General features: G+C 41.0%; 5 protein-coding genes and 1 long non-coding RNA gene across 19 annotated transcripts; 3 read left to right on the top strand and 3 right to left on the bottom strand.

Moving 5' to 3' along the window:
* Positions 1-59,663: 59,663 nt before the first annotated feature.
* On the bottom strand, positions 59,664-83,692 carry cetp (cholesteryl ester transfer protein, plasma). Its single transcript, XM_028584467.1, has 18 exons — positions 83,545-83,692; positions 82,601-82,715; positions 82,387-82,518; positions 80,671-80,741; positions 80,493-80,580; positions 80,313-80,382; positions 79,809-79,869; positions 79,471-79,562; positions 74,948-75,047; positions 73,154-73,233; positions 72,836-72,886; positions 72,595-72,747; positions 72,265-72,276; positions 70,736-70,803; positions 65,991-66,033; positions 65,455-65,527; positions 59,846-59,931; positions 59,664-59,747 (listed from the first exon to the last, which is right to left on the bottom strand). Exons 1-18 carry the CDS (start codon positions 83,690-83,692, stop codon positions 59,670-59,672), a joined length of 1,521 nt encoding a protein of 506 aa, XP_028440268.1. The 3' UTR covers positions 59,664-59,669.
* A 41,539-nt stretch (positions 83,693-125,231) lies between these two features.
* Positions 125,232-129,394, top strand: LOC114559667 (protein preY, mitochondrial-like). The gene is made up of 3 exons (XM_028584456.1): positions 125,232-125,313; positions 127,137-127,347; positions 129,245-129,394. Exons 1-3 carry the CDS (start codon positions 125,232-125,234, stop codon positions 129,384-129,386), a joined length of 435 nt encoding a protein of 144 aa, XP_028440257.1. The 3' UTR covers positions 129,387-129,394.
* Positions 129,395-129,619: 225 nt separating this feature from the next.
* On the top strand, positions 129,620-129,983 carry LOC114560539 (phosphatidylinositol N-acetylglucosaminyltransferase subunit Y-like). Its single transcript, XM_028585978.1, has one exon. The coding sequence runs from the start codon at positions 129,642-129,644 to the stop codon at positions 129,852-129,854; it is 213 nt and encodes a 70-aa protein (XP_028441779.1). The 5' UTR covers positions 129,620-129,641; the 3' UTR covers positions 129,855-129,983.
* A 790-nt stretch (positions 129,984-130,773) lies between these two features.
* Positions 130,774-140,970, bottom strand: LOC114559966 (uncharacterized). Of its 5 annotated transcripts, none has more exons than XM_028585044.1 (4): positions 140,894-140,970; positions 136,522-136,624; positions 133,431-134,943; positions 130,774-131,542 (listed from the first exon to the last, which is right to left on the bottom strand). In XM_028585044.1, the coding sequence occupies exons 3-4, from the start codon at positions 134,937-134,939 to the stop codon at positions 131,408-131,410; spliced, it is 1,644 nt and encodes a 547-aa protein (XP_028440845.1). In that variant the 5' UTR covers positions 134,940-134,943; positions 136,522-136,624; positions 140,894-140,970; the 3' UTR covers positions 130,774-131,407. The 5 variants fall into 5 exon arrangements, with proteins under 5 accessions (XP_028440845.1, XP_028440846.1, XP_028440847.1 ...); XM_028585045.1 differs by lacking the exon at positions 140,894-140,970 and adding an exon at positions 138,986-139,224; XM_028585046.1 differs by lacking the exons at positions 136,522-136,624; positions 140,894-140,970 and adding an exon at positions 138,986-139,226 and having other exon boundaries at positions 133,535-134,943.
* Positions 139,066-276,434, top strand: mical2b (microtubule associated monooxygenase, calponin and LIM domain containing 2b). Of its 10 annotated transcripts, XM_028585034.1 has the most exons (38): positions 143,797-143,982; positions 144,390-144,464; positions 154,730-155,108; positions 156,627-156,834; positions 161,889-162,005; positions 173,804-173,905; positions 174,757-174,912; positions 175,080-175,180; positions 178,458-178,715; positions 178,819-178,934; positions 181,939-182,065; positions 182,472-182,562; positions 185,185-185,332; positions 194,484-194,683; positions 203,108-203,202; positions 204,296-204,364; positions 205,076-205,192; positions 213,709-213,888; positions 214,502-214,792; positions 214,904-215,032; positions 216,256-216,771; positions 217,991-218,092; positions 218,258-218,350; positions 221,233-221,419; positions 221,707-221,780; positions 227,319-227,400; positions 232,331-232,489; positions 233,271-233,321; positions 239,952-240,073; positions 240,295-240,501; positions 240,701-240,876; positions 241,057-241,427; positions 250,506-250,579; positions 250,674-250,763; positions 274,385-274,478; positions 274,931-275,033; positions 275,162-275,235; positions 275,338-276,434. In XM_028585034.1, the coding sequence occupies exons 3-38, from the start codon at positions 154,845-154,847 to the stop codon at positions 275,556-275,558; spliced, it is 5,565 nt and encodes a 1,854-aa protein (XP_028440835.1). In that variant the 5' UTR covers positions 143,797-143,982; positions 144,390-144,464; positions 154,730-154,844; the 3' UTR covers positions 275,559-276,434. The 10 variants fall into 10 exon arrangements, with proteins under 10 accessions (XP_028440839.1, XP_028440841.1, XP_028440836.1 ...); XM_028585035.1 differs by lacking the exons at positions 143,797-143,982; positions 144,390-144,464 and adding an exon at positions 139,067-139,280; XM_028585037.1 differs by lacking the exons at positions 143,797-143,982; positions 144,390-144,464 and adding an exon at positions 139,067-139,426 and having other exon boundaries at positions 213,784-213,888.
* On the bottom strand, positions 256,035-256,854 carry LOC114559968 (uncharacterized). The gene is made up of 3 exons (XR_003693149.1): positions 256,804-256,854; positions 256,534-256,624; positions 256,035-256,107 (listed from the first exon to the last, which is right to left on the bottom strand). It is a non-coding gene; the product is annotated as an uncharacterized LOC114559968 (long non-coding RNA).
* Positions 276,435-288,358: the final 11,924 nt, after the last annotated feature.

The raw sequence follows: 288,358 nt of genomic DNA, 5'->3' as shown, positions 1-288,358 counted from the left end.
TCCGGATTTCAAAGCAGACCATAATGGCGGCTCATTTGAAAAACAATCTCTTATTTTACGAAAAATAGTTAATCGAAATTAGTTTCTGAAAACATTTTAGGCTATGCAGTTGCAGAATCTGTCTTTATTTTAGATCAGCAACGGTCAGTTTTAAAGATTTTCGTGAGTTTTTAAGAGGTCGCGTCGAGCAGAGGTGTCAAAGGTAAGACTTCTGTAGAAGTTGAAGTATCAACTCAAGCTTTTTACTCAAGTAAAAGTGTAAAAGTACTGGTTTCTACTAGTAACTACTTAAAGTATAAAAGTAAAAGTAATGTAAGGGGAAAAAAATGCCATTAAGGACAAAAGATTAGCCCGCCCCACAGGGGCCTATAGTGCACTACCCCACCTCCACAAAAAAAGGAAGCATCTTGTTCAATTGTATTTGTCTGTTCTGTATGTTCAAAAATATAAAACAATAAAAAGTTTAGTGACAGTGAAGGTCAGGGGGCCTCGACGGACCAGACCTGGGCAGCAGACGCTGGCTCTGTGGACGTGGAATGTCACCTCTCTGTGGGGGAAGGAGCCGGAACTGGTGCGGGAGGTGGAGCGCTACCGGTTAGATCTGGTGGGGCTTACCTCTACGCTCGGTTCTGGAACCATACACCTGGATAGGGGTTGGACTCTTTTCTTCTCCGGAGTTGCCCAGGGTGTGAGGCGCCGGGCGGGTGTGGGGATACTCACAAGCCCCTGGCTGAGCGTTGGAGTTTACCCCGGTGGACGAGAGGGTCGCCTCCCTACGCCTGCGGGTTGTGGGGGGGAAAACTCTGACTGTTGTTTGTGCATATGCACCAAACAAGACTTCAGAGTATTCGGCCTTCTTGGAGACCTTGACTGGAGTCCTGCATGGGGCTCCAGTGGGGGACTCCATTGTTCTGCTGGGGGACTTCAACGCGCACATGGGCAATGATGGAGAGAGGCGTGATTGGGAGTAACGGCCTCCCTGATCTAAACCAGAGTGGTTGTTTGTTGTTGGACTTCTGTGCTAGTCATGGATTGTCTATAACAAACACCATGTTCGAACATAGGGATGCTCATAAGTGTACTTGGTACCAGAGCACCCTAGGCCAAAGGTCAATGATTGATTTTATAATTGTTTCATCTGATCTGAGGCCGTGTGTTTGCACGGATAGGGGTTGGACTCTTTTCTTCTCCGGAGTTGCCCAGGGTGTGAGGCGCCGGGCGGGTGTGGGGATACTCACAAGCCCCCGGCTGAGCGTTGGAGTTTACCCCGGTGGACGAGAGGGTCGCCTCCCTATGCCTGCGGGTTATGGGGGGGAAAACTCTGACTGTTGTTTGTGCATATGCACCAAACAAGACTTCAGAGTATTCGGCCTTCTTGGAGACCTTGACTGGAGTCCTGCATGGGGCTCCAGTGGGGGACTCCATTGTTCTGCTGGGGGACTTCAACGCGCACGTGGGCAATGATGGAGAGAGGCGTGATTGGGAGTAACGGCCTCCCTGATCTAAACCAGAGTGGTTGTTTGTTGTTGGACTTCTGTGCTAGTCATGGATTGTCTATAACAAACACCATGTTCGAACATAGGGATGCTCATAAGTGTACTTGGTACCAGAGCACCCTAGGCCAAAGGTCAATGATCGATTTTATAATTGTTTCATCTGATCTGAGGCCGTGTGTTTTGGACACTCGGGTGAAGAGAGGGGCGGAGCTGTCAACTGATCACCATCTGGTGGTGAGTTGGGTCAGGGGGTGGGGGAAGACTCTGGACAGACCTGGTAAGCCCAAACGGGTAGTGCGGGTTAATTGGGAACGTCTGGGGGAGGCCCCTGTCCGACAGACTTTCAACTCACACCTCCGGCGGAGCTTTTCACGCATCCCTGTGGAGGCTGGGGGCATTGAACCCGAGTGGACAATGTTCAAAGTTTCCATTGCTGAAGCTGCGGCGAGGAGCTGTGGTCTTAGGGTCTTAGGTGCCTCAAGGGGCGGTAACCCACGAACACCGTGGTGGACACTGGTGGTCAGGGAAGCCGTCCGACTGAAGAAGGAGTCTTTCCGGGATATGATTATCCCAGAGGACTCCGGAGGCGGTTGCAGGGTACTGAAGGGCCCGAAGGGCTGCAGCCTCTGCCATGAAAGAGGCAAAGCAGCGGGTGTGGGAGAAGTTTGGAGAAGACATGGAGAAGGACTTTCGGTCGGCACCAAGGTGCTTCTGGAAAACTGTTCGCCACCTCAGGAGGGGGAAGCGGGGAACCATCCAAGCTGTGTACAGTAAGGATGGGACACTGTTGACCTCAACTGAGGAGGTAATAGGGCGGTGGAAGGAGCACTTTGAGGAACTCCTGAATCCGACTAATAATAAAGGGGGACCAGAGGGTGTGTGCCAATTACAGGGGTATCACACTTCTCAGCCTCCCTGGTAAAGTCTACTCCAAGGTGCTGGAAAGGAGGGTTCGGCCGATAGTCGAACCTCAGATTGAAGAGGAACAATGCGGATTCCGTCCTGGTCGTGGAACAACGGACCAGCTCTTCACTCTCGCAAGGATCCTGGAGGGAGCCTGGGAGTATGCCCAACCGGTCTACATGTGTTTTGTGGATCTGGAAAAGGCGTTTGACCGGGTCCCCCGGGAGATACTGTGGGAGGTGCTGCGCGAGTATGGGGTGAGGGGGTCTCTTCTCAGGGCCATCCAATCTCTGTACGACCAAAGTGAGAGCTGTGTCCGGGTTCTCGGCAGTAAGTCGGACTCGTTTCAGGTGAGGGTTGGCCTCCGCCAGAGCTGCGCTTTGTCACCAATCCTGTTTGTAACATTTATGGACAGCATATCGAGGCGTAGTCGGGGTGGGGAGGGGTTGCGCTTCGGTGGGCTGGGGATCTCATCGCTGCTCTTTGCAGATGATGTGGTGCTGATGGCATCATCGGCCTGCGACCTTCAGCACTCACTGGATCGGTTCGCAGCCGAGAGTGAAGCGGTTGGGATGAGGATCAGCACCTCTAAATCTGAGGCCATGGTTCTCAGCAGGAAACCTATGGAGTGCCTACTCCAGGTAGGGAATGAGTCCTTACCCCAAGTGAAGGAGTTCAAGTACCTTGGGGTTTTGTTCGCGAGTGAGGGGACAATGGAGCGGGAGATTGGTCGGAGAATTGGCGCATTAAACTGTTGCTGTAGATATCATTGTAGTGTCACAAGCTCAAATATCTTAGAGGAAAACTGCCAAAAATAGGGCGTACAACATGAAGGTGCGGTATTACATTCAATTTATCGCACCGTTGTGACGAAAAGAGAGCTGAGCCAGAAGGCAAAGCTCTCGATCTACCGGTCAGTTTTCGTTCCTACCCTCACCTATGGTCATGAAGGCTGGGTCATGACCGAAAGAACGAGATCCAGGGTACAAGCGGCCAAAATGGGTTTCCTCAGGAGGGTGGCTGGCGTCTCCCTTAGAGATAGGGTGAGAAGAGCCGCTGCTCCTTTGCGTCGAAAGGAGCCAGTTGAGGCGGTTAGGGCATCTGGTAAGGATGCCCCGTGGGCGCCTCCCTAGGGAGGTGTTCCAGGCACATCCAGCTGGGAGGAGGCCTCGGGGAAGACCCAGGACTAGGTGGAGGGATTATATCTCCAACCTGGCCTGGGAACGCCTCGGGAACCCCCAGTCGGAGCTGGTTAATGTTGCTCGGGAAAGGGAAGTTTGGGGTCGCCTGCTGGAGCTGCTCCCCCCGCAACCCGACACCGGATAAGCGGACGAAGATGGATGGATGGAGAAAAAGTTTATCAAAAAAAAAGAAAATTTAATTAAATGATTTATTAAAAATTTAATAACAATAGCTTATAACAATAACTTTTTTCAGGCTGAGTTTGTGTTTTTCAGACAACTGCAGCTACAGTCTGGTGTTACTATCCTCTACAGTGAAATACAGACACACTTTTACACCGTTTAGCTGTCAGCATTTTAATGGTGTGTAATCTAGCTGCTAGCTAACGGTAGGCTAACGTTACCTGCTGCCAAGTGTAGTGTTAACTAGCGTCCCGTGTGGCAATGTTTCAGTTCCCTCTAACGTCTGTTTTAGGAGCATCAGAGAGAAGCGCAGGCATTTAAGCAGCACCGAAATCCGCATTGCTATTCGGTCTAATTAAATTTAAAATTAATATACTTTAATTTCGGTAGATAACGGTTGTTAAGGCACCGGTGCCGTATTAGCACCGGGTCTGCAGGTGCGATGGATCGTGTACAAACCAATAGGGTGTCGGAATGGTATATGTTTATACTTCTCATCCAACCACAATCAAATTCACTCTCTCTGGATGGCGTGATTTATCTGGATAGGTTTTTTTTTTGTGTGTTTTTTTTTAACGATGACAAGCCGGAATGAAAACAAGCCAAACTGAAATAGGAGTAACAAGGCTATTTTTAAAATGTAAGGAATAGAAAGTACAGATAATTGCATGAAAATTTAAGTAGAAGTAAAAAGTTTGCTGTAAAATAATTACTCCAGTAAAGTATAGATACCCAAAATTTCTACTTAAGTAAGGTAACAAAGTATTTGTACTTCGTTACTTGACACCTCTGGCGTCAAGTCGCCCGCTCCTCATTTGCTTGCCAGGTTTTTAATTTCCTACACCTTGTTCACTAATTTACACACCATCCACAAGATCAGTTACGCATCACAGTTAAGTTTGCCCAACCTACACTGTGTTTCGTCCTGGGGATATGGATCTCTGCGTCATGCCTCCTGTGCGTTATGGATGTCTGTGAGACAATTGCATTTGTCCGTGCCGATCTTGTTGTTGCACAGTGAGTGAGATATTTAATCTGTGGGAAAATATAGGGTGACTGAAAGTATTTTCTAAGTAGATTTTTTATTTATTTGACACCTTCATGTTTAACAGAAGTTATTAATTAGCCTACAAATTAAACAGTTGATAGCATTTGTTGATAGCAAATCCACATAAATGACCAAACATTTACAGTGTATATATAGATAGATACAAACTACCTGCAGTGTTGCCAATTTAGCGACTTTTTGCTAGATTTAGTGACTTTTCAGACCCCCCATTTTTCCACAAAAGCGACTAGCATCAAATCTGGCGACAGTATTGTCCGGCAAGCATGCAAGATCTTTCTCTCTTGTGGCCGCCAAAACAGTCAGCTCTCTCTTCTTTTCTGTAACGGAGGAGCAGGCTGTGGAGTAAACAAGCCGAAATACGTGCAACAGTGCAACTTCGCCATTGTAATCCATTTTGTGGTCGAAGGGTGTATTTTCTTAAATCCTAAAATCCTGATTTTATCTGATTTGACAAGGAGGCATAAATAATTTGACCAGCGTAACTGATGCCTACAAAGTCACACCAAGGGCAGTCGGACCATCTTTCTTTGTTCCTTCATTTAATGTACACCCCGGTCATCAAACGTGTGAAACCCACAGTGAGAACCGTTAAGATCTGGCTGAAAGGTGCTGACTCCACTCTACAGAACCTGTTCCAACACACAGACTGGAATATGTTTGCTGCCCAGGCCACCACAAAAGCACAGATTAACATGGACACTTACACCAACTCTGTCCTGGAGCACATCAACAGGTGTGTGGGCAGTTACAACACACAAAAAGCGCTCCACTGCCTTGGCCCTCAATGACTTCCGTCCGGTCGCACAAACCCCTATCATTGCAAACTGCTACGAAAGACTGGTCCAATTAGAGGACACCATCTCTACAGCACTCCACTCTGCACTGAACCATCTAGACAATCGAAACTCATTTGTCAGAATGCTGTTCAATGACTTAATTTCAGCATTTAACACTGTAGTCCCCTCCAAGTTGATCTCCAAGCTCAGGCAGCTTGGTATTAGCACTTCACACTGCAACTGGACTCTGGCCTTTCTAACTAACAGGCCCCAGTCTGTTAAGTTAGACAACCTCTGCTCTTCCATCATCACCCTGGCGTGCCACAAGGTTGTGTGCTAAGCACGCTTCTGTACTTCCTGTTCATCCATGACTGTGCTACTGTTTAGGGCTCCAACTCCATAATGAAGTTCACAGATGACGGTGGAATCAGGCCTTCCACGGTGGAAGGCCTGATCAAGGAGGACAATTAAAGTTTCAAGTTCCTTGGCATCCACATCTCAAATGGTCTCACCTGGTCCCTTAACACCTCCACCATAGTCAAAAAGGCACAGCCTTACTTTATAAGGAGCCTTAAGAAAGCACACCTGTGTAACAGGATCCTGGTGGACTTATATCATTGTACTATTGAGAGCATACTCAGTAACTGCATCTCAGTCTGGTACGGCAACAGCTCCATTTCCGACCTCAAAGCACTCCAGCGGGTAGTTAAAACTGCTCAACGAATCACTGGCGCCCAGCTACCCACCATTAATAACATCTTCCGCAAGCGTTGCCTGGGACAGACAAAGAGCATCATCAAGGATGCCTCCCACCCTAACAATGGACTTTTCACTTTCCTCCCTTCCGGCAGGCACTACAGGAGTCTACGTTCCCGCACAAGTAGGCTCAGGAAGAGTTTCTTTCCTGAGGCTGTGACCCTGCTCAACTCTAACCCTTCACTCTACAATTCCACACCTTGCACTACACTGCACTGCTCAGTACTTTATTGGACAGTTATTTACTGGTCAGTTACTTGTACTGATCATATTATCTGAACAACCTCACAGTTTAACTATGTTCTGTACATATATCATCCAACCGTACATTTGGTGATGTTCATACTTTACATACCTCCTATTTGCAATCCAGAGATGTATAGTAACGGAGTAGAACTACTTCACTACTCTACTTAAGTACTAAAAGGCTGTATCTGTACTCTACTGGAGTATTATTTTTTCTTCTACTTCCACTTTTACTTGAGTACATATTTTCAATGAATGAAATACTTTTAGTCCAATACATTTTTTATGTGCTGCATTGTTACTCGTTACTGTTGTGAATTCCTCACACTACGGAGACTGTGCAGGTTACAGAATGTGTAGTTACGGCTACGTTAGTTACGTACGCTAATTTCCGTAAGAAATCCCTGAGATCGCATTGTGTTTCTTTTCATTACGGTTGCCCGTTCAGAAGTCAGAGACAATGTAATGTGTTTGTACTCTTTCTATTTAGCTATTGTTGCAGCAGATTAAGCTATTCCTGAGTTGTTTCAGTCTGTAATGAGTACTGAATGTTAACCGTTTTACCCTGTGATGTGAAGTTGCTAGTTTATCTGTATTTTTGCTAGCTTGCTAACTTTCCTGTTCATCACATGTTACTAGCTAGTGTGTGATACGTTTTTTGGGGCTTTAATAGTTACTGTGCCGGAGAGGATATTCATTTTACTTGCACAGTGTGATAATTGTACATTTTATTTCAGTATTTGTTAATATTTCTTATTTTTAATATAATATATTTAATATTTGTTAATTCCTTTGGCTACAGCCTTGGCTAAACATTTGACATAATATAAACAATATGATATTAAAACTTTTGACTGCTTTCTTTAATAACTAAATAACACAATACTTGTACTTTTACTTTCAGTACTTGGGTAGTCAATTTTAAAATAAACTACTTGCAATACTTAACATTTTTTTGATACTTAGTACTTCTACTTAAGTGTGGTGCTTAAAGAGCACTTCAGCTTCTACTCAAGTCACTTTTGATAAAGCACTTGTACTTTTACTCAAGTATGGGTCTCTAGTACTTTATACACGTCTGTTGCAATCCTTACTGTTTACATTTTAACATATTTACTGATACTGTATTTCTTGTACATATTGTAAGTTAGAGCTGCAATACTTACTCCTTTTCTATCTATTTCACTATATTCTTGCACTTCTGGTTAGATGCTAACTGCATTTCATTATTCCAGTACTTGTTACGGTGTACGGAATTAAAAGGACCAAAATGCAGGCAGGCAGGAGAAGGTATCCAAAAAACCAAGGAAGTCCAAAAAACCAGGGAAATACAGGGAGCACAAAGACTGATCAGAACGGACGGGGGGAGACACGACAGGCACAGGCAAACACAAAAACTGACAGGGCACGAACACAAACAGACACAAACTAGCAGGGCAAGGACACAAACAAATACAAAACGATCTGACAAGAGACAAGGGAAACAACAGACAAGACAGAAAATCAGACAATCAAAATTAAACAGGAAACAGAAATACACACAACAGGCAACAGAAATGTCCATAACCAGAACAGTACCCCCTCCTCAAGGGACGGATCCCAAACGTCCCAACAAGCAAAAAGTCAATCCTGGAAGAGCGGAGAGGGACCGAAGAGGAAATAACCAAAAAGGCTCAAAAAACAAAAAGTGTCCAGGGAACCAAAAATGACCCAAGGAGGATGGAGACAGAAAGTCAATGGGTGAAAAACTGAGGTCTGTGGACTCAGGGAACGAGGGAGAGGGCACTGGGGAACTAGGGACAGTGGGCACTGGAGAACTAGCCTTGTAAATCAGGGAACTGGACTCGGGATCAGGGCACTGGACTCGGGGATCAGGGAACTGAGGGCAGCAGCGAAGGCAGAATCCTTCTGGCGGCAAAGGCAGGGTCTGACCGCCGACAGGGCACAAGGGGCAGGAGTCGGTCTGACCACCGACAGGACACGAGGGGCAGGAGTCGGTCTAACCGCCAACAGGGCACGAGGGGCAGGAGTCGGTCTGACCGCCGACAGGGCACAAGTCGGTCTGACCGCCGACAGGACACGAGGGGCAGGATTCGGTCTGACTGGCAACAGGACAAGAGGGACAGGAGTGGGGCAAAGTCTCTGGGGGGGGCGGGACAGGGGCAAAGTCTCAAGGGCGGTCTCAGTGGGGATCTCAGGGGCGCTGGAGACCGGCAAAGTCTCATGGGCGGTCTCAGGGGTGGTCTCAGGGGCGTCAGAGACTGTCAAAGTCTCAGGGGAAATGGGCATAGCAGGTTCAGGAAGGCTGGAGGCCAGCCAGTGCTCAAGGAGGCTGGGCGTCAGCCGCAATTGAGGGGAGCGGCTAGCCAGCCGGGATCCTGGGAGGCTGCTAGCCAGCCGGGGCTCAGGGAGGCTGCTAGCCAGCCGGGAGTCTGGGAGGCTGCTAGCCAGCCAGGATTGGGACTCTGGGAGGGCTGCTAGTCAGCTGGAACTCTGGGGGGTTGCTAAACAGCCGGAACTCTGGGGGGGCACACTAAGAAGCTCGGGGACACTAGGAGGCTCGGGGACACTGGGCATTGCTGGTACACTGGTCAACTCGGGGATACTGGGCAGTGCTGAGACACTGTGCAGCTCGGGGACACTGGAAGCCTGGGGACACTGGAGAGCCTGGGGACACTAAGGGGCCTGGGGACACTGGTCAGCTCGGGGACGCTGGGCAGCTCGGGGACGCTGGGCAGCTCGGGGACGCTGGGCAGCACAGGCTCTAGAGGATTGACAGGCTCAGAGTATGGAAGGCCAAACTCTCTGGCAGTCGCCTGCCAGCGAACCTCCATGAGGTATTTGGCAAAAATGGGATTCTTCTCACGCAACCCACGATACATCCCCAGCAACTTCTCCACTTGTCCATGTTGGTCAGATCGTTCTGTTACGGTGTAGGGAATTAAAAGGACCCAAATGCAGGGAGAGGCAGGCAGGCAGGAGAAGGTATCCAAAAAACCGAGGAAGTCCAAAAAACCAGGGAAATACAGGGAGCACAGAGACTGACTAGAATGGACAGGGAGAGACACGACAGGCACAGGCAAACACAAAAACTGACAGGGCACGAACACAAACAGACACAAACTAGCAGGGCAAGGATACAAACAGACACAAAACGATCTGACAAGAGACAAGGGAAACACAAGGACAAAATGCACTGGGTAACGACAGACCCGTCGCCAGACCTCAGTCTTAAAGGAACACGCCGACTTATTGAAAATTTAGCTTATTCACCGTAACCCCCAGAGTTAGACTAGTCGATACATACCCTTCTCATCTCCGTGCGTGCAGTAATGCTGTCTGGCGGTTCCAGCATTAGCTTAGCCTAGCGCAGATCCTGCAGGTAACTGGTACCAACTAGCCTACTGCAACGAATTGTGACAAAAGTGACAAAATAACGCCAACATGCTCCTATTTACATGTTGTGATTTGTATAGTCACAGCGTGTACAAAAAACAATGTAACATGAGACACAGCCATCTTCTAACAGTAAACAAACCGGGAACTATATTCTCAGACAGGCTTGCTGTGAGCATATCACTCCGCCCAAGTACTATATTCCTCTGCCTGAGAATATAGTTCCCAGTTTGTTTACAGTTATAAGACGGCTGTGTCTCATGTTGTGTTGTTTTTTGTACACGCTGTGACTCTATAAATCACAACATGTAAATAGGAACATGTTGGCGTTATTTTGTCACTTATTCGGAGCAGTAGGATTGTTGGAACCATTCACCTGCATGTTCTGTGCTGGCCTGATGCCGCTGGAGCCATCAGACAGCCTTACAGCACGCACGGAGATGAGAAGGGTATGTATCGACTTGTCTGACTCTGGGGGTTACGGTGAATAAGCTAAATTCCCAATAAGTTGGCATGTTCCTTTAAGGGGGGCATATGAAATACATGGGAGGGCACAATTATTATTAGCGTACAGTACGTATATTTATAATAATCATATATTGTTGTTATACTATTCGCACGTAATCATCACGTTAAACATAACCAACAGCAATATGACCAGGTAACGCATTACATAGAAGCAATGTTATGAATATCCATAAAACACTTGACTATACAACATATTAGATGTAACACAAGAAGCATCTCTCAAACATTGCATTTTAAAGCAGTCAACAGAAGGATATGCATTGCTATGCATGTGCCATGAGACACGCGCGCGCATGCACACACACACACACACACACACACACACACACACACACACACACACACACACACACTGAACCTACCGGTACTTTGAGTGGAGGCAGCCTGCCCTCTCTCCAGTCCCTCCTGTCATTTGAAGCTGCATGCTTATTCAAGCCCTTGTCTGTAAATCTTAAACCCATTAATGAAGAAGGTCGCGTCCGATGATACAGATGTGAATTTCGTGCAGGCATAACAAAATGCGGAGTCCTTTTCCACCGATTAGCCTTTGCAAGCCAGTCCCTGTTCAAATACCAGCTAGAGGAAAATGATCATTTTTTTTTTAACCAAACATATTGACTGGATATTTCCTCAACACAACCTGTTTGGGTTTGTCCGTCACACCCCCTGATTCAACAGTTAGTTGTGGCCCAAATGCTGCCCCAGTCACAGTTGCACTTGACCTGCAGGTCCTGCCAGGCCCAGGGTCGGGCTCCATGGAGCTACTAGCATCAGGCTCAGACTGTCGTCCAGGGGCTCCTTCTCCAACGACAACATCAGGAGGCGTCGGCGAAAACTCATCCAGCTTCACTGACGTAGGCTACGTCACGTCGTAGCCTAACTTTCTTTTTGGTAAGGCCGTGATAGGCTGTTGCAGTGTAGATTACCATCAATCAAACAAAAATTGTTTATTTATATTTTTAATGTTTTAATGATAAAGAATGCAACATTAATGCAACACAAAATTAGCAACTATGATAATATAAAATTAAAGTAATTTTTTTAAGAGGTCTGTGCCTCAAGTAGGGGGGCACAAGCATTTTTGGGGGCGGGCCATAGCGACGGGTGTGGGTAACGAGGTAATGAGGGGCAGGTGTCAGTACCCGATCCGTTCCACCTGCACAATCCAAGATGTTCACGCATGCGCAGATGATGATACCGTTTTACGACCTGCCCGATCTGTTCCACGCTAGCCTCCACCCAAGCTTTGTCGGCTAACCGCTAGCCGACAAATAACGCATGCGTAGAACGGATCGTGCAGGCAGAACGGACAGCTAGATTCAGTCTAAAATAACTTTAAGTCAAACATAATGGGAAAAGCAGGCTACAGAAAAATTAAGACTTTACAGTAACAATAAAGACAAGTATTGAGTGATTGTATTTTAAATGAGCACAAGTAAAGTAGAACTGACGTAACAGCTGTTATATATTTTAACGTTTGTTTTGAAGTTTTATTTTGAGGGTCTTTTAAAAGTTTGCATGCTGTCTCAGCTACCGGTTAGCCGAATTAGCTGTTAGCTAAACTAACGTTAGCTTAACTGTGGAGGCTGACGGACGGCAGACCGCTACAATCAGCTAGCGGTTAGCCAAATGAACTGTTAGCTAAAGTAACGTTAGCTTAACTGTGGAGGCTGACGGACGGCAGACCGCTATAATCACCTAGTGGTCCGCCCGAATTAGCTATTAGCTAAACTAACGTGAATTAGCTATTAGCTAAACTAACGTTAGCTTCCCAGTGGAGGCTAGTGTGGGAACAGATCGGGTAGTGTCGTAATTCATCGTACCACAGCGCATGCGCGAACATCTTGCGCATGCGCAGAACGGATTGTGCAGTTGGAACGGATCGGGTACTGACAGCAGGAGACAGAGCATGTGAAACACATTAGGAGTGGCAGGGTAATCAAGCAAGGCGGGAAAACACAGGAAGCTAGACAAGACATGACAGAAAACCAGACAATCAAAATAAAACAGGAAACAGAAATACACACAACAGGGAACAGAAATATGCACAGGACACAGAAACAATATACAAAACAGGAAACACACAAAATCATAATAACAGGCAACAGAAATGTCCATAACCACAACAGTACTCTACTTAAAGGTCCAATATGTAATATTTATACTGTAATAAATCCAAAAATGACACCAATGCCTCATCAGATATTAAGGAAACATATTAAACTGAAATACTATCTTTTCTGACAACAATGCTAATTTCAGTATTTTTTCTTTTTGAAATTTACATTCCAAATTTATGTTTATGTTTTGGTCTGTGTGTTGTTATCAACGGCCCAGTTTGACAGGCAGGCCGGGTTGACAGATATACCTGTAAAAACGTAAACCCAGCACGCTACAGCTGTAACGGTAGTACAGCCATGAAAGCAGCAAACAAACGAACAGGATCAACGGAGATAGATTCTACATGACATAAAAAAAAGAAAACGGCATGTTTCTAACCGTTGCGTGACAAGAGACGTCACAACCCCCTGGTAAATATTGGAGATGTATTTGAAAGATGGAGACAGCTTAGAGCCCAAAAGGACGCAGAGTTGGCTTATTTTCTCCTGAACAGGTAAGCATTAGCTTCATGCTAATTTATCACAGCTACTAGGGACGGGCATTTTTTGTCATTTCAACATTTGTGTACTCACATTGAATTATATAGCTAGAGTAACTGAGTTGGTTACTCGCAAAAACAATTGAGACATAGCCAGTAAAGTGATCCCGACTGGTCCTGGCTAACGTCGCCATTGCTAATCCTGCTAACTGTTGTCATGGCTGTTTACAGCGTGTAGCCTCTTCAGTGGCTGGAGCCGACAACGGTGAGTTATTTTAAACCACGAGAGGGGGGCTGTAAATCGGAAAGAGAGGACTGTGAGTTTGCAGTGTGTTTAGCGATTGTTGCCGTAATTCTAAGCCAATGAAGTGTGTCGGCAAGGTAGTGGTATTTTTAGCGTTTCGTATTGTAATTCTAAGCCGAGGAAGTGTGCCTGACTGGCGTGTGGAGAGGACAGTGAGGTTGTTGTGTTTTTAGCGGTTCATACTGTAATTTTAAGCCGAAAAAGTGTGTCTGTCAGTTGGTTACAGAGCTCCGCGTGAGCACGGGCTTTTATGACTGTAAATATAGCCAGCATCTAACGTTAGCTACTCCGCTGTGCTGTGGAGTAATGTCTGGCTATGTGAGACTAGCATCTAATGTTAGCTACTCCGCTGTGCTGTGGAGTAATGTCTGGCTATGTGAGACTAGCATCTAACGTTAGCTACTCCGCTGTGCTGTGGAGTAATGTCTGGCTATGTGAGACTAGCATCTAACGTTAGCTACTCTGCTGTGCTGTGGAGTAACGTCTGGCTATGTGAGAAAAGCGTCTGGCAACATTGTTGCTGCGGTCTCAACCTGGCAACCCCCGTGAACTTCGAGTCTGGGCAGGAGGGGGCGGGGGAAACGACTCTCCATTATTTTGAATTGGTAGTGCAGTAACTATTTTAACCGCTAGCTGCCAGTATTACACACAATATTACATATTGCACCTTTAATGACAATAAAAATGAAATCCGAATCTTGATAAGAGCATTGTATTATCTACTTATGCGGATTGCATTGTTCTTATTAAGAACTAGAGTGATGTTGATATTTTAACTGATATTATCAACAATTTTACTGTAGTATCAGTGACAAGGGTGAACTGGAAATAAAGTGAAGCCCTTGCTGTTGGTAAAAGGTGTGGCAGTAACTTGGCCTGGAATAAAAGATGGCCAAAAATATTTTTGGGAAATGAAACAATGGTTGGAACTAGGAGAATGTTGCAGAAAAGGTGGGAGAAAAATTAGCTAAATGGAAAGACTGCTCCCCCATACGTCTTACAGAGGTTGAGTACTTAACAACCTTGTAGCCTTTATACTCACCATACCACCTAGCATGTGTGGATTTCCCCTCAGGTTTATAAGCTTAGATCCACACAAAAATTTATTTTTTGGGATAGAACAGGGTATGTTGTCTTTATCCAGAGATAAGGGAGGACTGGGCCTCATCCACCTGGCCAGCAGAACACCATTAGGTTACAGTTTGTCCAGAAGTTCTTGACAGGTCCATCAGATTTAATGAGAGAAATGGCTAATTGTATTCTCAGACATGCAAATAATTTGGGGCTGGATTCTAAATTTCAAAAATTAAGTGGGTTACCTCTGTTCTATAAGTGTTTTAAAATCCCAGGCACTTTTTAACTGTAAAAGACTCTTTGCACTGGTTGTTGAAGGAGCTGCTGAGCCACAGGGTGAGGCTGGACGTATGCAGCAGCTTCACACCCAGGCTGGTGATGGCACTGTTTCAAACAAAGTCTCTGTGCCTGAAGCAGCTGGTAGATACGCTGACTGATGCCAGGGCTGTGGGCTCTCTCCTGGTCATCTGGTCATCTGGTCTGTCTGCGTGGCTCAGAGGGTTCTAGAGCTCTGGAGACAGAGGTGTTCTGGAAAGGAGAGGAGCCTCATTATGGAGTACAGCCAGGAAACCACTGAAGCCGACCACAGAGACCCGTTCCCTGAAATTTACATGAGCCCTGTGTTGGGAGACTTGAGCAGGGGCCCTGCTGACTGTATTCAACCATAAAACATTGAGTCTGCACAGAGTGGACAAAATAACTATGTACATGAACTGTAACAGACTGCTCACTGTGTGGGTGAACCGTCTGAGTGGAGACAATAGGTCAAGACAACAGTGGAGTTTATATAAACCTTTTATCAAAAAACGGACATGCTTTTATCTGTATTATTAACCCTGCTGTGGCAAAAAAGTGTCCTTTTTCGTGATCTACATGAGCTTGTTTCTCATGAAAGTGTAAGAGATTCACAAAGTTCTTTAGTCTTTTTACTAATGTTGTTAGTCTGTTTGGGGAAAAGTTAACCTGCAGAAAAAGTTAAATTTTTGGTGCAGGTTATAAAAATGTCAGACTCAGGAAACTGCCACCTACAAACGTTCTCTGATGTGACTCGTTGGCCTCGTCGCAGAAGGGGACGACAGGGAGTACAGAGAACTTAAGACTTTGTGGACTGGTGCTAACGGAACCACCTCCAGATCAATGCTGGGAAAACCAAGGAGCTGGTGGTGGATTTCCGCAGGAGTAAACACTGCACTTCTGCCGGTGAACATCCTGGATACGGACATAGATTTGGTTAAATCATAAAAGTACCTGGGTGTTACCTGAACAATAAACTGGACTGGACTGACAACACCACAGCACTTTATAAGGCCAGTGCAGACTGTATCTGCTGAGGAGACTCAGGTCTTTTGGGGTGCAGGGGGCTCTCCTGAGGACATTTTATGACTCTGTGGTGCACACCCGTCGCTATGGGCGGGCCATAGGGGGCCGGGCCCGCCCCCAAAAATGCTTGTGCCCCCCCTCTTAAAAAAATTACTTTAATTTTATATTATCATAGTTGATAATTTTGTGTTGCGTTAATTTTGCATTCTTTATCATTAAAACATTAAAAATATAAATAAACAATTTTTGTTTGATTGATGGGAATCTACACTGCAAGATTCAAAAAGGTCAGAAAAAGTATTGTGTAATAATCAAAAAATATAATTTTAGAAATATGTATTCACAATGTATTCAACAATAACACAAGTACATAACATTTACATATGATAAGCACAAATATGTAAACAGTCTACACAAGACGCTGCAGTAAGTGCAAAATGTGTATCAATACACATATTAACCCATGCTTACTCCCACTTTTAGTGTTCCTGTGTATTTGCTAACCAGCAGCTATCGGGTCGCAGGTGAAAGCATGCGGGTAGTTTTCTCTGTCCTACGGTTGTCTCCGTCATGTTGCCTGGCCCTGTACCCATACATCCATGCCCTGTACCGGGGTTAGCTTTTGTTTCGGGGAAAGGGGGCTTTACGTTCTCATTTACCCTTGTTAAGGTAAGCTAGGTTAGCCTCCTAACCTCCTAATGTACTTTCAAAATTGTGGGATTTTTCCCTTTAATACATTTTCCACACATTTTACCCCTTTCCACTGCAAGGCACTTGCTTTTATCTGACACAGTCATCAAATAGGAAGCCAATTTCTTCCGACTTTTGGTACCACCATGATGCCAGGCGAGGGGCATGGACTATGTTGTGTTCAATTTGACATGGAATGTCGGAATTTCTGGTAGTGGTGGGCGTATCGATCCAAATATCGATAATATTGATACCAAGTGTAATGAGATCGATACTTTAGTTGTAGTTTCTCTCCAGTATGCACTGCTGCGGTTTCATCAAAAAGGTGACCTGGCTGTCTGTGTCTTGGTAGGTGCCGCTCCTGTCACAGCGCAAAGCAGGCACGCTTTGCTCCTCCTCCCCCCTCTTATGATTTGATGTTGTACCGTCACGTGACTCAGCTGCGCCAGGCAAACAAGCAAATAAGCAGCCAGACTCGGCGGCAGCCAGCAGCACACACATACAAGGAGGACAGAGACGGAGTAGAAGAATGGCAGAGTGGAAGAGGAGCGTTTTGTGGCTATATTTTCAAGCCAAAAATGAAACAATGTAAGCTGTATAATTTGTAAAAAGGCTGTAAGATACAGTGTTAACACAACAAATTTAGCATATAAAAATTCTGTCCTGGGTTTTAACTTTTTAATAATCCAAAGGAAAAATCACAATACCACTTAAAGGTCATGAAAATTCATTCAGATTTAGGAATTTGATGATGCATCCACCTTCATTATTAAAAGGTATAGGTATCGTATTGGTATCGGTGATACTGGCCCTATGTTTACTTGGTATCGGATCTATACCAAATTTTGCAGTATCGCACACCACTAATGGCCAGTGTATCTGTGTACTGAACTGACTAAAAGCTACCTCGCAAAAGTTGTGTATAGAATACGCCAAACAATTATGAATGTATGTTCTTTAATGTAACTTTATTGAAAGAAAATGGAAAAACGAGATAGAGATATTATTTAAAAATCATAGTTAAATCTGATCTTCTTTATGAATTTGTTTGCAAACTGCAGATTTTTACCTTGACCTCATTTTGATGAAAAGCAACAATTTTCACTGAAATAGCTTGCCATTTATTCCAAGAAGCTCTTAAAAATACATTTCTACATAAGAAACATGTAAAAATGAAAATTCATGCAGGACAACATACTTTGATCTGGTTTTCTTAAAGAATGTGTCTGCAAACAGCAGTATTTTTGTTTGAGTATTTTGTCTCCAAAGTCGTAGATTTGCATACCTGGAAAAATATGGACAGCATAACTTAATCTGGTTCCTTCATGAATTTGTGTGCAAACAGCAGATTTTGATTTTGAGTTAATTTGGATGAAAAGTGACTGTTTTCGTCACTGAATAACAAACACAAAATATATAATGTCCTGCCACTAGGGGTCTCTCAAGTCAAACCATTAATGTAAACAATCAGCGTTGCCAGGTCATTTTTCCAGGGCTTTTGCCCCAGAGGTTTTGACTGTAGCCCCGGATCCATCTTCGTCCGCTTATCCGGTGTCGGGTCGCGGGGGGAGCAGCTCCAGCAGGGGACTCCAAACTTCCCTTTCCCGAGCCACATTAACCAGCTCCGACTGGGGCATCCCGAGGCGTTCCCAGGCCAGGTTGGAGATATAATCCCTCCACCTAGTCGTGGGTCTTCCCCAAGGCCTCCTCCCAGCTGGACGTGCCTGGAACACCTCCCTAGGGAGGCGCCTGATAGGTTGGATATTTCAACCTACATGTTTCAAATGTATTTTATATTTTGTATACACGATTAGATAGATTGTGAGCGAGGTTATTTGAAGATTCGGGTCGCTTTTTGCAGACAGTGGTAAGACCAACGTATAGAGACGCATTGAGGGACAGAAACGTATCTGTTTTTTTCTTGTGATTGAGACAGGGATGAGAGACGCCCTAGACTGTTTGTGGCCCAAATATTACCGATGTCCTGTGGTGGGTGACATTGATTAATGCGTGATTTTGGTGCGGACTTCTCTGTGTGATTGGTGCTTTGTTTGGGAAGAGGTTCGGTACACAGAGTCAAAATGAATGTGATGACTGATTGTGACGCATAAGGCGTAAAAGAAGATTTGACTAGTTTAAAGCAGATTATTTTGGAGTGCCCTGTAGACAGTTGGTGACAAAGACAGTGGGAGTCTGGGTGCATGTTTAGCTTAGTTACACAGGAGTAAAAGAGGGAGTTAGGAGTTTTTTGATTGGGGACATAGCCGGTAAACAATTCAAAACTGACTATTATCCACTCCAGTTTGGAATCAAGTGCTGCATATTTGATGTCTTTTTGTCTTGTTTTGCTTTACGTGTTTTTGTCCTGGTTTGCTTTATATGTTTTGTGTATCTGCAATTTAAAAATGGGTCAAAATCATAGTAAATTATCTTGTCAAGCGTTAACATTACAAAGAAATGAAAAATAAATAAATAAATGAAAAAAAGGAAATAAATGAAATAAGAGGGAATAAGGAGATAAGGATTAGGACGCCGTTAATGGGGAATTAAAGCCCTCAATGAGGCGATTTTTAGAATGGGCCACAAAATCCCGGAAAGTCATTAGGTGAATTTTTGGGTCCACACCAGGAACTGAGACGTTCCAGGAAGCTGGGAGTTTGTAGAATAACCTTTGGTTGCAAGTTACCAATCGATTCATAGGTTGACAAATTTATGTCCAAAGTAACCTCTCATTGAAATCTACACCTCAAAGGTAGCAAAAATTTAGGAAAAAGTAATATAAGGAAAAAGGAAACGGTAGAAAAGCATGCTTCTAGGAATAGAATGAATGAATGAATTAAGATAATTTAGTGTTGAAAGCTGTTTCAAGCTGGAATGATGTCGACTTTGTGTGTGTTGTAATGTCACTGCAGCCTGCACTGAGAAAGGGGGAGACTTGACTTAGACTTTAAGACTTGAGCACAGCTCAAATAAAGTGTTCTGTTTGTAAAAGTGGCGGTTGGGCAACTATGAAACTGTGTGATTGGGATCTATTAAATGTATAAATTAAAGTTATGTTGACAGATAAAAAAAAGACAAAGAAATGTCATAAAACACCTAGAGAAATGGCATAAGAATTCAAGCATAAGAAAATTTGGGAGGAAAAGTTGAGGATAAAAGTAGGATAAACAAGGCTCAAGCCTGAGAGAAGAAAATAAAAATAAAATAAAAAGGGAAGAAAAGGAAAAGAGATTAACAGCTGGCATGTGTGATTTGTGTCTGGAACCTTGATACTAGTGACTGATCATCCTGGAAGAAACAATTCCAGCCTCTACCTCCATTGACAATTAGAGACGAGAGGACTAAAATGTTGGGTTCCAGGACATCACCATCCTAAAGGAGTTTGACCACTTGTTTTGAGTACTGAGGAATCTAAAATGATTTTACTTCGAATAAAATGATTCAAAATTTGATCATTGTATAGGGTTCTGAATTTTGCTATGGTTCCCCACTGTTACATGGTCACGTCGTTGTGCCAATGAAATGGGTGACATTTGTGAAGTTGGGAAACGGAACGAATAAATCCGATTTCTGTGAAGAAACAGAGCGACTTAATCCAATTCTGATGAAACAGCAGATTGACCTCGTTTGAATGTTATTTTTATGAAAACTAAGAATGGTGATGTTGCTGTGAAACCATTGAGAATGAGTATAAATAAGATTAAAGTGTAAGAACAATTACGTAATTTAACAGCTTTATCGACTAGAGAGAGCTAAACGTAGCTGACTTTTGAGTTAGGATAATGCGGTTCCTATTAATTACTTTTGTTGGTACAGAGATCATACTGAAGTATTTGGGATACAACCTATCTAAGTAGGGTAAACATTTAGATGAAGAATAGTAAAACTGCTATACCACAAGCACTAAAACTTAGATACAAAAAGACAAATTATGTAATTTTCAGGAATGACTCATTTTGATTTCAAAAACTAAAAAGACAGTACCAGAGTTTTGTCAAATGCTTTCCGAGGTTATTATGATCTGACATATCATTGTTAAGACAAATTAAGGATTGTGTAAAACAAATAATCAAAATTGGGTTTTAGTTAGTATAGGCTTACAAGTTCAGTTGAAATGATTAGCTGCTTAATTACTTAGTTGGTTGACTTTTCTGCATTGTTACTTTTGGTACTTTAAGTACATATTTTTTATGATGCTTTTTTTTTTACTTAAGTGATATTTTTGTTGCAACATTTTGAATCAATGTCATAGATTACAACGTAGAAAGAGAATCAAGAGAACTACAATGAGTAAAGTACAAATAATGCTTCTGGAGGAGTTGTGTTTTGTGTTTATTCAGGGCCTCGATGTGTCAGAGCGGGCCGTCTCACTTCCCCAAGCTGCAGGACCAATAAAAAGCTGAACTGGTGATATACATTCTGTCAAATTTGTATTGAATTTTCTGGTGACAGCTTCGTCCAAGATTAGTGCTACATATGTTAAATGGAAATCAGTTTATCACAACCAATTGTGTATCAATATTAGTATCTTTTGTAACATACATAAAGGTTTAGAAATCTGACGTGAAGGTCACTATTCTGCATAAGCTGAAAAGTGGTGTTACTGTAACTGTTAGAGGGTAAAACAACTTACACTGACTCCAGAGCGGAGCTGTGCAATTCATTGAATTTTTAATAGCGATTACAATTTTGGCTTATTGATTGAAAGAGGTAAAATCTGAAGAGTTTAAGATAATTTTCACGTTTCAAAATGTTTACAATTTCAAGTAGTTGAAATGGTTATTTGAGTTGAATAATTGCAATATCGGTCCAAATTTGAATGCATTGGGAAATTGGTATTGACTAAAATATGCATGGGTCTATTTTATAAGATAGTATATTGCTGGAGTTCAAGTACCTTGGGGTTTTGTTCGCGAGTGAGGGGACAATGGAGCGGGAGATTTGTCGGAGAATCGGCGCAGCGGGTGCGGTATTACATTCAATCTATCGCACCGTTGTGACGAAAAGAGAGCTGAGCCAGAAGGCAAAGCTCTCGATCTACCGGTCAGTTTTCATTCCTACCTTCACCTATGGTCATGAAGGCTGGGTCATGACCGAAAGAACAAGATCCAGGGTACAAGCTGCCGAAATGGGTTTCCTCAGGAGGGTGGCTGGCGTCTCCCTTAGAGATAGGGTGAGAAGCTCAGTCATCCGTGAGGAGCTCGGAGTAGAGCCGCTGCTCCTTTGCGTCGAAAGGAGCCAGTTGAGGTGGTTCGGGCATCTGGTAAGGATGCCCCCTGGGCGCCTCCCTAGGGAGGTGTTCCAGGCACGTTGAGCTGGGAGGAGGCCTCGGGGAAGACCCAGGACTAGGTGGAGGGATTATATCTCCAACCTGGCCTGGGAACGCCTCGGGATCCCCCAGTCGGAGCTGGTTAATGTTGCTCGGGAAAGGGAAGTTTGACGCACGAAGATGGATGGATGGATGGTATATTGCTGAGTGTCATGTTATTGCTAAGCATCTGTCTAGTTTATACAGTAATGTTAAACAGATGAGGTTTAAAGAGGGGGGGTGTTGGACATAAGGATGACATCACTCCACTCAATGACAAAAACGCAATGTATATTACTTCCTTTAAGAACAAATGTGACAAGGGCATTTTACATAAATAGTATTAATATTACTTGTATTGATTTCAGAGAAGTAAGAATAACTGTCGAATACGAGTCACCTACTGATGGGGTAATTGTAGGAAAGCCTAAAGTGTTAGTAGAATTAATTCCAACAACGGAGTTTTGTAACTATGGAAATGTTTTTTTTCCAAATTTTTCCAAATCAGCTCATTGACGGAGACACAGGTCTGTGTCTTCTTCATTGTATGATACTTCCACATCAAGTGATGATGAGGGTCCATGGGACGAGTGGATTAAAAGATGTGAATAAAAAATAAAATTCAATGTAACAAGGTTAAGAACATGTAGGAAAAGATGGAGGAACTATGCTATCATGACAAAGAATAATGTGATCGCCCCATAGATTTGGCTGGAAGCAATGTGATGAGGGGATCGCAGAGGAATTTTGTCCTGGTAAAGAAACAGCCACCAGGTTTTCGCCTCTGCCATGATTAGCATTGTTTATGTTTCATGTAAGTGATGTATTGCTATAATCATCATTCAAAATGCATTCCAGGGGTTCATATTGTTGCATATCACAATGTAGTACTGTACCTCAACTAGGATAAAAAAGGGAGGATTGATAGGTTGGATATTTCAACCTACATGTTTCAAATGTATTTTATATCTTGTATGTAGGGTACTACACAAGAAGGTTAGTCTGGGGACAACCTTCACCCACAGGAATGTGTAAATCTATTATGAGTTTGGGTACAACTTTCACACAGAGGAATTGGAGCCAAGAATGTGGGAATCTATTAGGAGCACGTGCCATAAAAGGTGTAGTTTAAGAGTAAACTTGTGCACTGAAATAGATGTCTCGTGCTGTGTGAGCACAAAAAGAGTTTAAAAGGTATTCATTCTGATGTACATGTTGGTCACCCTTGAGCAGACGTGTCTGTATGCTCACGGTTGTCCCAGTGTCATGAAAGTTTGTTCACTGTTTGAATAAAGCTGCACTTGATTTGTAATTATCGGACTGGTCGTCATCTTTGAGGTCTCCCAACATCATTTCTGAGTCATCACCTGATATCAGCACCCAGGGGGCATCCTTACCAGATGCCCGAACCACCTCAACTGGCTCCTTTCGACGCAAAGGAGCAATGACTCTACTCCGAGCTCCTCACGGATGACTGAGCTTTTCACCCTATCTCTAAGGGAGATGCCAGCCACCCACCTGAGGAAACCCATTTCGGCAGCTTGTACCCTGGATCTCGTTCTTTCGGTCATGACCCAGCCTTCATGACCATAGGCGAGGGTAGGAACGAAAAGTGACCGTTAGATCGAGAGCTTTGCCTTCTAGCTCAGCTCTCTTTTTGTCACAACGGTGCGATAAATTGAATGTAATACCGCACCCGCTGCGACCAATCTTCCGCTCCATTGTCCCCTCACTCGCGAACAAAACCCCAAGGTACTTGAACTCCTTCGATGATGCCATCAGGACCACATCATCTGCAAAGAGTAGCGATGAGATCCCCAGCCCACCGAACTGCAACCCCTCCCCACCCCGACTACGCCTTGATACCCTGTCCATAAATATTACAAACAGGATTGGTGACAAAGCGCAGCCCTGGCCGAGGCCAACCCTCACCTGAAACGAGTCCGACTTACTGCCGTGAACCCGGACACAGCTCTCACTTTGGTCGTACAGAGATTGGATGGCCCTGAGAAGAGACCCCCTCACCCCATACTCCCGCAGCACCTCCCACATTATCTCCCGGGGGACACGGTCATACGCCTTTTCCAGATCCACAAAACACATGTAGGGCCCTATTTTAATGATCTGAAACGCAAGTATGAAACGCAAAACGCAAGTAGCTTTATGGGCGGATCTCGAGCGCTGTTGCTATTATAACAACAGGATAAATGACTCTTGCGCCCGACGCAAATCTAAAATGGGTTGGTCTGAAGTAGCTAGGTGTGGTTTGGGCGTAACGTGCAATAAACCAATCAGAGCGTCACCTCACATTCCCTTAAAGAGCAGGCGCACTTGTTCCATTGCGGATTGCTATTATAACGGCGGATGTGCCTGGCGCACGCCAGTGGAGCTGTCCGGGATGCGGCAAAGTAATAAATGCCTATCTTGGCCGGGTGGCAATGTTGCTGCGGCCTCTCGGGCGCATCTCTTCAAGTCTGGAGAGGATTGCTGCAGCCATGGAGCGTGGGCCTCCAAACGCACCACCTGCACCTGTTGTGCCCCTTCCTCATCCCCCCCACACCATCTCCGTCCACCCGCTCCATCAGGAGCACATCGCGCATTACTCGCGGACCTGATCCCACCGTAGTTCAACATCACGTCTCCTTAAGTCCTCTAATATTTCCTCATTTATGTCATCAACACATCCATGATTCATGGAAATGTTGTGTAAATCACAACAAGCCACAAAGAATGCTGCAACTTTTTCAGGACTGTACTGTAAAGTGCCTCCTGACCTATCCAAACACCTGGAGCGCATTTTCAGTAATATTTTTCCTTGTAATTATGTATGATTTGCAAAAATGGGAACTGCTGTTCCATTTAGATGAGAGAAGTGTATGCGCATTGTGCACACGCTACATTATGGCCAAGCATGCGCCCCTAAAATAGCATCTGAATAACGCGCTACTGACTTTAGACTAGCGCCACCAGGTTTTTCCTGGTCAGTGGCGGAATTGTTTTCTGAAACTGCAAAATAGCACCAAGTAACGTTTGCGCCGGAACACGCCTCCTCTTTTCGCTGAACCGCCCCCGGGAGCGCCAATACATTCCCTATTTTACCGACGTGCATCGGGTGCAAAATAGGAATGATACATGCGTTGGTGTACAATGGCAATTGCGCTGGGTGCAAGATAGGGCCCGTAGACCGGTTGGGCATACTCCCAGGCTCCCTCCAGGATCCTTGCGAGAGTGAAGAGCTGGTCCGTTGTTCCACGACCAGGACGGAATCCGCATTGTTCCTCTTCAACCCGAGGTTCGACTATCGGCCAAACCCTCCTTTCCAGCACCTTGGAGTAGACTTTACCAGGGAGGCTGAGAAGTGGGATACCCCTGTAATTGGCACACACCCTCTAGTCCCCCATTTTAGAAAGGGGAACCACCACCCAAGTCTGCCACTCCTTTACATCCTTACTGTACACAGCTTGGATGGTTCCACGCTTCCCCCTCCTGAGGTGGCGAACAGTTTTCCAGAAGCACCTTGGTGCCGACCGAAAGTCCTTCTCCATGTTTTCTCCAAACTTCTCCCACATCCACTGCTTTGCCTCTTTCACGGCAGAGGCTGCAGCCCTTCGGGCCCTTCGGTACCCTGCAACTGCCTCCGGAGTCCTCTGGGATAAGATATCCCGGAAAGACTCCTTCTTCAGTCGGACGGCTTCCCTGACCACCGGTGTCCACGGTGTTCATGGGTTACCACCCCTTGAGGCACCTAAGACCCTAAGACCACAGCTCCTCGCTGCAGCTTCAGCAATGGAAACTTTGAACATTGTCCACTCGGGTTCAATGCCCCCAGCCTCCACAGGGATGCACGAAAAGCTCCGCCGGAGGTGTGAGTTGAAAGTCTGTTGGACAGTGGCCTCCTCCAGACGTTCCAAATTTACCCGCACTACCCGTTTGGGCTTACCAGGTCTGTCCAGAGTCTTCCCCCACCCCCTGACCCAACTCACCACCAGATGGTGATCAGGTGACAGCTCCGCCCCTCTCTTCACCCGAGTGTCCAAAACATACGGCCTCAGATCAGATGAAACGATTATAAAATCGATCATTGACCTTTGGCCTAGGGTGCTCTGGTACCAAGTACACTTATGAGCATCCCTATGTTCGAACATGGTGTTTGTTATAGACAATCCATGACTAGCACAGAAGTCCAACAACAAACAACCACTCTGGTTTAGATCAGGGAGGCCGTTTCTCCCAATCACGCCTCTCCATGTGTCTCCATCATTTCCCACGTGCGTGTTGAAGTCCCCCAGCAGAACAATGGAGTCCCCCACAGTACCCCAGCGGTTCCTCCCACAGGTGGTGGGCCCATGGGCTGGAGAGATAGGAGCCACGTAGCTTTTTCGGGCTGTGCCCGGCCGGGCTCCGTGGCAAACCCGGCCACCAGACGCTTGCTGACAAGCCTGTCATCTGGGCCTGGCTCCAGACGGGGGCCCCGGGCTACCTCCGGGCAGGGTCACTCCATCTCTACCTCGGTCACTCATAGGGTTTTTGAACCATTCTTTGTCTGGCCCCTCACCTGAGACCATTTTGCCTTGGGAGACCCTACCAGGAGCACAAAGCTCCAAACAACACAGCCCTCAGGTTCATAGCGACACACAAACCTCTCCACCACGATAAGGTGATGGTTCCCGGATGTAATTTTAAATGTAGGCAAAGTTTAGGTGCGCAATAATATTGCAAACATTTTTTAAAAGTTCAGGCTCAAACACACAGAGCTCTGAAGCAGACCCACGCGTCGCTTTGTGTCCACTCTCTGTAAAAATAGAGAAGAGCAGCGTAGCTTCCGTAGTCTGTGCAGATTTAGGTAATCATAATGGGCACGCTCTGCTGTTGGGATGCTGCAGGAGACATGTCACAACTCACACTTGTGCTCCATGTATTTTTGCTGTAGTTTCGGTTTTCCACCTCTGATGTAGAGCATGTGTATAGCCGCTTCCCTTAACTTTGTCTCATTCAGAGACCAGAGACCCAAATGGGGCTCTGTGTGTCTGTCAGAAGTTCTGAGATACTACCATATCAGCAGAGCAATAACGTAAAGCACAGCAGACTATAGGGCAGGTGGATTTTCTTAAATATTATGAGTTTATTCTTGTAATATTATAACTTTATTTTACTTAAAATATCACGACTCTTCCACTTTTAGAGAACCCAGATGGGATGAGTTATTTTGAATGTGCAGAAGTTTTTAAACAGGAGCAGAAATCTTGATGAAACATATCTGCTATTAAAGTCCAGGGGTTTAATGTATCCATGATGCATTGAGCATTTTAGGCCTTTATTTTGATAGGACAGCTGAAGACATGAAAGGGGAGAGAGAAGGGGAACGACATGCAGCAAAGGGCTGCAGGTCAGCGGAGACGACCCCCAGATCCCCCACATCACATATGTTCCCACAAATGCAAACAAAACCTTTGCCTTTGGGTTGCCTGGCCAGCTGTGATTAACCCAAATGTTTTTGCCATCTAACTAACATCTACAAACTGGGCAGCTGAAATGAACATGCAGTACACGGCTATTAACAAACTGGTCAAGCCAAATTTTATGTCATTTTATTTTAATAGGTCCAGGCTAAGCCCGGAACCTCAAGTCCTAGAAACGCCCTGATGTAAACACTGACATTTGATGACGTTGCGTGGGATCGACCAAACGACACGGTCCGTGTCATTGATTAACATTATAGATTTCTCTGTGAAAAAATAACTTTCAGCCAAAGTGGTAGATCAGGTCTCAGGTCTCAGGTCTCTCGATGGACAGCCGGACGGACAGACAACCCAAAAACATAATACCTCCAGCAACGGCTGTTACAGAGGCATAAAAATAACTTCCGGTATGTTGTATTGTATTGGTGCTGTGTATTCTAACTAACAGCCTTCCCATAACCCAGAAAAAGAAAGGAGAAAAAATGTTAGATTTCCAGTGATCTGATATATTGTCTAAGTTAGGTCTGTCAACATTAACGCATGCGATTAATCTAAAAAAAAAATGTTTTATTATTTTTGACGCAAAGTCAGCATTTTATCAAATGTGACCCCAACATCTTCCCGTTATCGCATTGATGGTTGCGCTTCGTGTGATACGTCTGGCACGGCAAACCAACCCGGTCTCACTCAAAAGCGTACAAATAACACGGGTTTACAAACATGCAATGTGTACGCCAAAGTAAAATTTTGCGTACAGTAGATATGTGGAGTGCTCCAATTACAGTAAGGGAGACTGGTGCGTTTTATATGCACACGGCTCGCGTCGGCACTCGCGTGGCCTTGTTGTGTGTTATCGCGAGGACAGCGTCACACAAAAAAAAAAAGAAAAAACACAATGGTTGGGTTTAGGAAAAGAATGCAGGGAAAGGCTTTAGTAACACAAAAAAGTCACAAAAACACGCTAATAAACGGTTGGGTTTAGGGAAGAAACATTGGGGAAGGCTTAACAAAAACAAACATAAGAAACTCACATAACCGCTAAAACACGCTAATACACGGCTTAACAAAAAGGCTGAAAAAAAGACTGAAAGTCACCACACGCGGGACGCAAACCCCGATCTCCCACGTGAAAGTCCTGTGTTTTACTCATCCACCACCCCAACCAACCTCCTTACGTAGTCCCGTGTCCCTTTATACTATGAATGGACATGTCTCCATTAATGTCATTGGAGCGCTCCACGTATCTACTGTACGCACAATTTTACTTTGGAGTACACATTGCACGTATTTTCAAAGTGTAAACCCGTGTTATTTGTACACTTTTATGTGACAGTGGGCTCAGCAAACACGAGTAAATGACAGCAGAGGTGACAGTGCCCGCTCTGCTGAATGTCAAGTTTCGTTATAAAAAGATTCCAGATGGAGGTTTTTATAAACACATCTGTTTTAAAGGTACAATATGTAACATTTCTGCTTTAAAATGTCTAAAAACGACCATATCTCTGTTATATATTTTTATGAGTTGTGTTCTTACACTATCCCAAATGTTTCCACCAAATGTCAAACCCAGAGAAATCTGTTATTTTATTTTCAGACACGGCACGTTTCCTTTAGTCGCCCGTCAGTGGCGTCATATAACTTTTCACACCTTTACTCTAACTTCCGTCAGAACACTGGCACCAAGATGATATGTTCAGGAGTAATTGTAAATCATAAAATGTCACAGAAAAAAAATACTTGTAACCGTAATACTACTTTTTTTTTGCCATACAGCATCATTTTGTGATTAATTACATCCCACTTTTTAATCACAGTAATACAACAGAGACCTTATCTATTTTGAAAGTTCAATATCGATACCAGCTCGACGTTACTACAATGTGCTAACGTTGATGCTAATGCTTTGTGGGTAACATTATGAGGTTACAACAATTCAATTCAATTCAATTTTATTTATATTATCAAATCATAACAAGAGTTATCTCGAGACACTTTACAGATAGAGTAGGTCTAGACCACACTCTATAATTTACAAAGCCCCAACAATTCCAACAATTACAGTAATTACCTCAAGAGCAAGCAGTGCGACAGTGGCGAGGAAAAACTCCCTCTTGGGAAGAAACCTCGGACAGACCCAGGCTCTTGGTAGGCGGTGTCTGACGGGCCGGTTGGGGATATGATGAACAGTGGCGATAATAGTCAAATTAATAATGGAACAGTGACTTCGTAGCAGCAGGGTTCAGCAGGACGCAGCATGACATTCCAGGGCACCGCTGAGCTCAGCTGGGAGTGCAGCAGGACCACGGCGACATCTGCAACCAGGATCTTGGTGCCAACGTTCTCCAAGGAAATACGCTGGGGGAAAAAACATAAGGACTCCGGGGAGTAAACTCCCCAGAAGCTAGTATTAATAACAAGCATTTCTGGGACGGGATGCACACAAATGGTAATAGAAAGGGAGAGGAGAGAACAGCTCAGTGTGTCAAAGGAAGGAAGGAAGTCCCCAACTAGTCTAAAATTATAACAGCGTAACTAAGAGAGACAGGACATAAGGAGAGGTAGCCTGTTCGGGCTTTGAACTCTCCACTGCCGGATCGGGCTTTGTTGGCCTGCCTCCCTCTACTTTATATGTTATTAATCTAACAATTATGAAGAGAAGCAGGTAGGCCAGATAGGTGGACACTGCAACTCCTCATTCCCTTAGTATAAGCTTTATCAAATAGGAGAGTTGTAAGTTCATTCTTGAATGAGGTGACAGTTTCTGCCCCCCAAACCCAAATTGGGAGCTGGTTCCATAGGAGAGGAGCCTGATAACTGAAGGCTCTTGCTCCCATTCTACTTTTAGAGACTCTAGGTACCACAAGTAACTCTGCATTCTGGGAGCGCAGTGCTCTAGTGGGACAATAAGGTATTAGGAGCCCTTCTAGATATGATTGTGCTTGACCATTTAGAGCTTTGTAGGTCAGGAGAAGGATTTTAAAATCAATCCTGTATTTTACAGGAAGCCAATGCAGAGAAGCTAATACAGGAGAAATATGATCTCTTTTCTTAGTTCTTGTGAGAACACGCGCTGCAGCATTCTGGATCAGCTGGAGAGTCTTAAGGGACTTATTTGAGCAACCTGATAATAAGGAATTGTAGTAGTCTAGTCTAGAAGTAACGAATATGCATGGACTAGTTTTTCAGCATCGTTTTGAGACAGGATATTCCTAATTTTGGCAATGTTACGAAGATGGAAAAAGGCTGTTCTTGAGGTTGGTTTTAAGTGGGCATTGAAAGATATATCCTGATCAAAAATAACTAAATTTAAACTAAATCCAAAATTTCTGACAGTAGTGCTGGAGGCCAGGGCAATACCATCCAGAGTAGCAATATGTTTAGATAATGAATTTCGGAGGTGCGTTGGTCCCATCACAATAACTTCGGTTTTGTCTGAGTTTAACATCAGGAAATTGTGGGTCATCCAGGATTTTATATCTTTAATACACACTTGAAGTTTAGCTAACTGACCACTTTCGTCTGGCTTAATTGACAGATATAATTGGGTATCGTCTGCATAACAGTGAAAGTTAATTGAGTGTTTCCTAATAATATTACCTAAAGAAAGCATATGTAAGGAAAATAGAATTGGTCCAAGCACTGAGCCTTGAGGAACGCCATGGCTAACTTTAGCGTGCTTGGAGGGTTTATCGTTAATGTTAACAAATTGGGATCACTCAGCGAAGTAGGACTTAAACCAGCTTAGTGCGATTCCTTTAATGCCAACTAAGTGTTCCAGTCTCAGTAACAGGATGGTATGGTCAATAGTGTCAAATGCAGCACTAAGATCTAGTAAAACAAGGATGAAGACAAGTCCTTTGTCTGCAGAAGTTAGAAGGTTGTTAGTAATTTTCACCAGTGCCGTCTCTGTGCTATGATTCTTTCTAAATCCTGATTGAAAATCATCAAATAAACTATTGCTATGTAGAAAATCACATAACTGATTAGCAACCACCTTCTCAAGGATCTTGGATAGAAAGGGAAGGTTAGATATAGGTCTATAGTTTGCTAAGACCTCAGGATCGAGGATGGGTTTTTTCAGAAGAAGTTTTATCACAGTTATTTTAAATGACTGCGGTACATAACCTGTTAATAAGGACATATTGATCATATCTAGTAATGAAGTGTTTACCACTTTGAGTAGTCTCGTTGGGATGGGGTCTAAGAGACAGGTAGATGGCTTAGCTGAGGATATCTTTAACATTAATTGTTGGAGGTCTATAGGATAAAAGCAGTTTGGGAGTTATACCAAGGTGCTAGTTTCCTTTGCTTCATCATCTTCTTTTTTAGGGGAGCAACACAGTCTAAGGTCGTCCGTAGGCAAGTCGTAGCACCATCTACAAATGTATCAATTTGAGAGGGACTGAGGTTAACATAAAGGTCCTCTGTTATGTTAAGGCATGACATAGAGTTGAATGCTGTTGGAATATCTTCCTTAAATTTAGCTATAGCACTGTCAGGTAGGCATCTAGTGTAGAAGCTTTTATGTAATTTAGTATAGTCAGGTAGTAAGAATTCGAAAGTAATTAAAAAATGATCTGATAATACCGAATTCTGCGGAAATATTATTAAATCCTCAATTTCAATACCATATGCCAGCACAAGGTCGAGGGTGTGGTTAAAACAGTGCATCGCCTTGTGCACACTCTGACTGAAACCGATTGAATCCAGTAATGAGTTGAAAGCAGTACTAAGGCTATAATTGTCAACGTCCACATGGATATTAAAATCACCTACAATAAGTACTTTGTCTGATTTAAGGACTAAACATGATAAAAACTCTGAGAATTCAGATAAAAATTCAGAATGTCGTGGAACTTTCCTTTGCAGCAGGGGGAAGAGTTTCCAGAGTTTAGTAAATTGAAACTAATAAGACAGACTGAGACTAAAACCAAATTGGGTTTTTGTATTTTATTAAGAAAGATATATTATATTTGCAAATAGGAGCAACATGATTTCACAAAAGGCCGCAGCCCAGTGTGAAGTCAGTTTCTCAAATGAGTGAACAAGAACACTAGGCTTATATGCATCTTCAGAGTGACAGCACACACGCACTTAGATTATTATGACGCTACAATTTTGACAGGCAATCTGATACACGTGAAGACAATCAGAGAAATACAAGAGACATCTTGGAGTCATCTCACTTCCTCCTCCCTGTATGACTTTCACCCCCCAGTTACATCTTAACTGGCATGGGAAAACATGAGATAGTTTTGGGGTGACCTTGTACCTTTATCGGTTCAGGCAAACAGTGCTCACATAATGTTCCAGACTGGATGTCTCAGAAAGTTAGAATCAAAATCTACATGTGGAAAATGAGATAAACTCTTTCAGCATTTGTGAGAGAAGTAAAGTATGAATTAAACATAAAAATATAAGGAATTGTGCTTAAATGTAATTTTCCCATTACATTCCACCCTTTTGATTACAACCTAATCACAATACACAAATTACTTTAATGTTTACATATATTTTTTGCAAATAGCGTCTTCCATGTCCATGTCTTCTATTGTCAGAGGTTGCTAGCACTTGACAAATTGTTGGAAACAATCTTTACCATTGTTTGGTGTGTGTGTGTGTGTGTGTGTGTGTGTGTGTGTAGTCCCCTTCTTGGCTGTTTTGAGCCTCTGTAAGAAGGAGCATTTAAACACACTGCTTTTCAAAGTTTGATCTATGTCATCATTGATTCAAAAATATTGTTACATTGGGGTTAGTCAATTAAACAAGGTTCATACAGATAGTTATAGTAAACATTTTCTGTTACCACCAATATTCCATTAAAAATATGTACTTAAGGTACAAGAAAAACAGCAATATCGAAAAGTCCTCACATTTTTTGAAACTGGAAACGATCAAAGCAGTTTTTCTGTCAATCAATTAATTGATTTAGCAACTAATCATTTCAGTTGGACTTGTAGGCCTATATATTGGTCGGGCAGTTTGATGACAATAAAACATTATATTTCATAAACATATGTTTTGTGTACAAAAATCCTAATTCTTTTTAACCCAAATATGTCAGATTACAAATAGCATCTGTAAGCATTTGACAAAATTCTGATACTAACTTTTTTGTCTTTGAAATCCAAATTAGTTATTCCTAAAAATGACATAATTTGTCTTTGAAATCAAAAACCAACTGTTTGTTTATCACCTATATGACATAAGAAAGATTTTATTTAGCCCCCAGTGGGGAAATTCCCTCAGATAAAAGCAAGAAGTAGGTCAAATATAATTGACTTCCGTTTGAAAGTAACTGTTAAATTTAACTCCTATACAATCCATCAATAGGAAACCTATTATCCTAATTCAAAAGTACTTTTAGCTCTCTGGTACCAGTAGGAACTGGCCTGAAAGGCAACTTCTTGTTTTTTCTAAACTTTTAGGCATTTGAGTCAATTCAAGTTTTTATGTTGGTGTGCTGAAAGGTCAGAGACACAAGGCCTTGTGGCAGACTCCTCCTCGCTGGACACGCCTGCTGTAACCTGAGCCAGTCTCTCATAGACTGTCATCCAGTGCACTTCTCTCTAAAGAACTTGTTTCCTCTAAGCTTTTCCTGACTGAATTGTTATCCCTTCTATTTATAAAGTTTACTAGTATATTATATATTATTATCTTTATGGTATAAAAGTATTATCTTTTACTGTTTATAAGAGTTATCTTTAACTTATATTATATTTTACTTTTTGTGTAAACATATAAATATGAGAGTAAATATTAAATGAATATGTGTATACCATTGTCTCAGTACATTACTCATAATGTACATCATTAAGCAGTCACATCAACATTAAACATTTTCATTTAGATATTTAGTCTTAATCATATCTCCAAGTTGTTGATACATTTAATCATCATGGTTTCAAACCCCATCTCAGCACTCACACAAAAATACTTTACAGATGTTTTATGTCAGACTTTACCTAAAGCCAAAGTTATTTCTATCAAATTTTCATCAATCCAATTCAGATTCAAACAATGAAACGTACTTTAAACATTTCCTGACACATCAACTGAATACTTGTGATAAAAGTAAAAATAAGTACTTCTAATTATCTTCTCCTAATAATGTTTGTATTTTCAGAATGTGAGTCTGTGTGCTACTTAACTTCACAGTGCGTCAGATGTGTCAGAGCAGAACAGTCTCTCGCCCCCGTCCTTCTCTCAGTCCGTCTGCTGGTCCGTACCTCCAGACAGTTTTCACTGGTCCTGCAGCTGGAGGGGGAGTGAGATGGACGCAACTGACACAAATGAGGCGCCATGTGGCACAAAACAGAACTCCAAAAAGCATTATTTGTTCTTTTATCAATATTATCACTTGGAAAGGTGTCTACTTATTTTAATGAATATCAATAATAATAAAACCGCATTACTTTCCCTCATGCTGGTTTAACTCTATAAAATCCATACAAATTGTGCTAAAAAGGAAACACTGCTTTTGTAATTGTTCTCTTTTAGATTACTTTAAAGGTTGTGTTTCAGTAAATAGTGAAAGTCAATCAAAACAAAACTAAATTTTCTTTAGAATAGTTTTTAAATTAAAAAAATTATGTGAACACCCCATTCATTAAACACCGTATTTATTATTGCTACTATATCCCTTCTATTTGAGGCATGACAAGCTCATGACTCAAAAAAACGCAGCACATATAAATAATCTGTTCAGTGGTTTAGCCATTAACACTGTCCTGTGTTACACAGCAAAACCTGAATAAAAGCAACACAAAATTCAATAAATCATTTCTTTTAAAAGAAAACCATTCACCAAAGTGTTTTCAACGTCAACATCAATTAATTTAGTTTGAACCTATTTGTGATATAGCAAATCAAAATACAAACAAAGTCTTTAGTGCAGTTTTACTGGAAAAAAAAACTCACTAGAGTACAATATTAAATTAACTGTTTTTAGGCTGAAATCTCATATGAACCTGTATTGGTTTTAATATAACCAATAAACTAAGTATTAAACAAAAATTATGTTGTTTATTTTCTTTTTATCTTTAGTTTGCAACCCAAAGTTATACTACTCGCTGTCTGGTAGTTCTAAAAATCATTACAAATTTTTTAGGCCTATAGAACAAACCTAAGTACTTCGAATTTGACCTCTATTTATCCAATTTGTTACCTGATATGGGAAACATATCACATTCTTATAATTCATGACAAACTATATCAAAATCATTGCTGAACTCTACATGCACAACCCCTGTTTTTCTCTTATCTCTGGGTGTGTGTGTTGCTATGGCCTTGCTGCTCTGTAAGCTTAGTCTACAGTGAGGGGTTACCAATCACCTCACTGAGTGTCTCTGCTGCTCTCATTGTGGTTGTTAGCATGTCATCAGGAATTTGTGCCTTTTGCACTGAGACATAATACGTTACCAGTTGGTCCTCACACTGTGGTGTGTCTGGTGGGTGTCCTCTTTACCCAAGTCCAATGTGTGGAGGTGCTGTAAACAAAATCTCAAAAAGGGTGACAGGTTAAGTTGCTTGCGCGTGCACATTCTATACCTCAGTACAATAAGCAGAGCTTTTGTCAAATGTAGGCATGTTGCATTTTGAATGCAAACCACTATACTTGAGATTTTGGTAGGAATTCTCCATTTTGGAATTATTTCAGTAAGTAGGGCTTTGGCTCCTACACTAGCTGACAGTAGTCTTGATCCAAAAAGAAATCATTTGTGAACCAATGTTGCTTCACCATTGTGAAACAACTGTTTTTCCCTCAATTGTATTTCCATCATCCTAATCATACTTTTTACACCTGGTTTTAACCCATGTGTCAACTTTGCAAAATTTAGGAAAGAAAAAGCTGGATAGCTTTCTGTTAGGAAGAATGAGCTCTACTGCTTGTACTGAGAGATGAGATGGCAGAGGTCCAAATCGGATAGCATCAGAAACACCTACAACAGAGAAGCCCACACTGCTAGAGTCTCTGGAAGAAGAACTGTTAACCTAAAAAAAATGAAATCGGGGTTAGTGAGAGGTGTGTCAGAGAGGTCAGGTCATGGTATTCAGACCACCTGTAGCTCTGCAACACCATTGTTTCTCTCGGTCAGCTGGTGTGTGGAGAAGAAAATCAGGGTTAAGGGTGCATCTGTTAGAGTGACATTTTGCAATCTAACAGAGTAGTAATATCTAAGGTACCTGGTCACAGAGAGTTTTTATTCTGTTCCCACAAAATGTGTGACACAGAATGTGGAACAGGGCGTATTTAATGCTTCGAGTGGCAGAATCAAGTTTTAGCAGAGAAATTTGCAACCGGACGGAGTTTTGTCGCCGTTGTGTTGCAGCAACACAGAGTCACGCAGCTCTTGTGCTTATCAACGGTCTGCATAAACTGTTTTTAGGGATCTGGCAGTCCGAGCAGAGCCAGTTTCATATCCACGACCGCTTCATTGTACGTGTACAGGCATTTTTACGTGACAGGCTCAAGTAAAAAAAATCCTAATCATTAACACTAAACTGAAAAAGCTGCTATTCTGTTCATTTTACATGAAAACAGCACTGTACCAAAAAACTCTCGAGGAAGGAAAAAGCAGATGCAGCCTTGAGAGATGTAGAAAAAACACAAGCTGGGCACTTTAAAAAAAACTATACTGGTTGTCAGTCAAGCATACAGCTACAACACAGTCCGTATCAGTCCAAATCAGATGTGAGGTTGTCAAACTGTCATTATATCTCTAAAGAACCATTTTGAGCATTCTTCATCAGGTCCTGTAGTAACATGAGCTGTGTAATGCAAGTTGTCAAGTTTCATGCAGTCAGAGGCAGGGCTGATTACAGACGCCGCCTCAGTGAGGTCATTTTAGCCACACTGTGATTAACAAATGTGGTTTTGTTAGATGCATCATTACGAGAAATTCTCAATCCATCAGCTGTTGAGGTTAAGCCAATGTTAAAAGTGCATATTAAATCACTACCTGAGCAAAATAAGTGGACATAAATCAGACACCAAAAAAAAGTTTCCCATGTATATGAGAAAGGAACAGAAAATTGTTCTTTTACTGTTTAACCTGTATTCCCAATTGACCAAATAGAATGACCACTGCACTTCAGTGTCAAATCTTTAGCTCTAATAATCAAGTTATGTGACTGGAACCCTTTTAACTTTACCCTCAGTAGTAGGCATTTTCTTCTAGGTTTCAGAAGATAACATACTATAATGGTTTAACTGATTAGATTCTTTTTTCAGAACTTTCTAACCTATCAATTGTCCCTAAATAGCAAAAACAAAAAAACAGTGTATCAGTGCCAAGCATTTCTTCATTGCATGAAGCAAGTGTGTGTGTGTTTTTTAGCAGTACCTTCCTTATCAGATTTTGGACTCAGTCAAACAGAGGGACTAGTGTTGTTCTCTGTCTGAGGTGTTTTTTGCTTTTTCTTCGGGCAATTACATACCCAATGTCCAAAGTCCTTGCAGTACAAACACTGGTCTCGGTTGTAGGGCTCTTTATTTTGCCCACGGTACCCGCCTCGGGACCTTCTGGCTCGACCACGTTCTTCGTGGGAGCGGCCTTTTTCGGGTCCACGCTCCATATGTTGCCCACCAGCCTGTTGTAACATACAGACAAACGCTTCAAACATGGTTTTCTCACGTACTCGTTGGTCTTTCCACCCGATGCAGGTGTGACTGATGTTGTCGGTCCTGTCCGATAGTTGAGTCTGTGTCCTCTTCGTCCCTCCATTTCTTCAACTTGTCTTTCTGAACTGATGAGGAGGTTATTGGTGTATTTGTTTTTGCAATCTTTCCCTGAATCATACCTTTAGTTTTTCCTGTACTCAGTAGCTTTAAATCCTCTTAATTTTGTTTTTTTCATTAGTTTTTTCTCTTGTTCTCCTAATTCCTGTTTGAATATTTTCAATTTGCCCGAATTTAAAGGAAAACCCAAAGATTTTCGACCAATACGGACAATCCAAACTTTTGAGCCGTATTTTTGCACCATGTCATCCACCACGGTTCCCGTAGGGACGTGTGAGCCGGATCTACCCGATCCGTTACCCATTTTACTGGGAAGAAGTACTTCTATCCTATTTACAATCGTCACTGTAAGGCCCGGTTTCTATCTTATTTCGGAAAAACCAAACACAAAAAAACCTAACAGTTTCTGAAAAACTGTTTATTAGATTTACTTCAAAACCTAATTAGATTTGTCCCCCGAAAATCTACAAAACAAAGTCACACCCGTGTGTGGATCAGTTTTATGGTGCAAAAATACTGCTAGAATGATCACAATTAGGCCTATGTATTTACACAAACATAAAAGACTAGGCCTACCCAAAATTAATACAAACAACCCCAAAGTGGTTATCCTATTTTAGTATCCAACGTCAGTATTTGTTTCTGGAAGTTTACTTCAGCCAATTCAAATTACTCTTAATTCAATTTAAATTAGAATGTGATCTTACCCTGCTGCGTGGAATTGCTTCCGTCTTAATAGATCAGTGTTGGGTCAGTAGAGGCCTCCGTGGTTTCTGATCCTCTCTCTCTGAATGCTTTTTGGGCGAGGTAGAGGCGAAGATCGTTGGATCTCGGATCGCGAGTCCTCAGTCAACCACGGAGTCTCTTTTATCTGACTCCCGCACATGATTCCCATTCTCGTCGCCATGTTTGTCGTGGAACTTTCCTTTGCAGCAGGGGGAAGAGTTTCCAGAGTTTAGTAAATTGAAACTAATAAGACAGACTGAGACTAAAACCAAATTGGGTTTTTGTATTTTATTAAGAAAGATATATTATATTTGCAAATAGGAGCAACATGATTTCACAAAGTGTGGAGTCAGTTTCTCAAATGACTGAACAAAAACACTAGGCTTATATGCATCTTCAGAGTGACAGCACACACGCACTTAGATTATTATGACGCTACAATTTTGACAGGCAATCTGATACACGTGAAGACAATCAGAGAAATACAAGAGACATCTTGGAGTCATCTCACCTCCTCCTCCCTGTATGACTTTCACCCCCCAGTTACATCTTAACTGGCATGGGAAAACATGAGATAGTTTTGGGGTGACCTTGTACCTTTATCGGTTCAGGCAAACAGTGCTCACATAATGTTCCAGACTGGATGTCTCAGAAAGTTAGAATCAAAATCTACATGTGGAAAATGAGATAAACTCTTTCAGCATTTGTGAGAGAAGTAAAGTATGAATTAAACATAAAAATATAAGGAATTGTGCTTAAATGTAATTTTCCCATTACAAGAATACGGACCTGGAGCCCTGTAAATAACAACAAATATAATTGGCTGTAATGTTTTCCTTTTTGGATGTTGAAGATGAAGAACAAGACTTTCAAACGAGTTATAATTTAGTTTAGGTTTAGGATTAATTAACAGGCTTGAATCAAAGATGACTGCAACTCCCCCTCCTCGGCCTGAGCCTCTAGGAATTTGAGTATTAATATGACTGGGAGGAGTGGCTTCATTCAGACTAACATATTCTTCATGGCCCGCCCGGTTTCAGTAAGACAAAATAAATCAATTTTATTATCTGATATAAAATCATTTACCAATACTGCTTCAGAAGACAGAGATCTAATATTTAATAGTCCACATCTAACTTTCCTATTTTGTTCTATCGTTGCAGTCGTTTTAATTCCAATTAAGTTGTTAAGTATAGCGCATCTTTTGTTTACCTTTGATTTAACCGATCTGATCTGGGGGACAGACACCGTGCTTATTAGACTATGAGTGGGCGACTGCTCCAACGGAAGCACAGAGGGGCGCATTGCACTGTACCTCTGATTACTAATATCAAACTTGGGTTGTCATGGTTTATGTCTGATAAACTCGGTCCGATTTTTTGATATGAGAGCGGCTCCATCCCAGGTGGGATGAATGCCATCTCTCAATCAGACCAGGCTTTCCCCAGAACGCCCTCCAGTTATTCACACACATCTTTAGCTGGGCACCACCCCGACAACCAGCGGTGGAAGGATGGCGTACGGCTGTACATTTCATGATTGGTCAGGTTTGGCAGGGGTCCAGAGAAAACTACCGAGTCCGACATTGTCTTTGCGTATGCACAAAGTGACTCAACATTAATTTTAGTGATCTCCGATTTACGACCATTACCCCCTACGTGAAGTATGATCTTACTGTATTTACGGTTCTTTTTATTGTTCAACACACTAATAAAGTTATTTTTAGTATGACTAGCTACATCTCCGTAGCGCTACCGGTGTATGTGCCGAAAATCTCCTCCCTGCCAAATTTCTCCCCCCTTTGCGTTTAGCTGTCTTTACATTAACCCGACAAAAGGTGGGTTAAGCACCAAAACGAAAAGTTAAGATTACTGAAAAGTGAAGGGGAGATAATTCCGGGCAGCTGGGAGATGTTCTGCTGCTGCACAACAAGCATCGAACGTCCTGGGTCGCCGTCGCAGAGATTTCCCCAACAATCCCCACCCACACCCGTCTCTCAGCCAGCCTCGTTTAGTAGATAGCTAGCGTTACAACAAACCCCGTCCGCCCCGGTCTTGAAACCATCCAAAAGGTGACATTGATATGTGAAATATTTTGTGTTTTAGCTGCTGGCTACGGTTAGCTTGCTGGCTCACTAGCTAACTGGTCAGCTACAAATAAAAATCTCATCAAGAAAAATGTAATTATGTTGGGGAAACTGCAGCTATTTTATTACAATAACATGAATAAACGTTACTAAACGTAACGTGAATAAACTTTAATGGGTAAACTGGTCCGTGAACTGATGCATTCTGATTCTAACCGGCAGCTAAAAACACTAAAACAACACTAAAAACTCCCATAATTCCACGCAACTTCCCAACATCATCAAAAGTCCAGTTTTACCATCCATTGTTTTGGTTGAGAGACCCCTAGCGGCAGAAAGTTACATATTGTACGTTTAAGTAATTATCTTTAACCAAGAATGTAGAGACCCTCTGTCCCTTCACATACATTATGGCATTCTTTTTCTAAAATAGGCCTACTTATTGTTGCATTCATTTGAGTTGATTTTACTATGCAAAGAAATTGCAGGTAAGCTATTTGTGGCTTTGTAGCCCACATTACTTTGTAACAGTTGTTGGTTACTCCTAAATATGTCTGCAGTTCATATCGATGCCTCAACAAATTAACATTGTTATTGAACACTTAATAAATGTTAATGGTTGAAATAATAAAACTGAAGAATATGTTTCTTTAAACCAGTTTGTCATGCATTTATATATTTATTTCAACACTGCATGTTTACAAGTAAATGGATTAATTAATCGTGATTAATCACAGCCCATGACTGTGATTAACTTGATTACATTTTTTTTGTAATTAAAATTTTTATTTGCAAATATGACAAACAACAGCTCATATGGTACAGTTTACAGAAGACAAATAAGACAAAGAGGTCAGATAGTGAAATAACATTTCAGCCAAAGCATAAGATATCCTGGTCACAAGGAATGTAAAAAATTAAAAATATATATATCCGGTTACACTGAAAAAAATGTTGAGTGTTATTTACTTGGGAAAACCTAGGAAAGTTTTTGCACTTAGAAATTGTAAGTAAATTCTACAAGGGCGATCATCAAGTAAACTTTACTTGCAGATATAAGTTTCTCTTACTAGCAAACCTAAGGTAATTTACTGATGTTTATTAATATGGTTATTGAGTTTTACTCTCCCATTCTTTGTAACTTTTACATAAACTCTGACTGCTTCAAACTGAAAAATCTAGACGAAAACCAATGGCTTTTCAAGGTAATTTTTAAATACTTTTTCTAACTTATTTATGGACTATATTTAAGTAACATTTACACAACATTTTACATACTTTTTCTGAAGTTTAAATTGCCTAAATTTGTTCTTAATGTTTTTGTTTATTGAAACAATGACTTAAAAAAAAAATGAGACAACTGTTGTTTAATTTAACAACCCATTTATTTTTAAGTAAAAAAATATTTTTTTCTATTGAATATTTTCCAGCAAGTTTGCATGGCAAAACAACAAAGTATAGTTCACCTTAAGATGAATTTTGTTATTATCAGGGTTCATACGCATTTTAACCTATACTTTTCCATGACTTTTTGGCAGATTTGCATGACTACGTGTTCCTGAAAATGTCGGTCGACATTATACAATAAGAATGCAAATCTGTGTTAAAGTTTACCCTCCGAGGTTTAACTATAAAATGAATGACATGTATGTGGTTCATAGTGGGATTTATAATATGTGTTAAAACAAATTCCATGACTTTTCCAAAAGTTTCTGGATCTTTTTATGTTTCCAAAACTTTTCCAGGCCTGGAATTTGCATTTTTCAAATTCCATAACTTTTTCAGGTTTTTTCAAAACGTATGAACCCTGTATTATTTACTCACCCCTTTGTCAATAGGAGTGTTCTTCTGCGAGTTTGAGAGACGTTTTTATCCACTCAACTGCAGTGAGCGGTATCTTAACTTCAAACGTCCAAAAAGACAAATAATCAATTAAATGTCTCCATACTGCTTGTCTGAGGTAATCCAAGTGTCCTGTAGCTCACACATGCCAAGACGTTTGTAAAAAACAAAAAACAAACTGCTCTTCCCATGCGTGCTCCTTCCAACGCCGCACACAAACTTAAACACTACTAACTTCCAGCCAGCCCATCCGTGTTCATGCAGCACCACAGAGGAAGCAAAGCAGAGCAAACACAGCCAAACACAATTTTGTTTTGTTTTTTAAAACATCTAGGAATGTGTAAGCTGCAGGACACCTGCATTACTTCAGATGAGCAGTATGGAGACATTTATTTGATTCATGACATATTTTTTGGACGTTTGAAGCCAAGTTGCCGTTCAATGCAGTTTTCTGAGAAAAAAAACATCTCTGCAAACTCCCAGAAGAGCATGAATGTTGACAAAACTTCAGTCCCATCGGCATCGGGGTGAGTAGATGACAGAAATTTCATTTTAGGGTGGCTAAAATGGGTTTGAGGTAGCTTGTTAAAAAGGCACAAGAATACACTCAGGAACTGTTTGCATAGAGAATACGTAGCCTATCTTTTGGATAGGCTTTTTAACCTTAAACTCTCGAAAGAATTTGACATGCTTCAGGAACCTTCAGTGCATCTTAAAAGACATGCTTATTATTGGTTCAACCTTAAAACGTTTAATTATAAAGAACAGTGTTTTGCCATGAGGTTCTAAACATCTGTTTCTGTATCATGAGTAATATCCTACAAAAAGCAGAGCATCTTGAAACTAAAAAGTGCGATATTTCGCCCTTCGCTCTTTTCATGCCCACACTCACATCTGTTGAAAATGACCATTGAAAATGGCCCCACGACCCACCAGTTGAGAACCTCTGGTTGAACTTGAAAATGCTGATCTAACTTCTTTTCTTTTGTCCCCAAAACTTAGCCACTACATGGTCACATGTTTGATACAGTGCAACAAGTTAAAATAAAAATTACATAATTAAAACAAGAGAAAAATAGGAAAATAGACAAATAGCTACATAAACAACTGTGCCGTATTTTTCTTTTAGCGCCCTCTTTGAAATGACAACTCATGGGTCAAACATGTGCACTCATGCTATAAGCTTGTTTCGCAGAGTCAGGATTTTCAGGGACAGCTTAAGGACATCAAGCTCTAGAAGAAGCTTTTGAAAAACTTAAAAAGTGTATTTCATTTTTGGGGGGTAACTCAGGTTCATGGCATATATGATGCCCATGAGCAGGAGACAAGCCTTTGCAACACTTCCACAGTTGTCAAGTACCTCAGTCCCTTCAATAATAATCGACACATCAGTTTCGGATGCACCTTCATCTTCTTCACTTGTGTGGAAGACACAGATCTTCAGGACTTGCTCAGCCTGGTCCTCTTGAGCTTCCTCTCTGCTGATATCCTGTAAAATATGTGAATCCATGTTCAGGTGCATAGTACAGCTTCATTTTTTATTCAAGTTAGAGACTAGTGTCAAAAATATCAATATTTCAATACCTATCGATCCTAAACATTTGAAATAACTTAACTAAGTTTAGGAGAAAACAAAATTTAGTCTATCATACAAAAAGGAGGAAACTGCCAACTGAGGAGGAAAGGGGTGGCAGGGAACTAGAGAGTGCATCCTATATGATGAGGATGTTGTTATTTGTCTCTTTTGTGTATGCATTTGTGTTGTTAGGGTCTGGAAACATAAGATTTACTTATTCCAACCCCTTTTCAAACTCTTGTAGTACTGTCTGCTGGCAGAGGCTGCTGTGAAGCTCGCGGCCTCTCCAAGCCGATCTAGAGACGCTGCGGATATTTGAAACTTTTTTTCTCCTTTCCCCGCTCCTATGTGTAGCGGTTGTGTAGGCTACTCTGTCGTTGCCTTGTGTTAATTATGCGAAGGAAACTCTCATCATTTTGGCAAACCCGCACAGCATCTAGCTGTGAATAAATGATATATATCTATATCATACAGTCAGTCCCGATTTACACACACACACACACACACACACACACACACACACACACACACACACACACACACACACACACACACACACACACACACACACACACACACACACACACGTCTTACTGCAAGTGCAAAATAAAATTAGGTTAGCTAGCAACACGTGTCGCACTGGCCACATTATATAAATAAAGAAAACCACCGTCAACTTTACATTAAAAGAACGTGCTCGACCGTTCGGGAGCTATACGTTTCATAAACAAAATAAAACACTCGTTTTGTATAACGATGGTGGAGCTCATAACTTGCGCACTTACCATGGGGACAGCAAGGTCTGACTGCTGTACCCCTGGGGTGCACGAACCAAGTCCACAGGTACTTTGCCTTTAGTGACCATGGTAAAATTAAGCTACAGTGATACGTGATGTGTGATAATGGCAAGTGGGATCATATTATATTTTAACTCCGTTACATATGCAGGAAAAACTCTGAATGACTTACCTTTAAGATGATTTAGCTGCTCCTGCCTCCATTAAACAAGACCGCTGTCGTCGTCTTCTTGTGTTTTGGCGGACAACGAAGCGCATGCGTCCTGTATGCGCGTCACAAGGCGCATGCGCGGATTCAAAACACTATTGAAACTTACTTGGCATTTCTAAGTTCATGTGCAATGACTATGAAACCTTTGAATATTATGTGAAAATACATAATAAAACTTACTCTTCCCACACAGTTTATTTATTACATGAATGGCATATATAGTTTTACTTGAATAATTCCAGTTCTCACTGATACTTACAATTAGAAAATAAAAATTGTGACAGTTAACCTAATAAATATTACTACACCACAAAATAATTTTTTCAGTGTACAGTCCCATAATCAGGCTACTAGTTAGAGGTCAGGTGGACCATAAAGTAATTCCAAATCCCTAGAGGGGCTCTTGGCCCCTTATCCTAGCCAGCATAACCTCATATGATGCTGTCTCACTCATGATGAGTTTCCACTCCTGCATTGTTGGGTTTATGGGTGATTTCCAGTGTATAAAATATAATAAATTGAGCTTTTGTAAAATGTTGACGCCACCGTTTACAAAACACTTTCTGCTTCCCTATTTGTACTTCTGGATTGAGCCAAAGCGAGGCATAAGGCTGTTTGTAAAGTGAGAGTTTGTGCATTTTATGAACCTTTGCCAAGACCTCACACAAGTGCTTAACAATTGGTTTGACCTCCTGTGGTGGCAAATTTTATTTTAACCATTTGTTTAATGATATTGACCATTTAGCTAAAGATTGTTTTAAACCTCCACATAATCCTGTTCCTTCCTGTAGACTTAAAGGCATCAGTGAGAGAGCTGGCCTTGTAGACTGTGAGCAATAGCATAAGTTATTTTTGCTAAAGAATTGCAGCTCCTCATTTGTTTATTTCTCTCAGATAAAGTGAAGAAGGCTATAACACTGTGTGAAGCATATCTCTTTCTGTCTCCTGAGATAAGCAGGTGTTTAGTCTAATGTAGGAGACACAGGAGCAGAATGGAAGGTTGTAAAATCATCTGACTGTCTATGGTATTTTTTAGAAAAGTGGCAGCATGCTAAAGATATTTGAAGAGGGGTGGCTTAATGGAGTTTCTTCACTATAAGATGTTTTGATTTTTCGGTTTCTAGTTAGGAAAGACATTTTCAGTTGTTCTGCGTGTACCTTTGAAACTGTGTTTTCTCCATTTGCAAATGTAAATAAATACTCAAATACCAAACTTTGGTTTAATTCTCAAACAGTCGTTATTCGTTTTCATTTGATCATTGATATTTCTAAACGCTGCTGCTTCATAGGAAAACTTCCATCACAGTTTGGCGTTGTCTAGCAGGGCGGTTGAGTTAACAGAGAAAAGAGCTCCGTTGGGTCGCTGATGACTGGCTATCCAGGGATCAAAAATCACCTGCCTCATACCTCTAACCTTAAAAAGGTTTTTCAGAGAGAAGAGGGTTAGGACCGCGGAGCGCTCTTGACTGTTTTCCACTCCGTTAAAAACGAACAGGAAGAGATTTCAAGCAGCAAGGTAAGATAAAATTGATTAATTACAATTGGATTGTGAATTCAAGGTTTGTTCAAAACATTCTAAACAAGCAACCGTTGCTAAACGAATTAAGTAATGAATAATTGGCGAAATCATTCTCTTAACTAAAGAGAATAAATTAAACTAATTCTGACTTTTGGGAAGTGAGTAACTGGGTCATTAGATAGGACAAAGATAACTGAGGTTATGAATGACATCTTTTGGCAGACACGGACAACGTCGGACATATTTATGATTGAATTCTCATATGGTGATAAGACAATTGATTGACGGACAAGAGCAGTAAGAGAACTGGCAGAACAGTAGGCAAGGCCTAAAGAATTAATCTACGAAACTGATAGCACGTTTCTTGATTAAAGAGGCGGACTGCAGAGTAAAACAAAACAAAAAATAGTTAACTATTTAAGAGATTTTTGACTGCAGGGTCGCACCGGGTTTTTCATACAAGTTTCCCGAACAAAAAACAAATAGTCTAAACTCTAAACGAGTTCTGGACCCTTTAAAGACGACCTGCAGGATGGTCTGGGTTGTAATGATACTCTAAACAAGTTCTGGACCCTTTAAGGACAACCTGCAGGACGGTCTTGGTTGTAACATTACTCTAAGAGAGCCTCTTGATTATTTAGAGACAGACTGCAACAAGGCAAAACATACTAAATAGGTTGAGTTATTTGACTATTAAGTTGATTTCGTCCGCAGTGCTGTACACGGGTTTTCACGTAAGTTTCCCGAACAAATAACCTCGCGGTGTGGTGACGATCACATCGACCAAGACATAGTATACTATAAAGTCCAAGAATCAATTATGGGAAACGAAATTTCCCGTTCCAGTGATGCAACTGGACCCATAGTGGGTGAAATGACTCATAAATATGGACCGGATTGTTTGCGATGTCTGTCATAACTTGTCATAAAGCTTTGGCTTTCCGAGAAACGGATCTTTGTGTACAAAGACACTGAGAATGTTAAAGCAAGATTTTAGAAGAAGTAGAAAGATAATTAATGGGAAAATCAATAATTAAGACAGAGGATTTAAAGCTACTGAGTAAAGGAAAAACAAAGAATGTTTTAAGATATAGATAAAATAGTGAGACAGGGAAAGATTGCAAAAACACACATGCACCATGCACCAATAATCTCATCAGTTCTAACCAAAGCCTATTTCTGAGCTTTCTCTAAAGATCAGGAAGACAAGCTGGAGAAACGGAGGGACGAAGAGGACACAGACTCAACAATCGGACAGGACCAACAGCATCAGTCACACCTGCATCGGGTGGAAAGACCAACGAGTAGCCTACGTGAGAAAACCATGTTTGAAGCGTTTGTCTGCATGTTACAACAGGCTGGTGGGCAACATATGGAGCGCGGACCGAAGGAAAAAAAAAAGGCTGCTCCCACAAAGGACGTGGTCGAGCCAGAGAGAGGCCGAGGCGGTACCGTGGGCAAAATGGTGAGCCCTACCACCGAGACCAGTGTTTGTACTGCAAGGACTTTGGACATTGGGTATGTAAATGCCCGAAGAAAAGCAAATAACACCTCCGACAAAGAACAACACTTGTCCCTCTGTTTGACTGAGTCCAACAGCTGATGAAGAAGGTAGTGCTGACACACACACACTCGCTTCATGCAATGAAGAAATGCTTTGCACTGATACACTGTTTTTGTTTTTGCTATTAGGGACAATTGATAGGTTAGAAAGTTCTGAAAAATAATCTATTCAGTTAAACCATTATAGTATGTTATCTTCTGAAACCTAGAAGAAAATGCCTACTACTGAGGGTAAAGTTAAAGGGGTTCCACTCACATAACTTGATTATCAGAGCTAAAGATTTGACACTGAAGATTATTTGGTCATTCTATTTGGTCAATTGGAGTTGCAGGTCAAACAGTGAGAGAACAATTCTCTGTTCCTCTCTCCTGTACATGGGGGAAAAAAAACAATTCTTGGTGTATAAAGGTTCCACTTATTTGGTTTAGGTAGTGATTTAAGGTGCACTTTTAACATTGGTTTAACCTCAACACCTGACGGATTGAGAATTTCTCCTAATGTTCAACTGACGTAACCACGTTAATTACAGTGTGGCTAAAATGAACTCACTGAGGCGGCATCTGTAATCAGCCCTGCCTCTGACTGCATGAAACTTGACAACCAATACATCACTCAAGGCTGCATCTGCTTTTTATCCCTCATGAAAAGTTTTTGGTGCAGTGCTGTTTTCATGTAAAATGAACAGAATAGCAGCTTGTTCAGTTTAGTGTTAACAATTAGATTTTTACTTGAGCCGGTCACCTAGAATGTCTGTACACGTTCCTGATGTCACTGCAAGACTTTTGCTGCCAAAGTTATTGAAGCGTTCGTGGATATGAAACTGTCTCTGCAGTCTTCTCCGATGCTGGGACTGCCAGATCCCTAAAAACAGTTCATACAGACATACACGTAAATACACATGCTTGCAATGAAGACATGCTTTTTGCACGCTACAAACACTCCCCAGATGATAGACAGATCAAATTAGACGCAAAAACAGCACGACAAACAGAAATAACTTTTGGAAAATATGTCCAAGTATTCAAGTAGTTTGTCTGGTGTGTATACAAATTGCCTAGCATGGTGTTAATTATATAAGGGAAGACAATTTAATCTTTAGTTGATTAAGGAGCAACAATTTGGGTTTAGTAAAGATCTTTGTTCTTCAATCAGAAGCTCTCTGGTAAACTAGTTTTTCTTTAGAGAAGTGATTAATAGAATGGTGATCCCAGAAAAGTTCACCATTCTTATGATTTGAGTATATTCAGGTCCTTAGGATCCTGAACTAGATAAGAAAGGAAAATGTTCATTGTTTCTTTCTCCCTTTCATCTGAGTGTCCTGTAAATTTGTTATGCAGATTGCATTTGAAAATGTCTTTGAAATTGAAGACATTCTTTCACCCACGGGTCTTAGGAATGTTTATTCTTTTGCCCACTGGCTTTAAAGTTGTGCGGTTTGATAAAAATCACTCTTTGGCTGACATATTTTTGTTGCAGCCTAAAAGTATGTATTTGTTTACAAATTTTAACGTAACACGTACCATGTCAGTCTGTTAATCTCCTGATTACGGTAACAAATTGGGACACCTGTAGTTAAGTTTAAGGAATCACAAATATTACATGCATTCCTTTTGTCACCTTTTGACCCTGATGAAGACTACGTTGAAAAGTTTTTTTAACAAATCAAAGGACGAGTATGAGTTTTCTTTTTTCTACTGGCATATACGCATGTCCAGTGGCTGTCACCTTGACTGATAAACTACAGAAGTTTTTCCGAAATTCTAACTCAAAAGCTCACATTCATGTTTCTTTGTCTCCAACAGAAGAGGAGACAGACATAGGACACCTTGTGACTATTTGTAAAATTGACTGACTGGACTGACATTACTGATAATGTTTTTATTTGTCTCCATCGACAGGAGACTATAGAAAACCTATACGACAGCGTAGGCCTTGTATTCACAGTGATTTACATATTCAGTGAACCTGTGACTACAATAGATGCATATTCACACGGTAAAAACGACATTTTATCTACTGATGTTTCACCACCTTTTGTCTCAGGTACAGCGTTATCTCTGGGCAAAACACACAAATGTGACGTGGATTGATAGACAAATTGTCAACCTGTAGTCATCAAGCTGCGTTCGGACTACAGGCCCCAGAAACATCAGTACACGCTAAACAAAAAATCGACAGAAATCCGACCGTGTTTTTAACTCTTTATTGACGGATGGGGTTTATAGTTCCGTGTTTAGATTCTCCAACACGTACACTTATTCTCTCAAGTAACATAAATAAGAAGAATCATTTTTATTACAAATGTTAAAGATTTGTTTCATTCAGGACCTTCAAGCAGTAAATGCAGAGGGTCCATGCTCGAGCACCTAATGTCTCCCACAGCTAAACATAACATTCTGCAGGGAATGTTAAAGGTTTTGATTCTCTGTTGTTTCGTCTAACGTTTTTCTTTCCTCAGAGTTCCAGTAGAAAAGACAGTAAATATCGTTTTATAGTTCTGGGTGATGGTAAGCTGTACACCTTGACACACCTTTCAGGAATACATTGAGTTGTTAATTAATGATGCCATAAATTACAGAAAGAATAACAGTGTGTTTATATGTACCCTGGAGAGATCCTTCTTTCTTTGACAGAGGACATCCAGAGGAGGAGACACACACACACCACACAGATAAGGCACAAGCTAAAACCAAACATGAGTAGTACAGTAGTACAAGTGAAATTTTGGTTTAAAGAAAAAATATGTGATATGTTTCCCGTAACAGGTAACGATTTGGATAAATAGATGTTCAAAGTACACGTGATTAGGTGTGCTTTAGAAGGCTAAACATTTTAATTTGTAATGATTCTTGGAACTAGCAGATAGTAATTAGTGTTACTTTGGTTTGTAAACTGGAGATAAAAAATGACATAAACAATGTATTTTGGGTAATTCGTCTTAGTTTAATGGTGATATTAAATAAGGTTTAAATGAGATTTAATCCTAAAAAGCAGTACGTTTCATGTCGTACTCTAATGAGTTTTTGAGTTGCTATATCAAAAATTGTTTTAACTAAATTAGTTGATGTTGACGTTGAAAACTTTACTGAGGTGAAAATTCCCCTAAAGAAATTATTCATTGAACTTTGGTTACTGATAAACAGGATTTGCTGTAAAACCTAGAACAATGTTAAGGATTAGAATATTAAACAGATTATTTATATTGCTTTTGAGTCATGAGCTTTGTCATGTCTCAAATAGGAGGGATATAGTATAGCAATGATAAATAAGGGGTTTAATAAAGAATAAGGGAAAAGTAGCAAGGGAAATAAAAAGTGTTAAATAAAAAAAAATAAAAAATTAGGTTGATTTTTCTAAAGACGTTTGAAACACTTGTTGTGACATCACTGTAGCTCCAGTTTAAAAGACCTTGAATAACCAAAGTGCTAGAATAGTTAACAACTGTACATTTAAAGAAAAAAATCTGCTTAGCTGAGAACAAAATTGACAAAATTGATAGTTCAACTGTAAACAAAAGGATCATCTACCCCCTGATTGACACAGTAGTGTAAGGGGATGCAATAGTAATTGTTTTTGTTTTATTGGTTCCGATTTGCTCCAAAGAATTTTGCTCTAAAGACTTTTTTTCTTTATTTAGACATACGTAGGGAGAGGCCCATAAACAAAAACACCTATTTCTTCCACGGCAGTATAAGGGAAATGATAGGTTAGGGTAGGTTATTGCGTGAGAATTTTCTTCTGCTCTTTTGGCCATGAGAATCCAGGTGTCAAGCCTGGGGATTCTGTGGTGATAACAACTTCAGGAGGAAGGATTGGCAGATAGACGGTGAAAGAGACCATCGCGATTGTTCCAGTGACACAGGGCAGTGAAAGGTTCCAGGGAGAGTCACCTGGATACACGCATCACTACAAAAGGTTCCAGGGAGAGTCACCTGGATACACGCATCACTACAAAAGGTTCCAGAGGAGAAGAGGAGGACAGGTTTTTTCTACAAACCTGCAACAAGTGACGAGCAGATCTTCTGCTGAGTCACCTACGAGGGAAATCGATTCAGAGATCAGCCTGACAGACGGCGTTTCTGTGCTATCTCTGAAATCAATCGGGGAAAACTGGAGTTTTTCTCACTGTTTGCAACACATTAAGAGAGGAGAAAAACAAGAAGTTTTTCCAAGGAGGAAAAACCAGAAGCTACTTATTGGTATTGTAGCCTGCTGTTTAAAATCATTTCAGAAGACAGCAGTGATACTGATCTCTTCTCTGACAACCACAGCACATTCTCTGACAGTGACAGCAGAATATACTTCACAAATTGTAGAGGACACACCACCTCTCTCTCTCTGAACACACACACACTCACTGCACATTCTTTTGAGGAACTGTTGACATTCCTCTGAGATAAAAACACACACTTTCAGAGCACAGTGCTCTGGCGCACACATGGAGCAGATGGACAGAAAGGACTGGAACAGGTACCCTTCAAGAAGAACATGGGGGGGTTTTCCACATTTGTAGTGTGATTATTATGATTTTCTATTGCATTTATGGTTTTTGCATTTTATTTTTGACATTCAGAAAAATATGATAAATCACGTGTAACCATTCCTCCCAACATTTGCATACAAAAACACACAATAGTGAAGAACATGGAAAGAAAGACGAGTGATGCGTTCACTGCTTTCCATATCAATGAGAAAATGATGGTTGGAATACAATAAGTACGAGTACAGAGCTAATATTACTGTAATGATTAACTCACGTCCACTCTTATGTTCCGATAATAGGCAAAGGGATGTTTGGCATACAAATGCTACTAAATTGGGGCTAATTGGGGTTTTGTACTTTATGTGGTTCCTCATGACCACACAAATCTAACTGATAGATTATTGATGAAAGAAAGTAAATTATTCCTTAACAGCAATATTGTTAATATTGAACAAAGTTAAGTATAAAGACCTAGGCCATTTTGTTGTGTGCTTTATAACTTAGGAAAAGTTCCTTGTGGATCTTTTATTACATTGAAGTAATTTCACCTTCCACATTTTGATGACACATAGACACCACGTTTGACTAAGACTCTTGAAAGATTATCTAATAGATACATTTTCTACTAAGGAATGACTTGGGTTTAGTTAGGAAATGTACACGGGATGTAGGTTATGATTTCTGTTTCCAGTGAAACCACACACATAGAATAACTGAATTTTATTTGTGCTCTGACAGCACTTAAGACAAGGAGGGGTCAGTCTTATTCTGATTCTTCTCAACTTTCACTCTGTGAGAGCTTTGATAATTGCACTGAGAATGTTTCAATTGATTTATATTAAAATAACCAAAGGGGGGGAAGCATTTGATGGCATTGCATAATTTAATTATCAGCTTTATGGAAAATTTGACTTCACCGTATGGGTAGATATGAAATTAGTAAATGTTCACACTTCACACCAGGTTATTTTAATGTTTAAATACATAACACATTCTTTACACAAATTATAAGGCAGTAGTCTGATGTGACATTAACCAGTGACATTTATGTCCAGGGGTTTTAGCAGATTATGTTTGGTCTTCAGATTTGTTTTGTTTGCTATGTTATTACCCTAATCAAGAAAAAGAGTTCAATTCATTCTTATGGTAAAAATGATTGAGCCTTCTGACGTATTCCGTCTTTCTGAATATGATAATAATGTTTGGACACCGTCTCTGATACTTTGGGAGATTAATTCATTTTGTTTTATTCTTTGACGTGGATGCTTGCTACTATTTAAAAGAGGGTTTTTTGGTACCTTTTCCATTTAACAGGTAAGAAATAGACATGAATATCCATAAGGTTGAATCTTTAAAAGTAAAATTTATTTTTGTGATTATTTTGTAATCAAAAGGGTGAACTGTGGTGGCAAATTTTATTTTAACCATTTGTTTAATGATATTGACCATTTATTTAAAGATTGTTTTAAACCTCCACATAATCCTGTTCCTTCCTGTAGACTTAAAGGCATCAGTGAGAGAGCTGGCCTTGTAGACTGTGAGCAATAGCATAAGTTATTTTCGCTAAAGAATTGCAGCTCCTCATTTGTTTATTTCTCTCAGATAAAGTGAAGAAGGCTATAACACTGTGTGAAGCGTATCTCTTTCTGTCTCCTGAGATAAGCAGGTGTTTAGTCTAATGTAGGAGACACAGGAGCAGAATGGAAGGTTGTAAAATCATCTGACTGTCTATGGTATTTTTTAGAAAAGTGGCAGCATGCTAAAGATATTTGAAGAGGGGTGGCTTAATGGAGTTTCTTCACTATAAGATGTTTTGATTTTTAGGTTTCTAGTTAGGAAAGACATTTTCAGTTGTGCTGCGTGTACCTTTGAAACTGTGTTTTCTCCATTTGCAAATGTAAATAAATACTCAAAGACCAAACTTTGGTTTAATTCTCAAACAGTCGTTATTCGTTTTCATTTGATCATTGATATTTCTAAACGCTGCTGCTTCATAGGAAAACTTCCATCACAGTTTGGCGTTGTCTAGCAGGGCGGTTGAGTTAACAGAGAAAAGAGCTCCGTTGGGTCGCTGATGACTGGCTATCCAGGGATCAAAAATCACCTGCCTCATACCTCTAACCTTAAAAAGGTTTCCCTTTGTCATTCCATTGTTGGGATATCACATTTATAGGCTGAAATGGGTAGCAATAGCCTTGTCTATTGTGGCCCACTCTAAGCCAGACACCGTTCCTCTCCAATGGTTGGCAAGCTCAGTCATTTCAAATGACTGACTATACAGTCTAACATCAGGCAGGCCAAGTCCTCCTTTATCTTTGGGCACACACATTTTGCTCATCTTAAATGTGGGCTTCCTCCCTGCCCAGAGAAAGTCTCTAATAAGATTATCATATTGTTTAAAAATGTGATCAGATGTGTTAAGCGACAACATCATAGATATGTAGTTAAATTGTGGGGCTATTACCATTTTAATAACATTAACTTTACCCCACAGACTAAGCTTTAACTTTCCCCATTTTCCTAGATTTGTTTTGATTTTTTGAAGAAGTGGTTCAAAGTTCAGAGTTGTTATCTTGCTGAGATTTGAGCATAATTTGATGCCTAAATATATCATGCCTTTTGGAACCCATCTGAAATTGTATTGCGTTACTACTTGCGGATGACAGTGTTTAGATATCGGCATCGCTTCAGACTTAGTCCAGTTGATTTTATAACCTGATAGCTTGGAGTATTTACAAATGGTGTTCATTAGTGAGGTTAAGGAATTTTGAGGGTCACTAGTCAAGAAGAGAATATCATCCGCATACATCATTATCTTATGCTCACTTCTGCCGCTATCTACTCCTTTAATGCCAGGGTTTTCTCTTATGGCCACCGCCAGAGGTTCCAGTGCAATTGCAAATAAGAGGGGCGAAAGGGGCCAACCCTGTCGCGTTCCTTTGGAAAGATTAAAGAATGACGAAGTTAATCCATTTCATGACTGCAGCTTTGGGATTGCTGTACATTATTTTTATCCATTCATCAAAACCAGGACCAAAACCAAACCTCAACAGGGCCGAGCGTAAAATACCCCACTCAACCCTGTCGAAGACTTTCTCAGCATCCAATGAGATGGCAGCCACTGGTGCTTTGCTGGAAGAGAGTGACCACATTAAATGTATAAGCCTTTGTAAATTATCAGTAAAAGATCTACCCTTTATAAAGCCCACTTGGTCTGTGTGGATAATGTACAGTAAAACTGTTTCAAGCCTTAGGGCCAGCACTTTGGCCAGTATTTTACTGTCAACATTAATGAGGCTAATTGGTCTGAAATTAGAAGGATCTGTATGATCTCTGCCTTTCTTAGGAATCAGCTAAATAAGTGCTTCATTAAGAGATGGTGGCAGTGTATCCGTCTCAAAAGCCTCCTGAAATACCTTTTGTCAATGTTGGAGTAATTATATCTATATATTCTTTATAGTACTCTACTGGGAACCCATCGGTTACAGGTGATTTCACTGTTTTCATAGCTCTAATAGCAATTTTCACATCTTCCTGAGTCACTGGTTTATCAAGAAAGTCTGCCTGCTCAGCAGATAAAGTTGGGAGGTTCACATTTGTGAAAAAGTCCAGCATTGCTGATTTATTTGGAGTATTAGATAATCTATACAGATTGTCATAGAATTCCTTAAAGACATTATTAATTTGCTTAGCAGATGTCACAAGAGAGCCCCCCACTCTTATTGCTGGAATTATGTGAGCGATGTTTTGTTCTTTAAGCTGTCTGGCTAAGAGTCTACCAGTTTTCTCCCCTGTCTCATAAAATGTTGTCTTAAATCTAAACAAAGCATTTTTATTAAAATGTCATGAATTTGAAATTAACATTTGCAAATGTTTTTAAATAAGCTTTCAAAATAATGAAATAATGAATAATAAAATAGTTTACTCATACGATGTGTCGGCTCTAATTGGTTTCTTAAAGATTCTTTTCCGGACGCAACTCGCTGCGTCCCTGGCAAATCAGAGACATGTTATTTTATCCAATCTGATTGGTTCTCAACAACTGTCATTCAACTCTTCCCCCGGCCGCTACTGGAGAGAGAACGTGGACACAATAGTAGCACCAGCGGGTAGCTCTTGTGTTGTTGAAATGGTCCAACCACTTTGATTAAAGTAGAAAACTAGCAACAATAAACAAGGAGAGATTCTTGAAAGGGTGAAAGAGAAGTTATACAACGTCGTGGAGCTGCCGACCCCGTCCAAACGGTGTGTGAATTGAATATTCCGGTGAGTTATCTAAGCTGCTAGCTAGCTAACCGCAAATTACTACTATCGGTGTTGTTTACCTTGAGAATTGTTGCTTGATATGTGTTTTAAAGCCAGTCGGAATTAGTTACTAACCTGATGAACCTGATAAAAGAGTATGGTTAATATTGAAATTGTTGTCATTGTACATTTAGGAAAATGTTAGCTTAGCTGTTGGTTAATTCAGCTACAGACACATATGTATTTTCCATCCTTTAGTTGTGACTGCTATGTTTTCTGTAAGCTAGTCAATTAAGATGGACAAATAACATTGAGTTTAAGCTAAAATGTTTAAGTGGAATATGGTTAAAATGTATAGTATGTAAGAATATTTTGTATCCTGAAAGGAAAAACAAGTGAACTGTTATTCTGCACGTTTTGTGAAGGCTGTTTTTTTGGTGAGACTCTACTAGAGACAGAACTGTGCTGCTCAAGTCACCGTCGTCATACTGCCTCTTGGGTTTCATCTTCATCATCACCATCTTCTTACCGCTCCTAGATCTTCACCATCATCATCTCTACTACTCACAGGATTTTCCCGTCGTTTCCCTACTCCATTCTCTGAGGAGCCAAGAAGGACAGTTTTACCTGCTAAGGGTGGTGGTAGGAACTTGAGTGCACTCAAACTAATGAAACAGGGTTGAACAAACAAAGAGATCTCAGTTTTTGGTTAATTTGGTTTTATATTTTTTATTTTCTTTGTTGGGCTTTTGATATCTAAGCAGTGGTTTGAGTACATTGGGTTTGAACCTAATTGGCCTATCTAAATTTTATTACCATACTGAATCATTTAGTTTAGCCATGCTAGACTTCTGGTAAAAGATTATTTTGCATAATCTCAAATTGAAAGTAGTACTGGTTGTGGGTGCAATTTGTTTCATGCCCAAAGTACGAGTTAAATGAAGACAGGAAAAAAAAATAACACTACAGTTAAACAAAGAAAAAACTCAGTCAGTCACTATCTTATTATGTTTGTAACTTGAATCTTGTATTGTCTTGCTCTTTTTAAATACATAGTTGTTTAAATAAAGTTGTGCTGGTTGTTTTGCCCAGTTTCAAAGTACTGCTTTGTATTTATTTGCCCCCCCTAAAAAAAAAAGCAATCTCCTGCTAAAATGATTTGTCCTTGTGAATTTCCCAGTATAGTATTAACCTCATGAAAAAAAGAAGGATCTCCTTTGTTAGGCGCATAGATGTTACACAGTGTTAGTTCCATACCATTTATGATGGCTTCAAGACAAATAATTCTGCCGTTAGTATCCTTAAATTCCCTCAACACTGAAAAGTTCAACCTTTTATGTACCAAAATAAGAACTCAGTTTTTCTTGCTTGAGAAGGAGCTATAATAAACCTGCCCAACCCAGTCTCTTTTTAAATTTAGCCTCCTCATCCATGAGATGTGATTCTTGAATGAATGCTATGTCAGCTTGTTTATGTTTGAGATATAAAAGTACTTTTTTCCTTTTCACAGGATTCCCACAACCATTAATATTCCAGGATACTATTTTAACACAAACATTATTTGCCATTCATACCATTAAAAAATAAAATAAATACAAATATTGTAAGTATAGGGTATATAAAAGCTGAACCACTTTGTCTGACCTTTCTGAAACAGTATTCAACAGTTTTTGTACCATTGCTGAGCATATTCCAAATGTATTTTTTAAGTGAACATACATGACCAAACATTCCCTCTACAATAGAGGAGAAAACACAAAGAAGAAAGTCTCCAACAACTAACCGGAGACTCATTTCACATTAAATCAGTCCAGGATTGAGGAAAAACAAAATCTGCCTAGGACCGTGGGTTGTCCGGTTCACCCACTAAGTCCCCAGATAGCTACACAAGCATTATCCAACCCCATCATACCTCTCTCAAACTCACCACGTAGATTAGCTGTCAGTTAAACATTAGTCTGTCATATGAGCTGCTGAATGAATTTGACAGCTTCCGACGCATCTTCAAACTTTCGGTTCTTCCCCTTCAGAGTGAAACGGAGCGTCGCTGGGAAAGCGAGTCTGAACTTCACATTCTTGTCACGGAGCAGATGTTTTGCTGCAGTGAAAGTTTTCCTCCTCTCAGCTAGCTCCTTGGTCATGTCCGGGAAAAGGGAAAGCTTGCATCCATTCCACTCAGCTCCACCTTTCTCTCTCGCAACTTTAAGCACTTTGTCTCTCGCGGACGAGCGCAGGAATCTTATCATAATCAGCCTGGGAGGCTGACCCTCATTCGGACGGGATCCACGAGAGCGGTGTGCTTTCGACTTCAAACTCATCATTAATATCCATACCAAGACCCTCTGACAACAGCTTTTCTATGCACACTGTCATGTTGTCCCCCCTCAGCCCTCTTTCAAACCCAGCAGAACTTGATTACATTTTTTAATCGATTGACAGTAGTATAAATATAAAAATCAAAAATCAAAACGTGCTACTAGTATGCAACAGAAGCATGTTTTATATGGCTTAACATGTTGATAATTATTTTGACAGGTACAATTTCTTTGCAAGCAACACAAATCTAGCCCAAATTGCTTATGGGTGCTCATTTACTGTAGTGTTTTCTTGAGGAACTCAACCAGGAGGTGATGAGGGAAACCAAAATCCATCTGAATCCCCACAAAGCCCTGCAGCATGGGGGAGGGGGAGACAGAAGCAATGTGACTAAGAAGTACAACAAATAGAGGCACATGATAAGAAGAAAAAAAGTCAAGAGAACACTTACATCCCGTGGAAGCACTTCTGGGTTAATGATGTCAAATAGGTTAGTCCCCTGTTTGTCCAGCAGCCTGGTTAGCTCAATCTCAAGAACTGGAACACACACCACAAAAGTATTACAGAAAACCACATTATATAACACACCACTTTTTCACCTTTTCCACAGTAGATGCTTGAAAGTAGATGCTTGAATGTAGCCACTGAACAACTACACAGTCGGTAATTTGAACCATGCTACAATGCGTCAACCCAAACCCTTTCTTTTAACCTAACCCTAACTTTTTTATGGAGAAATATGTAAAATATGTACCGTATTCAATCATAACATGACCATGATATGTCATCAGATACTAAGCAAACATGCTTTCTTCTGTGACAACAATGCTGTGAACACATTACAGAAATCATACACACATCCATTACAGAGAACTGGATACGGTGTTCGGCGGAAAGCCCCGTTCATTCCAATGAGAGTGCTCAAAAGTGAATAAAGCAATCATGGAGCTCGGATCTTCCGTGTTGACTGGCCCATGACGTCACGATGGCAGTGTTGCCAACTCTTTTCCAATGAAAGTCGCTGGCACCAGCTCCAAAAGTCACTAAAAGTTGCTAGATGACGACACATGCTCATTTGCATATTTGTGACATCATTACGCAATCATTTGCATAAAGCTTAGTGGTTGTGTCAGCAAGGTAGATAGCAAGAAATAGAACTCTTTAGCCAAATAATCACAAATTCAATACAGGAATTTATTTTACCTTATAATTATTATTTAGGTAGCCTATCTTTGAAGTAAAAAAAAAATAATTCTACAAATGGAGGGAAAAGATTGATAAAGAATTCAAAAAGAAGGCTGGCTTGCCCAGGGCCAGGCCAGCTCAGCGGAGTCTTTCTCCCGTCGCGTCCTGCTGTCTCTCCTACCTACATCGGCCCCCGCACACCCTGTCCCTTCTCCCCTTCTAACTGCCCAATCAGTGCCGCTGCACATGAGGAGAGAGGTGAGAGGCTGCTCCTCAGTCACAGAACAGAAGAATGTTTTGGCAACTACAGGAGAGAAATACCTTGTGTACTCGCTGGGCAATACTGGCGACTTTTCTACAGAAAGTTGCAAGATTTGTCGCTAGTCGCTTTTTTGAAAAAAAGTTGCTAAGGGAGTCTGAAAAGTCGGCAAGTTGGCAACACTGCACAATGGACATGCGCACTAGCTACAGTTTGTTTGTGTTGTCGTAGCAACCGGTAGCAACATGAGCTTCTCTCTCGTGTCTCTTACAAGTAGCCTATAGTTCGTTCTCTTAATACATCCATGGCATACCTCTCAAGTCTCACACACTGGGCATGAGACACATGCATTTCAACCTGTTCACACGCTCACATGCCACACCTTGTATTTCTCACGCAGAGAAATTACCAGGATAACGCCCACCAAGTTGCGCCGCTATTTTTTAAACAGTGGAACAGGTAGAGGAATCAAGTGAGTTCCCCATAGAGTTCAGAAGGCCCTGCCACGCACCAGCTGAGTGAGTGCGGATTTCAAGTTGCGGCTTTCGTCGCTGTTTGTGACTTTGCCAAGATTGAGTGACAATTGTACTCGCTCTGTTGTTTATTTGGTTGCCATGACTTCACGAGTGATGACGTCCTGTCACTGTTCCAGTTGAGGGTAGAGAGAGCGGATGACAGTTTGTTTGAGTTCAGTAGAGTACACGGCTCTGTAGAGTCGTGTAATTATAACTTTATATACTACGTGTACATAGCGGTAACTCTGTTGTGCGTCTGCCCTATTTCTGATACTGTCACGGCAGAAATCAACATAGAGGAAACACTGGGTAGCTTTTGCGCCTATTATTATTATTGTTATTATTAGTGAATCGGTTGCAGGGCTACTCTGACAGTTTTATATTTTTATAAAGATACCCATTTTATAATAGGCCTACCCATAATACTTTTATAACAATACCCATAATAATTTGGAATATTTTTTGTTTTTTCTTTCCTTTTATTTAATTTTATTTCATTATATTTTTAGATGTAATCATTATTTAGTGCTACTAGCTAGCTACTAGCTAGCGCTTACTTAGCCTACAGTTTCGTGAACAGAACTTCTGTTAATACAGTACATCCATGCTAGCTACCGCTGATGTTAGCTACTAGCCGATAGCCCCGGCAGTTGGGGAAACGCTAATGACGTTACATCCAAGTTACAGGCTTTACAGCATACATACTGTATATCCATACATACCTCGGATGTATCATAAGATAATACCATGGATGTATTAATAGAACACATGGTGTATTACAACCATTAGCTATATCCATTGATTATTACAGCTACAGGACCTCGGGAGAAAAGTCACATGAGCATACGCAGTACAGGGCGTCATGGGCAGGCGCAGTCCCGCGGGTCTGCTCGCGTCCATTATGCGTGTATATATACACTACCGGTCAAAGGTTTTAGAACACCCCAATTTTTCCAGGTTTTTATTTAAATTCATGCTGTTCAATGTCTTATTGTACTCTGAAATGAAAGAATAGAACAAATGAACAATTTAAAGGAGAATTCCGGTCGATTTCAACCCGTAAAATCTCCCGGCTGCAGAGGTTGTAGACGGTGAAAGCTCAAGCTCAAATATCTCTTCATTTGGTTGCCGCAATTTGGAAAGGCACAAACTCAAAGCATTTTCTGATATTAGTCCTGATCTAACTCCAAGCTCCGTCTGTCAGCTCTGTGAGCTCCTCCCTGCTTCTGCCACAGGCAGGCTCTGCCGTTGCTAGGTTACCTATGCAAATGAGCTCCTGAACTCTTGAACTGTAGGTCAGCTCTGCTTCACTGCGGTGTCAGGTTACAGCCTGTTGATACATGCTCATTACTATGGACAGGACCTCGGCAAATCGTTTTTTTTTTGTGGAAAAAATACATTTTGGAATATTGGATTGTATGAGATTGGCACTCGATTGTTGAGGACTTGACCGGAAAGCAGTACATAAATAGAGGTAAGGATTAACACAACTTTTATGCCTTTCTGTCACATCTACTGCCGTCAAATTCGCTGTGTTCCCTCGTAAGGAATAACTGCACATGGCTAAGCACTAGTAATAGCATTTCGAACACGTTTATAGGCTAAAAACGCGTTTAAAACTTGCCCTGTTTAAGCCTTGTTTAAGACTGTTGGGTGCAAAATCTAGCAGGAGGATAACTCGGTGTAGGCGGCACCGTTTGTTTTCGTTTTTCTCGCTACTGACAGTACTCCTGATTTACAAACAACAGAGCTACGGGTTGAAATCGACCAGAATTCTCCTTTAAGTTAAAAAAGAAATCATGGAATCAATTTATAAACCAAAATGTATTCAAAATTTCCCTGACCAACTAGGCACATACCAGAGGGTACTGCATGGCGCTGCAAAATGCTGTGGTAGTCGTTTTGGTTCAGGGTGCTTTTCACTCTGTACAAATCACAGACTCTCCAGCCAAACAACCCCAGACCATCATGCTTCCTCCTCCATGTTTGACAGTTGATGTCACACACTGAGGAACCATCCTTTCGCCTACTCAACGGCATACAAAAATCCTGCGTGAAGAACCGAAGATTTCAAATTTTGATTTCATCAGTCCATAGCACCTTCTTCCAGTCTTCAGTAGTCCTTTGACGATGTTTCTTGGCCCAGGCAAGCCTCTTTTTCTTAATCTGATGTCTTAGCAATGGCTTTCTTGAGGCAACTCGACCTATCAAACCTGCAGCTCAAAGTCTTCTCTTTACAGTTGAAACTGAGACTTGCTTATTACGACCACTATTAAGCTGTGCTTGAAGCTGTTGTCCTGTGAGCCGCCTCTCACGCAAGCTGTTGACTCTCAGAAACTTGTCTTCTAATTCTGTTGTGGCTTTGGGTCTGCCAGACCTCTTCCTGTCAGAGTTTCCCCCAGTTTCGAAGTACGTTTTGATGTTGAAGAATACTGTACTCACTGACACCTTGACTTTCTTTGCAATTTCTCTGTAGGAAAGACCAACATTCTTAAGTGTTATGATGGTCTGTCTCTCTTCCAGTTTTAATTGCGTTTTTCCCGCAATTTTTATGGCAACACACAACTTTCTGAAGTACAATACTGTTCAAATAATGCTCACAAGGGTACGGTACCACAGTGTGTTCCAACAATACTCTTATACAAACAGAGGGGTTTGTAAGTAATCCAGACAAGTTGGAACACCTGTGGGAATTGGTAGTACCAACTTTCAAAGCTTGATCAACCTCCATTGCTGCAGAACAGCTTTACCATGTTAACCCAATTTCTTGTTCCCTGAAAAAAGCCTTTTTGTAAAAAACTGAAATGTACATTATTTTTCAGTTTTGGGTAACTGCTAAAATTTGCTTTTGTTTTGGCCTGCGTGTTGCCCCCCACTGCCTATTTTGACACACCGGATTGACAGATATAAAACACAAACACAGCGTGCTGCGCCTATGAAAGCAGCAACCAAACAAACTGGATCAACAGAGTTAGATTATACCTAAAAAACCTTGGCATCTTTCTAAACATAGCATGACTACAGATAACTCCGGTAGCCTAAATATTGGAGATGCATTTGAAAGATAGAGACAGACGCGAGTGTTGAGCCGTACGGACCACAGATTACACAACTAGCCAGCATTTAGCTAACGTTGATGTTGTGTGATGTTGGGTTCAGCTTTTTTCAACCCGGCAAACCGCGTGAGCTTCGGTACGGGGGAGAAAGGGCTCAGAGTGGGCGGGGGGGAGAGACGACTCTCTCCAGTATTTAGAATTTGGACTGTAGTACCCATTTTAAATGCTAGCTGTCAGTATTACATATTACTCCTTTAACCCTTCATAGCTAGCTGCTAACTTAAGTGTTAATGCTTGATGCAGTATGCCAATTTTGTTTGGCGACTCATTCGGTTACCTACTTTCGAGCATCTACTTATTTCCACAATTGGAATTAAATAAAACATAACACAACATGCAGCCATTACAGGTTCCACTTTCATCTCCTGAAGTTACATATTGACGCTGCTATAAGTTGATACTATAGCATAGTTTAGTTAAGGGTTTTTTCAGGTCAAGTTAGCAATGCTGTTGATTATGATTGGTCATGTAAATGTTTTGTAACATCACAACTACTACTGCTATAGCAAAACAATAACTTAAATTTTTCTACTGAATTTGGAACAGCCAACAATTTAAAATGAATACATTTGAGGAGGAGCCTTCCATGGAATCAGCTGCAGGAACCATTTCTTTGAAGGAAATATAGCAGATCAAGCTCATCATTATTGTAAAATGAAATGCATTTGCCTGTTGAAGTTGCAAATCTCTCATCTCAGTAATTGACTTGCTGGTTAATAAGTTCTTATAGTAATGTCCATATATTTTTAAAATGTTATGTTGACAGTAATTGTATGAAAGCCATTCTAAGGCAACTAGGACTACAATTGAAAATTAGCTGACTGGCTAACACTGCCGCATTTACAGAAATGTTGATTAATGTGCATTGTCCTAATCAAATTATATAAATAAAATCTTAAGAGAATGCATTCTGATGGAGGGTCAATAGGTTGAGGTTTAAGCCAGGTTTCACTTTATTATGTGTGTACATTTCTTTTTCCCTTACCAGACAGGACCTTGGGAATGCCTATCTTCTCCACAGCTTCTCTTATGAACTCCAGTTGAGCCTCATCTAGCAGCTGGAAAAAGAGAGACTGGTGATTGAATCCAAACTAACATTCAAATAACAACATAGTTCCAACAAGCAACATGGACAAAAACATAATTGAAATAGGAGAAAAATACTTACTTTTGTGTTCAATTGTAAAATCTTTGTTTCCTTTCTTATTATTAATTGGTATCAGAAGAATAATCATGTACTACAATATGTGTCATTTTTACTTTAGGGATTACACACAACAGACATATATTGTTTATCATACACGTGTGTCATGGCCGAAGTCAAAGAAAGCAAAAGCAGGTCTTTTTCATCTCCCATCTTAAATATTTTCCTCCATGTTCCTCCTAGCTGTATTTAAGCTATAATTGATCTGCATCACTATCATTTCAAATTTCTCAAATAATTTCCTATGCAGCTTTAACTATAGTATTTTCCACATAAGAACATTTTGGTCAGTGAGATCAACTAAAAATAGCTCTTACTGGTTGATGTTGGAAGGGCAGCTCAGCTTGCAATACAAAGATCCTAGAGAGGAAGAAGGATCACCATCACACACACTAAGCACAGGACATGGACTTATGGTGTGTTCACACCAAACACAAAGCAAATATTTTGTGCGGCACAATTCCATACAAAGTCAATGCAAAGATGCGAACGGACACAAATTTGTGCTGGGCGACACAAATGACGGGGCTGACACAAATACGTAAAATTTGTGTTTTCGACATTCTCCTGACATCCTGATGTTGTTGAATCAGTCATCAATGATACATATCTTAAATGCCCGTGAGTTCAGTTTTAAAGTTAGACAGTATGTAGATATATTTGTGTGTAAATAATAACATTGCTGTTGATTTATGCCTAATTTAGATCAATCTATCAATTCATTTATCAAATGAAATCTTATTTAAAATACAATTCCAGTGAAATTTAATCCCATAATTTCTTTCACTTTGTGCATTAAAACAGTAATAATAATAAATAAAGCTGCAAGCAGCAAGGAACATGCAAACTGTGCCTTTCCTTGACCATCTGACACTGCGTTAGTAACACATTATTTCCTGCGTGGATTGTGTGGCACTGGAAATGATGTATTGCAATTTTATTAAGCACTTCCTGTTGAAAAATGGTTTATGTAAGGGCCCAAAGTATTGGGTCACAAAAAAAAAGCAAAAAAGCACGACAACTACTCAAAGCGCTTTACACAGTGCAGGCACCATTCACACACACATACACTGGTGGCAGAGGCTACCATACAAGGTGCCACCTGCTCATCAAATTTTAGAAGGATCTGTTAAAGGGGTGATAGAATGATTATATGGGGTATTTTATACTGTTCCTTAAAGTGTAAATTGCAGGTTAAATTTTTCATGAAGTTAAGCAATGTGTTTATTAAACATAAAGATTAGAGCCGCCCACCATTGTTTTTATAACAAAATGCTGAATATAAGATGAAAAGTTGGTACTTTTTACAGTGGTTTTAAGCACTCCCCCTCCCTTCCACTAGGCGGGGTGTGACGTCATAAGAGGGTACGAGTACATCAGAAACAGGGCAGAACGGGCAGAAAGGACAAACGGCTGATTCGTGCCTGGGTGAGGTTTGTGGCTACGAAGTGGGCTGATTTTACTGCTGCCTCTGTGACCCTCTCTCTCCTCTGCCTGCTGCGCTGTGGCTCGGTGTGTGTGTATGTGTGTGTGTGTGTGTGTGTGTGTGTGTGTGTGTGTGTGTGTGTGTGTGTGTGTGTGTGTGGCCGTGTGTGTGTGAGAGAGACGGCTGGCCAGTGAGGTTGTCAGGTGCTTGTTGAGTTTAACTCCGAAAAGACAGTTGACCACAGGTTCCCGTTAATCTTATGATGGACATGTGTTGTGATATTTAAACAAACAATCCATCAGCGGCGAAATAAAAGCCTCTTATTTACGAGAGCGGTCTGAGAGACCTCCAGCTTACAGCGTGTGTGTGTGTGTGTGTGTGTGTGTGTGTGTGTGTGTGAGAGACCGGTCTGAGAGACCTCCGATTTACAGCGTTGTGTCCGAGCGAGACTGTCCGAGCGACGAGCCAGCGCTGCTGGTTGTCGCGTTACTTTATGGAGCTTCTTAACTCCGAAAACTTTGAAGCAAATTGTCAATTTAGCAACGATTTTCGCAACACTGCCTATATTCGAAATCTAAACAGTTAATTTCTCGCCTAAAACGTTGTCAGAAGTGAATTTAGTGATGAATAAGATGGCGAAAATGGATTAAATTGTCCCGTTGTTGGCCTGTCTATGGGTTGCTACTCCATCTTATGACGTCATCACCCAGTTACTGTAAAAAACATGCTACCTTTGAAGAAACCCCAATAAATGTTATTTTAACGCATTTTAAGACAGAAATGTTTAAATATATACATATTGAGCACTTTATTTACATATTAATTGGTTGTGGTGGTTAACCTGCACTTTAAGGTCTCCTAATAGGGTATGTAACATTGGTTGGGCTGAAAATTGCCTGAATGCTATTTTATTAGGCCCTTAACTACCCCGTGAATATGGCTCTATTTGGAAGAGCTTTTCTTCCAAATATGGTATGCTCATGAATATTTAGTTGATCTGCGTGCTGATTGGTTTGAGCGAACCACATAGAAACACATTGGAGACTAGACAGCAGGTCTCATATTTCAGACACTGCAAAGTTATACATTGTTGGGCTATTTCATTATTAATTTCACTTCTGAGACTTTTTTAAGCGAGAAATCATATGGGCCGTTTTACGAAAATTGATGGCTAATTGCAAATTTGGTAAGACGTGTCGGACTTTAGCTAGGAGCTCCAAACAGTCTGACAAGAAAGCGGCAACCTCCATACCCAGTGAAAGTCACCGTTTCCCTGGGTACTGGACTACTGGAATACTCGGGGCTGGCTGCCAGCTGCTGGCATAACTAGAGTAGCTATATTTATAGTTTGAATTTCGTCATGCCACTTATATAACATCTACCCCAAGCTCTTATAAAGCTAACAATGGTGTCCAATTTCAATTTAATGAATTTTTGTGAACATTAGGGGTTTCATTAGCTGCGACTGTCCCTTCAATCCTATGTGTACAGATCGCGGCTAGTTAGCTTCATTTTCGGCGTAATTAGAGTATATTTACAGTTTGAATTTCGTCACGCCACTTATATAACATCTACCTCAAGGTCTTATAAAGCTAACAATGGTGTCCGATTTCAATTTAATGATTTTTTGTGAACATTAGGGGTTTTGTTAGCTGCGACTGTCCCTTCAATCCTATGTGTACAGATCGCAGCTAGTTAGCTTCATTTTCGGCGTAATTAGAGTATATTTACAGTTTGAATTTTGTCACACCACTTATATAACATCTACCTCAAGGTCTTATAAAGCTAACAATGGTGTCCGATTTCAATTTAATGAATTTTTGTGAATTTCAGAGGAATTCTAAGAGGAGGCTAGCTAGCTCTCATTGATAGAGCTCCATCCAGCCGCAGGCTCTATTAATGAGAATCGCGGACAAGAGGCGTTTATTTCCCCGATCGTTTGTTTAAATAACTCAACACATTATAATTACACACATTATAAGATTAACTGGAACCTGTGGTAAGAGATTGCTGGCGTAACAAGCTTGCTGACCGCGCTCTCACTCACACACACCGGCCATTTAGCAGGAAGAGGGGAGCTGCAGGCCCTGGAGCTCTGTCAGGGCAGCGGCGTTTGGTAGTCCAATAACCCAAAAAACTGACTAAACTGACTTTGCGTGGGTATGGAGTTCCGTGGGCTGCCAGCAGTGAGGGAGCTCCATCTACCTCATAGCAGGCCGGGGTCTGTGAAGGAAGGCAGGCCAGGCAGCAAGGCAGCATCACAGGCAGCACTGGCCGCTGAACTCCAACACACAGTCGGACAAAATTTGCAATTAGACATCAGTTTTCGTAATATTTGACCTCTACATAGTTGATTTCTTGCATAAAAAAAGTCTCAGAAGTGAATTTAATGGTAAAATAGCAGATGAACAATGTATACAATTTCTGAGATCTGCGCAACCTATTCAGAAGACTAAGCTGACCTCAGATCAGTGGTGTAGCCTATGTAAATGTTGGGGCGTGACAAAGAGAGACACTAGAGACAAATGAGGAGGAGCCGCTGAGTTGACGTCAACTAGGCAGCTCGTTGAGATTTGCCCCTGTTTTCAGAGGCAGTTTCAAATTGTGAGATTTGCAGAGGAAAGAGCTGTCAATTTGAGGTTCTATGTATGTCCTAGTTACCCACCAAACTGTTGTTTTTCAACTATGACAAGGTAAAATCGGTTTTGCATTCTATCACCCCTTTAAGGCCTCTAGGAGGAGTTTTTAAAAAGTTCCATGTATATGTTCTCACATGACCTATGACATCATGTCCGAGCTATCAACTATTCCTTCACAATTTAGGGGTCACATTAGTATGATTATACCAACCAAAAATGAAACAAATCTGATAAATCCTCTAGCAAAAACCTTGTAAAAAAATACAAAATGGCAGACTTCTGCTTGGGTGTGGAAATATGTCTGAAATCATAAGAGCAATGTGAGTAGAACATTTTGTGTTGAACGCGACAGTCATCCAGTAAAACAAATAAGTATTGGACTTGATATAGTGGTGACTATAATTGGAAGGTCTGCAAATGATAATTTCTGTAACTTTCCAAAACCGGCAATCCAACAATCGGGCACACGTAACACAGAGATGGGCCAGATGTGTGCAGGTGAGAAAGTAAACAGTGTTTAAACATCTCTTCCTAGCTCTCTACCAGAACTTAGTCGTGTGTACAATCAAGTGCAACACCATTAATGCCTTTGGGGAAATGTGCGCCATTATCTACATTATAACACATATCACATTTTGCCCTCTCCATGACCACAGGCTTTTTAGCGCACCTTCAAGTGAGGCCATTTGGAACAACTTTCCCTCAGACACAATTGGATGACAAGCTGTATGAAATGGTTTGTTTTGAATATACTGACACATTTAGTGTGACCGTCTGCCTAAGTACAGAAGCAAGTTCTCCATCTATCTATGTTATTGTAGAATCAATAGCTTTCTGACTGATTAATGCAAAAATGTGTTGGTGCTTTCATGAAACCCAAATGTATATATCTATATATATATAGATATATAGATATATATCTATATATCTATATATATATAGTTATAAAAGTCGTTCAAAGCCCGTAAGTCTTGTAAATCAACAAGAAATGTCTTACTCTGACGGGTTACCATGCAGGAAAAGTTTCTTGTCAGCATAGGAAACTGTGATGTCCATGGCCACACCCTAGATATAAAAAAACAAAACAATAAAAACGTTACTCAAACACTGAAATCGTCACAACATATATACAACTATCTAACCACATTATGTAGTCACAGATGGTCATATTTTCACTTTTTAACTAAGCCTCGGTCACGTAACATGCCAAGATGTAAAAATACTTCACTAAATGCCTTGCTTTGTTGCATTCGCATCAGAAAGCTATTGCGTCAGATTTTAATACAGTGAGGTGTTGGTGATGGAGCAGTGGGTATAACACATGCCTTTGGTGTGGGAGACCCAGGTTTGAATCCCACTGTGATACCTCAACCAATATGTCCCTGAGCAAGACAATTAACCCCTAGTTGCTCCAGAGGTGTGCATCCTCTGACATATATGTCGCTTTGGATAAAAGCATCAGCTAAATAACATGTAATGGATGTGCATGTCAAAAATCAGAATTTAAAAGCAAAGCTGTAGACTGTAAAGTTTGTATAATTGTGACCTCATATAATAAGTAATTTATACTGTATTAATCCCGCAAGGGAAATAACAATTTTTTCACTCTTTTATTAGAACACACTTAATATTCTATCTCAGTGGAATTGTGATATTTAATTTTATCATTCCTTACAAATGCAATACCAAGGGTTGCCTGGCAGATGTTGCCATTTTGACTGTATGAAATGCTTTCCAAACACAGTACATTCACATACAGTATGTGCATCAAACATATTGATAACACATTAATGGCATTCTAAGTACATTGGTCTTCTTTTAAACCATTTTGTTCTTGTACTAAATAACAACAAAATGCCTATTTAAATTATAATAAAAGCCTCATCCAGAACAGTGTTACATTCACCTTCTCCTGCACTGAAATTATTTACCTCCCAGCAGTGGAACTGGACCAAGGGGTTTATATCATCATTAAATATCATTGTCCTATCTCCCGCAAAAGCCTGGCCTGGCAGCGTACAGTACAGAGTGCCAGCAAGTCGCCGGCAATCAGCCAGCCAGCGAGACATAAACATTAGGAACGGGCCAATACTTTCAACAACCTGTTGTCATTCCCCCCCAAAAAAAGGCTATATTTAGCCTTAAATCGGTTTCATGAAAGCAGTGGCACTTAAGATACCATAGAGATGTATTCAGTGCAGCTAGCCTGATCCAGACTCAACTGGTGATTTAAACTGTTTATTCATTACTTTTAGTGTATCAGTGTGAATAAAACAAAGGAAATGGTCACAGATTTTTGATAAGCAGATAAGAAATCTCACTCATGAAGGTTAACAATGAACCCATTAAAAGAGTTAACACATACATACTTAGGGATAGAGACTGATGACCAGTTGAAGTGTGATGCATTGTTTCACTGTGCAGGTAAAAAAAACTGCAACAGCTAATTACCATTTGGTTTGCGTATCTTTGCGTATGTACACCTTGACCACCCAAATTTCTGTATTTTGAGATAATAAAGTTTACCTTGACCTTTACCTTGAATAGAACACAAATATATGGATATAATGGGATAGATATCCCTTTAAAAAATCATGTATGTATGTATGTATGTATGGATGTATGGATGTATGGATGGATGAATGTATGGATGCAATAATTATTTCTATTTTTCAAATTGGGAATTACTGTACCACACTACACCATATAGCAGTACAGTGGTGTGCAGGATACATGTATTTTAGTAGTGTGGGATGCATCAAAACAGATCAACATTCAACTCATAAAAATTCTGTTTTCTTTAACTTTCTATTAAATGTCTGAAAATGTCCTGTCACAAAATAAGTATCAAATTACCGTTTGAAAGGAGAGTGTTGGTGTGCCTTGACTCCCACAGTGGAGCTGCCCAGAGGCCTTCCCCCAAACAGTCGTACCCAAAGTGGAGGTGTTTAGGAAGGGAACAGATGAACTCCAGACTCTTAGCTCTGGAGAACCTGATTCCAGCAGACACTGAACACACAAACGCAAAATAATATGTCTCACCTGATAAAGGTGTATATGTTTGCATTTGGGAGTGTGCAGGGATGAGAAGTGTTACCTTTCTAATAAATTCAGGCATGGCACTAGAGAGATTTGTCTTGAAAAGTTCCTGAAATCACATTTATCAATATAAACAAGAAAATAAACAGCAACAGTTGAAACATCTGTGATCAGATTACCATTGTTAGCTAAAATGTACAGGCACATAGCATATTTTATGTTTGTAGTATTTTTTGCATATGCAAAACCAATAAGAACTCAGGTTCCAAAAAGCAGTAAGTAAGCTACCATCAAAGCCAATTTTATCAATAAGATACCACATCCATATGTTAAATGTGCCCCACCTGGATGTTTTGTTTGAAAATGATGTGCTTACAGTTAGCTCTGCTCCAGAGATGTAGAGTTGGAAACGGCCATCTTGGTGGGCAGCAGTAAGCATGGGGTTGAAGACCTGGTCTGGGGTTAAACACAAGTTATAGCTGTACTAAACAATATTTTTAGTAGAAATACACCTTTAATTCACAAAGAGAGGAGAGAATCTTTATAACTGAGACACTGGCCTACCCTGCTGCTCATGAGCTGCTGCTCTTTGAGTACCATACTGGAGAATTCAATTCAATTTTATTTATAGTGTCAAATCATAACAGAAGATATCTCAGGACATTTTTAATATAGAACAGGTCTAGACTACATCCTAACATTTTCAGGGACATAACCCCCATGAGCAACAGGGGCAAGAAGAAACTCCCCTTTAACAGGTAGAAAGTTTGGGCAGAACCAGATGGCTATAAGACAGAAAGAGAGAAGCGTAAAGTAATTTATATATAATTTACTTATTGAATTTATACTTTAGGTTTATTGAGGTTATGCTTTAAAATGTCCTTAGATTACTATAAATGTTTTACCAGTCATAACAGCTGGAAAACAAATAAATGTGAAAACTGCCTTACACAAGATATATCTAGAAAATCAAGTTTCTACATAATTTTACCGCACAAAGATTATCAGGGGAAACTTAAAGTTGCTGTCTACAATAATATCAATAACTACACCAACCTTAGACAAGGACAACAAAATTAGATGATTCTTCAAAACCTAAAATTGCATTCAGTGACAAACCTTTTTTAATTCTTGCTTTCTATATATATCTGCACATATCAAATATGGTATGTAAAAGGTTAGGGAAAGATTAAAGGAGAATTCCGGCCAATTTTTACGTTAATCTTGATCGCTGTAAATATGCGTGTACTTTCATTTGAAAAAAACCCGACCCGAATCGGTGCAGGCAACACAGTGTAGCTGCAGCTACGTGTACAAGCTTCCACTGAGCTAAAACGGCACTTGTCAGGGCAAGTTTTAGGCCACGTCCACACAAACCAAAACAATCTTTTTTTTACCCATTACGTTTTTCTTGCTGTAGCCTTTCTACAATAAACCGTGGTAAAAGTTACTATAATCCGTTCAAGGAGTTGATAAGCAGAAAGATTAGCTAGCTAGTTGATAAATTGTCTACTTCCACTTTATAAACAGCTAATCATAACAGCTAACGTTAACGTTACGTTGCTGCTGTAGCAGACAGCTACTTTAGCGATGTTTAACGTTAGCTACGTAACGTTAGCAATACATCTTGTGTACAATCCAGGACCGGCAGAGCAGAGGGAAGTGTCAGGGAGCAGAGACAAACTATTTAGCTAGATGAAGTGAGCTGGTTTGACCATGGAGATGGGATATGCTCGCTTATCTTCACCGCAGTGGGTGAAGTTGCAATAGAGGTCGAGGGGTGTGGCGATGACATCATCAGTACGGACATGTTCGTATTCGGCATCCAAACAAGAGCCGTTTTCAAATTTTTTCACCCTGAGGCCAGGTTTCAAAAAAGTGCGTTTTCAGGCAGTACGTTTACAGAATTCGTTTGGACGGTCGGCCCAAATGATGCAAAACGTGCATTTGCATCAAAAAGCGTCTCCGTGTGGATGGCCCCTTAGAGTGCCTTTGTGCCTCTAACAGACACAAAATGCAGTTAAAATGTCTGTGCAACATGAACAGGTCCCTTACGTGACAACAAGATGCGTTTTCATTAAACAGACTGGAAAACTGGGTAGGCCTTTCTGGAACAGTAATAAAGTGGTTTGAATGTACCTGCTCTTCTAAATTTAAGCCAATTACTGACCTGAGACCCAAAAGTAAAGCATCATGTTTTCCGTCAGCTGCCTGGGGTGGAAAGCAGAGTCATTGATGACAGCGGAAGCATTATTGTAGTTGGTCAGCCCCTGGGATATTTATAAAAAAAAAGGAAAGATAAGGCAAGAGATGAACATAGAGACAACAATATGAGACTTTACACCTAAAACAAAGTGATTCTTATCTACATGTACACCTAATGTGAACTCTGAATGCTACTGCTATCCATGTATGATACAGAAGGAACTGTACAAAAATTATTAGGAGGGGCAGGGGGCTGACCAAGAGCTAAATTCCAATGTATATGATGTATTACAGCCAACTCCATAAACTACTGTGTATTATCAATGTTTGACAAAGTTGACAATTTCTATCAAAAGTTATCAAAAGAATTATGATCATCTGAAAAATGCGCAAGTTATGGAGGAACAACTTCCTGTAGGTTGCAGTCAAAACAGGAAGTCATGCGTATATTAGCAACAATAGGCTTGTTTGAGATGAGCCAGATCTGCGTAGAATCGATCACCGGCGATCGCTGCCCAATGCATGCCGGTTAGATTTGTGTCCAACTTGATCCCGACTTGCTCATTTTATTGATTTTGAATTGGAGAGATTTTAGTTGCTATTTGTCTGATTTAAAGGCTTATTCTGTACAGAACACATGTTGTGTGGCTGATAGTGATGTTTACAAGTCAGAGAGACTAAATCCGTTCAGATTACAGATCATCTACAGTGTGTTGTTAATTAAAATCAGCAACAGATCGCATTTAGAGCATTTTGAGAGCTACTCTGTCATAATTAAAGCAACTGCAGACTGTTTACAAGCTGATATATGGGTCTGATAACATTTTATTAAATCGGACCACAGTGTTTCTGTGACTTCCTGTTCAACCTGAAGCTGCTGCAAACGGCTGGAAACTGTCCAACTTGACAGCGGATTTTTGTCACCGCACCTGGCTGCTCCCGTCTGCTCTCGTCCACTTTACAGGCGAGGCGCAGTTCATCTCAAACGAGCCTAATTACTCCAATTAACCAGAAAACCCAGACTTAGTTGTTCCCCATGCTCTACTAAGGCTGTGCGTTGACGTCAATCATCCACTAGGTGGTTCTATTTTACAGGAAGTGTTTTGTATATTGGCATTAATTACTCCTATTAAATGGAACTTTGTTTTTTTGTTTTTTTAACCTGGAACCGATTTGCGCATGTTTCTGTATCTATGTGACTGATGGAAACAATCTTTGAAATGTCTCCAATATTAAGCAATACCGCTGCAGTTGGCAGCAGCGAAACAAGCTGCAATAGAATGTTAATGGAAAATTGCTCAACTTCAATTTATTTCCACTAAAAGTGCTTGTTTTGCCACTAACATCCTCAGATTACTATTCTAAGTAAACAGTATGTAAAAATATCCCTTCAGAAGTCAATATTTTTGTTGAAGAGTAAGATCCTTTTGGTTTAACATGAAAACATGTTGTCCAATCCAAATCCACCAGACTCAAATTAAATAAACACTAATTTTATCATTGTAAAACACACTTCATTCAAAGTCAGGACCTGCTTGCAGGTCTAGTTTTATTGTTTCTAGTTCTCAGTTATTATTTCTTGTTTCATTTTGAAATACTTATCCTGCACTCTAAGGCTGTATTCGGAACTGTCTACTACATACAGTACAACCGACGAATGCAGTATGTAGTACCTACTGCACTGTTCAGTAGTATGCAGTAGAAGTGTTATGTTAAATCGATACATTTTTCTGTATTCTAGGTCAGGCTTAGTCCTTAAACAAGCTCTTAAAGCGCTGGACAAAAGAAAACAAACTCATACCACTATTGCAATTGAAAAATACAAATTATTGGGCTTTTTTATGACCATTGTTTGTTTACTTTAAAATATATTGCATGGTTTAGCTCCCCCACCACTTAAACAATTTAGAATTTATTATAACAGCTCGTGGTGAAATAAAACAAATAAGATCATAAACAAGGGGAGTCTGTTATATACTGTTATATAAAACATTGCTCAACAAAATGTGCTCAAACTGCTTTTTCAGTTACAGCAACAAACAGTGGAAAGCTAATCCCACAAATATTAGAGAGTGCATGAGTTTTGGTTAGTTTGAACAAAAAAATAATCATGTTGTCATTAAGGTCTAATGATGCCTCAATGAATGTATTGTATACGCATTGGTCTGTCCTACAAGTGTACTAATAAGTGTTATGTGGAATAATATTTTTAATATTGTTATATTGTACTTTATACACCACCAGGGACAACAGATCGAAATTAGCATTGTGATATATCTGGTGCAATACACTTATTATTGTGCACTGTCCCTTTTTTTAAATAATAATAATAAACCAATAAATGAATGAAAATTGTACAGTAGCTACAACTGTTTTTTAATCTACAATACAATTTCTAAAATATTATTAAATATATTTATGCAAGAAAAGCAATTACAACAAACAATAATTATGTCACAATGCAGTCTGCATTGAGTGCTGCTCAGGTGTGTAGAAAGTCCTTCCAGTGCTCTTCAGCTCAGGGATCCAAATGTAAGGGTTAAAGGACACGGTTTCCTTGATGAAGGCCTCAACGGCCGAAACACTTTGCCTTGTTTTAATGATTCAGCCAAGAAATATAATAAAGGCTTTTTAAACTTTACCCTCCTGAGTGCCTCAGTGTCCTTAAACCCTTAAACCTACATTGTGTAATTTCTTTTGTTGATTCTTAGCAAAAAAAAACCTTTGTTCTTTCACAAATATGTGCTCGTTTATGTGTAATTACTTCCACTAACTAATCAAAGTATTCTTGTAAGCGTAGAATCTGCCATTCAGAATACATATGAGTGAGTTGCTCAAATGGCAGCAGCCATGTTGCGCCTCCATCTTTAAAATACATTAACCAAAGAGGGAAATACCTGGAAATTCAAGCTCCGCCTTTCGCACTTTTACACTCAGTGGCACTGTGACTAATGCCAGAGGGAGATTACTTGCGACTGCCAGCAGATTTGAAAGCCTGTTGAAGATGGAGGATCACGCCTATTCTCGAGAACATGTAACGGAGTCGCCAAGGAAGCGAAAAAGAGAATTAAAATGACAACGTGACGCAAAGCAACAACACCAAAGTTAATATTGGAGTGGCTTTTCCAAGATGGAAAGAGCTCATAAGGAGCAAGGATTTTAAAAGGGGACGCCGAAGTTGCCTGCTTTCTTCTCGACAGGTAATTCAGCCTATTTGTGTAAATTCAAAGTTTTATTGTTGCTTGGCTAACTATAGCATGGTTGTGCATAACGTTGTGATTTCCCTGGCAGACAACTCACGTCATGCAGTTATAACACAGACTAATTTCAGGTTCGGGCCACCATAGGAGTTAAAACGCGCTCGGATTGGGAAGATCTAGAAAGTAATATTCAATTTCACTGCTAGATTGAAGAAATTCTTACACAATGTACAGTAGCTTTAAACAATAATTATGAACTGAAATGTTAAATGTTAGAAATATGTTATATAATTACTGTATTAAATCATAAAATGAACATATGTCATCAGATATTAAGGAAACATGCTAAGTAAAGCTTAGATCGGGCCCAAAAAAATCAAGCCCGACCCTACCCGAGCCCGTGCACGTCGTGTCCGAGCCCGGCCCGGCCTGACACCTTAACTGTAATTATGAGCCCGAGCCCGATTTAAACCCGAAAATTTTTTAATACGTGGGTCGTTATAACTGACGTTCTCAACTACAATTCCTGAGTTGTTTGCACTGCAGAAATCTGTTTGGAAGGGGTATGCTTGGAGAAGTAACAAAAGAGGACATTGAAGGCTGACTATCATCTTTTCTGCCATGGCAAGCCTGCTTTATGTGTCTAGGCAAGCAGAATGCACTCGACAAAGCTATGTTCTGATCTGTAGGGAAAAATGGACTTCTAGAGGTTTTGGGAAATGCCTGCTTACTATTACTATACTATTATTTGTAGTACTTATTTCCCAATAAGTCTTGTTTAAGTTGCAAAAATTAGTTCATTTTTGGTGGACTTTGGTTCAGTGGTCCTAACATCCTCCAATTGGCCTCAGAATTCCACAATGTGTGGTCCTTGTTGCATGAATAGTTTATAGTTAGTTTGTCATTTGATTTAAGGTTGTACATCTGGGCAGTTCATTAACCAACTGGGCAGTGGTCGTATCTATCTTGGCTATGCAAGAACAGAACAGAACATATAAAAACAATTTTTACATTCCCCAGGGAGTCCAGTTTAACTTATTAATATATATTATATATTATATATATACATTCATCTTTGGAATTCAACTGTCCCAAGTTGTCTGATGTTCCATTTTTTCTCCTAGTTGGTAATTAGAACTTGCCTTTTGTGTTTTTGACTCTAGTGTTTTTTGGATACCTATGCTTGATTCTGTACTGCATTCCTACTTCTTTTTAGCAATGCAATACTTATGAACACAACTTAAAGAATATGGTTGTGTATTAGACTGGATATACAGGTATTATTTACCTTGTGGTATGATTCTATGTAGTTAGCAGTGATGACAGGAGCGGCAGTTACACCAATGTCCACACTGATGTCTCCATCACTGAGGAACTGCTCTGTAAGCACACAAACACTAATATTTAGATACAGTCCAGATAAAAAACACTTATACATATCAGATGAATTTACTTATTTTATGGATTTACACAAATTGTCAAATATACAGACACAGATAACCAAGGTAATGTGCTTTAAAGATATGACCGGAGTCACTTTCTCTGTCTCTCTATTCTGTTCACACACACACACACACACACACACACACACACACACACACACACACACACAACACGTGCACACACCTGCTGTGTCTTGTATGAAGTCAGCCAGTATATTTGCCACCTTGTTGATCTCCTTACAAATCTGCATTTGAGAGAAGACATAAGCCCCTTTCATTTTTTTTCCATAGACTAACATGATGAAAGAGATGCCTGTAAGTTAGTGGATACATTTTTTTTAACGTCACAACCCCCTCAAAATGACTCGTTTCTCTTTCAGAATTTGATCCTTCCAGTCTGATAACATTTGGCAAGTCTAGAAGAGCTGCATGATTAAATCATTTATCCCCAGTAATACGACATCTGACTCTTCTGTTGTGTGCTACATGTGTGAAAGGGAAACTCCGGACTGTCGGGACCTAATGTCAGGACCTGTGAAAATGGCTCAACAGTATTACCTTTACTTTGACTAAGCAGACATGAACATGTTAACTATCAGTTTGTTGTGATTAAGTCAACATTTACTCTTATTTCCATTCAAAGAAAAAGAGATGAATGAACGGTTAGTTCTGTTTCTCTTGCCCTCACCTGTCCCTTTATGACCAGCTTGACAGTAAAGGTGATGAAGTCAGTGAAGAGCTTCTTTAGCCAGTTTGGTCTGACCAACAACAGCAAACATACAGCAGAGTCAGACACTGGTTATGTAATGCAGATGCTTCTTTCTGTCCTGCTGTTGACAGCCCATCAGGCTTCAGTTTTGTAACTTACTCTTTGTCGCCTTGCAGATGCAGACGGAGCTTGTGAAAATTAAGATAACAGTCTGATGTGTCTGCTGCTACCTTCCCTTCTCCACAGTCTGGCAGAGGAGACATAACAGATAACTTTTCTTAATGCTGTTTCTATCAAGGCTCAATCCCTGCGTACATGTACAACATAAAGTACTTACAAAGTCTGGGGTTGATCCCAAGATCAATCTGAGATTCAATTTCAAAGTCAGTTGATTGTGCAACGCTGACACTATGACAAATGAATACAAATGGCAAATAAATACAAATCAATTTACACAATTTACTTTTAAAAGGAAGTGATGTCACCATGGCTGAAAGAGCAACCTACAGAAACTCAAGCTTAATCAAAAGGAAATCCACTGAGATAAGTTACATTGTGGCTCTTCTGTTTGACTGTCATGTAATCTGTAGGATGTGAAATGCCTGAACACAACAACAATGAGCTCTCACCACTTTTAAGTCACAATTGTAGGATGATTATAAACACTAAAGCATAATGTAACAGTAGCACAAATAGAAAACAATCAAAGCTGGAAAACCAGCTAAATAATATCAGTTACACAGCAGTGTAGCAGTAGTCTGACAGGGTCTCAAAGGTTATGGTTGGCGTCAAACAAACCCTTTAGGGAAACCTCAAGGCAGGGTCAGCAAAAAACCTCTGGACTCACAATAAAAAATAATAACAAATGAAAGCTTCCAGCAGCGATGAACAGACCTTAGCACCTCCCCAAAAGACGGGGCTCTGGCACGATGGACTGGAGATGATGTATAGCAAATTTTTGATCAATTCCACTATGTGGCGTTAGGCAACATGCACTAAAGATGCATTACAGTGAGGGACAATAAAGATCCAAACTTAACAGAATTTGATCCAATTGGTCCAATTACATTTGGAAAGTCTAAAAGAGCCACACATATAAATCATGTAATTCCCATTCAAGCTAGCAGAGCACTAAACCGAAAGGAGCTGGTTCTGGTTCTGCCAGCTACAGTCTCTAGTGCGCCTGCTCAGTGCAGAAGCAGTGCCTATCATTCCAGAGAGAAAAAACGGAAGAGAAAAAATGGGAGGGGCATTATAAAGTGAAAAGGATTAATATTAACAAGTCACATTAGTCAAGTCACATCATTACAAGTCTATCATTACAAGTATCATTCGAGTCTCATTCAAGTCTTATCTATCAACACTCTGCCACAGTTTATGTAGTCTCGCATTGCCAGACCTATCTCCACAGCGCTGCGAAGTAAGGTCTGGCTCCTACATATATATACTCTCCTGGATAGGAGAAAAAAACAGCCTGGGTTGTTTGCATTTCTTTAAACCAATCACAATCTTCTTGGGCAGCTCCGGTCACAGCAACGGTGTATCTGCAAATTGGTCTTGGGAGGAATTGTTTTGCTGGAACATTTTCACCCCGCAAAAGAAAACTTGTGTATTTTGTCCATTGCAAAACCCTGTCAATCGGTCCCATAACATCCCAATTAGAGAGTAAATGCCGTAAACATATTTTTTTGTAAATCGTTATAATCATTCCCGGAGAACCAAGCAGGCCTGAGTTGTTGCATGGTAAAAAAAATTCTTTAAAACTTGCCATTTTCAGCGAATAGCTTGCTAGCTTGAAGTTTGTTGATGTTTCCCGAAAACCAATGGAGTTTTGCAAGGCGAGGAACATCCGGCGGAACATCCGGAAACGAGGGATGTTCCGGCGATTATGTGGTATATGAATTGTTGTTGATCCAGATTACAGTTTATTTGGTGTATTAAATAGTATATCCTATTTTTTGTGATTATTTTGTTTTTCTCTGACAAAGGAGAAATAATGGCAGAAATAAGTGCAGAGTATATTTTGTTGATGATCACATACACTTTGACTCACAGCCAGCTGCCGTATCCATACTGGATGTTCCCTCTGAAGACTGCGGACACATTGCTTATTTCCAAAGCAATGCCTTCACCTGGACGTAGTTGAAATGCGCTCCGACCAATCGACAGGTTGTGAATCTCCAAACTGGGTGGGTCAATGGAGAAATATTACATGATTTATGACATTTTGTGTGTCAATCTGTGTATAGTTGTGTGTGTCCACTTACTTGTCCAGGCCATACATGACTCTGCCTATAAATCTCAGGGATTTCTCTCCCTTCATACTGGGGTATCTGGCATGTTGAAACGCTGCCTCAATCACTTTTGTGGTTTTCTCATTCACTGCCAGTAGCACACAAACCCAGACATATGGTCAAAGACATGCACAGATATATGGCAGACACATGGGAAATCACACATCTAAGCAACTGGGTATTCATTGGTACTTCCATATACATATAAGAAGCCAAAATTAAATAAGTAACCTGCAGGGTTACACATCGTATTTAGTGAACAGCTAATGTTGTTATACTCCAGTCCAGCTGTACACCAACAGAGCTAGTGTTTTGTACTTCCTCATTATACAATATGCATTAGTACATCACAATAATAAACACAGTAACTTTGGCATAAAATAAAACTTCCAACTTCCAACTTCCAATTTTCAATTTTTAATTAAATTTGGAAAATTGAACTGATTTCAGTTCAAAGATGCTTGAGCCACTTTTTTTAACACATATAATTTAGCTTATCATTGTAGTAAACTGGATTAAATAAATTAATAAATAAGGTCTCTACTGGATTACCATGTTGCAAAACGGCATGCAATTAAGGAAAAATCTATGCTGTGTGGCAGAAAAAAGAATGCAGTATTTCTGTTACTGAGTATAATTCTGTGGCATAGGTATAGTCGTTTATCCCATCAAATCAAGGAGGACACAGAGGATTAAAATAACATGGACTCTCCAGAAGAGCCATACTGAGAAATACAAAGAGAATTTTGTGGAACTGATAGACTTAATTAGCATTGTGTCAACTCATTTGGCAATGGCTTGAATGTAACAGATGTTAATATGAAATAGTTGCGCAATATAGCTTTAAATTGATTAAATAGTTGAATGAAGCAAGTCTTTGGAGGTAAATAGCAAAACAGGATCACAATCCCACTCACATACAAGAGCTGCAGGGTAGGTGAGGCGACAAACAGCTCCGGTGAATCTGTATGCTGAAGCAGGGTCCTGCAGGCAGGCGTGGGATGCCCCAAACACAGTTAAGGACAGCAGTAGGATCAGTAGCGGTGAGAAAACATCTTGAGGCATTTTGGACTTGGATACTTCACCTCTATGTGAGTTGGTTGACATTTTTACCCTGTGGACTGGTTGCAGTTTACTTTATGTTTATTAAGTGTAATATTTCTTCTTGAGGTTTCCCTTTTAGACTCCAAATCCCATGTGCTGTAGCTGCTCTGCTCCTATGTAAATGTAATTATCATTTTCGAAATTTCAGCCAGCGTTTTTGGACTCCGTGGTTACTAACCTTGTTCTCTTCACTGTCAGGGAGGGCTCTATGTACTGCAAATATCTAGGGAAACCCTGTCCTTTGTCCAATCAGAGATTGACAACTTGTGTGACTTTTGTGACAACTGGTAGACAAACACTGACTCAGATTTTAGGTCAAAGTACAACCTTTTCTATGATGCAAGTGCTACAAACCCTTAGGTAGATACACAAACTCTGAAGCTTTTAACTCTTCATTAATCAATCATCATCACTGAGTACAGACATTTGATGTTAAAACAGGGAAATATCCAGGGTTTTCAATGTGTGGATTGCTTTAAGGAAACTTTATATTAATAAAAGCGGAGTGGAGGACAGGAAGATACAACAGCACTGAACAGATGCTGCATGTAGAAACGTTTCATGTCAGTTGGTAGATTTCTAGCACTCCAGGCTGTTGGATTTATGAAAATGTAGGGCAAGGGTATGCATTTCCTACATGTCTTCCCCCTCTTTTTCATCTGGATGTCCTGTCAAACATTAAAAGCGGAAAAGCCCATAAAATAATCTTTAAAAAACAAAACAATTATCAGAAATACCAAATCCTCACAGTATAGACTTATCCTACATGCTAGTGATTCAAGTTCAAGCACTTTAATGCCATTGAGTAGCACAACAAGATTACTTTGTGACATCCCAGGGGTGCGCTAAAATTGATAAAATAAGTACAAGTTAAGATATAAAATATATAAATAAAAGCTAACATTAAATAAATAGGCATGTTTGAGTGATAAATAGAAATCTGTTCTCTCTATAACACTTCTAAACTTACTCTGCTTCCACTGTGATGGCTTTTTCGCCATTATCAATTGTTGTAAGCAAGTTAGTTATTTCATCCCTTGTAAGCAAAAATTGGAAACATTGAAGAAAATGAATTCATCAATGAACATAATATCCCAAAAAGTATATACTCAAAACAAATTACTCTGCAGCATTCTATTAAATTGAATATTCCCATGGACAGTTTGTCCATGGACACAGACACATTTGAAAACATACTTTTTAACCACAACTTGTTCAATAAACAGAGTATATAGTTAAAAATGTGTTACAGTATGAAATGAAAGCACCAACACCAATTTAAGACTTGTGCAATGGAATGGATCAGGCACCTCCACAGATAAAAGGATGATAGTTCTTAGAATAAGATGTGAAAAAAACTCAACCAACAAAAACAAGCTAAGACAATTTAAATACTCAACAGATTATATTACATCCTGTCACAGCTATATAAAATGGGTGGAGGGAGAGTGGACAAAGAAGGACAGTAATATAGAGTTTTAGAGGTGGTACTTCTAACGGAAGTCTGCTCCATCTGTTGTGGGACTGCAATAAAATTAAAGATCTTTGGTTTGGCATAACAAATACTAATACTTATATACATACTAATATAGCCACTCACACCACAATCATGTACACTGAGAGATTTGCACAACTTTAGCAGAGTATCTTCAAAGATTAAAGCAATCTTCCTTTTTATGGTCACAAAGACGATAATCATGAAAAACTGGATTTCTTCAAATACACCAACTCAGAAGCAATGGATCACTGAAGCAACAGAAATGATTAAAGTTCTTCTCTAGACAAAGTATGCCAAAAATACTCTTAAATTTTCTTAAACACATAAAAAGTAAAAAAAAATAAATAAAAAAAAACTGATAAGGAGCAGGTTGTACTACTCTTTCTCTCTCATTGAGAAATTTTGGATCTTGGCCTTGCCCCGCCCATCACTTCTACTTGCTAGGTTGACCGGTAAAATAGCAGTGCACATCAAGATAGGTTGACAGTAAAAGAGCAGCACACATGAAGATGGAAGATGGTGGTGAGGAGTTCTGCGGCAGTTCAAGACTTGCAGTTTCAGTGTCTGGTATATTTTCTCTTGGAGGAAACTATCGCAATCTGCAGGGAGTTTCGGCATCTGATCTATTTTCCTTTTGAAGAAACATCGGAGAGAGCCTAAGTCACAGCCTCAGTCGGACCCACGGTGCATCTCATAGCCCTTAAATTGCCACCTCGAGTCCTCCACTTGCCTCCCTTCCTCGTGAATTAGTCCCTCCCACCAAGGAGGCATGGGAGAGACGCGAGGAAATCATGAGAGGAGAGAGGCAATAAGCAAATGTGTTTTAGAAGGATGAGAAGTCCTTTCCTCTGATTCTCTGCCCGAGCCCAACCCACGGGCCAGGTCAGGCCGACATTTTCTGCCACTATCCTCAGGCCGGGCCCTTGATCAAGAATTTGTGTTTTTTTAATCATTACTTTATTAGCCTAATTGGGTGGGGAGAAAGTGTCTCCTCCACTCGCACACATCACACCGGGCCTGCTGTGCTGTATGGTGTAAGCTTAAAGTGATGGTTCGGAGTAATTTCACCGCTTCTTAAGTTACCCCACTAATAATGCCCAAAATGATACCAAACGTCTACAGTAGTACAAATAGGTTATGTACTCATAAAACGATGGATTGGAAAGTTTGTAAGTACACCAGGAGTTTATTTAAATAACACTTGCCTGCTAAACAAAAATATTTATGAATTGAACTTATTTTTTAAAAGTGCTGTAGTACAACTAGCAGGAGACAAATTATAATTGAGGTAAGTTTGGAGACACTACTGTCGTGGAAGTTTCCTTTGCAGCAGGGGGAAGAGTTTTCAGAGTTTAGTAAATTGAAACAAATAAGACAGACTGAGACTAAAACCAAGTTGGGTTTTTGTATTTTATTAAAAACATATATATATATTTGCAAATAGGATCAACATGATTTCACAAAAGGCCGCAGCCCAGTGTGGAGTCAGTTTCTCAAATGAGTGAACAGAAACACTAGGCTTTTATGCATCTTCAGAGTGACAGCACATACGCACTTGGCTTAGTATGACGCTACAATTTTGACAGGCAATCTGATACACATGAAGACAATCAGAGAAATGCAAGAGACATCTTGGAGTCATCTCATCTCCTCCTCCCTGTATGACTTTCACCCCCCAGTTACATCTTAACTGGCATGGGAAAACATAAGATAGTTTTAGGGTGACCTTGTACCTTTATCGGTTCAGGCAAACAGAGCTCACAAAATGTTCCAGACTGGGTGTCTCACAAAGTTAGAATCAAAATCTACATGTGAAAAATGAGATAAACTTTTTCAGCATTTGTGAGAGAAGTAAAGTATGAATTAAACACAAAAATATAAGGAAATATGCTTAAATGTAATTTTCCCATTACATTCCACCCTTTTGATTACAACCTAATCACAATACACAAATTACTTTAATGATTACATATATTTTTTTGCAAATAGCGTCTTCCATGTCCATGTCTTCTATTGTCAGAGGTTGCTAGCACTTGACAAATCGTTGGAAACAATCTTTACCATTGTTTCAAGTGTGTGTGTGTGTGTGTGTGTGTGTGTGTGTGTGTGTGTGTGTGTGTAGTCCCCTTCTTGGCTGTTTTGAGCCTCTGTAAGAAGGAGCATTTAAACACACTGTTTTTCAAAGTTTGATCTATGTCATCATTGATTCACAAATATTGTTACATTGGGGTTAGTCAATTAAACAAGGTTCATACAGATAGTTATAGTAAACATTTTCTGTTACCACCAATATTCCATTAAAAATATGTACTTAAGGTACAAAAAAAACCAGCAATATCGAAAAGTCCTCACATTTTTTGAAACTGGAAACGATCAAAGCAGTTTTTCTGTCAATCAATTAATTGATTTAGCAACTAATCATTTCAGTTGGACTTGTAGGCCTATATATTGGTCGGGCAGTTTGATGACAATAAAACTTTATATTTCATAAACATATGTTTTGTGTACAAAAATCCTAATTCTTTTTAACCCAAATATGTCAGATTACAAATAGCATCTGTAAGCATTTGACAAAATTCTGATACTAACTTTTTTGTCTTTGAAATCCAAATTAGTTATTCCTAAAAATGACATAATTTGTCTTTGAAATAAAAAAACAACTGTTTGTTTATCACCTATATGACATAAAGATTTCATTTAGCCCCCACTGGGGAAATTCCCTCAGATAAAAGCAAGAAGTAGGTCAAATATAATTGACTTCCGATTGAAAGTAATTGTTAAATTTAACTCCTATACAATCCATCAATAGGAAACCTATTATCCTAATTCAAAAGTACTTTTAGCTCTCTGGTACCAGCAGAGTTTAATGAATATCAATAATTATAAAACCGCATTTCTTTCCCTCATGCTGGTTTAACTCTATAAAATCCATACAAATTGTGCTAAAAAGGAAACACGACTTTTGTAATTGTTCTCTTTTAGATTACTTTAAGGGTTGTGTTTCAGTAAATAGTGAAAGTTAGTCAGTAAATTTTCTTTAGAATAGTTTTTAAATTTAAAAAATTATGTGAACACCACATTCATTAAACACCCAATTTATTATTGCTACTATATCCCTTCTATTTGAGGCATGACAAGCTCATGACTCAAAAAACGCAGCACATATAAATAATCTGTTCAGTGGTTTAGCCATTAACACTGTCCTGTGTTACACAGCAAAACCTGAATAAAAGCAACACAAAATTCAATAAATCATTTCTTTTAAAAGAAAACCATTCACCAAAGTGTTTTCAACGTCAACATCAATTAATTTAGTTTTAACCTATTTGTCATATAGCAAATCAAAATACAAACAAAGTCTTTTGGTGCAGTTTTACTGAAAAAAAAACTCACTAGAGTACAATATTAAATTAACTGTTTTTAGGCTGAAATCTCATATCAACCTGTATTGGTTTCAATATAACCAATAAACTAAGATGAATTAAACAAAAATATGTTGTTTATTTTCTTTTTATCTTTAGTTTGCAACCCAAAGTTATACTAACCGTTATCTGGTAGTTCTAAAAATCATTATGAATTAAAGTTTTTAGGCCTATAGAACAAACCTAAGTACTTCCGATTGACCTCTATTTATCCAATTTGTTACCTGATATGGGAAACAAATCACATTCTTATAATTCATGACAAACTATATCAAAATAATTGCTGAACTCTGCATGCACAACTCCTGTTTTTCTCTTATCTCTGTGTGTGTGTGTGTTGCTATGGCCTTGCTGCTCTGTAAGTTTAGTCTACAGTGAGGGTTAACCAATCACCTCACTGAGTGTCTCTGCTGCTCTCATTGTGGTTGTTAGCATGTCATCAGGAATTTGTGCCTTTTGCACTGAGACATAATACGTTACCAGTTGGTCCTCACACAATGGTGTGTCTGGTGGGTGTCCTCTTTACCCAAGTCCAATGTGTGGAGGTGCTGTAAACAAAATCTCAAAAAGGGTGACAGGTCAAGTCGCTTGCGCGTACACATTCGATACCTCAGTACAATAAGCAGAGCTTTTGTCAAATGTAGGCATGTTGCATTTTGAATGCAAACCACTATACTTGAGATTTTGGTAGGAATTCTCCATTTTGGAATTATTTCAGTAATTAGGGCTTTGGCTTCTACACTAGCTGACAGTAGTCTTGATCCAAAAAGAAATCATTTGTGAACCAATGTTGCTTCACCATTGTGAAACAACTGTTTTTCCCTCAATTGTATTTCCATCATCCTAATCATACTTTTTACACCTGGTTTTAACCCATGTGTCAACTTTGCAAAATTTAGGAAAGAAAAAGCTGGATAGCGTTCTGTTAGGAAGAATGAGCTCTACTGCTTGTACTGAGAGATGAGATGGCAGAGGTCCAAATCGGATAGCATCAGAAACACCTACAACAGAGATGCCCACACGGTTAGGCCACTGCTAGAGTCTCTGGAATAAGAACTGTTAACCAAAAAAAAAATGAAATCGGGGTTAGTGAGAGGTGTGTCAGAGAGGTCAGGTCATGGTACCACCTGTAGCTCTGCAACACCATTGTTTCTCTCTGTCAACTGGTGTGTGGAGAAGAAAATTAGGGTTAAGAACAGTGAATCTGTTAGAGTGACATTTTGCAATCTAACAGAGTAGTAATATCTAAGGTACCTGGCCACAGATAAATAGAGTTTTTCATTCTGTTCCCACAAAATGTGTGATACAGAATGTGGAACAGGGCGTATTTAATGCTTCGAGCGGCAGAATCAAGTTTTAGCAGAGAAATTTGCAACTGGACGGAGTTTGTTGCCGTGGTGTTGCAGCAACACAGAGCCACGAAGCTCTTGTGCTTATCAACGGTCTGCATAAACTGTTTTTAGGGATCTGGCAGTCCCAGCGTCGGGGAAGCCAGTTTCATATCCACGACCGCTTCATTAGCTTCGGCAGCAAAGTCTTACAGTGACCTCAGGAACATGTACAGGCATTTTTACGTGACAGGCTCAAGTAAAAAAAAAATCCTAATCATTAACACTAATTTGTGTATTGTGATTAGGATTTTTTTTTTACTTGAGCCTGTCACGTAAAAATGCCTGTACACGTTCCTGAGGTCACTGTAAGACTTTGAGACGGCCATCACCAAGGAGGGACAGACAACTTCCGGTTCAGCCGAGGACCGAGGAGTCAAGGAGCTATCAAATAAGGGCCACTATGCCACTAACTCGCATACTCTAATCATATGGAAAACCCAAGCTGCAAGTTGACGGGATTGGTTACTTTGGTATGAAACCCTGGCTGTCTGAATCTGGAGTTTCGAGACTGTCATTGGTACACTGCAGTTCCACTGTGGAAATGCTTAGCCGTGGCTTTGACTGCTTATTTCCCTCATGATATGCCTTGTGGCATTTACAAACACCATATGGACATGGCTAAAAACTTGATTTTCATTCAAGGAGGTCTTTGGAAAAGGTAGTTTTCAGATAGCAAAATAATAAGACAGAATACACTGAGGCATGGATGCCAGTGGATAAGTAACTAATGTCACTATAAAAAATGCAATAGGAAAATGAGGATAAAAAAGGGTGGAAATGGAAAAAGATAAAAGGCAGGAAGGGGAGTTTTTCCTCTCTCTGATGCAAACTAATAATTATTGTCTTCTTTCTCTGTCAGTGCTGTTCTACAGTATTAACATTGCATGGTACCTGTGCTGTAAAATGAAAGTACAGGGACAGTTCAACAAAAGTAACAATGTTCATGACTGATATTGTTTGAGAGGTGCATTGGTAAAGGATTGGTTAAGATTTGTATACTGGTTTGGAGGGGGTTAGAAATGGCATTGATTAATTATCAGAATTGTGTATCTTATTTTAGTGTGGGTCAATAATAAAGAAAAAAAAAGAAAACAAGTGCTGGCACACAGGGCACAAGATACATGTACAGAAGCTAACTGTGAAGTGAACTATTCATTCCCTAGTGGTGATTCCCTTGAAATCTAATGAGTCTATTTGTTCTCCTCCAAACCTACCAAATGAATGATTTTGGTTTGGTCTGAACTTAAAATATGTGGGAGGAAAGGGGGGGGAACACAGACGGACTGTAGATAACAACAGAGGGGGTAAATGATCTAGAGGACTTAAAAAGAGTCTCTGTGCGTGTGCATGAACTTGAGTACCTTCTGGTGTGAGCACTGGTGGACTTACAAACATATTACAACATGCTATTAGGTTATTGCAGAGCAGTAAATACATTGATGTGCATCGACAGGACAAGCTGATCCCTTGTTTTATCATCGAGCAACACCATGTGTGCCTTATGTTGAAATTATCTTTTTTTTTACATACTATATTAATTAACCCAATCTTCAGCAAGTTCATGCATTTAAATATGGGGTCAACAAACAATAGTTGCACTCTTTACATGAAAATCAGTAGAAACACTGTCCTCAAACCCTATCTGCAAAAATCAACACATTAAGGACCTTTACAGCTAAGAACATTTATTGCACATCCATTATTGCAAGTCTCATACACTTTATTCTACAACATCCACCAATAAACAGTTCTCATTGATGGACAAACAACAAGCAACAAAAACATTGCCGTCAGCTATTGCGGAATTCAAGGCAATGTGGACAGTTAAAAGTTAAAAGCTGCGATCAAACGTATCTCAATCTCAACAATCTCTGTATCTCCCAGACAAGGTACAGTAAAACACTGACTGTCAATGCGGGGGATCACCGTTTGACTGATATAAATTCCATTTGAAACATGATTGATATAAATTCCATTTGAAACATGATTGATATAAATTCCATTTGAAACGTGATTGATATAAATTCCATTTTAAACGTGATATCTAGCACTTCTGGGGATATAGATGTTAATTGAATATATTAATTAATTTTTTGAAAAATATAGTATAGTGCTTGTCGTTCTTTTGTGATGCGAAAATATTCTTCAAAGAACATTTTTCCACGTCTGGCGTTCCATCAGTGACACAGCCTGTTAGTGTCACGTGTCACAGTGTCACGTAAAAAAAGTTCTCGTTTCCTGGAACAACCGAAAACTCCTTGAAACCCTAAAGTGCCTGGAAACCCCAGGACGCTTTGAATATTTGGCACGCCTGCCTCGACAGTCGGTTGCTCAAACCCATTGAGCAGAAGGACGAAGAGGAAGAGCCATCCTCTCATTCACCATCGCTTTCACCTCCTTGTTGGTAATTGGGGGAGTTTGCCTGCATCTTGAAGCATCCACCCATTCTGCTCTCTCCTCAACCACAGCAGCACCTGGTATGGAGCTTTCCATCTTGGAGATAAAGAGATTTGATTAGTACAAATTCACTCACCTGAGATTTGACACCTGTAAATGAAACTTTCCCAAGGTTTCTGTTAGGCATGTATCACACATATCATATAATATACTCATCCGTCCATAACAGAGTAGCTTAATGCCTTGTTAACAGTGGTTGTCCATGTGGACATGTGGTGTGAGGACTTTTTTTCCATTAGTTGCATTAGATGCCCTTTGAACAGAATATAGAACATTAGGCTATGCATCAACCCATTTCGTCATGTCATCATGGTTTCGGTCAACCTCTAGTAACATTCATTCCTTCTACCTGACCTATAGGGACATGCAGCTTGTAGTCTATCTCTAATCCTTTGTTCAGCTGACAAGTGATTTCACAGAATATGTATATATCACTAACAGGCATAGGCACAAAATAGTTTTACTGCTTCTCTACTCTTGTTCTGTAAGCATACAGTGTATCTATTTAATGATTGAGTTACAGCAGTTATTCTTGAAGCGGACCATTGGGTAGAGATTACATGACTCATTACCCTTCCGTTTAAGCATGACTTATTTATTAGCATAGTTTAGCTAATGTTTTGCCTTTTAGAAAGAGAATCAGTATCACCTGTATGCAGCATATGTTACAATAGCTATCTATAAAGACATGAAAATAGCTTTCAATACATTAGATTTAAAGCAACACTATGTAATTTTTAGCTGCAGCTGTAGTTCCAATGAGACAACCTGTAGGGCTTAAAGTTACATAGTGTTGCTTTAAGAACAGAGCGTCGGATAACGTCATAAAACCAAATTCTTGGGTCGCTTATCGAAACTCAGTTTAAATAGTTGCATGCTTGCACTCAGCTAAAATACAGGCATATGTTAGAGTTTAAAACTTAGTTCATTATGCAGATGTTCCAGGAAGCAAAACATACATTTCCAATACATCTGTTTCAATAGTTCCAGCATAACCTCAAATATATTTGGTGTCTGAGTGTGTCATTGCTGAACAATCACAAAATAGTTAAATATCTTAAATTTAGAATTAGTGTTTAATTCAACTCACTCCAGGTAATTTAACTGGAGTTACTAATGTTTCATAACCTTATGCTTACCATACATCTCAATCAATGGAAGTAATGTATCTGGGTGTAAAGGTGAGGCCCTATGAATTAAAATGTTACAGCTGGACAAAATCGTTGCATTTTAGCCTTTTAGCCTGTTGGATGGCAGAAGTGTTCAGAATGTGTACTACATTCTGAAGAGCAAAAACTTTGATATTTTGCTGCCCAAGACAATGTGGGCTGATCTTTTTTTTCTGCAATTAGGATAGCTGTTAAAATGTTGGCATCCCCTGTATTACAGGAGGCAGCTTAGAAGAATATAAAGCCACTGGGTGGTAATGAAAACCATATCTCTGAACCAAGATTCTTTAGGTGAAGCAGTGGCATAATAACATACAGATGAAAAAACAGCTTGCGCTTTGTCAGACCCAAAGCTGGTGCTGATGTGCTGATGTGCTGATGTACGATCCCTCTGCTTCACTCCCCGCCGGGAAGACAGTGGACACCGGGAGATGGCTAACCTGGAATGTCTCTCTCAGGGTCTGTCATCCGTTCTCTCGGCAAATAAGTCTCCCTACAGTAGGACAGTGTGTCAAATGGGGAGACCGAACGGCATCATTAACTGGTTACCGAAAATTTGCCAAACAAAATGTTCACTCATCTGGCAATAGCAATCCTACGATGTGACAAAAGACAACATTGTTACATTTAACTAATTTAGAGGCTGGCCGACTAGAAAGCTAGCTTGATTGCTATTGCTATGGCTAATTGTTTAGCGGTGCAGAGGGCGCAGAGAGAGGTCTTTAACGGTCTTTATATTATTTATTCTTTATGTCTCGGTATAGGATATATAGTTTATTAACGTTAGTTTATCTTGTAATGCGTAGGTATGTATAGATCTTTTAAAAGACACATTATGTGATGGTTGATGGAAAACAAAACAGAAAACTCACAGCCAGCCGGCCCGGCTGTGTTTTTCCCCAATCCAATCCACTTTATTTATATAGCACAATTTTAACAAACAACAAGGTTACCAAAGTGCTTCACAGAGATAAACATATAAAACAAAAAGGAACAACAAAATAAATAAAATAACACTAACAATGACAGCGACAACGAAGACCACAGCAGCTCTCACGGTGAATCAAAAGCCAAGGAATAAAAATGTGTTTTTAAACGAGATTTAAAGGTGTGAAGGGTGGGCGCACCTTTAATGTGTGGTGGTAAGTCATTCCACAGTTTGGGAGCAACTGCTGAAAAAGAGCGGTCACCTCTGGTCTTCAGTCTGGTCCTGGGCACGTTCAGCCGCAGCTGTTCCCCAGACCTCAATGACCTTGATGGGGTATAAATGTACCTTAAAACATTATAAAATATATGTATTCTATAACACACTGGTATTGAATCTGTACTCTGATTGATAGATAGGAAAGATGGCGCCGGTGTGTTTGGCTCGCCGTTTTACCTTGGCAGTCTTTGTTCTGTTTGTGTGGTTTGTGCTGTCTGTCCCAAAGACCATTCATTCTCTGTTGGTGTATGATTGTCAGGAGCTACTTAAAATCAAAAGTACGGTGGACTACAGCAAACTACTCCCAGGGTGGTTCAAAAACATTTCCTCATCCACTCTTGACCGATGTCCCAGCTCATCTGATCTGCATTGAGGGTCCACCTTCCCGGAGGCGCAGATGCAGGGGGGCGCGTAGTGGCTGGCTAGTCCGGATAAAGGCATGGCTGGCTTCACCCTCTGAGTTGTTACCGGTGACACCGGAATGTCACCGATGCTTTCAACGCTTTGTCGCTCGTCGCGGCCTTGCTCCAACTAGCAGCTGGTTGATAACTGTTGTAGGCCCGTATGAGGAGCGACATGGTCTGCGCACCTGCGCGCCTCGTTCCCGAAGTCCTGGTGGAAGGAACCACAGCAATCTTCGGCCGCTGGGCCGGTCAGCTCTTGCGGCTGACATCTCAACTCTACCGACCAAATGTGTACTTATAAATGCAAGGTCGGTAATGAACAAAACTTTCATCCTTAAGGACTTCTTCATCACACAAGCTGTGGATGTACTGTTTTTAACAGAAACATGGATTCCCGTGGGTGAGTCAGATGCCTTCACAGACCTCTTACCCTCTGACTGTACTTTTTTAAATTCCCCAAGGACCACTGGACGTGGAGGAGGAATAGCGACTGTCTTAAAGAGCAGCTTACATTGTAAGCTTTTGGCACCATCTGTTTTTTCATCATTTGAATTGAGCTTGTTTGTCTTAGGCTGATTGGATCCTGTACTATGTGCAGTGATATATCGCCCGCCGAAATACAACAAACATTTCATAAAAGAGTTCTCTGATTTCTTGGCCAGTATTATGACAGACTATGACAGAGTTTTAATTGTTGGTGATTTTAATGTACATGTTTGCTGTCCCTCTAAACCACTAACTAAAGATTTTTTAGATATGATTGATAACTTTTTTCAACATGTCAGTGGACCAACACAGGAACCGGGGCACACGTTAGATCTTGTGTTATCCTATGGTTTGCCCATTTTAAATATCCAGACACAGGATGCTGTATTTGCCGATCACATGCCGGTTTTATTTGATTTTACTTTGTCTTGTCTTAAATCTGAAAAAATTGCCCCTGCACGCCTAGGCCGTGTGTTTAAGCCGACCACTGCTGCTCAGTTTTCTTGTGTTTTTCATAACTCATTTCAGTCTGATACTGATCTCGTAACTGACACAGATAAATTAACTTCTTCCTTTCTTTCTACATGTGCTAGCACTCTTGATATTGTTTCTCCTCTAAAACTTTTGCGACTGAAACCTAAATCTGAGCCATGGTTTAATGACACTACCCGTGCAGCTAGGAGAGAGTGCAGGAGAGCAGAGCGTCTGTGGAAGAAAGACAACCCAGCAAACATTGGTCCGACGGCAACGTTGTGTCCCTGGCCAAAAATAGTCGCGGTAGGACGGCATAAATCGGTAAAAAGATGTTACACAGAACATTTCCTAAAAATGCATTCAGATACATTTGTACATGTCAACAGTTCTGTGGGGTTGCATGTATAATTGTTATTTTTACTTTTAGCTACGTGTACTTCAACATATACCATGTTGTGAATCAGTTGTAAGTGGACGTCCACTAAGTGACGTCCTTTACACGTGCATTTATAGTCCATCATGCCCCTCTATGAAATCAATTGTGATAAAGCTGCGCTAAACCCTTGCATGGTTAATACTGCAATAATTAATTTAATTCGCCAAGTTTTTAAAAGGTTGTGAAGACGTCCACTGACGTCCTTTACACGTCTATAGCTAAGGTTGTGGATAGTCGTCCACTGACGTCTTTTACACGTCTAGTCAAGCAAAACAGAAAAAGAAACACGATTTGTATACAAAGTACATTTACTTTATGTTGTTTAAATAAATTATAATTACACAGTGCCCAGTGTGGTTAAGTGATTGCAAAGCCACTGCATTTTAGTCATTATTTCAACCTGTTGTACTGGATGTATTCTTTGTTTTTTGTTTTTAAATGAATGTATGCATACATGTAAAACATAAATATATCCTGTCACCATTTATGTCGGAGTTGGATGTAATCATTGACATATATAAAATGTAATTGCCATTGACAGGGAAACTGCTGCCAAGATGTAGTAACAAAAGATCTCGCGATATTACAGAATTCCGCGATAGGATAGATTATCTCGCGAGATGTTAACGCGTTCTCCCCATAGACTCCGGAGCCAGTAACTTGAACGTTGAACAATCACGAGGAGAGGAGGAATTGAGTTGTATCGATAATATTATTAAAACTCTACTGTTGGGTAAGTACATTTTGTATTATTAGATTAACGTGCTTGAGTTTTACTTGTTTGATATGAATGAACCGAAAGAAATGATGCCCACATTGTCAACTGAAATGTACTGAGTTTGGCTAAAATTAGCTAGCTAGCAAACGTTAGTAGGCTAAAAGTTACTTTGAACTTATACAACGGTATACCATAGTATAAAGTATGTTTAATGTTACAGTCAAAGTTGTGAAAGTGTATGTTTTAACATTGCATGCAATTGCTACGCTGCACTGTACTGTTAATCGTGATTTTTTTTTTTTTACCTTATTTGGTTATTTTTTCTAAGGTGAAGTAATCCTACATTTTTTTTCATAGAATGGGTTAGGGATATAGATTTTAGCTTTTGCTAACTTTTCATTCATGAAACTGGTGCAAAATCTTGTTTCATTTTTTTTTTTTATTTAGTTATAGGACCATAAAAACATTTAGACAATAATTCAATGTAATTTTTTTCCTACTGTTTGTTTTGTTTATTATTGTAATATTCTCTTCCCTCAGATGCTGTGAAGAGGTGGAGCCCAAATTCAACTGAATCAGAAATTGATGCGGCTATGGCGGAACACTTGAAACATGCTCCAGGAAGAGCTGGGGGTGTGGTTATAATAAATAACTTTTCTGGTGTAAATGATGTTGCAAAAAGATGCTACACAAAGGGAGATATTTGTGACAGTGTTATTGAACTGAACTAAATTAACGGAATTGAGCTAAAACTGAATTTGTTTTGTAATAAACACGTTTTTCCTGTTTCCCGGGTGAATCTGTATTGTATAAACCGTAAAATAAATAAATGTGATTTGGAATTTTGTGGCTTTTTAGTTCATCCCGTTATCTTTATGATCATTTGTAATGAACTACTAAAATGAAAATAAGAACAGTTTATTTTACAGTGTCCTTGTTACATGTAGTTACTGTAAGAACTATAAATTATGCATAATTACATGCAACACACCTTAAACCTATATTCAGATGCAATTAATTATATTAAGAACTTAAATGTATAAGTAAAGTGTTGTTTGATCTACACGTGATTATAACGTGTTATAGACGTTCAGGTATGACTGGACCGATTTTGGACCTTTTTAGAACCTTTGTCAAGTTTAGATGTGTAAACGTCAAGATCGCCGTTCACGATTTAACACAATGGGTGTATGATTGTTTAATATGCAGGCTTATAGCCTACACTTATGCAGAAACACACCTTATAAACATCCAGAAGAAGACTAATTCTGGCGTCCAGGGACGCGCAGAAAAGACGTGGAATTCACGGCCAAGTGACGTCAAAGACGTCGGTTCAACTTTCATTTTGGAACTATTTTTCAACCATGACGGGACGTCTCGGACGGACGTCTTTTCAACGGTCATTAAACATCCAAATGTTTGCTGGGAAGCTTCATGTATTTTATGAAATTTTAAAGGAAAGCTGGAGAACATATAAAAAAATAGTAAAAGCTGAAAAAACTAGATATCTAAAAGAACAAATTGTCCAAAATTTAAACAAACCACGTGCCCTTTTTAAAACTATTGATTCAATTTTAAATTCACCCCAATCCTCTTGTTTGGAAGCCTCTTCTTAAGTCTGTGAGAATTTTTTACATTAATTTTTGGACAAGATTGCTTCCATTAGAGCCCATATTTCCCCACCTGTATCTGACCCCTTTGAAATGTTGACCTGTTTAACAGTGTTTGATCAGTTTGAGCCCATGTCACTTTCTTGCCTCAATAACTTTAATTTTACAGCTTAAACCTTCAGTATGTCCTACCGACATTATCACCCCTCGCCTTTTTAAAGAGGTCTGGACCACTATAGGGCCAATTGTCCAAAATATTAACAGCAGTCTGACATCAAGAGTTGTCCCAGCTTATTGCAAGGAGGCAACTGTTGTACTTCTAATTAAAAAGCAAAATCTGGACGCTACAATTTTAGCTAACTATCGACCGATATCAAAGCTTCCTTTTATGTCTAAAATCTTAGAAAAAACTGTTTTTGCACAATTACAATCCTATTTAGATACAAATGGTATTTTATATATTTTTCAGTCTGGTTTTAAAGCTTTTCATAGTACTGAGACTGCACTTTTAAGAGTTTTTAATGATCTTTTATTAACTACAGATCGTGGGGACGCAGTTATTCTTGTGCTTTTAGACCTTACTGCTGCTTTCGACACAATTGATCATGCCATTCTTATCTCTCGCCTAGAGCATTGTGTAGGCATCCATGATACTGCCCTGCAGTGGTTCAGATCATATTTATCTGACAGATTCTTTTCTGTAAAACTTGGTGACTCTACATCATCTATAGCTCCGCTTCCCCGTCTCGCAGTCCCGCGTCCAACCCAGCTCTGCTCACTGCCGCCTCCCTTTCCCTCGAGTCCCCAGTTTCTCTCCCCGACAAATTCTCCATGATGTGGAATGTAAAACACATTGTTTTCACTGCAACGTAATTCATCCTGTGGGACCTTTCCAGCATAACCATTGCCGATAACATCCTCAAGAAACTTTGTGTACTCTTGCTTGAAGTTTTCATTTCTTTCCTTTTTTGTTCTTATTCCGATGAGACACTGTTGAGCAACACATTGGTTATTTGACATTATCACGTCTTTGTTTTTGAATGGCAGTTTTAAACTGTAATGTCCATCCTGCAACTTCACAGATTATTCCATAATGTCAATGAATCTTGAATCTTCTCCTGACATTTCTTGTTTGTCCTCAGCATATTTCATTAAAATCATGTTCGTACTGCTTCTCCAATAGCACCTCAAGTGACTCGACAATTTGTGAGGTTTTCCTTTTTGATTATGTTTGTTGTATTCACAGTCATTGTTTTTTGTGTATAAACATTTGGAAGACTGTGCTACCTTTTTCCATTAAGGCTAAATATTTCAAGTTCCTTTACAATGTATGTTGACACAGATTTCTTTGGGCTCATTGTTAACAAACATAACCTTGATTTTTATTTATTTTTTCCCAGTCAGGTTCAGCTTTCGCATCAAAGCTTCAGTGCAGAATGCCGAAGTTGATCCATTGTCTAAAAAGGTGTAGGACTGAATCACTTTGTTGCCCCTTCTTGCTTTCACCTGAACAGGAAGGATTGGTAGTATTCCATTACTCCCGCCACTGTTTGGCTTCCAAAGGTTTGAGCTATAGTTGAGTTTCCAGTTGCTTCAGGTTAACAGGAGTTTAGGCCATTGGTGCTCACTGACTGACTCTTGACGTGAATGTTTAAAGCTGTTGGATGACTGTTGTAGTTTATTGGTAGCATGGACATTTTTTGTGAGTTGACTTGATGTTCTACAAATTGCACAATGTCACTTTGTTTTTTACGAACATCACATGCGATGCTTCGGAATCTTTCTCTCAGTTTACAAGGAAGTTTTGAAATGACAACTTTGAAGTTTGCAGACATGTCAAGTTCTCTCATGTCCTGCAAATCAGACAAGGCGTAATCCTGGAGTAAAGACACATTTTTAGCCTCAACAACAGGCCAGTTGAGCACTTTTTCTATATAAGCTGCTGTGATTTTTGTTTCATTGCCAAAGTGGTCTTGTAGGAGAGCTTTGGCTGCTTCAAAACTCTCTTTCAAGACTCATGTGTAAACAGCTTTGTACAAGGTCTTGTGGGCGCCCTCTTGTGTATCGCTCCAAAAAAATACATGCAGTCTCCTTTAGTAGCACTTTTCTCTTCCACACAAAGGCTTTTTTTAAAGGCTTGCATGAAAATGTTGAACTTTAAAGGATCACCTTCAAACATTGGTATCTCTCTTAGTGGTAGTTAACTTGCACTTTGTTAAAACAAACCATTTCGATATTTAATTTTGTCTTTGCAGAATCTGTATTGTGGAATTTTGATTAATTGCATGTTCAACATTTTCAATCCTTTCTCTTTGAGCATTGAATCCGAAATGACAGTTGTTTCTTTTGTCATTTGTTTCTTACCATAAGATTCCATTCCATCTTGATCTGAAAAGGCCTGAAAAACTGCAATTTCTGCACCTGAGGCTTCAATCTGAGCATCCATTTCCAATTGCTCTATTTGTTTGCGCAATGACTTTGCCTCTTTCTCCAGTGCATGTTTCCGTTTCATAGTTGCTGCCTGCGCCAGAAGCGAGTCTCTCTTGGCTTTGGCTTGTGCGTGTGCAATTTCAATTGAGGATTTGTTTGATGAAACATTTGACACACTGTCCATTGGTTTTATTTCATTGTCATCAATGTCAACATCCTCGTTTCCACCGGCTCCATCATTTGCATTTGTCAAACTTTTGTCACATTTTGGTAAAATTCATTGACACTCAAAAGTTTTGTCTTGAACCAAATGTCCTTTTTTTTCCTTTTTTCTTCCACAGGTAACAACTCTAACAGTATTTTGTGCATCCTTTGCGTCATTGATTAACATTTGATATTTGTTGACGTTTTGGTTTATTCCCATTTCATAACCAGTCTTTTTTAGGTTGGCAGTTTTATTAAGTATAGATTTTCAAATTTTTTAATTTTAAGCCATTAGAGAAACTAACCATGTGACCATGGGATGGAAAACATTGGTGTTGCCCGTTTCATGCTTTACAGGGGAGGGTTATAACAGACAGTGTTATCACTGGCAGATCAGTCCATAATCAAAGATTATCATAATTAAGAGATTACTCGATTAGCTCTGCCCCTAGTGTCATTTCATTTTGTTAATCTTTTCAACTTTATGGAACAGAATAACGTATTAGATTCACTTAATGAAATCATTTATTTTGTCTTCATTATATTTATTTGCCACAAACTCAAAGGGCTGCGACTGAATTTCAGAACCAGTGGAATAACCATGGTCTCTCAACACAAGGAGGGCAAACTCCACTTCAGCTGTGGCAAAGGGGTATAGTCAATAATGTTGGAATGCATAACCCTAGTATGAATGGTGTTTATGACATAGACAGTGACTTTGCTATTGATGACAGACCACTCTCACAGTTACAAACAATGTTGTTCTACCATCAATGAACATTACTATCAGTGGGACAATAATAGAGACACTTCACCAGACCTTTGAGCCATTTGAAGATGATGGAAATCATGATATAGATTTATTCTGCAACCTTGTGCATTTTCTTGAGAGGCATTCCTAATATTGTAACCATAATGTGGTCTTAAAAAAGAAACCAAACCCATCCAGGAGCTATACTGCATAACTTGACAAAGACTATGTTCACATCAATGGTAGAAGCACACAGGATATTTACTTACTATAGTTGTGTAATATAAAGCAAAACTGCCTTTCACTACTTATGTGACAGAACAGCACTTTACTTAAAGATATTGCTCTAGTTTTAAGGTCATGGTGTCATTGTATCATGTTTATATATGTGTTCAAAACATTTTTACCAAAAAGGTGAAACATGAAACACTGTGAAAACCAAATTTTTTTCATCCTTTTGAATCTAAAGATCTCAATAAATTTAAATAAAATCAGACTTGTTTTAACATTTAACACGTGTCCTTTGTTGAACAGGATAAAAAATATAACATACATTGGGAATCTGCAGAAAAGGACATCAAGAGAAACAGAAAGCAGCACACGACACAGCAGAAGAGATAGAAGATGACAAAAGCAGAATTTGTTTTTGCATTGCACAAACAGCAACCAAATACCACATAAATAATGAAATAGTTAATAAGAACAATTTTACTTCACATTTCATTGTGTATAATTGTATTAATCAAAGAACAAGACTTACAAGAGTCAACAAGTATAGGGTATCACTAACGAATTTGTCACAAATAAGAGGCCAAATTACAATCTGTCAACATAATGCCAGTGTGTAGATCACTTTTAGAAAGCAATGCCTCACCAAGTGCACCATATCAATATTTAATGTTATTAGGCAATATGTCAGGTCAGTCAGTGTGTCACCTACAGTGGGGGAAATAAGTATTTGACCCCTTGCTGATTTTGCAGGTTTGCCCACTTACAAAGAATGCAAAAATCTACAATTTTAATCATATGTACATTCTAACAGTGAAAGACAGAATCCCAAAGAAAATTCCAGAAAATCACATCATATGAATTTATTAAAATTGATAACCATCTGTTGAGGAAAAACAAGTATTTGACCCCCTGGACAAACAGCAAGTATTCTGGCTCCTACAAGCCAAATTGTAGATTTTTGCATTCTTTGTAAGTGGGCAAACCTGCAAAATCAGCAAGGGGTCAAATATTTATTTCCCCCACTGTATAAGATGCTTGTACACTTATCCAGTTATCCAAACAGTAAGATTTGGTGAACGCTTGAAGCTCAAAATACTTGCCGCAACAAGTGTTTGTTTTAATGGTCCATGCAAATAAATGTAGGAGTAATTAACACAATCTAGCACAGATGATTAAAGGTGCCCTGCCATACAAAACACGTTTTTACTTGCATTTTTTGAAATATGTTAGGTCCATATGTGTTTGTGTTTTGTTGTGAATGTGAAAATGAACTGCTATCTCCTTTGTCAGCTCTAGCCACTGAAAATAAATAAGCAGAGAAATCAAGCCAATTACAAAAGCTTGTCGGTCTGACATCATATTGCCTGAGCACATTACTATTCATTTGCTCGCCCAGTTGGGCTGAGTAAAGGATTCTGAAAGCCAGGCTCTCGTTGGCTAGCTGTTAGCCAATCAGATTCAAACAGCTTAGCTGGTTGAATATTAATGAGAACTGGCAGAAATCGAGCAGAGTCTTCCGGCAGGCTTTCTATACCACGTTAGAATGGCTTGAAACAATGTAACCCATTTTTTCCACAAAAACATTTACAGAGTCCATGGTAGAACTTCAGACATTACCACAAAGTAACGAAATACGTTTGGCAGGGCACCTTTAAAGCAGACACTATCGAAATTAAAATACCAATTAAATGCATCTATGAATTATCACTGAAAACAAGCAGTTTCAAGATTACTAGCAAGATAATCCTGGCCACAAAACTGAGCCAAATTCCTAATTTTAAACTACTCCACAATAGGTTTCTGCATTAAATATTGTTTTACCTTCATTGAACTCTGACAATCTGAACTTTACTTAATATGAAATGGTAAGCACCTTCTTTAAAAAATGATGCAACCAATGTGTATTTTGCACACACAAAAAAAAACACCCAAATTGTGGAATGATGAGACACCAAATATATTCGTGTCAGGAACTGTTTTGTGATTATTTCAGTGCTGCTTCATGTATCTGTATATATCTACAGTATCTGTGTGTGAGCTAGACCTTACAACAGAATACTGAGAAGAAGGCCTCTCTGCATGTGTTGCGGTTGTGTACTCCTTGTGCGTTGTGTATTGATGAAACGTATGCCGCCTTGGTTCCAACTAGCCGTTTATTTCCTGATGATGAGTAACACAGCATAACAGTTAACTTCACAGTTCAGCCAGTCACCCGAAATGCATGGAGACACCACATACAGACTATAAATAATTTTTCTCAACTATTATATTACACAAAATGTACCTGATGATGAGTAACTCAGCATAACAGTTAACTCTTCACAGTTCAGCCAGTCACCCGAAATGCTAAAACAAATAAGAATGTAGTAAATTTAAGCTAAAATGAAGCTAGCAAAAACGTTACATGTTATGTCGACAACAAATAAAGAGAAAAACACCATTTAAAACAATGAAAGAAGCAAAATAAACATACTGCATTTACTAATTTAACTAAATGCTGAAGATAAATACAAAACACAGTTTTACCCATAAGAAGGTGATTCAAATAAATATATATAACTGAGCTAATGTTAGGGCAGCTTACCATGGAGACACCACATGCATGTAAATCATTTTGGGGTTCACCACTCAAGTCTGCAGGGGCGCGGAAGAGGCCGCCCCAATACACACAACCAGGTCTCCATGGCAACCACTTTTACTTCTACAAGAAATCTCCAGAATTTAAACAAGATAAAAAGCAGTATAAAACAACACAGTTAACTTTATAAAAATAATTTTATGAATAAGAATAAATCATATAAAATTTATATTGAAAAGTGAAATCATTAACTCCGCTACACATGCATATTAAGCCATGCCAAAACCATGGGTATTATGCAAAGTCCATGTTTTCCTGAAAGTCTTTGTAAGAAGTATGCAGTGGTAACTTCAGAAAACTGATGCATGTATTTGCAATGGGTAGTTTAGAGGTAGTTCCTGCATCATGCTCTTGGTGAAGAAATTCAATTGAAGGCTGTGGAGAGAAGCCAATTGGTGGAACAATACTGGCTTCAGTATCAAAGGCGAGAATTGTTCCTTGCTTCTGTGTTTCTTCTTGCTCTACATAAAGAAATACATCAGATATTAGATTAAAACATGACACACCTCACTACTATATACTGATACACAATGGTAAGATGCAGTGCAATTCCAATTTCAAATAAGCAGTTATTTCAGTTCATTTAAACATTACAATAACCTTCTGCATCTGTTAGGTAGTCTCTCCAGAGAGGAACAACAACTTCTTCAGAATGCCTTTTATTGCTGCCAGCTGGAGAAAGGTGGATGGTGAAGAGGCTTTCAACCAGGTGAGCTGTGAGGGTTGTAGGAGACCAGCATAGAAGGGGGCAAAAACTCTCCGGGTGAGCTTTGATTTTGTCCAGCACACCAAGTGTTCTCAGTCCATCCCTAAATCTGAGTAAAAATCAACAGTTACTTTTAAAGTATTTTGATTGGTGACTGAAGTTTTTTGGACAGTTTGTTTTTACATATTCACGTGTAGGTGGTGAATGAATAAAAGAAAAAATAGAATGACAAATAGAAGAATTCAAACCCAGAGTAGTTAGTAGTTCTTACAGAGGTAAACCTGCTGAGGCAGCAGTAGCCTAAATCCCACTGTCATTAACGCATAAGATCTAATGGGTAATAATCCTACTGTCATTAACGCATAATATCTAATGGTTAATATCACAGTAAGCTCTCTACAGACATTATACTTTATCAACGAACATCTTATCCTGTCGAGAAAAAGGTACAGTGTGAAGTATTGGTTTACGTTGGTGTCATCTAGAGGTAAAATTCTAGATTGCAAGCTCTTTCCCATTCTGAAAATTTACATAAGCTACGGTGGCCTTTAAGGACACAAAGCTAGTTACTTAAGATGGCATCATCCTCCACTGCCTCAAATCTTCCCACAATATGATGATTTATATTTTATTTGATTTGGACAATGCACATTAATCAACATTTCTGTAAATGCGCCATTTTTAGCTAGTCAGCTAATTTTCAACTGTAGTCCTAGTTACGTGGATGTCTTTATGGTGAGAGTAAACCGGAGCACCCAGAGGAAATCCACGCAAACACGGGGAGAACATGCAAACTCCACACAGAAAGGCCCGGAACAACCTGGATTTGAACCCAGAACCTTCCCAGAAGTGCTTACCACTGAGCCACCGTGCTACCATATCAAGTGATGAGGTGAAGATGTATTTAGTTATTTATTCTTTAGTACTTCTTCGTCTTCCAACGGGTGCATGTATTTGCGGCAGGCATCCACTATATATATATAAAAATGCGTAAGGCTGTTAAGTTTGTCCGTTCTGTTATGAATATTATATTCCATTCCAACAAGTCTGTTCTGAAAAACACCAATACCTTTTACACATGTTGCCTATCTCAGCATGTTTATCTATGATTTGTTTTTAAAAGCTGAATGTACATGCTTGCCCTATGTAAAAAAAAGCTTTGGAGAGGCAAAGAAGACTTGAAAAAAGATTACAATTTACCTCTCGAAAGGACCACGCACTCTGTGCATCACTTGAAACATCAGGATGTCGTCTACAAGCATTGACCAAATACTCCTCAAGTGGCTCTGTTATTGCTAGCAGTTCTTCAAATGCTTTACACTCTATGACCTTCAAATAGAAAAAAAACAAACATTTAAAACTGTTGTAAATAAATGTCTTCTCTGCCACACTAGAAACAGACAAAATGTACCCTTTTGATTTTGTCACGTAGGTCACTATCTGCAACAGTCGTCAACAAGGCAAGAGAAGAGAGTTGGGGACAGAAAGCCTGCGGGAGGAACCACCGTGTATAAGGCTTACTGCAATGGCCCTGCCTGCAATGAAGTACCGGTCCTCTCTCATGGCTACAGAAAAAAAAGCATGTCTACAAAAAGCATGTGTACAAAGTTAGGTATCATCACACAAAATATAGTGAAACTTTTCTGGGGTTCAGCACCTAAATGATGAGTTCACAATCAATACATACCAGTACTGTCAAAGGCCAAGTTCATTTTGCCATCTTCTCTCTCAAACATTTGAGATCTGGGCAAAGTTCCATAAGCAGTGTTAGAAATTCCCTTCTTGGTCCACACAAGTCCACAACCTCTTCAGGTACTCCCATATCATCAGAAAATCTGACAGAAATAGTGTGACATGGATCATATGTCCCTCGTTTAAAACGTCTGATGGCTCCATCCAAGACTGTTGGATGACAGACAGTTCATTTCAACTTGGCATCTCTTCTGTTGGGTTATTTTTGTTGCAAGATCTTGCAAGATATCTCTTGCTGGCATCCAACATCCTGTGCTCCTAGAAACAAGATCAATTAAATAAGTTACATTATACAATGCAGTTTTAGGAGTGTATCATGTGTATTGTTCATTGACAAATTTAAACTTAAGTAAAATTGTCAGGTATGTTAACAAGTATCAATAATAGTACAAAATGAAAAGGTTCTAAATCTTAAAACATTTACATTTGTACTAATCTTTCACTATGCAAGCTTGCAAGTATAGCCTGGTTCTGTTCCTCTTCATCAGAGGAAAGGTCAGACAGTACAGACATTATTGAAAAGTAGTTATCATAGTTCGTTGCTTGATGGTGTGTTGAGGTAGAGGGTAACTCAGAGGAATGACTTTCTGGAGTGCTGCTTTGGTAGGGTGAGCTTGTACTGTTTGGCCAAGTCAGGACCAGGGTTGGATCAACTGAAGTTGTTCCTCCAAATGGTAGGGTAGAAGGCTGACTGGTGGAATGACATACTGGCGGTTGATTAAAAGAACTGCTTGCTGAAATGGTGGTGTTAGGTGAGATACTGCTGTAGGTTGAGGCTGGAGTATGAGTGAATAAGACTTCACGTCCAAGTGATGAGGCAAAAGACTAACTGCAGAAGTACTGTTTGAATGGGAGGCAGTTGCTGGACTGGTCAAACTGTCTGAAGATGCATAACAGTGTCTATCTTGTGTTAGAGATGAGGACCGCAGCTGGACAATAAATTGTCTCAGAAATTATTGCAATAAATGATAATATTGTCGTTGAGAGACCATTTTCATCTAATATAATGATAATGGCATAATAATGCAGGTACACCTTTTCAAAGTTTTATTTCAATCGGGAGAGACTCCGTTTGCAGATATGCAAAATATTTATTGTACAACTGTAATATAAAATGTACAAAGTCTTTTGGAGATTAGACTACATCGAATTAATAATATTTTTAAAGGGGTAGAGAACAGGAACATAACCCCCAATGGAGTCTAGACACTGGTGGCGGCAGAGAAGGAGACCGGAGACCAGACCGAAGAGGCAACGGAGTGGTCAGCCGGGAGAAACACGAGGACCGGAGGCGGCAGGGGAGGTGGAGGTTTGAGCACTTTGCCTGAAACAACAGCTGACAGCACAGGGAGAGAACAGATTTAAAGCAGAGTTGTAAGGCTGTGATTGGCCCTTGAATTTCGTGGCCAAGTCTGATTGGTTTAACTGAAAGCGTCACTTCTAAACTGAAATCAAACTGATTTGATTTAAGAAGAATGAGTAGTGATTGGATTAATGACGTCTTCCTGAAAGAATTTTCGCTGAGCTTCATTTCTAAAGAATATAAAACAACTATTTAAAACAATAAATAAAATGGACTCTCAGTCTCTGTAAACAAAAAATGCACTGGAATAAAAACCAAACACAATCAAAATGTTAACTTTACCTGAAAACAGCGTGTAGTTTCTTTTTAGCATCTCACATCACACTTTCAGTCACTATGACCACTACTATGGTCAGAAAAATTGTGGCAAAATATGAACAATAACATCGCTGTCAACAGGCTTATCTGCTAATGTTAGTTACCGACGGTTAGCTTGAAACCATCCAGCAAATAGACAGTACCGTAGTCCATAGGGTGCCATTACCTGAAACCAGTGATTTAACGTCACCGCTCATTTTACACACAGTTTAACAACAAAACAAAATGCTGAGTGAACATTACTACGTTTTTCATGTTGGTTTTGAGCGCTATGCACCCCCACTAACCTGGAAAACGGTTTTAAAACAGTAACGTTAATACAGCGTATCTGAGGAATACAGTGTTCTCCTGCAACGGGAGTTAGAGGCAGAGGGACCGTCACCGCAGCGCTTGCTAACGTTAGCTTCTTGTCTCATCTGGGGTCTGATAAACTGTAAATTCATCAAATTCAATAAACTGTAGCTGTCATATTTCATGGGACCCGCGTGAGTGTGGATTTCATGCCACGGCTTTTGTCGCTGTTTGTCACTTTGCCTAAAATTGAGTGACAACTGACAAGTAATACTCGCCCTGTTGTTTATTTGGTTGCCATGACTTTGCGAGTCATGACGTTGTGTCACTGTTCCAGTTGCTCACTGTTCCAGTTGCTCACCCTAACGCCGTCTTCACACTGGCAGTTGAAATCAGCTCCGTAATACGCAATACGCCCCCAGTGGACATCGTACTACACGTTGAAAAGCTTCGGAAGCGATTTACAAAAATGGCAGAACAACTAGAAGGACTGATAAGTGTCTGAATGTCCGATTCTCTCTGACCTCTCTTATACAGCTATAAATAGAAAGGCTGCTGCGTGGAGTAAAGTTGCCCAGGACGTTGACATGTCAGGTCGGTTAAATGTGATATAGCGGTATAATGTCAATAGTTAGACGTCTGTTGCTAGCTAACCAATTAGCATTAGCAGGTTTGTTTATCAGTACCATGGCAACGCTAACTTCCGTCGGATAGGAACCGTCCGTAGCTTTTCGCAAGAGTTAAATTTTTTGAAGGCATCCGGATGACCAACTGACACGATTTTTTTTGAACCGCACTTGTTCGGACCCGGTTCGACCCATTCGCATGCGATCTGCGAATCTCCATAGGAAATGAATGACTTCCGGCCGTTTCAAAGCCGTATCGGAGCTGATTTCAACTGCCAGTGTGAAGGCGGCGTAAAGGGGTGAGAGAGCGGATGACAGTTTGCTAGTGTTCAGTAGAGCAGACGGCTCTGCAGAGTCATGTAATTACCACTTTATGACTTTTCATAAACAGCTGAAGGAGCGGCGGTGCACCCTACATGTACATAGCGGAAACCCTGTTGTTCATCTGCCCTATTTCTGATACCGTGGCAACAGAGGAAAACAAAATTATCCGGCCGGAAAAATTATCAAGCTCATTTATTTATCATGCGATTAATTGATTTATTGACTATCACGACAGACCTAGTCATTGCTGCTATCATCCTTAAAAGGATCATCATCCAGTACCTGGAAACATCAAGATTTGTCTTTATATTTCCGAGTTACTTCTACTAGGGGTGTACGATTCATAAAATGTCACGATTCGATTCAATATCGATTTTCGATTCAAAAACACGATTCACATGTAAATGTAGTTACTTTTCCCATGTAATTGCAGTATACATACAATTTAAAAGAAAAGAAATACAACAAATTAAATGTAGTTTGATTTTACTTTATATGTCTTCATACAAAAATAAAAAGCTTTTCCAACTAAAAACTGCAAATGTGCTAAGCTTTGGCCAGCTTTCAAATACATTTAATTCAAGTATAAAACTGTTAAATAAAAAGTGCTTTTACATTTAGCTTTAAAGTGCTGTACGCAGATCAAACAAAAAATACTGCTAAATGTGGTTTAAGGAGTACTTCAGCTACCAAGTTGACTGTTGAAATGTGAACTTGACTGGGCACATTGAACTTCCTAAAATTAGACCCTTTCTTTTTAGAACTGGCAACTACTAGTCCATTCAACAGAACTTTTGTGATCTGTCAGAATCACATAATGGATACACATTTAGGTGTACGTGTGTGTGTGTAACCAGTTCATAGTCCACCACTGGCTGGAATCTGTGGATTCTTTTGCATAAACAGAAGCAGTTACGATGTCTCCAGCAGTTGAGAACACTCTCTCTGACGCAACGGTGGGAGTTTAGAGCACTGAAAGAGAGTGAGTTGGTTAACTGGCACGTCAGGAGGAGGTACTTTAGGTTGTTGTTTGTCCACATCTTTAATGTTAATCTCTGGGTGATGCCATACCATGTGAGTTCTCAAGTTTGTGGTGTTTCCAAAATACTTAACTTTTGCTTTGCAAAGCTTGCATATAGCATGATTCCTATCAAGTTCCGTCTTCCCCTCGAGGTTATAAAAGCCAAAATGAATCCAAACTCTCGCCTTCAATGAGGATGGAGCGTTCTCTTAATACATCCATGGGATGGAGCCATGGATGTATTAAGAGAACTGGATACAGTGTTCAGTGGGAAGCCCCATACGTTCCAATGAGAGTGCTCAAAAGCGCACGAAGCAAACATGGAGCTCGGATCTTCCGCATTGTTGGCCCATGATGTCACGATGGACATGCACACTAGCAACAATTTGTTTGTGTTGTCTTAGCAACCGGTAGCAACAAGCTCGTTCATGAGCTTCTCGCTCGTGTCTCTTACAATTGGCGAACTAATTGAATTTGCCGTTTTCATTGTCTAAAATATTCACTAACGTTAAACCTTGTGTTTTCGCTGTTCCCGATTGTTTACATGCTTAGCTAAATAAACAATAGATGTATTTAGCTAGACAACCAAGGAGATTTCATAATTATGTCGTGCTAATAGCAAGCTAGCTAGCTAGCATAGATATATACACAGTAGTAGAACAAAGCTCATCCATGGCTTCATCCTTCATCCACGTTACAGGCTTTACAGCATACGGCCCTCCGATGTATCATAGAACTAAGGCGATGTAATCACTATGTCTGTAGTAACATTATGTAGGCATATAGCTAGCTATGTATAGATCTTAATACAGCCATGCTAGCTACCCCTGATGTTAGCAACTAGCTAGCTAGCCAATAGCCCCGCCAGTTTTGGAAACGCTAATGACATTACATCCACGTAACAGGCTTTACAGCATACATACATCCCTCAGATGTATCATAACTTCATAAGATAATACCATGAATGTATTAATAGAACACATGGTGAATTACAACCATTATCTATATCCATTATTACAGCTAGCTACATGAGCTCGAGAGAACAGTCATGTGAGCGGGCGGGCGCAGTCCCGCAACTCTGCTCACGTCCATTATGCGCGTTCATCATGCCAAATTTAATAATTCTGGATTCGCTTCTAGTGAATGTTAAAAATGTTAAAAACGTGACATTTTAAAGAAGGACACTTTCAGTGTTCGGGCTGGTAGGTTGATATACCTCAAAACAAATTATCCGCCGAAATATAGACGTTTCTTTCGCCATGCAATGTAAGTAAGTAAGTACTTACTTACGTACTTACTTACTTACTTACATGCAATGTCTATGTGAAAAGTCTTTCTGGGCCATGGGGTGCAGTACCACCCCTATCCACTAAGCCCATGATGGCTTTTAGAAATAGCGCTCTTCCTGGGGGCTTGGATGGAGCAGGTTGAATAATTCTTTCTGTGAGGTTTGCCATTGTTTGCACCGACTAAAGTACCTCCGCTGCGCTCGTTCTTCTTCTGATCATGACAAGAGTGCCCAGGCGTAAGTGTGAATGTGACGCAGCGCCATCTATGGGAATGGCGAGGTAATGTCATGTCAGGACAATAGTGTCAAAACAAGAAAAAAAAATATGAATCGATTTTTGTAATTCTATGAATCAATTTTGAATCTGTAGAGCTTGAATCTCGATTTGAATCGATTTTTGCGAACTTATTTTTGGGATCAATGCCAAAATGCACAACACACATTGGAAGTTATGATTGGACATGATATAGCCAATAAACTAAAAGTGCTTACCTCAGCAGACAGATTTTCTCCAAAGGCTTCCCTTATTTGTTCAGTGCCAGTCTTCTGGTCCCAAGACTTCTGGAATTTAAACCCATTCAATATATGTCTGTGTTCATGTAACCGTTGTTTAGTGCAATGCTTGACGACGACATTGCTTGATGACTTCGAAAGAAGGATGACATCTTTGTTGAAAGTATTGTGATGGTGAATTTGGGCCCTACAAAACAAAGCAGACATCATACTTGATATTCATCATTTTATTAACCCATAACACATGGCACATAATAGGCTATTTTATTTCTAGAACTCTACAACAACAATAAAGTTTGCTGTCATTCAATGATTTATGTCCTTCAACATTTCACTAAAACTGGTGACAGTGTAGGCTAGGCCTACATTAAACCATTTGATTCACTTAAATTAAGCTAATGAAACAGCAATACCATACAACAAAAAATCTGAAAAGGCTTTCCCACAAATAATGTCACCCCTTTTTACTTAAAATTTGGCACTGTCAATATTAGGATTGCAAATGCTACTTGACACTTAGCACTGAACAAAGTGACAATGATCTGTAGTTGTGATTTACATTTTATAGTATAATGACACAAAAAATCCCAGGGAAAAGCACTTAAAAGCAATACCAAAAACACTTTTTTCTATTGGTCCTCAATGAAGGGATGCCAATTTTTGAGTTCAGTTTGAGTGAGGTTTTTTTTCCATCACTACCCCCCAAAAACTAATGACCTATCACACACCAGGAAATATATTATAATTGTAATGTATTATGCATTCACAGCATGGAAGATTCAATTTCTAAAGTCTCTTTTTTACATTTCTTATTGAGGCCACTTATACTTCAGGACAGAGTTTTCTAAAACCATATTCAAATGCCATGTGCTAAGGAGAGGTAAAGTGTGGAGAAAAATTCATAATTTTTTAATTAAATATTTGTTTGCCCTTCATTTTTAGATTATAAACATGTTCAATATGACCAGTTCACATAAATCAGTTGAGCAAAAATTGGTTTTGTGTAAACTAGACAGTATTTTATTGACGGTCACTATGGCGGTTACGTGCGATGAAGCGAAGGAACAACAGTCATTGCCTGGACCGCGGTGAAGATAGTTTAAGATTGGATATTCGAAATACATTGTTTAGCGACGTCTTCTTAATAGTTTCACCGGCAGAAGTTCGTCCTTATCTCTGTCCATGCTTATCGCAACCTTAACATGACCCTGCTCGAGTTTCTCAGCCAATCACAGTGTGAGGTTGACAGCCAATCACAGAGCGAGAAATGTTCTGCCATCCATTTCTACTATACTCCTGTTTCCACTATACTTTCTTTCACACACACACACACACACACACACACACAAACACACACATTCGTCTCACAGACATATTTTGCATGCATACATGCATGCATTTCTTCTTATACATATATTATTTAAAAATTTTACTGCATGTGTATGAGATCAAAAATGTATGAATATATGTTAAATATAGAAATATGAAAGAAAAATGTGTTTGTGTGTGAGTTAAAATATAGAAATATAAGAGTAAAATGTATGAATGTGTGAGTTAAAAACATATTCTTATGAGAGAGTGAAAATATATGTATGTGAAAGGAGAATGTATGTATGTGTGTGAGAGTGAAAATATATGCATGTGAAAAGACAATATATGTATGTGAGAATGAAAGATAGATAGATTTTTATTGATCCCAAAAAATGGGAATTCCAGTGTTGCAGTAGCAAAATATCAGACACACAGCACTCATACAGAATATACATGAAATAATAGGATACAGTATACATGAAATAATAATAGGATAGAATATAAGAACAAATAATTTTAAATATATACAAGTTGGGAATAAAAATGTTCAACTGTTTAACTAGTATTGATAAAGCTGTAGATAAACCTATTGTGCAAGGTGCCTTTAGTACAGTTGTGATGTATATGAGTCTTATCTAACACAGTGTTAAAAAGTTGAATTGCCTGTGGTAGGAATGATTTCTTGTAGCGGTCCGTGCGACATTGAAGCTGTCAGAGCCTCGTAGAGAAGGTGCTCCTCTGTTGGACCAGTGTGGGGTGGAGAGGGTGGTCGGGGTTATTCATTATAGATAACCGTTTGTTCAGTGACCTCTTCTCCACCACATCTTCAAATGTGTCCTGTTTGCAGCCAATAACGGAGCCAGCCTTCCTGATCAGTTTGTTCAGTCTGTTTGTGTCGCTGGCTCCGATGCTGTTGCCCCAGCAGATGGCCACAACAGACTGGTAGAACATCTCCAACATTCTGCTGCACATGTTGAAGGATCTCAGCTTCCTCAGGAAATAGAGTCTGCTCATCCCCTTCTTGTAAACAGCAGTGTGGTTGATTTTCCAGTTCAGCCTGTTCTCAATGTTGACACCCAGGTATCTGTACTCCCCAACCATGTCCACATCTCCACCCAGAAGGCAAAGGGGCTGCAGAGCCGTTCCCTTCCTCCTGAATCAATCACCATCTATCTGGTCTTATCCATTTTCAGCAGCAGGTGATTCTTACCAGACCACTCCACAAAGTCGTCCACCAGCACTCTGTATTCTCCCTCCTGTCCATCCCTTATACACCCAACAACAGCAGAGTCATCAGAAAACTTCTGTAGGTGACATGACTCTGAATTGTACTGGAAGTCTGTGGTGTATAAGATGAACAGAAAAGGAGACAGCACAGTCCCCTGTGGGGCCCCCATACCACTCACCACCACATCAGACAGAGCATGGTCCAGACGGACAAATTGTGGTCTGTCTGTCAGGTAGTCAGTGATCCAGGAGATGCACCGACACCCATCATCTGCAGCTTCTCACCTAGTAGCAGTGGCTGGATGGTGATGAATGCACTGGAGAAATCAAAAAATGTAATTCTCACAGTGCCGCCACCGCCATCCAGGTGCAAATGAGCTCGCTGCAGAAGACAGATGACAGCGTCGTCCACTCTCAGACAAGGCTGGTAGGCAAACTGTAGAGGGTCCAGAGAAGATCTCACCTGCGGCCTCAGGTAGGCCAAGACTAGCCTCTCCAGCACCTTCATCACATGGAATGTGAGAGCCACTGGGCGGTAGTCCTTGAGGCCAGATGGAGTCGACTTCTTGGGGACCGGGACAAGGCAGGATGTCTTCCACAGCAGTGGCACCCTCTGCAGGCTCAGGTTGAAGATATACTGGAGAACAACAGACAGCTGACTGGCGCAGGTCTTCAAGACCCTGGGGCTGCCCTTACGAAAGGAAAATATATTTACCAATATATTACTTGAAATATATTGTAATATATTACAATATATTATTTTCCATTACATTTTACAAAATATTATATATTGAAAAAACATGGAATAATATATTGATGATACATATATTATACAATATATTATATATTGCAATATATTGCAAAATATACAAATTATTGCCACTTTCATATATTCCAAAATATATGCTAATTTATATTTATAAATATCCACCATAATGTATTCCCATTTATATGGGAAAACGTATTGGTAATATATGTAAAGATATAGTTTTACATCTTTGTTTAATATATGGTAGAATATGTTAAATATATGGTAGACTACTTTTTAAATATATGTAAAATTATATAGAAACATATATGTACAGATATGTGTTTAATATATGGTAGAATATATTCTAAATATATGTAAACTTATATGGAAACATATCTACAGATGATGAAGAAGCAAGGTAGAGATGGAGTGACCCTGCCCGGAGGAAGCCCGGGGCCCCCGTCTGGAGCCAGGCCCAGACGGCGGGCTCGTCGGCGAGCGCCTGGTGGCCGGGTTTGCCACGGAGCCCGGCCGGGCACAGCCCGAACAAGCTACGTGGCTCCCATCTCTCCAGCCCATGGGCCCACCACCTGTGGGAGGAACCGTTGGGGTCGGGTGCGATGCCACATGGGTGGCAGTGAAGGTCAGGGGCCTCGACGGACCAGACCCGGGCGGCAGACGCTGGCTCTGGGGACGTGGAACGTCACCTCTCTGTGGGGGAAGGGAGGCGGAACTGGTGCGGGAGGTGGGGCGCTACCGGTTAGATCTGGTGGGGCTTACCTCTACGCACAGTCTCGGTTCTGGAACCATACTCCTGGATAGGGGTTGGACTCTTTTCTTCTCTCGGAGTTGCCCAGGGTGTGAGGCGCCCGGGCGGGTGTGGGGATACTCACAAGCCCCGGCTGGCGCCGCTCTGTTGGAGTTTACCCGGTGGACGAGAGGGTCGCCTCCCCACGCCTGCGGGTTGTGGGGGAAAACTCTGACTGTTGTTTGTGCATATGCACCAAACAGGAGTTCGGAGTATTCGGCCTTCTTGGAGACCTTGACTGGAGTCCTGCATGGGGCTCCAGTGGGGGACTCCATTGTTCTGCTGGGGGACTTCAACGCACGTGGGCAATGATGGAGACACCTGGAGGCGTGATTGGGAGGAACGGCCTCCCTGATCTAAACCAGAGTGGTTGTTTGTTGTTGGACTTCTGTGCTAGTCATGGATTGTCTATAACGAACACCATGTTCGAACATAGGGATGCTCATAAGTGTACCTGGTACCAGAGCACCCTAGGCCGAAGGTCAATGATCGATTTCATAATCGTTTCATCTGATCTGAGGCCGTATGTTTTGGACACTCGGGTGAAGAGAGGGGCAGAGCTGTCAACCGATCACCATCTGGTGGTGAGTTGGGTCAGGGGTGGGGAAGACTCTGGACAGACCTGGTAAGCCCAAGCGTGTAGTGCGGGTAAATTGGGAACGTCTGGAGGAGGCCCTGTCCGACAGACTTTCAACTCACACCTCCGGCGGCGGAGCTTTTCGTGCATCCCTGTGGAGGCTGGGGGCATTGAACCCAGTGGACAATGTTCAAAGTTTCCATTGCTGAAGCTGCGGCGAGGAGCTGTGGTCTTAGGATCTTAGGTGCCTCAAGGGGCGGTAACCCACGAACACCGTGGTGGACACCAGTGGTCAGGGAAGCCGTCCGACTGAAGAAGGAGTCCTTCCGGGATATGTTATCTCGGAGGACTCCGGAGGCAGTTGCAGGGTACCGAAGGGCCCGAAGGGCTGCAGCCTCTGCCGTGAAAGAGGCAAAGCAGCGGGTGTGGGAGAAGTTTGGAGAAGACATGGAGAAGGACTTTCGGTCGGCACCAAAGTGTTTCTGGAAAACTGTTCGCCACCTCAGGAGGGGGGAGCGGGGAACCATCCAAGCTGTGTACAGTAAGGATGGGACACTGTTGACCTCCACTGAGGAGGTAATAGGGCGGTGGAGGGAGCACTTTGAGGAACTCCTGAATCCGACTAATACGCCCTCTATGTTAGAGGCAGAGCTGGAGGATAACGGGGATTGTCGTCGATTTCCCAGGCGGAAGTCACTGATGTAGTCAAACAACTACACAGTGGCAAAGCCCGGGATTGATGAGATCCGTCCAGAAATGCTCAAGGCTCTGGGTGTGGAGGGGTTGTCCTGGTTGACACGCCTCTTCAACATTGCGTGGAAGTCTGGGACGGTGCCAAAGGAGTGGCAGACTGGGGTGGTGGTTCCTCTTTTTAAAAAGGGGACCAGAGGGTGTGTGCCAATTATAGGGGTATCACACTTCTCAGCCTCCCTGGTAAAGTCTACTCCAAGGTGCTGGAAAGGAGGGTTCGGCCGATAGTCGAACCTCGGGTTGAGGAGGAACAATGCGGATTCCGTCCTGGTCGTGGAACAACGGACCAGCTCTTCACTCGCAAGGATCCTGGAGGGAGCCTGGGAGTATGCCCAACCGGTCTACATGTGTTTTGTGGATTTGGAGAAGGCGTATGACCGGGTCCCCCGGGAGATACTGTGGGAGGTGCTGCGGGAGTATGGGGTGAGGGGTCTCTACTCAGGGCCATCCAATCTCTGTATGACCAAAGTGAGAGCTGTGTCCGGGTTCTCGTAGTAAGTCGGACTCGTTTCAGGTGAGGGTTGGCCTCCGCCAGGGCTGCGCTTTGTCACCAATCCTGTTTGTAATATTTATGGACAGGATATCGAGGCGTAGTCGGGGTGGGGAGGGGTTGCAGTTTGGTGGGCTGGGGATCTCATCGCTGCTCTTTGCAGATGATGTGGTCCTGATGGCATCATCGGCCTGCGACCTTCAGCACTCACTGGATCGGTTCGCAACCGAGTGTGAAGCGGTTGGGATGAGGATCAGCACCTCTAAATCGGAGGCCATGGTTCTCAGCAGGAAACCGATGGAATGCCTTCTCCAGGTAGGGAATGAGTCCTTACCCCAAGTGAAGGAGTTCAAGTACCTTGGGGTTTTGTTCGCGAGTGAGGGGACAATGGAGCGGGAGATTGGTCGGAGAATCGGCGCAGCGGGTGCGGTATTGCATTCAATCTATCGCACCGTTGTGACGAAAAGAGAGCTGAGCCAGAAGGCAAAGCTCTCGATCTACCGGTCAGTTTTCGTTCCTACCCTCACCTATGGTCATGAAGGCTGGGTCATGACCGAAAGAACGAGATCCAGGGTACAAGCGGCCAAAATGGGTTTCCTCAGGAGGGTGGCTGGCGTCTCCCTTAGAGATAGGGTGAGAAGCTCAGTCATCCGTGAGGAGCTCGGAGTAGAGCCGCTGCTCCTTTGCGTCGAAAGGAGCCAGTTGAGGTGGTTCGGGCATCTGGTAAGGATGCCCCCTGGGCGCCTCCCTAGGGAGGTGTTCCAGGCACGTCCAGCTGGGAGGAGGCCTCGGGGAAGACCCAGGACTAGGTGGAGGGATTATATCTCCAACCTGGCCTGGGAACGCCTCGGGATCCCCCAGTCGGAGCTGGTTAATGTTGCTCGGGAAAGGGAAGTTTGGGGTCCCCTGCTGGAGCTGCTCCCCCCGCGACCCGACACCGGATAAGCGGACGAAGATGGATGGATGGATGGATGGATCTACAGATATGTGTTCAATATATGGTAGAACATATTCTAAATATATGGAAACTTATATGGAAACATATGTACAGATATGTGTTTAATATATGGTAGAATTAAATATAAATATATATAAACCTATATGGAAACATATATGTACAAATGTGTTTAATATATGGTAGACTATATTTTTAAGATATGGCATACATAATTTTTGCCCGGTGTCTTAATGTCTGTTTTAGAGCACCTGTGTCGTATTAGCACCAGATTTCGGTACCCAACCCTATTCAGGAAGAAGATTTTTATAAGTAAATGTAAAACGTAGAGGCAGGGAATAAAGGACCCAATCGCAGAGAGCAGGCAGGTAGGCAGGAGAAGGTTTGAGAAAGGGGATTTATTAACAAAAACACGGCAGCACTAAGGCTGGTAAAAACCCAGGGAAAAATACAAAAAAAGGCATAAGGCTGAAACAAACTGACAGGATAGGAACTAACTCAATAGACAGGACCAGGACACAAACTAGCAGGGCGAGGAACACAAACTCACGCAGGTAAGGCAACGGACACAAAACAATCTGAAAAGACACAAAGGGAAACACAGAGGCTAAATAAACTAGGTAAAGAGCAAACACGGGACAGGTGCCACCAGGGCAGGGGAACAGGTGGAGCACATTAGACAATCACACAGGCGGGAAAACACAGGAAGCAGAACTAGACATGACAAGAAAGAAAACTGACTATCACAATAAAACAGGAAACAGAACATAATACAAAACAAGACCGAAAATCACTCAATGACAAGGAGACAAAACCCACAGTACAAAAACAATACATAGGGAAATACATTAAAGGGGTGATAGAATGATTTATAGGGTATTTCACGCTGTTCCTTATGGTCTCCTAATGGGGTATGTAACATTGGTTGGACTGAAAATGGCCTGGTGGATATTTTATTGGCCCTTATGCATCCATGTGTTTTGGCCCTATTTTCAACAAGAGCTTTTCTTCCAAATATGGTATGCTCATGAGCTGCGCGCTGATTGGTTGAGCGAATCCCCATACACACACATTAGAGACGCACGCTGATTAGTTGAGCGAATCCCCATACACACACATTAGAGATGCGCGCTGATTAGCTGAGCGAATCCCCATACACACACATTTGAGACGCGACAGAATCTCATATTCCAGACACTGCAATGTTTTATTACCAAATTCACTTCTGAGACTTTTTTTATGCGAGAAATCAACTATATAAAGCTCAAATATGGGCCCTTTTACGAAAATTGATGGCTAATTGCAAATTTGGAAAAACGTGTTGGACTTTAGGAGCTCCACACAGTCTGACGAGAAAGCAGCAGCCTGCTGCAGGGCAAAGTCACGCTTTGTGGATTACTGCACTACCGGGGCTCCGCGGCCGGCTGCCGGCATAACTATAATATATTTAGGGCCCGAGCGCCGACAGCGGCGAAGGCCCTATTGAAACTGAAGGAATTATTATTATTTTCTGCAAATGAATTGGCTTTTTGAGGGGCTTAACATATTCAAAAACTCACCAAAATTGGCAGTCGCATCAAATCTGGTGAAAATTTATGTATTTTAAGGGTTTCGGGAATAGGTGCGCAAAAATGGCTCGTTAGCGCCCCCTACAAAGTTAAAGAAATTGAGCCCCTGCAGTGCGTTTAGCGTAGACTCACGGAACTTGGTAGAAATATGTAACATTGCCAGATGTACAAAAAACGTCATTGGAGCCATACCCTAAACCCAACAGGAAGTCCGCCATTTTGATTTCAAAGTTCGAAATTAGTGCAATTTTGGCCACTTTAACGAACTCCTCCTAGAGATTTCATCCGATCAACTTCAAACTTGGCCTGTATCCTCTCAACACCTTATCGATGAAAAGTTGTTAAAAGAAAAACTTCGTCATAGGGCATGGCCGTGGCGGGGCGGCCATTTTGAGTGTTTAGCAATGAACAAAGAAGTTGTTGTAACTTGAGTGTACGTTGTCCTATCTGCCCAAAATGTCTCACAATTGACAAGGGTCCAGGCCTGAGGACACCTACAGGCCAAAATTGACTTTTAGTCATAGCGCCCCCCTGCTGGCAACAGGAAATGCGCCTTATATGACAAACATCATCAGATTTACATACACACAAACTTATAATGTGTGGTCAACTTGTGATACTGAACCACCCCCTATACTTTAACCATGCCCACTTAATCAGGCCACACCCCCTTTCATAACATTTGAAGTAGAGTCTTGTGTGAGGTGTCATTGAATTCAGCAGAAAGTTCCTTATTCATTGATGATGGTTTGGCCCAACCCCTATGCTTAAGCCACGCCCCCTTTTATAACTAATGACCCGTTTGACGTAGACCCTTGTGTGAGGTATCATTGAACTCAGCAGAGACTTCCTTCTTCATTGGTGATGGTTTGGCCCGCCCCCAATGTTTAAGCCACGCCCCGTTTCATAAATGCTGACCCATCTAAGGTAGAGTCTTGTGTGAGGTATCATTAAACTCAGCAGAGACTTCCTTCTTCATTTGTGATTGTTTGGCCTGCCCCTTTGTGCTTAGCCACACCCTTTTTATAAATGGTGACCCGTTTATGGTAGAGTCTTATGTGAGGTATCAATGAACTCAGCAGACTTACATTTTTATTGGTAAAGGTTTGGCCCGCCCCCTATATTTTGGCCAAGCCCCCTTTCACAGCTAATGAACTGTATGATGTAGAGTCTTGTGTGAGGTATCATTGAATTCAGCGGGGAGTTCCCTTTTCATTGGTGACGATTTGCGGCGTCTGAGTGCTGCCCAAATGCACAGTCACAAGGAGCGGTGTCCGCTGGTAACCCTGACGCACGCAGAGGCGCGAGGGCCCGTCCATCGCTGCTCGCAGCTTTAATTACAGTTTGAATTTCATCACGACACTTATATCACAGCTACCCCAAGGTCTTACAAAGCTAACAAAAGCTAACAGTCCGATTTGAATTTAAGGCATTTTTATGAATGTGAGGGTTCTTGTTAGGAGGAGCAGCTAGCTATGTGTTCCATTCAATACAATGGGAAAATATCGCGGCTAGCTAGCTACACTTTCGGCATAGCTGAAAAATTGAAATTGAAATTGTTTATTTAAGAGGATAACCCCTTGAGATGAAGCATCTCGTTTTCGAGGGGGTCCTCGAGACAACGGACAATAAGACAAGGACAATACAATACAATACAGCACTTATACATTCACACTTGCTAGAGCTCTCCCTCATCCCACCCTGCCCACCCGCTAAAAAAATATATTGCAATCAAGACCTCGCAATATATTTTTTTTATATGTAGGCTATCAATATATAAACATATATGGTATATGCATATATGGCAATATATTGGAAAATATAAATATTAAATCACATATATGGGAATATAGTGCCCAATATATCACATGATATTTTCCAATGTACTGCAATATATTTTGGTTTCGTAAGGGTGATGCCGTCCGGGCCGGCAGCCTTGCGCTGGTGAAGCCTCTCCAGTTGTATTCTCACCTGGCCAGGTGTGAATGAAAAGCAGGGGGGGGGGTGCTTGAAGGGTGGAGATGAAATGTGCTGTAGGTGTGGGGGGATTGGGCAGACTACAGGAGAGTGAAAATATATGTATGTGAAAGGAGAATGTATGTATGTATATGAGAGTGAAAATATATGTATGTGAATGGAGAATGAATGTATGTAAGAGTGAAAATATATGTATGTGAATGGAGAATGTATGTATATGTGTGAGAGTTCAAATATATGTATGTGAAAGGAGAATGTATATATGTGAGAGTGAAAATATATGTATGTGAAAGGAGAATGTATGTATGTGAGAGTACCAGAATAAATAATGTCTTATACGGCCCCTCATAAAACATCATTAGATAATCTATGTATATATGTAAATCTTTACATATCTAACCCTATAACAACCGAAATGGAAATAGACAAAAACTGCTGCTGACTGACGTTATGCTACTGTACTGCAATTTATGTGGAAGGAGAATATCAACAAACCATATGGTCCAGGGGTAACTGTAGGCCTCTTCCTCCCTGTCATCTTCATCTGCCTCCTCCTGATCACTGCCTCTGTACCTCTCTCTGAATCTGTAGCCTCCTCTTCATCCCTTACAGTCAATTCTTCCTTTCCCTTTTCTCTTTCACTTATTTCTGCATCTTCTTCTGTGGTCTTCTCCTGCTCTGACCTGCCTTGGTCTTTCCAGTTTAATGCCTTCTCCTTCTTCATTTCCCTCCTTCTCTTCCTCCTGTGCACTACTCAGAATTTTCTTGGCTGGCAATATCCCCACTTTCATGCTTCAGCTAATCTCTCAAACTACTCTGGCCTGCAAAAGTCAAGATGTGAAAAGCTCTGGTTATCCTTGTATTACATTACACTGTAGGGCCCTGTAGCTAATAAGTAGCCTAACAAACTAAAATCAGAAGAGATGTATTATATGCACACAACAGTTATGTTTAGACTAGCCTTCTTAATCCCATTGTATTTGTTGTTTTCCCAGTTTGACAGTAAAGGATGTCACCTGGTTTAATTTGTGCAGCCTTATAGCCGTGATATGTGAGAGGAAGTGGATTTTATAGTACTCCTTAACTAATCACATACAAATGATCGGTCTCAGCAAGCACTGTGTAGAGTGTTGTAACATAACGCCACCGAAACCGCGACCCTCTGTAAACGTTATGAATTCAAACATGTCAGTTTGTAATATTTTGTATTACGCTGTTCTTGTCTTTACTAAAATCAAAACTAATCAAAGGGCAGAAAGCTCTTACAAGTCACGAGGGAGCAATGCCTTTAGCATAGGCCTACATTACATTTATTACAAATTTAACTTTAAATTAAGTTTTCCCATGTGTTTAAACTTCACATGGGAAAACTGACTTCACCTTCAGAGGCTCGGGGGCAGCTCAGTCGCTCCAGTCTTTACCACACCGCAGCAGACTCGCTGTGTGCGAGCCAGACTGTGTGAACGCCGCTCTGCACATTTGATGCAGGGACGTAGCTAAGTATTTGAGGGGCAGGGGGTTAAGATTACATCTACAATTATTATTTATTATTAATTAAAATAAATTGTTTCAATGTTTTAAGAAGCTTTTGGACATAGTGGCAGTTTGTTTTTACAAGCACAGTTTTTTGAACACCAAAGCTAGGGGGGCAGCTGGGTGGGCAAGGCCCTACAAGTGGGGGGTCAACTGCCCCCCCTTGCCCCCCTGTAGATCCACCCCTGCCGCACCTGAGTTTCCAGTCTACACCCCTCGGCGCAATCGCGTCCAGCTGCCCACGATCTCCAATGCGTGGTCCGCTGCACCAGCGCTTTCACTGTTTCACGTCTCTCAGTTTTTGCCAGCGCCGTTATGGACAATGAATACATTGGCCCCCCATCATCCGTATAGAAGTCAGTTTTTTTTTACTTCATGTTGGTGCACATTTGTTCCTTTGTTTGGTCGGTAATTAATGCATGGCATCGGTGTAGATGCGTGTTTTTGAACAAAAAATTGCCAATCAATAGCTAGTTGTCCAAGAGTTCAAACTTAAAGTTGAATATGACAATCAATCAATAATTTTAAATAAAAAATAAAAAACTAATCAAACAAAATAATAGTTCTTTAAGTCTTACCACGTTTTCACCATACACCTAACCGCGGTCAAAAAACTGCGACGTTGCTGTGCGCAACATAGCTGAACCAAGGCCACATTTAAATAAACTTTTTCCAAGCCGGGCATCACACGCTGGTTGCCAATGATATGGCTCCAACAGAGGTCATTATCTTCACTCAATTTTCTGCGCAAAAGTCAGCGGACAACACCAGTTTCTAAACATAGCCATACTAAGAAATACAGAAAAGAGTTGTGTGGAGCTAATAGTCTTAATTAGCTTTGAATCAACTCATTTGGCAATGGCTTAAATGTAACGTTCATTAATATCAAAAATTTACGCACTCAAGCTTTAAGATTATATACATCAATACTATCCCAGTAATGGATTTTTGCAAAGATTAAAAAAAAGATGTGGGTGCGTTATTCTTCTTGTGATATATACCCTGAAGACATTTTTCATTTATTTTGGAACTCTTGCTCAAACAATTTGTGAAAAGACATAGAGGCATAGGCATAGAGATCACTCAACTCCCTCACCCAAATGTCTCCCTTTGTTTTGAACATATACTGTTTAGTTTCACCAATTACACTTCTGCTCTACCAAACTAGTATTATATTATCATCAACATTCAATTAGCTAAATGGCATTCATAAATGTAAGTGGGCCTACTCTTATCAGTAACCAGTATTCATTGTGTTTGAAAATAAAACCAAAAAATATAATAACTATTTTATATTATAAAAATAAAAAAACAATCAAAATGCTGAATGTAGGCCTATGTGCTCTCTATAACATCATATTTAATCTGATGTCATGTTTTTCTGCCTTTATTGTAACGGTTATTGTTCATGTCAACTTTCAATAAAGTGTATTAAAAATCGTTAAGGATTAGCAATAAAAGTCAGTATATGAGTGCACTACAACTTTAGAGACTTGATCACGGAGATCATCTTAGTGTGGGCTGGCTTGACCGCAGTTGTTTGAAAGGTGGTTGCTAAAGAAATCAATAAGCGGAACCAGAGTGATAGAGAATGGCTCTGAGCGGAACTATTGATAATCGTTTTTAGCTTACAGAAAGAGGACTCATATTTTGGTTACACAATGTCTGTAATCCTGTTGGTGAGTATCTTTATATATATATCAATGGGGAGTATTCGCTATCTTGTTGAAAAGTTCATGACATATTTCGGAGTGTTTTTAGTAGATTGGTAACGGAAAGAGTTCGTGTCCACTGCAATGTGAAGAACGCACCTTTTATAAACAGGGCAACACTCTCCTCTGTGTCGGTCAGCAGCTTTTTAGATGTGAAGGACCAAGTGGAGCAGCCTTTTGACACTTCAAGGCTCGAGTTCCTAGTATGTCCGCTGTCCGAGAAACCATTAAAGTAAGACGATACAGGATAAACATGTGATTTAGGTAACGTTAGTGACGCGCAGATGGAGCTTGATCAACCTTTGGGGCTTTATTAGCCTATATTTGTTTCGAAAAAGATTATAGCATCTGGGCTTCATCGCAGCAAACAGCGACATCGGTGGTTTGTAAAATGTACAGCAGATCAACGTTAACGTTTGAGCCGAAGCACTAACCCTAACGTTACTACACCTCATTGATTTTAATAGTTTTAGTAGGCCTATCGTAGTCTGTGAAATAAAAGTTTAAAAAAAGCCTGTATTATTAAATCGGTTCAGATGTTCGCTGTATTAAGTAGATGGTAATTTTCAATATGTTACAGTACAGGGCTGGACTGGCCATCTGGCATACCGGGCATTTTCCCGGTGGGCCGACGGACTTTTGGGCTGAATCGCTGATATAAATAGGCCTTTTTTTAATTTTTTGGCCGGGCCGGCCCATAAAGAACTCACAGAGGCCCATTGGTTAATTTTCATTATTGGCACTGGCCTGACCCAATGAAATCCAGGAACCCCCTTCCCCACTCCTGGCCGCAAATTTACGAATCCCACTATGGCCACACCTCCCGGCCCTGAGACGTGAGCTGTAATAGTTATGCTGGAAATTTAGCATTCACGTTATAATGGACAAACGACCACCAAGTGCAAGGGAGGTGCAGAGAAATTAGAGGAGAAAAAGATTAAGAATCTACAGGCGGAGTCCTTAAAAATTTCTGACATGTTTGGGGCTGTATAGCTGCTTCAACATCAGCATTACTTGAAGCCGAGGAGGAGGAGAGGTGGCTGGCTATACAGAGAAGCAGAAACAACGATGTCAGGGAAGAAGGCGAGGAGGAGTCGAGTGAGGAAAAGATGGAAGAGAGAGTAGATGACGATGTGGTAAGGACTAGAGAAATTAACAGGGACTTTCAGGAAGGGAGGGAGGTGTGTGTGTGTGTGTGTGTGTGTGTGTGTGTGTGTTCGTGCGCGCGTGCGTGCGTGTGCGTGTCACGTCATAACGATAACAAGCAGTTTGGCTGTAACATTAAAGTTAGTGGCTGTCAGGTAACCTAACTGCTTAAGCTTACATTGAAAATGCTAGCGGTTAGCCTGTTGGGTAGCTGAAAAGTCTGTGTGATCTATAAAATCAATGTTGATTATATAATACTTTTATTAATACTTTATTCATCCCACAATGGGAAAATTCACTTATTACAGCAGCAGTGTTTCCACAATAAAAACAAACAAACAACCAAACAAACAAACAACAGGCAAACAACAGACAATGTGCAAAAAACACTGAATGAATGTAAAGTGGCATTATATAAAAAGTATTTAAGTAAAGTGAGGTGGGCAGTGCAAAAAAAATACTGTAATTGTAATTGACGTGAAATTAGATTGAAAAATATGTAATTACATAACATAATATAAATAATATTAAAAAAGTATTAGTACACGTTTTTAGACGTATAACTACGTCAATATATAATATAACATTACTTTCATGACAGTGTGTACTACAGTACACACAATTAAGCCGTTCTCAAATGCTTATTGAAATATATACCTTAATTGTATTTCCAATAAAACTAAATATGTGACCATGTATATAAATACTGTGGGGTAATCTTAGTTAAAACACCTAAATTGGTTACACAATCTAAATGGGATTGCCACATTTGGCAACAGTTATCAAATTCAACCTATTCAAATACTATTGAGAGACCACTTTTGGTAACAGGTATCAGGATTTATTATGTGACCATGGGAAAGTTGCAGCATGTTATGTACATGTTACACACTGAAATATATAATATAATTTTGAAGACATCAAAGCATTATTGGAAGCGATGTGCATCATAGAAGAATTATGTTGCTTTTGTCCCGCCACAGGTACAAGACTAAGACCAATGAGCTGATCGAGGAGCTTGGTATTGCCTATCCCATAATTGACGGCATCCCCAACATGATTCCTCAGGAGGCCAAACTCATACAGAAAGACACAGATACCTCAACCACACCAACACAGGTGTAAAAACTCCATCACACCACCTTCGGCTCACCCAAGCAAACCGACTCAACCTTGTGTTTTAAAGGCTGTTTGACTGAATGAGACAATACTTCTGTAACAATGTGACCGGATCCTGCTCAGGTCAAATGCTTTATTGTATTGCAACACAGTGAGAACCTATTCTGCATTCTAGCTACCTGGCTAAAACTACATGTAATACATCACCCCAGGTATTTATGTACTTCAGTAGTGCCTTGTAATATAACTCAATCTGCAAGTATGTTCTCCCTGTCCATGATGGTGGGGCTGGTACCAATAGTGTCGCTCTTTGGTTTGTTCTACTCTGCTGCAGTGGATGAGAACTTCCCTCAGGGCTGCACAAGCAGCAACAATTTGTGTTTCTACAGCCTGTTGCTGCCGGTCACCATCCCTGTCTACGTATTCTTCCACCTCTGGAGTTGGATAGGGATCAAGCTTTTTAGACACAACTAGGCCAGTCTGATTGTGTTCTGTTAAAGGAAAAATCTACCTGAAAACACTATAGTACAATAGACCTTTTTCACGGCAGACATGTTGACATGTCATATTAGGGAAAGCACAGGTGTATTCAAAACCATTAATGATGGCTGCATTCCACTTAGGAGAGGCCCTGGTATTGTGCATGCTGACTCACTGAAATAGCTTACTGGGACACTTGATGGAATTGAGCCATCGTTAAGGTTATCAATTTCAGCTGTGCTTTTCCTACTATGACAAGTCAAAATGTCTGCTGTGAAAAAGGTACATTAAAATCATCTGTTTGTGATGTGTCTTCCATTTCTGGACCCATTTTGTTTGTTGGTTAATAAAAGGTAAAATAGAATGGTCGGACTTTACATCAGCACATTACAGCTACAATGGAGTTTAACAGCAGAAAAAGTTGCTTTCTCTACAATCACTAGAATGAAGTACTGCTATTATACAATAATATACATTGTGATTGAGATAACAAGGAAATGGACACATTGCAGGACATGAGACGGAACTAGATCGGGCCGTCTGAAGAAAATTGACTGTTAAAAACAATTTTGAGGGTAACCCTGGGTGGATTTGTACCAGTTGTTATAGGTTTGTTTAAGGTGGAGTGCTTTTGTTTGTAATCAGCTGATAAAAAGATTATTTTCCTTTTTGAGTAGTGGTACAGTAAATACAGTATGATGCTCCATGTCATCTTGTGTTAATTTCGAGCCTCGATGTAGTTCACGTTGTATGTCATGTGACAAATTACATATGCACATTCATTGCTGTGGAGGGGAAATTAATAAAGTATAGTACACAACCTAATATTGAAACTTCACTGTGTAATTTTAGAAAAACATTGTTAAAACTCAGACACTATATCTTACAGAATGTACAGTAAGTAAACCACAGGTTCTACACAATAAATAAACATTTATTGTTAAGACTCACTTTCATACAGAACAGGCAACAAACAACTATGAACTACAATTTGATGTCATTTTTCCTGAAAACATTCAAAAAAACAGTCAAACTGATATTTAAGGAAGTAATACACAACATCTGTGCACTTAAAACACTATCAACAACATAAGTTTAAGTTGAAAATTTAAACAATGAACAAATGCATCAAGTCATCATTAATATGATGAATATTTTTTTATATTTCTCCAGAAGTTCATTTTGGGACAGAATTTCCTTTCTCTTATTGTTAAAGATGACTGTATTTTTCTTTTCATGTGCCTAATAACAGCCATCATGACAAGTTGAACTTTCTACTGTATATCATAAAGGGATTGGCTGCCCTTACATTGTTAACATCACCCTTTTCTACTGTGATTATTACCTCTCAAGAGCAAGGTTGAGATTGAGATTTATCGTCAAGAGTTGAATTTTAGTTAATCTGATACATGGCTGCTTTTAAACGCTAAGCCACTTCAATACTGTTCCAGACATTAAAGGGCGTCTAGCAGACAAAGTAAGAATGTGGCAGCCCCTGACTGCAGTTAAGTGTCAGGAAACTTCTATTTCCATCCTTTTATATGACCTCAGTGGCCCTTCCTGCTTTTCACCTCTCTGCCTTGAGCAAGTTTCATCAGTGGAGACTCTGGTCTGGGTGACTGTCCTTCTCCTTTTGTCTTGAAAAAGAAGGACTCATTAAGTCTCATCTGGACTGCCCTCACCTGAAGTCAAACAAAAAGTCATTTTGTTACTGAATAGTGGCATAATGTGCATTTGAATTATCTTTTTTTGCAAATTCTAACACAAAAACTTTTTTGCCATGGATTTACAGGCACCACAGTTTAAAAGATAAGGGAAAAGACCAAAACACAATTAGTACGTACATTCTGTCTGTGGCTCTCAACCGTGGGAGCATTGTTCCATGGATGGCAAACATAGTTTTATAGGGGCAGTTTTTTTTTTTTTTAACTGGTTGTTTAAGGATTATGTCAAAATGATGTCTAAGAGCAGAGGTCATTTTACTCCGTAAGTGAGTACTAACTGAGTTACAGAAGCTTATGTTAATACTAATTTAGCAAAATAATGTCAGGGACACACTGGCCGCGAAAGCAGTTTTTTCATTTTGCCTCCCATGTTATCCAATCTGTCTATTCACACCGGCTGCAATCAGGACCAGAGCCCCCATGGGCTGCAGAGATCATTTTGGCATCTCCTCTATTTCTTGCGCACTTGAATGTGCCAAACCAGGTAGGTAATCAAACACAGGAATGCCCCAGCGCAGCCGGATACTTTACAAAGTAAAACACATTGGCCGTCTTGACTTGTCTAGAGCGAGACACGCAATCAGGCACATAGAGGGAGGGACACACACACACACACACACACACACACAAACACAAACACAAACACAAACACAAACACACACACACACAGTGGTTGTTGTTGGGTGACTACCAAACTGGTAGTATCTATGGGAATTGACTCCCTTTTGGAGCCAGCCTCTATTAGCCATTTGAGGAACTGCAGTCTTTGGCCCTTCTGCATTGGCTTCATTTTTCAGCACCGGAGTATGGGTCATATTTATTTGAATTTACATGAACTCTGTATTTAAATTGTTACCTACAGTAGATTTATGAAGAATCATGTAAAAGTTTTGATGCAAACTATAAAAAGGAAGCTTCAGCTTTCACCAAGGGGCCACATATTTTATTAATAGGGATGGGCCACATTCCCTGTTTCTATGAAGGTAAATATGGTGCAAAATGTGAGAGCTTGTAGACTTGATGTGAATGAAGGTTTAAAGGAGAATTCCGGTCGATTTCAACATATAGCTATGTCGTTTGTTGTTACGTAGTGCTGTCAATAGTGAGAAAAACGAAAATAATCGGTGTTGCCTGCACCGAGTTATGCTACTGCTTGCTTTCGCACCCAGGCGGCTGAAACGGGGCAGGTTTTAAACATGCTTTTACTCCGGATTTTCACCAGATGCGTAACGGCTGCGGACCGGCTCCTCTGCGTGTCTGCTGCGTGCTCCGCTGTCCGTCAATACCCACTAGGTCCGGATTTGTTGCGGCACGGCTGCGGCCATAACTGACAGCTGTAGTCACGAGGACCCACAAGTTCGCGAATTCAGGTAGAATAGAACCACAAAACCAACAACAGTTTGTTTCCATCCAGAGGAGTAGAGGGGAAACAACTGTGCTGTGTTTTCAAGGTGTAGTGCAGGGAAATATGATCCGCCGTGAGCACGGTGTATTTTATTTAGAAAATTAACCGGATGTTTATTTTGTTTCTGTGCTCGACTTCCTGTCCCGCACTATCTACCGTGTGCTGAATTGCTGTGGAGCTCTCCGGCGTCCGGCAAAAATAGAAGCTCTGCGTATCTGCTCCGGAGGGCTGCGGACCGCTGGAGCTGTGCCGGAGTCGGAGCGCAGCCGTTCTGCAACCGGTGGAAATACACACATTGACTTTAATGGAAACCATCCGCCGTTTTGGAGCCGTTACGCAGCCGTTACGCATCTGGTGGAAATCCGGGTTTAGCCTCTTAACGTGTTCGAGGTGTCATTACAATTGCCAGTTGCAAGGTGGTAGAGTTTCATGTGGTATCACCTGGGTCAACTCTAGCTTGACAGTGCGACAGGGGGGCTCGTCCTCGCTGGAGATTGTTGTGTCTGCAGACTCTAACTTGGGGCTCAGAATTGTTGCACTTTTACCTTGTGTGCTTGAAGACCAAGTATGTCGACCAGAAGGGTCTTTCTTTATTTCTACATCTTTCATGTCTGAAGAGCAAGATGGATGCAGGTTGGGCTCTTTGTGCTTGATGTCTTGTATCTCTCCTGGTAAAGACAATGACATCCCTGACAAACACATCCCAAGGTCTTTTCTGGCCCTATGCGGCAGGCTTAGGTCCAAAGGTTTCAAGTCTTTAAGGTGTACAGTCACTCTACTTTTTTGGCAGAAGTTGAGGTAGGAAGAGAGCTCAGTGGTGAAGAAGTTTTCTGTCTGTGTGGAAGTGCTTTCCATGGACATAGGTGGAAGCGCTGATGGCTCATCTGACAGACATGAAGAACGGGAATGTTTCTTTGACTTCGCAGAATCCAGGGGGGAGTTTACATCAATTGGCTCATTCAGGTATGCATTCACCACACTGGGTATTACATGTGCAGGGCGTGGTCGTTTTTTCTCCCCAGTAAGGTTTGCATTTAACTCCATCTGTGTCTGGAAGGATGACTTCTTCTTAGGATGCTGATGTGCTTTGCTTAACCACTCTTCTTCCTCTTCTTCTGTGAGAAGTACCTGTACTGTCTTTGGCTTATGCACATACTCTTTTGTCTTTCTGTGATGCTGATAGGAATGTGAGTCTTGTGGACCTTTAAGATGCTGTTTTATCCACGCCATAGATGTGTGCAGCTTGTCTCGTGGTGTTAACGTTTGAGGACTTGTATTAACGGCCTTGTCACTGGTTTCACCACTGGATGGTTCGGGGGGCGGAGCGCTGAATGTCTTCTGGGTGATAAACAGGTCCTGGCTGTGGATATCCTCATTAGTGCATTGAGATTCATCAGCATGTCTTTGACCCTGGCTGTGTCCTGTCACTGTGACCTGTGAACAGCTCTCACTGTCTCTCACAGCTTCATTCTCTAAGAGGATGCTCTCTTTGGGAGATTGCTGAGACGAAGAGACAAATTTAGGACGTTTGATACAGATGTAGCCTGGTGATAAATCAAATGCCACTTTTTTTTTTCTTTTAGTTTTCTTCTTGCAGTCTTGGTCAGGTTTTAGCTTGTTATAACTGTGTGGATTCAACGTTTCAGGCTTCACAGTAGATTTTGCTTGTACACTACTGCCCTGTGTAAATATTGAATTGTCATCTAGTTCCAAAGCCAATCTCTTTTTCTTCTTTTCTTCTTTCTTTTCTTTCCTTCCATCAATTGCTTCTTTGAATTTTGAGTGTTTCTTTTTCTTTTTTTTCTGGATGTTCTTATCTGTTTTTATGGTTATGTTGTTTTGGGGTTTTAGGCATTTTTTGTCCTTTTTGGAGGCATTTTTTCTTTTTTCTTTCCCAAGTGTCCAGCCCCAAGACTCCCATAATAAGTCTGTCTCCTCACCGTTGCTCATGGGTCTGTTGAACAGAAAGAGGAAAGTGCATACTTAAAAATCATACAGCAGTCTTGGATACATAGTTTTATATTGGTCTAACACTGGTACACTAACTTTAATGAAAGGAAATGCTAGATAACAGATGGGTAGGCCTAAATGTAATTTCTGTTTCTAAATTTTTCTGTTACTACTTAATGATGTTATTATAGAATGTTACAAGCATTTCATCAACAAGCTCTGTGCCAAAACAATGTGGTGTCATACCACCATGTCTTGTTACAGTCTCATATTTCTGGAACACTTTTCCAACTGACAGACACAGCCTTGTAATACAAAACTCAATCCAGTACACCACCACAATACCTACTGCATTTTCTTTACCTGATTATATTGTTATTTTTGTAGCATTTGTTTTACTTAGTGTTATTTATTTTCATTATTAATTAATCGGATGATAATTTTCTCGATTAATCATAGTCGAAATGTCAAGAATTTTGAACAAATACTGCTTTTCAGAGCCCAGGATGACATTTACAAAAAGCTTCTTATGTCTGACCAACAGCCGTAATCATAGACCTATTCAATTTACAATGAAATAAAACTGAAAAGAAACAAACATTTACAGTATAAATAAAAAAAGTTGCCAAGTTTTTAGCTATGGACTAATTCATTGATCGACTAACTGTTTTAGCATTAACTAGGACTGCCTAATAAACTATTAACCGAGTGTGTATTTATTTTGTCTTTTAACTTATTGGCTTCTACGAATATTTTTTTAGTTATATGGACTCTCTGTTGCAGGACCAGCAGAAGCTGGCTTTCAGAAGCCTTTCAGAACTCTGCATCCAAGGTGACAGCAACATTCTATAGTTATTCTGTTAATTCTCTATTGCTTTTTGCACTTCTGGTTAGATGCTAAACTGCATATCTTAGTACCTGTTTATGTACAATGACAATACCGTTGAATGTTATCTAATCTACGTGCAATAGCAACCTAAGCCTGCTGCAAGACATTTATTTTTGGTACCACATTGTAACAGAGCACATAAAAAAACATAACAGGATCACTTTTTTTATCATGGTCACTAACTACCGCGTATTTGCTTTCTTAAAAGATGTGCTATAATTTACTTTGTAAAAGTTAATTTCGGTTATCTGTGATATATTTAAAAGAATGTATTTGCTAGTTAACATGGGAAACTGATAGCATTTCGATTTAGTAAGGTAACATTACAATGAAACAATGTAACTATCAAGTTAAAGAAGTGATTTTACTTGGAGAAATGGCAGCATGGTTTTTCAATTACTTACATTCTTATAGTGATACTGCATTTTTCACAGTTTTTACAGTTCAGTCTAGTTAATATTCTACCTGAAAACTAGTGCAAGTAGTCGCAATTACGAAAACATGATGCCTTTAGCAAAACCAGACTGAAAACTTGACAGGTTTTAGGTTTAGCATAAGTTCTCTTCTTCTGACCGTATGTTTTAGCGGTTCAAAAAGGTAAACTTTATACCAAACGATTAATTTTGACCCATGTATAGGCAGTAACATAAACTGTCATTATACAAAAAACTTTTTTTGCAATAATTAGCTTACCTCAGAAGGCAGATTCAACTCTAGCCGGCTAACTCAACTTCAAAGATACCGTCTTTGCTGCCTCGACTTCATGATGCATTCATGCGCGTCTCGTAAGGCCCGGCTTTAAACAACCAGAGAGAACATCTCGTAGTTAAAAGCATTGTATAATATTTAAGGAGTTTTAAAACTACAGAGTAGCTTTGAAGAGAGAAAAACAAAACACTGTAATGAATTATTTCATTAAATTTAATTATGAAATGTTCTATCCAAGTAGGCTACTTGAAAGATTAAACCAGGACGGAAGTATGTCAAAATAAAAGCCGTGGCCGATTGCACAGTGGGTAGAGCAGGCGCACATATACATGGAGGTTTATGCCTCGACGCAGAGGTCCAGGGTCGAGTCCGACCTGTGACGATTTCCTGCATGTCTTCCCCCTCACCCTCTCTCTCACCTAACTGTCCTGTCAATTAAAGGCGGAAAAGCCAAAAAAATAATCTTAAAAAAATAAAAGCCCAGAAAGTAATAAAGATAGATGGATAGATAAGTAGAGCTGGACCAATGGAAGTATTTTAGCAACACTGGTTGATTTTAGGCTACATGATGCAGTTTAATATTGTACATTTATCCATGTACTCAGCAGCCAAATCTTTGAATAAGGAGTACATTGGTGCGATAAAGTTCATAATATAGTTTAACCTAAGTAATTATTGCGAGTGCATAGCATAGTTTGTATAAAAAAGGTGCATAAGTTGCACTGTTTGCACTGTCAGACATTTAGTGTTCACCCTCTCACCAGTAGGTGGCAGTATGAGTGTATTTAAATCTCTTTATGTACAGTCTGTGATTTAAATGTATACTTTTAAATCATCCATTATAAAATAAAGGAAAGACAAATATACACAGTATTTACAGTATTGCACAGAGGGAATATTGATATTGCACAGTTAAGTAAACATTAATATTGCACATGAGTGAGTTGTTATGTACAGTCTACTTGGAGCAGTGTTGATTATAAAATCTCCTTCAAACATCAGGAGTGAATTAGCCTGTGGCTGAAGAAGCTGCTCAGTGCTGTCAGAGTGTCATGCATAGAGTGGGACATGTGCTCCATATGGGAGGATAGCTTGGCCATCATGATCCTTTCTCCCACCACCTCCACTGGTTCTGAGGGTATCCCAGGTTAGAGCTGGCCTTCTTAACCAGTCTGTTTAGGTCTGTGTCTTTCTTAACTGTTTACTCATATGCCAACATTTATCCAAGGTATTGATACAAATGTAGAGTATTCTGGATGGTTAATTGAATTGGCCTTTTGGCTGCTCTCAGCTTTCTGGGTACAGAACACACAATGTGACAGATAAATAAAGTATTGATTAAACAAAGGCTGACCTGTGATAGGCTGCAGTCACTGAAATCCCAGTGTCTTATCACAGCAGGCCATAGAAAACATGCAAGATTAAAAACAATCCTAGATTTACTTTTGTTTATCTTTAAATCTGTGTTAAAATTTACCCATTGCAATGCATGTACTGCAGGTGCCTGTGGATATTCAAATGCTTGCTATTTTAAAGGAACATTTTATTATATCTGACTTGAGACAGAGTGCCATAATCTGTAATGTAATCTGAATTTTGCAAATTACAATTGTATGGATCTTTACAAGCAATATTATAATTAAATAATTTAATAAAAAAAGTTCCTCCCTCTCTGAATAATTTATATAATCTAATTTTTTCCCAGGGAATCTCATTTAATCACATCCAGGCTTTGCCACTGAGTTATAGTAATGCACAGCATGTTGTACATATAACCAAAACGATTGTATTGAAAACATGGAAAATCATACATTCTGTCAGTATTGTCATAGATATGAAAGCTTTATTTATACTGACAAAAATTGCTGTTCAGCAGTTGCAAAAGAAAGTATTTAGAGTGCAAATGTAATTAGTATACAATACAAATTCAAAATATATGCAATTCCAAAATCATGGATCAGGGCGATTTGAGAATATGTTAATCCAATTACAAACTAAATTGTAATATACTTAAATGCATACTTATGTACAGTGTAGAATGAAAGGAAAACTCAATCTATAGTTTACGTAATTTTGACAAGTAACACGTTCAGACAACGTTGCGATATCAACATTCACTTTGCAAATCCAAACCAAATTCGGTGATTAAACGTTGCCACGTTAATTCACCCATGTTGAATAGAAACAAATATATTATAATTGTAATTATTTATCAAACAAGTAACAGACCAATAGTTTACAATTACACACATAATTTGTTTGCAAGTTATAAGGTTTACTTTTAAAATTACATTTATTTTGCTTCAGTTAGTTATTTTTGAAGTTTTGTTTGAATATATTGTCACAAATCTGACTTCCAAAATGTTTATGCACTTCTAGTGTTATGCATCGATTTATAGACTTCTTAATATATATGTTGTATGTATAGAAATGTGAAGAATAGGCTTACCCATGTATCATGGTTCTACCTTTCACATAGAAAGACGTATCCTCTTATAGCCTATTCACCGGCTAGCTGGATAATCCTAACCTTAAACCAGTAGCCTACAAGACATGGACCATATACTGCGAAGAAGAACTAAACAATATCTTTTATCTTTTAGACTTCCCCACTTAGCTGTAATGATTGTTTTATTCTAGCAAAATACTAACAGGAAGTCTACTCTCTGTCCTGTAACGTTCATCGGATTTGACTCTAGTCTACAACACGGGGGCAGCGCACTTATCATGTGAGTGAGGAACAGGTAGCTGAAGAGAATCACAGCGCCGACTTTACGGGTGTGTTAATCAACCTGTGAGGATAGTTTGTGACTTCCATTGTCGTCAATTTGTGGATAAAACCCGGAGGACGCCAGCGGGACTGCTGCGTATTTTTCATGGACTATCCGGTGTAAGTAGCTGAGAGCCTCGCTCGCGCTTTCGTCTGAGCATGGTTAACGTTACAGACTGAACGCTAAAGCAGGAATATTATTTGGAAATGGTTCATATATCACACATTAAGCCCTAACTGCCAGTAAATGATTTTGTGCTGTCAGTGTAATGCTTGTTTTAGGCTAGCGTTAACTGTTAATGGGACTTTGCTGCTGCTGAATTATTTATCCCTGGTTGGTTGTAATTTTATAGATGGTCAAGGTACAACGCAGGTGACTGCAGGCTCCAAACAAAGGTTAACGTTATAATTAACGTCAGGTCAACTGGTTTACAAAAGGAGTTTAAGTCTATGAAATGAAATAATTTTCATATACTTAAACTGCTGTTAATTACATTGATAGTTTTGTTGATAGTAGTGTGGACGTACGTAAGACATAGGCCTACGTCTTGACTGTCAGATAATACACAGATTAAAAGGAAGCCTGCAATATACTACTGGAAGGGTATTAAGTGAGGTGGCCTCATTTATTTTTTCAGGGACCTGAATTACAATCAGGATAGAAGGCTCGTCTCATTTTAGAACCTGCAGTAGTTGTGGACTGGTTTTCAGTAGTAGGATAAACTTTCACTTAATTTTTACTTTAGTAATGTAATGGATTAGTCTTCATTAAAACTAGATCTGCCTCCAAACCTAGAGTTCAGTAGGCCTACATCAGGCTGCTGACTGCGGTTTGTCTTAAAGGGATACTTTGCCGATATTCAACCAACTTTGTATCATAATAATGTTGGCAGTATGTGTAAATGAACTATGGTAAACTTCCTTCCATCTTATCAGTGCCTAGATCTCCCTACTCGCAGGCCAGCAGAACAACCACCAAATGACGCAAAACGCATCATTTGGTGGTATGCTGCTAGCACTAGGTCCTGTTGCTCGAACTACAGACTGTACTTCCATAGTCTCGCTTTGCCAGATCTACCTCCACAGCGCTGTGGAGGGCGGTCTGGCTAGTCCACACAGCATTCCAGGATGGGAGAAAAACGTTCTGTGGTTTATTGTGGTGCTAACGGTGCTTCTGCAAAATAGCCTCAGGAAGGAACTTGTTTTGGTGGAACGTGCACGTTCAAAGGTTGTTTTAGTCATGCAACAGAAAACTCAGATTGGACAGATAGTCGGAACATCTCTATTTCCATTAGCGGGTTGTATCATTCTTTCTGCGTTGTTGAAAAGCAAGACATAGAAACTTTAACAAACTGAAGCCCACACTGTACATTTACTACCACTTAACAAGTAAACTGCTAATTTATTCTCTGCTCTGATAGCCGACAGCTGTCTGCTCTGAGTTCATTCACCGTCACTCTCTCACGTACGCACTAAGCACTGAGCTATTCCTTGAAGGAGCTACACTTACAACATGACTATAGCCTGACAGAACTTCCTGTATTTGGGCCGAATGTCCGAACCATCAAACAGTTAGGTTTTTCTTACCTGTAATCCAGCAGCAGGCTGCCTGGCTTTACCCTGCAGAGATCGGAGGAGCAGTCATAGTTAAGTCAAAGACCCCATAAATCCACCGGAGTTTAAAATTCTAACACAAAGAAAAAGGAAGGTACCGGACATCCGGCCGAAAAAGAGTGAAATCTGGCGGAATTTCCGGCGGCAACAGATCAATCCTGGAAGTGGAGCATTGTAGATATACATAGACTAGTAATTCCATACAAACACAAAGAGTAGAGAGAGACAGACTCTCTCAATTCTCTATCTGCATTGCAAAAACAGAGGCTGAAAATACCTAGGCAGCGCTGATCAAATAACCAAGATTCTGTTACTGCAATGCCTATTTCTAAAATGTTTTCAGAAACAAATAATTTCAGCTTACCGTTTAGCTGTAGGCTAAACAGACAAGCTTGACGTGCTAGCATTACTTCACCCACCAACTGGGAGCGTTTATTGAGCTCAACAGTGACCGCCCACTTTTTTAACTGCTGTGGTTCTGGAAGTGACTTTTTTTTTTTTTTTTTTTTTTTAACCATTACCATTTATACCAATTAGACTTGGTAGCAGCTCACTCTAGGTGTTTGCTGTTTTGGGGGTGTGGTCAACATTTCCATGGTAACAGTGACTTCCACAAATCAGATGTCGCTGCTACGCTTAGGATTGTGGTTAGTGTAGTAGCCTATTTCTTCATAAGATTGCAAATAAAATATGTTTTTGAGGTTGATTTCATACAGAATTCACAACCTAGGAGCTCGTGGTCAGTCTACCTTGGATGGTTTAGACATAATGGCTAATAATCAAAATCGTTATGGAGAATTTTTTACTTCCGGAACCACACCGTTTAGCTTTATTGATCTGGTGCAATGCAGTACGTTGTGGTTTTTGTAGGGTTACTAACTTTTCTTTTAGCAAAAAGGAATATCACAGCTTATTTTCTGTTTTCTCTGGTCATGTAGCACCAATTTAAAAAAAAATGTTTGTGCCATTCTACTGCATAGACAGCCCAGTTTTATAGAAAAGACCCTCTTTCCAGCAGTAAAATACTTCTTTTAGGAGAGAGAACTGGGCATCGTTAAAAAATAACAATGCCCAGTTCTGGGGGAGCATGCCTATGTTCCCACAGCCCTATGTTCACACATTTCTAAGATCTTTTTCAAAATTAGGCCTTATGTTACCACATTTCTAAGATTTCTTTCCAAAATTAGGCCCTATGTTCTTACATTTCCTTTTTCATGAATTTCTATCAGATTTTATCCCCCTTTCTCCCAATCAAACCCAACCTATTATCCAGTAGCACATGGACTACAGATGGGATGTAACCCTAACCCTAACATAGGGCCAAATTTTAAGAAAAATCGTGGGAACATAGGGCTGTGGAATCATTGGGCTGTGGGAACATAGGGCTGATCCCTTCACTGGTCATACACTCAGTGAGTGAGTTTGTATGGCTCCATTCATTTACATGTGTTTATGGATTTGAGATAAATAAGGATTAGGAAAAGCAATTGTTCTAAGTATCTTAGGTAGTTGCTGAATGTGAGTGTTGGTTAGAATCAGATTAGTCAGCATGAAGGGCTAATTGGTCAGAGGTCCAGGACTTGGACAAATGGTTTTAAACAGGGGTAGGCCTAAATGCAGAAAAAAAGGCTTGCGTTACCTCGTTGCTGCTGTTCGTACACCATTACTGCTGACTAAAACATTTGCCATTTGTTTTTACCCCTTTTCCATTTAGAGATGTCCCGATACCACTTTTTTGCTTCCCGATACCGATTCCGATACCTAAACTTGCGTATCGGCCGATACCGAGTACCAATCCGATACCAGTGTGTCATATATTTTATTATGTTTTAACAGCTGTATACCACTATCCCTGTATGGATGTGATATGATTTCTATCTCTGTTGTCTGTCTGGCTCAAGTTAAACTCTTTGTGAAACATGAACAAACACAAACAATGAATGCCGTAGAACTTTCTTTTATTATGCAGTTTGACAGTCAGTTATAATGGAAAAAGAACATAAATAAACTACTTTAACATAGATTTTCTTTAGGGCTTTATTACGTGGTATCGGATCGGTGCATAAACTCCAGTACTTCCCGATACCAGCGTTTTAGGCAGTATCGGAGCCGGTATCGGAACATCTCTATTTCCATTAGCGGGTTGTATCATTCTTTCTGCGTTGTTGAAAAGCAAGACATAGAAACTTTAACAAACTGAAGCCCACACTGTACATTTACTACCACTTAACAAGTAAACTGCTAATTTATTCTCTGCTCTGATAGCCGACAGCTGTCTGCTCTGAGTTCATTCACCGTCACTCTCTCACGTACGCACTAAGCACTGAGCTATTCCTTGAAGGAGCTACACTTACAACATGACTATAGCCTGACAGAACTTCCTGTATTTGGGCCGAATGTCCGAACCATCAAACAGTTAGGTTTTTCTTACCTGTAATCCAGCAGCAGGTTGCAGGTTGTTTTCCGGGGAGCTTTCACACTTGTAATTTTGGTTCGGACCAAACTGAAAAGTCAGAAAGTCCAGACCAAACGATGTGTGTGTATATCTATCTATCTCTATCTATCTATCTATCTGATCGATTATAGATTTTTGTTTTTAAATATAATTAAATATCTAGAGCAGCAACAGTAAAGTTTACAACAAATAACATATACACAATAATATCTCACTAGTAATACATTTAAAATGTCATTGAAATAAATATTCCTAACATTTAAATCCAAAGGGAAGTTTAGAAAGAATGAAGAACACGGTCTGTATCAGTCATTCATCCAGTCCTCGGTCCTCCTCCCTCTACTGATGTGATGTGATTTACACTGCCTGCAGGTACCACTGGTAGAGTGAGGAGGGGCTATTTGTCTCAGCCAGCAGCTAAGTTTACAAGTTTCCTTAACTTACACCAGTGGAGAAGAGCAGAACAGAGCGGCACAGTATGCAGAAATATTGGATTTAAGTACTTGTTTTACCTCACACCTTCGGATACGGTCAAACGAATCATTCAGACATCTGTGATTTTGTGATTAAATTAGTACCTTTTGAAAATGCTGCTGCTGGATCACAGGTAAGAAATACCTGACTGTTGACCTTTCCCTTATGTTTACATACAAAAATTGCTATGTGATTGAACCATGGAGTAATGTATGAAGTGCTGAGGTCACATGTGCTAATTGTAACTCAAAGCCTAAAGGCAAACCTGAAATGGTTGAAAGCATTGGACAGTTAGTTAATTTGCGTGCTTGTTTGGCTCTTCATACAGTAATGACGGTCTATGTGTTCATCAACATTGTCCCCTATTTGAGTGGTGCCACAGTTTGTCTCATCATCTTGATTTTTGTATGGGGTCTTGACTCCTTTTGTGTTCACAAATTGTAACTAAACTGAATATTATAACAATTGTATATAGAATTTCTTTTGTGTTTTTTTTTTTTTCTATTTATGCTTTGATCTTCACTTCCTGCTGTTATGCAGCCAACCCTCGAGATGTTAATCTCTGACCATTTCATGTTGGCATTTCCTACTTATCTGTACCATGATGCCTGTGGGGTAGGGAAAAAAAAGCCGTTGCACAAGCTGTCCCTTCCTGGAATGAGTGGTTGACTTATAAGTGGTTGTCAGCCCAGGGGGAGAAGCAGCAGGACAAAAATACACCAGGGAGCTGAGTGTCACTGGCTGCCTGCTGTCAGATGAGACAGGCAAAGTTGAGCTCCACTATTTTAGATGATTTTTAAAAGGTTGGGTTGAGAACCAGAATTTGAGTTGTAGGGTGATTGAGATGGGTCCTGGAAAGAAAATGTAGGTTAAAAGGAAAATACGCCCATTTTCAAAATTCACAAGTTATTCCTATGGCCGTAAAGCCTCTGTACACCCACACAGGTGATTTCAGATACTCTGACTGATTAGACTCTGCTCAGGTTGAAGTTGGGCCGGAGTTCAGATGGGAATCAATCAGTGGGGTCGAAAATCAAGCTGGTCCACTTAGTGCTCCCCCTAGAGGCCTGGAGAACTTCTGTTGTGTAATGTGGATGCAGTGGTTTTTTTGTTGCATTTTTTTTTTGTTTTCTTTTTGCATTGTTTCTGTATTTGCAGCGCGTTTGTGTATTTGGTTGTGTGTATTTACAGCGTGTTTGCTAAATGCTGCTCATGTGTTGTTAAATTAATGAAGATGTTTTCTTAATTTGCTTGTATTTTATCTATTTGCGTGTGTTTCATTAAGTTGCAGGCCCTGTTGGCCACCGTACTATATATATCTGAACGAAAAGAGTGCACCAAATTTATAGGTAGATTGATGCAACATTTTTCACTTGAAGGTCATGGAAACACAAAGTGCGTTTCTCACACAGAGCTTTGGAGTGAGAAATACTAAGATAAACATAACTTTTTAGTTTACAAGAAAACTCCACAAAGCAGCTTTTGAGAAAACACAATTCTCTGAACATCATGCGGTTTTACTGATGCACTTTTGACATACTGCTCACAGCTTCCCTGTTAATACACACACATTCACATGGCCATTTCCTGCCTCAATTCTGTACTTTTATATTAATGACCCACTCTGTGCTGTGGTCTCCCACCAAGGGAATAACAAATACGTAGCTGATGAGTAGTTTTCTCCCACTTAGTGCCCCTTATCTGTGGGTTAAGTATGGGTGTGTTGCTTTGGACCAGTCTGATGTGGTTTATAGATATTTACACAGACCTTTCCCCTCCGGAAAGGTTGGTTTGGTACATTGTTGCAGTATATACAGTTTCAGCAGCATTGGACACAAGATATAGATTTATTTCAAACTTATTTATTGTACCAAGATAAAGGCTAAGTGTTTAAAGAAAACTTTTTAAGTGATAAAAGTAGTTGGAATTTCAGTTGAAGTGCTGAAGACAGTTCAAGTGTGTGCACTGTAAGCAGTTTAAATGTCAGTTTGTATGTACACACTGACAGCAGTGAAGAAGTCAGTTCAAGTGTAAGATTTAAAGTTGAACAATATCAGCTTTCCTTTATTCCTGGGTCTATAACCAATATGGGTCCGTAACCAGTATGGGTCTGTGTTTAGTGGATTCCGAAACTAAAACTAACTAACTCAAAACTACGGATGGAATGCAAATTTAGGATGCTGAGTGAGTCATGGGAGGAAGTAGGAAAGGTCAGGGTCATTTGATCAGAGGTCTGTTTTAAAGTTGAACTTTCCAAGTTTCTAAACCTTCTCCTACACTTAGATGCCGGTTTATCTATCTATAAATCGGGATATCTCTGTGTGTGTCCCCACACATGCGCAGTACAGCAGCGGGGGCGGGGAGTTGCTGAATCTTTACAAGGCTCATTGATTGCAGTTCACTGGCTATAGGTGTCTTGCCAAAAACTGATCATCATCAGAAAGACGCCACTGAGCTGGCCAGGCCCTGGGCAAGCCAGCCTTCTTTGAGAATTCTTTATCGATCTTTTTCACTCCCTTTTGTAAAATGTATTTTTTAACTTCAAAGATAAGCTACCTAAGTAATAATTATAAGGTAAAATAAATTCCTGTATTGAATTTGTGATTATTTGGCTAAAGAGCTAACTATTTCTTTCTATCTACCTTGCTGACACAACCACTAAGCTTTATACAAATGATTGCGTAATGATGTCACAAATATGCAAATGAGCGTATGATGTCATCTAGCGACTTTTGGAGCTGGTGCTAGCGACTTTCATTGGAAAAGAGTTGGCAACAGCTGTACAGCTCAGGGCAAAGACCACGACAACTCTCCAGAAAATGCATGGCTGCGATAGCTATCAGGGTCTACTAGGGCTGGGCGATATGGTTGAAAACTGTATCACGATATAAGTTTTTCATATCGGTCGATATCGATAATTATTGATATTTTTTATGACCTATTTAAAATAAGGACCAGGAGAAAAATATATTAAATTTAAACATTTTTATTTTAAACTTAACCCTGCTCTGATTATAATCCCCTCAGTTATAAAAGCAGAAATGTCAACACAACCATGGAAAACACTCAAATAATTAAAATGTAAACAGGTCTAAAATCACAATGAACACTTAACAATTATCTCTTAACATTAAGGTGCAAAATTAAAGAATAAGTAAGAAATGCTTAATAAAGTGTCATAAAATAGTGCAAAGTATAAATATAAGAAACCTGAGAAAGAACTATTTTCTGCAGGTTTAGTGCTAGGTTGGTAACCTGGCTTCTGGACAGTGCCCAGCATGTCTGCCTCCGTTATTTCTTTGTAGCGTTTAGTAAGGCGCTGATGCAGAGTACTTCTCCATGGCGTTCTGCTGCTTGTGCCGTGTTGCAGCTGTAAATGTTGTTGGACGTTGATGGCTAATACGGCTGTGCTCGAAAGTGTGAGCGCGGCTAAAGTGGTAAAACAAGTTTATGGTATTACCAGTGTTTGTGGGGACGACGGTCTGACGGCATTGGTCTGACTACGGTCAGACTTATAAAATCCCCAAAACTGCCCTACTGACTTTTCCTGTTTTATCAACGATTTCTTCGCTCGCTGCGGCACTCACTTTCCACTCCACGGCGGTTCTGTTATTGAAGAACACGAGACAGCGATGTGGCGCAACCAAACATGATACTGTTACATGATTGGCTGTTAGAGTGTCACACCCCACGTTGCTAGGTTCCCAGAGAGTGAGGGCCTTTGTTCATGCAACCAAACTTGATTCACAACCTCTGGTTTCTTCTGATGAAGAAAAACAAGTTATCAAACGTTTTATCGACCGCATTTTCTATTGATATTGATTATGTGTCTATCGCGATACATATCTTTATCGTTTTATCGCCCAGTCCTAGGGTCTACCTCGTGATCAATGATCACATTTGTATTTGTCCCGGAGTGTGAAATGTATAATTTTATTTATCCAGGTAAGTCAATTGAGAACAAATTCTCATTTGCAATGACGACCTGTCACATTCACACAGTAACACATTCATACCTGGAAGCTGTCCAGTACAACCAGAGTCTGATCTGCTAGCCACAGTTGCTTGAGCGGCTACTGGGCGTGGCCTTTATTGAGGTTTTCTGTGCTAATTTCAAGGCTGCTGCTCTGCTCTTGTGTACTGATATCGCGAGACACTTTTTGCGGACCTACATCGGCATCCAAACTCAACTTATCCTCTGACCACTGCTGTTGTTTAATCGCGTCCATCGTGTTTATCTGCTAATTCAAAAATAGCGTTTCTGTTCGTCTTGTTGGTCACGGTCAGTGTTGGTCATCTTACTTTTAAAAAAGTAATTAGTTACAGTTACAAATTACTTCTCCCAAAAAGTAATTCAGTTAGTAACTCAGTTACCACATTGTAAAAGTAATTAGTTACTCAGCAAAGTAACGGTGACGTTATTTTTTTAATGTTCTATCACGCTGTTACGTTCTATAACATCTTCAAATATGTTTATATTAACTGATTGAAGAATAAAAACACTATATACAGTATTTTAGAAGATTTGGTATTTAGGATAGCTCTGAATGACTCAGACTCCACAGTGGACAGGGGTAGCATGTTTTCAAAAACATACCTTGCAATCAATGTGTTCAGCTCAGCCTTGGTCACCTGTTGCTGACCCGAAAAATCGAGCGTTGCTTGTTTTAACAGAGTGGCTCCGTCTCCTTCGCTGGAGCTCACGCTATCTGCATTTGGGGTTGGGTTAGCAGCAGCAACAAGTGTCGTGTTAGCATGTGTTGATGTGAGGGGCTTCATAAGATCCGAGGTGCTTAAGGCAGACGTGGATAAAGTCTTTTTTCCTGGGCATAGCGTGCATGTTACATAAACATTCTTGCCTTTAATTTCAATGAGCGAGAAGTAGTGCCGGTACTTCCAGTTCGAGAACGCTACCTTTGAATTTCCCTGGCTCGTCGCCATTGTCGCTGTCTTGTGTTTAGTGGTAGTCAGAGCGTGCAGTGAGACAGCGTGAGCAGGGCATCTGCCCACCCAGCCAATCATCATTGCATTTGCAACGGTGTCATCATCCCCACCCCTGCTCTCTCCAGGCAGCTGATGTGTAGGCAAAGCCTGACACCTCGCGCTTCCTTCAACCAAATTGTAGTACTTTACATTCTCAGTAACGATAACGGCGTTGCAACGATGGGAAAAGTAATTAATTAGATTACTCCGTTACTGAAAAAATAACGCCGTTAGTAACGCCGTTATACTTAAACGCCGTTACTCCCAACACTGGTCACGGTAACCCTGCCCCCAGCCGCTGACGTAAGCGGTTCTTACTTACTACAGCAATGATTTGGTGCTACTTAAGAACCACTTTTATTGGTTCGGAGCTGGTGCTTTGATGGTCGAAAAACAAAGAACCGATTTGAAACTAGGCTCTGGCTCCGAAACAGCACCAGCTCTGCCTTGGTGGAAAAGGGGTACATGAGCCGCAGCTGAACCACGACTGATTAAACCTGCAACATGTGTTACAGGTTGAGTTTTATAAAAAACTAATTGCAAAAAAATACATTCACGAGGCGCTTTACTTATGCCATATAAAACCGCCTGTGATCGCACACTGAAAGTTCGACAGCTCTCTGTTCAGATTAAATCTTACTATGAGGATTTCTTTATTTAAAGCAAACGTCAGCCAAACAACATTCATTGTTTGATCGTTTTGCCACATTTTGTGTTACTTTGTGAAAACTATTGTCACGATTTCTCAGAATTTCATGGGCCTTTTGTCCACTGCACTGTCTGTCATTTGATCTCTGATGCAGCAGACTTTTCTGTGGTGTGTTTCTAAGTAGGAGGCAGCAGGTCCACACTTCAGCTCTCTGACATTCCAGCTGTTCACATTTCCTGTTTTTCCGAAGAAATCACTGATCTTGGAGCTAATCGGCAACACATTCAGGAGCACCATACATCCTGGCCAAGTATGCACTCTCTCTGGTCAGATTTAAATTCTATATATAATAACTAAGGAATCTGCATCAGTGTTCTCTGCACCCTGTTGGTCTGTAGAATCCTCTTCACACACACATTCTGTCTCTCTCTTGGATGTCTTTCTCACTCTGTTTTCCCTCTCTCTCTCTCTCTCGGCATCTAGTCTGGGCAGGAACTTGTTGACTCAGCTTTCACACACACACACACACACACACACACACACACACATTTGCGACTAAAAATATATGTGTGTGTGAAGTGTAAAATGTATTAAGGCGCACATGTGCAAATACCCTGCTGTTTTCACCTTGCCATTTTTGGCAGATGCGGCATCCAGTAGCTCTCATGAACTTGGCTATATTTTTGTTTTTAATTTGTTGTCTTTTGTGTCTTTGTTACTGGAGCACGTATGTATGTATGAAATGTAACCACACTGCGGCCACTTTCCTCTCGCCATTATACAGCCCGATTACATTATATTGCAGTGAGCGTTGTTTGCGTGGAGTTTTGAAAAGTGTAACCACACTTGGCGACCACTTTATCGGCATTGCCCTGACTCACTGCAGAAGCAACGTTGTCCTGCTCCGTCTATACCAAATCTCTGCTGCGCCCCGTTCAGGAAACAGCGCCATTTAAACTGTATTTCCCACTATGATGGTTAAACTTTGCAGGAAAACCACAATTCCACAAGTCCGTTGCACCACTATATATTTAACATCCCTGACAATTTTTATTGATCAATAGAAAATAAATTTCACGAAGTATGTGCTGGGTCCGGATTGGAAACAGCAGTTCATTGTGCAACCCTGTGTTTAAAGTATAAGTAATAACATAATTGACACTTGACTGTCAGACTGCTGTTACAGATGTGAACTAACCATAGACATGTGCCTCAGAATCAAAATGACATTTATTGGCAAAGTAGGAAAAATAGCATGTTGGCTGGGTCACCAACAACAGAATCTTAATTTAATATTTGATCAGCATTGCCTCGTTTGACAGTTTGATCTGAGTTTCATGAGACTGGTAAGTTGCCCTGTACAGAGAACACCAGTTAAGTTCAGCAACTACGCTTGATAACTACATTCAAACATGAAGCTCCTCTGTCAGTCATCGTCTTAAACTCGCCCTACATGAGATAAACAGTTGTGATTGGCCCTTGCAAGTTCTCTTTAGCTGGAGATCTGTCTAAACGGGATGGGGCCAGACATATCTGCCAAAGCAAATGAAACATGAGCTCGGCAGATTCGTCTGGTTCCCAGGCTAAAGTTAACCACTTCTGTACCAAGAGTCCCAGAATGCACCATACCAGATGTGGTTATGTACAGTACAGCTTTCAAAGATCACAATCTTTCCCATAGCTTTCTAGCTCTCTGTATCAGTGCACACTTCACTGTATTTTTGCAGTATGTCATGTCTGGACCTCAGAGCCAGACACAAGTAGGGCCGTCAGTCTCTGAGCTAAGATCAGGATGTTTTTTTCAAAATAAATTCCATAAATTTACTGGTTTTCTGATTATTGTTTCACATGGTTAACTGTGCTTCAGGGACATGGATGAGATAAAAAAAAAATGACAAGTATTCGGGGAGACATACTGAAAGTTAAGGTATTTCAGCTCTTACCTTCTTTTTTTCTTTTAAGATTCTTTTTTGGGGCTTTTCCCTTTTTTATTTTATCCCTTTTATTAAGTGACAGTGGATAGTCAGGAAAGGTGGGAGAGAGATGGGGGATGACACGCAGCAAAGGGCCACAGGTTGGACTCGAACCCGGGCCGCTGCAGAGGACTCAGCCTACATGGGCCGCATGCTCTTACTGGGTGAGCTAGAGGTTGCCCCAAGTCCTTGGTCTTTCAAATGAGATAAGATCATCAAAGGAATTGGGACATTTCTCATACTCTGGGTGAACTGTGAATGATGTTCTCCTAATACTGCAGCAGGGGAACAAAGTATGTAGTCTGCTGTGTACATCTGCTGTATTTTAGGGTTGTTTCTTCTGCATCTTGTGTCTCACCAAGTTGCTGCTTGTGTGTGATGTGACTGTTTTGTCTGTAATCCTGCAGCTGCAGTGTTTGAGCTTCTCCCATGACTGCTCAGCTGAACCCCTCTAAGGGCACTCTGTCGCTATCCTAATCAGACATTCAGTGGAGCTGGTGGGTGAAAATATCTTTTTGTTGTAGAGAAAAATTGTGCAACTTAATTAATTAGTTTGAACTCTGCAGTAAATGTTGTTTTGAAATATAGTCCTTTTCCGGGATGTATGGCCAAAGCTGTGTGTGTGTCCCTGGGCACCTCATACAGAAGCCAGGACATGACACTCTGGCTACATGAGCACATGAACACATTGACGTCTGCAGTTTATTTTCAGTGCGAGCTGCAGACATTCCTTACATTTGGAATGTGACCTCTCCTTTTATGTTTTAAAGTGTTCCACCACACAGTGTATGTGCTCATGTTTTGCTAAGGATAATGAACGTTATCATTATTGCAGGCCCTGTAAGGGGGATTTACAGTAGTTTGAGGCAAATTTACAAATGGATTTTGTCACAACCTAAGGTAAAGTACTTTCTGATCTTCCACCAAAAAACAGAGTAGGACCTTATGTAGTAACCAATAAGAATTGAACAAAAATTCAAATTTAAAGGTCCCGTGACATGGTGCTCTTTGGATGCTTTTATATAGACCTTAGTGGTCCCCTAATACTGTATCTGAAGTCTCTTTCCCGAAATTCAGCTTTGGTGCAGAACTACAGCCACTAGAGCCAGTCCCACAATGAGCTTTCCTTAGTATGTGCCATTTCTGTGTATGAAGCTATTGAGGAGGAGAGAGGGGGGGCAAGGTGGAGGGTGGGGGTGTGGTCTTGACCAACTGCCACTTTTCTCGTTTGAAAGCCATGATGTCTCTCTCTCATGGGTTGGCCGAAGGGGGTAAGCTTCGCTTCAGAACGCAAAACTCTGATGGCGCCATTTTGTTGCTACGAAGCGATCACCTCTTGTTAGCATTACACTGACCGCCATTTTTTTTTTTACGTCACTTGACTGCGAATAACTTTACATCTGAAGCGTTTAAAGACTCTATTTGTCCATTGTTTATTTCTAAAGAAACTCAACAATGTATAAAAGGCTCCATTACCTTGTATCTCACGTTATGGCTGCGTAGCAGACGCTTTTATAAAAATAAGTTAACGATTGTGTCATAACCAAGTGACTTACTGTCGCATAGTAGAGGAATTACCGTATAGTACAGGAGAAGCTTGCAGGCAGTTTCGACTTACATTAGCTGTTTAGGTTTAATTACTAATGTTTACTAGCATGTTAGTTAGCAATAATTAGCCTGTGCTTATGTTATCTACTTACATATACCTACACTCTCCGTCTCTGTAAGATTGGAAATGATTGAGATTTCTCTCGGCACAGCTACCAGAAGACTTACAACTTTCAGACACGTTGCTCACGTTGTCTCTGTCAGTTGGAGGCTGCGCAGTAAAGCAAGAGATCACCGTAAAAGTGCTTCTAATAGCCTTCACTGGTCTCCGTCCAGAGCAACGGGGTCTATTGGTCCATTATATATATGTCAATGGGTTGGCCAAATTCTCTGGGCGGGCAAAGCAGAGAAAGGGGAGGTAACCTTGCTTGTTATGACCTCATAACAAGCAGATTCCAAAACGGCTCATCTGAGCTTTCATTTTCTCAAAGGCAGAGCAGGACACCCAGGGCTCGGTTTACACCTATCATCATTTCTAGCCACTGGGGGACCATAGGCAGGCTGGGGGAACTCATATTAATGTTGAAAAACCTCATAAAGTGAAATTTTCATGCCATGGGACCTTTAACAAAACCTGGATGTCTTTTATGATGAAGTTTACAACTGTATTAGACGGACCTCTTTTGCTGCTAAATGCTACACTATGTGGTAACACTTCTACACTTCACTTTAGGTATCTACATAAGAGTGACATGACACTGTCATGACACATGAACCCTAACTCTAACCCTAACTTGTCATGACAAAAACCGAATGACACTGTCTGACAGAAGCATTATGTCATAAACGTTTATGATTTGTTTGTAATTTTTATGACATGTTCATGACAATTTCATGTCACTCTTATGTAAATACCTTCAAGTAAAGTGTAACCCACTATGTTCACCAGTTAGTTGCTGTCTGTCACACGTTTGGCGCTGGACATGTAGTGTACGGAGGTTTTTCCCTCGAAACGCCTGCATGCTGTGGTTGGAAATTATGCAGATTTTTGCAATGAGACTGAATCAAAACTAAAATTCCGGGCTGTAAAACCAAAACAATGAGCTGCAGGATACTCAAACACTTTGTAGAGCTGAGGGGAACTGCAAAGTTTAGGGATAATTCTCTGTGGGTTCTTTACTAGGAGGATGTTAATATAAAAATGTTGTTTTGTGCATGGTCCTGATGGCACTCCTGTGGCAGCTTGTGGCGGGTAAAATCAGAATCTCCTTGGTGGAAGTAATTAAATAAAATATATGAAAAAGCTTTACAAAAATCATAAAAAATTACGTATGGCAGATGACGCACGCACGCACACACACTAGTCTCTTGTGGGTTTTCCCAAGACAATTTGCCGATAGATTGCTACTATGGTGCCACTCAATTCAGCAGATACAGGCAAGTGCAGAAAGAGTTCCACCCACTTGCCACTGCGGTGTCACTCTTGCCAATGTCCTGATATCTACCTGACACCTATCTGACAACTGCCAGACTGAGGTGCCAGTGCCACTTGGAGGATCTTGGCATTGTTGAAAATAAGCTATGAAATAAAGCTATGTTATAAGGAGGAAAATGTGCGAAAGCAGATCTTAATTATCAGCAATCGCCATAAGAATAACCTGGTTGTTGATTGATTTTATTTCTAGTCTCTTGTGTCTCTGTCTACAAATCGATTTTGTTTCTTTCAGAACTAGCTAAGCATGACGGCACACACCGCGTCATAAGAGTCCAGTACTGTGGAAGGAGGGAGCAGGAGAAAGAAGCAGTAGAGGAAGAAGCGAGAGATTTTTATAATTGGAGCAGATGGCTGAGACGGAGGATGAGCGTACAGCGCAGGCCAGCGTGCTCTTTGAGAACTTTGTCAAGGCGTCCACTTGTAAAGGGACTCTGCAGGCCTTCAGCATCCTCTGCCGGCAGCTGGAGCTGGATCCTCTGGACTACAGCAACTTCTACAGCTCACTGAAAGCTGCAATCAGCACCTGGAAGGCCAATGCGCTGTGGGCCAAACTGGACAAAAGGGCACAGCACAAGGTCTACAACCAGAATAAAGCCTGCCAGGGCACCATGGTAAGAAAGACCAACTGGAGAAGACCTTTTATTGGAGTTTGAGGCTACTAATAGACTTGGAAAACTAGTTTGGTTCAGTATCTTTGCACGCTAGTGCTGTTTTTTGATAATGGCAGGGTATTCATGCCTGTCTGAGCCATGAGCAACCACAAATATTTAAGTTGTGCTGGCACAGGAATGCATCAAAGGTTTTATACAGGACAGCACGGCAAAGTAAACGGCGTTGTGACCTTTTAATAGTGTTGGAGATTTGCTGGTTCATTTGCATGTCTTCAGAAAATATGTGGTCCTAGAAGCATGGTGACAGACTTTAGTAGCTAGGGAGCTAACCGCTAACCTGCTCGTCAGTCATATTAGAGAGGTGAAGTCCCTCTCCTTCAGTGGACCACCATAGGACCTTTGGAGAAATAAATATGTACAGTAGTAAATATGGAGGGACAAATAATTTTTTAATCCCATTGGAATTGAGCCATGAATTACACATATGATGTTCGTCAATTTAAAAGATAATTTTGTAAGTTGAGACAATGTTAGTTTGTTGTAATACGTAATTAGAATACACTCACCCCAAAGTCATATAAATGATGTCTCGCTGAAGCTGCAATGCCTGTGTGTTTGATACTGGGATGTAATGTTATGCACATGAGCAAAGCATCTTTCTCATTCTTTCGCTTCTCGGCTAATAAAAGGACGCTGGATAAAACGCATCAGATAAGATAATGTTACATGTGTTGTAGAACATAGCTAGCGAGCAAGCAGAGCATCAAGCAAGGTGACGTATACTGTACAAGACAAAAAAATGTAGTTCACTGAGCGGTTTCACACAAAACTAAGTGGTACTACGACAAACCTACAAGAAACTTAGTTTCTTCACTTGCAAAATTGTCTTAAATTCACAAATGTGTAATTCATGGCTCAATTCAAATGAGATCAAAATATTTGTCTCTCACCGTTCACTACCATATCAATGCCATAGCTTGTTGTGTCAACCTTTTTTTTTTTTATTTGTAAAGCAGCAGTAGTATACGTTACTATTCTGTAATGAATACATTTGTGTTTTCTTAGCTGCTTCAAAATAAAAGCCCCCCACTGGTTCACTAGTGGAAGAATGTGACTATAGCAGGATTAGCTGCAACTTAAAGCAGCCCCAATTGGCTGTAGGAAAGCTGTTAGTAAAAAATCTGAAAGTACAAACAGGAATATAAGATAGATGTAAGGTTTTGAGTACTGAGGCCTGAAAGCAGAGAAACTACTAAAAAGAGAAATTTCTCTCATCAGCATAGTTAAATTCATATGTATTGAATCATCAGATGTGCGCAAGACACAACTTTGGTTTGAGGGAGAAGACCGTATAGATCAGCACCCTGCTGTGATGCTGCAGAGGAAAAGCGAAAGAGTTCTTTAGAGACTTTTTTTTTTTTCCTAATACTCAAAACTGTTTTAATCATCCCTACCACCTTGTCCTTTACACCCACCCTCTCCACCCACATTTTGCCATCTTCTGCCTCTTTTATTCAGTGCCTGATCATTGGCGGTGGTCCTTGTGGTCTGCGAACAGCTATTGAGCTGGCCCTGTTGGGCTGTAAAGTGGTGGTGATTGAGAAGAGGGACACCTTCTCCAGGAACAACGTGCTCCACCTCTGGCCTTTCACCATCCACGACCTCAGGGGCCTCGGAGCCAAGAAGTTCTACGGCAAGTTCTGTGCTGGCTCCATCGACCACATCAGTGAGTATAAATCTGTTAGGGTTGGGTACCAGATCCAGTACTTTTTTGGGTACCGACCGAATTACGTCAGTATTACCAGTGGACTGATTCACGTCAAATCAAACAAAATTTCGGTACCTATAAGCGCAAACTTATCTGTCCTCTCTGCACGGTGCTCCACTCTGATACACACACGCAGAGATGTGGACGGAACAAAATAACATCGCCTCAGCAGTTTGTTTAATGTTAAGTCACAGTGAGTCATGGCAATGCAGGTAGTTGCAAGTCTGGTTAGACTTTTAAAAATTCCACGCAGACAGCGCTTGCTGCAATATAATGGCAAGCCAAAAGCGGTCGCGGTGCAGTTACACTTCCACTAGTCTATATCCTTGACGTTCCACTTCCGGGATTGCTCCGTTCCCGCCGGAAAATCCGCCGGATTTCACTCATTTAGGCCGGATATCCGTTGCCTTGGGCTTCCTTTGTGTTGGAATTTTAAACCGTGGTCGATTTATGAGGACTATGGTTAACCTTTTCTCAGATCTCTGCAGGGTAAATCCAGACAGCTAGCTAGAATGTCTATCCAATCTGCGTTTTCTGTTGCATGACTAAAACAACTTTTAGACGTACACGTTCCACCAAAACAAGTTCTTTCCGAGCCTATTTAGCAGAGGCACCGCGGCTTTTCTCCTGTGCTTAGCACCGCCCAAGACGATTGTGATTGGTTTAAAGAAATGCCAATAAAGCAGAGCACGTTTTACTCCCATCCCCGAATGCTATGTGGAGTAGCCAGAATCTCCTCCAGCGCGCTTTGGAGGAGGGTCTGGCAAAGCGAGACTACACTTCCACTAGACCGACAGGCAGTGTTCTCCTTGCCCTTCTGACATTCTGACAGGCTGGAGATTGTCTGGCTGTGTACATTGTTCAATGTTGCTCGACAACGTTTTCTTGGGGAGGAACCTCGGACAGATGCAGGCTCTTGGTAGGCAGTGTCTGACGGTGCCGGTTGGGGGTGTGATGAACAGTGGCAATAATAGTCACAATAAAGATAATGTAACTATGACGAGAAATAGTAGTTGTTGTAGTAGTTCATGGCGTCGCAGGGCACTGCAGGGTGTAAATACACTGGTCCAATTGAGTAAGGCCACGCATCATACAGATGTCCTTTGTTCATTTATTTCCATGTTTTATCGTAAGACACCGTGAAAACTAAAAGAAAAATAAACACATAAAATACAATAAGTCAAATGCAATTCCGTCAGTCATTTCACAGTCTCTCAAGCACGTTTCACCAACTAGACGGGCCCACAATGTTAGCTTCACAATGATACGTTAAATGTAAAGAAAGTACAACAATCTTAAACATAAATATGACAAGGCTGAAATACAAGTGCAAAATTACCGTGTGCGCCTCTTGAACCGTGCATAATTTTAGTTTGAAGCCGTACATGTGTGTCTGCGGCCACGTTTGCTCTCTTTGTCTGTCTTCAACCCACAATGCAACAGGTGTGGCCTTCATTAAACTCTGGTCATTTGACCTCCACATCAAAAATGGTATTTGTGATACAGAACAACAACATTTAAACCAACTTATTTTTAAAGTAAAATATTTAACATATATAACATCCCCTTTTACTCTTATTTATTACATTTTTAATGTTTTTAATATGGAATTATCAAAAATATATACCACAAAAGCAAATCTTTATAACACTTACAGGGTGTAGCAGGGCACTGCAGGGCATAGCATGGCATAGCAGGGCGCGGAGCAGGACCACGGCGACAGCTGCAACCATGATTTAGGTGCCACCCTAATTCAAGGAAAAATGCTGGGTGAAAAAACTTCCGGGAATTAGCTCCCCAGAGCTAAGTTAGTAACAAGCATTTCTGGGACATGGATGCACACAGATGGAAAGAGAGATGAGCTCATTGTGTCAAAGGAAGTTCCCCGGCAGTCTAAAACTATAACAGCATAATTAAGAGCTGGTGCAAAGCAAACTTGAGCCAGTTCTATAAGGGTTAGTAGATTAATCTGACAACTATGAAGAGAAGCAGAGAAGAGAAGGGGTGCTGTGTCTGGAGATATACACCCTCCCCCGCCGGTCTAGTCGAACGCTGCAACTCCTCACTCCCGAACTATAAGCTTTATCAAAGAGGAGAGTTTTAAGTTTACTCTTAAATGTGGTGACGGTGTCTGCCTCCTGAACCCAGACTGGGAGGTGGTTCCACAGGAGAGGAGCCTGATAGCTGAAGACTCCTACTTTTACAGACTCTAGGAACCACAAGTAACTCTGCATTCTGGGAGCGCAGTGCTCTAGTGGGACAATAAGGTGAGCTCTTCAAGATATGATGGTGCTTGACCATTTAGAGCATTTTAGGTCCGGAGAAGGATTTTAAATTCAATCCTGGATTTTACAGGAAGCCAATGCAGAGAAGTTAATACAGGAGAAATATGATCTCTTTTCTTAGTTCTTGTCAGAACAAGCGCTGCAGCATTCTGGATCAGCTGGAGAGTCTTAAGGGACTTATTTGAGCAACCTGATAGTAATGAATTACAATGGTCTAGTAGTAACAAATGCATGGACTAGTTTTTCAGCACTGTTTTGAAACAGGATGTGCATAATTTTGGCAATGTTACAAAGGTGAAAAAAAGCTGTTCTTGAGGTTTGTTTAAAGTGGGTGTTCAAGGATATATCCTGATCAAAAATAACTCCTAGGTTTCCGACCGTAGTGCTGGAGGCCAGTGCAATGCCATCCAGAGTAGCTATATATTTAGATAATGAGGTTTGGAGGTGTTTAGGGCCCAGCACAATAACCTTGGTTTTGTCTGAGTTTAACATCAGAAAATTGTCCATTGTTAATCCATGATTTTATATCTTTAATGCATGCTTGAAGTTTAGCTAACTGACTAATTTCGATTGATAGGTATAATGATGAGTGTCATCCGCATAACAGTGAAAGTTAATTGAGTGTTTCCTAATAATATTGCCTAGAGGAAGCCTATATAAGGTGAATAGAATTGGTACAAGCCCTGAGCCTTGTGGAACGCCATGGCTAACTTTAGTGTGCCTAGAGGATTAACCTTAACAAATTGAGATTGATCAGATAAATAGACCTTAAAGCAGCTTAGTGTGATTCATTTAATGCCAACTAAATGTTCCAGTCTCTGTAACAGGATGGTATGGTCAATTGTGTTGAATGCAGCACTAAGATCTAGTAAGAAAAGTCCTTTGTCTGAAGCAGTTAGAAGGTAGTTAATCATTTTCACCAGTGCCGTCTCTGTGCTATGATGCATTTTAAATCCTGACTGAAAGTCCTCAAACTATTGCTATGTAGAAAGTCACATAACTGATTAGTGACTACCTTCTCAAGGATCTTGGAGAGAAAGGGAAGATTAGATATAGGTCTATAGTTGACTAAGACCTCAGGATCGAGGGTGGTTTTTTTCAGAAGAGGTTTTATCACAGCTACTTTAAATGACTGCAGTACATAATCTGTTAACGAGACATGATCATATCTAGTAATGAAGTGTTAGCCACGGTCAACGCTTCTTTAAGTCGCCTCGTTGGGATGGGGTCTAAGAAACAGGTAGATGGCCTGTGTTTAAAGGTGAACCGTTAGAAGTTGAAGGCAAGAGGTGATGAATTTTATCACTAATTGTTATAATTTTATCATTAAAGAAGCTCATGAAGTCATCACTACTCAGAGCTATAGGAATAGATGGCTCATTAGAGCTGTGACTCTCTTTCAGCCTGGCTACAGTGCTGAAAAGAAACCTTGGGTTGTTATTTTCTTCTATTAGTGATGAGTTTGGGAGTTATACCAAGGTGCTAGTTTCCTTTGCTTTATCTTCTTTTTGAGAGGAGCAACAGAGTCTAAAGTTGTCTGTACCGAGGCCGTAGCACCGTCTACAAAATTATCAATTTGGGAGGGACTAAAGTTAACATAAGAGTCCTCTGTTATATTAAGGCACGGTATTGAATTAAATGCTGTTGAAATATCTTTCTTAAATTTAGATATAGCACAGTCAGATAGGCATCTAGTTATCTAAGTTAAGTCTAAGTTATTAAAAAAATTGTCTGATAATAAAGGATTCTGCGGAAATACTATTAAATCTTCAATTTCTATGCCATACGGCAGCACAAGTGAGTGGCAAAACAGTGAGTGGCCTAATGCACACTCTGACTAAAACCAATTGAATCTAGTAGTGAGTTGAAAGCAATACTAAGGCTATCGTTGTCACCGTCCAAATGGATATTAAAATAATCTACAATAAGTACTTAATTGATTTAAGGACTACACGTGATAAAAACTCAGAATTCAGATAAAAATTTAGAATATGGACCTGGAGCTCGGTAAACAACAACAACAAATATAATTGGCTGTAATGTTTTCCATGTTGGATGTAGAAGATTAAGAACAAGGCTTTAAAACAAGTTATAATTTAGTTTAGGTTTAGGATTAATTAATTAATTAATTAATTAACAGCCATGTTTCGGTAAGACAGAATAGATCAATTTGATTATCTGATATCAAATTGTTTACTAGTACTGCTTTAGAAGACACAGATTCAATATTTAATAGTCCACATCTAATTTTCCTATTCTGTTCTGTCATTGCAGTGGTAGTTTTAATTCCAATTAGGTTCTTAAGCATAGCTCCTCTTTTGTTTAGCTTTGATTTAATCGATCTGAGACGGGGGACAGGCACTGGGGTTATTGGACCATGAGTGGGCGACTGCTCCAACGGAAACACAGAGAAGCGCGTAGCACTGCACGTCTGATTACTGATTTCAACCTTGGGTTGTCATGGTTTATGACCAATAATAGACTCGGTCAGATTTCTTGATATGAGAGCAGCTCCATCCAAAGTGGGAAGAATGCCGTCTCTCCTTATCAGACCAGGCTTTCCCCATAACGCCCTCCAGTTATTTACAGTACATAGCCCACATCATTAGCTAGGCACCACTTGACAACCAGGAACTGACTGATTTTGCATTTTACTGAAATTGTAATTTTATGATTTCATGTGACAAATAAATAATAGGAAAATGGAATTGTGTGTATCCACTCCAGGTATCCGCCAGCTACAGCTGATGCTGATGAAAGTAAGTCTGATTCTGGGAGTGGAAATTCATGTCAACGTGGAGTTTGTCAAACTTGTGGAGCCACCAGCAGAGCAGACTGACGACAGTAAGTCTGTGTGTGTGTGTGTGTCTGTGTGTGTGTCTGTGTGTGTTCCGTATGTTAAAGGGTCATAAGTGGCAGAGACACAGGGACTCCTCTGCAAATTCACCTATGGAAAGCTGTCTGCTCACCAAATACATATGTGAAAGTGATCATAAGGTTTCCTATACCTTTTTCACACCACTGACCATGAATGGACCCTGATTATATGATTAGTATACAACCCTTATTTTGGGGTCCCTGGACAATTCAGAAATGACCCGAGTCACAACCAAACAATTACTTAGATAGAAATGAGCGGGGCTTTACACCTCCTATTCAGTGAACAGCTAACTTGTCACGTACAGTCGAGCTGTACCACACAAACTAATGTAGCTACTTGAATCTATCATTGTACAGTAGAGAGAGAAATAAAGCTTATTTTATGATTGTTTCACAGTGATTACATTCTAAAGCACAAATAAATAACCATCAAACACTAACCACTGATTCTTGAAACTTTGGCAAAAACATGTCCCACTAAGAAAAGTGCCAATTCTGTTGGAAATTAATAAGATTTTCATGAATAAAAAGAATCAAGGTTATAATCAAGGGGTCCTTTGGACATATGTAAGGTTCTTTTATGGTTTAATTTTTATTAATTTAATGATTATTTGCTGGCCCATTGCCTACAAAATCAGTTGTCCTCGGATAGGAGATAATCCTTTCAACTTGATTAAAAAAACAAAGTAATAATTGAATTGAATAATATCTTTACCACATGAAATAGTACATTGTAATATGTTTTAAAAACTACATTGAGTTTTTAACAATATTTACTATTATTTTGTGGTTGCTCAAAATGTGTCCCACATATTCGTCACCACTATCAGATATTTATAAAAAGCAATAAAGTCAGGCAACTACATTCCTGAGGACCCCATTTTCAAACCTCCAGCTCTACTGCATGCTTCAAGATCACTCAAGCTCCCTTAAATTTGCTATTTTCTCTTAAACTTGTTCATATTTTTGGACACTGCTACTATCGCCACCATAACATGTCAACACCGTCTCTTTTGTATAAAAAATATTAGTTTAGATTATGACATAAATGTATACTTTTTAAGAAGAGGTCTGAAGTAGCTAGCAATAGAGGGGAACAACTCATGCATATCATGTGAAAGTGTAGGTTTTTGTCACCACCGTCAGACGTCACCACCATCAGGTTTTCGTGGATATCCTCACAGCTGTGGTTCGGCCTTGAGGCTGTGGCCGAACCACAGCCATGAGCCCGTATTTATTGTGATCAACAATTATGTTCTAGCCTCCGTTAAGGACTATTTGGAGGTTTTTGTCACCACCGTCAGACTGTACGTCACAAAAAACGGTGGTGATGTCTGACGGTGGTGACAAAAACCTACTCTTTCACATGATATGAATGCTCAGGATTGTTTATTTTTGGACCCAATAGTTAAATTAAGTTGTTAAAGGGGTGATAGAATGATTATATAGGGTATTTCACACTGTTCCTTATGGTCTCCTAATGGGGTATATAACATTAGTTGGGCTGAAAATGGCCTGGTTGATATTTTATTGGCCCTTATGCATCCCTGTGTTTTGGCCCCATTTGTAACAAGAGCTTTTCTTCCAAATATGGTATGGTCATGAATATTTAGATGAGCTGCGCGCTGCTTGGTTGAGCCTTATCCCCGTACACACAAGTAGAGACGCGCGCTGATTGGTTGAGCGAATTGCCATACACACGCATTAGAGACGTGTGCTGATTGGTTGAGCGAATCCCCAATACACACACACATTAGAGACGCAACAGAATCTCATATTCCAGAAATTGCAATGTTTCATTACCAAATTCACTTCTGAGACTTTTTTATGTGAGAAATCAACTACCGTATTTATTGGACTATAAGTCGCTATCGAGTATAAGTCGCATCAGTCAAAAAATGCGTCATTAAGAGGAAAAAAACACATAAGTCGCACCGGACTATAAGTCGCATTTATTTAGAATATAAATACAAGAGTTATTCAACTACACAATAGCACACAGAACAATACGATGATTACGGTAGGTGTCCGGTATGTTAACGTAACACATTAACAGTTATTGAACTATACAATAGCACCCAGAACAACTAGCTACCAGGGCGTGGACCATGGATGTATTAAAAGGCGTGGAGACGTAACTGCACCGTGAACGAGCCCCTCCCGACTCGTTCCTCCAGCTCTGGCCGTCTTGCTTTCAGCCCACGATTAGCCGATTAGCTTTCTTTGTTTTCTTCATTGCAGTAAGAGTCACCTTTTCGCCAGTCTCCCTCATAAGTTTCTCCCTCATTTCAAACTCTCTTTCTGCTGCTCGATTACCGTTTTTGGCTGCATATTTTACTACCTGCAGTTTATCTCTTTTCTTTCTCAGTTGTCTTTAGGAGGAGCGTTCTAGTTGTCACAAGCCTAGAGCGCCCTCTCGCGGCTGTAGACGGTAATGTTTTTAGTATGAATTAACATGTAAAAACATGTTAAATTATATATATTTTGATATATAAGTCGCACCTGACTATAAGTCGCAGGACCAGCCAAAGTAGGAAAAAAAGTGCGTCTTATAGTCCGGAAAATACGGTATATAAAGCTCAAATATGGGCCGTTTTACGAAAATGGATGGCTAATTGCAAATTTGGTTAAACAGTGTGTCGGAGTTCAGAGGCCGGTGCTGCCTGTGTTGCTGCCTCGCCGCCCGGCCTGCCTTTCTCCACAGACCCTGGCTTGCAGCCCACAGCACCTCATACCCGCGCAAAGTCACCGTTTGGGCTAATGGACTAGCTACCAAACGCCGTTGCCCTGACAGAGCTCTAGGGCCTGCAACTCCTCTCTTGCTGCTAGTTAAATGCCTGTTGTGTGATAGTGAGAGCGCGGTCAGCGAGCTTGTTACACCAGCAATCTCTTACCACATGTTATACACATGTTACGCCACTTAGCTATACAACATACCTAAATGTCTTATAAAGCTAACAACGGTGTCCGATTTCAAGTTGATGAATATTTGTGAACTGTACGGGTTTCGTTAGCTGCGACTGTCCCTTCAATCCTATGTGTACAGATTGCGGCTAGTTAGCTTCATTTTTGGTCGTAATTAGAGTATATTTACAGTTTGAATTTCGTCACACCACATATACAACATCTAACTAAATGTTTTATAAAGCTAACAACGGTGTCCGATTTCAAGTTAATGAATATTTGTGAATTTCAGAGGAATTCTAAGAGGAGGCTAGCTAGCTCTCATTGATAGAGCTACATCCAGCAGCAGGCTCTATCAATGAGACTTGCGGATAAGCGGCGTTTATTTCCCCAATCGTTTGTTTAAATAACTCAACACATTATAATTACACACATTAAAAGATTAACTGAAACCTGTGGTAAGAGATTGCTGGCGTAACAAGCTCGCTGACCGCGCTCTCACTCACATACACCGGGCATTTAGCTAGCAGGAAGAGGGGAGATGCAGGCCCTGGAGCTCTGTCAGGGCAGGGGCATTTAGTTGTCCATTAGCCCAAGAGATGGTGACTTTGCGCAGGTATGGAGTACTATGGGCTGCCAGTCGTGACGGAGCTCCAAGTACCTCATAGCAGGCCGGGGTCTGTGAAGGAAGGCAGGCCGGGCGGCGAGGCAGCAACACAGGCAGCACCGGCGCTGAACTCCGACACACAGTCGGACAAAATTTGCAATTAGCCATCCATTTTTGTAAAGCGGCCCATATTTGAGCTTTACATAGTTGATTTCTTGCATAAAAAAGTTTCAGAAGTGAATTTTGTAATGGAATAGCAGAGATCTGCGTGACCTAGCTAGATTCAGAAGACTACCTGATCTCAGGTCAGTTGTGTAGCCTATGTAAATGTTGGGGCGTGACCGTTCTCTTAATACACCCATGGGCTGACAAAGGTTCCGGTTTTTGGGAGGTTGACGTCAACTTCCAGCTTTGTTGAGATTCGCCCGTTTTCAGCGGCAGTTTCAAAATATGAGCTCTTCATAGTAAAGGGATGTCAATGGGATTTTGAGCTTCTATGTATGTCCTATTTACCCACCGAACTGTCGTTATTCAACTGTGACAGAGTAAAATCAGTTTTGCATACTATCACCCCTTTAAGCAAGAAGCCATCTTGTGTGGTATACATTTTGGAATTGTATGTTGTTATGAGGCCACTGTCACCAGATTAGTGTCACCACCGTCAGTTTTAAAGTCACCACCGTCAGAGGGAGTTTTATTTGTTTTAAATGAATATGCTTACAATACGTTTCAGTATGCAGCTACTTAATATTTAACAGAAGGCAAACATTAGATTGTAATGAAACGAAACAGCACTTTCTACAGTCAAAAATCGCAGATAAAGGCTACTAAACCAAATACTACCCAATTGGACACGTTTCAGCAGTAATGTGACCCGAAATTGGGGAGAACTTAAATGGGTGATAGAATGCAAACCCGATTTTACCCTGTCATAAGTGAAAAACGACAGTTTGGAGGGTAAATAGGACATACATAGAACCTCAAAATCCCATTGACAACTCTTTCCTCTGCAAATCTCACAATTTGAAACTGCTGCTGAAAACGGGCGAATCTCAACAAAGCTAAAAGTTGACGTCAACTTCTCAACTCCTCATCTGGCTCTAGTCTTTGTCACGCCCCAACATTTAGATAGGCTACACAACTGAGCTGAGGTCAGCTAGTCTTCTGAATCTAGGTCACGCAGATCTCTGAAATGTATACATTGTTCATCTGCTATTTTACCACTAAATTCACTTGAGACTTTTTATGCGAGAAATCAACTAATGTAAAGCTCAAATATGGGCCGTTTCACAAAAATTTATGGCTAATTGCAAATTTGGTAGGACAGTATCAGACTTCACGAGCTCCACAATCTGCCGGGACAGGTGGTGGCTGCCGGCCGGGTTTGCTGCCTTCTCTGTCAGCCTCTCCTCCTTCACAGACCCGCTGAGACGGAGCTCTGTCAGGATCTCACACACGAGCTGCGCTTTAGGACTTTAGAAAGAACAAAGTTTGGAAGTTTTTTAAGGATATTGAAAACCTTGAACCACGGTCGTAAATGCAGTGTTCCAGACTGTACAACAGAATAGCCTACTGGCACAGAGAAAAGTGTTTAGAACGAGTATATCGGACAATGGAGCAGGAGTTATGGATCTAACACAGTGCTGCAGAGGCACTGGCAGAGGAAATTGCAGGGGATCACGCTCCGCTTCACAGTGAGTGGCGGTGCTGAGAGAATTAAACATTTACTTATTTTCATACATTTACATTTTAAGGCAGTTTTGTCTGTAAAACTGTGATTCCGCTCTGCAATATGCAATATTCAACTGTTGTTGAAGCTGCCGGTGTAAACCCAGCATAAAGCGCAGTGTTTTATCAAAGTGGGTGGCGGACTGCCCCACTCTCATTTTCCATGAATCACATACTTTGTCCCACCCTGGCTGTTAGCCACCCAGGTCGTGCGCAATTGGCATTGAAATCGATCCTAGTCCTAGCCTGATCCAACCCAGCTGGCAAAGGAGGAGGGTTACCCCATTCAAACACACAGTCAACCTGGGTATAACCCTGCCATTAGTGTGAAAGGAGTACTAGAGAGGAGGTGTTTGCTGTGGCAGCATTTATGGAAGTGTGGGAAATAACACGTCTATAGACAGTCTGCTGATAGTTTTTAATTTGAGTTTGCACAACACATTTACAACAATTCGTCTTCTTATGCCTCATTACCACTGCAGGGCTCCAGAATAACCTTTTTTACTATAGCACAGGCAGAAAATCTAGGGGCGCACACCTTAAATCGACCTGTAATGCAATTTTTTACATTTCCCCCATTTTAACTGTATTACTGATAAATGCTTTTGTAATAAATACAGAAACTAGAATTTGCTGACTTATTTTAGTTCACAGTCACATTTTGATTGAATGATGCTTAACAAATTCCCCCATGAGAAATGTAAACAAAATTTAAACATTTCAAGTATTATTGTGGGAATGCTGTTCTACAGCATTCCTACTATTGTTATTCCTTTCGGACATTTCTTTTATTCCGTACGTTTTTTGGCTCAGCGTAACTTCTGCATACTTTTAGCTATTAAAACCATTCAACTCTTAAAATGTTCAGCTCTTTCAGCTAATGACGGGAGTTCTTCTTTCTTTTTTCTACTATTTATACTTTTTAAAATATTAAGCTTTTTAACACTTTTTTTTTTTTAAACATTGAAGTGAATGAGAACATGCTTCAAAGCCTTAAAATCTTCTTCCGCTCCCAAAATTTTCAGCTCCTTCATACTTTCACCTACAGACGCCAAACAAACTTTAAAATGTTCACAAGATATTCAGCTATCTGGTTTTTACTTTTCAGTTTATCTTTTACAGTTTTTGTGAAAAAGCTGTTTTAAGTTTAGTGATCATTCAGGAAATATTTATCGATTAAACAGAGTGTGTATTGGGCTGCTTAGAGTGCATGATGTCATAGCCAGAGCACAGAGCCTTAAAAAAATTATCTTAGTTCCTTCTCTATAAATTGCTCTCATGCCAATGACAACAGGTCCAAATTTTCCTCCATTAGCAGCCATATTAAAAGTCCTGCACATTTCCCAGCGAAACACAGAACGAAGCACTTTTTTAAATCGCTGATATGCCCACATTTTTACGTTTATCCATATAAATTTTATACCGATACGTTCACAAAGGCCTTGTGGTGCTCAGGATGACGTAATTTGACTGATAGCAGTTATCGTTTTGGCAGTCTGAGCCTTTATTTGAGAGCTTGCTCTCAGTCTCTTGCTGCAGTGTGCTACAGGAGACATATTAAGACCAGTTGCAATCGCTAACAGATGAAAGAGATCTCATCACAGACGTCAAAAGATGTTTATAAACACGGTCACAGGCACTTAGTAGCCATGACAACCCTTTCACAGACAGTCCACTTGATTACTCCAGGCTTGCTGTAGGATTCAACTAACTAGACAACTATGAACATTAGTCTATATCCTCATTGCGCGGGAGAGGGCGCATGCGTACGCGTGTGACCGGCAGCGAGAGAGTTGGCGTCCGAGTTGTTTGACTTGTAAGCATCATTAAGTGTGTCAAGTTTTGTCTAAAAGTTTGCCTGAGACTTCCTACTGAGCAGTTAGTCTCCAATTGAAGGTGTTAACCTAAAAATGTAACTTTTATACCTGGTTGTGGCATGGATCCTATCATGTCTGCTGCTTGCTCAGGATTCAAAGCAGGCGGCTACCCAAGTAAGAACACAGTACAGCAGAGACCAATTGCTTCATCTTAGCTCTGGGAACCTGTCCAGTGTATCAGATATAACCTTACGCTTGCCAGACTGTATACGAAAGGATCACAGGCCCGGATCCTCGACATGGCAAAGAAAAAAGAGGAAGCGGGGAAAACGCGGAGGCGTCAGACTACGCCTGAGAAAGCAGGGATTGAGACGGATCCCCCTGCCTACGATGATTATGGGGAATGTGCAATCGCTTAGGAATAAGGTGGATGAACTGCAGGGAAATGTCCAGCTACAGAAAGATTTCAGGGAATGCTGTGCCCTGTCCTTCACGGAGACCTGGTTGTCCAATCGGGATCAAGACCGAGACCTGTGGATTGACGGTTTTGGATTACCTGTTCGGATGGACCGGTAGGCCAGTGCAACAGGAAAGACACTGGGTGGCGGGGTATGTGTGTACTTTAATAGACGGTATTGTACCTCTGTGACTGTTGGAGAAAAAATATGCCTGCTCAACATCAAACTCCTGTCTGTGTCATTACGACCATTTTATTTACCACGGGAGTTTCCACAAACAGTCGCTCTCCCCAGACGCACCAAATTTTATTCTAGGCAATTTTAACCATGTTACTCTGAAAAAGACGTTGAGAGACTTTTACCAGTATGTCACCTGTCCTACCAGGCGGTGAAAGACATTGGATCTCTGCTATGGCACAATAAAGGATGCTTATAAATCGGCGCCACTCCCCCCACTGGGCTCCGCAGACCATAACTGTATACAACTCCTCCCAACTTATCGTACTGTCATGAGAAGGGAAAAAGTGCAAACCAAGGCAGTACAAGAATGGACTGAGGAAGCAGTTATGTGCCTACAGGAGTGTTATGATTGCACAGACTGGGATATTTTTAAAGAATCCTGCAATGACTTGGATGAGATGACTGATCCTGTCTGCTCATATGTGGCCTTTTGTAGAGATATGATTATACCATGCAAACAAGTAAAAATATACCCTAATAATAAACCATGGGTGAATAGGTCTATAAAAGATAGTATACGGAAAAAAAGGCATGCTCATAAGCAGGGAACTGCCTCTGACCTACATGTAGCCACCAAAGAGCTTAAAGGTGAAATATATAAAGCAAAACAAAGATAGAAGTCTAAGCTTGAAAAAAGTCTGGCTGAAAACAACCTTGGCTCTGCCTGGTCCTGTATGAAAATGATAGCAGGTACCCAGAAGCACAGTAGCAGTAGCCATGTCTTTCCAGAGGGTTTTGGATCTGATGCAGAGCTTGCCAATGCTTTTAACTCTTTTTATACACGTTTCGACGTCTGATTTTAGTCAGGAGGTCCAAGGACTCAAACACAAACTTAAAAATAATCAACATTTCAACATCACATCTAAAGAGGTTGAAAATGTCTTTAGTAGGACAAAGATTAACAAAAGTCATGGACCTGATAATATATGTGGACGTGTGATCAAAACATGTACAAGAGAGTTGAGTCACATATTCCAATATATTTTTAATAAATCCCTGCAGACGCAACATGTACCAAAAATTTGGAAGGATCGCTCTCACTTCAATTTTAATGAAAAATTGATAAGGTCACATATTTTAAGGATAACTGAACATGCATTGGATCCCATGCAATTTGCCTACAGGCCACGCAGGGGTGTAGAAGATGCCACTATCACTCTGCTTCATATGCTCCTCAAACATCTTGAGGGAAGTGGGACCCATGCACAAATACTTTTTATTGATTTCTCATCTGCTTTTAATACAATTCAACCGTATATTTTAGCCAACAGTCTTGTTGAGCAATTTGATTTTTGTCCTAATCTTGTTGGTTGGATCCTGGAGTTTTTAACAAACAGGACACCGAGAGTAAAGGTGAACGGAGCTCTGTCTGGTCAGCTTTGCTCTTCTACAGGTTCACCTCAGGGGTGCGTACTTTCTCCCCTTCTGTTCATTTTATATACAAACATGTGTCAGAGCAAATATGTAAATAGGACCATTATTAAATATGCAGACGACTCCGTCATAGTGAGTCTGCTCCATAAAAATGATAGAGGCCATGGTCCAATAATTGAAGACTTTGTCCAGTGGTGCGAGGAGTCACACCTTCAATTGAACATATCCAAAACAAAGGATATGTACATTGATTTTGGAAAAACTCCAGGATATGAGGATATAACTATAAATGGTCAACTAGTGGATCAAGTACAATCCTATAGATACCTAGGGACAATTATTGACGACAAATTAAATTTACAGGAGAATTGTGAAGCTGTCTGTAAAAAAAGACAACAGCGTCTATACTGTTTGAGAAAATTGTACCATTTTCATATAGACAAGACCATGATGACATTATTCTATTATGCTTTTATCAAAACTATTATGTCTTTCTCCCTAGTGGCGTGGTTTGGTTGTGTCTCAGTCAAGCACAAAAATCGCCTAAACCAAATTGTAAAATGGGCAAGTAAGCTGATTGGGGAGTCCCAGCTGCACCCCACATCCCTGTATGCTAAACCACTACAGTGGCTAGCTATGGCTATCAAAGAAGATAGTATACATCCTCTGAATAGGGAATTCCAGTATCTTTCCTCTGGACGGAGGCTAAAAGTTCTTGGTTGCAGAACTACAAGATTTAAAAACAGTTTTGTCCCAGCAGCAATCACTCTGTTAAACAAAAAACGCACAAGCACTTTGGTCATGTCATGTACTGTTTTTTATTCCTCTTTTTTCTTCTTTCAAGTTTCATTACCTGTTTTATATGTTTTGGTGTTTTGTGTGTTGTATGTTGTGTTGTGGTCTGCGGAGTTTTGGGGATGTCCTGCCTCTTGGACTGTAAAACTAGTTTACCTATGGGTACCAATAAAGTAACCTAACCTAACTAACCTATCCTTTGCATTCCACTTCTGTCTGTCTGTCTGTCTCCCTCCTTATCTGTCTGTCTCCCTCCCTCCCTCATTCTCCGTCTCTCGCTGTCTCCCGCCCTACTTCTGTCTCCCTCCCTCTGTCTGTATCTCTCCCTCCTGTCTCCCTCCCTCTCTTTCTTTATCCCTCCCTCCCTTCTCTTTTCTGTCTCCCTCGCTCACTCTCTACCTCCTTCTCTTCCTCTCTGTCTCTCTCCCTCCCTCCTTCTCAATCTCTCTCTCTCTCCCTCCCTTCCTCTCTCTCACTCCCTCTCTCCCTTCCTCCTCTCTCCCTCCAGGGTCATTTGTGATTTCATCCATATAGCCCATTTCTTTTCAGGCAATATATCCACCTCTCAGCTCTTTAGGGTCATGCTTGTTTGTTCTACACAATGGATATGGCTGATAATAATACAAAGTATTTAAACTTTCAGCCTTTTTAGTCAATTTTAGTCAAAGTTGCTCTTTTTCTAAATTTTTCTCTTTCCTCTCGTTTTCCTCTCCTCTCTTTCGTCTCTCTCTCTCCTTCTCTCTTTCTCTCCTCACTTTTCTTTCTTCTCTCCTCTACTCTCTCCTGCTCTCCTTTCTTCTCTCCTTCTCTCTTTCTTCTTGTTCAGCCCCATTCTTTTCACCAAATATATTTCATATCTCAGCTAGATTGATGCTTATTCGTTCTATGCGGTGTACATTGGCGTTTTTCCATTACATGGTACCTGCTTGACTTGCCTCGACTCTACTCGCCTGGACTCAACTCGACGCACTGTGCGTCCGCTTTCCATTGCAGTTTTTAGTACCACCTCACCGTGGCTGGTTGTCATAGCGACTGCCGTAGGTGTTTATTTTTTATTTATTTATTTAAGGACAATGCACATTTAATGAACATGTACAGCAGTACACGTAAAAGTGCCAGATTATAGCCCAAAGGCTAATTTCCATCTGTAGTTCCATTTGGCAGATATAAATTACAATAACAGGACATAAGATAAACACTATTAACATCTGCTATCTAAAACAGGATAAAACAGGATGAAAAAAACAAAACCAAATTGAAAAAAATTATTAATAAATGTTAAAACAGAGGCTCAACATACATATGTTTCACTAAACTAATACGGTACGACATACGAGTAGGGGTGACCCATACGTGGTTAGTTTTAAGACAAAATATATACCGTAATAACATTTGTTATATGAAACAAGGAAAAACAAAAAAAATGTGGCATGGTAGCGTTGCTTTATGTGGTCGGAAGACTGGAAAGTCCATTTACCATTTATCAATTCAAAAATTGTGGTCTGTATTGACTGTAGCTTGGCTATTTCACTAGTCACAACTTTTGCTAATGGATAATCAAAAAAGTTGAGTTAGTTAATTTAGTAGAGCAGTGCTGCAGTGGTTAGAGGACTGAGCAACATACTGTAAACCTCATGTGGTCAAAAAACAATATGTATCAGGGGCCACAAGAACCACTATAAAGTGCCTATCGTATATGTATTGTTAATGTCCTCCTCCAAAGACCTTAGCTTCTCATCACCCCAGCCTCCTGTCATCTGCCCCTCCTTACATGTATGTTATGGTATAAAAATAATCAAATTGAAGTGGACCCAGCTGGTTTGTTGTGTTCTTCCTCAGGTCCTGGGTGGCGAGCAGAAATCCGGCCCTCCAGCCATCCTGTCTCAAACGTTGATTATGATGTGGTGATTGGAGCCGACGGACGCAAAAACACATTAGACGGTGAGAAAGAAGGAAAACCACAAACAGGAGTGGTACTGTTGGGTAAACTATAGTGGTTGATATGGTTCAAAATAAGTCCTCAGAGGGGCGGACTCTAGCTCACCCAGTAAGAGCGTGCGACCCATGTAGGCTGAGTCCTTTGCAGTGGCGCAGGTTCGATTCCGACCTACTGCCCTTTGCTGCCGCCATCTCTTTCCCCCTTTCCTGTCCATCTACTGTCACTATCTAATAAAGGGAATAGCCCCAAAAAATAATCTTACAAAAATAAATCCATAAGTCCTCAGAAAAGATTTGTTCTTAACCCACATTTGCAGGACTCCAGTCAAAGCGCTATTTGTTATTTTTTTTTTACTGGAAAAGAGGTGAGGTGTTGCAAAGCGGCTTTTAGTAACTGGGTAAAGCATTTCCTGTTGACATAGTTTTAACTGGAACATTAATAGTTTGTATGGGGTCAACGGTGTGTATGAGTGAGTGTGCTGGTTTATGAACTGCCAAGGAGTTGAGCTCTGTCAGGGAGTAATTTATGTTTTGTGTGATTTGTGTTCATCTGTGTAACTGTTTGTGTGTGTGGTAAATGTGTTATGTTTGCTGACACAAAATGACTGCTTACAGAAAGCAAACATTCCTCATAAATGGTTTGCTTCATAAGCATTTGTGTCTATGTGACAGCTGGAAAACTCCCTTATGTGTAGACCTACTGTAGCTAGAAGGGTCAGCTACTCTTTAAATAGTTACTTTTGTTCTTTCTAGGAGGACCTCTACTGTATTTAGATATAAATCCGCCTTTATTGAAATATGTTTTACCAAAGGTTTCCCTCTGCATTCTGCTTCTGCATTTCTCTTCTTGGCAGGTTTTGGTCGCAAAGAGTTTCGAGGGAAGTTGGCCATCGCCATCACAGCTAACTTTGTCAACAGGAACACCACAGCAGAGGCCAAAGTGGAGGAGATCAGTGGCGTGGCCTCCATCTTTAACCAGAAGTTCTTTCTGGAACTTAAGGAAGAGACAGGTCAATTAGGAAAAATTGTGGTACCAGAAACCCATACTACAAAGCCTAATTTTCTCTGTTTGAGTTGTATACAATTCAGGGCTGTGTGTTTGCTTTTCGCACTCTAATTGATTTTTCTTGAAGCATTTTAAGTACCCTTTGTTAAGTAAAACTGCTCATGTTTTCAGGAATTGACTTGGAGAACATAGTTTACTACAAAGACAACACCCACTACTTTGTCATGACGGCAAAGAAGCAGAGTTTGCTGGACAAAGGGGTCATCATGAATGTGAGTTTACACGTGCATGTGTAAATACAGCAATATTTTGACACAAAAAACTTTATAGAATAGAATGCAGTTGTCTCTGGTAGACAGACCTTAATTGTAGCTTAACTTAAATGTTAATGTGTTGGCCTGCCTGTTTTCATGGTGTGTACCAGCAGTTATGTCATAACCTATAAAGGGGCTGACACCCCAAGGAGAGGGCAAAGAACTAGTGGCGATGAAAATTGAATTGAAGCCCGACTCTGGCATTGCCTCACATCTCTTCAAGTCGCCTGTGTCCTGGCCAGTGCTGCATATGGGCCAGAATTGGCACAGATTTTTGTCCGCATGAGTACCGTTACTTCTTACTGAGTACCACCACCTCCTGCGGTGAGTAGGTACGCACCCCTAACCACCTGCATAACTGTGTCTCTCAGCTATAGATAGGAGCTTAAAAATGTCCTTGTTAACATGGATTATTGTATTGGATAAATGAAACCCTGATCGCTTTACTAGACTACTATGCGGCCGCCCGACGCAGGAGGACACCAGCACACAGCCCACGGCCGGAGCATAATCCGGTTACCCTGGCAGTCGCCAAGTCTCACCCACCAGACCAGCAAGCCACGCCGTTATATGGCGGGTCCAGCCAGGGCAATGTTTCCGATTGTGGCAGGAAAACATTATGACAAGAGGATTGTAAAAGAAGTCGAGATTGCACACAGCAGACTTTTGCTCTGCACGCTCAGCTTCTCATCACCGCGGGCATGTGCCAGCTGCTGACTGCTTGAGTAAGCGCGCCCTCCAAACCGCTTTCAATTAATCTTTTACACCCCTGCACCACTTATACAATAAGAAGCTACTCTTTTAATGTCTGTGTCTTAATCGGTTGTATGTTTTCATACAAAAGTGGACTGGAGTTACAAACAACTACCTGTTTCATGATGTAACCTCGAAGTTTGCTGTGCTGCCACAAAGACGCCCTTTGACAAAAAAATCCCAATCTTCAAATTGAAGCATCATCAAGGTCTTAAAAAAAAGAAACCTAATAAAGGATGTCACGCTGAATATAACGGACGCTAGCTAGCTTTATCATTAGCTATTTTTATTTTTCAAGCTGCTCATCTCATCAATATGCTTCTGAATCTACCTAAACTTTTTATCTAGGCGGTTGTGTAGATTATGAAACTGAAGTGTCATTGAATAAATTCACTCTTGTAAACTCTTTGTATGTTAATGAAAAAAAATCCCCTCTTAAATAGTCAGGTTAAATCATTAGAACAAAACCAAAGGAGAAGGACAAACAGTAGGGGTTTAGTGATTGGTCTTTAGGTCCACACAAATTTATGTCTCTGTCTCGTTGCTGATTGGTTGACTGAACGTGCTGCTGCTCTCCCCCACTAAATGAACACACTCAGTCCAGAGAGCCACATGAGAGCACATTCTTAGAATTATTAGCGACTTTGACTAAAATTGTAATAATTGTTTTGACTAGCTGTTGAATAATATTTTTCCTTATAGTTTGTGTTGACGAAAGTAATACTGAAACAAATACTTGTAGACAGGAATGTGTGTGTTTGCCAGGGCGGTGAGAAGCTAGCTTTGGCAGTGAGTGATGAACCTCCATAGGGGATGATAATGAAATTGGGCTCTAATTAGATGCTTTCTCTCTCTCACATTTCTTCTATGTACCTCACACACACTCTCACTCCCACTCAAAAAGACATTATGAGTCAGAGGTTCGATATCCTCTGCAGAGATTAGATAATACAAATGAGGTTATCATTATGGTATCAGGATGCAGTCAGTCGGTAAACACACACACACACACACACACACACACACACACACACACACACACACACACCTCGCTGTGCCCTCGGTGGATCTCTATCTCATCTTACATTGCCCATTAGTGAAGTGTCATATCTCACTCTGTCAGCTATATGGCAGCATGCACATATGTGGCCAAAGTCCTCATCACTGATAATAGCTCACTTATTCAACAAACTGACTAACTTGGTTTTAAACTTGTCATTATCATCTTTTAGTAAACACACCAGTCTAAATTTCTTTTTTTATTTCTTGAGAAATAATGTCTTTTTTATTTTGATAAAAACGTTTAAACGTTTAAAAACGTTTAAACAGTCAAAACAACATGACATGGTTATTTCCCGAGTGACTCAAAGGGAGATGGTAGTGCTCCTCGATTATGGAACAAATCTAAATCACTAATTATCTTGGTCAATATTGAAATCACGATTGTTTAACACGATAGTCCTTAAGGTTGTCTTCTGTTTCTTTTTTTTGTTAACAATTTTTTATTTAATTTTAACACATCTGTCCAGATATCATTAAACTTCTTAGGACCCAACTTCTTATGTGTTTAGCTATTCAGTTTAGGATTGACTCATCTCCCAGAACAAATAATCTTGGGCTGCAATCCAACATAGGTTATCATGTATCCCAGTCCAAAAGTCCTGGACTGTACCACAGGACCATAGGACATGAAGTAATTGTCCATCTTCTGTCTTACAATTCTGACAATTTGATGTCTTTTAAACCAAGTCTAAAAAATCTTGGTGGAGTCCAATAGAAGCTATGTATAATCTTGAACTGAATGAGGTGCACCCTCACATCATGTGACATGGTTTTAATATACCTACAAATTGTGTTTCTTCCTTATTAACGGTAGTTGATCATACGTGATTTTGTGCTTATGTTTCAGGTGGTTAAAAATATTTGTGGTATTACCAAGTGGTTCGGACACCGCAGTGTAGCAAATCGGATAATGTGTTTCTGCTCCACGTCAGATTCCTCAAATCCGAACTGTTCCCAGGCAACAGAATTTGCTCTCCCCTTCGTGCTCACCAAGCGCTGCTTCTATCACTCCGCCATCTTTACTCACTCTGATTTTTAAATGCCACCAGATACCACAAACAGGACCTCGCTGGCTGAGTAGGTGTATCCTTTGATAGGGGCGAAAGTGCGCGTGTCATTAAAAACAAGACATAACAAGAGTTTACTTGCAAAACGTAACGTGCAACATAATTGTTTTTCTCGATTATATTGTTTTTGTAATCGTTTGGAGCCAAAATCGAAATCAGGTGAGGCAACATGTTTAGACTGATCAATCACTACTGTAGAGTTCACACTCCGGCCTTCAATGAGCAACAGCCGCTTACTTTTTCTGTCTGCCGTTTTTCTTCCCTTTTAAGTGGAAACAGCTGCTTGCTTTGAGGTTGATAAGAAAATGTCAATATTCTCTGCCTTAAACCTTCCTCCCCTTGTCTCAATACAGGACTACATGGAAACGGAACGACTGCTGAGTGCTGACAACGTCAACCAGGAAGCATTGCTCTCATACGCCCGTGAAGCAGCTGACTTCGGCACAAACTACCAGCTGCCGTCCCTGGACTACGCCATCAACCACTACGGGCAGCCTGATGTTACCATGTTTGACTTCACCAGCATGTACGCCTCAGAGAATGCCGCCTTAATCAGGGAGAAACATGGACATCAGTTACTGGTCGCACTGGTCGGAGATAGTCTGCTTGAGGTACGAGGTGGCAGTGACAGCATAGTTGTTTGATACTCTAGCCCACCCTGACTGAGGCTCAGCTTGTGTGTGTACACACTGACATCATGTTCTCCCTTTACAGCCTTTCTGGCCCATGGGTACAGGTTGTGCTCGGGGTTTTCTGGCAGCCTTTGACAGTGCTTGGATGGTGAGGGGCTGGGCACAGGGCAGGAGTCCTCTGGAGATACTGGCTGAAAGGTATGTGGGTGTATGTTTCACTTCCTGTAATTTTAGACAGGCAAGATAGATTTTCTCTGGATTTCATATAGATGAAAACAAGCATCAGACCAGACCGTCAAGGGCAGTTTGTCTGTACAACACTTTGGTCCAAAGAAAGAGATAACTTGGCCAGACACTAGTGTGTATGTTGTCAAGAGGATGAGAGCAGGGCTGTGGAACCCTATTGCTTTTCTAAGGTTTCTTATTTTTCCGCCAATAAAACAGATGCTACAGCCTAAACCGTACATGGTGGGGGGGGTGCCGTTTTCAGGACTGGTCCTGAAAAAAATTCAGCCACTTACACCACTAGGTGGTGCTATAGCAGAAAAAAAACGCATTTGGCCTCATAACTGCCAAACCGTACATCACACAAAATACACATATCCTCACGTTCCCTGAATTCAGATGAATCTCCTGATATAGGCCACGCCCATTTCCGCGATTTATCGTAAACGTGCTTTGTCTTACTCCTCCTAGACCGTGCGACTGATCTGCACGAAACTTTGTACATAGCATCTCCAGACTGACCTGACAAAAAAGTTCTCAAAAGAATTTTTGTTGGATGAAAATTGCATAAATTACGCACAAACAAATTTGTTAGCTAGCTACGAAGAATCAAATGTTGCCATATGTCGGCCAAAATAAATGGTATCATCGCAAATCTTTAGATTCTTGTTTGTCATAATCTTTAAGGCTCCCCAACCAATTTTAAATAAATTGGCCACTAGGGGGCACTACAAGTACAAAAAGTTTATATCTCATGAACTGCTCATCCGATTTTTACGAAATTTTGAGTGTACCATCTCGGCCCACTCCTGAGGCCACACCTACAGTGGGGTACTGATTTGTCAAAGTGGGCGTGGCCTGTGGGACCCAGGTTTGGATTCACTACTTGCACTAATGTGAGCAACTTAAAATTTACAGTGTAGATGTACAATGGTTCATGGACCTTACCTACCAAAAATTACACACATGGACCACTAGGTGGCGCTATAATGACGTAAAACGTGTTTTTGCCTATAACTCCCACAGTCTACATCGCAGATTAGAAACCCTTATATCCACGTGTTCCTTGAATCCATCTGAGTCTGATGATATAGGCCACGCCCATTTGTGCTAAGAAGTTTTTTCGCAATATCGCGCAATGCTCAAAACAAACTCCATACGGACTTGACCTAAGGTTATCAAAAGAATTTTGCTACGTTACACCATTCGCAATTTACAAGCAAACTAATTTTCGTAGCTAGCCACAAAACACGAACGTTAGCATATCTCGGCCAAATTAATAGGTATCAGAGCAAAACTTGGTATTGTTGTTCGACATCCCACTCCGAGCCTCCCTGCCAAATTTGGTAAAAATATGCCGTTAGGGGGCGCTATAATGGCCTTTTGGCAAATAAGTCAATGCATTTAAATGGGAATAATTTGCAATGGAAATATCTCTGCTGCAGTAAATGCTATCATCACAAAACTTGAGATTATTGTTTGGCATGCCACTCTGCGGCTCTCCACCAGATTTGGTGATGATCGCCCTTTAGGGGGCACTATAATTGAGGTAGAAGTGTTTTGGCCTTTTACGCAATGAAGAGGAAATTTGCAATTGCATTTCACTACAGACTTTGGACCTCGCGCTTGGTCAAATTTCCTGACTTTTGCCTCACCGCCATCATGCTTTGGGTTCTCCTTTCGCGGACTCCGCTTTCGTGGGCTCTTAGAGTTGTGAGGGGCGACTCACGCCAGGGGGGACTGGCGCCGTGGGGGGGTTGGACCCCGTTCATAACTGCTTGCAGTTCTAGTTTATTATTGTTCCACTTTCAGGTAAAAATTACAACTTGTGTACAATAAATATGTTTCAAATTATATAAAGTTTTCAAATACAATTATCGAATGGGCAGATTACCTTCACCATTTGCTGAGCAGAATTATGCTCCACAGTCTATGAACCATATACATGGTTTCTTCTTGCTCATCCATGCCCTCTAATTGTTGACTTTGTACACAAGAAATGAGATACAATGTTCTTGTTCATGCTCCTCAGAGCATGGGTCTTTAGTGACCCTATGGCCTTTCGTCTCGCTCCACTGTCAGTCCAAACTTTGCACTTGTATACAAGAAATATGAAAATGTTAAAGGCAAATTGGCTCACCATTAACTGACCATAATCATGCTCCCCAGAAGATGAACCATATCTATTTTAAAAACTTTGAGTTAGCTAGTCCTAGCACTGCTCTCCAGCAAAAAGTTTCTTGCAGAATATCTCTAATCTAATTGGCAGATTGGTAGAAAATTGACAATGCGCATTCATGTCTTCCAATGGATACTTTATCTTTTACCTTGTGACTTTGGGTCACCGGGACCCGTCCAGTTTATTTGACGTTTTGTATTGGCCTGCCGTTGAGCTTCAGGGTCCTCCCAACCCTCCCCTCGGTGACCCTTGCGTACTACGTGATGTCATTTCACATGAACCGGACCCCGAAGCTCAACGCCAGGCCAATACAAAACATCAAATAAACGTATAGTTAACCATTGTGTTGTCCTTCGGTCCCGGTGACCCGAAGGACAACACAAGGGTTAAAAACATACCTAAACACTAAAACTACCAACGTAGCTTAAACTTTAGTTTTTACTCTACTGGGAAGGGTTTATGAATACTGAAAGCAATTAAAAATTCCAGCCTTGGAGCCAAGGAGCCATGATTTTTTTATGGGTATTTCAAATGAATACAAATAGTCTTGTTGTCACCCGCGGAAACAAAGTAAAGTAGGAGTAGTCAAATAAACTACTCTAGACATGTCTGGTGTAAATGCACAAGTGATGTAGATTTCATGTTAAAGGTCTTTTTATATATAGTTTTTAAAATGAAATGTGCTTTCAGCATTACTCAGTGGTTACTATCTTCAGACAGATGTTCGTAGTTTAGTTCTAAGATCTTTGAAGCTGCAGTATCTTGAATCTCAGTTAGGTCTGCCTTGTTGTTCCTCAGAGAGAGTATCTACCGGCTGCTGCCTCAGACCACCACAGAGAACATCAGTAAAAACTTTGAACAGTATGCCATTGACCCTGCCACCCGCTACCCCAACCTCAACTCCTGCTGTGTACGCCCACACCAGGTCAGTCCAACATATAGCAAGAATAAACTTTGTTTCTATAGCAGTTTTCTTAATAAAGTTACAAGTTGTTTTCAAAGGAAAAGAAGACAAAAATTTGAATTAAAAACAAATTAAGATGCCCTTGCAGTTACAGTACGCATGAATGAAACCAGATATCAAGGAAAAAAAGTAATTAAGATACATTTTAGATAGGGGTCTTAAGATAAGTGACCGTGATATTGGTTCAATCTCATTTGAGTGATAAAGATCGATTTTATCATCATTACCATTTTTTTTTTTTATCTGGGATGTTAAGTTTTTAAAGAAGCAAATATCTCAAATAATCTCAACCAAGGCTAAGAAATGCCACTTTTCTCTTTACCAGCAAGCTCACATAGGTTTTGAAAACGTTTTTTTTTTCTTTCAGGTGCGTCACCTGTTCATTGACGGTCAACAGGACTCGTGTCACCTGGAAAGAGGAGGACCCACACGTAGATCAGTGAACTTGTCCAGACGAGGTGAGATGTAGAATGACTGTCTATTTCCCCCAACCCCCCAACACAAAGTGATGATTTTGTCCTGATGGCTGACTGACCCATTCAGTGTGATTGTGCATGAAAATATTGAGATTTGAAAATATTGATTAGTAGGTACTAGAGCTTTCCTCACCGTTCCTAGATTTAAAGCTATAGTGTGTAGTTTCTGCCGCCCCCATGAGGAATTCTAAGTAATGACAACTGAAAACTGTCAGCACGTCCACATGATAACAGCCTTACGTGACCGCGCACCGCCCCCACGTCCCCTTCACACAGTTGCTTGTAACCAAGGAGGACACGGAGGATTCAAAAAACATGATGGACTCTTCAGAAGAGGTAATTATCTTCACTCAAGTTTCTGCGCGGGAAAGTCACCGGACGCCACAATCTTCTTAACATAGCCATGCTGAGAAATACTGAGAGAGTTGTATGGAGCTGATAGTCATAATTAGCTTTGTAGCAACTTATTTGGCAACGGCTTGAATGTAACGGCCGTTCATAAATATCAAAAAGTTATGCACTAAAGCTTTAACATTACTCACAAAGTATGTTTGTGTTTCTGTTTATAGAGATTAGTTAGTCAGTGACTAGTTTTACACACGACTGCAACTGGAATCTCACCAAAATGCAACCTGACAGTCTCTAAAACCTTTAATATAATTTGATTATAGGGATGGTATGGTTTGTGTTCATGCTGCTATAATAACAGACTATACAGTAGAAGCATCAAATATCTTTAGACAAAGTAGTGACAGGATTGCTGCCAACTACTCAGATGGGACTGTATTCTACTTTCAAAGCTCCCTGTTATGTTGCAATGGTAATCTGATTATCCTATGAGCAACCACTAAAATGAGATCCACAACAGCCCCATTAACACTGCATGAAAGCTTTCGTTGATACGACTTTTATAAGGGAAATTTAAGACACTTTAGCTACTGTAAATAAAAAATAATCAACACTGAGTCAGCCAGTCAATGAATAAAGAATCAAGTTTACTCGAGAAAAAAGGTTAACATCTTAGGTAATGCCTGTCCAGCCCCCACTGAGGGGAAACTTTAGCCCTAATTCAGTCACAGGCTGACACACTGTCACAGACAATACAGTTGGATACCATTACACCCATACACATGAGGGTCGAACATGATGCCTCTCACAGACATGCTCTACTCTGCATCAGCAAGGTTAGACCATCGACAGTAACAGTCTATGGGTTAGACTGACAAACAGTATAGGGCTGATACAGTTGTCGTTCATATGATGGGAGGTTTCTCCCTGAGAGGAACAAGTCATTGTTTAGTCATAAATTAAAGCAGCATTAATAGATTTTTTTTTAGGCCACTTGGGGGCAGCAGAACAAGCTATAAACCCTTCCTTCATTGCAACAAAAATACAATAGACATTGCAACTTCTATTGCAATTTTTTACAAAAGCTGCTGCAAAATCAGGCATTTTGGGCTGCAAAAAATTTCAAAAAAAGGCTGCAATATCCTGGAGGGACTGACTGAAGAAAGCGACAAGTGTATCAAGCGAAGTACTGGAGGCGTCTTACGCTGTATCACTACTTGTGGCTAAAACTAAAAAGCTGCATTCTATCACTGAAGACCTCATTCTCCTGTGATTGTTTTGGCTGAAACTCTGCTTGACAAAAAAGCAGCCGACATACTCAAGACAGTTCTATTATCAAACAACACAGTGTCCCGTTGAATTGATGATATGTCCAATAATATTGTTGGACAAGTGGTGGATAAAATGAAACAAGCAGGTCAGTTCGCTTTACAGTTGGATGAAATGACAGATGTAAGTGGAGAGGCTCAACTCCTTGCATTTTTACGTTATAAAGACCTGTCGGACATTAACAAGTACATTTTGTTTTGTATGAAGCTCACAGGAAAAACAATTGGCGAAGAAATTTTTCAGATTATAGACATCTTTTTTAAAGACCACAATCTGGAATGGAAATCCTGCAGTTACATATGTACCGAGGACACGGCAGCAATGGGGAGTCTTGGGCGTGTGAAGAAGGTAAACCCCGACATAAAGTGGATGCACTGTATTATTCACTGGGAGGTGCTCGCCTGCAAGAGAATGAGCCCTGAGTTAAATGATCTTTTGGATGATGCAGTCAAGGTGATTAATTTAATTCAGATTGAAATGTGAGCTTTTTCCCACTGCTTGATGCCCATTTAGCCACCACAAATGTTGACAGAAGTGCAGTGCTGAAAATTGTTAAAGCACATCTGTCCAAACTCGACATCGATTTCAACCAGTACTTCCAGGATATTGAATCAAAGTCAACTAAACTTGACTGGGTGAGGAACCCATTTATTTTGAATGAAAGCAGTAGCAGCAGCCTTCCTGTAAGACTGCAGGAAAATGTGATGAATTTGTCTGCTGTCGGTGGGCTTAAGATGGCACATGTTGAAAAGTCACTGACAGAGTTTTGGTGTGATGTTGAAAAGGAACCGGGAAAATGTGCAAAAAGTCTCTGGTGTTCAAATGCAGTGTTTTCTTGTATCATGGAATCAATGCTGTATGTCAAACTTACTGTACACCAGCTTGACAGGACCTTGGTGAAATTGTTGACTCCATTGTCTCATGTAGAGTCTGAGGTGCATCCTGGCCGGCTGTTGACCTGGTGTCAGAAGCAGACTCAGGGCTACAGAGGGGTTGACGTCATCAACCTTACATCTTCCTGGAGGAACGGTCTTGCCTTCTGCGCTCTCATACACCACCAGAGGCCTGAGCTCATGTAAGAACACGCACAAAAGCACACACAATCTAGTCAGGAAATGCATGACATTTTTTTTTCGTTCGGCCTGTGAAGAGTCTGAGCTGTCCAAACTGGCTGTCTTTGAACTGAGCAGCTTAATAATATGAATGAGCAGGACAAAATTAATCTTTCTATTTTAAAGTAGTGTGTAGACAGTCAGTTCTCAGTCAGTTAATTAAGCTTTATTTATTCAGGAAATATCCTTGAGATCAAGATATTCATCCAAGTGATTGAGGTGAATTTAATCTCATTCAATAACAGGCTATCGTATAGTCAACCAGTGTTGGGAAAGTTCACTTTCTACATGAACTATAGTTCAAAGTTCAGTTCACAAATTTTAAAATAACTTAGTTCAGGTCATAGTTCATACTTTGAAATTTTGAACTAAGTTCGCAGTTCCAAAAATGAACTAGTTCATAGTTTTTTTTTCCATATGGTGCTTCAGTCCAATGTGCCGTTTCATGGTTACTGTTGATGTGACTGAAGTGCGGTTTTTCTTTTTGAAAGCCGGCGGGCAAAGTTTGCACAGAAACGTAAGATTTTTCCCATCCTCATCAACCTTGTCATAAAATTTGTTTAAATGATCATACGATGCCTCCTTGCTGCTTCGTCGCCCTCCATGCTGCTTTTTGTTTTGGTGACGCATGTGGCAGTGCGACACTGGTAGCTGGTGTTGCCAGATTGGGTGTTTTTTCTGCTACATACTAAGACCTGTTTACGGTGTGTTTTAGCCGGGTTTTGGCCTGGAAGGCTTTATAGAAATCCGGCAGCCTATTGAACGAAGTTAAACTGAGAGAGCATGCCGTTCAGACACCAGAATGAACGAGTTCACAGTAATGTTCATCAGGCAGTAATACAGTACGTTCAGTTCACGTTCGCCCAAAATATGAATGAGTTCATGAACTATCGTTCAATGGACACGTTCAGGCACAACACTGCAGTCAACACTCTGACCTTTTTTGTTCAGTCCGCTCACACACAACTGAGAAAGCAAATAAAAGTGTCAGAGTGATTGGTTGGAATGACATCATTTATTTGAGGAGGGCTCAAAGACACATCATCTTAATCCTTGTCATAGCAGGTAGCTGTGATTCCACACACACTGTACTTGTATAGGGATGATCTTTGCATAGTTGGTGTTAATCTAACCAGTCTGACACACTCTGTTCCCCAGAGAAGGAATTCTAGTCATTTGGTGATCCCTCAGCTTTACTACTAGACTACTACATAAAGTACATACATGCTTACATGCTTAATATTAGCCTTTTACCATGCTAAATGTATGCAAACTAAAAATCTTAGATAAGTGTTGCTATGTTAAAATGGTAAATATGCTAACATTAACAGCTTATATGCAAAGTCTTAGCTTGTTAAGATCGAGTAGCCTTCACCTCAAAGGATAGTTGAGGCTGACAAAGCTTAGGCTACATCCACACTACTAAGTTTTATTTTAAAGTCTTTTATTTTTTTTTTATTTTAGCATTGTCTGTTAACACAAAACGCAGACCATTCACGTACACTGGGCATGGGTTTTACCGAGGTTTACATCCCTGCCAAGAACTGCATCCACTCGGGCAACAACAATCATTTCTGCTGAATAATGCATGTCCCTTAACACTCATCGCTGCTGAAAATTGCATCCACCTCACAGGCAGCAAGGAAATGCTGCTACTGGTAGGCTACAGAGTCTAATAAAACATTGATGACTACAACAATCTAAAGTTATAGACTTCAGATCCGGTATCATCAAAGAAGAAGTTTACATAGTTTTTTAAAAGTACTTTGCCTTAAATATTATTTTTCCTTTTGTGGATGCAATTCTCGGCAAGGATGCAGAACTTGGCACAACACCTGTAATTCTGCTGTACACAGGAATCATAGCAAATTGCTCAAATAATAGCTTGTCTTCTGCACATGTTGGCAGTAGTAGCATATTCAGAATTTGACTGCCCAACAGCTGCTAACATGGACAACAAGGTTAGAAATGGCTGTAAATAGTTATCCATGTTACATTTTTACACCAGTAGTCAAGGCTGATGTGGTTTGTTTTCTTCCGGAAAAGGATCACATTATAGGGGCATGACATGACACTGATAAAACCCAGTCAGGGAGCAAACATGGGTGTCTGTGTCATTGTTGACAAAGGTCTCTTTTTCTGCCCGTTCAGATTACAACTCAAACCTAGAGATTTCAAACTGAAACGGGGTCAGCAGCATTTAAAACGGACACGTATAGTGTTGATTTAGCCTTGAGTGCCATTTATGCTTCTGCGTTAAATCTACAGCGTGGCTACGTGGAGATAGCGACCCTGCGCCGGACCCTACGCCATAGCCTGATGTGCACCTCTCGAAAAATGTAACTACACGTCACGGCTAGCACGTCGCTCGGCCGTGGTTTGGTAGTGTTGCAATTCCCCCGACTCATTTCCTGGTTCTCCTAAAATAAACATGAAATCAAGGAGAGGGTTAACTTTTCCTGCTACATATTTCCCACTGTGGTCAGTAAACCCAGAGGAGACACTTTGTTTCTCTACTATGACTCTAGAGTCGCTACTCACTCCGCGCTCCGAAGGTAATCGCCGGCACTCTCTCACTTCTCTCTACCACACACTCCCCACACACACACACACACGCATGTGGCTCGACGCACACACCAGTGCACAAGTATAAACAGCAGGCCACTTTTTAAGGCTACGGCGAGAGCTCTGCGTGGAGCCGACGCACAACTATAAAAAGGCCTTTACGAATCTATATCTTTCTCTCCCCTGTCTTTCACTGGTTGAAGCCTGAAAATACTGTAAAACAAATTAATAACATAACTAATTACACTGGTGGCTGTGACTGTTGAGCTCTGTTTCAGACTGATACCTCCAGTTCAGGCTGGTCCTCATCCTCAGCACGTGCCTTTTTCAGTCGCGGAAAATACTTTCAATACTCATCTGGATTGAAGCAGCAAACATTCAGTGTAAGAGTAAAATGACGTAACATTATTTATAATACGTTTATTTGATTCACAGCTGCTACATAGTGTTTTGACCTCGACAACCCAACTGCATTTTACCGCAAACTTGCCACTAGTTAACTTTCTAAAGCGGGCACAATCGCTTGTTTGCTAAGAGTCAGGTCGGTAATTGTGATTGTTTAAAGGTGTTCACGAGATAGATACCAATCTTTTTGTCAACTTGTGAATTTCGCCAGCCATCTTCTCTCCTTGATGGAGACAGACGCTGTGTGCACAGTGGTTGATGGTGTGTTAAGCCTCCAACTTTGCCTTACAGCACTAACCCTCTCCGTAACCTTAAACATAACCATTGCCGCGGTGCCTGGGAGGTGACATTTGGGGGCTTAAAAAAACCCAACACTGCACGGTGGGAGGAGCTCTGTGTGTGTATGTGAGCGAGACACAAGTGACAGAGAGATGGAGGAGAGCAGGGAAAGGAAATGCAGAAGAACGTATTTTAAATAGCGTTTAAAAAAAAATTATAACGAAACGCAATGTGCGGCGGCCGGTGTTGATAGTGAGGCGGACCGCCACACAATAGTCTGTGTGGGAAAGACTGAAGTTACAAATAAATCATTAACATTAAATCCCAAATTAAATACACAGCATTCAGTTAATCTGTATATCTAAATCCTTGCTAGTTATGGGCATATGGGCTAACAGTTAACATAGAAACAATCAGACATACATTTAAATGTCCTCTGTATACAGACAGTATTACCTAGTGCCCTTTTATATAGAGAGAGTGGCCAACTAGGGAATTGAATGTTTTGAGCTATCCCGTTATGCAATTGGTTCCGAGGTGGTCACGTGTTTCGTGGACTCCATGTTGGATACCAAGATTCATCCGATTCAAATTGACATAGTGCAGGGAAAAGTGGAAAAATGTAATAAATTATTTTAAACAAATGACATAAATCACTGAAAAAATGCCGAGCTGTTTCACGTTTGGCTGCAATGAAAGACAGGGAAGCGGCAAAAGATTTCACAAGTCCCCCCGTGAACCAAAAAGGCGAAAAGTATGGGAGCTGTTCAATATTGTGTGAGGTAAATGTCAATTTCTCTCTTCGATATGATCTCAACTTACATAGGACACGTATAGTAATGCCGTAGTTAAAGATGCAGTAGGTAAGTCTTATAAAATTTACTTTCTGTCACATTTGCTGAAACTGACCCTATGTTCCAGTAGAACTACATGAATTATGTAATTAAAAAAAAATCCAGCTCCTCTTGCACCACCTACAGCCTGTACTGCGATTGGCAAAATCCCACCGCTCCCGGTTGATTTTCTCCAATCAGGGCCACAGGGGGTGTCTATCTGCCTGTCAATCACTGCTCAGGCACGTACACGCATATATAGCGCTTTCCCCTCCCCGCGCACGAGCTGCAGAAAAGTTTCCCAAAACTCCGGTGGAGAAATGGCTTTTCAGAGGTGGCGCGAGCTCCGGGATTTTAAAGATCTGAAGAACGATGCAGACGTAGCCACATTCTTCTCGACAGGTAACATAATTACCATGAATGATTTATCTTTCACTTGGTTATTAGTAGTCAAAAGTCCACAAAGCTACGTTGGTGAGGATGATAGTAACGTTTGCACAGTGGTCGGTCTGATATGATGCTGAAATGGCTAACGCTAGCCTGCTAGTTAGCATCGTTTTACTGTTGGTGAGTAAAGTTAACATTGTGTTAGTGTTTAGTTATTGAAAATGTTGTCTGTCTGACATGCCGGCATTTCTGTCAAACTCCCTTGTGTGGGAGGGGCTTAGGAGACGGTTTGGGCTGCAGCAGAAAGGGGGGAGGGACTGAGAAGTTGTCGATGTTCAAATTTGTTAGCAAAGTCCTGGCTCTTCACAATCTTACCTACAGCAGCTTTAATGTGTACCATGCTGTCAAAAACACTCTTTTTTTCGGTACTTTCCCTCAGTAATTACAACAAAATTATTTCAGTTGTAAAAATAATTCCAAAACTATTTATCCTATTTACTTAGAACATTGTTATTTATTTAGAATATTTTACACTCTAAAAAAATTAAACAAAAATAAAAATAAAACTCCTCCCTCTCTCCTCCCAAACCTGTCTCTACAACCTATTAAATTGAATAATTATTAGAGCCGGGACTTTAACGCGTTAATTAAGATTAATTAATTACAGACTTTAACGCGTTAATTAATTAATTACACAAAAAATAACACATTAAACATTTTTTACGCATTTTAATCACACTTATTTTTGCACCGCGGGACGTTTCTCACTGGATGAGTTTCGGCGGACCGATTATACTGGAGCACCAACTAGCGTTCATGACTTTATGAAAATGAAAAGGAAGTTCAGGGTTTCCAATGTTCTGAATGTACTTGAAAGTATTGTGTTTTACTTAAAAAAAAAAATAGTTTACAGAAGGTCTACCTACCTATAGGCTACCTGAATTTCTGAAATGTACTATATTTCTAAATATGCTATTGCTACACTTAATGGCAAAAATTGCACTGGTCTGCTGGACTTGGTTGATCAAAAATAAACTATTTTGTTGCTTAAGCTTATGTATTCAGTCATTATTCAATGGTATACTAAAAATCCATGTGAAAGAAATTACTTCTCACTGTTCTCAGGTCAAATATTTATGCAATTAAAATGCGATTAATTAATTACAAAGCCCCTAATTAATTAGATTAATTTTTTTAATTGAGTCCCGGCCCTAATAATTATTAATTTCTTACTCACTGTAACTTATATTCTTGTATTTGTATATTATTCTTTTTTAGCCTGTTTTATTTTCATCATGACTGTTTTTAATTGCTATTTAATGTTTCATGTAAAGCACTTTGAATTGCCTTGTTGCTGAAAGGTGCTGTAGAAATAAAGTTGACTTGCCTTACAACCTCAGTGTGTCAGTCAGTCACCAAGGCACAGAAACCACCGTTGTGCCTGCTTGTGTCAGAGGAAGTGCAACATCTACAGCACTGCGACTGCTTTCGGCTCGCCATTAATATTATTAATCTGCGTGAAGTTTTGAAAAACTGTAACCACACTTGCAACCGCTTTATCGGCATTGCCGTGACTCACTGTGACTTCAACTAAACTGCAGAGCCGACGAATAAGATATACAGATAAGCTTGCGCTCAGGTACCGAAATTTGGCACCATTTGATTTTACGTGAACCAATACTCGGTAATACCGACTCGGTACCAGTAAAAGTACAGGGTTCGATACCCAACCCTACTTGTGAAACACAATGCACAAGGGAATGCAGAGCGATTTGTATCCGCAACTGTGTATCTGTGCGTCTAATTTGTTTCATCATTTGTAAATTAACTTAGTATTTTTCAATATAAATATATTTGTAAATCTCCTATTTGTGTGGGTACTTTTGAGACTGTTTTTCCACGCCGTTGATCCTAGCGCTCTCCAGTAGATGGCGGTAATGCAACACTTATGGATGCCAACTGCTGTTAACTACATGAAGACTATGAAGAAGCATTGTCAAATGTTTCAGACACGGTTGGCAGAGTCTTCTTGACGTTCTTCCGGGTAAGTTGATATTATTAGGACTTTTTCGTCAAATAAATGACATTTATATTTTCAGCGTCATTGTTGCTGTGCATTTGCAATTTGCTTTATGTTGTTATAGCGGTTAGTGACAGTTTGCTACATTTTGGAGCATGCTAACGTTTACTTTCTTGTACAGCTTGAACAGCGATGCTAACTTAGCTCATTAAAGTCAGCCCTGTAACATGGGCTTTGCCTGGTCTTTGTATGGAATTGGTCTGAAATATTATTAAGCGCTGCTTAAACTGTTAGTGGGCCCAGTTGTAAAACTAGTGAATATATTTGGTATCATATGAAACTAGCTGATCTAAGAAATGAATAGATGATGTTGCAAGTTAAAAAGAATTTCAATTTAACATTTGCTCGACATATTGTAACCATGTTTATTAGTACAGTAATTGCCGGGTTAAATACATGCTGCTCCTTTATTCAAGATTACATTTATGTGCAGTAGTACACCGTGATTAAAAAAAAATGATAGCCTAGTTTAATTTAACACTGAATCTGCCGTGTTTTACAGATTTGACTGACCACTGATGAGGTGTACTTGGACCCACCAGACTCTCCTCACAGTATGAGAAACCATCAGGAGGAAGTTATTGCTCGACAAGGTGTCATACTTCTCAACTGCTCAGTAACTAAAGTATCAACAGCTACTGTGAGGACTGTACTGTGTCCATAGGCATTGATCAGGCTGTGTGAAAGGGACCCTTGTTTCCGTTTGAGATCTTCAAAGATCACTTTTAAGTTTTTGTCAGTTATTGTCATATTTATGCTGTGAAATGTTTTTCAAGCTGCAGATTAGATTTAATACCCTTTCAAAATACTTGAAAATGTTTTATTCATATTGTCATCTGTCTAAACAATAAAGTTTAACTGTAAACTATGGTGACTATTACCTGTTTTAAAGGATTACATATTTATAGTCGGGATGTTAAATGGGCTTAGTGTTTGACCCTTCTACGTACATTTAATCAGACATATCACCTGCATAAACCATGCAAGAACAGTCTTTGTGAAAAAACATGTTATAGAACACTTAACGTGACTTACTACTAAACTTAAAAATGACCAAACCCTGCTTAGAAATAAAGCACTTTATTCATAGTCAATGAAATGGAAATATAAAGTGTGTATACATAATGCACAGAGTAGCAGATGTTAACTGTCCAAATCATGTCGTCCACCAGCCTAAAGGGTTTCTTTTCTACTGAAGATGTGTCAACTGGTAATGTAGGCTCTCAACTTTCCACCTATAATCCATGTTGAACTTGCAAAAACTACAATCAAATCTGAGATTTCTCAACGACAATCGGGCGAAAGAGACAAATTTAGCTGTCTAGCTCCACAGACTGCCATTCATTATGCACTCGCCCGCGATCACCCCCAGTGGAACTCTGGTGGAACTGCAACCAAATTTGGTACAATGGGGCTTAATAGGGAGTGAACAGGCTCTCTGTAAACGGGCTCTGATTCTGCCAACCGTCTCTGAAACATTTGACAAGGCTTCTTCATAGTCTTCATGTAGTTTAACAGCAGTTGGCATCCATAAGCGTTGCATTACCGCCATCTACTGGAGAGCGCTAGGATCGTCACTTATTGTTTGTGACAACAACGGCGCGGAAAAACTCAAAGTACCCACACAAATAGGAGATTTACAAATATATTTACATTGAAAAATACTATGTTCATTTACAAATTAGGCGCACGGACACAGATACGCATTTGCGGAAACAAATTGCTCTACATTCATTTGTGAATTGTGTTGCCAGATACATATCGCTCTGCATTCATTTGTGAATTGTGTTTGCAGATACAAATCGCTCTGCATACATTTCTACATTGTGTTTTACAAGTCACAAATTAGAGGCACAGATACAACACAGATTTACGGATACGAATCACTCTGCATTCATTTGTGCATTGTGTTTTACAAGTTGCAAATACTTATGAGACTGTGTTTTAGCACCATAGAAAAGGAAAGTATAAGAGCGTTTCACGTTAACGCCTTTCTCTCTCACTCGAGGCCGCTGTGTCCAAGCCGAGATGCTGAGCATGATCTTACTGCATGCTGATGCGTTACTAGTCTCGAGAGAGAGAGAAAGTCCAGTCTACTCAAAGTGATGGTCTTTTTCACAGAACCATATTGCACAACACTACAGAACAGACCAACTCTTACTTCTGTAGTTTTTTTTCTATTTCCTTATTCCTCTTAAATGGAAATCATATATTGTATTTTTCCTGTTTACGTATATCTTCCAGAACATTGTGTGAATTCCTGAGGCATACAAACGTGTAATGCATTTCCTTCCTCTCGTAACGTTTGCAAGGCCTATGGTGCATTTTTATGTTACTGTTACCATCCATCAATAATTCTGCATGGCATTGTTTTATCTTTAACTCTTCTCCATCACTTACTGAATGAAAAAACACTAGTTCATAAAAATGAGATAAAGCAGTATCCCCTTTTCATAATCTCAACTCACCATCTTTCTCTCTTGCTAGCGCTAGAAATAACATGTTTGTTAGAAGAAACAATATAAACTCACACACTAACTTCCCCTCACTATTGTTTTTCCTCAGTGACTATGACTCTCTTAACGAGGAGGACATGGCGAGGAATAACCAGTTGGCGTTTGACTTGGCCGAGCAAGAGTTTGGCATCCAGCCAGTGACGAGAGGGAACGAGATGGCTGCAGAGGCTGAACCAGACAAGCTGTTGATGGTTCTCTACCTCTCTAAATTCTATGAGGCCTTCTGGAACTCCCCAGAAAACAAAAACGGTCAGGCTCCTTCCCACTTCTGTCACAGAAAATCAAAACATGCTGATCAACTTATTTGAACCCTTAAGCATATACCATATACTAAGTGTTATGTCAAAATAATGGATTAAGTAAGGAGTTAAACTCTAGTATAAATGATATTTAAAGTCAAAAACTAAATCTAAAGTAAATGTAAATATATATGGGAGGGTGATGGTAATAGGGAGAAGTAATAATCATTGTGGAATAGAATAATAGCTACATAGTTTTATTGAAGTTTTAATTTTTCAATAGTAAAAGGCATACCTTTAGAAAAGTTTTATTGTTAAAAAGGTCAGTCTAGGTAATGGTAATCTTCTGCTGGCACTCAAGTGAGCTAGAGTTGCATATTACACAACCGTGGTAAGGTTATTCCCTGCCAGAGCCATGACTGGTATGAGTGCTATGTCTGCTTAACTCTGAAGGCTCTCAGCTGGTCACACCGCTGCTGTAAGCTCCAGCTTCAGCCACGTTTCACTTCTAGTGCTTTAATGTTAATGTCCTGCGGCTGACTGTTGTCCCCCACACTGCTTTCACCATGGAGGAATCCACACCTCTGAAAGGCTGGGGAACTAATACTGTATAACTTCAGTGATCCATTTTCACAGTTCATTTGCTGAGAGTTTACTTGCAGACATTTTAGGATCTTAAAGAGGAAAACCACCTAAATTAAGAATTCCAATACGTTATTTCTATGGCCTACGAAAGTTCAATCAATATTTGTGTATAACATGAGCTACTTTCGCCAGAAACCAGAGAAGTAAGTCTCAAACTTGTGATTTTATCAAGTTATATTCATTAAGGTCTCCCATAGACAATAGGAGACCCAATGACCCACCAATATGGACCCAGAGATGTTTGTTTTCTTTTTCATACCAATTGAGCTTTATGCAATTGCTATTGTTCTTAGTTCTGAAACAGAAAATGTACTCCTATACAGTACAGGCCAAAAGTTTGGACACACCTTCTCATTCAGTGTGTTTCCTTAATTTTCATGACTATTTCAATTCAATTTTATTTATAGTATCAAATCATAACAAGAGTTATCTCGAGACACTTTACAGATAGAGTAGGTCTAGACCACACTCTATAAGTTCCAAAACCCCAACAATTACAGTAATTCCTTCAAGAGCAAGCATTATCAGTGGCTGTAGCAACCGTGGCGAGGAAAAACTCCCTATTAGGAAGAAACCTCGGCAGACCCAGACTCTTGGTAGGCGGTGTCTGACAGGGCCGGTTGGGGGTGTGATGAACAGTGGCAAATAATAGTCACATTAGAGATAATGGAACAGTAACTTTGAGGTAGTCATGGAAGTTATAGCAGGGCACATCGTGTCATACTGAGTAGTGCAGTCTCCAGTACCGGATCCTGACTACTCTATGCGTATGAACATCACAGCAGGGCGTTGCGGGATGTAACGTGGCACTGCAGAGCATGGGTGGGTGCCGCAGACCCACCCACCAATGCTTACATTGTAGATTCTCACTGAAGGCATCAAAACTATGAATGAACACATGTGGAATTTTGTACTTAACAAAAAAGTGTGAAATAACTGAAAACATGTCTTATATTCTAGTTTCTTCAAAGTATCCACCCTTTGCTCTGATTACTGCTTTGCACACTCTTGGCATTCTCTTGATGAGCTTCAAGAGGTAGTCACCTGAAATGGTTTTCCAACAGTCTTGAAGGAGTTCCCAGAGATGCTTGGCACTTGTTGGCCCTTTTGCCTTCACTCTGCGGTCCAGCTCACCCCAAACCATCTCGATTGGGTTCAGGTCCAGTGACTGTGGAGGCCAGGTCATCTGGCGCAGCACTCAATCACTCTCCTTCTTGGTCAAATAGCCCTTACACAGCCTGGAGGTGTATTTGGGGTCATTGTCCTGTTGAAAAATAAATGATGGTCCAACTAAACGCAAACCGGATGGGATGGCATGTCGTTGCAGGATGCTGTGGTAGCCATGCTGGTTCAGTATGCCTTCAATTTTGAATAAATCCCCAACATTGTCCCCACACAATCACACCTCCTCCTCCATGCTTCACGGTGGGAACAAGGCACGTAGAATCCATCTGTTCACCTTTTCTGCGTCGCACAAAGACACGGCGGTTGGAACAAAGATCTCAAATTTGGACTCAACAGAGTGAAAACATTGGAATTTCCCCTTGCGGGATTAATAAAGTATAAATTATTATTATTCTTCCCTGTCATGATGCTGTTTCTGCTTCTTGTATAGCCAGCCACCTCTCCTCCTCCTCGGCTTCAGGTAATGCTGATATTGAAGCAGCTACTACAGCCCCAGACGTGTCTGAAATTTTTGAGGAATCCGCCTGTAGATTCTTAATCTTTTTCTCCTGTAATTTCTCTGCACCTCCCTTGCACTTTAGTGGTCGTTTGTCCATTTTTACTTGGATACTAAACTTCCAGCATAGCTATTACAGCTTGTGTGTCAGGGCCGGGAGGCGTGGCCATAGTGGGATTCGTAAATTTGCGGCCCGGAGTGGGGAAGAGGGTTCCTGGATTTGAGTGGGTCAGGCCAATGCCAATAAAGAAAATTAACCAATGGGCCGCTGTGAATTCTTTATTCCATTAATAAGGGAAAAAAATTCCACTAATTAACCCTGACAAGGCACACCTGTGAAGTGAAAACCATTTTCAGGTGACTACCTCATGAAGCTCATTGAGAGAACACCAAGGGTTTGCAGCGCTATCAAAAAAGCAAAGGGTGGCTACTTTGAGGAATCTAAAATATAAGACATGTTTTCAGTTATTTCACACTTTTTTAAGTACATAATTCCATATTTGTTCATTCATAGTTTTGATGCCTTCAGTGAGAATCTACAATGTAAATAGTCATGAAAATAAAGAAAACTCATTGAATGAGAAGGTGTGTCCAAACTTTTGGCCTGTACTGTACTTAGAACATTTCCCTGGGTGCTATTAGCGAGTGTGTTTACATGAACATGAATAACCCGTTTATGATCTGATTATTGCAGTATTCCGTTTATCCCATTTTCAGAAACCTGGATAAGCCCTTATCCTGTTTATGAGAAACCCAAATATAGGGTTGGGCAATATATTGATATTATATCGATATAGGAGGCTAGATATCCTCTTAAATTTGGGATATTGTAACATTGATGTGAAATGACACAAGTGTTGTCTTTTCCTGGTATTAAAGGCTACAGTAAAGTTTCTGAATTTACCAGACTGTTCTAGCTGTTCTATTCTTTGCCTTTACACACTTAGTATTATTATTATATATACACATTATATCCACATTATTAATGATTATTTAACGACAATTTCATTGTGTAAACATTTTTTGAAAGCACCAATTGTCAAACCTAAGTTATCGCCACAATATCGCTATCGAGGTAGCCGGTCAAAAATATTGTAAAATTTGATTTTCTTCATATTGCTCAGCTCTAACCGAATGTGCTACCTGAACTACCCCAAAAAAAAACGAGATGCTGTTGCATGTACAGTATACACCTTATCTCAGAATTACAAACAATGGTGGAAGTGATATGTCCTACTTCTGGGGAGATGAAGAAACATAGCAAAACATAGCAAACAGCTGTTGAATGAAGAAGAAATTAGCATTAACGTTAAGTATAAGTAAATTAAGGGATTAATATTGTTTTTGTTAACAACACGGCGCCTGCGAAAATGCACTTATCAGTAACCGGGTTACTAGTATTTATCATGTAGGGGAGAATGAATAACCCGATTTTCTCATGTAAACCCCATATCCCGAATATGATCCTAACCGGGACAAGCCTCATAAACGGGTTATACATGTCGTTGTATTTATGTTATTTGTGTACTCAGTATTATAACACTTTTCCCAACTCATTGTCTAAGGAACAACTTCCGATATTCTATGATGACATCACAAATTTGAGTTTTAGCACTCTAGTTTTTGGACTTTAGAGGGAGTTGTTCATGTTTACTCATATTTTTGGAGAGAGGAAAAAATGTGTTCTGTTATTTATCATTTCAAGCATTTAGAGCAAAAACCCAGCCCCCTGTATTTACATCTCTATTCACATGCCGGGATTCTGTAGCCTACAGCGATAATCGAGGTCCACACACACGGCTGAGCCGAGATGTGTGTGCGTTAAAACACACACACACAGCATGAGCCGAGATGTGTGTGTGCGTTAAAGGTTAAAACACGCAGCACCTGACTGGGAACGATACAGAGTTACCAACGGCCGCTGGGGCAGATGAACTCACGCTGGTCTCTTTTCTGTAAACAAGCTACAATTAAACCTTCGTGAGTAGAAAGTCAATACTTATCAATGCACTCACCTGTGTAGACAGGCATCAACATGTAGAAAGCGATATTTCAATCTGCTCAGTCCACCGCGCTGTTTTACGCAAACACAGCTCTACTCTGCAAATAGTGAATTTTTACAAACAAGCTGAAACAAAAGCTGTCGGTTTTTAGTCTAACAGTTTATCTTAGGTTGCCGGGAATCTTGAAATTTTGACAAATTCTTGTAAACCTCACTGCTGGCTGAACAAACCAAACCCTCCGCTAGAGCGGACAATCTGGAGCTACTTAATATGCACGTGAATGACGCGATCGTTATGTTCAGTGATGATGATGATGATGGTTGTATTATTTTGCAACAACATCGTTTAATTGCAAATGAGGCATACATGACGAGTGCATAGCCTGCTTATCAGTCCATTCATCATTAAAGCTGGGCTTTTGGCTTTTCCACTTCAACTTTTTGCTTCAGCCTCTTTGACAGTGACATGTTTACCTGACAACAGCCTTTCTTTCTGCAAGCATTTTCCACCAATCAGGACGCTGCATACTACAATAATGTTTCCATAATCACAGACTTTAACCATCACTCCTCAGTGAACTGCTTCCTAGTCTGAGATTTTTTTCTAGTTAAAGAGACAGTTATCATTAGGGAGTTTCCATGTTTTTTTAGGAGTTTGCTCACACTAATACATGAAAAAAAAAAAAAAAAGTTTTATTTCAGTAAGAAAGTGAAAAAGAATAGGCGTATTAGGTATAAATGAATTTTATTTTCTTTTATTTGAAAGTCCAGCCGCCAGAGTGCTTAGAAAAATTCTGAAAAAAATGTAGTTGATGATCCCTGCTGTAGACTCTCTGTCCAGTCAGAGACATATATTGTGTAACTGATGTTTTCAGTTCAATTAATTAAATCCAAGTAAATGGAACACTAACAAGATGTCACCAAATCGGTCCCCTTTAAATCTTTCAGAAAATGATGTAAGTGTATCGAATTATATTGAATCGTATCGTCGGCTGAATATCGTGATATATATCGTATCGTGAGATTAGTGTATCACTACAGCCCTACTTGCATCAGTAGATTTTGGTCAATTACTGATTATTATTATTATTATTATTATTATTATTATTATTATTATTATTATTATTATTATTATTATTATTATTATTATTTGATTTTCTACTGATTTGTATAACTCTATTTATGTCCATAGTTCTCATGCTGACTCAGTTCAGATTCATATTAGTGTTGTTGGATTTTGTTGAAAGTGGTTTGTGTGCAAACAAATCAGGTATTTGGACGTTTAAAGCCCCTTTGTGTCCTTTTTTTTTTAATGTCATTATTGCATCTCAAAATTATTCTGAAGATGAAAGCTTTTGGTTTTAGGAAATGTGAAAATGGGTGTCTCTGTTATATACCACCACTAGGATTTGACACGGTTACTGTGTATTTATGTATCTTAAAGGGGTGATAGAATGCAAAACCGATTTTACCCTGTCATAGTTGAATAACGACAGTTCGGTGGGTAAATAGGACATACATAGAAGCTCAAAGTCCCACTGATACCCCTTTACTATGAAAATGTCATATTTTGAAACTGCCGCTGAAAACGGGCGAATCCCAACAAAGCTGAAAGTTGACGTCAACCTCCCAAAAACCGGAACCTTTGTCAGCCCATGGGTGTATTAAGAGAACGGTCACGCCCCAACATTTACATAGGCTACACAACTGACCTGAGATCAGGTAGTCTTCCGAATCTAGGTTGCGCAGATCTCTGCTATTCAATTACAAAATTACAAAATCAACTATGTAAGGCTCAACTATTGGCCATTTTACGAAAATGGATGGCTAATTGCAAATTTTGTCCAACTGTGTGTTGGAATTCAGCTGCCGGTGCTGCCTGTGTTGCTGCCTCGCCGCCCGACCTGCCTTCCTTCACACACCCCGGCCTGCTCTGAGGTACTTGGAGCTCCGTCACGACTGGCAGCCCACAGCACTCCATGCAAAGTCACCGTTTTTTGGATAATGGACTACAAATGTTGGGGCTCTGACAGAGCTCCAGGGCCTGAAGCTCCCCTCTTCCTGCTAGCTAAATGCCCGGTGTGTGTGAGTGAGAGCACGGTCAGCGAGCTTGTTACGCCAGCAATCTGTTACCACATGTTCCAGTTAATCTTTTAATGTGTGTAATTATAATGTGTTGAGTTATTTAAACAAACGATTGGGGAAATAAACGCCGCTTGTCCGCGAGTCTCCTTGATAGAGCCTGCGGCTGGATGTAGCTCTATCAATGAGAGCTAGCTCCTCCTAGAATTCCTCTGAAATTCACAAATATTCATTAACTTGAAATCGGACACCGTTGTTAACTTTATAAGACATTTAGGGAGATGTTGTATACGTGGCGTGATGAAATTCAAACTGTAAATATACAGAAATTACGCCAAAAATGAAGCTAACTATCCGTGATTTGTAGCTAGCTACACATAGCTAGGATTGAAGGGACAGTCACAGCTAACAAAACCCCCACTGTTCACAAAAATTAATTAATTTGAAATCGGACACCGTTGTTAGCTTTATAAGACATTTAGGGAGATGTTGTATAAGTGGCGTGATGAAATTCAAACTGTAAATATACAGAAATTACGCCAAAAATGAAGCTAACTATCTGTGATTTGCAGCTAGCCACACATAGCTAGGATTGAAGGGACAGTCATAGATAACAAAACCCCTAATCTTCACAAAAATGAATTAACTTGAAATCGGACACTGTTGTTAGCTTTATAAGACCTTTAGAGATATGTTGTATAAGTGGCGTGACAAAATTCAAACTGTAAATATAGCTAGTTATGCTGACAGCCAGCCAAGATTAACTGGAACTGTTGTAAGAGATTGCTGGTGTAACAAGCTCGCTGACCGCGCTATCACTGTCACACATGGGCCATTTAGCTAGAAGGAAGAGGGGAGCTGCAGGCCCTGGAGCTCTGTCAGAGCACCAGCGTTTGGTCCATTAACCCCAAAACGGTGACTTTGCGCGGGTATCGAGTGCTGTGGGCTGCAAGCCGTAACGGAGCTCCATCGAGCTCAGAGCAGGCCGGGGTGTGTAAAGGAAGGCAGGCCGTGCAGCGAGGCAGCAACACAGGCAGCACCGGCAGCTGAACTCCGACACACAGTCTTACCAAATTTGCAATAAGCCATCAATTTTCGTAAAACGGCCCATATTTGAGCTTTATATATTTGATTTCTTGCTTAAAAAAGTCTCAGAAGTGAATTTAATAACGGACAAACAATGTATAACTTTGCAATGAGACCTGCTGTCGAGTCTCCCATGTGTTTCTATGTAGTTTGCTCAAACCAATCAATGCGTAGCTCATTCTGAATATTCATGAGCATACCATATTTGGAAGAAAAGCTCTTGTTCCAAATAGAGCCATATTCACAGGGTAGTTAAGGGCCTAATAAAATAGCATTCGGGCAATTTTCAGCCCAACCAATGTTACATACCCCATTAGGAGACCTTAAGGAACAGTGTAAAATACCCTATATAATCATTCTATCACCCCTTTAAATGAGTTTTTCAGGATCTATGATCAATGCTTTTTGGCTTTTAGAGTTTCAGTGGTGGACTTGGTGACAGCTGATAGAGGTGACAAATCAGCTGTGGAAGAAAAAAGCATGTTATGCTTGTAATATTTCAGAGGAGAAAAAATGTGCCTCTTGTCAAGTCTCTTGATCCTGTGAGGCTGATACATGGCATAGCATATATCTAGTGTGTGGTATATTTTGATGGTAAACAGTAGGACTTTTGACAAGAGGTGTACATCAAAAACAGTGAAAATGTGAGTACAAGCACCACATAAAAATACACCTTCTAAACAGTTTTTCCAGCAAGTTGTTTCATTTCTAAATCTCAATAATTAAGCTATCATGACATGTGTTTTATTCCCCCCTGCTGCGAGCATGTCCTCAATTGTTTTAAAATGGGAAACCTTGAGCTTTAATTTCACAAGGATCCTACTGAACAACTTTTCAGTGTTCTGTATCTTCATGTGATATTAAATAGTTTGAAGTACATTGTTCTGAAAATGAATAAATAAGCTTAATATGATTGTATAATGATGTTTGTATTCCAGGTTCGAGAGAACCACATGAGATTGGTAAAGGATATCTAGCTAAAAGCAACCACAAACTGCTGAACCTGCCTCAGCCCAAGAAGAGGATACCCAGGGTAAAGGCAAATTTTTCAATTCTTCTCTCTCTCTCATTTATTTGATGCTTCCATTTGAGGATTAAAGGATAAATCTCTTCCTACCTTCCTCAAGACCTTTTTCATTTATCCACAGTACACTATTCAGTCATTGAAATATTGATTAGAATAAGCTAAACCTAACAGAAATCAAGGTATTGTTTGTAATAAACAGTGTTGGGCAAGTTACCTCCAAAATGTAATACATGATAGATTACTAGTTACTGTGTCTCATCTACAGTCTCATCTTTATCAAATTTAATACATCATTATTCATATTTTGAATTATCAATCTGAATCTGCAAAGTAAGCTATAAAATAAATAGTGAAGTATGACTTGACTCCGAATTGTAGTGGAGTAGAAGTATAAAGTAGGAGAAGTTGAAAATACTCCATTAAAGGTACTTTACAATTGTATTGAAGTATGGTATAGTTACTTTCCACCGCTGATAAAATGTTTTGATATTAATGTAGCAAGCCTAAAAGTTAATTCCCGACGTGTTATCTGTCAGTTGCTCGGAAACTCTGCTCTTCGCGCCGACTGTTGGGACACAGATGTTGTCCGTACCGTCTCTGGTTCTGGCTCTGACCACAGGATCAGAGACAGGACAGCACCTCGCTTCAACGCAGCGTAATAACTCCTGAAAATCATGGGAGTATGCTTATGCCCTCGCAAATGTATCCGTTTCTACAGTGAACTCAACCATTGAATTCCAGATCGTAACTGGTATAATATTACCAACATTTTATTAGTAATGCGTTTATATTAGTGCGTTACAGCAAAAAGAAATGCATTACTATAATTGCGTTACTTTTGTAATGTGTTACTCCCAAAAGTGGTAATAAACATTTTATCTAATTACAAACACTAGCCGTCAATCTGCACAATGATTAGAGGGATTGTTGTCTGCTCATGTGAATTTTAATGTATGATTAGGTCGCAGCTTCAGCTTTTACACTGATCACAATCTTAGTGGTTCTATGTTCATTTGAACACAGAAGATGATCCAGTTGGAAACGTATACAAATCAAAGTCTCTGTGAACTAATCTTTATTGTGGTGTCTACTGTCACAGGATGACAATAAGCTGGAAGACAATTTTGTTAACAAGAGACGGCGAAAGGGCAACCACTTCCTCACAGAGGTAGGTTCAACAGGAGATCTAAAATGTTCCAGTTGTTTTAAGATAATAGTGGACCATCAGGGTTTTTCCTGCATAGAGGAATTGTTGGCGCACCCCAAAGAGGTTTTAGCCAACGCCAAAGGAAAATCGCCAAACTAAAATGATAAGAATTGAGAATAAAAATAGCAATTTAAATTCTGTTTGAATGTGTTAAATAGCAATTTACCAAACAGAACATAAACATGAATATGAGCCGCAGCCTCAGTTTTATCATCCAGAGTCAGGCTGTACCGCACTCTGTCTGTGATTTTAGCAGTAGTATTTAAATATTATTTTTTTTTTTTAAACAATTTTGTTAATTGGGGTTTCATTTGCTCAAGCATAATTAAGATTTTGTTTATCAAATTGTCAGAAATAACTGGAAAATGCATAGATTTCTGTTAAATGAGGTAACACAGACTCCTTTTCTTTACTGTACGTAGACCGATCATGCTTACTGTCGTGTGTAGTCACCCTCCAAAGACTCATTCTAAGTCAGAAAAAACCCTGACCATAGTTTGTACTTGCATTGTTTTTGTGAAAACAGGACCTCATTATCTTTCTGACATAAGTCCAAAACAACATAAGTAACACTTTTCTCTGTGTGATACAGTATGTGGCTCAAATTGACCCCACTACCCGCTACTCTTTCCTTCTCTCTTACCTCTATATTTCCCTCTGTGACCCTGGCAGTTGTCTTGTCACAGTGAAGCCCGTGCTGGTGAGGATGGGGAGCTGCGGGAGAACAAAGTCCGCTCCATGGCTACTCAGCTGCTGGCCAAGTTTGAGGAGAATTCCTCGACCGCAAAGGTATGTAGCAAAGTGACATAGACAAAGACATATCAGATTTGGTTTTTTCTTCAACTTGGCCCCAAAACAGCAAAGATAAATATTTGAAATAACCATGATAACTTTGATAGAAACTCCTGTGGACATGATAAGAAGCTGATTGAGAAAATAGGTTTTCAGGGCCTTTAATTGTTTCTGTCACTTCTTCTTCTTCAGTTGCTTGTTTAACGGCGGATGCGGACTAACTTAGCGCACTACCGCCACCCTCCAGATAAATTGTGCATGATCATCACTATGGCTTACATCCTTGAAAATACTGTAGCCTGCAAGCTACAAAAAAACAAAAACAAAAAACAAATAAAATAGAGAAATAACCCAGAAAACTTAATATCAAACTCTGGTATCACCTGTGGACATGATAAGAAGCTGACTTTCCCTGTATCTGGTTGCTTTGACCCATCAGTACAAATTTGCACATACCCATAATAGTTATCCACATACCTCATAGCCATTTGTCCACTATCCCCCTTATAATTTTTTATCTTTTCATGCAAAGTTATATCAGCATCTGGAACCGGTAGCAGCCACGGCGGGTGCGGTGGATAGACTACAGATGGACCAAATTCGAAATGTTCTACAGCCGCTTGCTTTACCTTTTCATGTATACTTGAACTAAACGTCTCTCTCTTACTTTTTGCCTGCTTCCATGTTGAAATGAGGACACTTTTAGTTGGATGGTCTTCCATATGTCCTTTTTAGATGAACAAAATATGACAGTGACATTTGCAGTCGTCTCAACTCAAATGGCATTTCCCCTACTTCAACCTGAAGCGCTGATATAGGGGAGGTTCTCATTGCTCGTGAACATATCCGGAGGGCTGAACCCTGAATAACATCAAGCTTCTTTAATTCAGACTTTGCAGCAGACCCATAAGCCACGCACCCAAAATCAACAATAGATCTAATTAATCCCACATATAATCTTTTCATTGAAGTCATATCTGCTCCCCACTCCTTATTGCACAAGCACCTAATTATATTAATGACTTTTTTACACTTGTTAACTACCTTTTCAACATGATTATGCCAGGTAAGCTTAGAATCAAAAAGCATACCTAAAAATCTCACACATTTTACTCTTTCTAAATCTCTACCATACAATTGCAACGTAAACTTTTCTTCAATTTTTGGTTTTCTCAACAGCGAACCTGAATCCCCATTTCCCAGCCCATTCTTCTACACAGTCGATAGCATTTTGCAATTTTTTAACAATGAATTGAACATTTTTACCCCTTTTCCAGAGAGCGCCATCATCTGCAAACAATGATTTACCTATACCATAATCAAGTGTATCATATATATCATTTATCATAATAGAGAACAAAATTGGTGAGATAACACTTCCTTGGGGTACACCATTTTCCACAAAAACACAATCAGAGAAGCTACTATTTATCCTCACCTGAATTTGCCTATTGCTTAAAAAATCCTTAATCCAGCAATACATTTTCCCGTTTATTCCAAGCCTTCGGATTTTAATTAACACACCATCCTTCCAAAGCATATCATACGCTTTTTCCATATCAAAAAATATAGCAGCTACTACTTCTTTACACACTTGGGCCTTTCTTATATCACTCTCCAATTTAATAACTGGATCCATAATTGACCTTCCTTTCCTGAAGCCGCTTTGGAACGACGTTATCAGATTTCGAGACTCAACAAAAAAAGTCAGTCTCTCCACAATCATTCTCTCCATTATCTTACCTAGGTGGGATGACAAAGCAATTGATCTATAGCTAGAAGCCACAGTAGGGTCTTTCCCTGGCTTTCTAATTGGAATAATAACAGCCATCTTCCAGCTCTTTGGAATTTTTCCTTGTTCCCATACCTTATTGAATAACTCCAATATAGTATGAAGAGCTTCGTTACCGAGATGCTTCAACATTGCATAACTTATTCGAACTTTTCCCGTAGCTGTTACCTTCACCTTGCTCACAGCCTTCTTTAGTTCACCTAGTGAAAAACTCGCATTCAAACTATCATCTCAATCCTCTACATATTCTAAAAGATATTGGTACTGTCTTTTTGTTGCCTCTCTTTTATGTCTTTCATCTTCAGTTAAGTTAAAACTACTATGAACATTAGCTATATCTTTGACCATTAATGCTGCTTTATCTCCATCCTCCACTGTCATAGTCTCACCATTCTTAAGGACTGGATAACTCCAAGATTTCCGCACCCCACTCATTTTTTTAACAACTCTCCACACATCATTTACGGAGGTTTGTCGTCCTATAGTATTACAATACTTTATCCAGTAATTCTCTTTTACTTTCCTAATTACTTTCCTCACCTTAGCCTGCTCTCTTTTATATTCCATATACTTTTGAAAGCTTAAACTATTTTTAAACTCTTTAAATACTTTATTTCTACTGCTTATTGCTTGCGTGCAGTCACTTGTCCACCATGGTACCAATTTCCGCCTCGTACTTCCCGGCCTCGACTCGGCAATAGAAGCTCTGGCAGCTTCCACCAGAACTACACTAATATTTTCTGCAAATTCATCTACATCATCTATCACCTCAACCTGACCCATATTCCTATCACTTAAAACTGTAAACATTATCCAATCAGCTTTATTAAAATTCCATCTTTCAGAGAAACTCTGATTTACATTGCAGCTCCTATTACCCATCCTACATAAAATCGGATAATGGTCGCTTCCAATCGTTGTCTCACTATAAACTTCCCATATTATTTGATCTGCAAGGGACTGAGAAACTAAAGTCAGATCCAATACAGACTGTACGCTCACCCCAATACGAGTAGGTGACCCATCATTTAAACAAACCAACCCTTTCCTATCCATAAGTTCTTCTAAAACCAAACCATTATGATCCGTTCTATCCCCTCCCCACAGAGAACTATGTGCGTTAAAATCTCCTAACCATATTACTTTGCCACTTTCTTGCCCTTCAACCAGCCCCAGTGCATCAATATCAAGTCTATTACAGGGATTATAAAAATTTACAATATTTAAACTACCATTGTCACACCAAACCTCAGTAACTAAATACTCTAAGCCTTCACCCTTACCTAAAACTCTGTAGGGAACCCCCACCTTAATAAAAGTAGCACAACCACCCCCACTACTATCGATCCTATCACTTCTTTCACACACATACCCATTTAAAACAAAATTTAGATGAGGTTTCAGCCATGTCTCAACAATGCAAATAATCTCAGGTTTAATCTCTAGTTCGGAGATAAACCTCTTGAGCTCTTGCCCATTTGCCACCAAGCTTCTAGCATTCCACTTCTTTTTTTTTTTTCTTTTTCCTTCCTTTTCCTTTTTCTTTTCTTTTCCCTCCTTCCCTTCCTTTTCTTCCTTTTAAGTCTTAGCATGTAAAATCAACGTAGGCAACTGTGAGACAGGCTGTGATAGGGATGTTGGTTTCTCAGATTTATCTCTGTTCTGGAGTTCTTCATAAATGCTCTCCCACGTAATGTCTTTGATACCCAGATACCTATTGGCACTTTTAACCACAATAGCTGTCTTCTCAGACCTGTGTCTTGCTTGCGACGTACAATTTATAACTTCCGCAATAAAGCACAGAAACTCTTTCTTCTTAACAATCAGGAATTCCTCATCAACAACTGAGGTTTTAGCAGCTCTTGCTGTCTGTCTCACTAGATTTGGCTCAGCTTGAAATCTCTTAGCTGCCTCAGCATAAGACAACCTTCCTTCAGCCCTGATATGCTGGATTTCAACTGCTCTCTTTCTGGTTTCACACTCCCTGTACCCAACACTATGCGCTCCCCCACAATTAACACACTTCTCTTGCACCCCAGTTCCACATGTACCATAGACATGCTCTCCTCCACAGCGTCCACATGTTTGAGTGCCTTTGCAATAAGCAGCTATGTGACCATATTTCTGGCATTTAAAACACCTCAACGGAGGGGGCACATACATCCTTACATTGAAGTTCATATATCCGACAGTGACATATTTAGGCAGCTCTTCCCCTTGAATCTCCACTAATACTGAAAGACTATCAACCTTCTCTCCAGACCTCCACATTTTGAGCCTCTTCAGGCTTGTCGCACGTCCTCCCTCAATGCTATCCTTCAGCTTTCCCTTTTTTTTATAGGAATACCATAGATAACTCCCCTACACACCTATCCTGCTGCCATTTTTTCCTTCACCTCAAGAACTTCTTTTTTGCAAACATTCTTCAGCTTTAAGGCTTTCAATTGCTGGCCCTCGTCTTTACACACTATCATCAAATCACCATCAAACTGCACTCTAGCTCTGACTATCTCACCCACCTTCTTGCGCAAAAACTTAGTGAGAGCCACAGGCCCCACTGACTTAATATCATGACCCTCTTTGAACTTTACCAGCACTTTCAGTCCTTCCTGACCCATTTTCTGCCTCACCACTCGCTCAGTTAGCCGTCGGATCAACTCCAGAATCAAACCTCTTGCAGACAGTCTGAAAACCAGTCAATCCTTTCTGTCACTGTTGTAGTCTGTCTGCTTTAACACACTTGACATTCTTTTTTTTCTTTTTTTATTTACTTTGTAGAAAAGTTCCTCTTGGGAACAAAAGAAAACTGATTTCAATGTCACTCACTTGTCTGTGTTAAATTCATGATTTATATTCATACCAGAACAGACCTTTTTTATACCATCAATTTAATTTTCAGACCCACCAGAGCGTTGACTTGGATTTTGAATTTTATTTACATGGAATTGCAGCTGACTAACTGGTTTAGTATGAAAGCAAAGAAAAGCGTAATCATTTGAATCTTATAATCTGCATAACTAAATACCTAATGTTGACATTTAAAACCACTTTATCTATTCAAATGTATGATGTTTGAGTATTTTTTTTATTTAGTTAGTTTGAATATACAGGCTACTAAAACTATTTTGTATTTTAAGAGGATTAAGGGCTTGCATCATAAAGTATGACTAATAGATAGGACAGAGGTTTGATCAATTCTATTCAGGCTTAGCTGCTTATCCTAGTTTGACTTGAATTTTTTGAGTTTATGTGAAGTGATAGTTTTTCTTTTCTTTTTTTTTTATCAATAAATAGGACATTTCAAAAAGGGGATTTAAGACCACTATACATTCAGAGAGATGGAAAATATTTCAATGCTATAAATTCAGTGGCATTTAAATTTCAACATTGAATATTCAGTAGTGTTTAAATATCACAATTAAATATTACATTGCTTATAAGATTCAAATTTGTATGGCTATTTTTTGCTTACATACTCAATATAGAGTAGATGTCATTTTAAAACCGCACTGAAAGCACACTGCATTGCATGTGTGTGTCGTTATGATGAGCTTATTTGAGAAGCCAATAAAAGCAATAACAACAAAAATAGTTGTTATGGAAAAATGTGGGAGCAACTCAACTCTGGATACGCGAAGAAGGTTCGGGAGACTTTGACTTAAACAGAAGCATTTTTTGTGATTAGCGATTTTTACAACATACAAAACATACAACTTTTCAAGATGATATTCAATAATGGATCCAAATTAACTTTAACTAGGTCTTTCAACTGGGGAGGGAATAGGATACCCAGATAAACGATACCTTGCTTTGGCCACTGAAATGCACCTGATTGGAAGGCTGTTACGGGGCACTGATCTGTTAAAGTTAAAGCTTCTGACTTGGACCAATTTACCCTATAACCTGAAAACTTCAAGAAAGAATTAATGATCCCGAGTAAACAGGGTATTGATCTGCTAGGTTCAGACACAAAAAAATAATGTGTGATTTGCATAAAGCTTGTGCACTACCCCTCCTACCATAACTCCTGGGAAGTTGAAAAAAAACAACAAAGGAGACCGAGGTGAGCCCTGTATTGTTCCCCTTCCAAGAGCAAAATATTCAGGAATTAACCCTTTAGTTTGCACAGCAGCCTTTGGGTGCTTATACAGCACCTTAATCCTCTTCATAAAAATGCTGCCATACCCGTACATTTACACATATAGCATATAGCCCCATTCAAACATATGAAACGCCTTTTCAGCATCGAGGGAAATATCAGCTATTGGAGATTGTTTATCAGCTACAGACCATGCAATATTAATGAGACGCCTGATATTATCTGACAAGCTACGTCCGCAAATAAACCCCACCTGATCAGAATGAATTAGAGAAGTAATAACCTTATTTAATCTATTTGCCAACATTTTTTAAATAATCTAATCTAATCATCTAACTGCATTAGGGAAATTGGACAGTAATTCTTACAGTCTCCTGGGTCTTTGCCTTTTTTAGAAACAAAGTTATCAAAGCCTGCCTAAATGTTGGTGTCAATGTGCCCTTCTCCAGTGCCTCTATATATACCTCTAATAGAAGTGGAGCCAGTTCAGTTGCAAAACTCTTAAAAAATTCTGCTGTGAAGCCATTGGGCCATTAATTTCCTCTATAATCAAATCTGCAGGAAGGAGTTCTCTTTGCTCTTCTGTAGTGACTCTACGAAGGAACACATTTCTTCATCAGTAGAGGTAGATAATGACCTATAGAGATCAGTGTAAAATTCTTTAAAAATCTTGTTAATATCTACAGTTGCTTTAAAAACAACTCCAGAATTGGATCTAACTGCAGAAATAGTGGAAGCTGATTCCCTCTGTTTTATGTATCTAGCGAATAATTTTCCTGCTTTGTCTCTTGATTCAAAATAATGTTGTCTTGCCCTGATTAAATTAAAATCAACCTTCTGAGATAGAATATTATTATATTGGTATTTTATTCGAGTCAGGTTTCTCAAGCCATCCTGTGACATTCTTCATTTAATCAAAACAGAAGCATTTAATGCAGTCTTGATTCAAGTGAATTAGGATTAAGCAGTACAATTTAACCACAGTGCCATCCCAAACTGTAAGGGTCTGTGTATTTCAAGGAGGCATACGTATATCTCTGTCAAGTTTGTGTTATGCTTGACTCATCACACAACATGTTTTTCCTGGAAACTCCACCACAATCATGCTACTATCACCTTTTGCTATGTTTCCAAACACTAACTTTATTTTACTATTTACAATCGGCATATTTGTCACAAAAAAGATTTTTGAGCATACTCACGGACAAGAGGCTTATGTTTGTGACAGAGCGAGATGGAAACATTGGATGGCCTCCTCCTCGGCTGAAATGTAGACTTAGCTAGCTCAGGTGAGCTAGCAGTGTCAGTTAGCTACAGTGACAACACCAGTTACAGATCAGCTGAGGAGGACAAGTTTTTTCTTCTGCGTGGTGATATGGTTGGTGGGTGTTGCCGGTAGAATAGTTCCTATATGGAACTGCTCACAACTAGGTCTGTAGATTATCTTGAGTAACCGGGTCATGATTTCTGGAAAGAGGCATTGCTGTTGAGTTTTTCAAATGTATTGTTGTGGCGCCTTTAACACCCCAAGCCAAATGCCACCTAGTTTCATTTATATTCGAGAGAAGGCAGACATCTCTACGGCCAAGATCTCCCACACTAAGCAACTCGCACCAAAACAATCAATTGATTGTTTGGTGTGTCATTGATAAATAGCACTACAGGTTAGAGGAAAAAAGTGTATTTTTAATTTTGTGGTGAATTGTCCCTTTTAAAATGGGCTTCGTATGTTGAGGTTAGTGCAGCACCTTCACCATAATGTAATGTTTACATCCAAATCACTGCAAATTGATTGACTACTATTCTGTTCCCAACTTCCTTAAAGTGCCCATATTATGAAAAAAACAATTTTTCTGGGATGTGGGGTGTTATTTTGTGTCTCTGGTGCTTCCACACACATACACACTTTGAAAAAAATCCATCCATGCTGTTTTGAGTGAGATACGGTTTCTGAATGTGTCCTTCCTTCAGTCTCCGGGTGAGCTGTTCAAAATCGGCCCAAATTGTGACGTCACAATCCGAAACGAGCTGGCTAACCACAACCGTTAGTTCGTAGCGTTAGCGTTAGCATGCTACCTCGTTCTCAATAGCAAAGCACTGCTACAACACACACAAGTTCACCATAATCTACAAAAGAACTACTTACATGTGCGCCTTCATTTAGAAGTCTCCCAGCTAATCCTGCCTTGTAACTGACCAAAGTTGGAGAAACAGGCTTTCTTTTACTGTCTCTAGAGTTAGCTAGCTGACATGATCTACATCTGAGCTACTGCGCATGTGCGAGTGCATTCAAAGATAGTACAGAAGAAGAAGAAGAAAACAGGTCTCACTCTGTAGCTAAAACAGAAACCAGGTGAAAAGAGGATCTGCAGCAGTGAGAGAGAGCTGTGCAGTACAATAAAAATATGGTGTTTTTTGAAAATTAAACCATGTAAACCTATTCTGGTACAACCTTAAAATACAGTTATGAACCTGAAAATGAGCATAATATGGGCGCTTTAAATACCTGTATTTTATTGCCAAATCATGTACTATATATTTCCAATCTCCCAAGACTTTTTCCTTTCCTTAAATTTCCTTTCCTTTGCTGTCCTTTTTCCTTTCCTCTCAACCTTACATCAGTCTGATGAGGAAACATCCAATCCCTACTTTTCCCCTCCTCTGTCTCCTTCCACCACCCCACATCCTCTCTTAAAGGAGGAGGAGGATGAGGACCAGGAGAAGAGGGAAAACCCACGTTTTGCAAAGCCCAAGAATGTCCCCCCTCCACCTCCTCAACCTTCTCCTTGTCCCAAGTGGCAGGTATGCCTCACTCTGAAAAGTTCTCAGCTCTTTCTCTTGTGAATGTGGTTGGATGGGTTATGTTACTGATTAACAGCCATTTGTGCCCCTCTCATTTATCAAGCTTGTAGTCTCTATCCTCGACCTTCCACTTCCGGGATTGCCCCGTTGCCGCCAGAAAAAACATTGTATGTCCTTCTTTTGGACCAGTTTTCTGTTTTCTCTTCCTTCCTTGTGTTGGAATTCTAAACTTTGATTGATTTATGAGGACTATGGTTAACTGCTCCTTAGATCTCTGCAGGGTAAATCCAGACAACTAGCTAGACTATCTGTAGTGCCGCCCAAGACGATTTTGATTTGTTTAACGATATGCCAATAAACCAGAGCACGTTTTTCTCCCATCTTGGGAAATGCTGTGTGGACTAGCCCGACCCTCCTCCGCAGAGTTGTGGAGGAGGGTCTGGCAAAGCGACACTATCAAGCTTGAAACCTTTTCTACCACATTTTTAAAGCTGTGAGTTTCATTTAAGCATTACAGATAAGTACCTCATACTTGCATAATATTTGTTTACCTACTATAAACCCACACCCATCTTGTTTCCTCTTGCTCCTCGTCTCTTTTTCCTGTTTTCAGCCGTCCATCTACCTCCGCCTACTGGAGAATCCTAGTGCTGTGGCTCAGCAAACCACTTTCCTCTATTCACCCACATCTTCTCACCCTCAGAGTGGCTACAGTCGCTCTCCTCCACCCTTGCAGTCTATGGGTCAATTAAGTCCTCCCCACTCACTGAGCCCTAATGGTACTGAACATTACTACACAGAATGCACCTCTCCAGATGTGACAACCAGTCATTTATCTGCTTCTACTCAGTCTGCTTCGGATATTGACTATTCCTCTGAGAGGTCAGAGGAGTCAATGCAGAAGGTGAATTTCAAGCCAGTGCTGTACAATATTCCTTATCACAACTTTTACGAACAATTTTCTTACATATAATTTTTTGCTCTCATCTGATTTTCACCACCACCTGCTGTCTAGCTGTCTAGTAAAGCCCAGAGACTGTCTACTAAAGAATATTATGGGAGGAGTATAAAAGAGAGAGCGGTTCTCCTCTCCTCCATGATTTCTGGGTCCAACAAACCTCCTGCTTCTCTTTCTGAATCAAAGGTTATGTATTGCACCAACATTTTCATGCTTGACTATTGACATAGTTTAGACTACTGCATGTTCATAATAACAGAGTGCTTTTTGCACTTGTTAAACAATGCATGATGGTTTGATGTGTAAAAAGTGCAGCACAGTGTTTCATTTACAATTGGCTCTATGTTCATGTACAGTTAAAGCGCTTTCTTTGTTGGGACTATGACCTTCAGATTGATTGTAATAGTTTTCATCCAAAAATTAACAGATTTGTATTGTCTGAAAGTTTTATGATCTTATCTAATTGATAGCTTATTGAATTTAAACATTTTAATATGTTTTTAATACTGGTACTTAGTACCTGAAATTGACCCAAAAAATTCAAAGAGGGGAATTCAGACCAAATAAATTCAGTGGTATTCAAATTTCAACACCACATACTCGGTAGCAAATTCATTTCAAAATTAGTATTCAGTTACTGCTAGATTCAAATCATTATGGCAATTATTTGCTTCCATATTATAGAATCTACCTATAGCTTTTTACAGAACTCTAGCGTTTGTCAAATAATCTATAAATGTTGAACTTGCGTGTTGTTGGTGGTGCATTTAAGCCCCCAAAAAATGTTACAGTATATATTCATTACTGAACAAGCAACAGTTAAATGTTGGAAAAAACTCTTTCCTCAGGTATTAATTACTAAGATTTTAACACTCACCTACTTCAAGATAACAATGATCTGCTTCATCAGGATTGTATGTGTGTGTGGTTGAATCACATTTGAGTGCCAGTGGCAGCATGAGCAATTAACCCTACAACATTCATCACATTTTGTTTTAAATATTGCTACTTCTTGATTGGTGCAAAGACATTCATGACATCACTTTTTTCCAACTTAGCCCCGCGCATTTCAAACCAGTAAAAGGAGCACAAAACTTTTCTAACTTTGATAAAAAATTGTGTGTTAATGTAAAACTCCTGTGGACATGATAAGAAGCTGAATAAGAAAATAGGTTTTCAGGGACTTTGTGTTTCTGTCAATTTTGTAGCCTGTCTGCATTCATACACTTGACATTCTTTTTTATTTACTTTGTAATAAGGTTCCTCTGTAAAACAAAAGCAAACTGATTTCAATGTCACTGACTTGTCTGTGTGAAATTCACTAAGCTGTGATCAAGTTATTTCCTCTCCAGTCTCATCCTTCTGCTCTGCTCTAGTCTTTAAATTTCTGTTTGACTCTTCTTCTTTAGGTGGAACTATCTTCCCTTCCTTCCTTGTCCCCACATCCTCCTCCTTCTCCTTCTGCCTCTGTTTCAAAGAGATCTACGGTCTACCCTGTAGTCCACCCTGTCCCTGACCCCACTGCCCAGGCTGGTTTCTCCTCTGTCCCCCTGTACACTGCTGGACACAAGGACAAGATACAGAAAGACTCCTCTACTCCTTCATCTTACACCGACCCACTCACAAAAAACGAGCAAATTTCTTCTCTTGTTGTTGATTCCTCCACATACAACAACCAAACATATGCTGCCCCCTTTTCGACTTGCTCTGATGAGAGCCAGGAGAGCTCCTACCCCCTCTGTGATTCTAATTGTGAAAATAGACATAGCAGTTTAGCTCCCTATTCAGTTTCTTTACTGCACAAGGGAAGCTATGAAAGGATGCATAAGAATTCTCGGAATAATCTGGAAAGTGAGCAGGAGAACGTCCAAAAAACTCAGAAGACATTTGATGATAAGAAATTAGCCGAAAGTGATCAGATGAAGGTAAAAGTTTCCTTATGCATATCAATAGCAATAATACTAATAACTGGCAGATCTCCATTGAAAGCATCCTACTCTCAGAGCTTTCCAGATTCAGAGCTGTGCAGAGACCTCTGAAGGGGAAATGAGAATATGCAATTTTAAAACACCACAGCGTAGAGCTATGTAGAGCCACAGCATAGGTGGTAATACAGGTGTTACTATTCAATATATTATGAAGTATCACAAAACTGTAAGCAAGAAGATACAAAAACCTGTTGCAGTATAAAGATCACACCACCATCTGCATAAAATCAGAGTTAAAACAAGTTTTTATTTTTGTATGCAGTCAGAGCAGGATCTTATAGTCTACATCTTCTCCAAACACTCACTGAATATTATAAATAAAACTTTTAAGACAGGATGCTGTCGCTTACCCTGTCTGCTGTCGGGGTCTTTTTGTTTACATCCAGAGAACTGTTGTCATCTAGTGTGTATCGGAGAATGACACAGTATATAAGCAAGGATGTGTTATAAGAATATGGATATGGATACAGCATTCAAGGCAGATCCCCTTCATTCCTATGAGAGTTAATCAGTGGCCCATGGAGCCAAAAATTACCCGGATGATAGCACCGCTTCCGCATAGTACAGCCCATAGAGCAGGCGCACCGGCGACCACCACCGGCTGAGCCGGCTACTTCCAGTTTATCACTCCACTAACTTGTATGGGGATTAAACAATTTAATCGTGCGGTTCTTTTCGTGCGGACTTTCCCAATGTTATTGTACAGAATAGATCAAATTCTTATAGTGAAACAAGTCATTTTGCTGAGGTTGTGACTCTCAAAAAAATTGCATCCACTTATTTACAGACGTATCTTTCGCCATGTAAATCTATGGGCATCGAAATGCCAGAGGGCATCACGTGACGGCCCGGGAGTTGCAATTCCACCGTTTGTTCAATTTGCTTTAAAGCCCGAGTCACTTTACTCGTTAGCATCAAAATGTCCGGCACAGACTCACAGCTATAATTCTATCTATGTCTTTGTGAAACCAGGCCCAGAATATTTTATAATTATTAATCCCATACTTCTGATTTCCTTCTTAGGAAAGGGTTGTGTTAGATTAAAAACCGTAAATTCATAGGTAGAAGAACACAAGGAACATTGTTGGCACTCTGCTTTTTTATACATGTCCTGTGTAACACTGTACAACTGATCTTCATTCTGGTGTTTATGTAGTGCAATGGGAGCTGCGTTCTTGAGAACCCTAAAGGAATCACTCAAAAGTCAATTGTTCGCTCTGAGAGTTGTCCGACAGGAGCTGCTAGTTACATTAAAGAGGTACTAGTCGATACCTCAGTCTAAATGCATGAATTGAGAGTAAATCATGCTTTTTCTGCATTTTCATCTTCTTCATTTTCTTTCTAACTCCTGTCTGTGGTTTCCAATTCTTTCTTTTTTCTCCTTCATACTTCTGCCCCTGTGTTTTCCTGGCATTACCCTTAGCGTACAGTCGGAAAGGTATCATCAGCCATAGATGCTAAAGCTCAGATATTGGCCGTCCTGTATGAGACAGACCACAGGCCAAATGCCACACCGGTAAGATGCATGTGCATGTTGCAGAGACAAATCTAACCCAGAGCTAATGGTCTTTTTTGTTGTTGTTTTAAAAATGGAAATGTAATACAGTTTACATGTTATAGCAACATCATCATTAGGATGAGTATGAAGTGTGATTAAAATGCATTTTGTTGATTTCTTTTTTTTTTTTTAAACTTTGTTTATTGACTTTTTCAACAAATACAGTGACATAATGCAGTCCCAATAACTAAACATGCATACTCATACGAACATGTGTAGACAAATCAACTCAGAAATGATTGCTTTACACATAGCGCAACTCCAGTATACACAAAGTATAAATTACCAGTGAACTTGTTTGACTACTGATATATAGTTTGCAAATGTCCGTGGTTTCCTCAGAGTAGATGTTACATGTAAAACGTAGTAACGTATTATTTATTGCAATATTCAAGGTCCATCCACACAGATGACATGACTCCAACCGTAATAAATGAAAAATATGATTAAAATAATAAGGAAATAAGTAATAGTTTAAAAAAGAATTAAGCATTTTGCACCTCCACCTCATGTTCGTGAGTCTCTTGATTCTCTGCTGTGTTGTTTCACTCTGAAGCCTGAGAATGACTACAACGGAGTATATGGCAGGACTTTGTATTGTGAAATATCACCAAAAAAGGATTCTAAGCCAAATACTACACAACCGGACATGTTCTGGCAGTAATGTGACCCAAAATGCAGCTACTTAAATATTTAGCAGTAGGCTAACGTTAGATTGTAATGGAATGGAGCAGCACTTTCTACTGTCAAAAATCACAGATAAAGGCTTCTAAACCAAATACTACACAACCGGACATATTTCGGCAGTAATATGAACGTGAAATTGGGGTGAAATGACCAACATTGGCCGCCAAGATTGCAAGATTACAGCTATCTGGCGTTAGCACGCAGCTACTGTGGTTAGTAATAGTATATAGCAGAACGTTCTACAGTCAAAAATTGCAGATAAAGGCTTTTAAACCAAATACTACATAAGTTGAAATGTTTCAGGAGTAATGTGACATGGAATTGGGGAGAATTTAAAAACATTGGCAGCCAAGATTACATCTTTTACTGCCGTTAGCATGCAGCTACATTGGAGAATGTTAACACCACAGTAGCTCAAAAAAAAAACACTGCGTTAGGTCCTGCCTAGAGCACATGAACAATCATAGAAGGCCGGAGAAGGCCTGCTTGGAGTTGCAGAACACTTAGCCGAGGGTAGAAAAAATTGCGTTCAGAACAGTTGAAAATGTTTTACCTCACGGTTTACCTCGTTATTTAATGTAGTTTTGGCCACGTTTAACATGAAAACCTGACATTATAAAGTGATTTGACATAAAATACGGAAAATTGTAATAGTTCCAAATTCAACTGGGTCGAAACTTTAAAGGGCAAGCTTTCAAAAAGTTGTCCGTATGGAACCTTAATTGGGAACAACATACTTTTACTAACATTGTCCGAATTTATTTAAAAGGAAAGTTATTGCGGGGACTGATCTAGAGGGGTCGGAAACCTAAATTAATAAATCATCAGCAAATAACGACACTTTATGTTCTCCCATTTGGTTTATTTCTAACCCTATTTATGTAACATGTAGTTTTGGAAAATTGCATGTAAAGATCAGCAAAGGAAGACGATCTAAAAAGAAAAGAATGTTCCTGTTTCCATGCTGCTCCCAGCTTTGACAACAGATAATCTGTCTTTTCAGGCTCTAGTTTGAGATGTTGAGCTTTATTTCACATTTCAAATTGTTTCTATATTTTCTGACTTGGCATGAAGTAATTTTCTACACTTCACTTGAGAGTTGCCTTGAAATTTGGTAATTGTTAATTCTACATTCAGACTTTTGAAGTTGACTTGGGACTTTTTGGAAAATACATTTATTTGCTTTCAAGTCAATCTTATTTTGGCTTTCTTGCCGAGAGTTGGATAAGAAGATTGATACCACTTGCATATATGAGGGTGGTATTGATCTTATCTAACTCTCGGCAAGAAAGCAAAAAAAAGAAACCATTTTCCAAAATATTGAACTATTACTTTAAGACTGAGCTGGGCCTCGAGCAAGCCCTAGACTGGCGAAGATCATTAATTGTTTGTGGCCGGGTTGGCCAAGTGGGTAGTGCAGGCGCGCATATAATGAGAGATTTATGCCTCGACTCAGAGGTCCAGGGTTCAAATCCGACCTGTGACGATTTCCTGCATGTCTTCCTCCTCTCTCTCCACTTTCTCACCTAGCTGTCCTGTTAAATTAAAGGCGGAAAAGCCCCCCAAAAAACTTTATAATAAAAAAAGATCATTCATTGTTTTAATATTCTGGTACAATAAACAGTTTTGGCAGTGAGGTCTGTGGACTATTATGAGTACAGATGTTACATTAGGTTCCATTTGACGTGCTTGCTGCCAGTTAGCTGTCGGTCAGATATTTGATCTATTAGTCCCTTTCACTGGTGGGAGTTATGGATCATTCCATGCAGCGATAATAATGCGATTCTAATGAGGCTCATGTCACACTTGGTGTCAAGTTTTATGTTATTACATGTTAACTGGGAATGTTTCCTTAAGGGCAGGAATTACACTATTTGACATCTTCCTCGTCGCTCTTCTCAAACTTTCCAGCCAAGCGCGAGCTAGCTAGCCTGGTTAATTTTATGGCCTTTATGTCTAGGATAGGTGCAACTGCTTTTAACATCTACGTTTACTATCTACCCGCTGCTGCTGCTATGTGACAAATTTGTTTTGTGTACTTTTTTTGCAGGCATCTCTGAAATAATTAACAAGTGTAAAAAAAAAAAGAAAAAAACATCTCAATGGCAGAATGTAACATATCTCTAACCTTCTCTGGGTCTTCTTCCTCTCAGTGTGTGGTTCGTAAGGACCTCCCTCCCGGTCTCGGCGGCAGTGACATTTGTCACTTCTGCAACAAGCGGGTGTATGTGATGGAGAGACTGAGCGCTGAAGGCTATTTCTTCCACCGGGAGTGTTTCCGCTGTGACATCTGTAACAGCACACTCCGTCTGGGAGGGCACATCTTCGACTCGCAGGAAGGTAAGTTTGACTCACTATGAATGGTTTCACCCCACCTGGGAGTGAAAGTAAAAAATATATAAGTGGGGTATTTTTGTTCTGTTAATAAAGTATATCACTTTCTCCAATGAAACCCTAGACACCTGACATATTGTCCTTCTTAGCCTTGTTTTAGCCCTTTGTTTTAGTTTTTTTTTCTTCAGAGGTTTACATGATGTATGTTGTTTTGTGTCAATGTGTCATTTTAAGGTGATTTATATTGTACTGCATCTATGTGGATTTGGAATTTTTGTGCGCTTCCTTTTTAGCAAAGTTCTACTGCAAGATGCATTATGCCCAGCGCCAGTCCAGCACTCACATGGGGAGGTTCAGAAGGAGAATGGTAAGGAACACTGCAGTGGTTATATGCAACAAACAAAACTATAATTTCATAAAATGATTTGTGAAAGTGCGTTTGCAACCCACTAACCATTTTGCATTCAAAGAACGTGCCGTTACTCCTTTACTCACTTGCTATCCTTTACCTGCTACACAATTAGCTGGAATGCTGCTACTCAGGTGCAGATTTGTCACTAGGCAATTGCGCGCCTTGCGGGAGGAGCTGAATTGAAAAATGTATGATATTTGTTGAGATGCAAATGGGAGTGACCTATACAGGTAGATGCCATTATGCTTGACACAGTATCCAAAAAAATGTTTTTCTTCCGTTACCCAAAGTAACCTAAATTGGATGAAAAACCGCTGTATAACTGTTCACATGGTGGTGCTATTAGTAACTTGTATATACTGTATATTTCAGGGCACCTGTGTGCCTAGTCATTTGTAAATGGCCTGTAGTTTTTGATCCATGGAAAAAAGTAATCTTCTTTTCACTGTTAAAGAGTTAACAGTCAAAATGCAAAGTGCTTATGAGTAGCCACATGGAGGCACTAACATATGACAATCTGAAGGGCGTTCCACAGAGTCGGAGCCACCACTTCAAAGGAACGCTCCCCTTTAGTTTTTAAACGACTCCGTGGGACCTCCAGTAATCCCATCCCCTGGTTAGAAGACCTGAGGAACCTGTTAGTAATGTATGGATGGAGCAGGTCAGAGGTATAAACAGGTTCCTGACCATGCAAGGCTTTATCTGTCAGAACAAGAACTTTAAATTGGATCCTGAACTTGATAGGAAGCCAATGTAACGTGAATAAAATGATTGTGATGTGCGACGTCCTGCTGGACCTGGTCAACAGCCTTGCAGCAGCGTTCTAGACCAGTTGTAGACAGTCCTGGGATGACTTGCTGAGGCAGGTGAAAATGGAGTTGCAGTAATCAAGCCGGGATGATATAAAACCATGAATGATCATCTCAAGCTCAGATTGTGAAACAACAGCTCTAAGTTTGGCAATGTTTCTCAATTGAAAGATGCATGTACGGGTCAGTGATTTGATATGTTGATCAAAATACATATTATGATCAAATATAACACCAAGATTTCTGAGTTTGGACTGCACACCTGAAGAAAGGGACCCCAAATGCTGAACAACCTTGGAAGCATTGCACTAACACAAGATTAATTGTGGAAATTCGAAAGGCCGACAGATGAGTCACACTGGTAGTCACACTCTGTAATCGTAATTTATTAGAGCATTGTTAGCCACAAAAGAAATGCTTGAGGTTAACCAATGTACGCTAATAAACTGGCTTTGCAGAGAAAACATAGCCGGTATTTATTGTTCCCATTCTCTGTAGTAACACATGTGTGACATGTCAAGTATTGGGAACAAAATGAGGCCGCATTGTTAAAGGTCCAATGTGTAGGAATTTCTCCCATCTATCGTTGAGATCATATATCGCAATCAACTCTCTCGTGCCACACAGTTCAAAGTACGTATTACAGCTACATTAGCCTTCACGCTTCAAAAAGCCGGTCTCTTGCTCTTTTCAATATCCTTTTTCTTTTTCTGGGCGAAGAAGAAGACTCCTGTTCCTGAAATTTGGCCTTGACCAACTGCCACTTTGTTTGAAAGCCATGATGTCTCTCTCTCATGGGTGGGCTAAATTCTCTGGGCGGGCAAAGCAGAGAAAGGGGAAGTAACCTTGCTCCTTATGACCTCCATAAGGAGCAAGACTCTAGATTGGGCTATCTGAGCTTTTATTTTCTCAAAGGCAGAGCAGGATACCCAGGGCTTGGTTTACACCTGTCGCCATTTCTAGCCACTGGGGGACCATAGGCAGGCTGGGGGACGCATACTAATGTTAAAAAAACCTCATAAAGTGAAATTTTCATGCCAGGGGACCTTTAAACAAGCTAAAGGAAGCGGGGGGTTGATCATTGATCATGCAAAACAAAACATGCAAGAATTAAATCCCCTTCCAATACCATGGATTTAGTGCCACTTGGCCAGCCATGCCAAAACACTTATGCACTTCAATATCCAATGGAAAATAATCTCAAAATGAAATAGAACAACGTGGTGTCAACATTAAACAAAGTGTGTTCAAACCGGGGAGCAGAGTTCACTGTATGCGGCGAAAACAAACTAATTTGTTGTTCAGGTGCCTAAACTTAACGGTCAGCACAGCATGACGCTCACTTTTTCTAGTTTAACTCCACTACCATGGCCCCTGAAAGGACTATCACCTGTTGGTGCCTGTACTCTGCTTGCAGTCACCTGTTGACGTCTAAACAACTGCCGCTGGTAGCCGGCAGCGGCTAAATACAACCAGCAACTGCCACTCGGATTTTATCCTTATATGGCACTATAGACTAATCACGTTACAGGGCTTTACTTAGTTTAAAATGCATATATTTTAGGTACATAATAAATATATGATCTAGGCTCTTGGTAAAGTATGATCACTTTGAGGAGGGGGGGGGGGGGAGAAACATTTTGTCCCCACCGTGGATACAAATAATTCAGCAGAGGCAGGGATATGTAGACCAGAAAGGGGAAATCGCACCCTACCTACATTGAACCTCTAGAAATTTGACCTGAAATCCCTGATTTGTAATTGTTGTGTGACTGAAGGACTTCCTATAGTATATCTTGACGTTTGCGTGAATGGAAAGACCTAAAACTTGCTAGGGCTGAGGTTGAGTCTAAGCGCATCAACACCTTATCTGATCTAGGTTTTTCCCACCCATCTAAGCGCAACCAACACTACCGGCATCTCCAATGTGTAAACCCCTAAATTATTGAATGTTCATCTGTTGATTCCAATTTCTTTTGCTTCCCCAATATTGCTACCCCAAATCCTGCATACTACCTCAGGTTTCTTAGCATCATCTGTATTAATCTGTGTAAAATCACTATACTCTTTCATTACATGATATTCAAATGCACTTATTAAATATATTTAGGGCCCGAGCGCCGACAGCGGCGAAGGCCCTATTGAAACTGAAGGAATTATTGTTTCTTTCTTTCTTTCTATTATTAGGGCCTGAGCGCAGACAGCGGCAAAGGCCCTATTGAAACTGAAGGAATTATTGTTTCTTTCTTTCTTTCTATTATTAGGGCCCGAGCGCCGACAGCGGCGAAGGCCCTATTGAAACTGAAGGAATTATTAGGGCCCAAGCGCCGACAGCGGCGAATTCCCTATTGAAACTGAAGGAATTATTATTAGGGCCCGAGCGCCGACAGCGGCGAAGGCCCTATTGAAACTGAAGGAATTATTGTTTCTTTCTTTCTTTCTATTATTTTCCCGTCAAATGAATTGGCTTTTTGAGGGGCTTAACATATTCAAAATCTCACCAAATTTGGCGGCCGCATCAAGTCTGGTGAAAATGTACTTATTTTAAGGGTTTCGGGAATAGGCGCACAAAAATGGCTCGCTAGCGCCCCCTAGAAAGTTAAGAAAATTGAGCCCCTGCAGTGCGTTTAACGTAGACTTACAAAACTTGGTACACATATGTAACATGTCAAGATGTACAAAAAACTTCAATAGAGCCATACCCTAAACCCAACAGGAAGTCCGCCATTTTGATTTCAAAGTTCGAAATTAGTGCGATTTTGGCCATTTCCACATGTCGTACTTTAACGAACTCCTCCTAGAGATTTCATCCGATCAACTTCAAACTCGGTCTGTGCCATCGTAAGACAAAAAGATGAAGAAGTTGTTAAAAGAGAAACTTTTCGTCATAGGGCGTGGCGGCCATTTTGTGCGTTTCTCCGCCGAAACAGGAAGTGGGTGTAACTCGAGCGTACGTTGTCCGATTACCTCGAAACTTTTCAGGATTCATAAGAGTCCAACCCTGAGGACAAATAAAGGCCGATATTTACTTAACGTCATAGCGCCCCCTAGTGGCAACAGGAAGTAGGCCTAAAAGTCAAGGTGCTATACTTTAACAAACTCCTCCAAGAGATTTCATCCGATGGACTTCAAACTTGGTCTGTACCATCCCAACACCTTAACAATGAAAAGTTATTAAAAGAAAAACTTTTCGTCAGACGGTGTGGGCGTGGCAGCCATTTTGAGTGTTTAGCGATGAACAAAGAAGTTGTTGTAACTTGAGTGTACGTTGTCGTATCTGCCCGAAATTTCTCCCGATTGACAAGGGTCCAGGCCTGAGGACACCTACAGGCCAAAATTGACTTTTGGTCATAGCGCCCCCTGCTGGCAACAGGAAATCTGCCTTATATGACAAACATCATCCGATTTGCATGAAACTCAGAATGTGTGGTCTACATGTGATACTGAGCCGCCCCCTATAATATGACCACGCCCACTTACTCAGGCCACGCCCCCTTTCATAAAATTTGAACCGTTTAAGGTAGAGTCTTGTGTGAGGTGTCATTGAACTCAGCAGAGACTTCATTCTTCATTGGTGATGGTTTGACCCGCCCTCTATGGTTAAGCCACGCCCCCTTTCCTAACATTTGAACCGTTTAAGGTATACCCTTGTGTGAGGTATCATTGAACTCAGCAGAAACTTCCTTCTTCATTGGTGATGGTTTGGCCCGCCCCCTATGTTTAAGCCACGCTCCCTTTTATTACTAATGGCCCGATTGATGTAAACACTTGTGTGAGGTGTCATTGAACTCAGCAGAGACTTCCTTCTTCATCGGTGATGGTTTGGCTCGCCCCCTATGCTTTAGCCACGCCCCCTTTCACAGCTAATGAACCGTATGACGTAGAGTTTTGTGTGAGGTATCATTGAACTCATTGTTGTGCGTCTGAGTGCCGCGCGAATGCACGGTCGCAAGGAGCGGCGTTCGCCGGTAACCCCGACGCGCGCAGAGGCGCAAGGGCCCGTCCATCGCTGCTCGCAGCTTTAATTTACCTTTTTCTTTCTTTTTTTACCTCTAAAAAATACCAGTCTATATCAGGCCACACAAGCCTCCATTGAGCCACCACCACTTGTCTAACATCACTAGACAAGCATTTTACTTACCTCTGAGAGAAAAAATGTGCTGGTCAATGAATTGATTGAAGAATTTAGTCTTCAGATAGAAGTTTTCAAGACCAGCAGAAAGTTCTGTCCTTAGCAGTGTGCCATTGCTTCAGAACTAAACAGCAATCAATAATCTGAATGGCCCAGTCTGTGAATTTTACAAATCGGGATCTCATTTTCCCAACTCCAAATAAAAGCAGTATAAGTAAACGCCCCCTGGGGATGGTCGTGCCTATTGATTTAGAAAGATCAACACAGATGCCACATAGAACATGTGTTTTGTGTTTTATTGTTTAGAGCGTTTGAACAACATGTTGACACCAGAAAGAAAAAAACAAATGTCATATCACCACCATCATCAGCACAGCACAGGTGTCGTATTCACAGACATCCATTTGATGAAAACTGGAAATAAAAAAAAGGTTTCAGAAGACTAAAAATAAGGATGCAGGATTTCAATATTTTTCCTTTACTTTTTTCCTATGTAATAGAAGGCTATGTTGTATTTCATAATTTTCCTCCTGTGTGTCTTGATTCGTGTAGGAAAACCAAAGCCGTGGCACACCCTCGTCATTGGACAGTGGGAGCTACTCAGCGACCGGCAGCTTCCAGATCCAACCCCCAGGTACCCTGGTTTCCTTGCTTAGGCAAGGCCTGAGCTGGCCGAAGCGTGCTAGCCGGGCTGTGTGTGTGTTGCCTCGACAGCTGTTGGGAAGTGTGTGTGAGTATTTCACAGCTGTGGGGTCCCATGTCAGAAGCTACTCGCATAACTATGAGTTCCTGTATGAGCTGCTGAGCCTGGGTTGTCCTCTGCTCTGCATGATGCATGAGGTGCTGGGACAGATCTACCAGGAGCCTCAGCTGGCCCAGCAGCAGCTCATCGGCCACCAGCTCACATAGAAAGGGGAGAAACAAGGGGCTTGTCTGGGCCAGTTGACCTGATAGGAACCCATGGATTTAAATGTGTGCTCTTGTACTGCCCAAAATGTTAAGTAGTAATATATTAATATGAATTATAATTATTAATCAGTAATAACTTTGAAACCCAATCATATCTGTGTTTCATACATTCCAAGTTCCCATGGTCATTTTAGTTTTGTGTAAAGTGGTCTAAAACTATATTCAATATATATAATACAAGCAGCTTCTGCTGCTTGTATTATATATATTGAATATATATTCAGTGCTTGTTGTGAATTTTGCCTGCATTTACAGTGGACAGCACAACAAAAAGCCATCTTAAGCAAACTCTGACTCTATTGTGTTATTAAATTGTACATGCTGAGCTGACTTCAGGGGTGATGCATGTATAAAAGGCTGCAGCCCTTTGTGCTGACTCTGTTGTTAATGAGCTCAGATTCCCCAGTATGTGTTGTCACTGTCAGGGTCTCATGGTGTTGTGCCCTGCTGAATGCATCTCTGACTCACATGGGCTTGTTCCAGGCTGCTTAGACTGTAAGCTTCACCCAAAGGTGCTATTAATGACATATCACACAGCTGTCACTAGATGATATAACCGATAACATGAAATTAAATCTGTTCCAGTCATTTAAATCAGTGATCTCGTCTGGATTGTCACTAAATGTTAAACCCTTTCTATTCTGCACTTCCACCATGCGTTGAAGTATCTAAAATAATCTGTTTTGATAATGCACCAAGGCCATTTATTCTGAGTGTAACCTGGAACATGCCCTGGGCATGACTCTAACCTTAAAGCCATCTGGAGTTGTTTTTTTTCTTCATTGAACCAGAATTATGTCAGTGGTTTTTTAAGTTACTTTGACTCTGCATATTGACTGCAAACACCATAACTCTATAACCACAGAGATGTGCAATGGAAACGCCAAAACAGTATTATAATTTTTTATATAATTTCCAGAAACAAATGTCATAAAAATTATCTTTTATTTGTGGTAGGTAGTATTTCTCTTAGCTTTGTATTTTGTTAAATATAATTTGCTGATTTCACTTTATATATTTAGGGCTCATTGTTTATGGTTTTCATTTTACAAGACAGGAAATGGCAATTTATTTTGAATATATCAAAAACTGAAAATGACATCACTAATACAAAAATCTGGGTGAAAATCAAATGATAGAATACTAGATTACAAAAGTAAATGTTTAACCATTCAATCATTTAACCATTTCTTCTCACTTTGAAATTCTGCACAAAATCACCAACAACTTTTTCTAAATTTCTGTTTCTTTGTTTAACCCGAAAGACTTATTTAGTTTCCTGTATTTTCCAAAAAATGTGCGTTTTAATAAAAAGTCAACATCTTTTGGATGCATTGTGTTGTAAAATCAATTTGAAAGTCAGTTTAGATCTGTGGCTTTTTTCTCTTTGAAAATCAGTACAAGCCAAAAACAATGAGCCTTATCTATAATCCTATAATCTTTTTTTTCCTCAGGAGTGAACATATTTGCTTTAAAAAAAACCACAAAAGACTATATATTCCTGACAGAGTGAAAAGATTTAGATTTTATTTTTTATTTTGTTTTATTTTGTAATTTTTTATTTTGTAGATACATTGTAAACTATGCCTAAAGCGGATTTATCGTTTGCTTTAATTGTGCAGAATTAGGGGTCAATTCTTTGCACTGTTGAAGCACTGACCTGTTTTTGGGCACTCATATTTCAATGTAATGTGTCACAATGTTATTGTGATAAGTTTATTTCCAACAGTGTTTTCTTGTAATTCTAAGCACTCTGTGTTTTCTTTCCATCTTCCATTTTCCTTTTTTCCCCTACCATATCTCACTAATTATTTCCTCAAATTATTTTTTTTAGTGTTTTCTTCACTTCATTTTGTTCAGTCTGTTTAAAGTTTCTAATGCTGCACCCTCTGACTGATTTCTGTCATAGGGGAAGGTGATGATTCGCTGGCTTTGGTCAGAAGCTCTTTTTGTGTTGCTTTTGCATTGGCTGCCCCTGTAGCCTTTCACCTAACCCAGATTAACCAATCACAAACCAGCACGATTCCACAGTATGGCATGCAGTAGTCGATAAAGGTGTTATGTGTAACATCGTAATATATTAAATAGAATTCTAAATTATTATATTATACGTTGATTAAATTAAAAGAAACAAATTGCATCACTTCTAGTTCACCCCTACCTAATGCCATTCATACTTTTAGCTTGTGTTTCTCAAAAATAAGACCATATGCCCTTTAAAGGTTGTGACTAAGATGGTGAAATTGGTAAACATCTTCAAGACATTAGCATTGCCCTTGTGAGCATTTTAGCATGCTGATGTTAGCAATACAGCCTCGTAGTGCTGCTAGCATGACTGTAGACTCTTGTATTTGTAATAATGTTTTCCTTCCTGGTCCTAGCATTTATGCAAAGTTTGCACAAGTATACAATATGTGTTGTTGGACAACAATGGAGCTGTATGACACGGAGGAATAAACTATATCAGGCTTTAACTAATAACAATACAGGTTAGTAGGATTGATTGATTGTTTTTGTTGGTCTTTTCATGGGATTTGCTGACAATAAGGAAAGTATATATACTTTTAAAGCCTTTATTGTGACAAAGTTTGAATGTTTTATCTTGCCATGAAAGATCAGCGCCCTCAGTGTTATAAAACCGATCGTAAGCAGATTTCTAAGTCAGACCTGGCCGCACACCGCAAAACCTTTAGTGGAGAGGTTGTTGGAGCTTGTGTTGATGGTTAATTGATGCACACATAGCACCTTCTGGTTGGTTTGTTTGTCACTTAGTCGTTCTGTTAATATGTGGTCATATTATCCAACCTAACCTCACTAACACTTGTGTTTCTCCCTAACACATCTCAATGCCCCTGGATTTATTTTCCTCTCTCTGTATCAGCAGCAGCAACCTCCCTTCTTGTCAGGCCATTTCAAAGTAACAAATATGTCCACCTGTATGTGGTCTGTCTGTGGTTCCCTCTTTTTCAGAAGGAGGCCATCCCCCCTCCGAGCCCCTTTCCAGATCTCGCTCCTGTACCTCCTAGACTTTGCTCAGGAGATCAGCCGCCCCATAGCAACTTTTTACACACTGACAGATACATTTCGTTGGCTGTATTCTGTATGTTTAGTAGTTGTGTTTCTAATAAGTCTCAGAGCAGCCTGCAAGCGTTGTTTTTTTCTTCTCCTACATTGTATTGATAATTACTGTAAAATTGCTTAATTTATGATTATTTATAAGCTGGAAAAAAATAAATCAAAATTGATTTCATAAAAACTTTGCTTCATGGTTTGTTGTCAATTAATTGAATGATTCCAAGAAACCGAAGCTTAAACACGATAGGTCAATTTTCAGTATATTTCCATATCTTTTAACCACAATATTAACAACTTCATCAAAAAGCAATTTCTTTTTCCACCTGTGCTGTTGGCGTAACATCACCCACTTAAATCATGGTCACAATCACAGCTTTTGTTAACTCAGCAAATAACATGTGCTTTGTAACAAATCATCAAAAACTAAATCTTTAGGTTTGCAGCAGAGGAGGCATGGAGTTTGTTATCAGGGCCTAACCACCGACAGTGTAGGTCAGCGTAGGCCATATTGAAATTGGTCTGTTTATTAGGGCCCGAGCACTGACAACGTTGGTGGCAAAGACCCTATTGAATTCGCCAAGTTTATTATTATTGGGGCCCGAGCATTGAAGTGCCAGGGCCCACTCAGTGCTGCTTGCAGCTTTAATTTTTATTGTTATTAATTTTAATGTAACAATAGACAAAAGAAACATTAGGATACATATATGCACAAGCTTAGCCATATTCAAATAATGTTGAGCAAAGTTAAATTGAACCTTATTGAACTACACTCCAGTCAACCTGAACAGAATTGAAGTGAATCACTTGTCAGTTCCTTCTGTCAGCTTCCTCATGGGTTTTGCGCTATCCTTTACTCTGGGTTTGGTATCTATGTATCATTTGGTAAAGCGTTATTCTCGTGTGGCTGTTCTAAGTCATTCTAACATTTAGTCAAACTAAAGTGAGAACATCAATACGTACAAGTGAAAGAGTCACATTGATAAAAGGTCTGCATATCTATTGGCTGATATCTAACTGCATACAAAGGTTATATCAAGGTATTTCAATTTTTTTTTGCTGTGACCAAGTGGGATCACCTTTGGAAAGATTCTGTACAATGTTGACTTCATTACTCTGTGAGTACTGTTATGCACATGCCATGTATTTGATCAGTGCTTGTGTTGCAGATAGAAATTAATATTTTACTTTGGAGTGTGATTTTTATATGGCATGTGTAAATTTCAGATCAGAAATTATATTACATACAAACTAACATTTTCACATGCTTTTACTATATGAAAAGTATATTACAATATGTTTATTGCCTAACATGAATTTATTTGTTTCGTACCTGGCATGCTACACTGATTGTTAGTACACAAGAAGTGCAAAAACAGCTAACCTGTTGTTCTGAAGTAGACTAGTGAGACAATATGCATGAAATGAGCTACATGCTAGTAAATGTTCACTGTAACTTAGGTTAGCATTTAGGCAAATCTAGTTAAAAATTAAAGCCCACCTACTGTTTTTTTTGTTTGCAGGTGGGGCGTCCAGCTTGCATTCAGAGCTTGATGAAGGTCAGAAAAGAGTTCCTGAAGACACAGAGATGGCTATTGAAGCTCTGGATGCTTCCTGTATAGTCAAACCCATAGCACAAGATACTACAGGGGCCAAGGGCCAAAGCCAGGACCGTAGTAAAGGTCAGAATCTTCTTTGTGTTGGAATTTTAAACTACGGTGGATATATGAGGACTATGGTTAACTGCTCCTCAGATCTCTGCAGGTTAAATTGAGACAGCTTTCTAGACTATCTGTCCAATCTGAGTTTTCTGTTGCATGACTAAAACAACTTTTGAACGTACACGTTCCACCGAAACAAGTTCCTTCCCGAGGTTATTTTGCAGCAGCACCGTGGCTCTGTCGGGCGCTTAGTGCTGCCCATGACTATTGTGATTAGTTTAAAGTAATGCTAATAAATCAGAGCACATTTTTCTCGCAGTGCTGTGGAGTAAGGTCTGGCAATGTGAGACTATCCTAAAATCAGTTTAATAATAATAATAAATAAATAAATAATCAGCTAATTAGCAAATGCTGCTAACATGCTAAACTAACATATTTGCTAAACAGCATTAACATTTTTTATTGTGAGCATGTTAACATGCTGATGTTAGCATTTAGCTCAAAGCACAGATGTGTCAATACATACAGCCTCAGAGCCGCTTGCATGACCATATGGGTTTACTTTGCTTCATAGATTTCCCCCTCATTTACTATTGACCTTTACAGCTGCTATACATGTCATTTTCTATTTTTGAGAGATCATGATCCTTATTTTGAGATGATGCTAATCACCTGTAATCACTGAATATGTAACATGCTCTAAGTGTGGAGAACCAGAGCCAACGCTATTTCCAGTTATCATGCAGCAGGTCACTTTCTTTTGGTCTCATTTTGTTTTGGCCTCTATCTCCTATCTCTGTAGATTACTGTAACACCAAAGAGAGTAATCAATGGAAACGGAATATCAGAGCGTGTGAGTACCTGAGTTTCACTGTAATACTTACCACATTTGCAATATACATAAGCATGCAGTGTTAAATATCAAAAAACTGTCAGTGGGGAGCAGAGCTGTATAGCAACGAAGTAGAACTACTTCACTACTGTACTTACAGTGGGGGAAATAAGTATTTGACCCCTTGCTGATTTTGCAGGTTTGCCCACTTACAAAGAATGCAAAAATCTACAATTTTAATCATATGTACATTCTAACAGTGAAAGACAGAATCCCAAAGAAAATTCCAGAAAATCACATCATATGAATTTATTAAAATTGATAACCATCTGATGAGGAAAAACAAGTATTTGACCCCCTGGACAAACGGCATGTTAATATTTTGTAGAAAAGCCATTATTGGCCAGCACAGATGTCAAACGGTTTTTATAGTTGGTGACAAGGTTTGTGCACATTTCGGCAGGGATGTTGGCCCCTCCTCCTGCAGACAGCCTCCAAATCATTCAGGTTCCGAGGTTGTCGCCTGGCAACTCGAATTTTAAGCTCCCTCTAAAGATTTTCAATCGGATTCAGGTCTGGAGACTGGCTAGGCCACTCCAGAACCTTGATGTGCTTCTTCTTCAGCCACTCTTTTGTTGCTTTGGCGGTGTGCTTAGGGTCGTTGTCGTGCTGAAACACCCATCCTCGACCCATCTTCAGCTCTCTCACTGAGGGAAGGAGATGTCGGCCCAGAATTCCACAATACATGGCCCCGTCCATCCTCCCCTCAATACGATGGAGTTGTCCCGTCCCCTTGGCTGAAAAGCACCCCAAAGCATGATGTTGCCACCACCATGCTTGACGGTGGGGATGGTGTTCTTTGGGTTGTACTCGGTGTTCTTTGCCCTCCAAACACGACGAGTTGAGTTGAGGCCAAAAAGTTCTATTTTGGTCTCATCTGACCACATCACCTTCTTCCAGGCCTCTTCTGAGTCGTCCAGGTGGTGAATGGCGAACTTCATGCGGGCCTGTACATGTTTCTTCTTGAGCAGGGGGACCTTTGCGTGCGCTGCAGGATTTCAATCCATGACGGCGTAGTGTGTTACCAACCGTTTCTTTTGTAACTGTGGTCCCAGCTGCCTTCAGTTGATTCATCAGTTCCCCCCTTGTGGTTTTGGGATGATTCCTCACCGTTCGCATGATCAGGGACACCTCACGAGGCAAGATCTTGTGTGGAGGCCCAGACCGAGGAGGTTGGCGGTGGTGTGGTGCTTCTTCCATTTCCTGATAACTGCACCGACAGTTGATCTTTTCTCTCCAAGTTGCTTTCCGATTCTCTTGTAGCCATTCCCAGCCTTGTGCAGATCAACAATCTTGTCCCTGATGTCCGTAGAAAGCTCTTTGGTCTTGCCCATGGTGGTGATCTTGGATGCTGGTTGTTTGGGTGTTGACAAGTGTCTTTTATACAGGTAACGAGGTGAGGCAGGTGTATTTGATGTAGACAATTGGTTTGGATTGGGGCTGTGTCTTAAAGAAAGACTAACTGGCTTGTAGGAGCCAGAATACTTGCTGTTTGTCCAGGGGGTCAAATACTTGTTTTTCCTCATCAGATGGTTATCAATTTTAATAAATTCATATGATGGGATTTTCTGGAATTTTCTTTGGGATTCTGTCTTTCACTGTTAGAATGTACATATGATTAAAATTGTAGATTTTTGCATTCTTTGTAAGTGGGCAAACCTGCAAAATCAGCAAGGGGTCAAATACTTATTTCCCCCACTGTAAGTACTAAAAGGCTGTATCTGTACTGTACCAGAGTATTATTTTTTTCCTCCTACTTCCACTTTTACTTGAGTACATATTTTCGATGAATAAAATACTTTTACTCCATAGTTACTCGTTACTGTTGAGAATTCCTCACACTACGGAGACTGTGTAGGTTACAGTGTGTGTAGTTACGGCTACGTTAGTTACATACGCTAATTATGTAAGAAATCCCAGAGATCGCGTCGTGTTTCTTTTCATTACGGTTGCCTGTTCAGAAGTCAGAGACGATTTAAGTTTGTACTCTTTCTATTTAGCTATTGTTTCAGCATAAAAAAAGCTATTCCTGAGTTGTTTCAGTCTGCAATGAGTACTGAATGTTAACCGTTTGACCCTGTGATGTGAAGTTGTTATCTGTATTTTGCTAGCTTGCTAACTTTCTTGTACATCACACATGTTACTAGCTATTGTGTGATAAGTTTTTTGGGGCTTTAGTTGTTACTGTGCTGGAGAGGATGTTCATTTTACTATATGTATTTAATATTTGTTATTTTTAATATAATATATTTAATATTTATTAATTCCTTTGGCTAAACATTTCAAATAATTTAAACAATATGATATTCAAACTTTTGACTGCTTTCTTTAATAACTAAATAACACAATACTTGTACTTTTACTTTCAGTACTTCAGTAGTAGATTTTAAAATATGTATACTTCTACTTATGTGTGGTGCTTAAAGAGCACTTCAACTTCTACTCAAGTCTACTCAAAGGTCGTTTTTTTTTTAATCAAACTTGTTTTTAATTTGCTCTATATCCTCAGTCTTATTTATTTATTTATTTTAAAAGTGCCCCTATTATGAAAAAATCACTTTTTCTGGGATTTGGGGTGTTCTTGTGTGTCTCTGGTGCTTCCACACACACAAATTTGAAAAAAATCCATCCATGCTGTTTTGAGTGAGATACGGTTTCTGAATGTGTCCTGCCTTCAGTCTCCTAGTGAGTTGTTCAAAATCGGCTCGGACTGACGTCACAGTCCGAAATGAGCTGGCTAACCACAACCGTTAGCTCGTAGCGTTAGCGTTAGCATGCTCCCGCTAGCGTTAGCATGCTAACGTTAGCATGCTATGTCGTTGTCAATAGCAAAGCACTGCTACAACACACACAAGTTCACCATAATCTACAAAAGAACTACTTACATGTGCGCCCTCATTTAGAAGTCTCCCAGCTAATTCTGCCTTGTAACTGACCAAAGTTGGAGAAACAGGCTTTCTTTTACTGTCTCTAGAGTTAGCTAGCTGACATGCTCTACATCTGAGCTACTAAGCATGTGCAGTGCAATCAAAGATAGTAGTGAAGAAGAAGATGAAAAGAGGTCTCACTCTGTAGCTAAAACAGAAACCAGGTGAAAAGAGGATCTGCAGCAGTGAGAGAGAGCTGTGCAGTACAACAAAAATATGGTGTTTTTTGAAATTTAAACCATGTAAACCTATTCTGGTACAACCTTAAAATACAGTTATGAACCTGAAAATGAGCATAATATGGGCGCTTTAAATGTTGCAGGTGTATCAGATCGCTTGTTTTGTCCAGGAATAGGAGTCTGTAATAGGCCTTTTTTTTTCTTTTTCTTTTTTTACAGCAGACATTTTGACTTGACATAGTAGGAAAAGCACAGGTCTTCTGGTGTCCAAGTATAGCGTGATTTATGCTTCTGTGTTAAATCTACGCCGTGCCTACATACGTAGGTACGTGGAGACACAGACCCTACGCCGTAGCCTGACGTGCATCTCTCGAAAAATGTAACTACACGTTACTCGGCCCTGGCTTGGTAGTGTTGCATTTCCCCCTACTCATTGGCTGGTTCTCCTTCTCCATAAACAACATGAAACGGATTCTGTTACAGATTTCCAACCCTGGTCAGAAAGCACAGGGGAGACACTTTGTTTCTCTCTCTATAGTCTATATCCTTCGCATTCCACTTCCGGGATTGCTCAGGTGCTGCAAGAAATTCCACCGGATGCATGTATTTTCCATTATCTTCTGCTTTCTTTTTGTTGGAATCTTAAATTCGGTGGATTTATGAGGACTATTGTTGACTGCTCCTCAGAACCCTGCATGGTAAATTGAGACAGCTAGCGAGACTATCTGTCCAATCTGAGTTTTCCCTCGCACAACTATTTTGCAGCGGCTCTGTGCGGAGTTTAGCACCGCCCATGACGATTCTGATTAGTTTAAAGAAATGCTATCAAACCAGAGCACGTTTTTCTCCCATCCCCGAATGCTATGTGGAGTAGCCAGACCCTCCTTCAGCACGCTTTGGAGGAGGGTCTGGCAAAGTGAGAGACTCTCTCTATGACTCTAGAGTCGCTACTCGTTCTGAAGCTAATCCCTGTCACTCTCTCACTCGCTCTACCACACACTTCCACACACACATACATGCTGGCCCTGCTATTCTCTTAAAGATATTGACGAACACACCAACTCACAAGTATAAACTTCAGGCCACTTACGTAGGCTACGGCAAAATCTCTGCGTGGAGCCTCCACAGAACCATAAATCACGCTTTACTGCCAACCGCTTCAGCGTGATTTATGGTCCTGGCCTGAAGTTTATACTTGTGCGTTGGTGTGTGTGCGTCGAGCCGGCGTGTGTGTGTGTGTGTGTGTGGGGAGAGTGTAATAGAGTGAGGGAGAGAGAGTCAGTGACGGTGATTACCTTCACAGCAAGTAGTGTCTCCCCTGTGCTTTCTGACCACGGTGGGAAATCTGTAGCAGGAAAAGTTAACCCTCTCCTTGATTTCATGTTGTTTATGGAGAAGGAGAACCAGGAAATTAGTAGGGGTAAATGCAACTCTACCAAGCCCCAACATGGGTCACCGCAACGTGTACCGTATTTTCCGGGCTAAAAGTCGCATTTTTTTTTTCATAGTTTGGCTGGTCCTGCGACTTATAGTCAGGTGTGACTTATATATCAAAATATATATAATTTAACATGTTTTTAAATGTTATTTCATACTGAAAACATTACCGTCTAAAGCCGCGAGAGGGCGCTCTAGGCTTGTGACAACTATATGCTGCTCCTAAAGACAACTGGGAAAGAAAAGAAAATCCTATTCTGCAGATTACAAACTGCAGGTAGTAAAATATGCAGCCGAAAACGGTAATCGAGCAGCAGACAGAAAGTTTGGAGTGAGAGAGAAACTTGTGAGGGACTGGCGAAAAGGTGACTCTTACGGCAGTGAAGAAAACAAAGAAAGCTAATCGGCTAATCGCGGGCTGAAAGCAAGATGGCCAGAGCTGGAGGAATGAGTCAACAGATGGGTTGAACAACGTTCTGCCGGGAGAGGCTTGTCAAAGGTGCAGTTACGTCTCCACGACCTGGTAGTTGTTCTGTGTGCTATTGTATAGTTGAATAACTGTTAATGTGTTACATTAACATACCGGACACCTATTCAGCATGTTGTTCTATGTGCTATTGTGTAGTTGAATAACTTGCCTTTCCAGATTAAATGTCTGTTCTTGGTCTTGGATTTTGTGAAATAAATTTCTAAATAAATACGACTTATGTTTTTTTCCTCTTTGTGACGCATTTTTTGACTGATGCGACTTATACTCCGGAGCGACTTATAGTCCGGAAAATACGGTAGTTACATTTTTCGAGAGGTGCACGTCAGGGTACGCTGTAGGGTCCGGCGTAGATTCATGTCTCTACGTATCTACGTACATAGCCACGGCGTAGATTTTACACAGAAGTATAAATCACGCTTAAGACAGCATGCACAATACCAGGTACTTTAAACTGAAGCAGGTAAATGGAATCGAGCCATCATTCATTCTTATTATTTACACCAATGCTTTTTTACTTTGAGGAGTCAGCATGTCTTCTGTGAAAAAGCCTATGTTTAGTGACATAGCCTACATCTTAAAGGAACACGCCGACTTATTGGGACTTTAGCTTATTCACCATAACCCCCAGAGTTCGATAAGTCCATACATACCATTCTCATCTCCGTGCGTGTTGTAACTCTTTCCGATGGCCCCACCGGAGCTTAGCCTAACACAGATCCTGGAAGTAACAGGTTCCAACTAGCCTACTGCTCCGAATAAGTGCCAAAATAACGGCAACTTGTTCCTATTTACATGTTGTGATTTGTATAGTCACAATGTGTACAAATAAGGTCACATGAAACACCGCCATCTTCTAATCATATATAAACTGGGAACTATATTCTCAGAAAGGTGAAGCATTGCTACTCTCTGCTCTGGGCTTCTCACTCCGCCCAAGTAGCAGAAGTAGCACTGCTTTGCCTTTCTGAGAATACAGTTCCCAGTTTATATACGGTTAGAAGATGGCTGTGTCTCATGTGACCTTGTTATTTGTACACGCTGTGACTATACAAATCACAACATGTAAATACGAACATGTTGGCGTTATTTTGTCACTTGTTTGGAGCAGTAGGCTAGATGGAGCCGGTTACCTCCAGGATCTGTGCTAAACTAGACTAGTGGTGGGTGCTTCAGACAGAGCTACGACACGCACGGAAATGAGAAGGGTATGTATGGACTTATCTAACTCTGGGGGATACAGTGAATAAGCTAAAGTCCCAATAAGTCGGTGTGTTCCTTTAAAGGAGAGTTAGTAATGATGAATCATACTCTCTATTGGTATTTTATTATTTTAGTTTAGAATAAACTATGATAAACTGATGTTTCGCAAAGTTTTTTAAATTATGTCACTGTTTGAGAGGCAGAATGTCACAAAATATTAAAAATGAAAAATTTTAGTATTTGTTTTTAAATCTTTTAGATTACATTACATTCATTTGGCAGACACAGTGGTTGAAAGTGACTTACAATAAGCTCTCCCAAACAAACAACTAAGAGTGTACTTTCTGCCCTAATACAGCCTTCCCTATGATCTTCATCAAGCACTTCCAGAAAAGCTGGCCTCCGGAAAAAGAGGGACCAGAGACTGTCCCTGAAGCGGACTCTGACTTTGAGGAGATAACTTTAGCAGGAAAAGAAACTGTATGTCACATAGAATTTATTCTAGATTTACTAGAAGCACTTAACATGAGCTAACAAGTTAACAAGTGTATATGTACTTTTAGAACAGTCTTATCATTGAGAATTATGTAACGACAGTAAAAGCAATGTATTCTGCGTAATTCATTGACATTGCATAGATATTTTTAATAACCCTGTGTTGGCAGACTTTTTATGCACTCACAAGATTCCTGTTTTCTCAGAACTCTGACAGCAGTTCCAAGACATCAGCCGAGAAGAGCGAAGAGCGCTCAGCTACAAAGACAGTCTGCAACTTGTCCACCACAAAAAAACGCTTGATGTTATCTCTTTCTGAAAAAGAGAAGCTTCTGAACTGGGACCTTCTGGTAACACCAGAGGAATCTCCAATTAACACAAACACCAAAAACAAACCTCAACATAAAGACAAGGTGGAGTTAGTAATTTATTAAGGCTATATTAATGGTTATAAAGAAGAATAGGCCTGCATTTCTTTTCTTTATCTCTCACTACTCCTTCCAGTATAACACAGTGGTCCAAAGACTGACCAGAAGTGATGTGAGCGAGATAAGAGGAGTTAATTCCACATTATGTAAACCACATTTTTCCTGTCCTCTGATGTTTTATCAGGTACAAGCAGAGACCGAAGCAGATAAGCTTCAGACAGACTGGGGCCAGAACATGGAACCATCTCAGAGCCAAACCTCTGCCTCGTCCCCCTCAGCCTTTCAGCTTATAGCAAACGCTTTCAGAAGGACATTTGGTGTGACCAATCCCTCCAACAGGTCGAACACTGCAGTCACAATGTTTGTATAAAATACTGTTCATAGTTTATTTTAAGCACCACATTAAAGCTCCTGTAGGAAAGATTTTTCTGTAAGACTCCAAACGTCTTATCAATCTAAATTGCTTCTCTTGCAATTCATTTCTGGATTTAATTCAAATTGAATGTACCGTACATTATGATTTGTCTTTTGCTTTACCAGGAGGACCAAACGTGACGGTCCATGCAAACAGAGGCCCATGTCAGAAGGAGCGTTGAGCTCTAGCACCCTCTTAAGCACCATGGGTCCAGAGCCATCTAGAGATGAGAAGAAAGCCGGCAAGCGTGAAGTTCGGGGGGCATCTGCAGGGGCCAATCCATGGGGGCCCGGGCGAGACCTTCCCTCTCTGTTACAGCAGGTTTCCTTAAAGGGCTCTAGTCACTCTGGAGGGGTGTTCACTGACGACATGGCCTCGTTGCCAGGCAAGAGGGTGAATTTGTTCTCATCCCTGAGCCTCAGGAAAAGGGAGGAGTCAGAGAGTGAGGGGCAGGACCAGGAGGTGCAAAAGATACTCATCAACCTCAGAACCAAAGGTTAGTGCAGTGATTCCCAAATGTTTTGGCACATGATCCCATAGACGCCTGAGCAATAGAGCAAATGCATCCCCATTATTCAATTATTTGAAGCAGTGGTAATTTTTCTACCCCATTTTTTATCTTTTTAAAAATAAACTTGCAGTATTCGCAAAGGAGCCGAATCAAAGAGTCGGTTCTTTGAAGTGTAACGTGGTTATTAATATTTTTTCCATTAGTCCTGTTGATTTTATTATTTGGGATCTAATCTAGATTAATATAGGTGGATTTTCCTTGACAAGAGGTTAGGTGGTGTGGAAATGCAGGAAAAATGTTTTTTATTACAAAACCCCCAGACCCCCTTCCAATTATCCATGTTTGCTAAAATGGGCATACAGAGAACCTCAAAGTCCCATTGACACCTCTTTCCTATGCAAATCTCACAATTTGAAACTGCCGCTAAATCGAGCGAATCCTAACAAAGCTAATACTTGACGTCAACTCGGTGGCTGTACCTTAATTGGCTCTGGTCTGTACCTTTGTCACGCCCCCAGGGTTTTCCACAGAAAATTTGTTAGTTAAGGTGGTAGGGTTAAATATATAATTAATACATCTCTGTAGTGCAGACTCTGTACTACACACTACACTAAATATTAAATTATTTTCAAAAAAAGTGCTATAACAATTTTACTGGCATTGCTCCCATTATCCTCCGTGACAGGCGCTTTTCCACTTTGCCTGACAAGTCTTCTCCAAAAGAAACTGTCCTGAGATAACAGAGCTCAGCCCATAGCTTCACTAGTATGCGTGAAATAAAAACAGGACACGTAATTTCACTGTGTGTAGTGTTAACTACGCTAAATAACCGTGTATTGTGAAACCCGTGTAGTGATTAAAAAAAAACAGACAACAGCTGTGTCTCAAAGACCGGGCAACAGCCGGGACATGAGAATCCACGCGCGAGAGGTGATGGATAGTTCCAGTCACTTCGTCATGTTCACTTCATTGAAACAAGAGAAGAAAGCCTCACTGATGTGAAGAACAGGACAGAGATACATATATAAATGCTCTCTGCCTGCAGTATGCCAACGCTCCGGTAAGTCCACTCACCCCGTCTCTGCCCGGGCATGCCCCAGCTGCCACACAATTGTTGAGAAACTCTGACGCACACGTGACGGTGAAATGGCGATTTATCCCTTGAAATGTGAATAAATGACCGTTACACTCACCACCAGCAAATGCTCTTTCCGTTGTGATGGACAACTTGTCATTACCTTGTTTCCTACAGACTGTGTTGATACGACTTGTACATTACAGCCACTCAAACAGGACAGAGTAACACGGCAGTTATATATATTTTTTCTTTAAGACTCAGTTAAGGTGGCATGCACGTGCTGTTAAGGTGGGCCGCCTAAACTGCAAAGTGCTGTGGGAAACCCTGTGGACCATTGGTCTGAGTCCAGCTGGTGTGGTGTTCTGAATGTAGGTTGTGTAGATCTCAGACACTAGTTTCCATGGGAATTACAAAGAAGAAATTAAAGTTTGGAAGTTTTTCAATGATATTGAAAATGAACCACGGTCATAAATGCAGTGTTCCAGGCTGTACAACCGAATACTGGCCCATGTGTTTACATGTACACACAGAAAAAAGTGTTTAGAACTTAATTAAGGAGTAGATATTAGAAATGGAGCGGGAGTTATGGATCTAACGCGGCGTTGCAGAGGACTTGCAATGGGCGGTGTGCTGCTGGAGCTTCTGCCGCTGCTACTGCTATGGAGCTGCCTGCCTGCAGCGGTTCACAATACGTTGACTTTTTTTTTTGTTCCCAACATGGATCCTTGGGGAACAAGGGGCTGTGGAGCCACCAGGACAAGACGTGATAAGAACATAGTAGTTACAACTCAAAAGGTAAAAAGGGATTGTGTTGCTGTGCTGTCCCGTCTTTGCTCTGCAGCTTCCAGTGTTGCCAACTCTTTTCCAATGAAAGTAGCTAGCACAAGGTATTTCTCTCCTGTGGCTGCCAAAACCGTCACCTCTCTCTTCTGTTCTGTGACTGAGGAGCAGGGGAGCAGCCCCTCCCCTCTCTGCTCATGTGCAGCAGCACTGCACAGCTTTGCTCGTTGTAAACCAACCAATCATCGAAATATTCATGAGCATACCATAAAAGGGAGAAAACCTCTTGTTTCATTCTAGGGCTATTTCACAGGGTAGCATTAGGGCGCATAGAACAGCACCCGGGCCATTTTCAGCCCAAGTAATGTTATATACCCTATTAGGAGACCTTAAGGAACCGTGTGAAATACGCTATATAATCATTCTGTCACCCCTTTAAACCTGCATGAATAGATATTTGGGCTCCTTGGGAGCAGTGCAACAAATTGTAAACACCACATTGACATACAAACACCTTATAATGTTATTATGGAAAACGTGTTGCAGTCAACACTTGATTATTAAAACACCCGAAATTATAACATAACAACAAAAACATTTGTTTGGGACCGGCTGGACAAGATGGCAGCTTAGGATATTCGCTCCTGCCCGACTCTCCCTTCTTGATTAATTTATCCCATTAAGTTTGACTTCCTCAGACGTCTCAACAGTGTATAGCTTCTAGGAGTAAGAATGGCCGACTCTGTGAGGAGAAACATTACGAGTGGAGCCTCTGCGAAGACAAATAAAGGGCAACGCGGTGGCGAGCTCGGCGCCATTACAGATGCGCTGATGGAAAAACAGATGGAATTTTTTGAATCTCGCTTCTCGCAGCTGAATGAGTTGGCCAAGGGCACAGACAGTAAGCTGGATGCCATACGAACTGAATTGGCAGCGCTCTCAGGGAGTATTGGCTTAATTAAAGCTGAAATGTTGACCATAAAAGTTGCCGTTGAAGACAACTCAAAGGCCGTAGTGGAACACGCGGCAGCCTTAAGTAGTCTTGAACTTAAAATGGCGGACATGGAAGACAGGAGCCTGTGTTGCAACTTACGCATTATCGGTTTGAAAGAGGGGACCGAGGGCTCGAACGCTGTACAGTTCCTGACACGAGCTCTGCCTGAGTGGTTCCCGTCCCTACAGACCGAGCAGCTGGAAATCATGCGGGCTCATCGGATTTACAGTGGCCGTTGAGCCGGGGACAGACCTCGCACTCTTATTTTCAACACCCTTCGTTACTCGTCCCGCCAAGCTGTTCTCCGAGCCGCAAAGAAGGACCCGGTCATTATTGACGGCAAAACTGTGAGGTTTGCTGCCGACTACAGTAACCATACGATCAAACGCTGGCAAGCTTTTGGCCCAGCGATGGACACTGCAAGGAAGAGAGGCATCGATTTTTTTCTACTGTACCCGGCGAGCCTGAAGATTAAAAACGGATTGGACTATCGTATGTTCAACCATCCCTGCGAAGCTGAGGACTTCCTTAACTCCCGGCCGATGTCGACGCGGGTTAACAACCGACGAGCTCCAGAGGCAGGCGCAGCCGAAGCCCGTAGCCGCAGCTCCTCGGAAGCGGAGGGTTGACCTCTACCAAGTGCTGGTTTAATGTGGAGCTCTGTCTATGATTTCTCAAGATAGACTCAAAGGTTTTTCTGCACTGTACGAGCGGTCCGTTATCGGACTGATATAGCCGATTTTGGACCCTTTTTCGGCTATTTCAGCTTTACCGAGGTTTATACGCCTATCTTCGCCTTTTGATTTGGGCCACAGTCTACGCGGACTCAGTTCTTTTTCACGGCTGGTCATACTGGATGATTTTCCTTTTTTTTTTTTTTTTTTTTCTTCCTCTGCCGCCTGACTTTTAATTTTTTATATTTTCCTGATGGTGATGTTCTCTGGTACAAGGTAACATACAAGACTTTCATTCATTGTATTTGGGTTAATTTGTTCTATTCGCCCATATGTTCAGTCTTTAAATTGTATGGTGTAGCTAGCTGATTTGGTAATTTTTCTTTTAACTGTTTTACCTCATACAAAGATTAAAGCGCATTCCCTGTATACCGCTACATCACCTAGCTGCAACAGCTGGACTTTACTGCATTAGAATGATTTGTTAATTTTTCTTTCTTTATAATGCGCCCTTAAATGCGCTATATGTTGGGCTTTTGCCATGGTGATATTAAAATAACGGCTTTTATTTTTGCATTTGTAATAGTCTAAATTCTAAGTCGGCATACTTAGCATTATCATTTCTCAGCTGACTTGTACAGCTACCATAGTTTATTTATTTTTGCCATTATTATTACTAATAATTCAATTTTTTGTTTGCTATTCTGAATGTGGCTCCATGCAGCCTTTAATAGTTTGACATAGCCTACGTCCCTGTTGTTATTGTTGTGAGTAATGGGATAATATGTTACTGATTCTATTTGTTGAACTGGGGGGAGGGGCGGGCGGTATACTCCAACTATAGCTGCCCGTTCTCCATCCATGGTCATGGAACTTAGTATATATGGAGGGTTCATTGTTGGAGCTTGTTCTAGCTCCTTGGGGTTAGGACTGTGTGTTTTTTATTATTATTATTATTCGCCCTTAGGTTTTATTTTTTTTTTTTTTTTTTTTTGGGGCGTGGTGGGGGACCCTGGTGGGCTGGAATGGTTACCCTTTATTGGTTATGTCTGTTGGTCGCAGGGCTGTTCTCAATATTACTCGATGCCCTGGTTGGGACAAAGGTCTAAATTATGTCAGAACTTAACATTATAAGTTGGAATGCTGGTGGTCTGAATGCCCCCCTCAAAAGGGTTAGCACATTAGGGTTGTTACGGAAGAAGAAAGTTGACATCGCATTATTACAAGAAACACATCTCTTGAGTGGGGATGTCAGGCGCCTGGCCAATAAGTATTATCACGTTATAGCATCTTCCTCATCTCTTACAAGGACTAAGGGTGTAGCTATAGTAGCCAGAAGAAATCTTAAATTCAGACTGCAAGATACATGGTCTGATACAACAGGTAGGCTGACTTTGGCCAAAGCTGAACATAATGGCAAGAAAATCGCTTTCTTATCTGCATACGCACCTAATTGTTATGATAGGAGTTTTTATAGTGACATGACTAATATTATGCTGGAGTTAACTGAATATCTATTCATAGTTGGAGGGGATTTTAATGCAGTTTGGAATCCGACTGAAGATAGGTCTGGCGGCTCGGAGACTAGGGACCAGGAATTAGCGTCTTCTGCGTTACGGGCTTGGGCAAATGGCCTTGGGCTCACAGATTTGTGGCGCATAAACAACCCATCTGTGAAGGATTACACCTTTTTTTTCTGCGCGTCACAAGTCCTCCTCTAGAATAGACTATTTATTTGCGTCCCCGAAGCTCTTCCAAGACTTACAACGTGTTAATTTACTACCTATAGCCCTCTCTGATCATAAAGCCGTATTTTGTACTGTGGTGGTTAGCTGTATATCTTCTCGGGCGCCGCGATGGCGTTTCAACACCACCCTGCTGAAGCAGGAGGGATTTAAGGAACAGTTTGTGGAGAAACTCAGAGAGTTTTTAGATTTTAATGTCGGCTCGGTTGACGACCCTAGGATACTGTGGGATTCAATCAAGGGTTACATTAGGAGTAATGCTACATTATTTGCTTCTAATCAACGTAAAGCTCGACAATCTAAATTACAAGAACTGGAAAATACCTATGCCACTTTAGAATACGCTTTATCGGCCAATTATTCAGATGACATAGCTATGCAACATAAAGTGATCAAGAAAGAAATTAACAATATTCTTAAGCAGCAATCAGAATTTTTGATCCATAGGACCAGGCAACGGTATTATTTTCACGGATCTAGACCCAGCCATCTTTTGGCCATGAAAATTAGATCGAATGAACACTTCTCGGACATTCCCTCAATCAAATTACAGACTGGAGCTGTCACCACTGACCCTGCACAAATTAATGATACTTTTCGTAGTTTTTACTCTAATCTTTACAAATCTGATGTTTCCTTCGACAAGAACAAATGTGGAGACTTTCTAGCTCATTTGAACATGCCCCGTCTTGCTGATGATGACGCAAATGATTTGGCCAGGCCGATCTCACTTGAAGAGCTCAAGGCTGCTGTACAAAGCATGCAACAGGGCAAATCCCCTGGCCTTGACGGTATACCACCAGAGCTATACTTAGCCTTCTGGGACCTCCTAGGCCCACTGCTTTTTGCTATGATAAATTTCTCAGTAGAAAAGGGCACTTTTTCTAGGGATGTGAATATTGCAGTCATTTCCTTACTTCTTAAGAAACACAAAGACTCGACTGAATGTGGTAACTATAGGCCCCTCAGTCTTCTGAATGCTGACATTAAAATCTATGCCAAGGTACTCTCCCGTCGCCTGCAGTTTTATATTCCATCACTGGTGCACTGTGACCAGACTGGCTTCATTAGGTCACGCCTAGCCTCTGATAATGTCCGACGCCAGCTACATGTGATTGACGCTTCGGTGGACGTTAAGGCTCCGTTAGCTGTATTATCACTTGATGCAATGAAGGCGTTCGACCGCCTTGAATGGTCCTTTTTGTGGTCAGTTTTGGAGGCGATGGGCTTTGGAGAGGGCTTCATAAAATTAATTAAGGTGCTATACGCAAACCCCTCAGCGATGGTGCTTACAGGTAATTTATGCTCCACTTTATTCCTGATATCAAGATCCTCTCGCCAGGGTTGTCCTTTAAGCCCAAGCCTCTTTGCGCTCTCACTCGAACCCTTGGCACAGACGATTCGACTTTCATCACTTATAAAACCTATCACTGTTAAAAGCACACAACATCATCTGGCACTTTATGCTGATGATGTCTTGGTCTTCCTTGAAGATCCTCTACATTCTACCCCTCACCTTTTAACGATATTGGATGAGTTTGGAGCGCTTTCAGGTTTTAAAGTTAATTGGTCAAAATCGGCTTTACTGCCTCTGAATGAGGCAGCTAAGACAACTGCTTTACCTGCGACTATCCCATCTGTTAAACAGTTTAGGTACCTAGGTATTGATATATTCCCCTCTCTGAATCGCATTGTTAAACACAATTATACTGACGTGCTGAATGCGGCTCTGGCTGACTTGGAAAGATGGGCGAGTTTGCCTAATTCGCTACAAGCTCGAATTTCCCTCGTTAAAATGAATATATTGCCCAGGATAAATTTTGTAGGTTCCATGGTCCCGCTCTCTCCTCCTTCTGGTTACTGGGAGAAGCTGCAAGCTGCGGTTTCCAAATTTATTTGGAAAGGAAAATGTCCGCGTGTGAAAACTTCCACTGCTCAGCGTGACAGATTGAGCGGGGGCTTAGCAGTTCCCAACTTTAAATGGTTCTACTGGGCTTTCACCCTTCGACCACTTGCCACCTGGTTTGACCCCCAGTCGGTGGTTTCCTGGCGAGCGATGGAAGAGAAGATGGTGCACCCTTGGTCTTTGGCAGATGTGCTATTTGCGAACGTGTCTGTTAGGCAGTGTCGGCTACGATTTGGTCCGATCATTTCCCATCTTGTTGAGGTTTGGCGCTCGGTGGAAAGGTATTGTAACTCTTCCTGCAGATGGCATCTTTATTCACCCATTTTTAATAACAACGGTTTATTGATGGGGGGTAGACCGATCATCTTCCCCCAATGGGAAAAGGGGGGCATTCACCTTTTAGGGGACGTTTTTGATGTAAACGGGCTGTGCTCCTTTCTAGCCTTAAAGGAAGATTTTAACCTGCCAGGCACATCCTTCTTTTTTTACCTCCACTTAGAGCAGCTCTTAAGGCACATGGCGTACCGTGGCAGCACCCCCTGCCTGTACACCCGCTTCACGAGCTGTTCATTGCTAAAAGTGACTCACGGGGCATGGTATCCACTCTGTATCAATATATAAGGGAAGCCTCACACCGGACACTTCCACTAGACAGAGTATGGAGGAGGGATTTCCCAGGGCTAGAGCCAGATTTTGACTGGAGCAGGGTATGGAATAATGTCACATTGGCTTCTAGAAATCCAGACCACCAGCAGATCCACTATAATTTTGTCCATAGGACTTATTTGACCCCTCGTAAGCTGTGCCTGATGAAAATGATTGGTGACGCTTCATGCACATTGTGTTCACTGAAGACCATGGGCACGTTTCTTCACATGTTTTGGGAGTGCCCCCCTGTTGCACGGTTCTGGCAAAATGTTGCCTCAGAACTGTCAACATTTGTCTCTGGGACAGTATTAGCGACAATACCAGTTCTGTTACTGAATGACATTTTTTTACTACAGATTTCTAAATGTCAAAAAAGGATAGTCCTGGCCGGGCTCACTGCTGGAAAGAAAATGGTGGTGGTGCGCTGGAAGCCCCCACACACTTTGACCATTAAGCAATGGCTCCTGACCTTTCTAGACATAGTTTATATGGAACTCTCAACCGCTCGTATCAATGGTGCTGGACAGGCGAATATAGATATGTGGCTTTTAATGGCAGAGACGTTAAAAGGCCGACTGCGATTACAGCTGCCAGCCCACGGGGTCCTGGGGAGGGGGGGTTGATATTGTTTTAAGTGTACAGCTTTTATCTCATTTTGACTCATTAATGTAATTTTTGTTTTTATTTAATTTATATGTATGTATATGTGTGTATGTATGTATGTCTATATATGTGTATATGTGTGTATATGTATGTGTATATATATATATATTTTTTATTATATATATATATATATATATTTTTTTTTTTTTGTGTGGGAAGGAGGGGGGGGGATGTTACATGTATGTTCTGTTACTTGTAACATACTGTTGGTTATGTATGTGTTGAATAAAAACATTTGATCACAAAAAAAAACATTTGTTTGGATGCATGTTTTTGGGTGACCTGGTGAGTGTAAGTTGAACTCCTGAGGGAAATATCTCCTTTTTTAAGTGCTTGATGCTCAGCTATGTTCATTTGAGCAGCTTAAAAGTGAAGCACTATGCAATCCCTTGTAACATACCTCCTATGTCAATGATATATGTTATGAATTCAACCAAAGAGTAATGTGTCCAATTCTTATGGATAGATTCACACCATGGGATATAGGTTTTACAAGTTACACATGGCAACAGTGTGTACAAACTTAAAATTACTTGGCTGTTCTCACTTTTTTAATTTCTTTTGTTTTAATCTAGCCTCCAGACAACAGAGTCTTGAAGAGCCTTCCTCTAGTGATGATGAAAATGAAAACCTGACATCCAATCAGAAGGTTTGTATAGACCATTTCTATGTACTATAATACAGCACAATGCAGGGAATTGTCACAGATACTGTATTTGCATGTTCTGTACTTCCTGTCCCAGCTGTGTCCAGTGAGACAGAGGAGGAAGCAGGAGAAGATGGTGGCCCAGCAGGCTAAAAGAGAACTGCTGAAGAGGCTTCACAGAGCTCAGGTACTGTTTGGATTCATTCATTTTTAATGGACTGGTTCACTGCATCTCTTAAGGTGTGTTAAGACAATTTTTCTTACTTACACCTTACCCGTGCGAATACATCTGCTGAAGTATTTCTTTGAGTATTTCGCAACTTACAAATATTTGCCCTTATGTTAGCTACATTACGAAATTAGTCCTAACATCATTCATAGTCAAGTACAACCAATCATCATGGAATCAAGTAACAGATACACATTTTAAAAACTTTCACCACATTATAGGAAAAGTTCAATATTTTGGGAAATATACTCATTCACTTATTGCTGAGAGTAGAGTTAGACCCTCTCAGTATGTATTTTGGTCAAAACATTTTGTGATACATTTTTTATTAGCACCATTTATATCGTTCAGAAATAGAAAACAAATTCCACCATGTGTGACAGGTAATGACAGATGGTGCACAGAACAGAGAAACACAAATTACACCAAAACAAAAACCCTCTTCCACCCCCCACCCACTGCGGTCTCAAGGAAAACAAAACAAACAAACAGAAATCACACTTTGCCTAATCACTCTCCTCTAGTTCTTGTGGGGCTGAAGCCATTCAGTCTGATATTTGTGCTGCTGTGCTTTCCCATAGGCTGATAGTTGATTATTTGGCTTTTTTAATAATTGCTGTAGAGAGCTCAAGTATAACTATTTCTAGAAAGTACGCTAACCACTGTTTTATACAGTTTATTCAGGTTGAAAGAACATACAATAGGGAGTGGGAATGGCTTTAGAGACATGTCTCTTCTGAGGAGTCCAATATGTCCTATGACATATGTTGAAGTGGATATACTGGTGATTTGGGTTCTTGGAACAGTGGAAAATGTCCCAAACTGTCTCCCAATTAATTGTGTTCCCCTCAGGGCTCAGCTCTCGCTCCCACTTCTTTACTATTGGGAGTTCTCCTATGGATACATGAATCAGTTTAGCATAAATCTTAGACACCACACTGTAAAAAAAAAATTGTTGACTCAACTTAAAAATATGTGTAACCTGGTTGCCTTGAAATTATAAGTTGATTGGAAATCAGATATTAAGTTGGCACAAAGAGGCTATTCAGTTCTCTCAACTTAATGTTGCAAGTTCACTGTACTAATAACATGTTCAGTCAACTAAGGTTTATTTGTAAACACAACATTCAATTTAGTGGATCCAACTTCTAATTATGCATTACATGAACTAATGATTGTGTGGAGTCAACTCCAATCTACATCAATTCAACAACTTTATGTAGTGGGGCTAATGTGCATTTTCAAGTTGTCTTGACTAAGCTTTGTATTTGTGTTGACTTTATTATGTGTGTTGTATTAACATATCAAGTAAGTTGACTCGGTTGCCTTGAAAATCTAAGTTCTACCAACTTTTTTTTTTAAGTTTACACAACAGAAGAATGTGAGTCAAGATTAAGAAAAACATTTATTTCACACATTCAAGTGTTTCATACAATATAAATCAATGGTAAGACACAGCATCAACATTTTTTTCCTTATCTACTCTGTTAAATATCTATCTGCCTTTTTCTGCCATTACAAATCATAAGCCTTACTGTTACTGTGTGTGTGTGTGTGTGTGTGAGAGAGTGTGTGTGTAAGTGAGTGAGTGAGTGTGTGAGACAGAGTGAGTAAGTGAGTGAGTGTGTGAGACAGAGTGAGTGTGTAAGACAGAGAGTGAGTGTGTAAGACAGAGAGTGATGTGTGTATGAGACAGTGTGAGTGAGTGAGTGTGTGAGACTGAGTGTGTAAGACAGAGAGTGAATGTGTGTGAGACAGTGAGTGTGTGTGTGTGTGTGTGTGTGAGACAGAGTGAGTGAATGTGCGACAGAGAGTGAGTGAGTGTATGAGACAGAGAAAGTGAGTGCGACAGAGTGTGTGAGACAGAGTGAGTGTGTACAACAGAGTGAGTGAGACAGAGAGTGAGTGAGTGCGACAGAGTGAGCGAGACAGAGAGAGTGTGTGTGTGTGAGAGAGTGTGTGAGACAGAGTGTGAGTGAGACAGAGTGATTGTGTGTGTGAGACAGTGAGTGAGTGTGTGTGAGACAGAGTGAGTGAGACAGAGAGTGAGTGTTTGTGTGAGTGAGTGTGTGTGAGACAGAAAGTGAGTGTTTGTGTGAGTGAGTGTGTGTGAGACAGAGAGTGAGTGTGACATAGAGTGATTGTGTGTGTGAGACAGAGTGAGTGAGTGTGGGAGACAATAGAGTGAGTGAGAGAGACAGAGTGAGTGAGACAGAGTGAGTGAGTGTGGGAGACAAGAGAGTGAGTGAGACAGAGTGAGTGAGTGCGACAGAGTGAGCGAGACAGAGAGTGAGTGCGTTTGTGTTAGACAGAGTGAGTGTGTGAGACAGAGAGTGAGTGTGACAGAGAGTGATTGTGTGTGTGAGACAGAGAGTGAGTGAGTGTGTGTGAGACAGAGTGAGTGAGAGAGACAGAGAGTGAGTAAGACTGAGTGAGTGTGTGAGACAAGAGAGTGAGTGAGAAAGAGAGTGAGTGTTTGTGTGAGTGAGTGTGTGTGAGACAGAAAATGAGTGAGACAGAGAGTGAGTGAGTGAGACAGAGAGTGAGTGTTTGTGTGACTGAGTGTGAGACAGAGAGTGAGTGTTTGTGAGTGTGTGAGACAGAGTGAGTGAATGTGTGAGACAGAGTGTGTGTGTATGAGACAGTGTGAGTGAGTGTGTGAGACAGAGAGTGAATGTGTGTGAGACAGTGAGTGTGTGTGTGAGAGACAGAGTGAGTGAATGTGCGACAGAGAGTGAGTGAGTGTATGAGACAGAGAGTGAGTGAGTGTGTGAGACAAGAGAGTGAGTGAGACAGAGAGTGAGTGTTTGTGTGAGTGTTTGTGTGTGAGACAGACAGTGAGTGTTTGTGTGAGTGAGTGTGTGAGACAGAGTGAGTGAGACAGAGTGAGTGTTTGTGTGAGTGAGTGAGACAGAGAGTGAGTGTTTGTGTGAGTGAGTGTGTGCGACAGAGTGAGTGAGACAGAGAGTGAGTGAGTGTGTGTGTGAGACAGAGTGAGTGAGACAGACAGAGAGTGAGTGTGACAGAGAGTGATTGTGTGTGTGAGACAGAGTGAGTGAGTGTGGGAGACAAGAGAGTGAGTGAGACAGAGTGAGTGAGTGTGGGAGACAAGAGAGTGAGTGAGACAGAGAGTGAGTGAGTGCGACAGAGTGAGCGAGACAGAGAGTGAGTGCGTTTGTGTTAGACAGAGTGAGTGTGTGAGACAGAGAGTGAGTGTGACAGAGAGTGATTGTGTGTGTGAGACAGAGAGTGAGTGAGTGTGTGTGAGACAGAGAGTGAGTAAGATTGAGTGAGTGTGTGAGACAAGAGAGTGAGTGAGAAAGAGAGTGAGTGTTTGTGTGAGTGAGTGAGTGTGTGAGACAGAGTGAGTGTGTGAGACAGTGAGTGTGTGTGAGAGACAGAGTGAGTGAATGTGCGACAGAGTGAGTGAGTGTATGAGACAGTGAGTGAGTGTGTGAGAAAGAGTGAGTGTGTGTGTGAGAGACAGAATGAGTGAATGTGCGACAGAGTGAGTGAGTGTATGAGACAGTGAGTGAGTGTGTGAGAAAGAGTGAGTGTGTGTGAGAGAGAGTGAGTGAGTGTGTGAGACAAGAGAGTGAGTGAGACAGAGAGTGAGTGTTTGTGTGAGTGAGTGTTTGTGTGTGAGACAGACAGTGAGTGTTTGTGTGAGTGAGTGTGAGACAGAGTGAGTGAGACAGAGTGAGTGTTTGTGTGAGTGAGACAGAGAGTGAGTGTTTGTGTGAGTGAGTGAGACAGAGAGTGAGTGTTTGTGTGAGTGAGTGTGTGCGACAGAGTGAGTGAGACAGAGTGAGTGAGTGTGTGTGTGTGTGAGACAGAGTGAGTGTGTGAGACAGAGAGTGAGTGAGACAGACAGAGAGTGAGTGAGACAGACAGACAGAGAGTGAGTGTGACAGAGAGTGATTGTGTGTGTGAGACAGACAGTGAGTGAGTGTGTGTGAGACAGTGAGTGAGAGAGACAGAGTGAGTGAGACAGAGTGAGTGTGTGAGACAAGAGAGTGAGACAGAGAGTGAGTGTTTGTGTGAGTGAGTGTGTGAAACAGAGTGAGTGAGACAGAGAGTGAGTGTTGGTGTGAGTGTGTGCGACAGAGTGAGACAGAGTGAGTGAGTGCGACAGAGTGAGCGAGACAGAGAGTGAGTGAGTGTGTGTGAGACAGAGTGAGTGAGACAGACAGAGAGTGAGTGAAACAGAGTGAGTGAGTGTGTGAGACAAGAGAGTGAGTGAGACAGAGTGAGTGTTTGTGTGTGAGACAGACAGTGAGTGTTTGTGTGAGTGAGTGTGAGACAGAGAGTGAGTGAGTGTGAGTGAGACAGAGTAAGTGTTTGTGTGAGTGAGTGTGTGCGACAGAGTGAGTGAGACAGAGAGTGAGTGAGTGCAACAGAGTGAGCGAGACAGAGAGTGAGTGAGTGTGTGTGTGTGTGTGAGACAGAGAGTGAGTGAGACAGAGAGTGATTGTGTGTGTGAGACAGACAGTGAGTGAGTGTGTGTGAGACAGAGTGAGTGAGAGAGACAGAGAGTGAGTGAGACAGAGTGAGTGTGTGAGACAGAGTGAGTGAGACAGATAGTGAGTGTTTGTGTGAGTGTGTGAGACAGAGTGAGTGAGACTGAGAGTGAGTGTTTGTGTGAGTGAGTGTGAGACAGAGAGTGAGTGAGTGAGTGAGAGAGCCAGTGTGTGTGAGATAGCCTGAGTGTGCAAGGTGGTGGCAAAATAAGAGAACATATACAGTCACATATGTCAACTATAGAGGCAATAAAAACAGCATATTTTGAGAGACAGAGCAAAACAACTCTCAGGACTTCTAGTTCACCTTAGCATTGACAGCTAATATTTGCATAACTATTTGAGGTAGTACAACCAAAAGGCAATAATTTTCTCCTTTTCATCCCACAAACAACTGACCTTACAAGTTTTTAAAAGACACACTTAAAAAAAAGGAACAGTAACTCCATGACAACTATGTAGCCATGATAACGGGTGGCACTTTTGAGTAATATAAAAAACAGCTATGACTGTCTAGTCCATCTGTCCATCAGCCGCACAGAGACCGGAGTCCATTAACTCTTGAAGAGCAAAGGTCTCCACCAATGTTCATTATCACCTTTTGTATTACCTCGAACATGTACTTGAGCCCTTTTGGGTAATGGATGTTGAAGACGTAGAGCAGACCCATCAGCAGGGCGAATGCGTTGGGCACATCCTTCAGGTCCCAAGAACGATATGCTTCTCCAGAATCAGTGCAATATCAATCATCTCCTTGGGGACAGGGCGTTGAGGATCCTCCTCTGTAAACACCAAGATTCCTACGTTCATTCCTTTCACTGCCTCACTCTCTTCGTTTGGCTAATGACACAACAAAGTAATAAGAATAGATTGCAAATCAGCATTATTTCCTCAACACATGAAAATTCAAGATGCATAGCAAACTTGGGTATGAAAATGTCTGATGCAAACTAATGTAAACCTATGTAAATGGAAGAAATTCAAATACATTACAATGTCAAATTAATTGAGCAAGGAATCCTGTCACTGCAACTTTGAACAATTCACTTGTTCTCCATTTAAGCAGATGTCTTTCCACGTCTAGATTTTTATAACAAGACATATTTTCTAGATATCCTATAACTACAAGATCATGACTTCATTTGGATCAAAAAGATTGAGATTAGCAAGTGATATGGATTCCAGAGTGGCATTGATTCCTCACATACCTTACAAATCTTGAAGAATTGGGAGGGATCCTCTTTCTGGAAATGGGCCAGGCCAAGGAGAACAACTGCTCTCTCTCTCTCTCTTTTAGTTCTGGACAATAGAAGAGGGATACAGACCAGAAACATCAGTGCTTCATAAATAATAAAAAAAAATGTACACAACTTTGTATATGCAGGGAAAGGGGCAAAAAGTTCCATTGAATCCATGCTGAACTTTGTAATGCCTTATTACTTTGCGTTGATTTGTTGAGGAAAAACTACAAAACTTACAGTTCCACTGCATCAGTCATGACACTGAATTCATCTTCGGTCAGTTGATTCTGAAGAAAGAAATAGAAACAAAAATACTGCATTACCGTGGCTTAAAATACAAACAAATAGCATAGGTGTGTTGTCAGACAAGCTTGTTATTTCATGAAATGTAATGCAATTTAAGGACTATGCCCTATGTTGGAAGGCTATTTTATACCAATCAAAAATAATGCATTGGTCAGCCCTTTCCCTAGTGTACTAAGGCCTACATCTATCCAAAGAAAACAAAGCAAGTCAGTATGATAACGTTAGTTACGTTATGGTAACTTCAGATTCTATGAGTATAGGCGTAGCCCTCTAAGCCACGCTATGGGTTTATCCCTTCGCGCATGCGCAGTCGTGAAGATTTTCTTTCCGCCCTTGCGTGCGCCGCACGGGCTTCAGCTACGTCCGCAATTACTGTATAAAAACAGGGCGGACCCGTTGCTCTGCTCCCAACATCAGCTTTTTCTTCAGCTAATGCAATAGGAGCAGGTGGCCCGAATCTTAGAGGGCTACGCCTATACTCATAGAATCTGAAGTTACCATAACGTAACTAACGTTCTATTTCGTATAGGCTTCGCCCTCTAAGCCACGCTATGGGTTAGGGCGAAGCTGATGTAGTCAATGCCACCTGCGACAGATCCCACAAGTGGAACATAGACTGTTTTCCCTTACTGTCACTTTATGTGCCGCCATGGCAACGACCTGTTAGCTGTCTGAAAGCCCAAGCCGAGAATACAGGCGTGCATGATTGATGAGGGAATACATGATTGATAATTATGGGACGCCCGAGTTCCTCCCAGACACCCAGAGTAGGGGGGAGGGGAGGGGGCAGAAGAAAACATAAAGCGGCACGTCGTGATTGTATAATAGTGACAAAAACATATACATATGTACATAGTATATACAATTATGTATATGACGGGGCCTCATTCGTCGTTGTGAGAAGGGAGGACCGAGTGAGTCAGGGAGGGCTCAGACACATCCCGCAAATAGAAGCGGATGAAAGGGCATGGAGATGCCCAAGAGGCCGCAGCACAGATTTCGGCCACTGACATGCCTCTGAACAGGGCTGTCGATGTAGACAGAGCCCGTGTAGAATGTGCCCGAATGCCCTGGGGGGGCACCGCCCCCTCCGCGTTATAGGCCTGGGTGATAGCCTCGCACAGCCAGTGGGACAGGCGTTGTTTCGACAGGGCCGCCCCTTGGGAGTGTTCCCTGTAGTGAACAAACAGCTGCTGTGTCCGCCTTATGTCCGCCGTGCGTAAAACATACTGTGATAACGCACGCACCGGGCACAATCTGTGAGAGGCCTCCCGCGCGTCGTTGTTATGAGGCGGGGAAAAAACCCTGGAGGGAAAAACTCTCGACCGAAAGGAATTTGTTAAACTTTTCGGTGTGAAGGAAGGGTTGGGCTGTAGGGTGGCTGCGCCCGTCCCCTCTGATTGAGAGACAGGACGGCGAGACTGACAGCGCACATAAGTCGCTCACTCGCTTGGCTGATGTCAGTGCAAGGAGGAGCGCCGTTTTAGAGACAGCAACCTGAGAGGGGCTTGTGCCAGGGGCTCAAGGGGCTTCCCAGAGCTCGGAGTACCAGGGTCAGATCCCATTGGGCGTGAGAGAGCGACGGCAGGTTTCTGCCGCCGGGCCCCTTTCAAAAAACGTTTAACTAGGGGTGCGCAAAAACCGTTCTCTCTCCATAGCCTTCGTGGCAAGATGAAATGGCCGCCCGTGAGGCTTTGACCGTGGATGGGGCCAAGTCGTTATCTACCAGTGTTTGGAGATAAGTCAGTACGACGGGCAGGGGGGCACGATATGGGGTCTGACTCCTTCTCCGTGCACCAGCGCTGGAAAGCGGACCAACGCGCTGCGTAACACGCTGTTGTAGAGGGAGCTCTCGCGCTCTGAATGGTGCGCACCACGGCAGGTGGCAAGCCTAACCTCTGCAAGCGTTCCCGCTCAGCAGCCAGCCCCACAGTCGCTGGGTTATCACCGGGGGGTGGGTTATCGCGCCGTCCAGCTGTGACAGGGCGTCCTCGTGCCACGGCAATTGCCAGGGATGCGTTCCAGGAGGCGAGGGATCAGAGGGACTGGGGGAAAAGCGTATAGGAGGGTTCTGGGCCAGGGATGGTGGGAGAAAGCGTCCGCGCCCAGGGGTGGGTTGTCCCGTGAGCTCAAGGAAAACCACAGAGCGCACTGTGTGTTTTCTCGTGAGGCGAACAGGTCCACCTCCGCTTCCCCGAACCTGCTCCACAGCTTCCGAACGATAGTGGGATTCAATTTCCACTCGTTGTGAGAGGGTCCCCCCCCTCGACATTAGGTCTGCCGCCCGGTTTAGTATCCCGGGGATGTGGACGGCCCTGAGGGACAACAGATGACTGTGCGACCACAGCAGGAGGCTCCTGGCTATTTCCAATAGCCGGGCCGATCGTACCCCGCCCTGGCGATTTATGAACGCCGCTGCTGTGACATTGTCTGTCTGCACCACAACATGTCTCCCTGCTACCTTCGGGGCGAAGTGCTTCAAGACCTTCAGCACCGTGGACAGCTCCAGGCAGTTTATGTGTGGGAGGGGAGGAGGAGGCCATTCCCCTCCCACCACCTGTGATTCGCACATTCCTCCCCAGCCAGTGAGGGACGCATCTGTGTACACCGTCACGTATGACGTCACTCTGCCCAGGGGAACCCCAGCTGACAGGGTCTGGGGGTTTCCCCAGTATGACAGGTCTGACTGCAAAGAGGGAGGGATAGTCAGCATCCGCCACTTGTGGCGTATGGGGTCGATGTGCTGACGAAGGAACCACCTCTGGATTTTCCTCATGTGGAGAAGCCCCAGGGGTACTATTATGTAGCCCGCGGACATCATGCCCAGAAGGCGCATGATAGACAGCGCTGACACCTTTGCGCGGGGCGTGGTGCGCGACAGGAGAGAAAGCAGCGCATCTTGCCTCGGCGTTGACAGCCTGGCCCTCATAACAATCGAGTTTAGCACTACGCCCAGATAAACTATCGATTGTGAGGGAACCAATGCGCTTTTCTGCCAGTTTATGGCAAAACCGAGTGTCTGCAGGTGCTGCAGGACTGACACGGTGTGTAGCGCCGCCGTTTCCCGAGAGGGAGCCAGGATGAGCAAATCGTCCAGATAAAACAGGACTCTGACGCTTTTTTTTTCCGCAACGGCTGAAGTGCCGTCTCCATGCACTTGGAAAAAGTGCGAGGGGCCAGTGAGTAACCGAATGGCAGTCGGTTGTACTGAAAAGGAGCCCCTTGGAAAAAGGAGCCCCTTGGAAAAAGAAGCGCAGGAATTTCCTGTGTCTGGGGATGACTTGGATGTGAAAGTAAGCGTCTTTCAGATCCACGGATGTAAACCACTCCTGGTGGCGCACGCATTCCAACACATGTTTGGTAGTCAACATGTGGAATGGACGTACCATGACGCACCGGTTGAACTGGGACAGGTCGAGGATGGGACGAAACCCGCCTGACTTTTTTGCCGTGAGAAAGTATCGGGAGTAAAAGCCCTCGTTCTCCTCCCACGGAGGAACTCGGGAAATTGCTCCCTTTGACAGCAGTTCCCGTAATTCTGACGTCATGGCGTCTGATTCTGCCTGGGACGACACAGTTGTCTCCAACACGCCCGCAAAGCGAGGCGGGGGGGAGGCGAACTGGAGTGTGTAGCCCTGTGATATCAGTTTTGACATCCACGAGTCCATGTGTGTCAGTCTGATCCATGCTGCGCTGTGCTCTGAGAGGCGGCGCGCATGTCTGTGTGTTGTTCACAGACATAGCTAGCAGGAAGCGCAGAGCCGGCCCCACCGCTGGGTGAGACGTGGGTAGAACGTGTCGCCCAGCCCATGGTAGGGCCCTGTAGAAAGGGTGGCGGGTCATAGTCGTCCTCATCCCGCTGGCATAGCCAGGGGGAGGAGGAGAACTGAGCAGCGCTAAGAGTAGCGGCATGGCGTCTGCTCCCGCTGTCTGCATAGTGAGAGAGCGGTGCAGCTCCGCGAGCAGCGGTGACCTGGTGTGTGCTTGTGCTTGTGTGGGGAACATCTGTCATATTATCAGCGTAATGTTCAGTGGGAACAAGGGCTGCTAGGTTGAGGGGAAACTGCTCTTTAGAAAGACTTGAGTGGCCCTTAAAAGGGCCGTTGTGTTTCGATTCTCAACCGTGGAGGAACAGACGCCCCGCGCCCGTCATTGCCACCGCCGCCGCTGCTTGGTGGGTGGCTCGGGGCGGGTTAGACCAGGTGGGGCCGCCTTCATGATCCGTCGACCCCGTGAAGCCTGCCGGTCGGGGGCCGGCTGTCGCTGCGGTGGGGCAGGCGGAGGGGCGGAGATCGGAACCTGGGAGGTAGCAGCCGCAGCAGAGGCTGTGGGGTGTTTCCTCTTATGGCGGCTGGTGGAGCGATGGCGCTGTTGTTGAGGTGCCGCCTTCCAGGAGCCAAGCCGCCGTAGCCGCTCCGCCTCTTCGGCTGCCTGGTGGAGGTGGGATGTGGCTGTCTGTAGACGAGGTCCGAATAGTCCATCGGGAGCTATGGGACCGTACAGAAGCTCGCGCCTGACCTCTGTGGGTAACTGTGACATGTGGAGCCAGATATTTCGCTGGGCCACAGTCTGCCACGCCTGAATCCTCGACAACGCCACCGTGGTCGCTGTGCTGAGGGTGAGGATGGCGGTCATAGCCTTGCCGATCTCCGTAGCTAGCTCAGGAGGAAGCGCCTCCGGGTTGGTGGCCATGGCGGAGACAGCGGAGGCTAGCAAGGCTATGTTGTTTTGCGCCGCTAAGCCCTGGGCCGCACACTGGTGAGACCGGTCAGTGACTTGGACGCAAACCTGGTCCTGGGGGGACGGGGGGGGTCGGCTTCCGGTTACCGAAGAAGGTCGCCTTCGGAAGCAGGATCGACGCCAGGCTCTGCTCCCAGTGGGGGGACCGAAGGAAAGCCTGCCTCTGTGTCGCCATGAACCCGTGTGAACGGGCATAGCGCGAGACTGGCGCCCTCAGTTTCCTGGCTGAGAGAGAGCCTCCCTCCACGAACGGGTCAAGCTCCGTGAAAGCGGCCAGAGTGGGGCCTGTTTGGACGGGCGGCTCCTGAGAGTAGATGTCACCACTCAGGAGGCCGCGAGAGGGGCTGGAGGCTCCGCTGGGAGCGCTATGCCCCTCTGGTCCGCCGCCCTTTTATGATCTCCGCAGGTCCATTAAAAGAGCCTTGGTGGTGGAGGGTGGAGCCACCTCGGCGGCAGAGGGGAAGACCGCTGAGGCGGTGCCCCTGGCCGTTCTGGAGACGGGAGAGCCGTGAGCGGAAAGGCATCGATCCCTGTCTCCAGATCCAGTCCTCCCAGTGGGGAGGAAGGAAACCCGTGAGAGAGTCGTCGCTCGGGGAGACGAGTCATCGGACTCGTGCCCGCCGAAGACGCCCTCTTCCAGCGGTTCCAGGGCATCGACCCTGTCGCGCCGGGTCCGCCCAGCTGCCGTCCCCCCTCCGCCGACCTCAAAGGCCAGAAAAGCGCCCGCCCGCCGTTGAAGTCTTTAGAAGGCAGGCGGGCGCAGAACGGGCAGGAGGCGTCGGAGGTGAGAGCCTTGCCGGCATGAGAGGCGCCGAGGCAGGTCTCGCAGCGGGGGTGGAGGTCCGGCGAGAAGATGTAGCCGGCCTCGCAGGAGGGGCAGAGGCGGACTCCGCTGGAGCTGGTAGTTTTCATTACCTTCTTCATAACTGCTCTTGCTTGAAGAAAAAGTGGGAGCAGAGCAACGGGTCCGCCCTGTTTTTATACAGTAATTGCGGACGTAGCTGAAGCCTGTGCGGCACGCAAGGGCGGGAAAGAAAATCTTCACGACTGCGCATGCGCGAAGGGATAAACCCATAGCGTGGCTTAGAGGGCGAAGCCTATACGAAATAGAACCCTCACTTCATTGCGCGCGCGCGCACACACACACACACACACACACACACACACACACACACACACACACACGGTAGCGTGAGTAATGAATATTTCAGTTCAGATTGAGAACTATAAATAGTTCACTTCTTCAATATTATTATTATTGATAATATTCACGTTAACGTTTCACTTCATTTAGTAAGGGTGTGACGAGATCTCGTTTTACAAGATCTCGCGAGATTAAAACGTGACGAGATTTCTCGTCGAGGTGAAAAGAGTGAAAGAGTCACAGACAAGACGAACACAATATGTAAACATTGTAAGAAAAAAATGCCGTACTACTCGCGGGTGCAGTATTTAGTAGAGAGCTGTGGTGGTGCTGTAAGTGTTTTTGCATAGTGCTCGTGTTAGCCGCGGTATACGGCATTTTTTTCTTACAATATTTACATATTGTGTTCGGTCTTGTCTGTCACTCTTTTCGCTGTTTATTATTTCCGAGGAAAACCAAAATGTTGCCACACAAATGATTTAAAAGTGGCAGGGGGATCTTCAATAGTAATTCCACGCTCCATCACGCTGACATCACATCGCCTCACGAGACAACTTTTCACCTCGACGAGAAATCTCGTCTCGTTCTCGTGAACCCAATCTCGTGATGTGTCTCGTCTCGTGGAGTAAGCGTCTCGTCACACCCCTAGCTTGTAACCTTGGTTCTCTGAGTAAAGACTATTTGTCCCAGTCATATTTCTTAACTGAAGTTTTTTTATATATATATATATATATATATATATATATATATATATATATATATATATATATATATATATATATATATATAAATAACAAGTATTTGATACACTGCCGGTTTTGCAGGTTTTCCCACTTACAAAGCATGTAGAAGTCTGTAATTTTTATCATAGGCACTCTTCAACTGTGAGTGATGGAATCTAAAACAAAAATCCAGAAAATCACATTGTATGATTTTTAAGTAATTCATTTGCATTTTATTGCATGACATAAGTATTTGATACATCAGAAAAGCAGAACTAAATATTTGGTACAGAAACCTTTGTTTGCAATTAAAGAGATCATACGTTTCCTGTAGTTCTTGACCAGGTTTGCACACACTGCAGCAGGGATTTTGGCCCACTCCTCCATACAGACCTTCTCCAGATCCTTCAGGTTTCGGGGCTGTCGCTGGGCAATACGGACTTTCAGCTCCCTCCAAAGATTTTTATATTGAGTTCAGGTCTGGAGACTGGCTAGGCCACTCCAGGACCTTGAGATGGTTCTTACGGAGCCACTCCTTAGTTGCCCTGGCTGTGTGTTTCGGGTCGTTGTCATGCTGGAAGACCCAGCCACAACCCATCGTCAATGCTCTTACTGAGGGAAGGAGGTTGTTGGCCAAGAGCTCGCGATACATGGCCCCATCCATCCTCCCCTCAATATGGTGCAGTCATCCTGTCCCCTTTGCAGAAACGCATCCCCAAAGAATGATGTTTCCACCTCCATGCTTCACGGTTAGCATGGTGTTCTTGGGGTTGTACTCATCCTTCTTCTTCCTCCAAACACGGCGAGTGGAGTTTAGACCAAAAAGCTCTATTTTTGTCTCATCAGACCACATGACCTTCTCCCATTCCTCCTCTGGATTATCCAGATGGTCATTGGCAAACTTCAGACGGGCCTGGACATGCGCTGGCTTGAGCAGGGGGACCTTGCGTGCGCTGCAGGATTTTAATCCATGACGGTATAGTGTGTTACTAATGGTTTTCTTTGAGACTGTGGTCCCAGCTCTTTTCAGGTCATTGACCAGGTCCTGCCGTGTAGTTCTGGGCTGAACCCTCACCTTCCTCATGATCATTGATGCCCCACGAGGTGAGATCTTGCATGGAGCCCCAGACAGAGGGAGATTGACCGTCATCATGAACTTCTTCCATTTTCTAATAATTGCGCCAACAGTTGTTGCCTTCTCACCAAGCTGCTTGCCTATTGTCCTGTAGCCCATCCCAGCCTTGTGCAGGTCTACAGTTTTATACCTGATGTGCTTACACAGCTCTCTGGTCTTGGCCATTGTGGAGAGGTTGGAGTCTGTTTGAGTGTGTGGACAGGTGTCTTTTATACAGGTAACAAGTTCAAACAGGTGCAGTTAATACAGGTAATGAGTGGAGAACAGGACGGTTTCTTAAAGAAAAACTAACATGTCTGTGAAAGCTGGAATTCTTACTGGTTGGTAGGTGATCAAATACTTATGTCATGCAATAAAATGCAAATTAATTATTTAAAAATCATACAATGTGATTTTCTGTGTTTTAGATTCCGTCTCTCACAGAAGTGTACCTATGATACACCCTTGTTCTCCCCGCTGTATTTACCCTCTTTCAGAAATGCTCTTTTTTTTAGCATAAACTGTAAAAATAATGGACGTAGTCACGTAACCTATTGGTTTGTGGACTGTATTAACACTGTTTTAAAACCGTTTTCCAGGTTAGTGGGGGTGCATACCTGTAATAGTGCGTTGTCATGACCATAGTAGTGAACAGATGCCGATTTCTCAGTGCTTGTTTATTTTACACTTATGGTGGAACACAAGCCATACAAGTAACGTGCGTACATCTCACATTGCATCACATACTACGCTGACACTGTACCCCTGCGCACGTCTCATTAACCTTGAGTGTATCAGTGCGCGGCACTATATACTGCATCCCCCTTTCTTAACATGGACATTAACCTTTAACACTTGAATTGCTCACAAATCTGTATTGAACATCATACTAATATACTCGCATTAATATGAAGTTTGGTATTGTTCTTCTAATTTGTTAATACCTACAAGACACTGATTGAACAACATCTATCTTGTGTCAACTTCTGTTAAAGGCATGTTGAATAGACAACCTTTCTGCCAAAGATAGCATATTATAACAGAACAATATTTCAGACTTCACACATTTCACCTATTCAAGAAGATATGTTACCAAACAGTTATTATATTATATTAGAACAGATAACCAAAAATTTCCCATTTTAAAGCCACTTTTTCTTTTCTTTTTTTTATCTTACAAGATGTTGTCCCAAAGCTTGACATCTCTTACTCCAGCTCTCAGTGTTGACCCATCTGAAAGTCTTTAAACCTCTCAGGTGGTCTGATGACTCGCCCGCTCCTGGTGTGAGTTGGATTCAATGTGGATGAATGCTGAGAGTCTATACTCTCTGCTACATTTGTACCTGATGAGTCTGGCAAGTCCTCATCCATGAAGTCTGTATCAGAGGTCGCCTGAGTGCAGACTGGTGTTTTCCTCAGATGGCGCCTGTTGCGTCTGTAGCGCTGCCCAGATGAGGATACAATATTGTAGGAATGAGGTTCACTTCTCTCCGCTGTCACCACAGCTGGAAGCCCTCCTATCCTACTTCAATACCTAATTAATCTATCTCTTTCTCTCCCTGACCCTGTCTTTCACTGGTTGAAGCCTGAAAATATTGTTAACTAATTAATAACATAACTAATTACACTGGTCGGACTGTTGAGCTCGGTTTCAGACTGATACCTCCGGTTCAGGCTGGTCTCATCCTGGTCGCGGAAAATACTTTTCAATACTCATCTGGATTGAAGCAAAACATTCAGTGTAAGAGGAAAACATGACATAACATTATTTATAATACGTTTATTTGATTCACAGCTGCTACATATAGTGTTTTGACCTCGACAACCCAACTGCATTTTACCGCAAACTTGCGACTAGTTGACTTTCTAAAGCAGGCGCAATCGCCTTAAACATAATCATTGCCACACTGCCTGGAAGGTGACGTTGGGAACCAACACCGCACGGTGGGAGGAACTGTGTGTGTGTAAGTGAGAAAGACACAAGTGACAGAGAGACGGAGGAGAGCAGGGAAAGGAAATGCAGAAGAACGTATTTTAAATAGCGTTTAAAAAAATAATAATTAGAACGAAATGCAATGTGCGGTGGCCGGTGTTGATAGTGAGGCACACCGCCACACAATAATCTGTGTGGGAAACACCTTTGTTCTTTGCATTTCTTGATGCGCCACATGTAGCTTATGCAGCATTTCTTGTTTAAGCACGCTTGGAATTATTATTCTGTCACCAGTGAACAATATGCCGTCTCTCATTGAGACAGTGTGTCTGATAGGCCAGTATTGTGCCATACGAATGTCCACGTGTTTCTTGTGATGTGGCCAGACATGTTTGTGCCTGCTTTGCAGGAGCTGTAGGGTTTCATCTTTCTGTGTTTCACCCTTGAGCTTTTCTAGAGATGCTGTGCTGAGAGCCTCTGTGGGCTCCAAAGTGTAGATCACCTTCTCTTCTGCCATGTCATCTTCTATTGTGTCTTGTTCTTGTATGGCAGCTCGGGACAGTGTGTCTGCAATCAGCAGCTCTACAAGCCTACCTGGCTTGTAGAAGACCTTTAGGTCATATCTCTGCAGCTGGAGTAACATCCTCTGCAGGCATAATTCCTCCCAGGCTCAGTCAGCGCTCTTGATGCATAGGCTATTCGGTGTCCCTCTTGTAGCAGACATGCTCCTAGACCGTCCTTAGATACATCGGCCTGTATGACAAAGCGTTTTTTTTTGGCGCGAACAACTTGAGCACTGGTGCATTTGTGAGGGCCACTTTGGGCATCTTGATGGCGTCATTGTGTTCGGGTTGCCACAACCATACCATGTCTTTACGCAGCAGCTGTCTCAAAGGTGCTGCGAGGGTGGCCTCACCTGGAATGTATTGTGCAAGGTATTTTATCATGCCCAATGTCCTCTTTAAACTGTATTTTGTCTTTATTGAATTTCACGTTTGCTTCTTTTGCTCTGGCCAACACTTTCTGTAGTACCTCGTCGTGTTCCGTCTCTGTAGAAGCCGCAATTATCATATCATCGGCAATGATATGAACTCCTTCAATGTCTCCGAAGGTGTCACAGTTGCATTGCTGGAAGACCTCGCTTGCAGATTTGATTCCAAAAGGTAGGCGCTTGAATCTGTATCTCCCCCTTGGGGTGTGGAAAGTGCAAAGCAGTGATAATGCTTTGTCCAGCTTCACCTGCCAGTAGCCATCTTTCTCATCAAGCACAGAAAATATTGTATACTGTATAATATATATATATATATAATATATATATAAATATATACAGTGAGGAAAATAAGTATTTTAACACCCTGCTATTTTGCAAGTTCTCCCACTTAGAAATCATGGAGGGGTCTGAAATTGTCATCGTAGGTGCATGTCCACTGTGACAGACATAATCTAAAAATCAAATCCAGAAATCACAATATATGATTTTTTTAACTATTTATTTGTATGATACAGCTGCAAATAAGTATTTGAACACTATCAGCTAGAATTCTGACCCTCAAAGACCTGTTAGTCTGCCTTTAAAATGTCCACCTCCACTCTCCACATTTATTATCCTAAATTAGATGCACCTGTTTGAGGTCGTTAGATTCATAAAGACACCTGTCCACCACATACAATCAGTAAGAATCCAACTACTAACATGGCCAAGACCAAAGAGCTGTCCAAAGACACTAGAGACAAAATTGTACACCTCCACAAGGCTGGAAAGGGCTACGGGGAAATTGCCAAGCAACTTGGTGAAAAAAGGTCCACTGTTGGAGCAATCATTAGAAAATGGAAGAAGCTAAACATGACTGTCAAGCTCCCTCGGACTGGGGCTCCATGCAAGATCTCACCTCGTGGGGTCTCAATGATCCTAAGAAAGGTGAGAAATCAGCCCAGAACTACACGGGAGGAGCTGGTCAATGACCTGAAAAGAGCTGGGACCACCGTTTCCAAGGTTACTGTTGGTAATACACTAAGATGTCATGGTTTGAAATCATGCATGGCACGGAAGGGTCCCCTGCTTAAAACAGCACATGTCCAGGCCCGTCTTAAGTTTACCAATGACCATTTGCATGATCCAGAGGAGTCATGGGAGAAAGTGAACGTCTCCGTGAACCATCACCTTATCGTGGTGGAGAGGTTTGTGTGTCTCTGTGAATCTGAGGGCTGTGTTGTCTGGAGCTGTGTGCTCCTGGTAAGGTCTCCCAAGGCAAAGTGGTCTCAGGTGAGGGGCCAGACAAAGAATGGTTCAAAAACCCCAATGAATAAACGAGGTAGAGATGGAGTGACCCTGCCCGGAGGAAGCCCGGGGCCCCCGTCTGGAGCCAAGCCCAGATGGCGGGCTCGTCGGCGAGCGCCTGGTGGCCGGGTTTGCCACGGAGCCCGGCCGGGCACAGCCCAAAAAAGCTACGTGGCTCCCATCTCTCCAGCCCATGGGCCCACCACCTGTGGGAGGAACCGCTGGGGTTGGGTGCGCTGCTACACGCGTGGCAGTGAAGGTCAGGGGCCTCGACGGACCAGACCCGGGCAGCAGACGCTGGCTCTGGGGACGTGGAACGTCACCTCTCTGTGGGGGAAGGAGCCGGAACTGGTGCGGGAGGTGGAGCGCTACCGGTTAGATCTGGTGGGGCTTACCTCTACGCATAGTCTCGGTTCTGGAACCATACTCCTGGATAGGGGTTGGACTCTTTTCTTCTCCGGAGTTGCCCAGGGTGTGAGGCGCTGGGCGGGTGTGGGGATACTCACAAGCCCCCGGCTGAGCGCCGCTACGTTGGAGTTTACCCCGGTGGACGAGAGGGTCGCCTGCGTGTTGTCGGGGGGAAAACTCTGACTGTTGTTTGTGCATATGCACCAAACAGGAGTTCGGAGTATTCTGCCTTCTTGGAGACCTTGAATGGAGTCCTGCATGGGGCTCCAGTGGGGGACTCCATTGTTCTGCCGGGGGACTTCAACGCGCACGTGGGCAATGATGGAGACACATGGAGAGGCGTGATTGGGAGGAACGGCCTCCCTGATCAGAACCAGAGTGGTTGTTTGTTGTTGGACTTCTGTGCTAGTCATGGATTGTCTATAACAAACACCATGTTCGAACATAGGGATGCTCATAAGTGTACTTGGTACCAGAGCACCCTAGGCCAAAGCTCAATGATCGATTTTATAATCGTTTTATCTGATCTGAGGCCGTGTGTTTTGGACACTCAGGTGAAGAGAGGGGCGGAGCTGTCAACTGATCACCATCTGGTGGTGAGTTGGGTCAGGGGGTGGGGGAAGACTCTGGACAGACTTGGTAAGCCCAAACGGGTAGTGCGGGTAAATTGGGAACGTCTGAAGGAGGCCCCTGTCCGACAGACTTTCAACTCACACCTCCGGCGGAGCTTTTTGTGCATCCCTGTGGAGGCTGGGGGCATTGAACCCCAGTGGACAATGTTCAAAGTTTCCCTTGCTGAAGCTGCGGCAAGGAGCTGTGGTCTTAGGGTCTTAGGTGCCTCAAGGGGCGGTAACCCACGAACACCGTGGTGGACACCGGTGGTCAGGGAAGACGTCCGACTGAAGGAGTCTTTCCGGGATATGTTATCCCAGAGGACTCCGGAGGCGGTTGCAGGGTACCGAAGGGCCCGAAGGGCTGCAGCCTCTGCCGTGAAAGAGGCAAAGCAGCGGGTGTGGGAGAAGTTTGGAGAAGACATGGAGAAAGACTTTCGGTCGGCACCAAGGTGCTTCTGGAAAACTGTTCGCCACCTCCTCAGGGGGGGCGGGGAACCATCCAAGCTGTGTACAGTAAGGATGGGACAATGTTGACCTCAACTGAGGAGGTAATAGAGCGGTGGAAGGAGCACTTTGAGGAACTCCTGAATCCGACTAATACGCCCTCTATGTTAGAGGCAGAGCTGGAGGATGATGGGGGATCATTGTCAATTTCCCAGGCGGAAGTCACTGATGTAGTCAAACAACTCCACAGTGGCAAAGCCCCTGGGATTGATGAGATCCGTCCAGAAATGCTCAATCAAGGCTCTGGGTGTGGAGGGGCTGTCCTGGTTGACACACCTCTTCAACATTGCGTGGAAGTCTGGGACAGTGCCAAAGGAGTGTCAGACCGGGGTGGTGGTTCCCCTTTTTAAAAAGGGGGACCAGAGGGTGTGTGCCAATTACAGGGTGTGGAGGGAGTGTGGGGAGGAGGTGGTGGCTCAGGTGAGCAGGCAGGGAGGGACTGATTGTTACAGCTGCAGCGAGTTGTCTAATCATCTCCCTTTAAAGCAGTAGTGAGCCGGAGCAAGCTCTTGATGGCTGACTGTGAGAGAGGAGACGTGGACACTGTGTGGTGGGCTGGACAGCGCAAGTTTTGCCCTCACGACCGAGAGCCTCGGGCCAAATGGGAGCGAGGGAACTCCAGACGAATTGTGGGACAATTCATTGCTGATGCGATCATCAAATAAAGAGCTGTGGCAAATATTCCTCCCTGTGTGAGGTGTTCCAGGCACGTCCAGCTGGGAGGAGGCCTCGGGGAAGACCCAGGACTAGGTGGAGGGATTATATCTCCAACCTGGCCTGGGAACGCCTCGGGATCCCCCAGTCGGAGCTGGTTAAAGGTTGCTCGGGAAAGGGAAGTTTGGGGTCCCCTGCTGGAGCTGCTCCCCCCGCGACCCGACACCGGATAAGCGGACGAAGATGGATGGAGGTTAAGGAGAGGAGCCTGGTCGGGCTAGAACTCTCCCCTGCCTATTCGGGTTGTACTGGCATGCCTCCCTCTACTTTGATTATATCATTGATTATATGGTATATATGGTATAGATTAATCTGACGACTATGAAGAGAAGCAGAGAAGAGAAGGGGTGCTGCGTCTGCAGACACACACCCTCCCCTGCCGGTTTGGCTGAACGCTGCATCTCCTCACTCCCTAAACATAAACTTTATCAAAGAGGAGAGTTTTATGTTTACTCTTAAATCCGGTGACGGTGTCTGCCTCCCGAGTACAGACTGGGAGCTGGTGGCTCTGGCTCCCATTTTACTTTTAGAGACTCTAGGAACCACAAGTAACTCTGCATTCTGGGAGCGCAGTGCTCTAGTGGGACAATAAGGTACTATGAGCTCTTCAATATATGATGGTGCTTTGTACGTCAGGAGAAGGATTTTAAATTCAGTCCTGGATTTTATAGGAAGCCAATGCAGAGAAGCTAATACAGGAGAAATATGATCTCTTTTCTTAGTTCTTGTCAGAACATGCGCTGCAGCATTCTGGATCAGCTGGAGAGTCTTAAGGGACTTATTTGGGCAACCTGATAGTAAGGAATTACAGTAGTCCAGCCTGGAAGTAACGAACGCATGGACTAGTTTTTCAGCATCGTTTTGAGACAGGATGTGCCTAATTTTGGCAATGTTACAAAGTTGAAAAAAAGGATGTTCATGAGGTTTGTTTTAAGTGGACGTTAAAGGATATATCCTGATCAAAAATAACTCCTAGATTTCTGACAGTAGTGCTGGAGGCCAGGGCAGAGTTTACAAGGATACAACGCAAACAACAGTAACCGATGATGACGATAGGCAAACAGACACCGCTGTGAACTTGGAGGTAACTTCAAGCAGCTCTGGATCAGCAGCAACCTCTAGCAGTTCTGACGTTCACCCCACAGATGCAATAGCCGCACTAGGTAACACAGATGATCTTGGAGAAAAACGTTTTCCACTTACTTACATACAAGAATTACCCTTAGCTTGAGTATTAAAGGAGGAGGACACATTTAGAAAAGGGCATGAGTGACTGGAAAAAACTGAGCAGTAAACTAGAGAAACATGGAAAAAGCCAGGCCCATCTGAACTGTATGATTAAGTGGAATAACTTCCAAGCCAGCTCATTCTCAAATGGATCTATAGCAGCTAAACTGTCTGAAAGCCATAAAACTATAGTCGAAAAGAACAGAGGTCATCTATGCAAAGTAGTATATGTTGTGAGGCTACTGTTTAAACTTGGATTGCCCTTTCGTGAACACAAGGAGGGAGAAGAGTCAGAATCGCGTGGCAATTTCCTCAAGGTTTGCAGTTTTTTATCGAAATATGATGCTGATTTTGGAAACATGCAATCCAATTATTTTGATGCCACAAGCCCAGATTTTCAAAATGAAATAATTGACATCTGTGCATACATGCTTTACAACAACATTGCTGAAAAGGTGCAGGAAACTGGATTTTTCTCCATAATTGCGAACGAGGCTAGGTCCTCCAAAACTGAGCAGCTGTCAGTGTGCATACGATATGCCGAGGAATTGGAAATCAAGGAGCGTTTTTTTGTTGACTGCTCTGCATTTTGCAACGCGGCTGGGATTGTGGAAGCCATCTACAAAGGGCTTGATATATATGGTCTTAAAAATATCCCAATTGTGGCACAGAGTTACAATGGTGCGTCTGTGATGTCAGGTCACGTGTCTGGTGTGCAGCAGCGCATCAAAGAGACTCACCCTTACACAGCCTACATACACTGCTTGGTGCACAAATTAAATGTAGTGCTTGTGGAGTGCTGTTCCGTGAACCGATGTGTGAAATAATTTCTGAAATAACATTGCTTTCAATATGCTGTCTTTTGTGGGACGGGGTCCACTGATGTAAAAATCAAAATTGTGGAGTGTTGTGTGAGTGTGTGACTGACAGTTGAAAATGTTTAGTCTTATAGACTTATAAACCAAGAGAGAGGCAAATCTGTATCTATGCATACTGTAGCCTCTCACCTGGCCTCTTTTTTTCCCCGTCTCACAAAATATTTTAAATGTAAAGTAAGTACAGTACAACAAAATGTGAAATATAACTTGTTTTTTTAATTGCTCTCATTGCCACAAAATGTGTTTTGAAAAAAGGAAAGAAAAACTTTAAAAATCTTTTCGTTTTGGTTGAAGATAATGTTTTAACAGTGCAAAAGTCGTCCACATTTCATTGCCTTGATCCTAATTATGTTCGAAGATGCAACAAGTTTTGTTTTTGTTTTTTTGTTTTTTGCCCACCCCCGGCTCAAATGTCAAACTCTGCCTATAGTTAAGAGGCTAAAAACACGTTTAAAACTTGCCCGGTTTCAGCCTCCTGGGTGCTAACACTAGCAGGAGGATAACGTGGTGTAGGCAACACTGATTATTTTTGTTTTTCTCGCTACTGACAGCACTCCAAATTTACAAACAACAGAGCTACATGTTGAAATTGACCGGAATTCTCCTTCAATCCTCCGTGTTCTCCTTGGCTACTAGCAACTGCTCGGAAGGCTCATATCATGTGGACGCACCGACAGTGTTGTTGTCATTACTTAGAATTCCTCATGTGGGCGACAGAAACTACGCACTATAGCTTTAATGTAAAGATTAAGACTGGGTTGTCTTATTTCAGTCTCTGGGTTGGTAGGTGCTCCAGATATCCAAATGTATGTGCAAGTACTAAAAATGTGAGTTTCTCATGATTTGTCCCCTTTAAACTCCCAAATGGTTTGTGTTATTTACAGGTTTTGAGATATCTGTCTCTGAATTTTTTTTCATGACCCAAATACAATGAAGGTTAATGGAATATTGTGTGGTGTTCACAGCATTTAAAACTTGTACCATTGTAACTGGTTTCTACTGTGGCTTCAAAAACTGTTGACAGTGTGTTCTTTTCAGAGTAGGGAAACTTTCTGGAGAGAGATATTGCAACAGAGGTTTTTGTGAGCACCACCAACTTTCACTTACAAAACCCTTTCTCTTACATGTTATTGTGGTGGAGGCAGAAATCTCAGAGAAAGATATCTCAAAACATGGACAAATAATCATTTCCGTTGATTATGTGTGTCACATAATTTCTATTTGTGTATTGCCCAGGCTATCCAGAGACAACTGGAGGAGGTTTCAGAGAAACAGAGAGATCTGGAGGAGAGAGGAGTGGCTATAGAAAAAATCATAAGAGGAGAAACAGGTGCTGAACATTATTCCCACACACAGACCAATACCTTACAAATGTCTTTGAGCCTGAACAAGACATCCCAAAGCTACTTTTAATGACAGAACTCTGAACCATAACACCTTGGTTTAATCTAAGTCTACAATACAGCTCAATAGAATTTCACTGTGAAGCCTTATTCTTTTTTTTTTTTTATTGCTGTGCCCATACTTTTCAGATCAAAAAAAGCATTACCTGTTAACGAACTGTTAATGTTTGTACTCTCAATAGACAGTGACAATTGCGACAAATCAGATGGCCTGTGTGTGTGTTTGGGATTGAGGTTTGATTCCAGTTTTTTTGTAATGGCTTTTTCTTTTTCTTCTTCAACCTGCCTCTGTCCTTCCCTCCCATCCCTGCTTTGTTCATCTCCACCGATCTCCCTCTATTCTTCCTCCCTCTATGCTTCCTTACTTTTGCCCTCCCAGAATCATCTCAGACAGATGACGAGGCCCAGCTCTATCAGTCCTGGTTTAAACTTGTTCTGGAGAAAAACAAATTGGCCCGCTATGAGTCTGAACTCATGATATTGTAAGTAACTGCATTACAAGACACATGGCTAATTATTGACTTGTAAAGGAAAACATCAATTGTTAGTATCGTTGCAATTCCTATTTCTTACCAGTAGAGGACATCCAATTTTCTGCTCTCTTTCTTAGCGCTCAGGAGCTTGAACTGGAGGACACACAGAGCCAACTGCAGCAGGATCTACGACACAGGATGGCAATAGAAGGTAAGGGATGAACGGACACAAACATACAATCTGATAGTCAGACATAATAGTACATAAATGTCTTGCTGCTACCTTCCTCCACTCTCTTCAACATCATTTCAGATACAAAGAAGAGTGCCTCTGAGCTGCAGGAAGAGCAGGAGATCCTGTCAGAGATCATGAGGACAGTGGAGAAACGAGACATGTTGGTCTCTATACTGGAGGAGCAAAGGCTGAAGGAGAGGGCTGAGGACAGGGACCTGGAGAGCCTTGTGCTATCCAAGGGCTATGAGTTTCACTGGGCCCAGGCCAATGAAAGCTGGAGGCAGGAGAAGCTTGAGTGAAGGTTGAATGTTGAGCATCTCAGTGGTAAAGAGCAGGATAGATAGTAAAGAGTAGAAAAGTACTGTGAGGCTCTACATAACACTTTTTTTTTATATAAAAAGGGTGCATTTTCACCATTCTAGTTTGTACCTAGCATATTCTCATAAAGCTACAAATCTAGCTAATGTGGTGAGGATGGGAATATAATGAAATCATCTAGTCTCATTTTGTGCCGGTATGCTGAGCTCAGAGCTTGACAGCTAATAAAATTTCTGACATTAAGGTTATTTGACCTCTGTGCTCAGCCTCTGTCATGGCTCAGGCTGACACTGACCTGAAACTGGATATACAATTTGTTTAACCATGTCTAATAATGTAACTGACTGCCTTGTAACATTTTGGCACATAGACCAGCTGGCTTGTTTTACATTTGTGTCATAAATCGAGAGATGTGCTTTATGTAATTCACTTTGTAGCGTGTGTGTGTGTGTGTGTGTGTGTGTGTGTGTGTGTGTGTGTGTGTGTGTATTTTAATATTGTTATTTTTTCACATTGTGCTGGAACACTGTCAAATAAATATTAAGTTGGCTTTACACCCAGACAACATTGAACACAATTGTAATCCTAACCACATATTTGTAGCCAGCTGGTAAGATGTACCTCTTCTAGGTGGCTAAAAATGACCTTTTTACTCCATTGTGACTCAAGTTGGCACATAATTCAAAACTGAATCACAGGGCAGAAAACTGCATCTGCACAGGTTGAAACTTTCATGCATGTTGCACATCTGGCATCTTGTAATTCAGAGTAGATTTACCCTGTGACTAACTACTGTCAGGTTAAACTGTGATTGTTTAATTTTTAACTTAGTGTGTGGGCTGTGAGTCAAAAAAAATATTGTGTTTACATGAGTTTTAACCCCAGTAAAAAGATCCACACTTCTCATTTGGTCCCTGGCCTTGAAATATTAATTTTGATTTTGATGCCATATGCCAGCATTATGCACACTCTGACTGAAACCAATTGAATCTAGTAGTGAGTTAAAAGCAATATTAAGGCCATTATTGTCAACGTCCACATGGATATTAAAATCACCTACAATAAGTAAATGTCAGATTTAAGGACTACACATGATAAAAACTCTGAGAATTCAGTTAAAAATTCAGAATACGGACCTGGAGCTCGGTAAACAACAACAAATATGATTGGCTGTAATGTTTTCCATGTTGGATGTTGAAGATAAAGAACAAGGCTTTCAAACGAGTTATAGTTTAGTTTAGGTTTAGGATTAATTAACAGGCTTGAATCAAATATGGCTGCAACTCCCCCTCCTCGGCCTGAGCCTCTAGGAATTTGAGTATTATTATGACTGGGAGGAGTGGCTTCATTTAGACTAACATATTCTTCATGGCCCAGCCATGTTTCTATAGAGGAGATATTTATTCATAATTCAAATTGAAAGTCCAAAGAGAAAACGAAGCAAGATCAAATTAAAAATATTATTTTACTACTCTACTAGGAAAAATCATGCCATAATTACATTTAAAAAGGAAACTGAAAACGCAAAGTTGAAATGTAAAATGATAATTTGAAAATGTAAAGTTTAATGTAAAAAGTCAAATTTAAAATATAAATGCTTAAACTGAAATATTTTATTGAATGACAGAAACATCAAATATGAAACTCAAAATGTGAAATGGAAAAGCTTAAATAGAAATACTTAAATTAAAATCTCAAATAGAAAAAAATAATTAATAATTTTCAATTTGAAGTTTTATCTTTTGAATTTTACATTAGGTAATTGCCTTTTGACATTTTAAGATTCACCATTGCTATTTCTATTTAACATTAAGGCTTTTCCGAAATCCAAGCATTGTTCCGAATCCCGAATCCTGCCCTAATTGTCCCGAGAATTAGAGCAAAGTCTCAAGAGCAGACTCTCAAGTGGTAGTCGGGAGAGTTTAACTACATGTCCCTCCAGTGACACAGACATCTAAACCTGTGTTAAGTACTCTCAGACATGTCGTGACCCAACCGTTTCCACAGTCCATATCTAAAGCAGCTGGGTGCTCTCCTGCCTCATTGTGTTTGTTTCGTAATGTATTAATACTAATAATTGTATTTTTGGGTTTACATGACAAACAGTTGTTTTGAGATTCATGTACCCAAAAAGAAAAGGTGTTCAGCCTTGATTTAAAAGAACTGAGAGTTGCAGCGGACCTAAATTTAGGTGTGGATCATAAAAAAAAAGTTTAAACAAGTCTCCCTAAGAGAAACAGCCATCGCTCTCTCCCCCGCCTGTAACTCCGAAAATGCAATGTACCACAGGTTCCCGTTAATCTTATGATGGACATGTGTTGTGATATTTAAACAAACGAAATAAAAGCCTCTTATTTACGAGACCGGGTCTGAGAGACCTCCAGCTTACAGCCGAGTCTCCGAGCAACGAGGTAGCGGCCCCGGCAGGCGCTAGCTGATTGTCACGTCACTTTATGGAGCTTCCAACTCTGAAAGCTTTGAAGTAAATTGTCAATTCAGCAACGATTTGCACAATACAGCCTATACCGAATACTTCGGTAAGACAGAATAAATCAATTTGATTATCTGATATTAAATCGTTTACCAATATTGCTTTGGAAGACAGAGATCTAATATTTAATAGTCCACATTTGATTTTCCTATTCTGTTCTATCGTTGCAGTGGTTGATTTAATTCCAATTAGGTTAAGTATAGCACCTCTTTTGTTTACGTTTGATTTAACCAGTCTCAGTCGGGGGACAGACACTGTGGTTATGGGATTATGAGTGACTGCTCCAAAGGAAGCACAGAGGAACGTGTAGCGCTGTACCTCTGATTACTAATATTATTGATTATTGCTACGTTTACACGTGGCTGGCTATTTTCATAAACGGACATTTCGACCTCTCCGTTTAAAAAAATAACATTGTGCACAGCTGTCAGTTTTCAGAAAAGTGTTTGTTTACATGTACACGTGTATATATGCCATTAATGCCGTCAAGAGCATGCCAAACCTGTATGTGGCAGTGTAACAAGAAGCTCAAGCCAATCAGAATCCCGAAAATAGCAACAACAGCAACGAATCACTTCCTCTTTCTCTCTCTTGGCTTTCTAAACCTCCGTTTGTCTCAGTTTACATGCAAACGTGCAAACGAAGATCTAAAAAATATCCACTCTGGCCAAGTTTTTAGAAAGACTCATTTTCAAAGGTGAATTCTCCGTTTGCGTGTAAACAAAGGGAACACAGGGAAATGTCTCCGGTTTTCAAAATGACATGTACGTGTAAACAGGGCCTATAACTGGAATGAGTTATAGGCATGCTCCGCCGACTTCCCAGTGCTTTTTAAAGCCTCAATGAGAGTGTTAAAGTCTCGCTTTGTGCGCTCACTCTCCTGGTAGGACATGTCATTATGTCCACAATGGACCACGATGTGTTTAATAGAGGTCGGGAGTGACTGTATCTGGTCCACAACTTTAGCCAGGATGTTTGCAACTTTGGCTCCAGGAAAGCAGTGTGTGACAGCATTAAAAAAAACGTATATCCCGGGTGATGGAGTCACCAATAATTATTGTGGTTGGGGGACAGAGCGGACGAGGAATTGGTGGGTGTGGATGGCCGGTGACGGGAACAAAACAGTCCGTATCGGTTTCAGATGGACAAGGAAAAGAAGAGGACGATTGCTTACCATTCGGATGGGGAGATTGTTTTTGAGGAACGTTGTCATTTGGCTGGTCCAGGCAGCGGAGGCCACCGGACCGTCTGACTACCACATCCCTCAGAAGCTGTCGTGGCGAGGCAGCGGTCCTCTCCTGTGATGACAGCTGGTCAGTCGGCTTTGAAGCGGGGCAAGCCCGGGGAACCACACCAGCCGCTACCAGGGGGACATCTGGCTCCGACAAGGCATTGAAACGACTGGAGAGGCTGAGGGCAGGAGGCAATGTAAACCACTTCAGTCCAGGATGACCTGATGGCCGGCGTTGAGCAAGAAGATGGATGTTGGCAGGTGGATGGATCCCTCCTGGAAGGCCGCCGAGAGAGATGAGATTCGGAGCGACTGATTATGAGCCACATCCAAGCAGCCGGTTAACAAGGCATCTTTGGTCTTTAAGTCCTCGGAAAGCCGACGAACATCTTCCCTAAGGTCAGCAATTTCTTTGTTTGCGTTCTTAAACAACGAGGAAATCCTGTGGGAAGTGGGCACTCGCAAGGTGTAGAGGTAGCCATGGAGCTGGCGTTAATGTAGCGGGTAGGCCTAGTCTTGATAAATTAGCCTGAAGCTAATGCTTACTACACGTAGAAATGTAACTTTGGTTATTTAAAAACACTATATTAGTATAATAGAAACTAGGCTATAGAGCCGACTGTTGTGTAGGAAACTGAAGGCAGCTGCAGACAGCCTGTCTGCTGCCGACTGCTGTGGCTTGTGGATGACGTCCTGTCGCAATCAGTTTTTTCAATATTTTTCATATAACAGAGGACCTTTATGCTAACTTTAGTCCCGCCCCCAAATTGATAATTTTGTAGACAGTGCTACAGCCTTCCTACGGATGACTTTAGACTGTGTTGCTCCCCTCAAAAAGAAGATGATGAAGCAAAGGAAACTAGCACCTTGGTATAACTCCCAAACTCGCAAATTAAAAGAAATCTCGCGAAAACTTTAAAGTAAATGGCGTTCCACCAAACTGGAAGAATCTCGTTTGAAAACCTATAGGAAGGCCCTCAGAAATGCCAGATAAGACTATTAATCATCACTAATAGAAGAAAATAAGAACAACCCAAGGTTTCTTTTCAGCACCGTAGCCAGGCTAACAGTCACAGCTCTATTAATAATAATAACTTATTTATATAGCGCCTTTCAAGAAACCCAAGGACACTTTACAGAATTACTGTGGCTGAGCTGAAAGGAGGTTGCTATTGAGCCATCTATTCCTATACCTCTGAGTAGTGATGACTTCATGAGCTTCTTTAATGATAAAATTAAAATAGAGATACAATTCATCACCTTTTGCCCTCAGCTTGTAACGGTTCACCTTTAAACGCAGGACTAGAAAGAACGACAAGACCTGACATACCTAGACTGCTTTTATCCTATAGACCTTCAACAATTAATGTTGACGGTCTCTTCAGCTAAGCCATCTACCTGTCTCTTAGACCCCATCCCAACGAGGCTATTTAAAAGTAGCATTACCCACGGTTAACACTTCATTACTAGATATGATCAATATGTCTTTAGTAACAGGTTATGTACCGCAGTCATTTAAAGTAGCTGTGATAAAACCTCTTCTGAAAAGACCCACCCTTGATCCTGATGTCTTAACCAACTATAGACCTATATCTAAACTTCCGTTTCTCTCCAAGATCCTTGAGAAGGTAGTTGCTAATCAGTTATGTGATTTTCTACATAGCAATAGTTCATTTGAGGACTTTCAGTCAGGATTTAGAATACATCATAGCACAGAGACAGCACTGGTGAAAATTACTGACCTTCTAACTGCTGCTGACAAAGGACTTGCCTCCGTACTTGTCTTATTAGATCTTAGTGCTGCATTTAACACTATTGACCATACCATCCTGTTACAGAGATTGGAAAATTTAGTTGGCATTAAAGGAATCTCACTAAGCTGGTTTAAGTCCTATTTCTCTGATCAATCTCAATTTGTTAATGTTAATGATAAACCCTCCAGGTATGCTAAAGTTAGCCATGCTGTTCCACAAGGCTCAGTGCTTGGACAAATTCTATTCTCCTTTTTATATGCTTCCTCTAGGCAATATTATTAGGAAACACTCCATTAACTTTCACTGTTTTCACTGTTATATGTTGATGACACCCAATTATACTTATCAGTCAAGCCAGATGAAACCAGTCAGTTATCTAAACTTCAAGTATGCATTAAAGATATAAAACCATGGCTGACCTACAATTTTCTGATGTTAAACTCAAACAAAACTGAAGTTATTGTGCTGGGCCCTAAACACCTCCGAACCTCATTGTCGATTGCCGATGCTGAAAAACTAGTCCATGCATTTGTTACTTCCAGTCTGGACTACTGTAATTCCTTACTATCGGGTTGCCCAAATAACTCCCTTAAGACTCTCCAGCTGATCCAGAATGCTGCAGTGCATGTTCTGACAAGAACTAAGAAAAGAGATCATATTTCTCCTGTATTAGCTTCTCTGCATTAGCTTCCTGTAAAATCAAGGATTGAATTTAAAATCCTTCTCCTGACCTACAAAGCTCTAAATGGTCAAGCGCCATCATATTTTGAAGAGCTCATAGTACCTTATTGTCCCATTAGAGCACTGCGCTCCCAGAATGCAGAGTTACTGGTAGTTCCTAAAGTCTCTAAAAGTAAAATGGGAGCCAGAGCCTTTAGCTATCAGGCTCCTCTCATGTGGAACCAGCTCCCGGTCTGGGTTCGGGGGGCAGGCACCATCACCACATTTAAGAGTAAACTTAAAACGCTCCTCTTTGATAAAGCTTATAGTTAGGGAGTGAGGAATTGCAGCGTTCGCCTAGATCGGCAGGGGAGTGTGTGTGTGTAACCACAGTCATGGCGTGGCCCCCTCCCTAGCTCTGCTTCTCTTCATAGAAAGCTTACATTTAGGGAGTGAGGAGTTGCAGCGTTCGCCTAGACTGGCGCGGGAGGGTGTGTAGCCACAGTCACGGCGCGCCTGCAGCGTCCTGCTGTGTCCTGCTGCGTCCTGCTATGTCCAGCTATGCTCTGCTTTGCCATGCTACATCCTGTAACGCCCTGCAGTGCCATGAACTACTACGACTACTATTTCTAGTCACTGTTCCATTATCTTTATTGTGACTGTTATTGGCAGTGTTCATCACACCCCCAATCGGCACCGTCAGACACTGCCTACCAAGAGCCTGGGTCTGTCCGAGGTTTCTTTCTTTCATGGACCCAGCGGAGAAGCTTCTTCAAGGAGAAGGCGATCCCATGACGTCACATTTGCACGCGCCAGGTGGGCTGGGTTCAGTGTAAAAGAGCCTTAAGAGTCCTCGCCATCCTGCTTGGCCTCCAGAGAGTCCTCAATGTCTTGCCCGGCCTCCAGAGGGACTCAGCCTTCGCCAACGGCCGCCAGAGGGGTTTCGCTTTCGCGAGTCTATTTACTTACTTGTCTTGTTAGGGCCCGAGCGGCGAAGGCCCTATTGAAACTGAAGGAATTATTATTAGGGCCCGAGCACCAACAGCGGCGAAGGCCCTATTGAAACTGAAGGAATTATTATTAGGGCCCGAGCGCCGACAGCGGCGAAGGCCCTATTGAAACTGAAGGAATTATTATTATTTTTCTTTCTTTCTTTCTATTATTTTCCCGTCAAATGAATTGGCTTTTTGAGGGGCTTAACATATTCAAAAACTCACCAAATTTGGGTGCGCATCAAGTCTGGTGAAAATGTACGTATTTTAAGGGTTTCGGGAATAGGCGCACAAAAATGGCTCGCTAGCGCCCCCTAGAAAGTTAAGAAAATTGAGCCCCTGCAGTGCTTTTAACGTAGACTCACGAAACTTGGTACACATATGTAACATGTCAAGATGTACAAAGAACTTCATTAGAGCCATACCCGAAACCCAACAGGAAGTCCGCCATTTTGATTTCAAAGTTCGAAATTAGTGCGGCCATTTCCACATGTCGTACTTTAACGAACTCCTCCTAGAGATTTCATCCGATCAACTTCAAACTCGGTCTGTGCCATCTTAAGACGTTAAAGATGAAAAGTTGTTAAAAGAAAAACTTTTCGTCATAGGGCGTGGCCGTGGCGGGGCGGCCATTTTGTGCGTTTCGCCGCCGAAACAGGAAGTGGGTGTAACTCGAGTGTACGTTGTCCGATTACCTCGAAACTTTTCAGGATTCATAAGAGTCCAACCCTGAGGACAAATAAAGGCCGATATTTACTTAAAGTCATAGCGCCCCCTAGTGGCAACAGGAAGTAGGCCTAAAAGTCAAGGTGCTATACTTTAACGAACTCCTCCTAGAGATTTCATCCAATGGACTTCAAACTTGGTCTGTACCATCCCAACACCTTAACGATGAAAATTTATTAAAAGAAAAACTTTTCGTCAGACGTTGTGGGCGTGGCGGCCATTTTGAGTGTTTAGCGATGAACAAAGAAGTTGTTGTAACTTGAGTGTACGTTGTCGTGTTTGCCCGAAATTTCTCACAATTGACAAGGGTCCAGGCCTGAGGACACCTACAGGCCAAAATTGACTTTTGGTCATAGCGCCACCCGCTGGCAACAGGAAATGCGCCTTATATGACAAACATCATTCGATTTGCATGAAACTCAGAATGTGTGGTCTACGTGTGATACTGAGCCGCCCCCTATAATATGACCACGCCCACTTACTCAGGCCACGCCCCCTTTCATAACATTTTAACCGTTTAAGGTAGAGTCTTGTGTGAGGTGTCATTAAACTCAGCAGAGACTTCGTTTTTAATTGGTCATGGTTTGACCCGCCCCATATGCTTAAGCCCCGCCCTCTTTCATACAATTTGAACTTTTTAAGGTATACCCTTGTGTGAGGTATCATTGAACTCAGCATAGACTTCTTTCTTCATTGGTGATGGTTTGGCCCGCCCCCTATGCATAAGCCACGCTCCCTTTCATAACATTTGAACATTTGTGTGAGCTATCGTTGAACTCGGCGGGGAGTTCCCTTTTCATTGTTGACGATTTGCGGCGTCTGCGTGAAAAGAAAAACTTTTCGTCAGATGGTGTGGGCGTGGCGTGGCGGCCATTTTGAGTGTTTAGCGATGAACAAAGTTGTTGTAACTTGAGTGTACGTTGTCGTATCTGCTCGAAATTTTTCACAATTGACAAGGGTCCAGGCCTGAAGACACCTACAGGCCAAAATTGACTTTTGGTCATAGCGCCCCCCGCTGGCATCATGAAATCTGCCTTATATGACAAACATCATCCGATTTACATGAAACTCAGAATATGTGGTCTACATGTTATACTGATGTTATGACTGGCCTATAATATGACCACGCCCACACATTTGAACCGTTTAAGGTAGAGTCTTGTGTGAGGTGTCATTGAAGTCAGCAGAGACTTCATTCTTAATTGGTGATGGTTTGACCCGCCCCCTAATCTTAAGCCCCCCCCTTCCATAACATTTGCACCATTTAAGGTTGACCCTTGTGTGAGGTATCAATGAACTCAGCAGAGAGTTCCTTCTTCATTGGTGATGGTTTGGCCCACCACCTATGGTTAAGCCACACCCCCTTTCATAACTTTTGACCCGTTTAAGGTAGAGTCTTATGTGAGGTATCATTGAACTCAGCACTGACTTCCTTTTTAATTGGTGATGGTTTGACCCGCCCCCTACGCTTTTGCCACACCCCTTTTCACAGCTAATGAACCGTATGACGTAGAGTCTTGTGTGAGCTATCGTTGAACTCGTCAGGGAGTTCCCTTTTCATTGTTGACAATTTGCGGCATCTGAGTGCCGTGCGAATGCACTGTCGCAAGGAGCGGCATCCGCCGGTAACCCCGACGCGCGCAGAGGCGCGAGGGCCCGTCCATCCCTGTTCGCAGTTTAATTACCTCCTGTATTTAGTCTCTGTCTTTCCCTTGTCTGTTGTCAGGTTATTGTGTTTTCTGTGTCGGAGTGCTGTGTCTTGGTTTGCCTGTTTTTGTCTCTGTTTTGCTAATTCTTGTGGTTCCTGTTCTTCTTTGTTTCTTCGTTTTTTGGATTACCTTGCTTGCTATTTTTGGACACCTTTCGTTGGATTTTTGTTTAATAAATATTCAAGTTCATCACATCGCCTGCCATCTCTGCATTTGGGTACAACATTCTCTACTATTATGACAGTACTGTGAGGTTGTCCGAAATTCGTTATTAGGAATAACCCCTTGAGATGTAGCATCTCGTTTTCAAGGGGGTCCTTAAGGCAAACATATACAATACATTCACAATTAGACAAAAAAAGTTACCAAAACAACTTGTGGAGACCACAAGAAAAACATACATCATCAGACATACATACTTCACACCAAAACCACCCATATCCTCCCCATTTAAACCATTAAATATTAGACAATAAATTTATATATATATATATATATATATATATATATATATATATATACACACACACACACACACACTCACATACATATATATATATACATACACACATACATATATATATATATATATATATATATATATACACATCTACATACATACACATATACATACAAAAATGAAAATACAACAAAAAATAATAATAATAAAAATAAATACATAAGTAGATGAATAAATAAAAAATATCAAGCATGAGAAAACAGTTGCAGGTTGAGTGCAAATAATTAAGAAGAGCCATCTTAAACTGATGAAAAGAGGAGATAGATCTAAAAGACCTAGGTAAACCATTCCAGTCAGAAGGGGCTTTAAATTTATAGGCTCTTCTCCCAATTTCTTTTGATATATGTGGTACAGAGAAAAAAAGGTAGTCAGTATCTCTTAAACTATAGGGTGATTGATAATCAAGTGTTGTTTCAGATAGGGTGGGTAGTTTGAAAAAATACATTTATGAACAAACTGCAACCAGTGAAACTGACGTCTAGCAGTTAGTGAAAGAAGATTCAATGACTGATACATTTGACAGTGATGGGTTCTAAATGGACACCTCAGAACAAATCTGCAGAGACTATTATAAATCACATTCAAAGGTTTAAGATTAATTTTGGCTGTGTTCTGATAAACAAAATCCGAATAATCAATTATAGGCAATAATAGTTGAGTAATAATTTTTAGTCTAATCTGTTTTGTAAAACAATTAATGTGATGAGCGGTATAACATTCTTAAGCTACAATTTATCTTTTTTACAATGGAGTCAATATGAGGTCTAAAGGTAAGTTGTGAGTCGAGCCAAAGGCCAAGATATTTAAACTCCTCAACATTGTCTAGAGGTGTACCATCAGGAATTTAACCTCAAGAAAGTTATTTTGCTTATGGAGTGCAGATCTAGTTGCAAAGAGCATGCTATAGCACTTATTTTTATTCAGTAGAAGCAGATTAGAGGAGAACCATGTTTGAATACGATTGAAATCAAATTGAAGTGAGGTTTGAATCTCAGATATGTCATGTTTAGATGTATATATAACTGTGTCATCTGCGTATAGATGGACCTGACAATCTAAAGATATTTGTGGTAAATCATTTATAAAAATGGAAAATAAAAGCGTCCCTAGGAAAGAACCCTGAGGGACACCAGTTTCAATTATTCTAGGCTGAGAGAAAACAGCATTGAGAGACACGCTTTGATGTCTGTAATGGAGATTTGCATTAAACCAGAGAACAGCTGATTTGGAAAGACCAATAGCAAATAGTTTATCAAGAAGAATATAATGATTGACCATGTCAAATGCCTTAGTAAGGTCAATGAAAATTGCACCAGTAGACCTGTTGTTATCTTGTGCAGAAAAAATATCGTTGGTAAATATTGTAAGAGCTGTTGTTGCAGAATGATTAGGTCTAAATCCAGATTGATTTGGAGTCAAGATGGAGAAGTCATTAACATATTTAGACAACTGCCTAAAAATAAGCTTTTCAAATATCTTAGCTACATTGCTAATTATGGAGATTGGCCTGTAATTGTTGACATCAAGTGAGTCACCACCTTTGTATAGTGGTGTTACTTTCGCAAATTTCCACATTAATGGAATTACACAAGAGGAAAGTGATAAATTAAATAAATCACATAGTGGAAATGCTAGGACATGGCAAGAAAGCTTAATAAACTTAATGTCCAAACCATCAGGAACAGCACCATTAGAAGATTTTATTTCTGAGATTGCCTGTTGAACATCAGAGGGATAAATTGTTGAAAATGAAAATGTGCCATTGTTCACAGTATTTGTTATGCTAGAAAAGGAGAGCTCAGATAACTGAGAACAACCGATTGAGGAAAAATGTTGATTGAGAGCATTGGCCATTGACATAGGGTCGGTAATAATGTTATTATTCATTCTTAGTTTGGTGGGAAGACTTTTATTGGTTTTGTTAATTAAAGAATTAAGTTTCTTCCAGAATTGCTTAGGGTTTTTGATGTCATCTGATAAATAATGCTTATAATAATTTGATTTTGCATTCCTTGTTTTGGTTGTACAATCATTTCTTAATTTCTTATATTCAGACCAATCAGCAGCGTCCTTTGTCAAGTGATATCTGACCCAGGCTTTATCTCGTTGTTTAAATAAATCTATTAGATCACCGTTAATCCAAATTAAATGACTCCCCTTGACCTTAACAGATGTCCAAGGTGCATGCCTGTCTATGACATTAAGAACCTCTGGCAGAAAAAAGTTCCAGGCGTCTTCAACATAAGGGATCATTTGAAATCTAGACCAATTAATGCTTATTAAATCTTGGATGAAAGCATCTGTATTTAATTTTTTACACTGTCTTATCCTAATTACTTTAAATGGCAGACGCGGTAGTTTTATTTTCCAAGCACAAAAAACAATTGAATGATCACTAAAACAATTAGATAATACCCCAGATTGAGATATTCTATTTGGATGGGTAACCAAAATCCAGTCCAGAAGAGACTTAGACTTATTAGTCACGCTAGTCGGATCAGTAATGAGTTGAGTAAGATTGAGACCATTAAATACGTTTTTCTCATAAAAAGATGAGCGATCAAGCCAATTACGATTGAAATCACCCAGTAAAATCAACTAATTTGCATAGTCTAAAGAATTAATAGTAGCAAGAATACAATTTGTCGATTCAACAGGGGAATTAGGAGGTCTATAAATGTTACCTATAATTATCTGC

This window comes from Perca flavescens, chromosome 8, assembly GCF_004354835.1.
Source record: "Perca flavescens isolate YP-PL-M2 chromosome 8, PFLA_1.0, whole genome shotgun sequence".
Lineage (NCBI taxonomy): Eukaryota > Metazoa > Chordata > Actinopteri > Perciformes > Percidae > Perca > Perca flavescens.
This window is presented reverse-complemented; position numbering and strand designations above follow the sequence as displayed.

Excerpts from the sequence above, each read along its gene's own strand:
- cetp (XM_028584467.1), bottom strand. The coding sequence starts at position 83,692 with ATGCCTCAAGATGTTTTCTCACCGCTACTGATCCTACTGCTGTCCTTA. Across the intron at positions 73,234-74,947 it reads GCTTTACTTTTGGGTCTCAG|ACCAGGTCTTCAACCCCATG; the intron begins GTCAGTAATTGG and ends GTTTAACCCCAG. Across the intron at positions 66,034-70,735 it reads CTGCATGGTAACCCGTCAGA|GATCTTTGTATTGCAAGCTG; the intron begins GTAAGACATTTC and ends CTTCCTCTCTAG.
- LOC114559667 (XM_028584456.1), top strand. The coding sequence starts at position 125,232 with ATGGGAAAACTGACTTCACCTTCAGAGGCTCGGGGGCAGCTCAGTCGC. Across the intron at positions 125,314-127,136 it reads CACCGCAGCAGACTCGCTGT|TTCATGACATATTTCGGAGT; the intron begins GTGCGAGCCAGA and ends CTTGTTGAAAAG. Across the intron at positions 127,348-129,244 it reads CTGTCCGAGAAACCATTAAA|GTACAAGACTAAGACCAATG; the intron begins GTAAGACGATAC and ends GTCCCGCCACAG.
- LOC114560539 (XM_028585978.1), top strand. The coding sequence starts at position 129,642 with ATGTTCTCCCTGTCCATGATGGTGGGGCTGGTACCAATAGTGTCGCTC.
- LOC114559966 (XM_028585042.1), bottom strand. Across the intron at positions 131,543-133,430 it reads TCAAGCTAGAGTTGACCCAG|GTGAGGGCAGTCCAGATGAG; the intron begins GTGATACCACAT and ends GTTTGACTTCAG.
- mical2b (XM_028585035.1), top strand. The coding sequence starts at position 154,845 with ATGGCTGAGACGGAGGATGAGCGTACAGCGCAGGCCAGCGTGCTCTTT. Across the intron at positions 204,365-205,075 it reads GCAACCACTTCCTCACAGAG|TTGTCTTGTCACAGTGAAGC; the intron begins GTAGGTTCAACA and ends TGACCCTGGCAG. Across the intron at positions 227,401-232,330 it reads CTTCCAGATCCAACCCCCAG|GTGGGGCGTCCAGCTTGCAT; the intron begins GTACCCTGGTTT and ends TTTTGTTTGCAG.